Source organism: Chiloscyllium punctatum, chromosome 4, assembly GCF_047496795.1.
Source record: "Chiloscyllium punctatum isolate Juve2018m chromosome 4, sChiPun1.3, whole genome shotgun sequence".
Lineage (NCBI taxonomy): Eukaryota > Metazoa > Chordata > Chondrichthyes > Orectolobiformes > Hemiscylliidae > Chiloscyllium > Chiloscyllium punctatum.
In genome coordinates, this window is record NC_092742.1 from 70,027,604 (window position 1) to 70,231,331 (window position 203,728).

Genomic DNA, 203,728 nt, shown 5'->3' on the forward strand with positions numbered 1-203,728 from the left:
GAAAAGGTCACTGCTGAAATTTTCCTGAGCCTTCTATTTCTAAATACTTTATGTTCTCTGGGTCAATCAGTGATCAGTGTAATTTATGAGGTTGCAACATATGATATACTTTCGTCATATCCACTACTGGGGTGTTTAAAACCAATTCTTGTACAAGTATTGTCACCACTTTAAATTGAATAGAAAAGAATGCATTCATTGTAATAAATATTATCGATAATGTTTTATCTATTATTTGAAACAATACATGGAACTACTCATCATCCATATACTTTTGCTCTAAATTATCACATTCACATAGATTTAACATTCTGTGATGATTTTGCTAGATTATACATGAGATTACTTGGCCAGCTGGTATCATGGATACTTTTAATGAATTTTTTTAGTTTGTCATAGAGTCATAGAGATATACAGCATGGAAAAAGACCCTTCGGTCCAACCCGTCCACATCGACTAGACATCCCAACCCAATCTAGTCCCACCTGCCAGCACCCGGCCCATATCCCTCCAAACCCTTCCTATTCATATACCCATCCAAATGCCTCTTAAACGTTGCAATTGTACCAGTCTCCACCACATCCTCTGGCAGCTCATTCCATACACGTACCACCTTCTGCGTGAAAAGATTGCCCCTTATGTTTCTTTTATATCTTTTCCCTCTCACCCTAAACCTATGCCCTCTAATTCTGGACTCCCTGACCCCAGGGAAAAGGGGGTCTATTTATCCATTCCAAGCCCCTCATAATTCTGTAAACCTCTATAAGGTCACTCCTCAGCCTCCGACGCTCCAGGGAAAACAGCCCCAGCCTGTTCAGCCTCTCCCTGTAGCTCAGATCCTCCAACCCTGGTAACATCCTTGTAAATCTTTTCTGAACCCTTTCAAGTTTCACAACATCTTTCCGATAGGAAGGAGACCAGAATTGCACACAATATTCCAACAATGGCCTAACCAATGTCCTGTACAGCCGCAACATGACCTCCCAACTCCTGTACTCAAGTAACATTAAATAACTATTTCTAAGCCTCTGTTAATATTTTTGTGGCATCAACATCTTAATAATCATCAAATCCAACTTTTAAGGAAAAGACATCTATTTGTTCATGGCATTTGTCCATTTAAGTTGTCGTCAAATGTGGGCACTTGGAAGGCAGGTTTCCAATTGAAACTAAATTAATTTTGTTTGACAAAATAAAAGTCTGTAATTATCTAGTGTCTTGTTCTTGTATTGCTGGGATGCAGCCTCCAAAAAATAATAGTGATGAGTCTCTTGGACTGTTATTAAGAAGTTGGAAAGGTTACAGGGTGAAATGTGGGATGATGAAGAATTTAGTTAATCAGTGAGCTATGAAATATACATTAATTCCAACCCCCTTTAAAAGTTTGAAAGGAGAATTAATGTCCAATATTTTTATTTCACCTCACTGTCTTTCAATTAGGATTGCTACTAAAAAGGCTGTTTTCCAGAATAAATATATATCAGTACAATGTGGCCATGTGCCCAGATGTAACAGTGGTTTGTTTAATACTAAATTCAGGTTCCCATGGAGAAGCCATAGATCTTATAGAAAATTCAAATACAGCAAACCTTTCATTAGCCTTGATATTATACAACAAGCTACTGAATTTTCTTCCATTGCAGACAGGAAATACTTCTTGGTGCCAGATACACATTTGCTATTCTGGTTTATAGTACTAAATAAAAGATTTTCCTAAAGTTGATGCATGGGCATATATTAAGCAGTAAATAACTCTAATAACGTTAAATATCGTTTTGACTTTTAATATGGACATTACCAAACACTTCTTGCAGAATTTCGAACGTGAGAGTTCATTCTCAATTTAAAGGCCCTAACAAGAAAGTGACTCGAACTGGTGTGGGCAACTTACAGAATATCAAAATACCACTGTATATTGGTTAGACAGATTAAGATTAAGATTCATATTCATTAAATTTTCATGCATTACGAGTAGTTAGATTGATAGGAACATATCCTCCACCTTTTCTGTGGAGACAGGAAGAACTATCCAATAGTAGCATAGAATCTTCCAGCACTGTGACTGGGTTGGAAGTGCATGGTAAATCATGCAGTAGGGAAGTACAAAGAAGAGTTGCCACCATTGCCCTTAGTTCATAGGCACCATACTTAAACAACATCTGAACTGATATTCCTTGCCACCATCAGAACCAGTGTTAGCGCTTTGAGTTGGTAGTTATCACACTATGTTTGGGTAGTGTGCTGCCACCAATCTAAGTTGAGTCTGGGGACTGTTTAATTAACAGCAATAAAGGATAAGCACTGGTAATTCTAAACAGAAGTCACATAATAAGTTAGCTTATTAAGTTATACCAATAGGAATAGTTTATATTAGTAGTTAGACAAAATAGGAGCTGTACAGAGTACATCTGCTCCCCTCAGATACTCCTGCAGAATGTAACAACCCCCACTCAAAAAATGAGAAAGATCATTAGATTGGGTACAGCTTAATGCAACATCAACATGAACTCTTTCAGAATCACTTCTTTACACAACAGCAATTTCAAATCTACACCCTCCTTTGACCTATCACCTCCCACTGGATTTGTGGAATTACTGTTGCACTTCTTCCCTGATCATCTGGAATTGCTGAGATCCTATCGTTACTGTGTCCTTTTTATAAGCTCCTGCTATTTCTTCTTTGATAGCCTGACTATATGATTACTCTTTTGGGCCTGTACACAAGTTCCATATCTGACCTGTTGATGCTATTATTCCTTATCACTACCCAGGTTGCTTCTATATCCTGGTTTACATAATCTATGTCATCCCTCTCTATAGTGTTATATCATCTTAATTAACAGAGTCACTCCTTCATCCTTTCCCAGCTTCTTGACCTTCCTAAATGTCACATATCCAAGATTTAGATCCCAATCTAGGTCATCCTGCAGTAGTGTCTCAGTAATAACCACTAGATCATACCTATTTAAGGGTATATACTTTTTTTCTTAGTGTCATGGATTCAGCTTAAATTAACAGCAACATTGCTTGAATGATTATTGGGACCGTACCCACTGTACATTTACAAATACATCCTTGATACAATTTGTTAGAGAAATATTACCTTGTCCTTTGTGCTCTTAGGTGGATGAAAAATGTCAGCATTGTAGCGGTTTTAGTTTTTAATGATTAGTTTTGGTTTTGTGAAGTTTCTGCTCTTTTGTGAATCAGAGGTCTGCAATTTTCACAAACCTTCTGTAATTTTTAAAACTAGTTTAGGTAAAAAAAAGATATTTAGATTTTGTTATGACCTTAACATAGAATCATTTACCGTCAGTAGGAGTAGGGTGGGAGGTGGGTCCGAGTGGGATGCTCTTTGGAGGATTGGTGTAGACTGGATGGGTCAAATGACTTTTTCCATACTGTAGGGATTCTCTGACTTGTGAGATAAGTTGAAGCAGTACCAGATTCCTCCACTAGGAAGAGCTAAATACACAGCTCAGAAAGAACTTTAAAAACCACAAATCCACATGACTGTGTTCTCTATGTTAAATGGGTTCTGGGAAAATGTCTGATGGATAACTTCAAAGCCAAATACTAAAGACAATATATACAACTCTTTCTTAAATAAATGGATTTTGTTCCCTATGCATTACATACTCTTGCACTATTGAGTGGCTGGAAGTATCACATAGAATGGTCCAGACTCTCATAAATCAAGACAGTTGAAAGCTCATTGCTGACCCCTGATGATTAGCTGAGGGTGGACAGCAGGAATACAACAACGTCTGGCTGGCAGCTGCAGGAAGTTGAAATTATCAGTCATGATTGCTGTTAAATGATTTGAATGCATTTTGTAAAAAAAAAGTACACAAAATATTTGTACAAACTGCCACTGAATAATTTTAAACACAATTATTTGTTTTTAGATTTATTTCAACTCTTTGTACAGTTACATGATGTAGAGGTTGATGTTAAAAATGTCAGAAATTATATCCAATCGCAAAGAATTATCAAGTAAATGGAATTATAAGTATTATAATATTTCAAGAAAGAAATATGTAAATAAAGTGTGACACTGGAGTAGCAAAACATGTTGTCTGTATTCTTCCATCTTGAAAATTACTCAAGAGTAACAACTGTGTGTCTTAGCTCTGAGATCCCAGTTGTGACAGCTGGAAGACAGAAAAAGCACTAGTTACATATTTCTATTGAAGGCTTAACCCATCTTAATTTGGAATGAGAAAGTGACCTAATAAAGCTCCACACATGGCTGTTTGATTACTGAACATCAAAAGGGTCAAGTTACAAACAGAGTTAAGTGACTCTGCAACCACGTTTTTGACAAAAATTCTAGAGCCTATCACATCCAGTGGAGAATAGTGATGGACAATTGGGTTACTCATGTGAAGATGTCCATTGACAGTTGCACTTTTCAGCAGAACAGGTTCTAGACAAGTGCAAGAGAGAAGGCTGATGTGTTTGCAACTGTCTTAATTCAAAATTCAAATGAATAGTTTGCCCTCAGCCTAATCCCAGGTACCACCATGTTGCATGCTAGAGTCCAGTCAATTTAGTTCTGTTCATGCAGCATTGAGAACAATACATGGGGTCATGAATAGTGCCATCAGATAACAAACAAGGAGTTGGCCTTGACATCAAGACAGCATTCAACGGAGTACAGCATCAACAAAGCTCAGATCATGTGATTGTAAGAAATAGGAACTGGGGTAGGCCATTTGGCCCCTCAAGTTTGACAGCTTTTAATAAGACCCAATTTTAGCCTCAGTTTCGTTATCCCACCTAGCTCTCATAATCATCTACTTCCCTGTGTATCAAAAGTTGTCCTTATAAAATTTGGTCTTAAAAACAATAAGTCAGCCTCCACTGCTATCCGAGGGAAGAGAATTCCAAAGCTAGTGACTTCAAAGGAGTAGGCCATTTAACCACTCAAGCCAGCTCTCCTTCTCAGTACGATCATGGTTGAGTTGATTATAAACTCAAATCCACATTCCCACCTACCCGAGAATTGATTACTCATTTCTTCCAAAAATAGGAACAACCCATTTTGAAACTGTGACACCTAGTTCCAGATTTCACAGTAAGGGGAACATCCCCTTAGCATCTATCAACTCTCTCAGAATCTTATATCTTTCAATAACCTCATCTCTCATTCTCCTAACTCCGATGAATGTAAGTCCAACCTGCTCAATTACCTATATAAAACAACCACTTCATCCTTCAAATGAACCTAGTGAATCTTCTCTGAAGTACCCCATCATAATTAAGGGATCACGCCTGTACGTAATATTCCAGATACACTCTCACCAATGACCTGTACATTTGTGGCACTTCCCTGCCCAGATTCCTTAGGTCAGTGACCATAACCACCTCTAACGAGCTTAAATGCATCCGAAGATTAAAAGTAGGACAGTAAACTGATGATGCTGCATTAAGTATACCAAGAGCTCCTTTAATAATGGAACAGCCCATGTCAGCCACCACAAATGGAATAAAAAACAAAAAAAAACTTCACTACACTTATATATATATATTTAGTGCCCTTATAAAAAAGCACATTAGACAGCCAAAAGATGGCTGCGGTAATCGATAATAGCATTAGGCAGTAACATTTCAGAAGCTTCTCAGAAGACAAAAATCAGCCAATTAACATCCCTGATGGGAGAATTGAACAATAGAATTGCAAGTTTTTCCTATCCTGTAAAGTATGTTAATGACTTTCCACTTAACCTCAAGACAGTTGTTTATCTGCAACATAAGCCTTTGTCTTGATGGTAACAGCTTCTCCTCTGCACCCTCCTCCTCCCTCTGTCCACTCAAAGAGGTCTGGATACTCCCACATAGAACACAACTGTCCTTTAACCACAGAATTATGAGATAGCCGTTAAAGGGGTTAACAGTATCTGAATGAACATCTTTTGACAATATCAAAGGGAAGAAATGGTCTTTTGCCCCTGAACTAGCAATACAACCACAAAAGCATTTTGGACTTTTGAATTCTATTTTGAAAACAATGATATTGATAAATTGGTCTCCCCTAACTCTTTTATACTTCAGTCATTACTAAATAAATAAGCTCTTTATATTTTTTAATTTGAACTCTCTCATATGTTTGTGAGCATGCCTTTTTTTGCAAAAATATTCCCCAAACTAGTTTCATTTTACACAGTGCTGTTGCAATCCTTACAAGGTCAGAATTAACAAACAGAGGGAATGGGCACGGTTTCAAAGGGGAAAAATTAAATAACAATCTGCTTAGGGACATTTAGTGAGAATAGGGAGAGAGATTTATTTTAGAACACACAATCTGCACTGCACCCATATTTGGCTTTAGGCAACATGCATTGAATGTTCCAAGCAATGACCATCTCCAACATGAGCACTTCACTACTTCCATCTAATTTTAAACAGCATTCTATCTGAACAGAAGCTTCACTGGGCTCATTAATTTAAAAAAAAATATCTGAGTGCATTTTACACACACACACACACACACACACACACAATACTGAGAGCAAAATGCATTGACAGCTTTTGAGGTGGACCTCAATTATGTTGACATAAATCTTGTCATTATATAAGCTACTGACTAATTGTCCACAACTTAATAAATAAAATACAGTACCTGCTTTAGGAATTGGCTAGCATTGAACAGCTCGCTGCAACCATATAACACATGTTTACCAGGTTTATTCTGAATAAAAATAGAAGAAATAAATTTATTCCCACATATAATGGATAGAAATAAACTTGATCGGAGACATACATCCAGTTTTTTCAAAAAGCATCATAGCTAACACCGCTGCTTGTGCACAAGATAAAATTAAAATGTCACTTTGCCTTTTTTTAATAAATCATTTTCAGAAGAGCTTTATATGTGAATGTTTTACACATCATCATTAACGGTTTAAATAACCCCCTGCAAATTAATTCATACTCAGTTACTGATGCTTCATGTACTAAACAACACAGCTTAATATAATGCATTTCACAAAGAGAGTCATACTATCCTGCCGACAGTGTTGCATGTATGGAATCTGGATTGTGGTAATTCTGAATATTAAAGACTGGGCATTAAATATCACGTATATTTTGATATTGGTGAAAAAGGGGCTAGAGGAGAATGACACCAGTTTTCTATCCAGACGGACACCCATGGTCAACTGTGCAATAGACAGATTTCAAGCATCTCTCTACTATGTGCCATCAAAGCCTATGTGTCACTCAACAATGTATGCAGATTCAAGGATCCTCCATTCAGTGTTGCATTGTGACTACACAGAGTACCACCTAACTGCAAAGTTATAATGATGCAGGCCTAAGGCATGTTTCTGCAAAACCAATCAGGCCAAATATATGTGGAATAAAAGTAACATTATTGTCATAGGAATTAAAATCACTCTAATATCAGGTATAATTTTCCCATAGTAATAAAGTAAAAGATCAGAAGAAATAGGAGAAGTGGGTCCTTCTGCATTTCTAGTCTATTCTGCCATTTAACAGAATCAATTTCATCTTCCTGCAATATCTTGATAAATATTATTTACAAAATCAAACCTAAGCTTTAATATACTCAATGATTGAACATCTATGGTTCTCTAAAGTGGAGAATTGCAAAAATAAACAGCTGTGAGAAGAAATCTCTTCTTACCTCAGCTGTAAATCGTTGACTCCTTATTCTGAGAATATGACCCCTAATTCTATCCTTCTCAGTCAAGAGAAACATTCCCCAGCATCGACCCAGTCAAACCCCTTAGTTCAGGTTTTACAATATAATCAATTTATATTCTTCTAAAATCTAGGGAATACAGGCCGAAGTCTACCCAACCTCTTGTCAAAATATTTAGAGACCACTGACTTCTTAAAAAATTGAAGAAAATCAAAATGCCAATTATTTAACAAAAGAATGAATAGACAATAGGTGCAGGAGTAGGCCATTCTGCCCTTCAAGCCTGCACCACCATTCATCATGATCATCCTCAATCAGTATCCTGTTCCTGCCTTATCTCCATAACCCTTGATTCCACTATCCTTGAGAGCTCTATCCAATTCTTTCTTAAACGAATCCAGAGACTGGGCCTCCACTGCCTTCTGGGGCAGAGCAGTCCACACACCCACCACTCTCTGGGTGAAGAAGTTTCTCCTCATCTCTGTCCTAAATGGCCTACCCCTTATTTTTAAGCTGTGTCCTCTGGTTTCATAGTTTAAACTCTTTTTTGTAATAGTCAAATTAAATTTTACCTTAACTAACCACCCATACTCTTAACTAATATTAAAGATGAATCAACAAGAAAATCGTGTTTGATTACAAATTGTAATGTACACATGAAATAACAGATGCAAATAAGAGCGATTTTGCAAATTAGGGAAGCAGTCCACTAGCATATAGGTGATGTCATTCAATATCATCAATCTCAGTCATAAAGTCCTTCTAAACTCTTCCTTCCTCACAAACAGTTTCAGCTCCTCTCCTTCCAAGATGTAGTATAGTCCTAAGCCAACAGCAGTACATAAGAGTAGCCTACATTCCACAGGTAAAATCTTCAACAAAAATAGCAGTCATTAAGACATCCTAAGTTTAGCATGGGTAACATATAGTCACTGGAAAAGCGCAGCAGGTCAGGCAGCATCCAAGGAACAGGAGAATCGATGTTTCGGGCATAAGCCCTTCTTCAGGAATCCAGCAACACATTTTCAGCTCTGATCTCCAGCATCTGCAGTCCTCACTTTCTCCTCTAACATATAGTCACTAATATTATCTTCAAGTAACAGAAAGAGCTGTAGAAACTGTATTTGTTTGTGATCAGCTTCTGGATATAACCTCAGTTTTCTTCACCTTTCTGTACTGCACCATTGGACTCATAATTCTACGACACCACTTGGATAGCTCTGCACCTCTTTGTATAGTCTCAACCAATTTCAGTATGCTAAGGCGTTTTGGCTCAGTTGTGGTTTCCTTAGAGTTCATGAGGATCAGTTTGCTTTGTCTACTTCCTTTTTCTGTTTCCATTTTCAATTTGGGGCTATCTGGAAAAAGGATTGATTATTGTAGTTTGGATATGTGACTGAGATGAGTGTTGCTTGGGAAGGTTCCAAGAAGGGAGTGGGGATTCAGTAGGAGTGACTGTGTCTTTTTCATAGTTAGTCAGGAGCTATAGCACATTTTAATCCCTCTGACATTTTACAGCTAACTATGAATCTAACTGAATTGGAATAGCTCCAATGTCTTGAATTCTAACTTAAAATTAGGGGGATTTTCCAGAGGGTTTCAGATACAAGGCAATTGCCCATTGACATTTTAAACTTCCTGATTACTGCATAGTCACTGCATTGGGATCTCAGAGATGTTTCAAAGTACTTATTTCATGGTACATCTCTGACAAAGTATAGACTAGAAAATCTGGGCCAATGTTCCTGTGTCGTCACAGCAAAGTCCTATAAAATTGCAATATAACTTCTTTATTCTTGAACTACAATCTAACATACATCCTTTGCTTTCCCAATTGTTGTATACTCCATGCTCCATTTCTGTGATTCATGTAAAAGTTTCCTCTGAATTCCAGTATCTCCCAGTCTCCCATCATTTAATTAAAATCTGCCTTTCTTTTCTTCCCAATGAGGTATGCAACTTCATGTTTCTCCACGTTATACCTCAGCTGCCATGTACTTGCCCACTTACTAAATCTGTCCCGATCACTTTGCTGCTTCTTTGCAACATTCTATCAACTTACTTTCCACCTAACTTTGTACCATCAACAAACCTACAAACTTTACATTTGATTCCCCCATCCAAATCATTGACATATGTTTTAAATAGCCAAGGTCCTTGTAGCAATCCTTGACATCATTACCTCCAATCCCAAGAATCCTAATTGTGTGCAATAATCTCATGTGGGGCCATTTATCCAATGTCTTTTGAAAATCCAAAATCTCACTTGCTGTGAACAGCTGAAAGGAAATGCTGTTCTGGCTGTTTATGACAAACAGGATATTGACTATACTGAATCAATACGCCCCCAGTGAAGGAATCATTGTTGTCTGTCACTGCTTATATCTGTACTAGTATTGTCTTAAGTCAGATCCTTAACCAGATATTTAAGTAGTTTGTTTTTAACTGGTAATATTTTAATGCTACATTAACTGATGTATCATGACAAAAGGAAGAAGACTATTAAAATAGTAAACTTGAACCCAGTTAATTTGGTGGTACTTGTGCAAAGGTAATTCAAAATATGATCTCTATGACCTCATGCTTTCTGCTTTGCCCAAGGCTTCATATTTTAAACAGAAGGACTATCTTTCCCCTCTGTCTTTCTTGAAAATTAAATGTAGTTCAATTCACTTCGTAATTTTACTAGCAGGAAATTCAACCTGGACAAACTTCCCAATGGTGACAACTAAATATAAACGATCTAGCCTAATCTCACTTTCCAGCTCCTGGTCCATAGCCTTGCAGGTTTGCATTGCAAAAAGTACATGGTTATGCCAATGAGCAGTTCTGCCTCTGCCACTGTTTCAGGTAAAACTTCAGGCTGTCAATCTCTGAGTCTCAACTCCCCTCAAAGTACACTGCCTGATTACTGGCCACTCTAAAGGCAGCACAGTGGCTCAGTGGTTAGCACCACTGCCTCACAGCACCAGGGACCTGGGTTCAATTTCAGCCTCAGGTGGCTGTGTGGAGTTTGCACATTCTCTCCATGTCTGTGTGGGTTTCCTCCAGGTGCTCCAGTTTCCTCCCACAATCCAAAGACGTGCAGATTGGGTGAATTGCCCATGCTAAATTGCCCACGGTGTTTTGGGATGTGTAGGTTAACTGCATTAATCAGAGGTAAATGTGGAATGGAAGGGGAATGGGTCTGGGTGGGATATTCTTCAGAGGGTCGGTGTGGACTTGTTGGGCCAAATGACCTGTTTCCAGGTAGGAGGGTTTCTATGCAAATACCTGTGTAAATATCCCAAGGTGTCAATGGTAATACTCTCGTCAGTGTGAGAAAAATGAAGAAGGGGCAGCACAGTGGCTCAGTGGTTAGCACTGTTGCCTCACGGTGCCAGGGACCTGGGTTCAATTCCAGCCCTGGGCGACTGTCTGTGTGGAGTTTGCACATTCTCCCTGTGTCTGCGTGGATTTCCTCCGGGTGCTTCGGTTTCCTCCCACAGTCCAATGATGTACAGGTTAGGGTGAATTGGCCATGCTGAATTGCCCAAACATTTCAGGGATGTGTAGGTTAGGCATATTTGTCAGGGGCAAATATAGGGGAGTGGGTCTGGGCGGATTACTCTTTGGAGGATCGGTGTGGACTAGTCGGGCTAAAGGGCCTGTTTCCACATTGTAGGGATTCTAATTCTAATTCCAAATACCAAGGGAAAGAGGTCATTGTTTTCCATTCTATCTTCGCCCCTGGAGATTTTGTAAACCTCAATTAAATCTCCTCCAGCCTCTTCTGTTCCACAGATAACAAGCCAGTCTTGTTATCTTGCAACATAGCAAAACTTTTCCAGTTAATCTCCTCTGATATGTCTTTAATGCAATGATCACATTCTTCCGATCACAAGGTGGCCTGAATACTATGGAGTGCTTTAACTGTGGCCTAACTTGCACTTTACAGTTCTAGAATAAATTCACTGCTCCTATCTTAATTAAGTGAGCAAAGAAATGTTCCCTATGTGCCTTCTCAGCATCTTAACTTTTTGCTCTACTATTTTCAGAAATCTGTGGACATTCATTTTAAGGTCCTTCTGTTCTAGATTTCTGAGATTGCCATCATTTATTCAGAGAATTCCCTTGCCTTTGTCACTCTTCTTAAATGAATTACCTCATACTTTTCCTGAGTTAATTTATTTTGCCACTTTCTTGCTTATCCTTTTCTTAATACTTTCTTTCATTGGATATCAATGTTACCAGTTAGACCAGCATGTGTTGCCTATCCCTAATAGTCCTTAAACCGAAAGGTTTGCTAGGGCTATTTCAGAGGGCGATTCAAAGTCCTCTGTATTGCTGTGGGTCTAGACTGACTGTAGAACAAATCAGGGAGGGATTGCACATTCCCTTCTTTGAAGGGCAGTAGTAAACCAGTTGCTTTCTAATGACAACTAGTAATGTCTTCATAGATGTTTTCAGACGAGCTTTAAATTTCAAGTTTATTCAGTGATTTCCAACAACTGCTGTTGTGAGATTTAAACCAGAGCATTATTTGGGCCGCTGTATTACCAGTCCAGCGACATTATGACCACACCTTCTTAGTTCCCTCAATATTGGATTTATTTTAGCTTGGAAAAATCTAATTGGGGATCGAAGGAAGTGCAAAACTCTAAGTGCCCAATACATTCAATACAAATTACACAGTTCTACAAATGTTTGCATTACGAACATGTTGGGTAGGATGGGGTGGATGAGTACTTTTTTTTTTACTCGACATGCTCCTATTCTGCCGAAAGAGTGGTTCATTTCTGTACTGTAACCCTTAAGCACTGTAACTCCCTGTATCCTATCTGAAAGCATTCACAAAGGAGGATGGTGAGCAACTTCACCCTCAAAAGCCCATATTTTCCAAAGATGTTGGAAAATCCAATTGCAGAGACAACCAGAGAAAAATCACTGTGTATTTGAAATACCCTCACTCAAGAGACAGAACGTGAGATTGGAGAAGTAACAAGATTAATAGAGAAGGAAGCTGGGATGGGTTTGAAGCTGCAAGTGTCTGGCTCAATGGTGGTAGTCAACAAGTGAGTTGGGCAGAGTGTGGAGTTTGGTGAATTAATTGGGGCTGAGGGTGTTGCTCGGTGAGTGAACTGGGGCTGACGATGATGCTCGCTGAGTGAATTGGGACAGAGGGTGATGCTCGGTGAGTTAATTGGGGCTAAGGATGATGCTAAGTGAGTGAATTGGGACAGAGGGTGATGCTCGGTGAGTGAATTGGGGCTGTGTGAGATGCTCGGTGAGTGAAATGGGGCTGAGGGTGACGCTCAGTGAGTGAACTGGGGCTGAAGGTGTTGCTTGGTGAGTGAACTGGGGCTGAAGGTGTTGCTCAGTGAGTGAACTGGGGCTGAGGGTATTGCTTGGTGAGTGACTTGGGGCTGAGGGTGATGCTCGGTGAGTGAACTGGGGCTGAAGGTGATGCTCGGTGAGTGACTTGGGGCTGACGGTGATGCTCGGTGAGTGAATTTGGGCTGTCGGTGATGCTCGGTGAGTGAACTGGGGTTAAGAGTGATGCTTGGTGAGTGAACTGGGGCTGAGGGTATTGCTTGGTGAGTGAACTGGGGCTGAGGACGATGCTCGGTGAGTGAACTGGGGCTGAGGGTGATGCTCGGTGAGTGAACTGGGGCTGAGGGTGATGCTCGGTGAGTGAACTGGGGCTGAGGGTGATGCTCGGTGAGTGAACTGGGGCTGAGGGTGATGCTCGGTGAGTGAACTGGGGCTGAGGGTGATGCTCGGTGAGTGAACTGGGGCTGAGGGTGATGCTCGGTGAGTGAACTGGGGCTGAGGGTGATGCTCGGTGAGTGAACTGGGGCTGAGGGTGATGCTCGGTGAGTGAACTGGGGCTGAGGGTGATGCTCGGTGAGTGAACTGGGGCTGAGGGTGATGCTCGGTGAGTGAACTGGGGCTGAGGGTGATGCTCGGTGAGTGAACGGGAGCTGAGTGTGATGCTCGGTGAGTGAACCGGAGAAGAGTCTGGTGTCACGCTTTTGTCTATTTGCAAATATTGTCAAGTTTCTTCTACAAACTGCTCAAGGCACTGGATATTGCAAAGGCTATGAGCCCTGACAACACTTCAGCAGTAATATTAGTCATGCTTCAGAACTTGCTGCACTCTAGCTAAGTTGTTCCAGTAGTTACAACATTGGCATCTATCTAAATGCAGACATCAGCCCAGATTTGTCCTGTCCACAAACAGGCAGGCCAACTCTAACTCAGCCAATTGCAACCAGTTTATTTTCACTCATCAGGAATGTAAGGGAAGTTGTTAACAGTTTATCAAACAGAAAATACTCACCAATAATCAGCTCACTGAGATTCAGTTTGGGTTCTGCCAGGTCCACCATTGGCTAAAAGAGCTGAGCCAAGTGTTGAAGTGAAGGTGGCTGCCTTTGACACCAGGCATCATTTGACTGAGTTTGGCAGAAGCAACCTGATGAAAATTGGCATTAATGGGAATCGGGGTAAACTCTACATTGGCTCCATTCGCATGAAGGAAGCTGGTTGCGACTGTTTGAGGTCTATTAACTTAGCCAAAGGGCCTCACTAAAGGAGTTCATCAGAGTAGTGTCTTAATCCTAAGCATCTTCAGTTGCTTCAACAATGGCCACCTCTCCATCACCAGGTAAGAGCTGGGAATGTTCAGTACTATTTATTACTCCTCAGATAATGAGGTAAAGTACTTCAAAAGCAGCAAGACCTGGATGACATGCAAGCTTGGGCTGCTAGATCAAAAGTAACTTTCACACTACATAAATGCCAGGCAATGATCATCTCAAACAAGAGAGGATGAAACCATCTTAATTTTACATTCAATGACATTACCATAGTTGAATCCCTCATTATCAACATCTTGAAGTTACTATCAATCAGAAACAGAATCACACCAGCCAGCCAAATATTGTGGTTGCAAGAAAAAAGTTAAGGCTAGGAGTTCTGTGCAGAGAAATTCATTTTTTGTCTCATCACAGTTGGTTCAGCATCTACAAGTAAGGAGCGTGATGGAACATTCTCCATTTGCTTGGATGAGTGCAACTCCAGCAACATTTAGGAAGTTGAATGTTCTCCTACAAGATGCACTCCAATAACTCATCAAGTTTCCTTAGGTATGACCTTCTAAACCCATGACCTCATTATCTAGAAGAACTTGAGCAGCAGATGCATTGGATTATCAGAACCTGCAAGTTCACCTCTGAGATACCAGAACTTATAAGCCCCCGACAGATTTACAATGATTTGTCAAAGGAGCAAATGTGATGAGAGGAAAGTTTTTCATACAATGAGCAGTTAGGGGCTAGAATGCACTGCCTAGAAGTGTAGTGGAGGTAAGTTCAACTGAGGCATTCATGAAGATATTGAATGTTTATTTGGATAGAAATAATGTGCAATGAAAAAGGCAGGAGTTCACTTGCGGATCCGGAGCAGACAAATGGGCTGAATGGCCTTCTGCACCATAACACTGTGATCCTTGAAGTTCCCTTTTGAGGTACCAGCTCCAGCAATTTTCCCTACCAATGACACAACACCCTAACTTGAAACTATATATTGCCATTCCTTCAACGTTGCTCAGTCAATATCATGGAATACCTTCCTAGCAGCTCTGTGGGTGTACCTACATTACATGGTCTGAAGCTGTTCACCATCACCTTCTCAATGCCAATTAGGGATGGGAAATAAATGTCATGCCAACCAGGCAAGTCCACACAACATGAATGAAGGAAAAAAATCATAGCTGCTTTCTTCGACGTCAATGTGTCTTCATTGAGTATCATGTGAAAATCTGCCCACTGTGCTCTAAATTTAGATGAGTTATATAGATCAGGAGCAGAAGGAACAAGTTTTGCTGAATGTGGTGACACCTTTTTCAAAATACTGCCACAACTTGTAGTTCTCCCTAACTCCTACACTGTCATTCATGTCTTTTGAACAATTTCTTCAAAAGTTACAAGGTTTTATGAGGAATTCTAATAATTTGAGCTTGTGTGCAACATTTCTTGGGAGTTTATATACTTTACATAGAATCACATAGAATGTACAGAATGGAAACAGACCACTCGGTTCATGTGCTGCTCATGTCCCATGTGCAGTTAGAGTCACAGAGATGTACAGCATGGAAACAGACCCTTCGGTCCAACCCGTCCATGCCGACCAGATATCCCAACCCAATCTAGACCCACCTGCCAGCACCTGGCCCATATCCCTCCAAACCCTTCCTATTCATATACCCATCCAAATGCCTTTTAAATGTTGCAATTGTACCAGCCTCCACCACATCCTCTGGCAGCTCATTCCATACATGTACCACTCTCTGCATAAAAAAGTTGCCCCTTAGGTCTCTTTTATATCTTTCCTCTCTCACCCTAAACCTATGCCCTCTAGTTCTGGACTCCCCGAACCCAGGGAAAAGACTCTGCTTATTTATCCTATCCATGCCCCTCATAATTTTGTAAACCTCTATAAGGACACCCCTCAGCCTCTGACATTCCAGGGAAAACAGCCCCAGCCTGTTCAACCTCTCCCTATAGCTCAAATCCTCCAACCCTGGCAACATCCTTGTAGATCTTTTCTGAACCCTTTCAAATTTCACAACATCTTTCCGATAGGAAGGAGACCAGAATTGCATGCAATATTCCAACAGTGGCCTAACCAATGTCCTGTACAGCCGCAACATGACCTCCCAACTCCTGTGCTCAAACTCTGACCAATAAAGGAAAGCATACCAAACGCCGCCTTCACTATCCTATCTACCTGTGACTCCACTTTCAAGGAGCTATGAACCTGCACTCCAAGGTCTCTTTGTTCAGCAACACTCCCTAGGACCTTACCATTAAGTGTATAAGTCCTGCTAAGATTTGCTTTCCCAAAATGCAGCACCTTGCTCTGAATTAAACTCCATCTGCCACTTCTCGGCCCATTGGCCCATCTGGTCCAGATCCTGTTGTAATCTGAGGTAACCCTCTTTGCTGTCTACTACACCTCCAATTTTGGTGTCATCTGCAAACTTACTAACTGTACCTCTTATGTTCGCATCCAAATCATTTATGTAAATGACAAAAAGTATAGGGCCCAGCACTGATCCTTATGGCATTCCACTGGTCACAGGCCTCCAGTCTGAAAAACAACCATCCACCACCACCCTCTGTCTGCTACCTTTGAGCCAGTTCTATATCCAAATGGCTAGTTCTCCCTGTATTCTATGAGATCTAACCTTGCTAATCTGCCTACTATGGGGAACCTTGTCAAACGCCTTACTGAAGTCCACATAGATCACATCTACTGCTCTGCCCTCATCAATCTTCTTCAAAATACTCAATTGTTTGCGAGACATGATTTCCCACGCACAAAGCCATGTTGACTATCCCGAATCAGTCCTTGCCTTTCCAAATACATGTACATCCTGTGCCTCAGGATTCCTTCCAACAACTTGTCCACCACCAAGGTCAGGCTCACCGGTCTATAGTTCCCTGACTTATCTTTACCGCCCTTCTTAAACAGTGGCAGCACGTTTGCCAACCTCCAGTCTTCTGGCACCTCACCTGTGACTATCGATGATACAAATATCTTAGCAAGAGGCCCAGGAATCACTTCTCTAGCTTCCCATTGAGCTCTCGGGTACACCTGATCAGGTCCTGGGGATTGATCCACTTTTATGTGTTTCAAGACATCCAGCACTTCCTCCTCTGTAATATGGACATTTTGCAAGATGTCACCAACTATTTCCCGACAATCTATATCTTCCATATCCTTTTCCACAGTAAATACTGATGCAAAATATTCACTTAGTATCTCCCCCATTTTCTGTGACTCCACACAAAGGCCACCTTACTGATCTTTGAGAGGCCCTATTCTCTCCCTAGTTACCCTTTTGTCCTTAATGTATTTGTAAAAACCCTTTGGATTCTCTTTAATTCTATTTGCCAAAGCTATCTTATGTCCCCTTTTTGCCCTCCTGATTTCCCTCTTCACTATACTCCTACTTCCCTTATACTCTTCTAAGGATTCACTCGATCTATCCTGTCTGCACCTGCCATACGCTTCCTTCTTTTTCTTAACCAAACCCTCAATTTGAAAGGCTTTTGCCCGAACAGTCTATTTCGCTGCTCCTTGGATGCTGCCTGAACGGCTGTGTTCTTCCAGCACCACTAATCCAGAACCTCAATTTCTTTAGTCATCCAGTATTCCCTATACATACCAGCCTTCCCTTCCATCCTGACAGGAATATACTTTCTCTGGATTCTTGTTCTCTCATTTCTGAAGGCTTCCAATTTCCAGCCCATCCCTTTATCTGCGAACATCTGCTTCCAATCAGCTTTTGAAAGTTCTTGCTTAATACTGTCAAAATTGGCCTTTCTCCAAATTAGAACTTCAACTTTTAGATCTAGTCTATCCTTTTCCATCACTATTTTAAAACGAATAGAATTATGGTCGCTGGCCCCAAAGTGCTCCCCCACTGACACCTCAGTCACCTACCCTGCCTTATTTCCCAAGAGTAGGTCAAGTTTTGCACCTTCACTAGTAGGTACATCCACACACTGAATCATAAAATTGGATTTTCTAATGGATTCCCAGTTCCCCAAAATAGTCAAGAAGGTTGGTCAGGCAGAATTTACACCTTCTGAAATAACAGGAGCCACCATTGACTCGGCTACTTTAACTTAGATACTCAACTTTGCCTCGAACGATTATTTTGCAGGTGGCCAATGCAAGTCAAAACAATGTAAGCGCTCAGATTTGTTTCATTACCTTTCTTGAAAATACCTGTTTGCTGCTTTCCAGTTTAGTGCAACACGCTATAAAGTGAATCTCTCCTGACGACTTGCCTTATGAATACATTGAACATGTTTCAATATTAAATGTCACCTTACCTTTGTGTAGTCAACAAGGTTCTGATATTCAATATAGTTCCCACCTCCAACAACAAAGACAATAGCCTAGAAAATGAACAAACAAACTTTGTGAACATTCTTTTCTGCTCCAGCACTTCTTTTAAAACTCCAGACTGTTTTGAATTTTCAAACAGGTCGTGTGGACAACAAGGTGAATATAAAAACAGACAAGTTGCTATAATATTAGCCCACACTTGCAAAGTGGCGCCCTCAAGCTACAAATTGTCTTCCATTCTAATAGAGATAGAGAGACAGAGAGATGGGGAGAGAGAGAGAGAGAGAGAGAGATGGACAGAGATGGAAAGAGAGAGAGAGAGAGAGACAGACACAGAGAGAGAGAGAGAGAGAGAGAGAGAGAGAGAGCAGATATCCCAACCCAATCTAATTCCACCTGCCAGCAACCGGCCTATATCCCTTCAAACTTTTCCTATTCATAAACCCATCCAAATGCCTTTTAAATGTTGCAATTGTACCATCCTCCACCACTTCCTCTGGCAGCTCATTGCATACACACACCACCCTCTGTGTGAAAAGGTTGCCCCCTTAGGTCTCTTTCATATCTTTCCCCTCTCACCCTAAACCTATGCCCTCTAGTTCTGGACTCTCCCACCCCAGGGAAAAGACTTTGTCTATTTATCCTTTCCATGCCCCTCATGATTTTATAAACCTCTATAAGGACACCCTTCAACCTCTGACGCTCCAGGGAAAACAACCCCAGCCTGTTCAGCCTCTCCCTATAGCTCAAATCCTCCAACCCTGGCAACATCCTTGTAAATCTTTTCTGAACCCTTTCAAGTTTCACACCATCTTTCCGATAGCAAGGAGACCAGAATGGCACGCAATATTCCAACAGTGGCCTAACCAATGTCTGTACAGCCGCAACATGACCTCCCAACTCCTGTACTCAATACTCTGACCAATAAAAGAAAGCATACCAAACGCCTTCTTCACTATCCTATCTACCTGTGACTCTTTCAAGGAGCTATGAACCTGCACTCCAAGGTCTCTTTATTCAGCAACACTCCCTGGTACCTTACCATTCAGTGTATAAATCCTGCTAAGATTTGTTTTCCCAAAATGCAGCACCTCGCATTTATCTGAATTAAACTCCATCTGCCACTACTCAGCCCATTGGCCCATCTGGCCAAGATCTTGTTGTAATCTGAAGTAAGCTTCTTCGCTGTTCACTACACCGCCAATTTTGGTGTCATCTGTAAACTTACTAACTGTACCTCTAATGCTCACATCCAAATCATTTATGTAAATGACAAAAAGTCATTTGTGGCACTCTACTGGTCACAGGCCTCCAGTCTGTAAAACAACCCTCCACCACCACCCTCTGTCTTCTACCTTTGAGCCGGCCCTGCATCCAAATGGCAAGTTCTCCCTGTATTTCACGAGATCTAACCTTGCTAATCAGTCTCCCATGGGAAACCTTGTTGAAAGCCTTACTGAAGTCCGTATAGATCACATCTACTGCTCTGCCCTCATCAACCGTCTGTGTTACTTCTTCAAAAAACTCAATCAAGTTTGTGAGACATGATTTCCCACTCACAAAGCCATGTTGATTATCCCTAAACAGTTCTTGCCTTTTAAAATACATATATAGCCCGTCCCTCAGAATTCCCTCCAACAACTTACCCACCACTGACGTAAGGCTCAAGATCTATAGTTCCCTGGCTTGTCCTTACCACCCTTCTTAAACAGTGGCACCACGTTTGCCAACCCCCAGTCTTCCAGCACCTCACCTGTGACTATCAATGATACAAATATATCAGCAAGAGGCCCTGCAATCATTTCTCTAGCTTCCCACAGAGTTCTAGGGTACACCTGATCAGGTCCTGGGGATTTATCCACTTTTATGCGTTTCAAGATATCCAATACTTCCTCCTCTGTAATATGGATATTTTGCAAGGTGTTGCCATCTATTTCCCTATAGTCTATATCTTCCATATCCTTTTCCACAGTAAATACTGATGAAAAATACTCACTTATTACCTCCCCCATTTTCTGTGGCCGCCTTGCTAATCTTTGAGAGGTCCTATTCTCTCCCTAGTTACCCTTTTGTCCTTCATTTATTCGTAAAAACTCTTTGGATTCTCCTGAATTCTATTTGCCAAAGCTATCTCATGTCCCCTTTTTGCCCTCCTGATTTCCCTCTTAAGTATACTCCTACTGCCTTTGCACCCTTCTAAGGATTCACTCGATATATCCTGTCTATACCTTACATATGCTTCCTTCTTTTTCTTAACCAAACCCTCAATTTCTTTCGTCATCCAGCATTCCCTTCACCTGCCTTTCTTTTCACCGAACAGGAATATACTCTCTGGATTTTCGTTATCTCATTCCTGAAGGCTTCCCATTTTCCAGCCGTCCCTTTACCTGCGAACATCTGTCCCCAATCAGCTTTTGAAAGTTCTTGTCTAATACCGTCAAAATTAGCCTTTCTCCAATTTAGACATTCAACATTTAGATCTGGTCTATCCTTTTCCATCACTATTTTAAATCTAATGGAAGTATGGTCGCTGGCCCCAAAGTGCTCTCCCACTGACACCTCAGTCACCTGCCCTGCCTTATTTCCAAGAGTAGGTCAAGTTTTGCACCTTCTCTAGTAGATACATCCACATACTAAATCAGAAAATTTTCTTGCACACACTTAACAAATTCCTCTCCATCTAAACCCTTAACACTATGGCAGTCCCAGTCTATGTTTGGAAAGTAAAAATCCCCTCCCATAACCACCCTATTATTCTTACAGATAGCTGAGATCTCCTTACAAGTTTGTTTCTCAATTTTCCTCTGACTATTAGGAGGACTATAATACAATCCCAATAAGGTGATCAGCCTTTTCTTATTTCTCAGTTCCACCCAACAACTTCCCTGCATGTATTTCCAGGAATATCCTCCCTCAGCACAGCTATAATGCTATCCCTTATCAAAAACGCCACCCCTCCTCCTCTCTTGCCTCCCTTTCTATCCTTCCTGTAGGATTCGTATCCTGGAACATTAAGCTGCCAGCCCTGCCCATCCCTGAGCCATGTTTCCGTAATTGCTATGATATCCCAGTCCCATGTTCCTAACCATGCCCTAAGTTCATCTGCCTTCCCTTTTAGGCCCCTTGCATGGAAATAAATGCAGTTTAATTTATTAGTCCTACTTTGTCCCTGCCTGCCCTGACTGTTTGACTCTCTTCTGTTCTCAACTGTACCAGTGTCAGATTGATCTCCTTCCTCTCTATCTCCCTGGGTCCCCCCCAACCCATCCACCCCCTTACTAGTTTAAATCCTCCCAAGCAGCGCTAGCAAATCTCCCTGCCAGTATATTAGTCCCCTTCCAATTTAGATGCAACCCGGCCTTCACTTCTACCCCAAAAGAGATTCCAATGATTCAAAAATGTGAATCCTTCTCCCATACACCAGTTCCTCAGCCATGCATTCATCTGCTCTATCCTCCCACTCCTGCCCTCACTAGCTTGTAGCACCAGGAGTAATCCAGATATTACTACTCTCGAGGACCTCCTTTTAAAATTTCTGCCTAACTCTTTGTAGTCTCCCTTCAGAATCTCAACTTTTTCCCTTCCTATATTGTTGGCTCCAATGTGAACAATGACCTCTTGCTGGCCTCTATCCCCCGTGAGAACATTCTATACCGTCTCTGAGACATCCTTGATCCTGGCACCAGGGAAGCAACACACCATTCTGATTTTTCTCTGCTGGCCACAGAAATGTCTGTCTGTACCTCGGACTAGAGAATCCCCTAACACAATTGATCTCTTGGAACCTGACGTACCCCTTGTTGCATTAGAGCCAGTCTCAATAACAGAAACTTGGTTGTTCTTGCTACATCCATCACTCCTTACATTTTCCAAAACGCATACTTGTTTGAAATGGGGATAGCCACAGAAGACTCCTGCAGTAGGTGCCTACCTCTCTTATCTTTCCTGGAGCTAACCCATCTATGTGATTGTATCTGAGACTTTCCCCCCTTCCTATAACTGCCATCCATCACATACTGCTGCTGTTGCAATTTCCTCATTGCTTCTAACTATCTCTCCAAACAATCCATTCAATCTTATAAGATTTGTAACCAACAGATTTATTGCAGAGAAATCCGCAGTAACCCTTAAACTTTCTTTTAACTCCAGCATCTGACAAGAAGCACATATCACTCTACTAAAAGCCACTTTTGGTCCTTCACAATCTGCAGACTCAGAAAATAACACTGTCTTATTCCTCTACAAAACACTGCCCCAGGTTAGATTAATAGTTACGGGCTTATATTTTAAGTTTAATCAAGAGATAGATCTCACAAAACATATAATCAAGAAAGAACCCACTGTACTCACTACTGCAGACTTTCTGCAGGCCACTTAAAACAATTAACTTATCTGATTCTGTGCTGTCAACTTTGCCCAAACAGTTCCTCCAAGATCAGTTGTGAATTTCACTGTTTGTTAATTTTCCCAGACACACTCCGATGTCCAGCGATACATGAATTCAACAGCAAAGGCAGTACTGTGCAGGTACACTCTGGTCAGTTTCTTTCTCTCTCTCTCCCTCCTGCACTGACCTTACTATGTGCTTCATTTGTCTGGTCTTCTCCCTTTTAAAACAGTTGTTGTTTTGACTTTTTTTCCCCCCAAAGTTCGAAAACAATGCAACAGCATGTAAAACAGTAATTGCTGCTCCTGGAATTCGAAGAAATCACCTCCAGCACCTAAAATACCTCAAAAAAGGAGCAGCTGTTACAGCCAGAAATTTTCCCTGTCCTCCATCTTGGATTACCCAGAATCCTGAGAGAGAGGTTTACCTCTATGTTACATTGCTACAGTGTAAATTTTGAATTTGGATTTGAAAGGATTCACAGATTTGCATTTATATTGCACCTTTTAGGTAACAAAATATTTGAAGCCATTTTAGAAGTTTTATTGAATAAAATTTGATCTCAAACCACATGAGATGAAATTAGTGTGCATGAACAAAAACTTGGTCAAAGAGGCAGGTTTTAAGTTGCATTTTAAAGCAGAAAAGAGAGGTAAAACATTGGAGAGATTTACAAAGGAAATTCCAAAATTTAGGAATGAAGTCACAGTGACCAATTTCAGATAATTAAAATTGGAGATGCTTAAGATGCCAGAATTGGTGAAATGCTGAGATTTTGTGAAACTGTAAGCCTGGTGGAGATCACAGGGATCTTTATGCTTTCCTTGGATGTAGATGTCACTGCTTATTATGTGTTATCCATCCTCAGTGCCCTTGAGTTAAGTGGCAGTAGTTAAGAGTTAAACACATCACTGTGGGTCTGGAGTTACAAGTAGGCCAGACAAGGTAAGGACAGCAGTTTTATTTTCCTCAAGGATAGTAATGAACCAAATGAGTTTTTATACCAATCAACAACAGTTTTAAAGTCACCATCACTTCTCACAGATCTAGCAATTCAAGACTGGGCATCCATGAGGTGTTGTGGGTCTTCAGTAGCAGAAAACTTGTACACCAACATAATCTTCAACGTCATGGCCTGGCATATCCAACACTCTGGCAGACATCAAGCTAGGGGATCAACTCTGGTTTAACGAAGAGTGCAGGTGACACGGAAGTACTGAAGACTTGGGTTCCAGAAATACCACACCCCAAGGCAAACTGTTCCAGCACAGCGATACAATGGCAGCCAAGCATCTAACCAGCAATGTACAAAACTGCCTGGGTATGCACTGTTTACTAAAAGCAGGACAAATCCAACCCAGCCAATTATTGCTCCATTAGTTTACTCTTAATCAGCATTAATGTGATGGAAAATGTCATCAACAGTGCTAACAAGCAGCGCTACCTGGTCACTGACACACAGGGCCACTTAGCTCTGTACCTTACTACAGCTTTAGTTCAAACATGGACAAACCAGTTCACTTCAGAGATTAGGTGGAAGTGACTGCCTTTGACAAGGGTACGCTTGACCAAATGTTGCCTCAAGGAGCCTTAGTAAAACTGGAGTCAATGGGGATCGGGGAAAACCTCTTCTGGATGGAATCTTACCTGGCACAAAGGAAAATGGTTATGACAATTAGAAGTTAGTCATCTCAGCTCCAGATATATCACTGCTGCACTGGGTACTCACAATGTGATCTCCTCTATATTGGGAGACGAAACACAGATTAGATGACTACCTTGCAGAACATCTATGTTCTGTCCATAAAAATGCCCCCAAGCTTCCAAGTGCCTGCCATTTTGACATACCATCATATTCTCACACCAATATTTCTGTCTCAAGCTTGCTACAGTGAGCCTCACTGAAGCTTGATAAATAATATCTCATCTTTTGCTTGGGGACCCTGCAGTCTATAGGACTCAACATTGAGTTCAATAACTTTAAAGCCTGACCATGCTTTTCGTTTTCACCTACGCCTACATCCTGACATGGATTGCTTTCAGAACGACCTACTCATTCTCTCTTACTATTAGCCCTCATTATCACTTATACAGTTTTTTTTTCTGTTCTGGTTTACTATCAATAATCCTCTTGCTTACCTTATGTATATCTCCAGCTATCCACATAACTTTATAATGCTGCCACCCCGCCTACTCCCAAACCCCATGTTCAGCAGAGATACCACTTTTTCCCAGCTGCTATCAATTCTGAAGAAGGGTCAACAGACTTGAAATGTTAATTCTACTTTCCTCCCAATGGGTGCTGCCAGACGTGTTGAGTTTCTCCAGCAATTTTGTTTTTGTTTCAACACTGGAGTTCTGAAGGGAATGTCTTAGACTGAACCACCTTCAGCTGCTTCATCAGTGACCGTCCCTCCATCATAGGGTCAGAAGTGGGGATATTTACTGACTATTGCATAATATTTAGCATCATTCCTGGCTTCTCAGGTACTGAAGTATTCCATGTCCAAATGCAGCAAGATCTGGACAGCATCCAAGCTTGGGCCGACAAGTGGCAAGTCAAATTTGTGTCTTGCAAGTGCCTGGCAAAGACTATCTGCACCAAGTGAGAATCTAACCATTGTTCCTTGACAATCAATAGCATTAGTATCACTGAATTTCCCACTATCAACATCCTGGAGGTTAACTGATCATAAATTTAACTGGACTAGACTTATAAGTAGTGTGGCGATAAAAGCAGATCACAGGTTAGTAATCTGCATTGAGTAGCTCAAATCCTTACTCTCCAAAGCCTATCCACCATCTATAAGGCACAAGTGATAGAATGATTTCAGCTCCAACAACACTCAAGAAGCTGGACACCATCCAGGACAAAGCAGACCACTTGAGTGCACCACATGTGTTGAGGGTTGAAAATCCTGGAATTTCCACCCTATTGGTGTTGTGGGTGCACCAACACTAAATTGACTCAGTGGTTCAAACAGGCAGCTCACTACCAACTTCTTAAAGGTAATTAGGAATGGGCAATAAACTCTTTGGTATTAGAAAACTTGATGATGGTGTTTAACCTTGAGTCTTCAAGCAAGTCAGCAAATCATCGTTATATAGATCCCAGTTCTGATAATGATGCCTCAGAGATCTAATTTTCTCAAATCTTCTCAAGTTTACTCTATTCTATGTGAAATCCTACTCTCCACTGCAGCTCCTGAGATGTAATTCTTGGCAGAGGAGTTGTGTCAACTGAAGAGACTAGGAAGTAGTTGAGCGATAGGACGAAGATGTCTTACCCTAAGGAATAGTAGAAAAATCATCAGAATATTTTCCATTTCCTTTTATGCCAGCCAATTCTGTCAGTAGTTATGATGGGAGCTGACAGTGTTTCATTTTCTTTTCAAAGTACAACTTTAACTTTTCCTCAGACCATAAAGGACAAGAGGAGAACACTCTCAGCTCCCAAGAAGAACTTCACTACTGCCAAGATGTTGAAAGAGCAATTCAACTTACCACTTCCACTTTATGAAATTTTGATGGATTAGATCCTGAAATATTTCTTTTTTGACTCAGATCTCCTTTGATCAGTTTTCACTGCTTTGCTGTTGTCATTATCAATGCCACAGTCCAGACACCAGCTGTTGTGAGAAGCTGGCATCCCAATTTGTCTAAGTCTTTGCCTTGCAAGGAAAAGATAGCTGAGCATTCACTCAGAAGTCTTGCTGAGTTGCACCTCTGTATTTATTGTGACTAGTTAATAGTTCATCAGTTTGTTCTAGTATAATGTTCAGTCTTCATTAATCTAAAGATCCTAGAACTCAGTCATTACATTTACACGGTTAGCAGAAGGAATCAAAGTTTGAGAAAAGGGTGACGTCAGCAGTCTTGAAGCACAGAGAACTGGTTACAAATATGAAATTTGGAAGTATGCAATGCTTTTCTTCCATGGTGAAGGGTGGGGTGAAGGGGGAATCAAGTAATTTGCTCTGCATCAAGCTCTGGTGGCTTGGTTGCAATGCATACATGGGTGTAGAAGTTTGGTTACGTTGAAAATTAAAAAGAAATTTATTTTCTGTAATTTCAAGTCTAAGTTGCACACAAAATAGAATTCAGTCATGCTGTTTTAATTAGTTATTGTAAAAATATTAAAACTTGAATTCTGTGTCACTTCTCTGTTAGTCACTGGAAATTCAAATAGTTTCTTAAAAGTACTTTTTCCTAATGGATAGTGGAGGAATGCAGGTTAATTTCTTTATTTTCCTGCAGCTTGATTAATCACAGTAAGATTTCAAAACAGGTTTTTTTTGCAATTGTAATGAAAAGTTAAGCATTTACTTGCATAACTCCCAGAAATTAATCATAGCATCCACTCCTTAGTCTCATAAGCAAACACACATTAAGACAGGATAATTTCTAAAAACAAAAAGTCACATGAATTTTGATTTCTTTTAGACCAAGGTCAATATTATTTCTTGTTCTTCAACAAGGTTGTTTGGAGTGCGGCAAGCCTGTAAATTTCATTTTTGGCTCAGTGAAGAGTCAAAGAGATGTACAGCTCGGAATCAGACCCTTCGGTCCAACTCGTCCATGCCGACCAGATATCGTAACCTAATCTACTCCCATTTGCCAGCACTTGGCCCATATCCCTCTAAACCATTCCTAATCATATACCCATCCAGATGCTTTTTAAATGCTGTAATTGTATCAGCCTCCACCACTTCCTCGGATAGCTCATTCCATAGACGGACCACATTCGTCGTGAAAAAGTTGCCCCTTAAAGTCTTTTTAGATCTTTCCCCTCTCCCTAAACTGATGCCCTCTAGTTCTGGACTCCCCTAATCCAGGGAAAAGACTTTATCTATTTACCCTATCCATGCCCCTCATGATTTTATAAGTTGTTGAAAAGGACATGGAAGATATAGAATGTAGGGAAATAGATGGTGACATCTTGAAAAATGTCCACATTTCAAGACATCCAGCAGTTCCTCCTCTGTAATGCATAAAAGTGGATAAATCTCCAGGACCTGATCAGATGGACCCTAGAACTCTGTGGGAAGCTTTGGAAATGATTGCTGGACCTCTTGCTGAGATATTTGCATCATTGATAGTCACAGATGAGGTGCTGGAAGACTGGAGATTGGATAACGTGGTGCCACTGTTTAAGAAAGGTGGCAAGGACAAGCCAGGGAACTATAGACCAGTGAGCCTGACGTCCCTGGGGGGCAAATTGTTGCAAGTATTCCTGAGGGACAGGATGTACAGGTATTTGGGAAGGCAAGGACTGATTAGGGATAGTCAACGTGGCTTTGTGCGTGGAAATCGTCTCAGAAACTTGATTGAGTTTTTTGAAGAAGTAAGAAAGTGGATTGAGGAGGGCAGAGCAGTAGATGTGATCTATATGGACTTCAGTAAGGCATTCGACAAGGTTCCCCATGGGAGACTGGCAAGCAAGGTTAGATGTAGTGGAATACAAGGAGAACTAGCCATTTGGATACAGAACTGACTCAAAGGTTGAAGACAGAAGGTGGTGGTGGAGGGTTGTTTTTCAGACTGGAGGTCTGTGATGAGTGCAGTGCCACAAGGATCGGTGCTGGGTCCCCTACTTTTCATCATTTATATAAATAATTTGGATGTGAGCATTAGAGATATAGTTAGTAAGTTTGCTGAAGACACCAAAATTGGAGGTGTAGTGGATAGCAAATAAGGCTACCTCAGTTTACAACAGGATCTTGATCAGATGGGCCAATGGGCTAATTGGTGGATGGAGTTTAATTTAGATAAATGCGAGGTGCTGTATTTTGGCAAAGCAAATCTTAGCAGGACTTATACACTTAATGGTAAGGTCCTCCGGAGTGTCGCTGAACAGAGACCTTGGAGTGCAGGTCCATAGCTCCTTGAAAGTGGAGTCGCAGGTAGATAGGATAGTGAAGGTGGCATTTGGTATGCTTTCCTTTATTGGTCAGAATATTGAGTACAGGCATTGGGAGGTCATTTTGCGGTTGTATAGGACATTGGTTAGGCCACTGTTGGAACACTGCTGCAATTCTGGCCTCCTTCCTAATGGAAAGATGTTGAGCAACTTGAAAGGGTTCAGAAAAGATTTACAAGGATGTTGCCTGGGTTGAAGGATTTGAGCTACAGGGAGCGGCTGAACAGGCTGGAGCTGTTTTCCCCGGAGCATCAGATGCTGAGGGGTGACCTTATAGAGGTTTATAGAATCATGAGGGGCATGGATAAGATAAATAGACAAGGTATTTTCCCTGGGGTGGGGGAATCCAGAACTAGAGACCATAGGTTTAGGGTGAGAAGAGAAAGAAATAAGAGACCTAAGGGGTAACATTTTCCCGCAGAGGGTGGTGCGTGTGTGGTATGAGCTGCCACAGAACATGGTGGAGGCTGGTACAATTGCAACATTTAAAAGGCATCTGGATGGGTATATGAATACGAAGGGTTTGGAGGGATATGGGCCAGGTGCTGGCAGGTGGGACTAGATTATGTTGTGATATCAGGTCGGCATGGACAGGTTGGACCGAAGGGTCTGTTTCCATGCAGTACATCTCCATGACTTTATAACAACAAATATTGGATTTTGCGTGATCAGCAGTTGGTAGTAATAGAGTCAAGAGAACACTGAATTTCTTCAATTAGATGCGTTTAAAGAGGGCATATGGCAAGTTAGGACAGAAACTAGAGGAGGTTTGAATTATGGCAGTGGGCATTCTAAGGAAATATAGCCCACTGGATTAGGGGGGGAAAAAAGGAAGCAATAGGGATAGCTAAATGGTCTGTCTCCATGTATGTAATTAAAGAAAAACTGGATTTGTCATACTTATTGTTGTAGATGAAGGTGGTGAAAAAAATGCAGGTTGGTTAGGAGGATGGTTTATGGTGGAGAAAAAAAAAGATATTACCTTTGCCTTCCTGGATAATCTTAGAATAGTAAGCAGGTTTAATAATAGAACTGGACATGGATGGTCAAATTACACAGCTGCTATAGAATTTCACATCTGCATCTCTTAGGCTTAAGTAGGTGAAGATGCAAGACGATCACCAGCCACATTTTATGTCCAAAGATATTTGGCTAAACATGAAACTCTACAGGATTGATTTAAACATTAAGGTATGAACTTAAAAACAGACTGTGAAATATTAAATTCTATTATTTAGAATGCTTGTATCCTCTCAGTGTATTTCCCTGCCTTAGCTGTTGCTAGTCACCAGACATTTTGGTCAAATAGTTATTCTATGGATAGGATTATGGACAGGAAATGCCAACAAGTTGTTTGTCTAAGCATGCTTTCACTCAACATTTATACATATGCATTTTCCAATGGGATAACTGGACAACAGCAGCAACCAGAAAGATATGCCCCCTCTCTAATCAGAGGTGTTAAGGCCAATGACAAATTTTTAAAAATTTTCCTGGCAGAGATCAATTAATTCATTAGCTAATCAATTGAAAGGCAGTACATATTGAGATGCCACAGTCAGGGGCTAAACAGTGATTTCTGTAATGAGCACTGTGAATACAGTGTGAGGTGTTCCAGATCTGAGGAAGAGTCACTGGACTTGAAATGTTAATTTTGCTTTCTCCCAACAATACTGAGAGACCTAAAAGGTAAAAACAATGACTGCAGATGCTGAAAACCAAATACTGGATTAGTGGTGCTGGAAGAGCACAGCAGTTCAGGCAGCATCCAACGAGCAGCGAAATCGACGTTTCGGGCAAAAGCCCTTCATCAGGAATAAAGGCAGTGAGCCTGAAGCGTGGAGAGATAAGCTAGAGGAGGGTGGGGGTGGGGAGAGAGTAGCATAGAGTACAATGGGTGAGTGGGGGAGGAGATGAAGGTGATAGGTCAAGGAGAAGAGGGTGGAGTGGATAGGTGGAAAAGAAGATAGGCAGGTCGGACAAGTCCGGACAAGTCAAGGAGACAGTTACTGAGCTGGAAGTTTGAAACTAGGATGAGGTGGGGGAAGGGGAAATGAGGAAGCTGTTGAAGTCCACATTGATGCCCTGGGGTTGAAGTGTTCCGAGGCGGAAGATGAGGCGTTCTTCCTCCAGGCGTCTGGTGGTGAGGGAGCGGCGGTGAAGGAGGCCCAGGACCTCCATGTCCTCGGCAGAGTGGGAGGGGGAGTTGAAATGTTGGGCCACGGGGCGGTTTGGTTGATTGGTGCGGGTGTCTCGGAGATGTTCCCTAAAGCGCTCTACTAGGAGGCGCCCAGTCTCCCCAATGTAGAGGAGACCACATCGGGAGCAACGGATACAATAACTGATATTGGTGGATGTGCAGGTGAAACTTTGATGGATGTGGAAGGCTCCTTTAGGGCCTTGGATAGAGGTGAGGGAGGAGGTGTGGGCACAGATTTTACAGTTCCTGCGGTGGCAGGGGAAAGTGCCAGAATGGGAGGGTGGGTCGTAGGGGGGGTGTGGACCTGACCAGGTAGTCACGGAGGGAACAGTAACTGTCTCCTTGACTTGCCCGGACTTGTCCGACCTGCCTATCTTCTTTTCCACCTATCCACTCCACCCTCTCCTCCTTGACCTATCACCTTCATCTCCTCCCCCACTCACCCATTGTACTCTATGCTACTCTCTCCCCACCCCCACCCTCCTCTAGCTTATCTCTCCACGCTTCAGGCTCACTGCCTTTATTCCTGATGAAGGGCTTTTGCCCGAAACGTCGATTTCACTGCTCGTTGGATGCTGCCTGAACTGCTGTGCTCTTCCAACACCACTAATCCAATACTGAGAGACCTGCTGAGTTTTGCCAGCAATTGCTGTTTTTTGTTTCAGATCTCCAGCATCTGGTGGGTTTTTTTGTTTTATGTTATTATGGTGTGTTGCTTCTTTGTGCCAGGATAAAATATGTCATAAAGAAGGTGGAGAATATTTTGCAAGGGGAAGAGAATGAGCCAGAAGGTGTGACTTCACTGAGGTACCAACATAATAGAGAGGCATTGAAGCCCTCATGTGAGATTTCAGGACTAAGTGAAGAAGTGGGAATTTGAAGATCGTAATCTCTGGATTTCCTCAAATGCCACATTCTAGCCATAGTAGAAACGGGAATATAGGGAGAAACAACGTGCAGCTTGAATCACAGTGAAGAAGGAAGGCTTCAGATTTTTGGCCATTGAAACTAGTTCTGAGAAGTTGGCACTTACTCAAATAGGATGTGTTGTATCTCAATAGACAGAGATGAAGGTCCTTGGGAGATGCTCAGTAGTCTAACTGGTAGAGATTAAACTAAATTGGCAGGAGGATGGGTAGAAGTATAAAAAGTGGAAAAGGGGATTAAGGAGTATAAAGTGAGAGTGTTGGACATTATTAGCAAGGAAAGGAGCAGCATACAAAGTAGCAGAAGACTTAAAAGGACTTTGGGGAAAAGACAGGATTACAATGCACCTAAACATGTATGGTGATTAACGATGGTGAGCTACAACTACAAATTGTGGGAATATAATGTGATGGCAAAGACAGAAATGTGGCTTAAAATAAGTAGCAAAAACTGGTCACTTAATATTTAAGGTCACTTAATATTTAATATTAATATTTAACTAGTCCTTAAATATTAATCTGTTTATAAAAGGTAGAGAAGGTGAAAAGGTAGGTGGGGTGGAAGTACAAATTAGGGAAGACACGCTATTGGAAAGAGGGAATGTCCTAAAGGAGGCAAGGACAAAGTCCAACTAGTCAGTCCCCCCCGCCCCGGGAATTCTATAAGATTCCAAATAGTGAGAAGGAGATGGAGGAGTAAATCCATTGAGAAACATAACAGTGAACATACCGGGGGACCCTTAATTATCCAAAATTTGATTGGGATAATGTTAACACAAAGGGTAATAGAAGGAGAGGAATTTCTAAAAGGTGGTCAAGAGATCATTCTTGGTGAATATGTGTTTGGCCTAACTGGAAAGGAGGCATAGCTGGATCGAGGATTGGTAAGCTGAGGTGAGCCAAGTGGACCTAGTGTCTGTTAGGGGACCCTTTGGTAGAAGCGATCACACCATAAAGATCAAATTACTATTGGAAAAAACAAGGAACTATGCAAAGTCTAAATTGGAAAAAGGCTAAGTTTGACATGAAGAGATGGGGTCTATTCAGAGTAAAATGGAACAAAAGATTAATAGAAAGAACTTTAACAGAACAACAGACAATCTTTAAGGAAGAGATGCTTCAAATGTAAACTAATTATCTTTCAAGAAAGTAAGGCAACTAAAAACTGTGCTTCTTGGATGATAACAAATGGGAAGATTATAATGAGACAAAAGAGGGCATATGATGCATATCTGGTGAATTTTTCAATTGAGAACCAAATCAAATACAATAGACTCACAGTGGATAAAAAGAGGAAAACAGGACTCACAAGGACAGAATGTAAGAGTAGAATGACCATTAATATAAAAGGGAGCCCAAAAGCCATCTAGCAATGCATCAAAGGTAAATTAATCGTAAGAGGCAGATTGGATCACATTAAGGATAAAAATGGTGGTGTATGATTAGAGGTGCAGGACAAGGCTCGAATACTTTAAGAGTACTTTGCGAAATTGTTTTCTAAGGAGTAGGTGTCTGAAGAAATATTGGTCAAAGTTGAAATAGTTGAATGAATGGAGAGGCTGAAAATTGAGATCAAGATCAGGCAGTAAAAGGCTGGCTATACTTATGTTAGATACATTTCCTGGTCCTGATGGTTTGCTTCCCAAGTTGCTGGAGGTAGTCAGGGTAAATTAGTGAAAGGGCTCATCATAATCTTCCCCAAATCAAGAAAAGATGAAGCTTTAGAAATAATAATCAGGACACAAAAAAATCACCAGGGAATTGGAGAGGTTTCAGTCAACTAATAAAAGACAATATGGATTTGTAAGAAGCAGACAGTGAAATCAAATTGAATATTTCAATGAAGTAACAGAGAAAATTGATGGAAACACAGTGATTGTTGTCTGTTTATGTTTCAGGATGCTTTGGACACAGTATCATATTAAATGTAAAAGCTAGTTTATAAAACTGAGGCCCAGTTAGGATGGTCAGTGTCCAAGTGAAAGGCGGCAGAAGGCAGAAAACAGAGCATTGTGGCAAAAAGCTGTTTTTCAGGCTGGAGGTTGGCAAACAGTCAAGGGTCAGTGCTTAGACCACCTTTTATTTGATATACATAAATAGTCCCAGGTCACTGGGAAAGTTTTGACATTAACGTGAATTGCTGAAACTTTTCTGGAAAAAGACAAAATGTTTATGTAGAGGGATTATCTTTTATCTTGTTAATCTCAGTATTAGTTTTTATACTTTGACCATGTCTTGTTTCAGTGCTGTACTTTTGTTAAAAATCAGAGAAAAACACTTTCAAACTATTTTGCACTCACATTAAATCAAGTTACCTGCACTGGACATAAACTCAAAACACATTTAATCTCAGTTTAAAACAGTAATCCCAGATCAGGGACAGTGCAAGTTAAAGATTACTTAGTAAGCAACTTTATCTGCCAGACCATATAATACTCCTTAAAGGATTTTTGCTCAAACTCATTACAATTGCTTCTTTTCAGTTCATTTGAAATGAGCTCCAAAGCAGACTTCAAGAAGAAAAAAAGAAATACATCATGAAAATATTATACTTCGTAAGGTCTGCTTAAAGAAAAAATCCAGAACAAAACTTTTCCCGTGCTGATAAGTTGAAGTTGTAGCATTGTATTTTTACAGCGATTATTTGAACTTCCGGATCTCAATTTCATAAATATTAATGTTATATTACAGTTGGAAAACATTAGTTAAGCTTGGGTTACAAGGCATATATATTATATATGAAACATACACATTTTTTAGGAAAGAGATTGAGAAGAATAAGAAATCAATTTCATAAGCTTGTAATCATGTATTCTAAGCTTATCAAATAGACATATATGATCTGAATTTATTTATGTAATTACAAATGATTAGGTTTTCTCTTATTCTACAAGTAGTAAAAGATGACCTTGGATGAAGTGGTCACAGAGCAGATCTGAGGGAAAGTGCAAAAGAGATAGCTGAGGTAAAGCAACAAAAAAAGGAAATTGGGCAATATTCCCTCTAACTTCTTCCATTGTTGTGCGAAATTAATTTTATTATGTGCTCCAATATCAAGGTAACATGTGGATGTGCGACACTAGTAGAAGAATTGCCTATATATTTTAATGAGACACCACAGGTACGTAAAAACAACAATGAACATGACCCCAGCCATTGATACTGGCACATATTGTCCACAGAGGACCAGATTTCATGAATTCAATTTTAAATTTACCATAATGACATTTGAACTCATGATGTCTAGGTTTTAAGTTGAGTGCCATGACCACTACACTACCATAATGTACATGAAAGAGGCATGTATTAGTTTTCATATTATAGCTTGTATTTTAATCTTTTGAAAGAAGTTGAATTGGTAATGATAGGATCTTTGTATCAATTTGATAAGATCAAAACAGAAAGAGCAAAGCCTTGCTTATAAATTAATAAAAATGTGCACCGATGATTATGATTCGGTTCCACTTGAGTCAGAATGGGAACAGTATCCTTGCAGAAGAGATAAATACAGAGGTTGAAAAGGCTTAAAATAGGGAAAGGGGAAGGAATCCAGAATAATGCACTAAGCTTAAATGTAAACAAAACACAGAAGGGTCACTGGACCCAAAACACTAACTTTCTCGTCACAGATGCTGCCAGACATGTTGAGTCTTCCTAGCAATTTGTGTTTTTGTTTATTGTTGATAAGGAATGGCTGATGAAACTATGGCAATAAGTAGAGTTATAGAACAGGAGAGTAAAATTAGCTTACAAAAATGAGAAAAACTGCCATTAAATTTGAGCTGAACTGTCTGCACAGCGATGCATATATTATCCGGAAAAACCAGGAGTAATACGTTAAATGCAAAATATGTTCTGAGAATTCGGACATTGTCAGAATTACTGAACCAAGGTTACAGGAAAATCAAAACTGGAAATTTGCCAGATGGAACATATTTAGACTTCACTAGTTTCCTCCTATCTCGTCGCCACCACCTTACCTCAGTTCCAACCTTTCAGCTCGGGACCGTCCTCATGACCTGTCCCACTTGTCAATCTTCCTTCCCACCTATCTGCTCCACCCGCCTCTCCAACCTATCACCTTTCCCTTCACCTCCATTCACCAGCTGCACTCTCAGCTACCTTCTACCTAGGCCCACTCCCCTCCCACTTATCTCTCCGCCCCCGAGGCTCCCAGCCTCATTCCTCATGAAGAGCTTTTGTCAGAAACATCGATTTTTCCTGCTCCTCAGATGCTGCCTACCTGCTGTGCTTTTCCAGCACCATTCTAATTTTGAGTCTAATCTCCAGCATCTGCAATACCCACTTCTGCCTAGAACTCTGTTCTAACTCAGTATTTGTAAAAGGCCAAACAGTAAAGGATCCAATAAAGGAAAATGAATCAGAGCATTAGAAGTAGTGAACATCTCTGCCATTGTGACCATAATGATATGGCTTGAGGTAGGGATTGAGAAGGGCGCAATCATGGCAAAGGCCAGTGAATACGTTTTGAGAAAACAATTTTTTGAAGTACTGCGAGAGCAGACAACAGTAATGGCAAATAATGATGTAGAACAGCAATGGTAACCTTTTAAAATGATGTTCAACAAAGCCCAAAACATTTTCTCTAAAAAAAATCAAGCATAAACTAAACATTAAAGAGACACCATGGATAAACAGTGAGAGGGTAAAATTTGAGGATAAGGAAAACAATGGACAGTACATGACTGCCAGAGAAAGACAATACGACCAGAAGATACAGGAACAGAATTAGGCCATTTGGCGCATCAAGTTTGCTCTGCTATTTGATCATGGCTGATATGCTTCTCAACCCCATTCTCTTGTCTTTTCCCTGTAACCTTGATCCTCTTACCAATCAAGAACTATCTATCTCTGTCTTAAATATACTCAATGACCTTTCCTCCACAGCCTTTGCGGCAATGAGAAATTCCTCCTTATCTCAGTTCTAAAGGGTGGCACCCTCACTCTGAGGTTGTGCCCTCTGGTCCTAGTCTTTCCTACAAGTGGAAACAGATTTTCCATGCCTCTTAGTATTCTGTATGTTTCAATAAAATTCTCTCCCAAAGCCTCTCCATCCTTCTGAACTCTATATAGTACAGACCCAGTGTACTCAACCTGTCCTCATTTGACAAGGCCTTCATCCTTGGGATAATTTTTGTAAGCTTTCTTTGGACCCCTCCAATACTGGCACATCTTTCCCTAGATATGGGGCCCAAAACTACTCACAATATTCCAAACACTTTCTGACCAGGGCCTTATACAACCTCAGCAGTCCATCCCTGCTCTTGTATTCTAGCCTTCTTGAAGTGAATGCTAACACTGCATTTACCTTCTTAACTGCCAACTGAACCTGCATGTTAATCCTAACAGAATCCTGAACTAGGACTCCAAGTCAGTCTGTGCTTAAAAAGACTGAATCCTTTCCCCATTTAGAAGACAGTCTATGCCTCTATTCTTCCTAACAATGTGCATAACATCTCACTTTCCCACTTTTATTCCACCTGCCACTTCTATGGTCACATTCCTAGCCTGTCCAACTCCTTCTTCAGCCGATCCCTTCCTCAACACTACCTGCTCCTCTTGGTGTCATTTGCAAACCTAGCAATAATGCTCTCAGTTCTTGCATTCAGATTGCTAATGTATAATGCATTAGACCCACCCCTGCAGAACTCCACTGGTCACTAGCTGCCATCCTGAAAAAGATCCCTGTATCCCTACTCCCTGCCTTCTGCCAGTCAGCCAATCCTCTATCTATGGCCCGAGTACTATGAGCTCTTATTTTGCTTTGCAACCTCTGGAAACCCAAATAGATCATGTCCACTGGCTCCCCTTTATCTTACTTGCTCATTACCTCCTCAAAGAATTCTAACAGATTTGTCAGGCATGACTTCCCCTTGAATAAGCCGTGTGGACTCATTTTTTTATCATGCACTTCCAAGTATCCTGCAATCTCATCCTTAATAATGGACTCTAAAGTCTTACCAATGGCAGAGATCAGGCTAACCAACCTATAGTTTCCTGTCTTCTGCCTCCCTCCTTTCTTTAACAGGGGTGTTACATGAGTCATTTTCTTGTCACCTGGCACCCTGCCTGAATCTAGCGATTCCTGAAAGATCACCACTAATGCCTCTACAATCTCTTCAGCTATCTCTTTCAGAATTCTGGCATGTAATCTATTTGATTTGGGTTATCTATCCACCTTCAGATCTTTTAACTTCCTAGGTACCTTCTCCTTAATGATGGCCACTATGCTCATCTCTGCCCCTGACTCTCTTGAAGTTCTGGTGTGCTACGAGTGTCTTCTGCTGTGAAAACTGATGCAAAATACCTACTCAGCTCTTCCACCATTTCCTTGTTCCCCAATACTACTTCTCCAGCTTCATTTTCCAGTGGTCCAATGTCCATTTTTGCCTCTCTTACCTTTCCTATAACTAAAAAAGCTCTTGCAATCCTCTTTTATATTAGTAGTTAGCTAACTCTCATATTTTATCTTGTTCCACCTTATTGCTTTTTTAGTTATCCTCTGCTGGTCTTTAAAGACTTCCCAATCCTTTGGCTTGCCATTAATCTTCACCACATTATATGCTATTTCTTTTGTTTTTATGCTGTTCCTGACTTCCCCTGTCAGTCATGGCTGCCTTGTCCTCCCCTTATTATGTTTCTTTTTCTTTTGGATGAATTGCCACTGTGCCTCTTGAATTAGCTCCAGAAACACCTGCCATTGCTGCTCCACTGTCTTTCCTGCTAGGCTCCCCTTCCAATCAACCCTGGCCAGCTTGTCCCTCATCTATTTTTAGTTCCTTTACTCAATTGTAATACTGTTACATCTGATTCCAGTTTCTCCCTCTCAAACTGAAGGCTGAATTCAATCATATTATGATCACTGTCTCTCAGGGGTTCCTTCACTTTATGCCCCTAATCAAGTCTGCTTCATTACACATCACCAAATTCAGAAGTGCCTGTTCACTCGGGCAGGGGAGGGTGCCTCGCCCACAAATGCTCAAAATAAAAAATCTCACAGATTCCTTTTATTCCTGATGAAGGACTTTTGCCCAAAATGTCGATTTTGCTGCTCTTCGGATGCTGCCTGAACTGCTGTGCTCTTCCAGCACCACTAATCCAAAATCTGGTCTCTAGCATCTGCAGTCATTGTTTTTACCTAGTTGATTTTAACCCTACTGCAAATCCTCTTGCAAGGATGCCTGCCTTGAAGAAGTTTTCTTCCTCTCTCTACAAGAATCTCAGGGAATCCCTCTCTCACTGCAACTCCCAGGTCCATGCTACTTTCTCCCCACCCCCACCCTCCTCTAGCTGATCTCTCCACGCTTCAGGCTCTCTGCCTTTATTCCTGATGAAGGGCTTTTGCCTGAAACGTCGATTTTGCTGCTCCTCGTATGCTGCTTGAACTGCTGTGCTCTTCTAGCACCACTAATCCAAAATCTGGTTTCCAGCATCTGCAGTCATTGTTTTTATCTTCCTTTTCTTGAGGTCAGCCACCAACCTGCTTTTCTCAGTCCACCTACATATTGAACTTCCCTGTGATTATTATAATAGTGCCTTTCTTACATGCCTTTTCTACCTCCTGATCTTTTTTCATGTCAGACATCTTGAGCTAGGAGGCCTTTTCACACCTTCCTTCAGTGTCTATTTTCTTTTCTGGTTCCTCAACTGTACCCACACACAGATTCTACACCTTCCAACTCTATATCACTGCTGGCTATTAATTTAATTTTTTTCTAACAAGACAAATGCTCTCCCCTCTGCCTATCCTTTCAATAGGATGTATAAATATCCTTGAATGTTTAGTTCCAGCTCTCATCTCCTTGAAGCCATATCTCCGTGATACCCACAACCTTGTACCTACCAATTTCAACCTGCGCTGTAAGCTCATTTACCTTGCATCTACCCCTTTAATCTTTAAAAGTATGATGCGGGAACATATGAAGAAATTAGAATAGAAGTAAAAACAAACAATGAGGAATTATGAAATTATAAAGGATAATAAACTAAAATTATAAATTATTTCATAGATGCATAAACATTAAAAGCATGCTATGATAGGGTGAGAGCAATGAAAAGAACGGCCTGTATAAAATCACTGGACGTTCTACTTCAATACACCAAAGGGCCAGGGTCACAAGTATGAACTGGAGCTCTAACCTCCTAGGAACTCCCTAGCTGGAGTAGGCCATTCACATTGAGCCTGCTGCACCACTTAATTAGGTCATGGCTGATCATCTACATCAAAGCTAATTTTCCACACAATTTCCAAATCTCTCAATGTCATTAGTCTCAAGAATCTATTAATTTTGGTCCTGAACCTGCTCAGTGAATGCGCTTTCACAGTCCTCCAGACTGAAAATTACTTGTAAGATTGTATGTTAATTGGTCCCTGTGATTGCCCAAAGGAAATTTAATGTGTTGTGCTATTGATATTGCTCAATGCTTGCTTGATATTGTATAAGATATACATTTTAATGCCATCAAAATTTATTTTAAAAACTTCACTTAGTCAGAGAGGCTAATTCAGCCTGTTTGGTCCACAAAAGGTTCTTATTTTCCTTCAATTTCAAGACATGTTTTAACACTGTTAACCACTCCTGAGGCTCAGTCTCTTCAGCCTTTTTTATCTGGATTGTTTTATCTCTAAGATCTCTAAGCAGTTGACCATGCCATCCTTCTCAATTTTGCCCTCTCCTTTGGACTGTCCAAATAGCCTAAATTAGAGTGGTGCTGGAGAAGCACAGCCGGTCAGGCAGCATCTGAGGAGCAGGAAAATCAACGTTTTGGGCAAAAACCCTTCATCAGGACTGAAGGCAGGGAGGAGCCTATTCAGCCACATGGTTCTGGTATCCTCAGATTGATTCTTAGCCCATTTTTCTTCAAATCCAAAAGAAAATCATTCCTCGTTACATTTATGGAAACCATATACATGGATGCAACCCCTGTGTCAAAGTGCTTTATCACTTGCATGCAATTAGCCTAGCCAGCTGACATTAAACTCAGTTAGGTCAAAACCTCTATTCCTGGTGATCAGTTTAAAAGATATTCTTCTTAACCCCTGTGAGATTCTTTCGTCTTGGAACCCTCCATATTGTTGTAATGACTGAGGATGTGCAGAAACATAGCCCAAAAGAGTGTGGAACCATACAATCTGATTACACTTGATAATGTGGAGTGCAACAGCTTCGGTCTCAATGATCATAAAAATATAGCATGCCTGCAATCAATACTTGCAGGTCTCTCTTGCTGGCCTTCCAACTGCCTTTAACTTAAACTCTGGAAGTTCGCACCCCCCCCGCCACCACACCAACCCGCCAATTCTCTCCATTTTTAGAAGTACCTTTGAAAATTTCTTCATTTATCTGTAATAATTTGGTTTTGGCTGATCCAAATAGAGAAAGAATTTTAAATTTAGTGTTGGATGTTGGAAATTAAGCTCTTAATAGTTCACATGGTTCATGGATTTCCCACCAACCTAATATTATATAGTGCGTGTAAAATCTTGCTAAATGATAAGCTTTCTTGAAAGAAAATCATTAGTTTTGTTGACACATGAAATAAAAGTAACTATCTGTGGCAATAACTATTGTGTAATTACTGTCTTGAAGCTACATCTAAGCTGTGATCTATATTACAAATGATAAAACCTAATTTCCTCTCGCAGGTAATTAACTGAGTGTGTATTAGCAGAGTTGCTAGAATTATTTTCTCTAAGCAGCTTATTAGCATCCTTCTTATAGTGCAATCTGCAAAGAGTTAGAAACTTGCTCCAGACAAATACAGGAAGAAAACTGATTAACATTAGAAAAAGCGAAGAGGATTAATTTAAAATATTCCACTAAATCTCTGTTTGCAGGCTTTTAATTTCTTGGAAATATTGCTCACTTGTGTAGCAATAACTTGTGTTAATTCCCCCACGCAACCTCATTGCTACTTAGGCAATTTATATCTATCTCTACACTTAAACATTGCTGCATTTGAATCACTTGCATCTCTTCACAGTTACACATGCTAAAATTCATTGCTGTTTGTTTTTGCAGAGCTCCAATCAGCATGCACAAGACCAATCATGCTAGTTTTCTGGTTATGCAGAGTATACATATGTAAACTTAAATTTAGTAGATTTTAAAAAATACACTTAACCAAAGTGGTGACAATCTCAGAACATCCAAAACATTTCTGACATTTCTCAACTCTACGCAATCAGAAAGTATCAAAGCCCAACGTGCCCTTCACAATGTGTGTGTCAATGCTAGACATGATAATGGTAGGCTGAATCAGAGGCTGAAGGTAATCACCTCCACAGGAAATTTAGAAATTTTAACATAGATTTTGTTTGTTACAGACTACCAGTACAGAAACTGATATAAATTTCAGTGCATGAATAGCGTCATGATTGGTAAGGGGATCAAGGGTTATGGGGAGAAGGCAGGAGAATAGGTTGAGAAACAGTCATGATTGAATGGTGGAGCAGACTCGATGGACTGAATGACCTAATTCTGATCAACTATGATCCTGGAAATTTGCAGCCACAGACCAATAAGAGGAGATTTTAAAACAGGATTAAGGATAACTGTTTTAAGTTTTCACATTCCTATAATTTTGTATACATCTGTAAATTAAAGGCAGTGTTCGCTGATGCAATTACCATCAACTATAAGTTTGAGAAAAAAGTAATAAACTTTGTAACATAATGAAATATTGACAAATAGTCATAGCAAGAGAAATTGGCATCAAACTCCAACTATATTTCCTTGCAGGAACATTCCTCATTTGAGATCACTTCTTATTTGCAGCTTTGAAATTTAATATTTTCACTGTGCCTGCAGTCACTCATCAATTGCAGTTATCCTGAAAGTTCTCCAAAATTCCCAAAGCCTACGTCAGAACTCATTAAGGTAATTCTTAAAGTTAGTCCAGTGCATTCAAACTACACATGTAGCCTACTTACCTCTTGGAATGGATTCTTGTTTCTTGGAACAGAGCTGCAAAGCAGACAAACATAATTATTGCCAGAATGGTGCAGAGGGGACAAACTCATCATTACGGAATGCTGGGAGTGCAAATAAATTTTACAGGAAAGAAATACTGTTACACTAAAATTTCCTCTTTATGTCCTGTGCAAGCAATACACATGTTGGTCTTCCTCTGAATTTGTATTCTTGCAAACTCTCCTGGTGAATGCAAAACAAAGGACTTTGACAAAATATATCCTTTTCATCAATATTCAGTTTAACATTCATTGTACTTGTAAGTTTAGTTTGATAAATGATGGTAGAATTCAACACTTTCTAAATCAATTCACTTATGTGAACACTGTTGAACAATTGTTTTCATTCTGTTCCAGCCTCGAGTTACAAATGATGGGTAAATATTTTAATTGAAGCTGTTTAGCAATTGCACAATCACTTTAATATGTATTTCTAGAAACATATAAACAGCATATTAACAAGATCATAATGTAACTACCTATCATAAACTGTGACCTTCCATATACATTAAATAATACTGAACAATACAAATTGATTTTGTTTTTTTAAAAACAGTGTCACAAATCCAAGAGACATTGACATAATCAATAGCTCCCCTCACTATTGTTCCATCCAAAATCACCCAGACCAGATTGTAAGCTTGTGAAGTGTCTCAAGTGGTATGGCTGAGTGCACAATCTATGGGAATTAATCCACTGGGAAATCCATTATGGAAGGGGTTTTAATGTTCTCGGAGAAACAAGGTAATTTCCCAATACTTTGACATGCACTGTTAGTGTACTAAACATGACAATTTGCTTCATTAGTTCAGTGACACTGTCAGTGATGAAATGAACAGTGGGTGGCACCAAAATTCTAAAATGTTTACTGGTCAATGTCAGTGTTAGATCAAGGCAATTACTTAAAAAGTGTCTTTAAGAAAAACATAGATCACAGAACATTACAGCGCAGTTACAGGCCCTTCGGCCCTCAATGTTCTGCTGACTTGTGAAACCAAATTGAAGCCCATCTAATCCACACCTTTCCATTGTCATCCATATGTTTATCTAAAGGCCATTTAAGTGCCCTTAAAGTTGGTGAGTCCACTACTGTTGCAGACAGGGCATTCCACATCTTTACTACTCTCTGAGTGAAGAAACTACGTCTGACTTCTGTCCAAGGAAAATATCAAACAATTCTTGGAACAGAATTTTAAAATTAATACTTATGACTGCAGTGTTCTTTGAAAATAAATTCTGGTATGTGGGAAAAGTAAACATTGAAAAGTCACATTTTATTGCAAATTGCGTAGAACAATGTTTTCACAATTAGTTTTACAACTGTTTAAAGAAATCTTCCATTGCACTAATATCATTGATTTATAACATCCAACCCATTGTATATAATTTTGAATATATGTTGTTTAAATCTAGCATGAATTTGCTGATCTTTATGAACTTACCTCTCACTGCCGCGAAGCATTTTTGGATCAAAATATCTGTAGTCATCAGTTTCCTATGAAAATAAATTGAGGGTTTTAGCTCAGAGTTAGAAATAACTTAATAAAAGTAATGCTTGGGAAGGGTGGCGGGGGGCAGAACAGAGGAGAAAACTTTGCAAAATTATTGCATTATATGGGAGTGTAATTAATACACTTTATTAACATTCATCTGACTAGTAAAGCAAGCAAGACATTACACCCCTTCAATATCAGAAAAACAGAGTAATTGTTGAGCAACTGCTGACATGTTTTGATTGGTATTGTTATGAAGTCACGGCAATGCTGGTGCAGTTAACTGTGCAGATTTAAATTTTTGAGCATTGATTTCAGCTTTTCACAAGCTTAAATTTTTCCAATCTTTATAGGTAGGTTTTTTTTTAAAGTTATAAATTGATTCATGACATCCACGACAAAAGAGATTGATCATTTCACTAGCCGTGGAACCACATACTGTGCAGTGTTAATGTTTGGATGTTTAATCCATTCCACAGATGGTAGGATTAGCAAACCATCACTAAAATATTCATTACATCTTAGAAGAAACTTCTTTCTTTCTATTAGATGCCAAGAATGTAAGCATTAATCTAAAGCTTGTTGCAATAGTTGGCTAATCTAAAAGTTCTTCACCCAACTAACTTCTAGAGATGTAGTAATTAAAATGAAAAATACAAAATGACCATCATAATCAGTGATATTATCTGAAACAAAAGTTAAGTTTGCTTCCCATTTGGACTTCCCAGGATAGAGCATGATTACAGGTTGTCCTGAGTTCAGTTACTGCAGGTGCAAAGTACTAGACTTTCCAATTGTTCCCACCCTCTGGTAAGGGATGTACAGCCAAGATTTGCAACTCCACATGTGGCAGACTCCAGAAAGAATGCATTCAAACTTTCTCAGACATTGCATTGACAGACTAGAGTATGACAGCATCTGTTCATAGCAATAAGTTTAACAATCTAAGTAAGCCATAGCACTGGCAGCTTAACGTTCCAGGATACAAATGCTACAGGAAGGATAGAAAGGGAGGCAAGAGAGGAGGGGGAGGGGCATTTTTGATAAGGGATAGTATTACAGCTGTACTGAGTGAGGATATTCCTGCAAACACATCCAGAGAAATAAAAAAAAATCATCTACTGGGATTGTATTATAGACCCCCTAATAGTCACTGGGAAATTGAGAAACAAATTCGTAAGGAGATCATTATCTCTAAGAATAATAGGGTGGTTATGGTAGAGGATTTTAACTTTTCAAACATGGTCTGGGACTTCCATGGTGTTAATGGTTTAGATGGAGAGGAATTTGGTAAGTGTGAACACAAAAATTTTCTGAGTCAGTATGTGGATGTACCTACTAGAGAAGGTGCAAAACTTAACCTTGGGAAATAAGGCAGGGCAGGTGACTGAGGTGTCAGTGGGGGAGCACTTTGGGGCCAGCGACCATAATTCTATTCGTTTTAAAATAATGATGGAAAAGGACAGACCAGATCTAAAAATTGAAGTTCTAAATTGGAGAAAGGCCAGTATTAGGCAAGAACTTTCAAAAGCTGATTGGGGGCAGATGTTTGCAGGTGAAGGGAGGTGGGACTAGATTGGGTTGGGATATCTGGTCAGCTTGCACTAGTTGGACCGAAGGGTCTGTTTCCACGCTGTACATCTCTATGACTCTATGCTGTTATTTATTAGCAACTCTTTTTATTCATGTCTAATTCACACTATTTTCAACATCAGTAGTGAAGAAGTAAAAATCATTATTGCAACTATGAGGATTGTAAGATTATATTTAAAGATTGTTTAAGTTACAATAAAATGCAGGGGCGAGTCGAACTTATGTAACTACTTCTGAATGTTACCCAAGAACAAGATTGGGTGGTTTGCTTGCAAAAGTGGGAATCCAACTTGTCTTACTACAAAGGTAATGCAAGATTTCACACCTGCAAACAGTGACCAGGATAGCTATGTTTAAGTCACAAGGAGGTGTAAAGCATGTCAGATTTTATGAACAGTTATCCTTAGAACTGTCCTTTAGTTGCAAGATAAATCGAATGACAGGTACACAGGATAACTCATTTTCATTTCAAACAGGAATGCAATGCCCAGGCAAGTCACATTGGCATAGAGAAAGGCTTTGACAGGAGAGAAACAAGCCGCTGAAGTGTTGGGCGACAAGTTGCTTTTAAGATCCCCTTGAACTTCACAGGAAAGTGTAATGCATGTAGGGTTTTATGAACGATCATACTTCGACTGGTCTTTTAATTGCAAGATAAAATCAAATTGAGGGTACAGAGGACAGCTAATTTTCATTTCAAACATAAAGGCAACACTCTGGCGATCTGATCTATATAGATCTGAGAGACAGAGTAGAGAAATAATAATCACCAATCTTTAATGTTCAGAATCTAGAATGTGGGTGAGAGTTTGTGCTTGGATTAAGAAGTCATATTTTTGAGCATTTAAAAAAAAGGCTGGAAGATTTGCCTAGCTTTAGTTAGAGAACAGAATCTCCAGGGTAACACTCACTATATGAGTTAGATTGGAGAATTAATAGTTAACTAACTGGAAACAGGAAAAGAAAGCAAGTCATTGGCAGTGGAGAATAGCTTTGGATGTGTTATAGAGAATGAAGTGTTTACTTAAAACACTGAGAAAGTATAACTGTGAAGGGGAAATTTCTGTTGTTGAAAGGTTAAATGGGTGAGGGTGGTCTGGAACAGCATCTTTAAATTTAGGATAAATGAAAAGGGTGATGTGATCTGTCATGAAGTTTCCCTGACAGTAAACTTGAGTGGGTTGATTGTTAGGAATCAAAGGAAGACTTTGAATGTTTTGCCAGGAAGAAGTTACAAACTATTTATACTTGGAGACAATGGCAGCATGGTCTGAGTTCACAATGGGTAGGCTTCAAGTTTATGAAAGTCCCAAAAAGGAGTTTCAGGTATCTTGTTGTAAACTGTTGTACTGTAGGCTGTCCACTTAATTCTAACGTGAAAAGAGAGTTGGAGTCAAAACATCGAGTACCATTGCTACCTGCATATAACTTTAATGAGTTTAACGCTGCCATAGGGAAAAGGGTAAACAAAGCCATTTTGACATCTAGTTACAGAAGTCACGACAAATGAATATCACAGACAGACAGTAGTTCTATCTGGGCAGGGCTGAAGAGACGGTTTTGTTTACTATTAGAGCCAGAGATATGAGAAATAACCTCCAGTCAGAGAGATGCAACCTGCAGGCATCAACTGCTGGATATTCTTCCTGTGTGACCAGGGACAGGAATCATTGAAATTGATAATAGATTTAAGAATCTCTCCTAAAACTGAAGAAAGCAGCTGAAGACAGTCAAAGTAATTGCTAACAGAACTAAGAAGCTAGGAGTAACTGTAGACTTTGCTGGAAGGCCATAATTCTGTAGAGTGTGAGGGGAGTTAAATATAACAATGGAAATGTTCCTCTTTGCAGTTTTAAGTAGAAGCAACCTACAAAAAATAATGTTAAGTCAATAGCTGTTTTATTCATTGAATACAGAAAAAGATTTTAAAACATGAAACCTTGTCATAACATCCATTTATCTATTAACTGAAATTTTGAATTTTTAAAAAACTTCTTAGTTTCTATGGAGATCATAACATATTATTAAATGGCCAACCCAAAGATAGGTTTTTGGTTCAATGTTTTGTGATGTGTCATCCTAAGCCTCTTCTTTGGTCATTTTTGTCACTGGTTATCTGTATTATCTTTGGATCTCAGAAGTGGTGGGAGAAGCCAGGTTCCAACTTTACCCTAGGTAGAATGGGAATTGAACCCATACGGCTGGTGTTACACGTTATCTAGCCAACTGACCAAATTGATTATCACCATCGCCCTGCCATTACTCAATAAACGAATGCAACTAACTGGACACATGATTCCACCCTACTGATCACAAGCTTCCATCTTGTGCATTTATATCAATTATTTTGTTTGGCTTTTTATGACAGCTAGTATTCGCCTTTTTCTTGGCATACATTTCTGTACAAGTTAAAACATAAATTGGACAAAATGGTGTTATTGATATAATGGTGTCAGGCTTGGCTCATTGGTTCCACTCTACGTCTGATTTGATGCTGAAATGGAATGCAGTATTCAGGACAATTATGATAAGAGTTGGTCGCTAACTGGAGTGATGGATGAAAGAAAATAGAAAGCGTTTATGCTGGAGGTAAGAGTGAAGCTAAGAAGAGATAGATAGATTCTTGACTACTACAGAGGTCAAAGGTTACAGGGAGAAAGCAGGAGATCGAGGTGGAGAAACATATCAGCCATGATCAAATGGTGTAGCAGGCTCAATGATGTGAACAGTCCAATTCTGTTCCTATATCTTATGATCTACTGATGTGGACCTGTTGTTGCTAAAGTCTAAATAGTTTCATCTAATGCTCTTCAGACTTCTTGAAACACTTTGGCACCAAGTCATTAATGATTTTGGAATTAAATTTTCTCCTCCGCTAACAGAAACAAAGAGAACCATTGTTCTGTGTTGCAGAACTGGCTGCTGTCCATGAACTAACTTTCTTTAATCCATAAAAGCCACACATGTATGGACAGTTTATAAAGACTGGACAGTACTTCATAGTAAAAACTAAATTTTACAAGTCATAAACACCTTTTCATTCTTTCTCAGTAGAAAACAATGTCTTATTGCAAACTTCCATGCTTATTTGGAAGTAACGATACATTGACACTTTTCGATTAAAGATTCTATATTCTACTATCCTACATTTGTAGGTATGCATTCTGCACATTTGTGTTAGAATTAACCTGATTATTTTTCACCTATTTCCTTTTCAATCTTCATGAACATGCATTCAAATGAAAATGTACATGTAGAACGGAGTCATGCAATCCTCCTAGGCCGTTCCATTATATTTGACATGGTTGTATACAGTATTCTGTTTTCTCACCTTTCTACTACTGTACAACTTCATGGGATTTCCCTTTGCAGTTCCACTCCTATTTTTCTGATCAATGGCCCAACATGTCAGCACCAGCTTTCTGATAAGCATTATGCCTTAGTGTGATTTGCCACTGATTACTCTTCTTTACACAATAAAAAGATATGCATCACCACCGACAGAACTGTCCTTGGTTTCCTTTTTCCTATCTTTTACACCCAAGTGCTACCCTCAATACATTTATCTACAGATACCAGATCAGGTCCTATACCAATGGCATTCAATGCCACTTCTCCATTATTTTTCTCAATTTTACAGTTACCTCTGTGCTGTCAGTCTATCTGCCTCACATAAAATCCTGGATGAAATACAACTTCTTTGAAATGAACGCTGCAAAAGATTAAGCTATTATTCTGGTTTCTTTTCACAGATCTGTTCCTATGGCACTGACTTCATACTTCAGCCACTTTGTCAGGTTGAACCTTATGTAAATAGCAGACATTGCTTCTTGCTGGAATGTCTCAACACAAGGAACATTTGCACAATTAGCCATTACCAATTCTATCTGTATGCCCACACTTCAATGTAAGACAATGGTCTTTCACAAAAAAAGGGTAGTGAAAATTTGCAAACTCTGGCCACAAACAACAGAAATGCTGGGTTAATCAAACTTTCCAAAACTAAGTTCAAGAAGCATTTTTGTTTCATTGAGGATATCAAGGATATGGAGCACAGGTTAGTGAATAAAACTGAAGTATAAATTACAAGTGCTTCTAGTGGAATTGAGAAACAGGCCTGAGCAGATAAATGGCCTACACCTGTTCCTGGATGTCTAAATTCTTGAATGTTGGGGTAACTTTAATTTTCAACATGCCTGTCTGATCTTACAAGTTAAATGCTAGGAAGTTTACTCACAGGATGTGATTTCATCTCTATGAGGTTGTCCAAAATCCGAGTCACTGGTAGATTCTGTAAAGGAGATAATCAGAAATTGATCAGCTATTGGCAATTATGAATATTTCATTACTATCCTTCAAGGTTCTAGTAGCTCAATTAAACTTTGATTACAGGTATCTATTAACACTGGACTGTATATTGTATAACCCATTTTATATGAAAAAGGTTAAATAACAAGGATCACATCATACTATTTGATTCATGTAAAGGTCATCCCCACATCAATGGTACAAAGTGAATAAGGTGCCTTGCTGTCATGTACAAGTCCCACAGCCAACGTCTCTCCCAGGAAAATCAAAATAAAGCAAAATAAAAACTGTTTATCCACAATTTAACTACAGGACATGCACAGCAATGACTTGTAGCTATTCAGCACCATTAATCTTGCAAAATATTGCAAGGGAATTTATAAAGGTAAGTAAAATAAGGCATTGATCACATATTCAGCTAGATCATTAAGGAACACCGAAAAGACGGAAAGAGACGTAATGGGGTGAAGAGGCAATTCCACAGCTTAGGGCATTGGCAGCTGATGTGAAGAAGCTAAAATTGAGGTGCAAGGTAGTTCTGAGATTTATAGCTTTAGTTGAGATTATAAAGGTAAGGAAGACTAAATCCATGAAAGAACTTGAAAATGAGATAAAAAGTTTAAAATTGAGCATTACTTGACCATGAGCCAACAGACATCAATAAAGATGGGGTTAAAGGTTGAACAGTATTTAATGGAAATTAGCATGTAGCAGAGTTCTGGATGACCTTAAGTTTAAGGAGGACAGAATGTTGAGATCAGCCAGGACCATTTTCCCACTATGAACATCCTGGGGCCAACCATTGACCAGAAACGGGTCTGGACCAACCCGCACAGATAATGGTTACAAGAGCAGGTCACTAACTAAGAATGCTGAAGTATATAGCTGACCACCTCACTTCCCAAAATTTGTCCATATTCTACAAGACACAAGCCATGAGTGGGATACTCTTCACTTGCCTGGAGGAGTACTGTTCCAGCAACACTCAAGAAACTCTGCACATTCCTGCACAAAGCAGCCTACTTGATTTTAAATCGAGTCATAGAGATGTACAGCATGGAAACAGACCTTGCGGTCCAAACCATCCATGCCGACCAGATATCCCAACCCAATCTCGTCCCACCTGCCATCACCCGGCCCATATCCCTCCAAACCCTTCCTTTTCCTTTACCCATCCAAATGCCTTTTAAATGCTGCAATTGTACCAGCCTCCACCACTTTCTCTGGCAGCTCATTCCATACACATACCACCCTCTGCGTGAAAAGGTTGCCCCTGGTCTTTTTTATATCTTTCCCCTCTCGCCCTAAACCTATGCCCTCTAGTTCTGGACTCCCCGACCCCAGGGAAAAGACTTTGCCTATTTACACCCTATCCATGCCCCTCATAATTTTGTAAACCTCTATAAGGTCACCCCTCAGCCTCCTACGCTCCAGGGAAAACAGCCCTAGCCTATTTAGCCTCTCCCTGTAGCTCAAATCCTCCAACCCTGGCAACATCCTTGTATATCTTTTCTGAACCCTTTCAAGTTTCACAACACCTTTCCGATAGGAAGGAGACCAGAACTGCACGCAATATTCCAACAGTGGCCTAACCAATGTCCTGTACAGCCGCAATACTCAATACTCTGACCAATAAAGGAAAGCATATCAAACGACTTCTTCACTGTCCTATCTACCTGCATCCCTACTTTCAAAGAGCTATGAACCTGCACTCCAAGATCTCTTTGTTCAGCAACACTCCCTAGGACCTTACCATCAAGTGTATAAGTCCTGCTAAGATTTGCTTTCCCAAAATTCAGCATCTCGCATTTATCTGAATTAAACTCCATCTGCCACTTCTCAGCTCATTGGCCCATCTGGTCAAGATCCTGTTGTAATTTGAGGTAACCATCTTCGTTGTCCACTACACCTCCAATTTTGGTGTCATCTGCAAACATACCAACTGTACCTCTTATGCTCACATCCAAATCATTTATGTAAATGACAAAAAGTAGAGGGGCCAGCACCGATCCTTGTGGCACTCTACTGGTCACAGGCCTCCAGTCTGAAAAACAACCCTCCACCACCACCCTCTGTCTTCTACCTTTGAGCCAGTTCTGTATCCACATGGTTAATTCTCCCTGTATTCCATGAGATCTAACCTTGCTAATCAGTCTCCCATGGGGAACCTTGTCGAATGCCTTACTGAAGTTCATATTGATCACATCTACCACTCTGCCCACATCAATCCGCTTTGTTACTTCCTCAAAAAACTCAATCAAAGCCATGTTGACTATCCCTAATCAGTCCTTGCCTTTCCAAATACATTTACATCCTGTCCCTCAGGATTCCCTCCAACAACTTGCCCACCACCGAGGTCAGGCTCACTGGTCTATAGTTCCCTGGCAGTAAGTTGATGCATTAAAAAAAGTGGTATATACATTACTGATGTGGATTCCCTTATATTCCCTTTATCATGAGGAGATATGCAGAAAATTGCAATAATATCAGAATGCCTCTTTAATTCTATACTAACAGTGGTAATGAGAAAGTAAGGATTGTAGATGCTGGAGATTAGAGTTGAAAAGTGTGGCACTGGAAAAGCACAGTAGGTCGGGCAGCAGGAGAGTCAATGTTTCGGGCATAGGCGCTTCATCAGGAAGGGTGGTAATTTAATTACAGCCTTTTTGCAGACTAAGTAGCTCTGGCAGGAGAGGACGTACATTGAGTATAGTGAGACCATGTCTGTTCTTAAAATGTGAGAAGTTAACAGGGAAGTTACATGATTGCTGAAACAGGTGCTTTTAATTGAACTTGTATGAGTCTATTTTTTGAGTAATTCAGTAAATATCTGAGCCCTCCTACAGTAGTCACCGCTAAAATCACTTTCTATCTCGATCAATGCAATTTCATGTCAAAGTGAAGCATGAAGTTTGCTTTTCCACATTTCCTGCCAAATGAATTTTAGCTTCAAACGAAAACATTTGTTCAACAACCAGAGTTCTTAAATTCACTTAATCATATTATGAAGGACTACAGCAATTTATTCTAATTTCATGTGCAGCATGTATAAGTGGTCAAATAACCACCAATTACACTTTCTGCAAGAGACCATGCTCAGTGTAATAGCAAAGACTCTTTACTATGTTTCCTCATTCTGAATATCACTCTAGTTTAAAGGACCATAAGAAAAACCTCCACAACCAAAGTGAATAGCAATTACCCAAAGTTGTCCTCTCAAATGATGTTTTATTTTGTTACCTTCAAAATATCTGATACAGATGACTATTCAAAATTGTGAATCCATCGTGTCCAAACTATCAAATCATGGATCTGCTCCTATCTGCCTTTCATGAATCCCAATCTTGCTCAGAAGGTACTAGATGTAAATTATTTATGTTCTTTCCAATCTATTAATGGACTAGTCCATTCACTGGATTTATGTAATGTGTGAGTTTAGTTCAGTGTGTGCAATAAACTAAAAATCCAGAAACACTGCTTGGAAACATCTTCCAGAGATGGCATCAATAGGATTTGCACATCTTTAATGGTGTTTGAACTTGAGATAAACTTAAATTATTCACAATCATCACTAATGCAAAGTGTGTAAGCCAAACCATGAAAAGTTGGCAAGTTTAAAGGAAATTTGTATAACTATGACTTCTAACTAGTTTATTCCTTTTCAATAGGACTTGGTTTCCAGCTCCACCACCAAGCCATATCAAACAATAGTAATGAAGGAGCACAAACGAGAGCCAGTACTATAAATATAATGGTAGGGAGTCACTGCAGCTTCAATTTTCAGTATGCAGTTTCATGTCTTCAGTAGGAGTTTTAAATTTAGAGAATATTCATTTATAGGATTTGACTTTCTACCCATCCAATTTAATACGTTTTGGCTTTATTTTACCAAAATGCTTTTCCATGTTAAATTCCAAAACTTTATCAAGTATTTCTTCTGAGAAATACAACCAGTCTACCTTCAACTAGTAAAGATTTGATTTTTTTTCCATTCTAAGTCACTAAGGGCTTTTGCCCGAAACGTCGATTTCGAAGCTACTTGGACACTGCCTGAACTGCTGTGCTCTTCCAGCACCACTAATCCAGAATCTGGTTTCCAGCATCTGCAGTCATTGTTTTTACCTCAGTATTTACATTATAGTCCATCCTAAAAATTTTCTACAAATCACCATTTTCACACAAGATTATGACTTTCCCAGCTTGAAGGGAGGTGGGCGCGGTTTTAGTAATAGTTGGCCCAGTAGACCTGATCGCTTTACAGGGGTAGCTTTCCCTGCTCCCACTGACCCCATAGATCCTCTCAGTTGAAGACTCTGGGTCTATACTGCGGTGTTTAGGATTAGGAAGGGGGTCTGATTGAAACTTACAGAATACAAAAAGGCATGGATAGAGTGATGTGGAGAAGGCATTTTCACTTGCAGGAGAGAGGGCACAACCTCAGGGTGAAGGGACAACTTGTTAGAACTGGGATGAGGATAAATATTTCCAGCCAGAGAATGGGGAATTTGTGGAATTAATTGCCATAGAAGGCTGTGGAGGCCAAAACATTGCATGTATTTAAGCAGAGGTAGATAGTTGTTTGATGATTAAGGAGATGAAAGGTTATGGGAAGAAGGCAAGAAAATGGAGTTGAGAAACAAATCAGCCATGATTGATTGGTGGAGTAGACTTGATGGACTGAATGGTCTAATTCTGCTCCTGTATCTTATGCTTTGTAGACTTAGCACTAAGGATTGCTCCACCTTTATTTTAAAATCAAAATTAATTTGCAAACTAGAACTAAAAAATGTGATTCTGTGTTAGTTTAGCAATTAAAATTGGAAATGCACCTGTGACCAAAATTAGAGCTGCACAGATATCTTAAGAGAGTATAGAGATGGAGATTAGAGATAGGGAGGAGCAAAATTGTGAGGGAATTTGAAAGATAAAAATTTTAAATTTTTTGGTATATAAATAGTGAAAGGAGGAGTAGTGTGAAAAAGGGGATTGGTGAGACCACACAAAGTGTTTTGGTCTCCCTACCCAAGAGAGAATATACTTGTCATAGAGTCAGTGCAGTGAAGGCTCACAAGGCTGATACTAGGAATGACAGGACTGTCCTCTCAGTAGAGACTGGTTCAACTGGGCCTGCATTCACTAGAGTTTAGACGGATGAGGAGGGATGGACAGACTAAATGCAAGGAGGATGTTTTCCCTGGCTGTGGACCCTAGAAGTACAGGTCACAGAGTCATGATATGGGGTAGGTCACTTAAGACTGAAAGGAGGAAACATTTCTTCTCTCAAAGGTTGTGATCCTGTGTAATTCTCTACCAAAGATGGAGGCCAAGTCACTGAAAATATTAAAGGAGATAGATAATTTCATTTAGATTTAAAGGCATCAATAGATTTGTGGAGAAAGTGGGAATAAGGCATTAAGATGGAGTATCAGCCATGATCATACTGAATGGCAAAGGGGAAAAATGGCCTACTCCCACTGCTAGTATCTATGTTTCTATGCTTACATATGTGAATACATCAGTGAAAATGACAGGTCAGACTGACAGCATGTTTAATAAATCGTTCAGAATACTGGACATTAAGATTAAGGACATGGAATTCAAGAGCAAAGGGTTTATGTTAAACTTGCTTCAATTACTGGCTTGGCCTTAGCGACAGTACTGTATCCTGTTCTGGACACAACACTTTATACAACATGTGAAGACATCAGTGGGAGTGCAGAAGAGATTTACAAGAATGATTCCAGGGATGAGGAATTTAGGTAATTTAAACAAATTAATAGAAATTAGTACTGTTCTCTTTATAGAAGGTAAAGTTGAAAGGAGGCTTGGTTGTTGAAAATCATGAGGAGTTTTTTGGGGTAGATAGGGAAACCCTCCCACTGGTACAAGAGTCAAGAGCATGAGGGCATTGATGTAAGGTAATTGGGAAAAGAAACAATGGAGACACAGGGAAAAACGTTTTCAGGCATTGCGTGGATAAGATCTGTCTCAGAGTGCGGTGGAGGTGGGGTCCAAATGAGGCATTCAGAAGGAAATTGAATTATTTCTTGAAAAGGATGAAATTACAGAGTGATGGGGGAAAATGGTGAAGTGGAATAGATGCTTTGCTCATTTGGAAAGCAGGCACAAATATGACAGGCTAATTAACCATTTTCTGTACTGCATACAGATGAAAATAATCAAACTGTTGTACATGTAAATTGTTCAATATGTACTGTAACTAACAAATGCATCTACAAGTAAATGAAAGGCATTTGTCAGGAAATTTAACTGCTAATGTTGTTAAAATGAAATGAGAAAATGATATTCTTGAAAATGACAATGTACTTTGATAATATTCACATGCAATAGAATTTCAGACCTCAAAGCTGGAAAATCAAAATTAATTCTAAGTCTTTAAGTTCAGCCAAGTGAAGACTAAGTATTTTAGTCTTTTTTTAAATGTCTTTCCATGCTTTTTTAAAGGCTATTTATTAACTAAATTTTGATTCCATCATTTCTTTAAGTCTGCTTGGACTTCTGGTTAATTTGACATTGCAAACACTTGAAATTATATTCTGAAAACAATAACATTCGCTTAATATTAATAAGTCTTTACTCTTAAGGTCCTATAGCAAGGTTCTGTCTAACAAGGAACTGGCCAAAGAATTTGCTAACAAAATGTTCCTCTGAGTAATGGCACATGGAATATTTGCATGCATTAGCCACTAAAATCAGAATAAGTCAACCGCCAATCTTGATAAAACAGTAATAGAGCTACTCTGAATGTTCAGCCAACGTTATGGAACTTTTAATGTTAATGTTTATCGAGATACTTTTTAATCCTGATACAGTCCATAATCAGAATTAGCATTTCAAAAACCACAAAACCACTAGATTCCTCCACTAAAATAAAGGAAGCTCTTGTGTAACATCTACTCTATTTCTGTGGACAGTTTTAAAGCTTTCTGCATCCTAATTCTGGCCACGTAGAGCTAGTAGTCTGAACAAGGTTAGTGTTTTCGCATAAGCATTAAATGCCCTGTCATATAATGCAGATATTCAGTAAAAGTTGGCTCAACAAAAGTAAAGTTCCAAAATGTTGGCCATGTTGCAAAGGTTAAGCAAAGATAACAAAATACATAAAATCATAGTTTTTCTGAAACAGAACATACACTTAATTGGCATAATGAACACAAAAACTCTTTAAATTGTGAGATTTCCTTTTAAATCTAATGTTTTATGCCCGTGAAAGTCATTTGCTTTTGTTCTTCAATGCTGCATTACAAAACATCAGAGGAAAGGAAAGACCGTCTACTCCAAATACATCCCAGGCTGGCACTGCTGCCTCACAGCACTCGACACCCGGGTTCAATTCCGGCCTTGGATGATAATCTGTGTGGTGTTTGCATATTCTCTTTGTGTCTGTGTGGGTTTCTGCCGGGTGCTCCGATTTCCTCCCACTGTCACAATGATGTGCAGGTGAAATGGATTAGCATGGTAAATGCAGGGATAGAGCTTGGTTTGATGGAGATGCTCTTCAAAGGCTCAGTGTAAGTGATAGTACAGGTATTACTGGAACAGGTCAGAGGCTGGATACTCTATGGTGAGTGCTTTACCTCCTGATGACTGTACACCCCCAAGATAACTCAGTATTACATCCAGGAGTATCATGGAATTCTCCACACTTGCATCGAAGAGTGTAGCTGCCCCAACATGGGCAAATTAGTTTGATCGCAGCTCATCAACCTCATATCACATTCTACACTACTGGAGCACAATGACAAATGTGTACCATCTCTAGGATGCCCGTCAGCAAAGTGCTAGGTCTCCTTAAGCAGTGTCATCTAAACATTCTATGACTTGGAATGATGTTTGAGTCAAGTGTATGGGTACATCAAACACCCGTAAGTTTCCCTTCATAGCATCTTGACATGACTATATGCTGCTGAGTTGAAATCCTGGCACTCTCTTCTAAAAATCACTGTGGGAACAACTACATCACACTGTAAAGGTGATGTACCACCACTTTCTCAATGGCAACAGATATCACAATATTCAGTAAAAAAAATCACGAAGGTTAAAGTTGATATGTACTTTAATTACGTTTAATAATTATACTCTTGCAATTGGAACTGACTTGTCATACTTAAATTGCTTCTACTTTGAAAGTATCAGCAGTCCACTTTAAACAAACACCAATAGAAAATTAAACAGCTGCAACAATTTCTTACTTATTTTTGCCAAACCCAAACTTGACTCTACTGTTAGTTAGAATGCAAAAGCTACATTTTTAACGTAGAGGGAATCTTTTCTGAAAGTTTCTCCGCTTTGATTTATTTCAAAAAGTGTTTATTTTGGAAATCCAGAAGTTATACTTTCCGACAAATATATCATCAGGGCCTCAGCTTTCAACAACGTATTCCTGAGGGACTAACTCTTTGTAAAATTACATGTCAAAATGGATTAGTAATGGCTGCAACTACCTTTGTTCAAGGAAACAATTTTTCATCAGAAACTAAGGGAGCCATATGCACATTTATAGTGGAATGTTTTTTTTTGAAATACTTAAATTTTCTTCAGTTACACCGAGGTGAACAACAGAAAACTACAGTCCAAGGTTGTTGAAATTGCAGATTCAGTACAACGGTAGAATTTCATGCAAACAAGAATAGAACATAAAATTATTAAATATGCTGAAGCCTACAAATTTCGAAAGAATTTGAAAGAACCTCATCTAATAGTCTTATCTTCACAAATTAATTCCATTCTCTCCTGAACCTATTCATATTCTTCCAATCGCTCACACTGGTAATTTATCCTACAAGTTTGTTTTCTCATTTACAAAAAAAAGGTTTCCACTCTGATTTTTAGTCATAATGTCAAAGTCTCTTTTTCTTTCCAAAAACCAATTACAATTTTCTTATTTCCATCTCATAACTTCATTTTTATTTATATCCAAGAATAACTTCCACTGTCCACTAAGAAATAGCATCATCATCATCGTCGGTTGTCCCTTGCACACGAGGATGACTCTCTTCCACTCTCGGAGTGAACCTGTAGGCTACTGCAGATTCTGTTACACTTGGGGCAGGTAGTGTTCCCGGGAATGGGTGGATGGGGCATTGGTGTGGAGGCACGCTCCTTTCGCCGTTTTCACCTGGCTTCCGTTTTTTCCTGACAGCAAATCTCGAGGTGTTCAACGCCTTCCCGGATGCTCCTCCTTGACTTTGGACAGTCTTGGACCAGACATTCCCAGGTGTCTTGGGAATGTCGCACTTTACTAGTGAGGCCTTGAGGGTATCACAAAAGCGCTTCCTCTGTCCACCTGGGGATTGCCTGCTATTTTGAAGCTGAGAGTACAGCAACTGTTTGTGGAGTGTTATGTTGGTCATGCAGACGATGTGCCCAGACCATCGCAGCTGATCAAGGGTGGTCAGTGCCTCAATGCTGGGATGTTGGCCTGGTCGAGGATGTTGATATTAGTGCGTCTTTCTTTCCAGTGAATTTGCAGCTTCTTGAGCAGGCAGCATTGGTTGCCCTCGAACATCCTTTTCCTCAGGCAGTTGAAGACTGTGCCAGCACACTGGAGGCCACGCTAGATCTTGTCATCAATAACTGCTTTGGCCACAGGACACTTCCGAACTATTGGAATGTTCTCTAAGGCCTCCCTGTGGACCTTGCTGATTGGAGGTTTGTTCCACAATGCCAGGCCAGGTTGATGAGTCACCTCAACCAGTGTCATCGAGCTGCAGTATGGATGCTTGTGTATGCATAATCTCCAAGGATGCTCTCCAGACCACTGTCAGGATCTTTACGGAGGCATATGAGAGCATGGGTCTCACCCTGAACATCTATAAGATGAAGGTCCTTCATCAACCTAAGAAATAGCACCCTTCCAATGACTATGCCATCAGTACTATAACAGCATTTCAGAAGATGTCTGATCATTGTCCCTTACAGTGTCAAACTGGCTAAGATGTGTATTCTTGCCATTCTACTAAATGTGATCTGTTGACATTTCATTACAGAGTTAATATTATGGAAATTAATCAATGTATTGCGAATGCTAGAGATCTGAAATAGTAATCAGAGAGCTAGATAAATACAGCAGGTCTGGCATCGTCTGTGAAGAGAGAAACCGAGTTAACATTTTGGGTCCGACATGACTAATGTTCCAAAGTAGTTCGTTCTGCAGTTTCTCTCACTGCAGGCACTACCAAATCTGCTGAGTTTCTATGTCATTTTTTTGTTATGGTGAGAAAGACCATACTGTTGTTTGTTAACATCAGAAGACTCAGTAAAGAGAAAATTTCAAAATGAAATGTTTATTTAACAAAAAAAAAGTTTGAGAATCCTAAGGGGACTACAACAGTTTCATTCATTTTTAAACTCTTTCTCCAACTTAAATCAAATTGCAGACTGGGCAGGAATAGCTACAAACTACAAAGGATAAGATCAATAGGGCGGCACAGTGGTTAGCACTGCTGCCTCACAGCGCCAGAGACCTGGGTTCAATTCCTGCCTCAGGCGACTGACTGTGTGGAGTTTGCACGTTCTCCCCGTGTCTGCGTGGGTTTCCTCCGGGTGCTCCGGTTTCCTCCCACAGTCCAAAGATGTGCAGGTCAGGTGAATTGGCCATGCTAAATCGCCCATAGTGTTAGGTAAGGGGTAGATGTAGGGGTATGGGTGGGTTGCGCTTCGGCGGGGCGGTGTGGACTTGTTGGGCCGAAGGGCCTGTTTCGACACTGTAATCTAATCTAAATCTAATCTAATCTAAAATCTAAATAAAACAGATATACTTTTCACATAGAGAATGATGACAGTATTGGGCAGGGTGATCAAAGCAAAGCCTTGTGTCATTCAGTTGGCATGTGGATTCTGGAAAGAAGGATTGCAGGTTCTTGTGAAAGGACAAGTTAGGAGGGCTGAATCTCTATTTATCATCAAATATTTTGTTAATCATAGGAAGTAATTAAGCTAAATAAACGAAACTGATGCTGCTCTACAACTTTTGATAATGATTTCAGTAGCTGCTCAGCAAAAGAAATGCATTCGACACAATAACATATGGTAAACAGAGCACAATTTCTAGTAGAAACTGGGAAGAGCAGACAGGAATGTACATTTGTATGCCCCTCTTTTTTTTTTAACTGACTATATAACCCCTACTAAGATGTGAAATAGTAAATCCAGTTATTCAGAGTGGGAGATAATGAGCATAAAATATGCCTCTAAGAAAGTCAACCAAGCTGTGTCTTTGTTCAATGTCTTTCAAAGCATGAAAGAATTTGAACTACTTTAAAACAAAGGGCTAAATGCATGTCTTCATGGACATTTAAGAACCATTCTACATGTCAGGAATTTAAATACTCCTATGCATGCTGCTATGTTTTGGTATTTCTAACAATGCTGTTGTGGATTAGTAGATGTTAAAAATGCAACTTTGAACGTAAAGTCAAGTCATTCAAGTCTGTCAGCTGGGCTGGAAGATGTGGATTTAGATGATATGTCTCGAAGTGTAGTACACTTACGGGCTTCTCCATTTTTACACAATTGCAAGTGGTACTGATTAAAATAGACCAATAGTAACTGTTGTGCTATGAAATAAAGCAGCTTAAAGAATTGGATTGAGAATCATTTCACTAATTGGTTGGTTGGTCCCTTTCAGTCAGCTGGAAAAACGTACCTGGGCACAAATACTTGGTTCAGGTCACAAGGATACTTTTGGTACACTGTTGGGTCTCTCAATCAATAAACTAGACACAGGGTAGTTGAAATCAACTCGCAAACACTAACACAGACAAATTATGTAACAAAATTACTGTACTTGGGAAGGTGCCTATGACAGACCTGAATTCATTATGGTGTGTGGCAGAAAAAGCTATCATGTTCCTTTCTCCCTTAATCAATTTACTCACTGTCCTAACTAGATGAGACAATCTGTCCAAAATATTTTTGTATAGTGCAAGTACAATAGAGGTAAGTCTCTACTCCTGCTTATTTGATTTACTTCAAATCTGTATGTCTAAATACCCGAATGAAAATTCCATGACATGGGCAGTTGCATCTCCAAGTTCCATTGGAAGGCATATAGCATAATGTGCTGTATTCTTAGTAATGATGAAAGTCACAATGTTGTGAGATAGATTATCAAGTTTTGTCACAGAGATGGTGAAGATATATCAGCATATGTTCAAGTTAGAATGATGAACAACACCACTGATTGGTATTGCCAGAATGTTGTTTCTTTTGTCCTTCATGATGGTTTGTTTTTTCGGAGGGGCGCGATGTTGGAATATGCAATGTAAGTTACCATAGTGAGATGCTGCTTTGTAACCTTTGACACAGTGTACTGGAATTGAACAGGATGTCGCAGTGCTAAGCAAGTAAACAGTTTTGCTTTTGATGATGCCAAGCTTCTTGAGGAAATCTGGCCAATGTTCAAATCAATCCTAGAAGTTGCTAAAGAAAATTGGAAACAAACAATCTTCAAAAAAGATTACAAACATGCAGGAATATGGCCTTACAGCATACTTTACATGTATTAAGGCATATTTGTTGTATGCCAATTGTTGATTGGGTTGAAGTGCCCTCAGTTAATGTATATCTACCTCTGGACCTTACTGCAGATGAATCTAAAAAGCTGTGATAAGGTCACTCAAATCAACACCTTTACAGAATTACATTGTTGATCTTACCAACTGTTTGGATCAATTCTTTATTGATCCTCCTACAGGAGTTAATTTGTGACGAATCAGTAGGCAACATGATGCAGTCACATTTGTTTTCTGAAGCTGTGAGTATGGGGACTGAAATAAATTATAAATCTAATCAAGTCTGCATTCACTATTTGTGCTCTAAACTTTTTAAAAATGTATTTGCTCATTGGATGTGGGCATCACGAGCTAGGTCAGCAGTTTTTGGCAATCTTTTATTGCCCAGAGAGCAGTTAAATGTCAACCACATTGCTAGCAGTCTGGATTCACATGTAGGCCAGACCAGTTAAGGATGGCAGATTTAGTACTCTATAGGATATTAGTGAACAATATAGTTTATACCTTAGAGGTAAAAACAATAACTGCAGATGCTGGAAACCAAATACTGGATTAGTGGTGCTGGAAGAGCACAGCAGTTCAGGCAGCATCCAACGAGCAGCAAAATTGACGTTTCGGGCAAAAGCCCTTCATCAGGAATAAAGGCAGTGAGCCTGAAGCATGGAGAGATAAGCTAGAGGAGGGTGGGGGTGGGGAGAGAGTAGCATAGAGTACAATGGGTGAGTGGGGGAGGAGATGAAGGTGATAGGTCAAGGAGGAGAGGGTGGAGTGGATAGGTGGAAAAGGAGATAGGCAGGTCGGACAAGTCCGGACAAGTCAAGGAGACAGTGCTGAGCTGGAAGTTTGAAACTAGGATGAGGTGGGGGAAGGGGAAATGAGGAAGCTGTTAGTTTATACCTTAGTCAACAGTGAATTAATTGTTGTCAGTAAATTACACTAAATTCAAATGTCACCATTTGCCATGGTGGGATTCAAACCCACGAGGTTAGAACATTAGCCTGGGGCTCTGGATTACTAATCCAGTGACAATGCTGCCACCCTCCCATCTATTTACTTTGATTCAAATGTGTAGTTGTTTGTATTCGCAATTAATAACCTAAGATACTTACCTGTTGTTTTAATACTAAATTCTTCACGCCTTCCATCACAAACTGTGATCCAGTATTCATTACACGTGAAAGCAGGCTGAAAAAAAGAAACACTGCTTAATAATGGGATCAATCGAAACTTGGACTATTAATTATATCAGTTATGTGCAGAACAGTAGAGTAATTTGAGATTTTTCACATTTGCAAATGTTATCAATATAATTTTTTGTTAGCTTAGGAATATTCTATAACATCCTTTTTTTTTGCTTCTGGATGATCAACACAAAACCAAAGATCTGTTATGTCCAAGAGCTGCTTTCAATTACACAGACAGAGGTTGCTCTGTAGACCTCTCAGCAGTACAAACATTCTAACCACCCACACCTTAATGACCCAAGCCTTCTGCTGTGCTGCTTTGAAAATAAATACTATATATTTTGCACATAAAAACTACTTAGTATGCACTTTTACAAGGTTGTGAAAAGCATTGTGAAAATGCAATACTTTTTCTAATTTTATGTTTTATCAGTAGACAAAAAAGTAGCTGGAATTTCTTGCTGCTGCAAAATTGTGTGATGCAAAAGATGAAGGAGAAGTAGGCCATTCAGCCCATCAAGTCTGTTCCATTATTCAATGAGATCATGACTAATCTAATCATTCTCAATTTTACTTTCCTGCCTTATCTCCATAACTTGATCCCCTTACAGATAAATCTGTTCATCTCAGCTTTGAATATACTTAACGACTCAGTCTTTACAGCCTTCTTCACCTCTTTATACTCCCTGAATATCTTCTCTGATAGTGATGCAAGTACCTCACGACCTCCAGTGACCAACTTTGTTTGGATTAACATAACCAACATGGTCACCGGCCACCTCATTTGTTTAGCCACTCTCTCAAATGAAATAAAAAAGGCTCTATATCCTTCTTGTCTAATCAAGGCAATGCTTGGATATATTTAAATAGACCCCCACCAGGCCTTTGGTTACAATGGATTTGCTCATCATCACTATCCTCCTGACTAAGCCTACCTTCTGCCTTCACCTTCAACCTTTTAAGTCAACTTTTCTCTCTAATGCCAACTTCTGAAGTTCAAACTCTCTCTCTTTCTGCTTTTCTTCTCTCTCTTTCTCCTGCTAGGGCCTTCCTTCCCTCGTTACCCTCTGTTCTTAATCATAAATCAAACTGTTTCATTTCTTTTTCATGTTCAAGCTACTTCATCTGCAATTGAATTCTAGCCATTTCTAAAGATATGGCATTTCCAGTAGTTTTAAATGTCAAGCTATTGAAGTAATTACCTCTTCTTTTCTCGCAGACCCAGGCAACCCCAACTCCAACTTATCTGCCAATTCCAACATCTTTGCCTTGCTCACTTTTTGGAAAACTCCTGAAGTCACTTCTACCAGCCCCAGAAAACTCTGTAAGACCCATTACTACACAAGGCACACCCTGTTTAAACTAACCAAATTCAACACTTGAAACAAAAGCCACTAACACCTACCACACGCCCAATTTGAGTCCAATATTCCCAAGCCCAACTTGGAATTATGGATTTCAATACTGGAAGAGCCCCTGGACCAGATCAGATCCCTTTAAAATATTTTAAGGTCGCCTGCATTTTAATGTTCTCTTATTTTAAAGGTAGATGTCAAGGGCCATGTTCCAGATGCCTTGGGACTGGTCAAACTACTCGATGTTAAGCAAAACACACTTTATTTAAACATTATAGTTTAAATACAAACAAAAGAAAGGAATTTAGAACAACTTAATTATTTAAAACGTAACTGCATAATAGATACAGTACCTATTATTAATTAACTGTTCCAATATAGTAACATCCCATAAACCTTGGCAAAAAGGCAAATTCAGACACAGATTCTAACATGCAGTTCTCCAATCCAGGATGAAAAACATCAAGAGAGAGTTCAGAGAGAATAGCAGCTGGGAATCATTCAATGAAGTTTCCAAGGTCTCAAGTTTTAAGACCTCAAAAGCATCTGATGCTAAAGCTAAAATAAAACCAGAAAACCTGGTCTGTGAGAGTTGGCCACACCCAGGTTGCTATTATTGATCTAACTTTAAACAGAAAAACACTCCAAAACCTCACAAATTGTTAACTTAAGTTGTCTTCGGTAGCCAGTTTAGTGCCTCTGCCTTATAACCTTTTTCAAAAAAAGCCAGGACAAAATAACCTTTAAAGTGACAGCATCGTCATAATACTGTAAATTGGAGGTGTATGATACCAAAATTGGTGGTATAGTGGACAGCAAAGAGGGTTACCTCAGATTACAATGGGATCTGGACCAGATGGGCCAATGGGGCTGAGAAGTGGCAGATGGAGTTTAATTCAGATAAATACGAGGTACTGCATTTTGGGAAAGCAAATCTTAGCAGGACTTATACACTTAATGGAAAGGTCCGAGGGAGCGTTGCTGAACAAAGAGACCTTGGAGTGCAGATTCATAGCTCCTTGAAAGTGGAGTCGCAGGTAGATAGGATAGTGAAGGAGGTGTTTGGTATGCTTTCCTTTATTGGTCAGAGTATCGAGTACAGGAGTTGGGAGGTCATGTTGCGGCTGTACAGGACATTGGTTAGGCCACTGTTGGAATATTGCGAGCAATTCTGATCTCCTTCCTATCGGAAAGATGGTGTGAAACTTGAAAGGGTTCAGAAAAGATTTACAAGGATGTTGCCAGGGTTGGAGGATTTGAGCTACAGGGAGAGGCTGAACAGGCTGGGGCTGTTTTCCCTGGAGCGTTGGAGACTGAGGGGTGACCTTATAGAGGTTTACAAAATTATGAGGGGCATGGATAGGATAAATAGGAAAAGTCTTTTCCCTGGGGTCGGGGAGTCCAGTACTAGAGGGTATAGGTTTAGGGTGAGAGAGGAAAGATATAAAAGAGACCTAAGGGGCAACTTTTTCATGCAGAGGGTGGTACGTGTATGGAATGAGTTGCCAGAGGATGTGGTGGAGGCTGGTACAATTGCAACATTTAAGAGGCATTTGGATGGATATATGAATAGGAAGGGTTTGGAGGGATATGAGCCAGGTGCTGGCAGGTGGGACTAGATTGGGTTGGGTTATCTGGTTGGCATGGATGGATTTGGACCAAAGGGTCTGTTTCCATGCTGTGCATCTCTATGACTCTAATTGTGTCCTCAGCACTGATACCTGTAGTACTCCACACGAGTTACGGAATACAATCCTGAAAATGCCTCCATTACCCAAACTCTTTGCCTTCTATTGGTTAGCCAATCTTCTATCCATGCTAATATATTACCAACACCATAAGTGTTTGTCTTATCGAGTAGCCGTATTTGCAAAGCCTTATCATATGTCTTTTGGAAATCTAAATATATACTGTCCACCTTTATGTAACCTGCTACTTACCTGCTCAAAAAATTGTAATAAATTGTCAGGCATGATTTCTTTTCATTAGGTCATGTTGACTTTGCTTGATTAAATAATATATTTCGAAGTGCACATCCTTTTATAACAGACGCGAAAATCTTCCTAATGACAGATGTTGCGCTAACTGGTGCACAGGCTATCTCACAATGTTCCATGGCACATACAAATGATAACTAGTTGGAGAATTGTTAATGGTCAACGTCAGAGTTGAGTGTGTTGCTGAAAAAGCACAGCAGGTCAGGCAGCATCCGAGGAGCAGGAAAATGGACTTTTCAGGCTCGAGCCCTTCATCAGGACCAATATCGGCTTCATCATACTTAGGAAATTTTATCTGATCCCGCACTTCGTGACTCTTAAATCACTTGAAATATGCCAGCAACATGTGGATGCCATACAGCTGGCCCTCAAAGACTGGAATAATTTGTTAGTTGTCGGATGAAACAGTTCTTGAAAAAATAACTGTGCAGCTCTGTTTCCATTATCATTGATGCACCTATTTTCTTCTTATTTAGTATGACTACTATTTGTATAACTTGTACTTCCAACTCTGTTTCTTATAATCATTTGCACCCAGCTGCTTTTCCACAAAATTGTCAGAGTGTCAATTCCTTTATGGATTGTAATTTCATTCCTAAATTTTAAGGTAGAAGTCTTGAAGGATCAACAAAACATGAACTGAGCGTCTGTATGCACCCATTATTATCCTACAATCACATTTAGTGGGTCAGAAATGTATATTTTAACACGAGGCAGGAAGCAAGTGGTCGGATTCAGCCAACTATTTATCACTTCTGCAACTTAAATAGACATGAAATTTGGGTGATGGGTAAAATGGTTCGCTGATCTATTACTGTCTGGTGGCAAAAAGAAAAGGTTCTTCCAATAAATGTAAGGCAATATCAAAGCCACACAAATGCTTTTGCTTGAACAGCAGGTCAGAAGCTGCAAATTTTATGGTGAGTAACTCAACTCTGGACTGCCCAATGAATGTGCACTATTTACAAGATACAAGTCAGAGGTGTGAGGGAATATTTTTAACATATCTGGATAAGTGCAACTCCTGTAATACTCAAGGGGCTTGACACAATCCATGACAAAATTGCCCATCTGATTGTACACCATCCACCATGCTCAACATTCATTCCCTCTACCACCAACATAAAATGGCACCCATGAGTACCATCGATATGTTGCCTTACAGTATCTCACTAAGGCTTCTTCAACAACACCTTTCAAACCCTCAACCTCTACCACAAAGGCGGCACGGGCAGCAGATATATTGGGACACCTGCAAGTTCTCTTTCAAGTCACACACCAACCATTCCTTCATAGTTGCTTGGTCAATATCCTGGATATCTCTTCCAAATAGCAGTGTATGCATGTCTGCACCCAAAGACTAAAGTGGTGCAAAAGGTTCATTTGGAATGGGCAATAAATGCTAGCTTGCCCAGCGTTCCTTACATCCCGCTTTGCAGAAGATGGTGGCATAGTGGTAATTTCACTCTGGACTAGGAATCCAGAGGCACAAGCCATGCTCTGGGGACACAGGTTTGAATCCATGTGGAAATCAATCATAACTGGATTTGCAATTGAAAGCCAGCCATCAGCAATGATGATGATCAAACTATAAACCACCATCATTCAGAAAACCACTGGTTCACTTACTTCCTTGAAGGAAGAAAATCTGCCATCTTCACTTGATTTGGCCTTTACACCCACAATAATATAGATGACTCCTAACTGCCGTATTAAAGCAATCAATTAAAGGGAAATTAGGAATAAGTAACCAATCAAGCCTTGTAAGTAATGCCCATATTTCATGAAAGGAAAATAATTCACTCTACTACTATCAAGCCAGGGGATCAACCAGGTTCAATGAACTCTGTAGGGTAGCATGTCAGAAGCAGCACCAGGCATGCGTTAAACTAAGGGTCAATCTGGTAAACAAAGACTACATACATGCCCAATAATAGAAACAGCATGTAATGGACATAGGGAAGTCATCATACAATCAGTGGATTAGATAAAAGCTCTGCACTCTTGTCACATCCAGAATGGTGTTGGACACTTAAATAACCATCCAGAAAGAGAAGCTCCACAAATATCCACATCTCCATGATGGAAGAGCCCAGAACATCAGTACAAAAGATAAGGATGAGGCATTTGCAGCAAACTTGACCAGAAGCAGGGAGCTTGCCAAGCTTCAGCCAATTCAATCACTAAACAATCAAAGATCATGGGCCCTGACAACTTCCTAAAAGGGTACTGAAGACATATGTTCCAGGATTAATCACAATAATGGTAATACTATTCAAACTTCAACACTGGTGCCTACTTGACAAAATGGAAAATTCTCGAGGTATGTTCTGTTCTCAAAAATGAGTATAAATCTAAACTTGTCAATTAACCCCTAAATCCCAAACTATCCATATTCAAGCATCAGCAAGATACAACAAATGTCATTGACCAATGCTATCGTCACTTGCCCAATATTATCCTACTGGCTGATGTTACAGTTTAGACTTTGCCATTTTGATTGGAGTCATACCCTTGTACGTGCAAAGATGAGGTTGAAGTCCATCACCTCAGCCTGACGATATCACTACAGGAGTTCTTCAAGATTGTATCGACTCAAACAAGATGGTGGTGGAGTAGGGCTCCTAAGCCAGAGTTTGTCTGCTCCATCAGTCTTTTTCCTCTTCTTGTGTTTTCTTTTCCTCTCTATTTATCTTCATTCCTTGGATGGACCCAATGGACTCCCAGCCTCATGGAGGCCCAGCGCAGACCCCTGGAAGCCCAGAACGGATTCCCATCCTCCAGGAAAAGTCCACGTGGTCTCCCCGCTTTAGAAAGACTGGCATGCTATTTTTTTTTACCTTTATTTCTTTATTTTTCTAATTTATACCTAAGATTCTGTACCTGGGTATCTTTGTACTTGGTTTTATAAAGGCTGTAATGCTGAGCTTTTAACTTTATTTCTTCATTTTCTAATTTATACGTAAGATTTTGTATCGAGGTATCTTTGTACCTAAGATAGCGCTGGAAATGGTAACTTTGTACACTTTTCATTGTACTCACATGTCCCTGTACTTGAGAACATGTGACAATAAACCTAATTTTAATTCTAAGAACCATTTTCAGATGATTCACTCATGACTAATCCTCCACCCAAGGTCAGAAGTGAGACATTCACTGATCAATGCGATGCTTAGGACTATTTGTAACTTGTCAGATGCTGAAACATATAATACCCATAAGCTGCAAGGACTGGACTACATGTAGTTTTAGGGTGATAAGTTGTAAAGTAATATATGCACCATACAAGTGGCAGTCTATGGTCATTGCCAACAAGACAAAATCACACCATTGCTCCGTGACTTTCAATTGCATCACGATCACTGAAAAATCCTCTATCAACATTCTGGGGATGAAAGAATGGTGACTATTGTATTAGCTATCTCTATTAAAAGTTAAAATATGTGATTTTAGTTTCAAATTAAGGTAATTAAAGGTTGAGTAATTTTACTTTGTTTCATTATGCTTGTGTGCTCACCAACAGTGCGTGAGCTTTTGATCTAGATAAAAGACTTCTAGAAGCAAGAAAGCCCTAAGATTGCTGTGGAGATAATTACTGAGAGTTGAACTATATTCAAACGTTTTAAAAACAAAACATAAGCAAACAGAGAGAGAGACTGAACCTGGAGGCTACCTAAAACAAGGTCTGCTGTATTTAGTCAAAACCTCAGTTCTGCATGTTTTCAGAATGAAAGAGTAAATTCTAGAGAAGTATATGAGGCCAAGTAGATCTTTAAAGACAGAAATCCAACTATATAATGTGTACATGTGTCTGCTGGATTGTGACATGTGATGCATACCTTTGGATACTGTATTGATAGGAACATCTGGCTCGTAAAGCCAGACCCAGAATAAAAAGAAACTGCCTTCTAGGAGTATGATTATATTCAAAACCTTTGGGAGTAGAAGTAGAGAACTTCCCATTTATCAACATTTTACTTCATCTGACACACTTTTGCCCACTTCCTCAACTTGTTTAAATTCCAAGTCAAATTCTAATATCAAGTCAGATGCTAAAAATTATCCAATTTATCTGATATTCCTGTAACCGAGACCATTACATTATTAACCAAATATTTAACTGCAACAGCCATAAGTACTTTGGCTATCAGAGCAGATCAGAGACTAGGAGTCCTACAGTGGATAACTCACTTTCTGGTCCCCCAAATTCTGTTTACCACCTAGAAGATATGCAAAGAGTATGAGGAATACTGTCGACTTGTCTGGATGAATGAACCTTTAACAACACTCAAGGAGCTTGTCATCATTCAGGACCGCTTGCTTTATCATACCCTTATTACCACCTTAAACATTAATTTCCACAACCATCAAGATACACTGACAGAAAAATACATTGCAGCAATTTACCAACACCCCTTCAAAAATACCTTACGACTACCTTTGCCTAGGAGACAAAGGCAGCAGATATACTGGAACACTACCACCTGAAAGCTCCATTTTAATTCATGCAACAATTTGATTTGGAACTATGATCTCAAAGTAATACTGTTTATTATATATTCATTCTAAAATCTTTACAGAACGTGCTTTCAATTAAGAATTCTCTGCCGTGTACTGTTGCCAAACCAGAGACTGTAAATGTGTCTTCAAAAGAGAATTAGAGAGCTTCTTGTAAAGACTTTAAAATGATATGAGAAATGATGAGAAATGTGGGTTTGACTAGGTAGCACATCGACAAAAACACTAACAGAACAATAAATGAGCCAAACTGCCCACTTCTATTCTGAAACTTAGTACAAGCAGAGCATCTGCACACTGAACCTGATATTTATTTCACACCGTCAAATGTCATTAAATCCCAGGTCAGCTTGTTATTTCAAATAGATTTTTGATTTAAAAAAACATAGTTTTCAATCCAGTAATTTTGCATTAGAATTCTTCTGTTGTAAAACTTCATACCTTATTGATTTTGGTCCACTGCCTCCAAAGTTAGTAGGAGCTGACGCCATTTTGGTAAATGCTCTGTCAGTAAACACAAACTAAATTACTGAAGTGAATTTGGGAATTAGAAAACATTCATACCTATAGAATTCTGGAACTGATTAACACTTTTAAAAAGTTTAACAAATGCTGTAATCCTGGGTTAGGGAAGGTGCCCCATGAAATGAAAACGTCAATCCAATTTATTCTCACTTGCCACTTGTACTCCGATATAAGACTGAATAAATAACACATCTTTACAAACTTTTAAAGCAGAAGATCCTTGCTGAGCATTTCCACCCAAAATGAAACTACATCATTGTAGATTATTTGGAGTAGATATGGTATACTTTATTCTGCATCTAATAAATTGTTAGACGATTAATACATAAACTCAGCTAATGTTCTGGGGACCTGGGTTCAAATCCTGCCGCATCACATGTTGGAAGTTGCATTCAATAAAAATCTTGCTTTCATAATCAGATGATTAATTTTTAGGTAGTTCTTTGATAATCTTGTTCTTTGCTCCAGATTTTAACATGAGTTTCTGATTTGAAACTTTTAAACACAAGGGGAATTTAACCAGTAAGGGTGTTTTTCTCTTGGAATTTAAGCTCAAGATTCAGTCACTTGGGCCATTTTCAGACATAGCATTAAAATCTGTCTTAATTCTAGTATCTTCAATTGGCTACTTTCTCAAATTAAAAAAAACTGATCCAGGTATATGTTCAAAACTGTAATACACATAATTTTAGCAGATGGTTCATGTTTGAAGTTTATTTTGTGGGTTTACACAAATGTGTTGCTCGTAATTTGCTGTTCCTTTGGTGCTTAAACTATTCTCAGTGTTCTTACTTACTTCCATCGTTTGATGTAATTCAAAGGAGCCAGATTGCACCCAGTATCAGACAGCGCTTTTTTGTATTGTTCTAGGTCAACCTGGTGGTATAAATAATTTAATTTAGGAGAAAAGAGATATATGATGAATTCTGAAATTCCAAAGGACTTGCTAATTTGCTTTATAAAATAAGCAAAAGATTATAGAATGTTGCAGGAAATAAACACTATTTTTTCACCCATGTTGTAACATTGGCTGACAAAATGTTATTAAATGATATTTTAGAACCAATTTTGCAGTAGAGAATGTGAAGGAGGTAAAACAAAAATTCAGAATAATTTCTCCCAGAATTTAATTGTTTTAGAGTTTCCATTGCTACCAAAGTGCACTTGCTTCCTCACACTAACGCCACCATCAGTCATGTGCATAGTTAGCCAACACTAACTGCCTGGGTTTGTGCATAACAAATATTTATGGGTTGGAGTCCTGGAGGGATTTTAATGTATGCTCAAATATACCTTTCAGTCTCTTCAAAGTCAATTTACAAATGTCGCCAAGCAAGGAGATATGGCTTGATTTACTTTAACTTACTTTGCTTTATGAAATAAGCATCACAGTGCCACACAGTGACATGTCCATCCCTTTTGACCGTTCAGTACTCCCATCCATGACAAAGCTTCACAACTTAATCTCTGAACTAAAACATATTGTAAGCCACAGAGGTTAGCATCCTGAAATTGGGTAGTCTGCAACTGAGCACTGATTAGCCTGTGCATGTAAAATAATGTAAGCCACAGAGGCTGGTAGCCTGTAAGTAATCTCCAAATGACTGAGTGCAAAGAAATGAAGCTATGAGCTGTAGATTCACTGTGTACAGATACACAAGATGTGTATGTGTTCCTGGGCTGGTAAAGCTTGATGCTGGAAAAGGGTCAGCAAGTCAGGCAGTGTCTGAGGAGCAAGAGAGTCATCATTTCAGGCATCCATTCTGTCAAAGCACCTCATTATTGCATACATCTCAATCAACTCTCCCATCAATCTCTCCTGTTCCAAGGAGAACAACTCCATCATATCCAATCTTTCCCCATAGCCATATTATCCCAAGTTCTGACATCCTCCTCATAAATGCGCTCTGTACCCTACTTTAATTACACTCTTTCAATGAGGTGACCAGAACTGCACATAGCACACAGGTTGTGGCCTAAGTAATAATTTCTATTGTTCCAGTACTACTATCTTGTTTTTATATCCTATACCTCAGCCAATAATGGATTCCACATGCCTTCTCAACCACCTTATCAATCTACCCTGATACCTTTGGGGATTTGTGGATATTCAATTTAAGGTGTCTCACTTCCTCCACATCTTTCAGCAGTCTCCCATTAATTGTGTATCCCTTTGCTTTGACTCCAATTGCAATTAAAGATTACATCAACAAAATTATCTTCATTAATCCTCTTTGTTACTCCCTTTAAAAATTCAAACCAATCAAATATGATCTTTCCCTATAAAATCCATCACTGATTAAGCTATTTTTCTAAGTGCCCTGCTATCTGGATAAAAATCATTGGACTAGTGATCTACCCACTTTCAAGGTTGCTTATCTTTTAAGTATTCCTCTCTCCCTATCAAATTCAACACATCACATTCTTCCTTCTTAACCATACTGTATCTGCATTGTCCTTTTTTGTAAAGACAGATCCAAGCATTCATTAGTAACCATCCCAACACCTTCCACCTCCACACAAAGGCTACCTTTTTGAACTTTTATGGACCTTACTCTTTTCTAACATATAACTTTTGTTAATGTATTGCTAAAACATCTTTGGGTTCACCTTCATTTTGCTTGCCAACATTCTTTCATGTCCTTTCTTTGTTTTCCTAACTTCAATACTCATTTTCTATAATCCTCGCAGCTTTATGTAGTATTAAATTTTTTTTTCGGATTCATCTTACACTGTGACAGCAGGCCTCAGATGTGACTGTTGCTCCTAACCCTTTTTGGCCTATGTTAAAAGTACCAAATATGATTATTACCACCAAGATACTCTCCCACTGTTAGACTAAGACCCAAGGTAAATAAATGGGAACTACCCAAAGTCGCTGACTAAATCAGTACTACAACCAGGTTAAGAGTATCCTGGGGAGCAGGGGAATTGTCCATAGGAATCTCAATTTCCTGCATATTTGCCAGGGAGGCCAGTGCACTGGGACTTCTGCAGCCCCCAAAGAGCAAATTGAGTCACACATCTGTGCCTTATGATCTGGAGGCCAGAGATATGGGCCATTGTTATCTCTGGGCAAAGGGAAGAGATCATTGAGAGGTTATGTAATAATTCTCAACATGCAACCATAAAACATGTTCCAAAATATCCCAGCAATTACAATCCAAAAACAGCATTTTGGAGGTGTAGCCCACAATACAAATATTTTTCTTTCCCTCTACAAATTCATGCAATTTTTCACCATCAGCTCATCAAATTTGAACTTCAGCTTTCAATTTACCTTTCAATGTTACTTTTCTAAGCTCTTATTCCTTAGGTAATTAAACATTCGTCTTGTACATTTAGCTTCATTTTGCAAACTTCCTCAAAATTAACCAATTTCATCAACTTTTCAGTTACAGCCTTTTCCTCTGAACCCATTTTGCAACCTCCAACTTAATCTTAAGACTTTATCTTGCATCTTGCTTTCTTTCTGCTCATTCATCAGGAAGGGGTACAACAGCAGAGAGGCTTTAACTTTTTTGGAAACAAATGTAATATGGAGAATGTAATAAGCCATGCTGAATGAGGACAGAAATTTATATACTTTCTTTAGGCAAGCTATCTTAGTGCTCATAAATTTTAATTATGTATTAAAGTAAATGTGAACATATCACTTAATTTAGCTAAAGGGATATATAAAGCAATTATTCAAAATAATTTGGTTCCTCTGCAATGTGATTAATTTTGTTCAGTTTATAGTGATATGCCTTTATTTGGTATTGCTGTATCAGACTCAGAAACTTACATGATGTGACTTCATTCATCCAAAAAATAAAGTATACAATTAGATTAAAACAAACAAGGTTAGTAATGTTAAATATACATCTCACATTTTCTATAGGTGAACATTATTGGTGCTATATAAAACATATGCAATTTGTTTTGAAAATTTTATTGCTGATGGATGGAAAACTGCTACCTTTGCTGATTCTTTAATGAAATACAACTTACTAAAGTCAACTGCAATTACTTATGGGCGCATGGAAGGTTGCTTTATTTTATCGTGGTTGACATAAACTAAGTCATCCAATAATATTATCTCACCAAATTTCTCCATTTCACTTTAAAAGAATACTGCATGCTAAGCAATGATGGTCCACTGGTACTTCCTACAGGCATTGTTCATGCCTAAAAACAAAGACTTATCATGCCTATGAACTAACTAATCTTTGGTGGCATTATAAAGAAGCATGTATTGTCCAATTCCACAGCGCTCTTTAGTAAAAAAAAAGATAGGAAATCAGGGGAGAAATCACTTGTTAAGGATGATGAAAATCCCCAAAGACAGCTATCAGAGTGAAACATGGCTCCTCACAAATGTGCAGAACTATGTTGGTTCTTGGTATGCCAAATATCAAAAGACATTGCATGTCCACAGACAGGTTGAATGTAGGGATTTTATTTAAATCTGGTGAAGCATTTTCTGCCTGCCCTTAATGCAGATAACATTCTCACTTTGGATTCAATAAATTGTGAATTCATGTCCTCCTCCAGTACGTGACCATCTGATATTTCAGCATAGTATTGAGGGGCGTGGCATTTCCTGAGATGCTGTCTTTCTAATGAGAAGTTAAATTAAGTTCTCATCTCCCAGTTTGGATGGATAGGAGTACCTCACAGGAATATGCAAAGAATTACAAGGCCAAAACTTAACCCCCAACCAGCACCATCAAACACAAATTAACTAGTTGCTCAACTAATTTACTGCTTCTGTTAAAAACAGAAAATGTTGGAATTACTTACCAGATTTTGAATTGTTTAGTAGTCCATGTGGAACCCTGCTTGCACAAATTGGCTACCATATAATACCATTTAACAACAATACTGGATTTCAAAAGTCATTTATTGGTTGTGAAGCATGTTAGGAAGACTGATTTGTGAAAATGTACTAATTAAATGCAAGATTTGCCTTCTTCCTTGAAATTGCTATTTACCTCTGAAAAGTAATGCCTTGCAAGTGTTGAAGCTTAAGTCAACCAGTGGGAACCAAATATATTTTGAAAATTTCTTACAAACAATTTCAAGTGAACACAGTAAACATTATAATTTCTTCTAATTTTGAACATTTGGAACTTGTCCCATATGTGGGCAATACTGTTTCACATTTTTAACAGCCTTTGAAAACTATCCAACTGCAATTGGGTAGAAGTTATGGGAAATCTGACAGAGGTATTCAATGAAGGGTTTCTATTGTTTTAACGCACTTTGCCTTCTTATATTGCAATGGGTTGAAACTTTTGCAGTGTCTGAACAATCAAATAGAACTGACCTCTGAAGGTGGCTGTGGTGAACTTATGTAGTAAATGATAAACAACCTCATTTTATCTTCAGGTGTACCTCCTACAAAAATAAGGGCAAAACATTTTTCAGCATAGAAGAATATCCAAAATTATTTCATATTGCACATAAAAGGATTTGACTTTGCATTAGAAATAATTGCTTAAAAAATAACTTTATTCTTCAGCATTTTACATTTAATATGTAATGTTAGCTCCTCCCAGACTAATCAAACTTGAAGGTTACAATAAGTAAACAAAAAAAGGATGCATTTCAGAATTCTTCATTAAACTCCCAGAAATATATTAGCAATCGCTGTATTTAATGGTACAGCTTGAAAGACATGCTGATGTCGGCTGGGCAATACAGTGGTGGTGCGCTCTGTAAAACCAACATTGGCTTTTCTGAATAAACAGTTGGAGTTCTTTTCTCACTTATTGGCTTCCTTATATCAATAATGCTGCTGCAGGGAGACAAAGGTAAAAGCTCTAATGCACTTTATAAAATGCACCCTATAAAAAGTGTCCTTCTCCATCCTCTAACACATGCATATCCAGGAAGGATTGGGAAGACCATTAACTGTAAGGTAATGAATGCTGAGAGCTTACTTACTTACAGTAAAATATAAATTTTCTGAATTCTGTAGTTAAAATATTTTTGAGACATTTACACATAATTAACACATTAATAATTTACACATATTTTAATCCTTTAATTATATAAACTAAAGTGTTGAGAATAATTATTTACAACGGATTTAAAGGTTAATTTTTAATTTTAACAATTACCATCAGGATCAGAGATTATATCCAATAAAGACTTGTCTAGTGTGGACTTGCTCATCAATTTTTCTTCATATTCAAAATAAACATCCAACTTCCGAGCCTATCAGGAAAATTATTAACATTATTATCTTTAGAATTTACAGAAGATGTATTACTTGCAAAATGAACTAACTTTTTACCAAATAAAGTTTACAAAAAATTAACTGCAAAATGGATAATGATAACATTAGGAAAGGAAGCTTTATGATTAAGCAGAATCACATAAATGTTTTATCAAAAAGTACAATATGCGTTGATTAAATGTGTTGAATCCAGGAAAAGGAAATATTAGAAAACAAAATCAGATAAGAATACTGAAAGCTAGAGTAAAATTTTCATTAAGGGTTTCAAAGCATATACAAAGTTAGCACTGATATATGATATGTTTTATTCCTACTCAAAAAACAATTTATAGAAAATTAATTAAATATCTGTCTGTAGTAAAACCTTTCACTTAGAATCTGTCGGCTATAAATCAAGGATATACTATGTAAACTGCAGCTAGAATCCAACCTGTGTAATTCAATCTGAATTCTTCCACCATTACATTTCATTTCCTAGGCCCGCAATGTCTCTGGTCAAATCCATCAGCCTTTGTGCAGTCTTGAACTGTCGAGTCTAGCTCAAATTTAACTTATTGTTGCTATTCAAACTTTTCATGGAAGAGACTTACAGCTATGAAAGAAAGCAAGCTTTGATTCTATCAGACTAATCTAGATTTTAAAAACACTGGCATTAGAAATGAAAGGAAACAGTTTTTCAAATGAATCACACCAGCAAGTTCTGTAATTGAGCATGTAAATATTTCAAGTAGACAGATTACCTAAAACATAAATCTATATACAGGAACTCAACTTCAAGCTGTAAAACTCAAAAATAAAAAAAAGGGACTTCCACTATTCTGAAACAGAGTAGCAGCAGAAAGTGACAGAAAGAATGGAAAATAATTGAGGTTTAGGAATGATAGTGTCTTGCCAAAAGGCCAAGAATAGATCAGCTTACATAAGTAAACATGTAACTCATCAGGGAACCTAAGGAAATCATTGTGTTTAGCCTGGACTGTACACAATACTTTAAACAGTATCAGATGCTGTTGGCTTATGATGTGATAGATTTTCTCACAAACAATATTCTGTTGGATTGACTTGTAACCAAAGTCAGTCCATGATTAAGAAGAGTTGAAGAAACAGTCAAAAGTAATTCCAATAATATGGATGCAGATAATGCACTTTACAAGATAAAATGTCTCAACGCATTTTGCAGGAGCATTAGAAGTCTACCTTTATTGTCAATGCCACTGCTAGGCAGTGTAGTAACCATGCATTCCTGTAAATACAGCTTTGCAGTCAAACTCCAGGGAATCAGTTCAGTCAGATCAACAGATATTACAGAATGACAGAATTGACTGTCAGCGTGTGATTTTATTAAGCTTTCAGCACTGTACTGCTAAAACATCCATTCAAAAGATGCTCCTGAAATAAATTAGACAACTGGCACACTCAAAAAGACCCAAAACGACAAACTGTGCACCAAGGGGTATGGTCAGAAGTGAAGGGGAGTGGGCCACAGCCAAAGGTCAATAAGACTATGCCACGAGAGAGATAGCTTGAAGGCTCTTTTGCAGCAGTGTACCATCCTTGCTGCTGTCTCTGTAGGCACTGGCATTTGGTGGCCATCAGGCATGGGCAACACACACTCTAGCACTGTGAATCAAAATTTGACCCAAAGTTACAAAGGAATATTAGGAAAATTACTAAAGCCTTAATCAAAAGGCCATCTTAAAAGAGAAAAGAGGAGTAGATAAGGAGATGGTTTAGGAAAGGAATTCCACAGCTTTCAGCCTAAGAAATTGAAGGCATAGGCACCAGTCATACAGCACTTAAAATCACAAGGAGCCGGATTTAGAAGAGTACCTCATATCTTATTTTGACCAGACAGGATGTGTGTTATGGGGCTGGATAGGGAGAGAAGTAGTCAAGGAAGGATTTTAAAACAAGGCTACCGCTTTCAAAATTAAGATGTTGCTGAACACAGACAAGCAAGTATGTAAAAGGTAAAGTCACCATAGTCTTACCAGACCATAGAGCTGCTCTCTCGTTAGGGATAAGATTGGTGGTGATTTAACCTGGCGAGAGGAGAGATTGCGAAGGAGAGTCCTTCATGGTAACCTTAGCCATGGGACCCTAGCAAGCACACAGATGATAGGTGAATGAGGCTTTCTGCCAGTTAGGATAGGAGCAGCAGAGTTTTGGATGACCTTAAGTTTAGACAGGATAGAATAGGAAAAAATTGACCAGAAATGTATTGGAAACATATATATCTTTTTATTTTTCTGTACTTCTAATTGTGGACTGAAATTGGAAAGGAACTGTTTTAAAAACCAAGGGTTGTTGAAGGACTGCTGTACTTATTGGAAAGCAAGTAACTTGACACTCACTGTCTACAATATTCTGTTTTATATCACAGTTGAAGTGTACTATGCAAATGAGCTGGACTCAAATTTTGTGTAAAAATTGAGATTCAGCTGGCAATAAGTAGCTGATTGTTCTGTGGAATAGTGACCCTTTATTGATGACAGGCCTTTTCCCTGCCAAGCTTGGGGTTGTGAACAAGATAGCAAGAAGCCATCGGATTGCCACAAGCTCAGGAGTTAGCTTTGTTCTCTGCAGTAAAAAAACACATTAAAGCCAGAAGGAAACCAATTTTATTTATCTTTCAACAGTTTTACATATTTATTAATTTTTATGGGATGTGGGTGTTGCTAGCTTGCCAGCATTTATTGCCTCATTGCCCTTGAGAGAAGGTGGTGGTGAGCGGCTGTCTTCAACCACTGCAACTCACCTCCTGTGGGATGACCCACAATGCCACTAGTGAGGAAATTCCAGAATTTTGACCCAGTGACAGTGAAGGCAGGGCAATATATTTCCAAGTTAGGATGGTGTCTGGCTTGGAGGGAACCTTGAAGATAATGGTGTTCCCATATATTTGCTGTCCTTGTCCTTGTGGGTTTGGAAGGTGCAGTCTTGGTGAATTTCTGCATTGCATCTTGTAGATAGTACATACTGCTGCTACTGAGTGCTGGTGGTAGAGAGAATGGATGCTTGTCGATGTGGTGCCAATAAAGCGGGCTGCTTTGTCCTGGGTGGTGTCAAGCTTCTTGAGTGTTGTTAGGGCTACACTCATCCAGGAAAGTGGGGAGTATTCAATCACACTCCTGACTCGAGCCTTGGAGATGGTGGACAGGCTTTGCGGAGCCAGGAGATGAGTTAGTCACCGCAGTATTCCTAGGCTTTGTGTAGTGTCTGCATTTAGGTGGTGAGTCCAGTTGAGTTTTTGATCAATGATAACTCCCAGGATGTTGTTAGTGGGGGATTCAGTGATGGTAACACCATTGAATGTCAAGGAGCAGAGGTTAGATTATCTCTTATTGGTGATGGTCATAGCTTGGCATTTCTGTGGCATGCATGTTACTTGCCACTTGTCAGCCCAAGCCTGGATATTGTCCAAAGGGACTTGCTGAATTTGGACATGGACTGCTTCTGTGTCTGAGGAGTCACAAATGGTGCTGAACATTCTGCAATCATCAGCGAACATCCCTACTTCTAAGCTTATCATGGAAGGTCAGTGATGAAGCAGCTGAAGATGGTTGGGTCCAGTACACTACCCTGAGAAATTCCGCAGAGATGTTATGGAGCCTGAGATGACTGACTTTCAACAAGCACGACCATTTTTCTATGTGCCAGGTATGACTCTAACCATTGGAAAGCTTGCACCCTGATACGTATTGATTTTTACTAGCGCTCCTTGATGCCACACATGGTCGAATGCAGCTTTGATGTCGTGAGCTGTTACTCTCATCTCATCTCTGGAATTCAGCTCTTTCATCCATGTTTGAACCAAGGCTGTAATGAGGTCACGAACTGAATGGCCCTGGCAGAACCCACTGAGCGATACTGGGCAGGTTATTGCTGAGCAGGTGCTGCTTGATAGCACTTTTGATAATACCTTCCATTACTTTACTGATGATTGATAGTTACACTGATGGAGGCAGTAATTGGCTGGGTTGGATTTGTCCTGCTTTTTGTGTACAGAACATACCTGGGTATTTTCCCACATTGTCAGGTAGACATTAGCTTGGCGAAGGGAGCTGCAAGTTCTGGAGTACAAGTCTTCAGTACTATTGCCAGAATGCGATCAGGGCCCTGAGCCTTTGCAGTATTCAGCGCCTCCAACTGTTTCTTGACATTACGTGCAGTGAATTGAATTTGCTGAAGACTGGTATCTGAAAGGCTGGGGACCACTGGAGGAGGTCGAGACGGATCATCTACTCAGCACTGCTGGCTGAAGATTGCTGCAAAAACTTCAGCCTTATCTTTTGCATTGATGTGCTGGGCTCTTCCATCTTAGAGGATGAGGATATTTGTGGATCCTCTTCCTCAAGTGAGGTGTTTAATAATCCACCACCATTCACAACAGGATGTGGTAGAATGGCTGAGCTTGGATCTGATCTATTGGTTGTGGGATCACTTACTGCTTTGCTGTTTGGCGTGCAGATAGTCCTGTTTGGTGGCTTCACCAGGTTGACATCGCATCTTCAGGTTTGCCTGTTGCTGCCCCTGGCATTCCCTCCTGCATTGTCGATTGAACCAGGGTTAATCTCCTGTCTTGATGGTAATGGTTGAGTGGGGGCTATGTCGGGCCATAAGGTTCCAGATTGTGATGGAGTATTATTCTGCTGAAGCTGATGGCCCACAGCGCCTCATGGATACCCATTCTGGAGTTGCTAGATCCATTCGAAGTCTGTCCCATTTAGCATGGTGATAATATCACACACTTTGGAGGGTATGCTCAATGTAAAGGTGGAACTTCATCTCTACGAGGATTGTGCCTTGGCGACTCTTACTGATACTGTCACAGACGGATGCAGCTGCAGCTGGCAGATGGCTAAGGATGAGGTCAAGTGTGTTTTTCCCTCTTGCTGGTTCCCTCACCACTTGCTGTAGACGCAATCTAACAGCTTTGTCCTTTAGGAACCGACCAGCTCGATCAGTAGTCCTGCTGCTGAGTCACTCTTGGTGGTGGGCATTGAAATCCCCAACCCAGAGTACATTTTGTGCCCTTGCCATCCTCACTGCTTCCTCCAAATATTGTTCAACGTGAAGAAGTCCTGCTCCATCAGCCGAGGGAGAATGGTGTGTGGTAACCAGCAGGAGGTTTCCTTGTTCATGTTTTACCTGAAGCCATGAGACTTCATGGGATCCAGAGTCAATGTTGAGGACTCCCAGGGCAACTCCCTCCCATCTGTATATTACTGTGCTGCCACCTCCGCTGGGCCTGTCCTGCCGGTGAACAGGTCATATCCAGGAATAATGATGGCGGTGTCTGGGATGTTGTCTGTAAGGTATGATTCTATAAGTATGACTATGTTAGGCTATTACTTGACAAGCTTGTTTAACAGCTCTCCCGATGTTGATGCTAGCCCCCCAGATGTTAGTGAGGAGGACTCTGCAGGTTAAACAGGGCTGCTCCTGCTGTTGTCTTTTCTGGTGCCTAGGTTGATGCCAGATGATCTGTTCAATTTCATTTCTTTGACAATTTGTAGCGATTGGTACAATTGAATGGCTTGCTAGGCCATTTCAGAGGACAACTGAGAGTCAATCACATTGCTGTGGGTCTGGAATCACATGTAGGCCAGATCAAGTAAGGAATTCATTTTTTAAAAATGAATTCAATGTCCATCATCTGCCATGGCAGTATTCAAACCTGGGTCTGCAGAATATTATCTGTGTGTCTGGATTAAAAATCTAACAATAATATTACTAGGCCATCGCCGTTCCCAGTTGTTGTAAATTGTGACTGTTAAATTAGTAAATCAGAGACCTATGTAAGTGTGAACCAGTTACCCTGCGCCTCCTGCAAACAACTGAAAGCATCCAGAGAAGCAGTGTTCTGATTAACAGAAAAGTCATGTCAGAAACTCTGAGCAGGGACAACTGATCTGCTTTCCAAGTATTCCCCTCCACATTTTTGGGGGGTTGGGGGTGGTGGGGGAGTGTTGTGTGTGTGTCTGTATAGAGGGGGAGCATATTAAGGGGATAGAGTTTTAACTAGCAGAGTTAAAGGTTCACAATTGTTTACCTGCAACTAAAGTATGTTTATTTCTAGTAGATAATAAGTTCACGTTCAATACAGAGACCTGGGTCATGCTTTCTGTCAACTTGGATCCAAAAGTCAAGTAACTGAGGAATTATGTGATACATTTTTAAAAAATCTATGACTTTTGTGATTACCTCTAGATTTAACTATTTTTGGGATAATGTGGATGAGATTTGCAGCATCAGAGGTTGAGGCAGGGGTAGAGATGGGCAATGATACAAAGGTGGAAAGGGGCATTCTTGGTCATATACAGATATGTGTTTGGCAAGTTTATCTCATTGCCTTGGCTGAGATCAGTTAAACATGCACAAATTAAGGATGCGATTGTGTACTCTAGTCTACATGATTTAATATCACACCAATGAACTATGGGGAAATCACTAGAAAAATTTAGAAGTTTGGTTTTATCCCTAATTTGATTATAGAATTCAGTTATTTGTTGTAATTTTCTCCTCCTGCCTAAAGTTCATTTACCCCAGACAAACAAAATTAGCATCTTTCTTTATCCTTACCTTATTTTTACTCTATTAGGAAGGGACTATTGACTAGCATATATATTAAAAAAAAATCTTGACGTGCCGATTTCTTTCCTTGCATATACAAGGAGAAAACACTTCAACAGAGTAAGAAATCACTCACTGACCAATTTCTATTTCTTTGTACAAATCATTAACAGCTGCAAAACAGGGTCTTCTAAGGAAAAAATAATGGCACCATCATTAAGAATGCCTAGTTTTGTTTCTGTAACATCACCCAACTGCTCCCTGCCTCAGCTCTTCTGCTGAAGTTCTCATTCATGCCATTGTTACCAGTAGACTATTCACTTTTGTCTAGCTCCCATGTTCCATTTTTCATAAATTTGAGGTCATCCACATTTGTACTACCTGTACTTAATTTTCATTTGGCTTTATTTCACCAATCACCCCTAAGCAACTGACATACAATGGCTCCCAATTAAGCAACAAATACAAACTTTTCAGTCTTGATTGCAATCCCCTTCAAGGTGTTGCTTGGTTCCTACCTCTGCAATTTCCTCCAGCCCTACAATAGTCAGAGTTATTGGTATACCTCCAGTTTGGCTTCTTAAACATCTCTGACTTTAAGCACTCCCCCACTGACAGCCATTCCTTTAGCTGACAAAGCAATAAACTCTGGGTTTATTTAAACTTAATCGTTATTAAACTTCCGTCTCCGTACACTTTCTTTCCTTGTTTAAAATATTCTTCAAGCCCTGTTTTTAACCTAACTTTTAGCAATCTGCTTCAATATTGTCTTATTGTGTTCAGAATCAAAATTTGTTTGATAACGCTCCTGGGAAATGCCTTGGAAAACGTTACTGCTTGAGTGGCACTGTATAGGTATTAGTTGTTGTTCTCAATATCTTCAGAAAAATGGGCCAGTTTCATTTGCCATACAACTGGAAGACATTCCCAGATTTCCAAAAATATTTCCAAATCCTTTATGTCAAATTAACTGTCAAGATCCCAAGAACATGATTTATTTCTGGTTTCCTTTTGATACAATGATCAATAAATGATCCAAGACAATGCCTGGGGACTGTCTGCACTCCAAAGACTACAGTTGCATTAATCACTTCACAGGAATTATTCTCTATTTTCATCTGAAAATGACAGTGCTTGGTCATATCAGTTGGTGAGATTTGTTGATGTTAGGCATAGCTTTTAGAATGACATATGGATTGACAAATCTCATTAAATCAGAGGACAGGGAAGAAAATGTAGATTACAGATAATCATGACAGCAGCAACAAAAACTTCACTGGCTTAGATTGAAGACTGTCTCGGTTGCTCAGGAGACAAGGGAGGATAATAAGGAAACGGCACACAGTATTATGTTATATTAATCATTCAAGAATTCTATATCGCCATGAAGTAAAAACAAAACTGTCATCTATTAAAGTAAGCTTTAGTAGATTGAACTTTAATGGATGAAGATTCCCATTTTAAAAATCTGAACTGCTGACAAAACCAGGACATTGGTAATATGACAGTGTTTTAATTCATTCTGGTTCATTCTCCTGAAAAATGTACACACAGTTCTCTTTAACATGGAACATAGTCTACGTCTTTGAGATTCAGAATTTCATACACTACAGATCACTGCATATCTATTAAAAGGATTTAAATATTCAATCAAGTTTTATAGCAAAACAGTTACAGGAAATTTCCTGTTCACCTCAGTGGGAGGTCCCGAGATGGTGACCATTCTGATTTTACAAACTGTTGACTGACCTAACATCTCAAGCAGGGGCAGAAAAAAAATGCAGTTACTTCATACAAATAGATTAGATGTCAAAATTAGCAGAAAATGTAAATGCAATAAATATTTTACCTTAATGTGCTCCAAAACAGCTGTTGCCACATTTGTATGAAGATCAATGAGTCTTTTCTTCTGTAGCAGTTCAGGGAGAGAGCTTCAAGAGAGACAGATATTACAATGACAGAGCATATTGCACTTTCTGAATAAAAGCAAATCTTCTAAAAAAGATTAAACAAGCTCCACAGAAATTCATATATACAGAGGAACTTTGATTATCTGAAGGACACGGGCGGGAAGTATTTCGTTTGGTTAATCGAAATTAAAATAGTTAATTAAAATAGTACAAACAAAACAACAAGAGACTGGATTGCTGTACACAGCCTATTTGGTTATGTAGAAATAATGGTTATCATGCCTCTATCAGTTGTCCATCAGAATATTTATTTATTTTACAAAAGCATGTAAGGTGTTGACATAGGATGTTGAAGAAAATAGAGTGAGACAGAGAGAAAAAGAAATGAATTTTCAAAAGCCTTTTAGTCATATAATGCCTTTTCTTGTCTCAGAACTGTCTCCAAGTCCAGCGATTTAGCTTCTGCAGTGCAGTGACTTATAAATTCTAGTAAAAGTTTGACAAAGGTAATGGGACTGAGGAATGCAGAACAAATCTCTTATGGTAATAACAATAATGTATATAATGTTTTGTGACTGGCAAGAGGACAACAAATAAATGTTGAAAAAATATATAACTATCATTATAATTAATGAAGATGAAATATTTACAACATAAATAGTAGCTATTAAAAAATCTCATTTTCAAGGAGTGGAGGTATTTATCCATCAAATTTTATGCTTGAATAGATGAATCCAAGGAACCAACTAAAGTTCTCCAATCAACTGAGGTAATTCAGAGATACCAACCTAAGTAATTCTTCCACTGTTTTGTGTCTTCTAAGTAATATTAATAATGAAAAAATCACCTCTGTAACAGGTAGATATATAGCAACTAACATGATACAACATCTATGGTGCTTCACAGGAGAGTTATAAATCAAAATGCCACACCAAACCCATGGAGTTCAGGTAAAATATTAGCACAACTACAGCACTGGTCAAGAAAAGGAAGCAAAGAGTAAAATGGGTATTGTTAAGATGACAGGTAGTGACTAGTGTAGTACTACAAAAATCATTTATAGGACCAACTAGCCACAAACTTATCTATGATTTTGAGAAAGACACAGCATCAAATCTAAGTTGCCTGACAATATAAAGTTAGGTATGAATGCACACTGTGAAGACAACGTTACTTGAATAAATCTCTTTATAGCCAGTTTAAGTGACTGGATAACAGGTTTTAGATGGAGTACAATGTGGGGATGTGTGAAGTAATCCACTTTGGTTGTAAAGACACAATAACAAAAAGGGTGAAACTGGTGAAATTTGATGTCAATGATTTGGATGCTTGCAGACAAGAAAAAAGTTAGCATGCTGGTACAGGAAACAATTAGGAAACAAGATGCCATGTTAGCCTTTATTGTAAGATATTTTGAGCACAGAATAAGGAAGCCTTGCTATAATTGTATAAAGCAGAGAGGCATCACACCTGGAATACAATGCAGGTTTGATCTCCATATTTAAGGAAGAAGAACAGTTCAGTAAAGTTTCATTAAACTGGTATGTGGGATAAAAGGACTGTCCTAAAACAAGAGGCTGATTCAAATAGGAAAATATTGCCTGGTATTTAGAAGAATGAAAAGTGATCTGGTTGAATTATGGAAGTTTACAGCCAGTTCCATGTGTGGCTCAGTGGGTTCCACCACGAGCTGCTGTTTAGATTCAAGTCCTTCCCAAGAAACATGAGATTTATATTATGGAGTGCTGACAATTAAAGTTCCTATTGACCTTGATAGAGAGATAACTAGACCTGTGGCACTAATTTGCAAGAAAAACAATCAAATTTTTCCCACTGCCTAATTTTTAGGTTGATACTTGCCTAATATTTAGGGCCTTCATTTGTGCCTTAATAGTGAAGGTATAGAAATCCATTGTGCAGCCCCAGTGAAGGGTTGATTCCTACTGATCTTGCTCATTCTCATTGCTGATTTAGCACAGACTTGATGGGCCTGGAGGTCGCCTCCTGTGCTATAGCAATCAGTGATTATGGAGTACTTTGATAAAGCAGACTCTGCAATGTTGTTTCGCCTAATTGTCTAGCCTTAGAACAAAGAGTTGATCATTTAAGTTAAAAATCACAACACTAGGTTATAGTCCAACAGGTTTAATTGGAAGCACACTAGCTTTCGGAGCATCGCTCCTTCATCAGGTGATAGTGACGCTATCACCTGATGAAGGAGCAATGCTCCAAAATCTAGCGTGTTTACAATTAAACCTGTTGGACTATAACCTGGTGTTGTGTGATTTTAACTTTGTACACCCCAGTCCAACACCGGTATCTCCAAATCTTGATCATTTAAAACTCCTTCATTCAAAGAACTGAATATTTGGAATTTTCTACATAGAATATTATGCATAATGCACCATCTAAGGCACAAACAGATCTTTGTTTTGTCTCTGAGGGGATCAAAGGATGTGGTGAGCAGCTAGGAAAATAGAATTAAAGCCAATTATCAGCCATGATCGTACTGAAAGACAGAAAATACCTGAGGTGCTGTATGGTCTACCCTTGCCCTTATTAATGCTTCAACGAGAGAATTTTGTTTTTGTTTATGGTATTTGGCGTCACTAGTTGGGTCAGCATGATTGCCCATTCCTAATTGCCCTGGAGAAGCAGGTAGTGAGCTGCCTCTGGAACAGTGGCACTCTTGATGTGTAGTGAAATCCCAAATACTGTAAGGAAGGAAGTTCCAGGATGTTGACTCAGCGATCGTGCAGCAATGGTAACACAGTTCCAAATCAGGATGATGTGTGGCCTACAGTGGTGCTATCACCTTTGTCTGTGCAGTTGGTAGAGGCCACAAGTTTTGAAGATGCTTTCAAAGGAACCTTGATAAGCTACTGTAGTCAGGTGAAGCATTAATGAGGTTCGTGTGATTCTTCAATATTTGGACTTCTGCCACTCTATTGAAATGTTGCATTCTTTTCAGCCTTTAATTCTCTGTCAAAATTCTTTTGCATCTATCACTGTGAATCAGCTATGAAAGGAGTCAAAGTTGAAGGTTGTGAACATGTTGCCAATCAAGCAGACTGCTTTGCCTGCGGTAGTGTCAAGCATTTTGAGTGCTGTTGGAGCTGCACCCATCTAGACAAGTGGAGAGTACTGCATTGCACTCCTCACCTAGAGAGACAGGAGGGAATTCTCTACAGAATTCCCAGCCTCAGATCTGCTCTCATTGTCATAATGATTAAACAGCTGGTCCGGTTCAGTGTCTGGTCAACAAGCACCACCCCCCTCCCCTCCCCTCCCCCTGACCCCCATATTGTTGGTGGAGGATTCAGGAAGGGTAACAATGTTATTTAATGTTAATGGGCAATGTTTATATTTTCGCTCTTCAAAGGTAGTCATTGCCTAGCATGGCATTATCAGCACAAACCGTGTGCCTTTATCAAGGTCTTGCTGAAACTGGAAACAGTCTGAAGAGCTGTGAATGTTGACGAACATTCCCATTTCTGACCTTATGACGGAACGAAGATCATTGACGAAGCAGCCAAAGACAGTTATGCTTAGGGCTCAACCCAGAGGAACTCAGACAATGATGCCCTATGATCCCAAGAGCACAATCACCTTCCTTTCCGCTGGGTATGACTCCAACCAGCTGAGAGTCGTGTGTGGTCAAAATCACCTTAATGTCAAGGTTAATCATACTCATCGCATAACAGTTTAGCTCTTATGTTCACATTTGGATTGTAATGATGTCAGGAGCTAAGTGGCCCAGATGGAACCCAACTTAGCATCAGTGAGCAGGTCATTGTTTTTCAAAGTTAAAAATTACACAATACTAGGTTACAGTCCAACAGGTTTAATTGGAAGCACTAGCTTCCGGAGCGCTGCTCCTTCATCAGGTGGTTGTGGAGTACACAAGTGTAAGACACAGAATTTATAGCAAAAGTTTACAGTGTGATGTAACTGAAATTATACATTGAAAATAACTTGATTGTTTGTTAAGTCTCTCATCTGTTAAAATGACTATGTTAGTTTCACTTCTTTCATATGTAAATCATAAAACTCTTTTTAAATTTTTGTGATTTACATATGAAAGAAGTGAAACTAACACGGTCATTCTAACAGATGAGAGACTTAACAAGCAATCAAGGTATTTTTCAATGTATAATTTCAGATACATCACACTGTAAACTTTTGCTATAAATTCTGTGTCTTACAATCGTGTACTCCACAACCACCTGATGAAGGAGCAGTGCTCCAAAAGCTAGTGCTTCCAATTAAACCTATTGGACTATAACCTGGTGTTGGGTGATTTTTAATTTTGTACACCCCAGTCCAACACCGGCATCTCCAAATCATCGTTTTTCAATTGCTACTTTACAGCACTAAACTCCAGTCTATTCATTTATGTCAGAAATAGAATTAATTTCTCAACTTCAGAACTTTACCACTAAAAAGGTGCAATGTTAAAGAGAAAAATAAGAGTGTGGCAGGAGGTGTCAGAAGAACATTATGTTTAGAGGTGCTTTACTGTTTAATGGAAAAGTAACAATAATTTCTTATTACTTGTGAAGAAGGTGCATTTTATTAAGCAAGATTTGTGACTTGGGTGTCATCCTAACATGTCTGAGGGAGTGAGTCTAAGTATTATGATTCATTCGTTAGAATTCAGAATAAGATTATGCTTTGCAATTTTTTCTGCAAACTTAAGGTAACTGAAGGAATTCATATGGCCTATTTTAAAGGAGTCTTTTGACAGTAAATGTGGGTGGGTTGATTGTTACAAATCAAACAAAGGTTTATTTACTAGGAAGAGGTTACAAAATATTATTACATGATGACCAGGGCAGCAGTCCTGAGCTTACAGTAGGTAGACTGAGTTTTGCAAAGCCCTAGAGAAGTGTTGAAGGTACTGGGTTATAAACAGCTATGCTATAAACTACCAATTTACTTACAAGATGAAAGGGAGTTAGGATCAAGGATGGCTAATTAGCATTTCTACCTAGATACATCAAAATGTGTTTCACATTGCTTTGGGCAAGAAGACAGAAGCAGCCATTTTTGAGATCAGGTTGCAGAGTTCGTGCCAAATAAATGAATAACAAAGACATTGCTGTGGCCATGGACACAAAGAAACTGCTCGGCATGGTCACATGTGAGAGGAAGACCAATCACCAGTCAGAGATATATCCTGAGGATTCTGGAAAATTCATCCTGATGTGTCCAGAGAAGGAACAGCCATCAAACGGTTACACTGCTGGTGGCAGATTTAAGAAACCTTTCAAAAATTGCTTAAGTTATCTAGAGACAGTCATTAAAGTTACCACTTGGTGAAACAAAAAGAATAGAATACTCAACAAAAGCTGGGGGCATGTGTGGAATGTATATGTAAAGATGGCAATTTGTTACTAGCATCAAAGCAAAATGTTCCTCTCTGCAGTTTAGAAGTTGCCTAAAATAATTAGTTAAGAGTATTATATTTGTCACAGGAAACATCTCCAAAATGTGAAATGTCATTCTTTCAGCTTGCAACTAGAAGTTTGAATATCATTTTAAGGGGGATCAGTTGGTACAGAGATTGTAATACATGGCAAACAATAAGGCTGAACTTCAGCTAGTCATGCAATAAATCTAAAGCATCAGGTCAATGTGCCACAATCTGGTTCAAAGTCATGACTCCCTGTTGAACTTTAATGCAACAACACTGAGACCAAAAAATATTTCCCTGCCAATCCACACTTCTGGCAAATATTTATCCTTCTTACTCTTTGAATACTTTTCATCTATCTGGGCACTAAACCTACAATAGCATGTTTAATTAAAAAAACATGCTTCAAAAGGCAAAGTATGTATGCACACTTACATTTCACATTGATGCTTACCTGACTGCTGATGTAAGTTTGGCAGTATTATCAGAAAGCATGCTAATAGCACCATCATCCTCTCCCTCCAGCCCCTGTGAACCAAGACACACAGACACAGTCAGAATCAGGATTTTGGTAGCAATTTCAATCCGCTAAAGTAGACTGAAGGTCAGGAAATTTCTTAAACAGTCATCAACGATGAACCTTTTGTTAAGTTGTGCGGTTAAATGTTGTTGGGCCGAAGGGCCTGTTTCACACTGTAAGTAATCTAAGTAAATTGATAATTGCTTTATTGAACTTGTTGCCATGTGTTGAGTTGTGATGATAGGTCAAAGAAAACAAGCAATCCTACTTCATATCTGATATAAACAATCATTAAAATAAAAATAAGGTATAAAATATAAAAAGATTGGACATTTGTGGACACTTCAGTATAAAATAATTTAAACACATTGCCAAATAGATGTTTCCTTTATTTACAGAATAAAAAAGTTTTCTCTCATTCAGACTGCATTCTATATTTAAGTTCATAAGTCATATTATAGCTGGTCCAGTATCTTAAATTCTTAGATTTAGATAGAATTTTATAAAGTTAGGGATTGGGCTTTCTCAGTTTCTTCATTCTAGCTTTTGGTGGAATTGTGTAATTTTTCTTTGATTCAATTACGTTTTTACTTTTTGCATGGCTGTGGCAAAAGTTAGAAGTAATGAGGGAGGCCCAGGAAAAGCCTTTTCCACCTTTCAGTACCGGAGCACATGCTCAATTTCATAAGGTTACTACATTTTGGTTCTGTAAAATTTAGAATAATTGAAGGGGATCACATGGACTTTTCTCAAGTCAGCCTTACAGTAACTCCGGATGAGGTGATTATTGAAGTTCAAAGGAAAGCTTCGGATTTTGTTTTAAATTGGGAAGGAAGAACAAGGTATTTACACTTGAAGACAATGCAGTTTTCTCTGGGTTTGCAATGAAAAGACTCCCAAAGTGCCAGAAAGGTGTTAAATATTGGGTTGTATTTATGCTATAATCTGTCCAATTATTTCTAAGCTAAAAAGAAATGGGATCGAGCAGAGCTAATGAGCATTTCTACACAGAAATTGAGGCTACTGAGTTTTCACAATGATAAGGGGACTAGGGGCCTCTCTCAGTGCAATAGTAGTGTCCTTACCCCTGGATCAGGAGGCCTGGGCTAAAGTCCTACCTGTTCCAGAGATGTGTAATAATATCTCTGAACGGGTTGATTAGGAAAATAGGTTAAATTTTTAAAAAAGCAATGGTATGGGGAAGATATTTTTGGGATCTGGTTACATATTTCACTACCAAATAATAAAGGTTGCAAGTTAACAGCAGTTCAACTAAGTCATGAGAAAAATAGGGCTGTTTAACTCAAGGTTACCACAGTCAATTGCTGGAGGCAGACAGTCTCTAGATGAAGGGACAATTCTGCAATTTTCAAAGTATGTATGTCATAGTATGGCTGGAGGAAGAAGAATCATTGGAACAGGTTTTCCTGCTGATACTGGATTTCAGAAACCACTAGCAAAGTGACTGAAGTACCTGGAGATGGTTGCTTGAAGTTACCACTCAACAAATAAGTTAATGGTAATCCATTGGATGCTGGGAATAATTGTGGTCTAATTGTTAAAATGACAGCAATTCTTGTAGAATGTCATGTGAGATAGGTATATAATGGGAATCTAGATTAGAGTGGTGCTAGAAAAACACAGCAGGTCAAGCAGCATCCGAGGTGCAAGAAAACAGATGGTTCGGGCAAAAGCCCGTCATCAGGAATGGAATATAAAGGGAATGTCAGTTTTCATAGTTTAAAGTAAGTCACCAAATCAAGAAAATAGTGTTTGGTCAATGGTGGTTTTTAATTCATTTGTTACAGAAAAATGTCTTTAAATGTGAAACCTTTTGCTATTCTTTCAGCCATCACTTTTTGAGTTTTCAGCATCAATTTTTAAAAAAAAGTTATAAGTTTTAGTTATAGACATTTTTGATCATATTTTAAGAAAAAGGTAATACAAGGGACACTATGGCATATTTATGAATTAGGCACTTAATGCTTAAATACAATTTTTAGAAGCAAAGTAAAATTCAAATTTGCTTTTCCCCAACTTTATCTTGGACGGATAAAGTACAAAAGCCCTTCTACATAGTTCTTGAAGCAGCATAAATCTTGCTGTCATTAACTTTGTGCTTACTAAATGGAAATGTCAGTCAAAGTTTGATGAACAAATACTTTGTGTCTACCTTCATAGCAGAAGATTAATTTTTTGTGTCAGAAATACAGGATAACCAAAAGCCAAATAAAAATGAAGAAACTGAAGTAATTAATATCAACAAAGAATATATATTGGAGAAATTCCTCAAAGATGATTCCCCCCATCGTATGGGATATTCATTGTGAACCTAGTTTGCACTGCTGAGGGTTACAGCAGTGATTGCTGATGAACTGGAGCTGTAGGATTGTGTAAAAATGGAGCTTTGACAGGCAACAAGTAGCAGATTGTTGCTACTTGCTGCGTGTCAATGCTCCATTTGTGGTCGAGTGATCTAGTGATAAAGGTCTTCTACATGCCAACATTAATATTATTGGTTCCTAGGAAACCAAACAACCCGAGGTCAAGATCAAGATACAGAGAAAAAAAAGAGCAAGCAGGAGTGTATAAGGGCATTATAGATTAATTAGACTTATATGCATGCAGTTCATAATTGATTACCAGTATCTAGAGTCAAACTATTTATAATAAATAGTAATTTTCATTAAGTACAGAAACCTGGTCTGTGCCTTCTTCAACCTGGGTCCAAAAGATTCGAAAGTGGGGCATTTTATGTATTTTTAAAATCTTTAACTTTTGCAAGTACTCTGGGAATAGCAGGCTTGATTTCCAGTGTGCTAGACCAGTGAGTCGTGACACTTGACTCAAAGAACACTACCAACAACAGTTAATGAAGTACACCAATTTACACAGGATTTTAGTTGTCTGATATCCTGCAGTCCATTCTGGAACGTACTCAATTACAGCTGATGATAGATCCAACTCTCAATGACTTTCCCACTGGTGGGCTGTAACTAGGATCAACCACAACCACAACCACAAAGGCAGAACCCCAACCTCACTATCAAACTGGCAGACAAGGGAGGCGCGGTAGTAGTTTGGCGCACCGACCTTTACACCGCTGAGGCTAAACGCCAGCTTGCGGACACCTCCTCCTACTGCCCCCTCGACCATGACCCCACCTCCCACCAACAAACCATCATCTCCCAGACCATCCATAACCTCATCACCTCAGGGGATCTCTCATCCACCGCCTCCAACCTCATAGTCCCACAATCCCGCACCACCCGTTTCTACCTCCTGCCCAAAATCCACAAACCTGACTGCCTCGGCCGACCCATTGTCTCAGCCTGCTCCTGCCCCACCGAACTCATATCTGCATACCTTGACACAGTCCTGCTCCCCTTAGTCCAAGAACTCCCCACCTACGTTCGGGATACCACCCACGCCCTCCACCTCCTCCATGATTTTCGCTTCCCCGGTCCCCAACGCCTTATCTTCACCATGGACATCCAGTCTCTGTACTCCTCCATCGCCCATCACGAAGGACTCAAAGCCCTCCGCTTCTTCCTTTCCTGCCATACCAACCAGTACCCTTCCACTGACACCCTCCTTCGACTGACTGAACTTGTCCTCACCCTGAACAACTTCTCTTTCCAATCCTCCCACTTCCTCCAAACCAAAGGAGTAGCCATGGGCACCTGCCTGGGCCCCAGCTATGCCTGCCTCTTCGTAGGATGTGTGGAACAGTTCATCTTTCGTTGCTACACTGGCACCACCACCTTTTCCTCCTCTTCATCGATGACTGTATCGGCGCTGCCATGTGCTCCAATGAGGATGTTGAATAGTTCATCCACTTTACCAACACCTTCCACCCCGACCTCAAATTCACCTGGACCGTCTCAGATTCCTTCCTCCCCTTCCTAGCCCTTTCCGTTTCTATCTCAAGCGATCGAATCAACACGGACATTTACTATAAACTGACCGACTCCCACAGCTACCTAGACTACACCTCCTCCCACCCTGCCCCCTGTAAAAATGCCATCTCATATTCCCAATTCCTTTGTCTCCGCCGCATCTGCTCCCAGGAGGACCAGTTCCAATACCGTACAACCCAGATGGCCTCCTTCTTCAAAGACCACAATTTCCCCCCAGACGTGATCGACGATGCCCTCCACCACATCTCCTCCACTTCCTGCTCCTCCACCCTTGAGCCCTGATCCTCCAATCGCCACCAGGACAGAACCCCACTGGTCCTCACCTACCACTCCAACAACCTCCATATACATCGTATCATCTGTCGTCATTTCCGCCACCTCCAAACGGACCCCACCACCAGGGATATATTTCCCTCCCCTCCCCTATCAGCGTTCCGAAAAGACCACTCCCTCCGTGACTCCCTTGTCAGGTCCACACCCCCCACCAACCCAACCTCCACTCCCAGCACCTTCCCCTGCAACCGCAAGAAATGCAAAACTTGCGCCCACACCTCCCCGCTTACTTCCCTCCAAGGCCCCAAGGGATCCTTCCATATCCGCCACAAATTCACCTGCACCTCCACACACATCATTTATTGCATCCGTTGCACCCGACGTGGCCTCCTCTATATTGGGGAGACAGGCCGCCTACTTGCGGAACATTTCAGAGAACACCTCTGGGACACCCGGACCAACCAACCCAACCACCCCATGGCTCAACACTTCGATTCCCCCTCCCACTCCACCAAGGACATGCAGGTCCTTGGACTCCTCCATCGCCAGACCATAGCAACACGACGGTTGGAGGAAGAGTGCCTCATCTTCCGCCTAGGAACCCTCCAACCACAAGGGATGAACTCAGATTTCTCCAGTTTCCTCATTTCCCCTCCCCCCACCTTGTCTCAGTCAAATTCCTCGAACTCAGCACCACCTTCCTAACCTGCAACCTTCTGCCTGACCTCTCCGCCCCCACCCTCACTCCGGCCTATCACCCTCACCATTACCTCCTTCCACCTATCACATTTCCAACGCCCCTCCCCCAAGTCCCTCCTCCCTACCTTTTATCGTAGCCTGCTGGACACACTTTCCTTATTCCTGAAGAAGGGCTCATGCCCGAAACGTCAATTCTCCTGCTCCTTGGATGCTGCCTGACCTGCTGCGCTTTTTCAGCAACACATTTTCAGCTCAACCACAATCTAGCATAGTATTTAGCTCTGTTACCTCACAGTGCCAAGGAGCTGGGTTCGATTCCAGCCTTGGGTGACTGTCTAGGTGGAACTTCCACACTCTGTGTCTGCATGGGATTCATCCGGGGATCCAGTTTCCTCTCACAATTCAAAGAAGTGTAGGTTAGGTTTTTTAGTCATGTTACAAATTGCCCTGTAATGTCCAGGGATAAGCACGTTAGGTGGGTTCCATAGTAAAAATCCCGCAGGGAGTTACGGGGTTAGGGTGAGTGTGGGTGAGCTTCTCTTTGGAGGTTCAGTGCAAACTGAATGGGACGAACGGCCTCTTTCTGCACTGTAGGGACTCTATGATTCTAATGATCAAAGCAGTGAAATCCCAAGTTTCAACTATCCATGGAAAATGTGGGGCAACACGTGGAGCACAAGGGATAGCTCAAAATGTGACTGCAGCTACCTAAGCCAGATCACCATTCATATATTGAACTTCTGCTCCAAGAGACCCATTCCTGGTGCCATCACAATGAAACTAATATTAGAGGGCTCTTCTTCAGATTTTTCTAATGGATTCTTTTTTGTTGTTTGGGGGTTACTTTTTATTTTACAGGGGCACCCTCGTCCTACAAGCCCAAAAATTATTTGATCATTTATTAACTGATCGAGGAAAGACCACTATTAAATTATCCAGTTAGCACAGTGTTTCTCAATACAGTTGCTTCAGAATTAAGCAGACAGGAAAGTTGATTTGAGGATTGTTAGAGCAGCCATGATCTCATTGAATGGTGGAGCAGACTCGATGGGCTGAACAGCTTACTTCTGCTTCCATGATCTTCTAGTGTGTTCTCTCATTATCACAGCCTTTCTCACCAACTCTCTTTAGCAGCATCTCCCTCCACCTCTCTCTGTAGACTCCCTTTCTTCTGTACCCTGGTAGCCTATCTTCCCATGGCTGCTCCACGCTGAGGCTGATGCACCACCTCTCACCTATTTATTGCTCAGTTGCTCCTCCAATCACTGACTATTTAGCTTTCATGTTTAGGGCAAGATAAATAGTCTTTGACTGGAGAGAAGCTCCTGAGAGGTTCTGTCGTGTTCAAGTACAGGGTGATTTTAATTTCATTAGTTACTTGTGACTGAATTGTCCCGGTTTCTCTGTGGGTCTTTGAAGTAGAATTAAACTACTGCCCCAGAGTATTTTGAATTATAAACAGAACCTTTAACACTGCAGTAATTGAAGCTATTGAATGGATTATTAAAAACCGGACATCAAACTATAACCCCAGCAGATTTAAAGGAAAATCTTGGATTTCCAAAAACCATTCAATAAAGTGCCACATGAAAGGTCCATGTGTAAGATAAGGACTCAGAACATGGAAGTGCAGATGTAAGACTGGTAATGCACAGAAGCAAACAGCGGAAGTAACCTGGGCATTTTCAAGCTGGAAGGCTATAACTAGTGACTTGCTGAAAGGATCAGTGTTAGGACTACTGCACTTTAAATCCACAGCTGCACTGGATCCAGCACATCAAAGATTCAATTAGATTGATTCCTAAGAGGAGAAGACTGCCTTCTGGGAGGTTGAGAAGACGCTTTGAAGGAAAATAAGATAGAGTCAAAGAAACATCCAAGATTACGAAGGGGTTCACAACAGGGCAGGCACTGAAAATTGCTTCTTAATGAATAAGATTAGTATCCTTCAGATTATTTATTCAAGAATATAATGGGTAGCCCATATTGAGCATATTTAAGGCGCAGATTCTGGTCTTTTGAAGAATATGGGAAGGATGTGTAGAATGAAACTGGACATGAGGGAGAACAACCATGATCATACGAATGGAGGAGCAAATTTAAGGAAGTAGTCTAATTCCATTTCTATTGTGTAGTTCCTATTGTTGTTCTATCCCAGTGCATATCTTTCTCCTGGCTTTCCCTCATTTTATTCTTAATCTTTGCACCTGTTTATTTACAGGTATTGTTGAAATCTCTCACGATGATAAGAATTTTACATCATTACATATGGCACAGTGGCTCAGTGTGGTTAGTACTGCTGCCTCACAGAGCCAGGGACCCGGGTTCGCTTCCTGCCTCGGGCAATTGTCTGTGTGGAGCTTGCACATGCTCCCTGTGTCTGCGTGGGTTTCCTCCCACAATCCAAAGATGTGCAGGCCAGGTGAAGTGGCAATAGTGCTAGGTGTATTAGTCAAGGGTAAAGAAAGGGTAGGGATCTGGGTGGGTTACTCTTTGGAGGGTCAATGTGGACTTGTTGGGCCAAAGGGCCTGTTTCCATACTGTAGGGAATCTAATCTTACTCATTTTATATATTTGCTTTCATAATTTGACCTCCACTTCTCTTGAATTATTCACTGGCTTTTAGAATACTCCTAGTAATATAATCGGTGTGTTTTATCCTTTGCCTCCATCACCATCAGATGGATTGTTCCTTCTCAATGTTTATTTCTCCTTAATCTGTAAGGCCCTGATTTACACATATCCTTTTTCTACTTAATTATGCTATAATCTACAATATTTAACTGTCAGTCTTGTTCTATATGTAGCCGTGTTTGTTAGCCCTATTACATCTGGTTCCTCACTATGAATTATGGCTTCCAGTTCTCTTCATTTAGTTTGGATGCTGTTCACATTGATATACAGTGTAAATTGTTTTTATTTATTGTCCTTTTCACTTTTTTTAAAATACAAAGACCTAAGGGGCAACTTTTTCATGCAGAGGGTGGTACATGAATGGAATGAGCTACCAGAGGAAGTGGTGGAGGCTGGTACAATTGCAACATTTAAGAGGCATTTGCATGTGTATATGAATAGGAAGGGTTTGGAGGGATATGGGCTGGGTGCTGGCAGGTGGGACTAGATTGGGTTGGGATATCTGGTCGGCATGGACAGGTTAGACCGAACGGTCTGTTTCCATGCTGTACATCTCTATGACTTGCAGTCATTAGCCAACTGTTTGTATTATCCTTCTTCCTTATTTGGGGCAAAAAGGCATGTTCTATTTGGGAAAACATCTAGATTAGATAGGATTGGCAGTGAAGTTGGAGATTAAAAAAGTATAGGAGATAAACTACTTAGGATGATGACTTGCTTGGTTCACAGTTTGTGGAAGAAAGAAAGGAGGGTTTCTTTGGAAGAAACTCAGAGTGTGGCTTGGGAGGTTGGTGGATTTGATTTTAAAAGAGGGATATAATGGGTGACACAGGATGAAACACTCAAAGCAGAAGCTGCCAGACAAGTAACGGTCTTGTTGATAAGGGGCACATCACTCTTTCATGTGAAGTAGATGGCTATTGATTTTAATCCCCGATTACCATTTAAATTGGGACAACAACTGAAATGAATTTCAGTTTCTTCTTCTGGTGATAATACAGATTTTCCGTACATGAGAAATTTTCATGCTTGACTGCTTCATATCAGGGAGGTTGTGGTTGTGTGTCTGCATCCAAGTCTACATTTTCACTTATACACACACACATTTGCTTTCTGGTTGTATGAAAGGACTTCCTGCTTACCATGATGCTCTTCAAATGTTTGACTTCATCTTCTTGCGTCCTGTAGGAATCCAGTTCTTGTTGCACAGATTCAGCTACTTCTGGGAAAGGACTACACAACAAGAGGTCAGGGATTCATAACATAATCATAACATTAGCTCTTAATTTCAGGCTTGCCATTAAACTGTCAAAATGTGTCTTCACAGTAAGGACAAGCCCCACGAACATCCTCAATACTACAAATTCCCAGGACAATTCCCAATGAGAAAGCACAGGATTTCACCCAAATACTACTGGATACTATTCCTCTGGCCACTACTACAAATACCAGATAATAGAACTTGGATATTGTATCATTGCATCCTGTTAGTTTTAAAAATGGCAACAGATGAAAACTAAATACTAATATCGAAGCCACTTTCAGAATAATGATCAGAGGTTTGACAATCAATCCCCAAAGTAAATGGTTAAGTCACCATAGTTCCAGAGGACCATCGGGGTTCTCTCGCATTAGAGAGACAAACTGGTGACGGCTTAACCTGAGGGTCACCATGCCTCAAGCAAGAAGAAGAAGAATCCCTCAGTGTAACCTCAGCTGGTGTGGGAATTGAATTGACACACAATAGACAATAGGTGCAGGAGTAGGCCATTCTGCCCTTCGAGCCAGCACGACCATTCATTATGATCATGGTTGATCATCCTCAATCAGTATCTTGTTCCTGCCTTATCCCCATAATCGTTGATTCCACATCCTTCAGAGCTCTATCCAACTCTTTCTTGAAAGTAAAGTTAGGTTTACTTAGCATCACAAGCCAGCCATTCAACCAAGTAAGCATTAAAGCAATGAAATCCCAAAGTGCATTACCTGCCTTTGTGCCTTTGCCAAAAATTGTCAGCAGCTGTCAAATCATAGGTTTTTTTATTTCTTTTCTTTGGTCTAGCCCCGGCAGGGGAATTTTCTTGTCCAGGGGTTTCTTCCAGGTTTACTCTATTCAAATGGAAATCCTGCAGAAAAATATACTCATTAGACAAGTGTGTGATTGATACCTATCAATCATTCTCAGTATAACGACCTGGAAAGCTGCTGACTGGATGACTTAACATGGTAGTAATAAAGTGTAATGGCATAGATTCAATTCTCATATTAGCTGACAAACTAACCTTTAGAAAAGATCTTGTGGTGCAATAGTAGTGTTCTTAGATCTGTGTTTAAGTTCCATCTGCCCTGAATGTGTGTCTGAGCATGTCCATAAAAATATCTCCACAGAACTAGTAACAATTACATTCCATCTAAACAAGCATCAGTCAAAATTAACTAATAACCCTATTTATTCAGCAATCAGGATGGTGCAGTAAACTTCAGCTGCAAGTACGTTTAAGCAATGAAGTATTTTGTTGATATGTAGCTCATTAATAGAACAGGATGCTCCATTAACAGTTTAGTAAGTAAATACATTGTTTTCTATAGAGCCATATACATCAAATCTGATTGTATTGTTAGCTTATCGTGGCCAAATTACTGTATGGAGAACTTGTTTTCTCTGTCTCAAGTCAAGGAGAGGTCATTGATGATTTTTATTCTCCTGTTCAATATTCAGCAATTCTACTTCTAAAATGTAGATTTACTGAAGGCTTATTCATAGTATAACTATGAAATGCCCCAAGTCAATTAATTCACTGACACCATCTTAAATCCACAAGTATATATCAGCATACATAGAACTACACACCAACACTTGCCTTTTTCTTCAGGGAAGAAGGGAAGCTAAAGAAAATCGGCAGTTCAAGAAATGGTGCAGAATAGGAAAACCATTGCTTTTAAAACAGTAAAGGAAAGGAGTGATTGTATTGCAAGTACTGCTTCATTAGTGTTACCATCAAGAAAACATCAAATTTTGTGCTCCATGGAATCCACCATTTTGGGTTGTTTCTCTCTTAATTGCACTGGTGAAGTTTGTTACAGGAATGCAGCTCTCAAGTCCCGGAGTAATTCTGCTCATCAGAGATGGGCACCAGCACTTTTTAAATCAGCCTGGAAAGAGCTAGTTGGTGCTGTCAAACCTGAAAAAAAACACTCTTGACTGAGTGTTGCCCATACCTATGTGTGACAAACCAACAAAGTGCCAGTGATATGCCAAGGGTTCTTGTAGAATATAGTTTGTAACTCAATACTGAGTAAAACTCTCTATCGTTTGAATATCTCAGACCAATGGCATTGCCACAAATGCATACTTACACTATATATTTTAAAAATAGGTAATCTGACCTTTTAAAACAACACAACATTTGATAGGACAGATCTCAGAAGTCACACAACTGTTCTTGTACATTCACTTCAGCCACAAAGACAGGATGATGCATTAACTCAGCATCAATCCCAAAAAGAGACATTTGAGTTTATTTAACCTTTAGACAACAGGTCCTTTTAAATGTGTGAAAATTCAAAACTTCCGAGACGATAAACAGGAAACTGAAAGAATCTCTTTGAGGAATTCTAGAATAACTGATTTTCTGAACGATGATTATCAAAAGTTACCACAGCAGTCTGTATAAGACAAACCAAGACACCATATTACACAGAACACCAAGGGAAACTCAGAGACAGAATCAGAGAGAAATCGCTCATCATAGATACGGAAAAAAGGCAAAACAGCCTAGGACTCTAATATGGAATAAAGTTATCAAGGACCACAACCTAAAGTGCTATAAAAGCAAAACAAAGGAACTTTCAGTCCCTCACAGAACCTTTCTTGCTCAATCCACCTGTGGGGAACCTCCAATTACTCAAATTACAGAAGTGATTCCAGCTGTTCAATTCTGACTTCCAGTTTTCAATTTTTCACATTAGATAGCGAATCTTTGAGCTGGCAACTGGCTTGCAACAATAATATACTAACTTTATTTGCATCCTTATAAATATCTGCTATACATATCTAGTTTTAGCTTTTGTATCTGTATTTTAATCAATAACTGTTTAACATTTTCACTGAGTAATTTTCAGCAATAATTTTGCAATAAACTGCTGTTTGATACTATTTAGGACTAAAGATTTGTTGCCTATAATTTCTGAATTGGAATACTTGATAAAGTAAAACGGGAGCTAAATGAACTATGTAAATTCACAGTTCATTCTTCAGACATCTTCAGTGTGGTTGCTGTATGCATCTGGAGTGATTTAGTAGAATAAAGATTCTCATGTGAAAACAGCTTAGACAAGCTTAATAACATTTCCATTAATAAAGAATCATTGCTTGAATTGGTGAAATATGATTTTATATTTCATGCTACCAAAACAATCAGTTAAATTTTCTATATCATGTAACAGCTGTCTCAAAACCAGGAAACAAATCATCCTATTTCCTTTGAACAACAATCACCTAATATTCCAAGGATAAATGAATTGTAACAAAAAAAATTACAGAATAGTTGCAGGATAATACCAAGTTAAATGTGTGCATTAGCCACACATTCAGGATAGTATTCTGTGCAGCACCAATGCAAATCTGATATTGCCCAGGCCATTTTTCATTGGTTCTTCGTGAGGTTGTTAGCTGGGTTCGCTGTGGGAAGCTTTTGTGTTGTGCTTTCACAACCAGAACTAATAAAGTTAAGATTTTCCCATTCATTTACTCAAAAGAAGCAAGTTCCATCCCATTAACCTGAATGCATTTGAACTTCAGCTACAGAGCTACTTTTCTATGTGCACAGATTTTGTGCTGTCAATGATGGCGAGACTGTCGCTGCAATTACTCCACTGAAACTGAAAACAACTTCAGGAGTCTGCAATTGAATACGTTAACATAGAAGTCCATAAGTTGTTGTAAGTGACACTATTATTTTCCAGAAGATACACTGGCAAGTTTTCCTCCAGCAGTGAGAAGAGACTCTAAGGTAATGAAAACATTGCAATAGCCCTTGAAATATTACATTTTCTTGAATGAGATGGAACTAGGTTTTAAAAGTATACTCATTTTATAATTTCTGCTAGTCACCTTCACTGTCTCTGATACATTTTTATAATTGTGGAACCAAACAGCTACATAAGTAATGTTTTTTAAAACGTTTACGGTACTTTAGCTTTTATCTCAATCCAAAGTGGTGACCATTGACACTTTCTATTTAGAACCACACTCTCAAAATCCTAACTGTTAAGTCTTTTGCCCCTCAATCATCTCCCCCCAGATGGTCTCTCGCTCTGATTAGGTTCAATCATTCAGTGCCAGTTCTGGCTAGACCACATAAAACAATCATAGAATCATACAATCTCTACAATGCAGAAAGAGGCCATTCGGCCCACCGAGTCTGCATCGACCCTCGAAACAGCATCCCACCCAGCCCCAGTCCTCCACCCTATCACCGTAACCCCTGCATTTAGCATGGCTAATCCATCTAGCCTGTACATCGCTGGATACTATGTGCAATTTATCATGGCCAGTCTGCACATCTTTGGTCTGTGGGAAGAAACCAGAGCACTCATCTGACAAAAGGAGAAAATGCAAACTTCACACAGAGCTTGGGCTAATGCTGGAATCAAACCCTGGTCCCTGGCGCTGTGAGGCAGCAATGCTAACCACTGTGCCACAACATTGAGTCCTATTCTCATCTATGAAAATGATCATGATTCCACAGTTGTCCTGAAGTGCAAAGGTAACCCTTCAGCTTTGTTTCTCTACTGCAATACATATTTTAAACCACTTTCCCAGTCTTTAACACCTTCACCTTGAACAAAGGCAAAGAGCTTATGGATATCTTTGTCATTGAGATGGGAACAACTGAGCAGGTGCCTCTGCTGCTTTTTTGCCCTTTCACTGAAATTGCTTTTCAGGCTCCCTCGCCCCTCAGCTTCCACCTCATCAGCCCTGACCTTGTATTTTTCTCGATTAACGCCTCTCAAGCGCTCTCATAATTCATGTTACCCACGACATCCCCAACCTGCATTCTAAGTCCTATTCCCAACATTCCTTTTTGGCTCCAAAGTTAGCTGACTTGTTAACAGATTGCTCTGTTGGACTGATTGCTTATGACACTGGCTGGCTGGCAACACTCAGAGTGATGAGACAGTGTCTTTTCCTTTACACTGCCTGCAAAGGAGGCGTATTCAATGGCTGATCTCAAACTGTGACCTTCAGAGCACACAAGGATATTAGGACTAATTCACATAGACCAGGCTTGAAACTGGTATATCCCTGAAAGGGTAAAACGTATAAACATCTCAGGAGATGGTGTTCTACTAAGGGGGATTGGGTAGTCAGCCTCTCATTATCTTTCCTTTTTGGTCTTTCTGTTTGAAGTTCCCCTGATTTTGTACAGGTATGATTTCCAGAATTCCTCTTCAAAAGCTACCAAATTTACATCCTCAGTTACCTTGGCTATATCAGACTTCTTTTTATAAAAAGCGGGTCCTTCAAGTTTGATATGCCCATAGAATGCAGGGATATGATTCATAGTCATGATGATTGAAAATTTAGAGGGGCTATGTGTGAGTTCTTCTAGGAGAAAGTGAGGATTGCAGATACTGGAGATCAGAGTCAAAAGTCTGTTGCTGGGAAAGCACAGCAGGCTGGGCAGCATCTGAGGAGCAGGAGAATCTTCGTTTTGGGCATAAGCCCTTCATCAGGAAAGCTGATTCATGATGAAGGGCTTATGCCCAAAACATCGATTCTCCTGCTCCTCGGATGCTGCCCAACCTGCTGTGCTTTCCCAGCAACACACTCTCGGCTATGTGTGAATTCATACAAAGTCTTAGCTCATGGAACTCTCTGAAAAAATGCTAGCATATAGTTGTGGCACACTTATATTTTTCCTTTCATAATTGCAGCAAGATTTCTTTACATTCTCACCCTTTTGAAATAAAGGGTGACACATTATTTGCCTTTCTAATTGCTTGCTGGCCATCAGTTTAACTTTTTGATTCACATGCAAGGATAACCAAATCCTTCTGAATACCAACATTTAGTAAAGTCTCACTTTTTAAACAGGCTGTTTGCTGACATCCTAATGGATGTGCATTTGCGTTGTGTTTCCAAACTTGCACATGTACTAACAGTGAAGCGTCTCATCAGTGAATAAAAAAGGTGTAGCTGAAGTAAAATATTCAGTGTCACCTCTAAACGTAAATTATGCAAAACCTCCAGCCAACACTGAAACACAACCAAATGAAATTTCTGTAAACAATTTCCATAAGCAAGCATACAGAAGGATAAGGGACTAAATGTTGCACTCTTAAAACAAACAAAATAGATACCATAACTATTGTTGAAATATAATGATGACATAACAACCTGGAATTAATTACAGAAACCTGCATCAGAATGGTAATTCGAGTACAGATTTTATTTGAAGACCCCAACCTCAATTTACACTAATAACACAGATTAGCAATGCACTTGAATAAGACTTTCTTGGAATATTTGAATATTGATTTGCTTTCAAACAGTCACAAAGTTGGAACACTAGCATGCAAAGTCAACTCATTTTGATTCTTTTGGCCTACAGAAGAGCAATATAGTGGTTCTGTCATACAGGTCACGCTGTATTTTGGAGGCAGAGTCTCTATCTGGAAAAAGTGATTCTGTTTTGAAGTTCTGTTTGGTCTGAGACAAATCAAGATGACATTTTGAAGATGAAAAATTCCACTTGGTACTTTGAATCATAATAGTCTTATTTAATTACTGTCAAACAGTTACATAAGAGTGGGAAGTTCCAGAATTTATAGAAACACAGCATGGTTGTAGCACAGGAGGTGGCCATTTGAACTCTTGTGTTTAAACCAGCTTTAAAAAGTAGCAAATCATCCAGCATTAACGCCCTACCCTACCGTTGACCTAATCATACTTTCTTTTCAGAAAACAATCTAAAACTTCTCTTGGATAATTCAATTGAATGGCAGGCAGTGCATTCCAGATACTAACTATTTGTTACCCAAAAAGTCTTCCTTATGTTGCCACTACTTCCTTGCCAAGAACTTAAATCTATGCCTTTAATCTTACATCAATGTGAAGTCTGTTACTATCTTTTCTGCACAGACGCCTCATGATGTTGAATACCTCTATCAAATCTCCTCTCAATTCTTCCTTCTCTAAAGGCAGCAGTTCCAACTTCTTCAAACCATCTTAGACTGAAATTCCTCATCCCTGGAACCATTCTCACGAATCATTTTTACACACATTTTGCTCTCTCAGCCCCCCTAAAGTGCATGGTCCAGAACCTAATGCAATAATCCAATTGAGACCAAGCCATTTTGTATAGTGTAACATAGCCTTGTTGCTTTTGTACTCTATTTCCTTATTTATAAAGTCTAGGATATTGTATAGTAATTTAGTAATCATTCTTTCAAACTGTGCAGGTACCTACATTGACTTATGCACATATATACCTCAGTCTCTTTGTTACTGCACCTTTTAGTTTATAATGTCCCTCTGCATTCTTCCTACTGAAATGAATCACTTCACATTTCTCTGCTTTAAATTCCACCATTTGTTCACCTGCTCCACCAACCAATGTCCTATAGAACTTCTAAACTATACTCATAGTTCACAAGAATTCCAAGTTTTGTACTGTCCACAAGTCCTGAAATTGTAAAACTTTTATCAGTATAATGTCTATGTTTAAACATTTTTGGTTAACTATCCAACATACAAGCTGTTTTTACAAAATGGAATGGGAAGCATTCCAAATTTGTGTGGACACTGGCTAGGAAACAGGAAACAGGCCAACATAACAGTGGCTGTGGGCAATAGCCCATAGAAATATTTGCTTTATAACTTGTTGTTATGGAAACACATGACTTATTAAAACCCAAGAGTAAAATTACCAATTGTGACCTACTGCAATATGAAATTTGTCCTACTATATTAATTTACTGAGCATCAGATTTAACAAGATTTACTTTCATGTCAACTTTGGACATTTCTGATCACTCAACTTAAAAACACCATCAATTCGGTTTTGATGTTTTCTGCTCCATTTTATCCTCCCAAAAAATCATATCCAATTTCTCATCCAAATGTGAGGAAAAGTAAACAGTTTGATTTTTGACCAGTCAGAAGGTTCTAAGAATAGTTTGAGGTTTCACTTGTGATGACTAATTAACTTCTTTTAAAATAAATTAATAGTCTATGCACTTTGAGACTGGGTATTTCCAACATGCAAAACTTCAAAATATTATTGGGCTTAAAAGCTGCCATTCAAAACAATTATTACTCGTCAAATCTTTTAATGTAACAGATTAACATTATTTTCGAATAGATTTATTGTTTTTTTCCTAACACTTCTGTCAATTTGACTGATTTTTAAAAAAGTGAATCTAATAAGTTATTCACTGGGGGAGAAAGGGTATAATATATTGATACATGTCTTGGCTAGATTAAAGTCCTTTTACTTGCTGGAATAATAGAAAATCTACAATTTAAAATTCAGCTCAAAACATGTTCTCTATTTTCAATTAGGTGCATTGGCACAAATTATATTTTTACAATAAAGGTATAAAGGTGTCCATAATTTATCAGTGAACTGTCATATTATAATGAAATCTACAGTATAATTGCTTCTAGTAAACTTACCACCTAGCATTTAAACACTGATGAGCTGTGGTTTCTACTTTTTTTAAGATGTAACGTGCAGTCTAATATCAAATTTGCTAGATTCAATCACATTGGAATCCTATCCATACACCAAAGCAGTATAGTTAAAAGCGCACTTCTTCTTATTAATCTTTTTATTTGGTAGCCTCTCAGAGTTAAGGAGGACCTGTCATTCTGGCTGAATAGTCTGCAAACTCTGCCTCGGTGGTAGATGGTGTGGGGAGGGAGGGAGTGGATGGTGGGGGAGTGGGGCAGGGGGTATTTGATGAACTTGGTGGATAGGATGCTCTAGGTTCTGCACACGCTTTCCACTGATTGTGCTTGGCCTCCATGTGCTCCACTCAGTGATACTTGAAGTAGTTGGCACCTTTACAGAAGCTTCATCTCCAGTCTGTGCATTCTAGGGCAAGTGATTCCTGCCACGGAAGCATTGCGTTTGTTTAGGAAGGCTTTCAGACTGGATTCATAACACCTTGAAATTAAAATATTTGATGATTCTAAAAATTGCTCAATTTTTCTTAATCAGACTTTACAAATAACCAACCTTGGACACAAGTTTATAACTTAAACAAAAAATAATAATTCATTATTAATAATGTAACTTTAGCTGAATACAGATTAACTCCAAGCAATCTAATTAATATCTACAATCTAAACCTGATTTTCTTTGATCACCAAGCACACTCTCACATCAAGAGACACAGTTGAGGGATAAATTAAAATTAAAGAAGTGTAGGTTAACAAACTGGCAACTGTTCTAATGATGAATAACAAGCCTTCATGAAATCTGATGGGTTGCATCCTGTTTGAATTCCAAAGTGACCTGCCAATGCAAACAGCTTCAGCAGACCTCTGCAGACTTTTCATTATTTCTTATAAACTGGGATTCTTTTCTCAGGACTTTCAACAAGTTGTCAACTGGAGAGTAACTAGAGAGGGCAAACCCAAAAACTAAGCCTGCAGCTTTGTACCAACACTACCTCCTGCCCAAGAACTCCAGTCAAAACCAGTTCACCCTTTGCTTTCTCTTTGTTTCATTTTCCGATTGTCTGGCCAGCATTGACCATGGCCTTGATAAACCAATTCAACATGCAACCAGCTGCCAGTCCCTGAGCATAACAGCATCTTGGTGCCGGTTCACTTATAGTGTTCTTGGAGCATTCATTAAATTGGTTTGTCTTTCTAGGCTAGTTCCTAACAACAAACATCATTCTTTTGTTTTTTTTTTAAAACAAGCTGCTGTTCAAAGTTCAGTCTCAACTGTAACTCACAGTTCCAAACCAAAAATGAAAAAAAAACAGAAAAATTATGATAGCCTCAACAACTATGACAAAACTCAGGATATCTAAATGGCACCACATCAACTTGCACCATCAGATCTGTCCTCTATGGCGGCATGGTAGCACAATGGTTAGCACTGCTGACTCACAGCGCCTGAGACCCGGGTTCAATTCCCGCCTCAGGCGACTGACTGTGTGGAGTTTGCATGTTCTCCCCGTGTCTGCGTGGGTTTCCTCCGGGTGCTCCAGTTTCCTCCCACAGTCCAAAGATGTGCAGGTCAGGTGAATTGGCCATGCTAAATTGCCCGTAGTGTTAGGTAAGGGGTAAATGTAGGGTTATGGGTGGGTTGCGCTTTGGCGGGTTGGTGTTGACTGTTGGGCCGAAGGGCCTGTTTCCACACTGTAATGTAATCTAATCTCTATGTCAGATCACTAATTTTCTGCACAAATAAGTATGGGGGTCTTCATTCTAAATTGCCAACAAATTAATATCCAAATTCAATAATGTGCTGCCATTTAAAATGAATGGAGGAAACTAGGAAAAAACAACTAAGCCGAAACAGCATTACTGCTAGCGTTTCAGTACTATAAGGTGCAAGTTCAAAATTGCAAGTGTATCCTTAAGTCTGGTTTTTTAATTGGATCACATAGAAAAACAAAAATACTCTCAAAAGTGTACAATTCCATAGCAAAAATGTTAATAAGAAATGTCTCAAACTATTTATTTTCTTTCCCTTTTTTAAAAAAAGTTTATTCCAATGCCACATTCAATTTTCTTATCTGTGCTGATCCAATGCAAAGATACAGTTAGTTATAAAACATAAGAATTGTAAAGTTCCAAATATTTTAATAGAAATGGTTTTCTCAACCTGACCAGAAGACCATAAGATGTAGGAGCAAAATTAGGCCATTCAGCCAAAGTGTGTGTCCTGCCATTTGATCATGGCTGACATGTTTCTCAACCACATTCTCCTGCCTTCTCCCTGTAACTCATGATCCCCTTTCAAGTTAAGAATGTATCTATCGCTGTCTTAAATATACTCAATAACTTGGTTTCCACAGCTTTCTATGGCAATTAGTTCCATAGATTAACCACTTTCTGGGTGAAGACCTTCCTCCTCATCCCAGTTCTAAAGGATCATCCCTTCACTCTGAGGCTATGCCCTCAGGTCCTAGTCTCTCCTGCTAGTGGAAAAAACCTTCACCACATTCACTCTATCCAGGCCTCTCATTATTCTCTAAGTTTCAATGAGATCTTCCCTTATCCTTCTAAACTCCATTCAGTATAGACTCGGAGTCCTCGATCACTCCTTCAACGATAAGCCCTTCATCCCTGGGATCATTCTTGTAAACCTCATCTAGACCCCCACCAACACTGACACATCATTCCTTAGGAAGTGCTCATAATATTCTAAATATGGTCTGACCAGAGCATTATATTTATATAGCCTCGGCAGCACATCACTGCTCTTCTATTCTAGCCATCTTGAAATGAATACAAACATTACATTTGCCTTCCTAATTGCCAACTGAACCCCCATGTTAACCTGAAGAGAATCGATAACTAGGATTACCAAGTCCCTTTGAGCTTCATATTTCCAAAGCCTTTCCCTGTTTCGAAAATGGACTACGCATCTATTCCTCTTACCAAGTGCATAACCTCACACTTTCCCAAGTTGTATTCCATCTGTTATTTCTTTGCCCACTTTTCTAATCTATCGAAGTCCTTCTGCAGCTACCCCAACTTCTTCAATACTAACTGCCTCTCTACCTATCTATGTGTCATCTGCGAACTTAGCAACAATGCACTCGGTTCCTTTGTCCAAATCATTCCCGTATAACGGGAATAAATGTAATCCTAATATGAACCCCTGTAGAACTCCATTAGTTACCAGCTGCCACTCTGAAAAAGTACACTTTGTCTCCATTCTCTGCCTTCTGCCAGTCAGCCAACCTCTATCTAAGCCAGTAACTTGCCCAAAACAACCACGGATTCTTAGGTTATTTAGCAGCCTCCTGTGTGGCAACTTGTAAAAGGCTTTCTGAAAATCTAAAAAGAGATCACGTCCACTGGCTCTCCTTAGCCTAACTTACTCATTACCTCCTCAATGAATTCTTACAGATTTGAGAGACATGACCTCTCCTTGATATAGCTGTGTTGGCTCACCCCTATTTTACCATGCACTTTCAAGTACTCTGCAATTTCTTCCTTTATAATGGACTAACGACAGCATCAGGCTAACCAGCCTATAGTTTCCTGTCTTCTGTCTCCCTCCCTTCTTAAACAGGGGCATTACATTAGCCATTTTCCATTCCCTTGGCACTATCCCTGACTCCAGTGATTCCTTAAAGATCACCAGCAATGCCTCTGCAATCTCATTTATCTCTTACATTATCCTCATTTATCTATTACCTTCCTGATAATTCTGGGATGGTCCATCTGATCCAAATAATTTATCCACCTTTAGGCCTTTCAACCTCCCTGGCACCTTCTCCTTAGTAAAGGCCACTACACTCACCCCAGCCCTTTGACTCTCGAAGTTTTGACACTCCGTAAAAACTGCTGGAAAATGGAATATTCATGTAATTTCTTATTATATTATTGCAGATAGTAATAAAGCTCTATTGATCTACATCTTATTACTCCAACAAAAACAAATTTGGCTCAGTAAGCGGTTTCTTTTAAATTTATGTTCTGCTACTTTTTGCTCACCCATCTTCAATGCAAAAATATACTTTGAAGGTAAGCTATGCAAAATCAGTACATAATTACCCAAATATGGTAGTCAAAGGAATTATTCAGAACTGACCTCGAAAAAGACTGCCTACAAAGATTTGATAATGTCCGGAGCACTGGTTTCTCTTTTTGATATTACACTGACACCTGCCTAGTTCAGTAGTAGTGAAGCAATCAGCCAAGCTCATTAGCCATTAGATTATAGAATTTGCAAACAGCAAATCAGGAATAAAAAACACTGATTATATTTCACATCTTAATCAATTACAGGGAGCAAAAGGAAACTGAAATTTTATAAGCAAACTTAAAAAGTATGATTGTTGAAAATGTGCAATATTTAAATATTTGAGACAATAAGAGTCATACTTCCCAACTTCGCTTATCAGGACCTGCAAGTTGTTCACAGTAACTGTAAACACAGAAAACCTCACTGAACAAAGTTTAACCTTTTCAATGGCTTTAACAGCATGAACAGCGCATGAATGGTTTTGGTTTACATCAATTCACTAGTACTATGTTGGTTGCAACCGTGAAGAATGCAGCAGGATACTTTGTGAAGCAGGAAACAATCACTACTATCAGCATCTGGATTTAGTCCACAAGAAATAGAAGCAGAAGTAGGTTTTTCTGCCCATTAAACCCACTCTGCTATTCAATGAGATCACGAGAGATCTGATCATCCTCAATTCCACCTGCATTTACCTTAAGTAACTCTTAATTTCCTAACTGATTAAAAATCTGTCTCAAACTTGAATATGCTTAACAACCCAACACCAACGGCCATCAGCGGTAAAGAATTTCATAGATTCACTACCCTTGGAGGAATAAAGTTCTTCCTCATCGGTCTTAAATGGGTGACTCCTTACTTTGAGATTATGCCTTCTGCTCCTAAGCATTCCCACCAGAATAAACAATCTTTCTGTATCTACCATATCAAGCTCTCGAGGTTCTTGCTACGACACTGAGCTGAACCCCTGTTACTTTAACCCAAAAAACCAAGAAAAATGAGTAACAGACAACTCACAAATTCTACTATTTAGAGAAAATACCATCAATTTATTTTTTAACTACAAAAAGTTAACATTAAACAACTACTCACAATTCTAAGTCCCCATTTGTCTTAACTGTTTATTATCTGCCTATAACTTGATAATAAGATGCTGTTCCAAAAAGACATATATTTAAAATTACATCAACTTAATTTCAAAACCACACAGCCACTGTCGTCTTTTGTGTCTGTCTTCTTCTGGCTGAGGTTGTCCCTGGGTCATCTTCTTTCCTTGTACTGCGAGTATGTTTCATCTGAAAAGGTACAGTCTAGATGCAGTTGCTCTCTCTCCAATTTTCAAAATGCATGCATTTTTATACTCCCAACATCAGATCGTCGCATTGGTTCGGGTTTGGCAAAACAATAAATTCAAACACTATTGGGTTTGAGTATCCTAGGGCATAATTTAAACTGATTGTTTAAATTTGAATTGTTGTCAAAACAGCAACCAAAACGTAGGTATCCCTTTCACAGTCAAATGTTACATATTTTCAATTGCCCAAGTACACTCTGGGACTGCCATCTCGTCATATACACAGGTTCTGTAAGCTCTCAGTTCTGAACAGCATTCACCTCTCTTAAAGGGACAATTCACGCCTTTAACTTCATAACAAATCATATATGTCCTCTTTCATTCATCTAAACTCCAATGAATATAAGCCCTATGTACTCAACTTGCCCTCATAAGACAATCCAGCCATACCCAGGATCAACCTAGTGAACTTTCTCTGGACTGCCTCCAATGACATTATGCTTTTCTTCTGGCAAGGGGACAAAAATTGCGCACAATACTCCAAGTGTAGTTTGACTAATGCCTGGTATAGTATAAGACTGCTCTATTTTTATACTCCACTCTCTTCGAAATAAAGAATAACAGTCCATTTGCCTTTCCTATTACCTACTGAATTTGAATTTTAACTTTTTGTGATTCAAACTAGAGGGTTCCCAAATCTCTTTGTGGTGCAGCTTTATGCAGTCTTTCCCCACTTAAATAGTAGCCAGCTTCTTTTATCTTCCTGTCAAAATACATGAACACAATTTTTCCACATTATATTCCATCTTCTATGTGTGTGCCTACTTACTTAACATGTCTACGCCCCTCTTGAAGGCTTCTTGCTTCATCATATAACTTGCCTTTCCACATGAGGGTGGGACAGAAGCACTGCTGCTTCTCAGCACCAAGGGCCTGGGTTCGATTCCTGCCTCAGGCAACTTTCTCACTGTGTCTGCGTGGGTTTCCTCTGGGTGCTCCAGTTTCCTCCCACAGTCTAAAGATGTGCAGGTCAGGTGAATTGGCCTTGCTAAATTGCCCACAGTGTTAGGCGCATTAGTCAGAGGTATGTATAGGGCAGGGGAATGGGTCTGGGTGGGTTACACTTCGGAGGGTCGGTGTGGACTTGTTGGGCCGAAAAGCCTGTTTCCACACTGTAGGGAATCTAATCTGATCATATTTTGGTGTCATCTACAATTTTGCCACATTGAGTTGCATCATCAAAGTCATTAATACATATCATAAATAATTGTGGCTCTGGCACTCCACTCACTAACTGCAGGTTTCCATCCTGAAAATGCTTACTTTAAACATCATAGTCTCTTATCTTATTAAGTAGCCTTATGTGCCTTGTCGAATGCCTTTTGGAACTATACTACAGAATAACTTTACAACAACTTGAACAACTGGTAGGATGCCATTATGCAAAAGATAGAGGTTTTTACATTATTGTAAATCGAAATTGGCAATGCGAGTTAGGCATAAGTAGTGGTACATATACAAGATACGATTCTTTCCTATGCAACACAAGCATGATGCTTCAACAATTCAGAACTGAAATTTCATTGAAAATTCACTACAAGTCAAATCTTTCTTCTCCTTCATTGCCCAACTCCCTGGGTTGGAAGTCAGTGATGTAATTTTAAAAAGGGCAGTTAAAAGATACAATTGAAAAACTTAGTGCTAATGTGGAGGGAGATAAAGAAGAGAAAGAGTAATACATCAATATTTCCAATGTAAACAAATGTACACCAGCAAAGCATTTCAGATGTTGGAAACCTGAAATAAAAGCTGAACATGCTGGAAAACACTTAGTAGGTTTGGCAGCATCCATGGAAAGAGAAACAGAATTAATCTTGAAACATTAACTGTTTCTCTCTCCATAGGTGCTGACACTTCTGTTGGGCATTTCCAGAATTATCTGTTTTTATTGCAAAATACTCATTTTTCTTTGGGGAAGTTTCATCGTCATTGATTAGCAGCCAAGGGCAGAAATGTTTCAGAGGAGGCAAATTCTTAAACATTTTGAAAGTGCTATGCGAAAAAAGCATGCATATTGTAGTTACATAATTCATTGCCAGAAGAAAAGTAACCTAGAGCTACTTGGTTCCCAATCTTCATTCCAGTATGTGGAAATTACATGTATACTTCCAGAGAAAAGTATATCTATGAGACTCATATTAATTACGGTTGCAGAAAAACAGACATGTTTTGAATGACTGTAAGTACCAAGTTCTAGCAATGACATGTGCATGGTAAGTTGGGTAATATAAATCAGTCCTTTCCAAAAGGAAATGAGTAGAAAGAAAATCACTTATTAAATCCCATAAGCTATCAAACTTGAAGTGACATCTTAGTGCACAGATGCAATGTTCAAAGATTGTAGTTTCTAAGAGCCTTATTTTTAAAAGCATTCCTGCATGTCTTAAGGATTATAAAAATGATAAGAATCTGCCTCTGTACAAAGCACCCATTGAAGTATCAGTTTTTAAAAATATGCGCATGATTCAAAGAACAGGAATTTTAAAACAAGAGATCATTGAAAATTTCTTAGTTACCAAAGCAACAAAACGCTTAAAGGATGTCCAGATGTTTTCCCCCAGATCTAGTGTTTGATTGAAGGAAGCTAATTATTCTTTTTTTTTAAACCCTTTATCCAATGGACTCTTTTATGGGCAGTTTACACAGACACTTACTGACCACTGGATTTTGTCAAGCTCCCAATCTACAAGTGCCAGCATGAACACTTTTTTGCAGATAGTAGGGGGTGGGATCTGGCACCAGGGAGAAGAAACAGCCCACCAGCTGAGGCCAATATTCACTGCATATTGAGAAAATGCAGAAAGATAATCTAATTTCTATTTGCTAAGCTCAATAGTGTAGAAATCAAATGCAGTACTCCACTGCAGTTAATGATTGATGTCAGCGAACATGATAAGTACTGAACAGTAATACAATCTTGGACATCCTGGTCAGAATGGCTCAGATCAACATTGTAATTACCAACTCAATTGTGAGAAGTTACAGTTCAATCTGATGAACAATTATTGAGACTATATCTATGTGATTTCTGTGGACGTTCAAGATTAGTTTTCTATCAAGTTTTGTCAATATAATTTGATGAAGTCTCCCTCATCTGTCCTTAGATTAGAAATAGCAGAATTTATAATATCTACAAAAATACATTGTTTTAGTGGAATGCATGACTGTTTGCTAACAGGGTTACCTTCCAAGACTACTTGATTATATTATCAGTTGATCAGGCCTAGAGTTCAATTTTATGGGTTAAGGGAATGGTGGAGATGAAAATCTCCATGTCTTTCGCGATTATCTTTTCACTGATCATATATTAAACAATTTGTCAGAGGTCCAATCATTTGATTTCTACAACTGGAAGTAGCTTCATTAGGTAATTTTAGAAAATGTGGAGTTTGTTTCTGTTAAATTAAAACTAACCGAGTTAGCCAGAATGTAAATTATTTGAGCTGAATTCACAGCCCCAAGGTGCCATCTCAAGATAATGTTTTCACACCTGCTACTTAGAATTGCCAGGGGACCTGTGACATGTCTTTCACTTGCATGGAAAGAGATTTAAACAATTAATTATAGCATGTCTTTATTGTTCAACTCCTTTTTGCGGTATTTGGACATTTCAAACAGCTCCTTGTCACAAGGTAATGTATCTGCAAACATTTACACCCTCCTAGATACTTGTTGGGTTTAAACCTCTTGCTGTATCCTGAAGACATTCTCATTCCTCATAAGAGTTCCTCAATGCCATTACGCTCCATAAAATGCACAAATCCCTTTCATTTCCCCGGCTCCTAAATACCTCCTCGCAGCTGCAAATATTCATTTATAATGTATGGCATAACTGACAAGCTCAGCATTTACTGTTATTCTTAATTGCCCTTGAAGATGAGCTGTTTTCTTGAAAGACCGCAGGACATTTGGAGTAGGTACAGCATTAATGTCAAGAGCAGTCAGTCTCACTTCACGTCCAAAATTCAGTTTTTCTTTCAATGTTTCAACCAAGGCTGTGATATTGTTTGGAATCAAGCAGTTTGGAGGAACAAGAACTAAGCCCCAATAAGGAGAGTACTGTTGAGTCAGTGCCACTTTATATAATCTTGTTGATGACTGAGAGTTGACTGATGAGAGTGAAAATTGGCTGGATTGTTTCTGCCTTGCTTTTTAGAGAGAAGATATACCTGGCTAATTTTTCACACTGACAGGAGGGTGGCAATGCTGTTGGTGTATTGGACTGGTTTGGTTTAGAGGAATGGTCAGTCCTGGAACACAAGAGTTGAGCACTATTATCAGTGACCACAGCCTTTTCTATAACCAGTCTACTCAGCTATTTCTCGATATCATACAAATGGACAGCCTAGTATACAATGTGGATCCGGTAAAATGATCAAAAGATCACAAATGTGAAAGGAGTCTATGCAGAGGCGATAATGTAAGTGATGTTTTGAGTTAAGACCACCAGTGAGGAACCATCAACAAGCTGTGAACCATTGCAAGAAACTAGCAGAGAATCAGAATAAGAATTGGTTCAGGCTGCTAAAGAGCTAGAAACTAGAACAGGATGAGCCAGTGAATATCCCTCAAATGTTCATCATGTTCAAAGGTTATGGCCAACATCTCAAAACTCTTAAAATCAGTTGTGCATGCCCAGCATTCAGGTTGCAAGTTAAATTTTGTAAAATTCATGATTAAAAACATGCTTTCAAGTAGCCCCCAATTAAAGAAAGTTCATAAACAGAAACTTTTGATCTGCTGAATGAAATGTGTAATCCCTTCAGAAATTGATACCATGATGGATGCTTGAAAGAACAGTAATACTGGGAACAGTGGGTGTACGTCAGGAGAGAGTATTGATCAAAGTTCTTACTCGTAATTTTCAGCATGTTGTGAAATACCCATCTGTAGGGACATGGAGGGGGAGGACAAGATAACGTGGAACGGTCATCTTCCTCCTCTAGCTATAAAGTTCAACAATACCAATGAGGACAGATAGACTGTGGGTGCCAAATATTGTAACACATATAAAGGCTTCAACCTGCTGCATGGCTCTTATTAATCATTGAAACATACCTGGTTGTAGAGGAGAAATAATTTGTTGATTTAACTTAATCAAGTGTGACAATACAGAACTTTATAAACCCATTACCACACAAATTTCAGAGACAGTTCACCCATCAATTAAATATAAGGTAGTTTTCCTACCAAACAAGAAAGCAATTAAGTGTTCTACTATGCAACTTATCCCCCTGCTGAGTGTTGCTATGAAAAAGTATACTTTCAAAACTATATGGCTTCTGTTAACAGGGCTGGGAAAAGAACATTTAATGATAGGAGAAAAGCGCATCTTGTTAGTGTTGGCCATAATTATGGCATAGCCCGAACATGAACATATGATTTAGGAGTGGAAGTCACCCAACTTAGCTCCTTGAGTCTACTCACCCCTACAGTTCAATCATACTGATCTTATTACTCACCTTTCCTGCCTACTCCAATATCCTTTCACCCACTTATCTTAAAAATGTTCAAAAAATCTGCTTTTTGAATACTGGAGTTGGGATGTTATGTTGCAGTTGCACAAGACATGGTTGTAGGTTTGCTCGCTGAACTGGGAGGTTTGCTTCCAGACATTTCGTCACCCTACAAGGTAACATCTTCAGTGGGCCTCCGGGCAAAGCACTGCTGATAATTCCTGCTTTCTATTTATATATTTGGGTTCGTTATGTCATTTCCTGTGCTTTTCTTTTCAGGGGGTGGTAATGAAGCTGCATCAGAACATTATTTCGATAAGCCAACACATACTGCAGCACAGAGGAACCAAGCAAAGCAGAGAAAAATCACCTATACTGTGTAGGGTGTAGGTTTGCTCGCTGAGCTGTAGGTCTGATATCCAGACGTTTCATACCTGCTGAGTATTTACAGTCATTTCTACTTCCATCTCAATTGGAGACGTTATCTTGTTCAAGTTGCTGCTGAAATCAAGTGAAACCTCAAATACACTGGATTCCTAACTTGGGACATCACAAGCAGAATGCACAAAATGTAGGAAAAGACAAGAATGGCAATCAAAATTTGTGTCATTTCTGAAGTCTAAAGTAACAAAATATGAATTGGTTCATGAGCTTATTTTTCTTGTGCTTGCAGTCATGTTTACAGTTAGCCATACTTCACATTTTCGAGGCATCTGCAGATGGCGATAATATGTGCCTACAATTTAAGCCCAGATCTGACAGATATCAGTTTTAAACCTGATGCTAATCACACCACCTATCCACTTTAAAGACAATGTTTATGAAAGCATTTCTCAAGTAGAGATCAAGATAATTATTATCATTCAAAAATGTACTGTATACAACAGTAAGTGGCACTGCTACCAAGAGGCACCATACAGCCAAATAAAGTTGCCACACTTATGCAGAAAAAAATAACATCTTTGTAGCATTGTTGCTCCATCTGCTGGTAAGTACAGTTTATACTGAATATGCACACATTTGAGAAAGTAAAGGCCCAGGTAATCCAGTTAGTTAGGCTGTTTATAGGAATAACATTTTTAAAAACTTATTAATGCAAATTGTTTAGCAAAGTCAACAGGACATATGGGACTGTGGCGAACAACGGGATTTTTTTTTAAATAGTTAGAAGATTAAAAATCTACAAGGATTATAGGTAAACATTAGTGCATTTAATATCGAAATCAGGAACAGAAGGAGAGAAAAAGAAAGTTTGCATCAAAAGAAAGATGAAAAGGAACAGAAAGGAAAAGAAACGTCAATGATCTTGGAAATTTAAATCTGTTTCTCTCTCCCCAGATGCTACAGGGTCTCCACCTTCACAACTGCATACTTTCTGATGAAGAGAAAGTGACTGTCAGGCACTAATAGTTATACAATTGTTAAAATGGTACACTTATAGTTGCTAGACACCTTTCTAATTATTTTTAATCAACCTCTGTGGTAGATGGGTTTTGGAACAGAGCTTCTGGGCAAGAGGTTGGGTAACTATCTCAGCACCCAAAGCTTTTTATAAGTTTGATGGGCAACTCATTGACAACTCATCAGTCTCATGAAAATCAGCAGGAGGTTAAGAGCAAGATCCTGTTTCTATGAAGCTAATGACAGCATTACAAAGTAGTCAGTAACTTGCAGTCATTCTCAAAGGGATGTTGGTGAACTTAGTTGACTGGATGGCTGGTTTGCAATGCAGAGTGGCTAACTGTGGGTTCAATTCCAGGAGTGGCGGAGGTTACCATGATGATCCCACCTTAAGCTCACCCCTCGTCTGGGTATGGTGACCCTCAAGTTCAACAACAACCAACTATTTCTCTCTAATGAGAGCGCAGCCCTATAGCAGCTTTACTTTTATTCTCAATTCATGGGTTATCTTTTCCTCATTAGAAGCTACTGTTCAATAATAACAGCATGGAGTAATCAGAACCTGCATTGTTATATTTATAATTTCAGATAATACCTTGCACTTAGTAGAACAGTTATTTTCTTACCAGAACATCATGAACCAAAGCTTGGTATGTCCACGTATGATGTAATGGAGTTGCCAAATCTATATTTCTGTCTACAAGTATTAATAAAGGTCTTTGGAAACTGTCAAAAAAAAACAGACCAATGAATATGAAACTGTGAACATGCAGATTATATTTAGATATCCTGCACGAAAATAAAATGCTATTCATTTGCCAACATGCTTGAACAAAACGTTCAAGTATATTATTGCATTTCTTTGGGAATAAACATTTCCTCTACAATGCTTTTCCAAAAATAAAACTTAAATCGTAAGAGTTTTAAGATCACATATTACAAAAAGTTAGTGAAACTTTTTGCAAATATAGTATTTGTTCTTTCATTGTACAGGTGGAATCATCATTCACATTGTCAAATCGCTCAACATTCTAACTTTCAGAATAAAATCAGATTAGTTTTCTGAAGAGCCAGCTAACAAACTTTACAATATTGAGTTAAAATTTACAAAACAGACTTAACTAGAATCTCATAAGGAATCACACAAATTAATGAACCAGTGAGTTTTTGTTCTTTATTTCAAGAATATCTAACTATGACAGCATTTTCAGTCTTATTTATGCTAACCTTTAAAAACAGCAGTTATATTTATGAATGAGTCCTACAATTTCATGGAGAGGGCAGGAGGAATATGTTTGCTCCTCCTAGCTGACCAGAAGTGCCAAAATAGTCACTCATGTTGAAGAACAGTTGTTCCAACTTGCATTTCACTATTGAGTTTCCTAACCCAAGAAAATCAGAATAGCAGCATTTAAGTTCAAATTAGGCACAAAGTAACTATGATTATAAGCATCCTGCCTCTCAATTGGGTAAACTCAGATTCCACATCCTTCGAAGGCGGGTGTGAGAGATGTGAGGGATGTCACATACTAATACACACACTGTTTAGTTTCATCCATGTTAAAACATAGAGAGAAATAAAAACAAAGAACTGTGGATGCTGGAGATGTGAAATTAAAACAGGAATTGCTAGAGAAACTCAGCAGGTCTGGCAGTATCTATGGAGAGAAAGCAAAGTCAACGATATGGATCTTGCTTTCTCTTCACAGATACTGCCAGACCTGAATTTCTCGCAGTAATTTCTGTTTTTGTTTTAGAACACAGATGTGAGTTAGCTCTTCATAAGGTTTGTATTCAAAGGGTAACCAAATCATATAAGTAAGCCCTTCAAAAAAACTCTTGAAATAAAGACCTTCCAGTTTGTGTTAGAATACAAATAACTTGCAGAAATTATAACAGAATTATTCTGTAGACTAATTCTTGCAAAAGATTCTTCCTTCATTCAGTGATATAACTACATATGCAGGAAATCATACCAAAAGTAAACACATGCCTATAGGTAGCTTGCTTAAATTTGCTCAACTGTAAAGAAGCATCTTCTTCGAGCCAAGACTGATTTCTGAACATAGAGTATGGTACCTGAATTGGCCTCCACCAAGGCCATCTCCTGTGAAGAGACTATTTCTGGCATCTCGCAGATTTTCTCGTAGCTTCTTGTCCAGTTTCTAAAACAAAATAAATTGTTGTATTTTCAAATGTAAAAAAAAGTCTATATCTCACACACACACACACACATATAGCAGAAAATAAGGAAACCATAACAAAAATATTACACTTAAATATGAAACCTCCCATATACAGCAGTGACTCATTTGAAGTATTGCATATAGAAATAAAGACATAAACTTCACATTATAGAATAGATTATGCAAAGTACATGGGAATGAAGAAGTCTGAAGAGCCCTGGATATTGGGCTTGAGACTAACATTACAATGAGAATGATGCTCTGGTATCGTCAAGCTCAGTAGCACATCGGTGAATGACTTGATTCAAGCTCAGTGATCAGGTGAATGATCAATTTAGACAGTGGTCCAGTGGAGTGACTCGTTGGAACTCAGACCAAGGACTGAGGCAGAATGGGAATTTCAGTAGAATAATTGTGGCTTCACAGCAATGTTTGAAGCAGCAGTTTCAAAGTACTTATTGTAATAACTTACTATTTTACAAGAGGCTGACCATTTCAAAAGATATTTTATTGTCTGTAAAGTATTTTCAGATGTCTTGAAATCAGGAGAGGCAGAATATAAATGAAAGACAGTCACTGTTCTCAGGATGTACCTTTATGGAGTGTAGAAAAGTGATTTTTCCTTTCCTCGCCTTTTATACTGATATGATTATCAAGGTTTGTTAATCCTGAAAGGGTCAAACCAATGCCACAGATGGGACCTGAAGCAGGTGTGAGACCATTTATTTGAATATGCAAAATGGCAACACCTGCTTCAGTAATGAGGAAAGTACTGTTGTTTGCTCATACCTAATGTTGTGGATGGAACACTACTTGTTGAAAATATGTGCAATGTCCCTGTTCACATTTTAAGGCCTTACTACGAAGTGTGGCAACTGAGAATATGTGCATTGTGAATGCAATTCCATACAGGAGTGTAATTTTAAAGACCTGATAATATGAACATTTCCTATATTTAAGAGTAGCTGCTGTCCACTGTCCTGAGGTGGGTTCTGACTTGCATATAAAATGACTTGTAAACATACTCAAGAATGGAACCTAATCACATTTTGGGGGCTACCCGTACTACCTTGCTTAAAATTTTTAAAAATAAGTTTTTACAATGCTTTGTTCCTTTAATTTTTTAATGCATTCTTTTATGGGATGTGTACATTGTTGGCAAGGTTTGAAGTTTTGCTCATTCCTAACTGGCCCTTGAACTAAGTGACCACTAGACCACATCAGAAGGCACCTAGAAGTCAACGCATTACTGGAAGTTTGGACTGAAACAGGTATGGAAGATGGATTTCCTTCCCTAAAAAGCATTACTGAACCAGATGGATTTTTACAACATCAATGGCGGATTGATGGTTATCAATATCGATGTTAGTTTTAAATATAAAATTGTCAATTGAATTTATTTTCCACCAACTGGTGTAGTGGTATCTGAACCAGTGTCCCCAGTACATTATCCTGGGCCTCTGAATTATTAATTTAGTGACATTATCACAAGATCACTGCTACAAAGTACTACAAATGAATTGTTGGATCAGTGTACTATTTCAAAACTGTGTACTTTTTAAAGCAAGCTTAAGCTTTGACTGAAAAATTATGCCAGGTATAATGAATTACAGAAGCCCAATACTCTGAAATATCCATCTTTAACACCTCTTCCTCTCTATCACTCCGCTCCTTCAAAAGTGCTCCTTAAAATTTACCTCCATAACCAAAGCTTTAATTTTCACCAATATGTATTTCTGGGTGCCAGTATCAATGTTTGTCAGATTCCATGCTGTGCCTTTGGACAATTTACTCTGTTAAAGTTGCTGGGTAAATAGAGTCATAGAGTCGTACAGCGTGGAAACAGACCCTTCAGTCCAACCCGTCCATGCCGACCAGATATTCCAAACCAATCTAATCCCACCTGCCAGCACCCAGCCCATATCCCTCCAAACCCTTCCTATACATATACCCATTCAAATACCTCTTAAATGTTGCAATTCCACCACTTTCTCTGGCAGCTCCTTCCATACCCGTACCACCCTCTGTGTGAAAAAGTTGCCCCTTAGGTCTCTTTTATATCTTTTCCCTCTCACCCTAAACCTATGCCCTTTAGTTCTGCACTCCCTGACCCCAGAGAAAAGACTTTGCCTATTTACCCTATCCATGCCTCTCATAATTTTGTAAACCTCTATAAGGTCACCCCTCAGCCTCCGATGCTCCAGGGAAAACAGCCCAGCCTGTTCAGCCTCTCCCTATAGCTCACATCCTCCAACCCTGGTAACATCCTTGTAAATCTTTTCTGAACCCTTTCAAGTTTCACAATATCTTTCCGATAGAAGGGGACCAGAAATGCACACAATATTCCAACAGTGGCCTAACCAATGTCCTGTACAGCTGCAACATAACCTCCCAAACTCCTGTACTCAATACTCTGACCAATAAAGGAAAGCATAACAAAAGCCTTCTTTCACTATCTACCTGCGACTCCAATTTCTAGGAGCTATGAACCTGCATTCCAAAGTCTCTTTGTTCAGCAACATTCCCTAGGACCTTACCATTAGGTGTATAAGTCCTGCTAAGATTTGCTTTCCCAAAATGCAGCACCCCGCATTTATCTGAATTAAACTCCATCTGACACTTCTCAGCCCATTGGCCCATCTGGTCAAGATCCTGTTGTAATCTGAAGTAACCCTCTTCACTGTCCACTACACCTCCAATTTTGGTGTCATCTGCAAACTTACTAACTGTACCTCTTATGCTCACATCCAAATCATTTATACAAGCATTGTTACTGAAAACTTGTCCAGCATGCTTACCTTCAAAATGGAATAAGCTTGTAATCAGAGGCAACTCCATATGTGCTTGTTAATGCAATATTCACAAAAATGGGGCATTTTTCCTTTAAATTTGCATTTGTCAGGTTGAGAGATTTTAGTGGTGGACTTAAATATACATATAAGCATCATCTTTGGACACTCCCAAATCACAAAACACCTTGCTTTTCCTTAACTATCACTTCTAAGAAATGTCATATCTATATGAACAGGCAAATAGCATCTCAGTTTAATAGCTGCAACACTCTAAAACTCTTCAAAGCACAGGTGAGATTACTAACAACTGAAAAAAGGCAACACTAAATGACTTGGATATAAGTTTGCTCACTGAGCTGGAAGGTTCATTTTCAGATGTTTTATCACCATAATAGGTAACATCATCAGTGAGCCCCTAGTGAAGCACTGGTGTTACGGCCCAAACTCACTGACTTGCTTTACTGACCATTTGGAAACAAACCTTCTAATACTAGATAATGTAAATTTTGAATATCAAATAGCTACATATATACAAGCTTTTCAATGGTTCATTATGTATAGCGTTTTAAAAGAGCTATGAATTGTCTAACACGTATACTGAAGGAAATTAAAACATATATTCTTACCACTGCTACCATATCAGCTGCATTCCCACGAGGACATCGTATAATTGGAACAGCACCTATGAAAAGAAGAAAATAAGCCTACAAGATTTAAATGTTGCAAAATTGATTTACATTGGAACAAGAGGCTGACATTTCTTCTAGTTATTTTTCTTTCTGTTCCTCACACATTTCTTACTCTATACAGTATAACAAAGGTACAGTCTGGCAATTTCCTTTTGATAAGCAGCTCACATCTGCTTGACTCTCCCTAATGTAACTTCCACGAGAACTGAAACTCAACGAATGGGAATGGCAGAAGTGTAATCATATATCACATTCAATTGCTGTATGAAAGCTTAAGTCATAACTGTGCAATCCAAATTAGTCTCATTGTTTCTTTATTGTAGCATTTACTTCATTTTGTTAAAACCTGACACTTTCACCTCAACTAACCCAATGTAAGATTTATTGCTCTTTTAGCTTTCAAATACTAGATTCCTGCATATAATGTCCAATAATATTGATTGCAGAATTATTGGTAGTTTTCTTACTTTCTTCTAAAACATGCATTTTCTTTACACTATTTAACATCTTACTCTAGTTTAAAGGAGCTCACAGTGACATAAGCAGGAATTTATTGCACTGTACATACCTATTGTAACAAAGAAGCAGAAGAGGCTATCCACCAGGGTGTCCATAATGTTTTCCATTTCATTATCAGTGATATCAGGTCTATTGATTGCTGAAAACAGATGTGCGATTAAAATTCTTTAAAAGTCAAAGTATGTGTGCAAATCAAGGCAGTAAGTTGAGAGGGCTGGGGAAAAGGGAAGATGAAAGCTGATTAGGGCATGTGTTAGATTAGTTATAGAAGTTAAAGGGAGGAAGGAACTGAGAAAAATCACTATCACTATAGAAAAAGACTAGGAAAACTAAGGGAATTGAGGCTGACAGGTTCCCTGGATTCGATGGCCTGCAATTTAGGGTCTTAAGAGAAGCTACAGCAGAGAAAATGGATGCATTGGCTATAATCTTCCAAAATGCCTAACATTTTGTTAAGGTCCCGATAAATTTGAAAAAGCAACTACAGCATCTCAATTCAAGACTTATTTTCTCTTTCTCACAGGTGCTGTTCCAAAAATGATATCCTCGTGGGAATGTGGCTGACATGGTACACAGAATACAGGAAATTATAGCCTACATCTGTCATTGGGAAAATACTAAAATCCACTCTAATGAAGTAGTAGCAGGATTTTTAGAAAATCAAAGTACAACCATGATTTGGAGATGCCGGTGTTGGACTGGGGTGTACAAAGTTAAAAATCACACAACACCAGGTTATAATCCAACAGGTTTAATTGGAAGCACACTAGCTTTTGGAGCGACGCTCCTTCACTATCACCTGATGAAGAAGCGTCGCTCCGAAAGCTAGTGTGCTTCCAATTAAACCTGTTGGACTATAATCTGGTATTGTGTGATTCTTAACAAAGTACAACCAGATAGTCAGCTTGGATTTGTGCGATGGAAATTGTGCTTTTAGAGTTCTTTTAGGATGTAACAAGCAGTGTGGATAAAGGGAAATCAGCAGATACTTGAATTTCCAAAAGCATTTCAGTTATTGCCACAGCAAAGAGCTTATGGTGTTTAGAGGCAATATATTCAAACAAGGATAGAAGCTTGACTAATTAACAACAAACAGAAAATCTGAATAAATTCATCTCCAGTTGACAAGTAGTAAAGTGCCTCAGGGATCAGCACCAGGGCCTCAACTATTCACAATCAATATTAATTACTTAGATATACGGAGGGATCTAGTCTACTGCTACCAAATTTGAATATAGGCTGGAAAGCAAGTTGTGAACAGGATACACAAAACCTTTGAGGAGATAGGGTGGAGTGGTCAAGAATGTGGGTTATGGACTGTAATGTGAAAAAAATAAATATTCAATTACATTAAACTATAATCAAAGTGCCTGCTTTCAAGGAAGAATAGAAAATTATTTAAGTGGAGATAGACTACAGAATGCTGTTGTACAGAGAGATGTGGATGCCCTTGTACAAAAGGTTTGCATTGCAGGTATTTAGAAGCGCAAACAGAATGCTGCCTTTGTTTCAAAGGGGTAAGACCATTGTACCTAGACTGCTGGCAACAAGTCTTTTAAGCTGCTTGGCTGTGTGCTCCGACGTTCTACACATGACAATCAGCAGCAGCATATTAATTGCGGCACTTACATAGTTCTGGAAAATGCTATTGTGCATGTGCCTCAGAAGCTTGTGCAGCTGGTAAAAAAAGTAGAGGGAATGCTGGCGCTTGGCACAGTTCTGGTGTCCTTTTGCAAGCTAGGATAACCTTTCATCGGAAGCAGTTCAGAGAAGATTAATTAGGCTGCTTCCTGGTATGAAAGGGTTATCTCATGAGGAAAGGTTGAACTTATACTCACCAGAATTTAGAAGAATGAGAGGATCTTATTGAAACATGGAAGTTTCTAAGGCAGGGTTAACAGGGCAGAGGTATGAGAACAATTCCTCTCAGGGAATGTAGGACTAGGAGGCACAGTTTTCAATAAGGGGTGTTTTATTTCAGAGCAAGGTGAAGAAGAGGGCTATTAATCTTTGGAATCCTCTTTCCCAGAGAATAGTACAGGCTGGATTACTAACTACAATGAAGGCTGAATACCTGAAGCAGGTTATGAAGTTAATGCTGCATCACAGATCATCTAATATTGTAAAGGTAATATTGCAGGGAAACATTAGTACTTTCAGCAAGAATATTTATCTTGAACATTAGAATATTTTCAATGCAGTTGCACTGGAATGTTTAGACTATTTGTTGTAAACAAGAACAATGTGCAATCTTAAAACAAAAATATGTCCTGTTTTAGAGTAGATCATTTATTTGACTTCCCAGTGGAGTATTTTACAATGAAAACTATTTCAAAGATAGATATATTTTAAAGGTGCTGACAACCTTAGTGTGCTGCTGGCTACCCTGCAGACAAGTTCAAATCTAGATTAACCCACACACAATTGAAGGAAACACACAATTCCTTTACAACCATGTCTTACTCTCAAGAATAATTTATGTACACTGTGCATTTGTCATTTTGAACTAGTTATCAAAAACTGGCTTGAACACAGTTGAGCCATTTTTCATGCATATATTGGTTATAGAACTGAGCAAGAGTGTACAGCCATTACCATGATATGAGATAAGCTCCTTGTTCTGGTTGCACAACACAAACATGTCATCCTCCAAAGTGATAAAGTTTAGATACTGATCAAATACCTGGAGAAATAAATAGGAGAAAATTGGAAGCAATGTGAAAATATTGTTCCAAAGCTGCACATTGACATAAATTTGTTAATGATTAACTGACACAGATGATTCACCATGCTGGATCAAACTTTAGGTTGCTACTTTCACTTCCGATATGAATGTTTTTGTCATATGCTAATTATAGTAATGAATTCATATCCTGGGTTTTGCTTTCAAACTACTTGAGTTGTAAAGCAAAACTGCCTTTTCAGTGTAAAACAGCAAGTTGTAAAACTGTACATCTGCATTTTTAAACATCATACAACATGTGACAATGACTTAAATTCACACAAATTATACATTTTTATTACAAAGCCATCACTTACTTTATTTATTTTTAACTTGAAAACATTTGAGCTCTCAAGCATAGTTGTTCTTAACATACATTAAATTACAGAATCTTCATTAATGTTATCATGATTTTCAAATGCATTGGAACTAAGCCCAAAGAAACACAATACAATAGTATCTATTTGTTTAGTCATCTTTACAGTTAACATCTAATTCATTGAGATCATACAGTTGATATAAAATATATTATAAGAATTTGAGATGTACCTTATTCCACAATAGTAGCTATATTTCACTGCTAGATTTATTATTTATGTTAATTGTCACCCCCATATAAATGATATCCTATTGGGTTTTAGTGGTGAAATGCTGTTCAGTCTTGGTTCCCGAAGCTGCACCAAGTCTTCATCTGAGAGTTGCTTTATACTGATGATCTTGCATTAACATTCCCTACTGAAGAATATCTGAAGAGGTATGGTGGCTCAGTGGTTAGCACTACTGCCTCACAGCTCCAGGGACCTGGGTTTAATTCCAGCCTTGGGCGACTGTGGAGTTTGCATGTTCTCTGCGTCAGGTGCTGCAGTTTTCTCCCACAGTCCAACAATGTGCAGGTTAAGTGGACTTACTATGCTAAATTGCCCCAAAATTTTCAGCAATGTGCAGGTTAGGTGGGTTAACTGTGGTAAATATGGGGTTACAGGGAGAGGATGCAATGCTCTTCAGAAGGTTGGTGCAGACTTGATGGTCTGGATGGCCTCTATCTGCACTGCAGCGATTCTATGAGGCAGCAGAAAAACAGATTCTCACACACCTGCAGACCTCGGGAAGACAAACATCACAGTCCAGGATCTTCCCATTCTGCCATCCTTCAAACTGACAATGTGACAATTGAGACTGTCAATAACCTCCCATGTCTAGGATAGCAATCACTAACAACTTTGTTATTTGATGCTGAAGTCAACACATGCATCGCTAAAACTGCAGCTGTTCTCTCCTAGCTGAGCAAGAGCATGTGGAACAACAGCAGAATACCTGAGAAAAACAAACTGCAAATTCACCAAGCCTCCATAGTCAGAGCTCCCCTCTGCAGTTACACAACCAGCACAATACATACCAAGCTGAAGAAAACGTAGAACAGTTTCTAGCTTTAATGTCTCAGATGTATCCTTGGTATCTCTTGGCAAGATAAGCTCATCAGTTTAGAGGGTCCAGAGTGCGCTCTTTCCATCCTCATACACTCAACACCAAATCAACAACAACAGCAACATTCATCTGATAGCTGTGTACCAAAAATCCTTCTGTATAATGAATAGGCCATGAATGCCTCTTTCATAAGGGCTCCTGTAAGTGAGCTATGAAGATAGGAAGACTCACTGATGGCAATAACGTTTGGAAGGGCACTGGAATAGCTGCGCAGAAGCAAATGCCACAGCTGGTTGAGAAAATGGTCCAAATGAGAAAAGTACCAGTGAAATGTGCATCTTGTCAGCCCACTTTGCAGCAAATGCAGCAGTCTCTGCCATGGCAGACTGGGCCTGCTGAGTCACTCCTGGAGATGCATAACAGAGTTGACTATAAGGCCATAAGATATAGAGCACAATTAGGCCATTTGACCCACTGAGCTTGCTTCGCCATTCAATCATAGCTTAACTATTTCTCAAAACCATACTACTGTCTTCTCCCCAAAACCTTTGATCACCTTACCAATCAAGAACCTATATATCTCAGGCTTAAACACACTGAATGACTTGCCTCCACAGCCTTCAGTGGCAATCAGGTCCACAGATTAACCACCCTCTAGTGTAAGAAATTCCTCATCAACTCAGAAGGGTTGTCCCTTCACTCTGAGACTGTCACCTCGTGTCCTAGTCTCTCCTGCTAGTGGGAGCATCTTCTCCACTCTATCCAGACCTCTCAATATCCTGTAAGTTTCAATCAGATCCCTCTCATCCTTCTAAACTCTACTGAATAAAGACTCAAGAGTTCTCAACCTCTCCTTATATGACAAGCCCTTCTGTCATCCCTAGGATCATTCTTGCAAATCTCCTCTGGACCCACTCCAATGTTAGCACATCTTTCCTTAGATATGGGGCCCCAAGTTGCTCACAATATTTCAAAGTAGACAAGCAGGAGGCTGGAAAAACACAGCAAGCCAGGCAGCATCAGGAGGTGCATAGTCGATGTTTCAAGTGTAACCCTTCTTCAGGACTGGGGTGTGTGTGGGGGAAGCTGCAGATAAAGGGGTAAAAATCCAGAGATAATAATTCTGTTTGTTCTAGCTCTACGCTTCTACCCCAGCTCCCAGAATTTCTGCCTTTCATCCTCATCCCTTTTCTTGCCTGTGTCATTGGTGCCTATGTGGACCACAACTAGGTGCTGCTCCCCCTCCCCCTGAAAGATCATGAAATATCTCAGACCCTGGCACCTGGGAGGCAACACACCGACCGTGAGTCTCTCTCGTTCCCACAGAATCTCCTACCAGTCCCCCCAATGACTACTGATTTACTCCTCTTCTCCCCCTCACCCCCTTTCTGAGCAACAGGGACAGACTCTGTGGCAGAGACCTACACTCCATGGCTTACCCCTTGTCAGTCTCCTCACCAACAGGATCCAAGCCGGTATACATGTTATTGAGGGGAACGACCACAGGTGGATGAGGGTAAAGCAGTTGATGTGGTGTATGTGGAGTTCCGTAAGATGTTTAATAAGGTTCCCCACAGTAGGCTATTACAGAAAATACGGAGGCATGGGATTGAGGGTGATCTAGCGGTTTGGATCAGAAGTTGGCTAGCTATAAGAAGACAGAGGGTGGTGGTTGTTGGGAAATATTCATTCTGGAGTTCAGTTACTAGTGGATCAGTTTTGGGGCCTCTGCTGTTTGTCATTTTTATAAATGACCTGGATGAGGGTGTAGAAGGATGGGTTAGTAAATTTGAGGATGACACTGAAATCGGTGCAGTTGTGTTCATTGTGGAAGGATGTTGCAGATTACAGAAGGATATCGATAAGCTGCAGAGCTGGGCTGAGAGGTGGCAAATGGAGTTTAATGCAGAAAAGTGTGAGGCGATTCACTTTGGAAGGAGTAACAGGAACACAGAGTACTGGGCTAATGGTAAGATTCTTGGTAGTGAGGATGAGCACAGAAATCTTGGTGTCCAGGTGCATAGATCCCTGAAAGTTGTCATCCAGGTTGATAGGGTTGTTAAGAAGGCATATGGTGTGTTAGCTTTTATTGGTAGAGGAATTGAGTTTCAGAGCCATGAGGTCATGTTGCAGCTGTACAAAACTCTGGCATGGCCACACTTGAAGTATTGCCTACAGTTCTGGTTGCCACATTATAGGAAGGATGTGGAAGCATTGAAAAGAGTGCAGAGGAGATTGATCGGATGTTGCCTGGTATGGGGGAAAGATCTTATGAGGACAAGCTGAGGGACTTGAGGCTGTTTTCATTAGAGAGAAGGAGGTTAAGAGGTGACTTAATAGAAGCATACAAGATGATCAGAAAGTTAGATAGGGTGGACAGTGAAAGCCTTTTTCCACTGATAGTGATGGCTAGCACGAGGGGACACAGCTTTAAATTGAGGGGTGTTCAATATAGAACAGATGTTTGACATAGGTTCTTTACTCAGACAGTAGTAAGGAATGCTCTGCCTGCAACAGTAGTGGACTCGCCAATGTTCAGGACATTTAAATGGTCATTTGATAAACATATGGATGAAAATGGAATAGTGTAGATTAGATGGGCTTTACATTGGTCTCACAGGTAGGCGCAACATCGAGGGCCGAAGGGTCTGTATTGCACTGCAATGTTCTATGTTCTAAATTAATAAAAACAAAATTTAAAATATCAACCTGCACTGATTGAGATTCTGCATCATTTATTTTTCTCTGTCCCCAATATTATTCAAGTATCTACCCTCCTCAGCTTTCAGGGTTTTAAATAAAGGGATTTAGTTATTCATGTATTCACTCCAAAAGTTTAAGGCTACACTACAGACTCAGCACTCACAGTCACTTGAGGAAAAGAAAAGGTAAAGAGAATAATGCGCTTTTTGCAAGTCACCATCAAAAGATTGGTTCATAATTCAAGCTTTTAGCATATTCTGGATGAAAAGCACACATTCCATGCCTGATGAAAAGGTGTTTGCACCCTTGAAGGGTAGTCTTGCAGAATTCAACTATCAGAGTTACATATTAGGACGACTGTAGAATATCCCTGAAGAAATGGGATTTTCAACAGATTAAAATTCTAGTTAATTATTGTTTCATTATTAGAGCATTTGTTTTCTGTACTGGTGGGCTTGAACTGGAATAGGCTAGAAACAGAGATATTATAGCTCTTCAAAGACATATATGTCACTACCCTGTCTGCTGCTGTACACAGATTGACTTGGTTTCTTCCTGATTCTTGGAATAAAAGAAACCTCAGAGTCCTAGAGATGTACAACATGGAAACAAACCCTTCGGTCCAACCTGTCCACGCTGACCAGATATCCCAACCCAATCTGTCATATGAAGACATTTTTTAAACAGGTGCCTGCCAGCTCCAACACCTGATCAATACTTGTGGGAAAAAAGCAGAAAGTAAACTTATATTCTGACGAAGAGTCACTAGACTCAAAACATTAACCCTGCTTTCTTCCCACAGATGCTGACAGACCTGCTGAGTTTCACCAGCAATTTCTGTTTCTGTTTCAGATCTCCAACATCCACAGTTCATTGTTTTATTTATCTAATCAATACTTCTATTGTTAATCTGGAATGGCTTGGAAGTCCAATTTTATTGCCAAACAATGGAGAACAGGGTGGCTTATTCATACCTACTTATGATGAATCATTCCTACTCTTTATTCATTTTCAAACTTTGAAATACAAAGTCTGCACATGAGTTTTGGCTAAGTCTACAGATGTCGCAGATATGAATTCCGCAAATAGCTTCTGTCTTGGTAGGCATATTCAAGGGAAGTAATTTGACTATAATCACTCGATGAAGAGGCTGAGATATCTTTGAGTCTATGCAGACATTCTGAGTCAACTACCTCCAACAGCATCTTAACAATGTCTATTTTTTTTTTAAATTACTTGCAGAAGAAGCAAATATAGATCATATTTTAAGTTAAAGACAGGACACTGGGTTAACATATTAATGACAATTTGTCAAGCTGAAAGTGACCCATTTGTCCTGACTGTGTCCTAACAGTCAACCCATTCTCCATCTATACTAATATACACGGTGACCTTTAACTCTGTGTACCTGTCTTTTGTACTACCTCATCGATCAAGTGTCTTTGGAAATGCAAATACATTCCATAATTTGTTCCTCTTTATCTACCGTACTTGTTACATCACCAAGAACACTAATGAATTGATGAAGCATAATTTCCTCACATAAAACCATGTTGACTCTATTTATTATAGATTTTCTAAATGTCTTGCTATATCTTCCTAAATAACATATTCCAGTATTGTCCCAATGAAAGATGTTTTGTTAACTGGCCCATAGTTCATGGCTATTTTCCCCTCTTTTTCTGAACACAGTTGTTATCTCTGCAGTTTTCCAGAATCTCTGGATGACAATACCTAAGATAGGAAATCAAGAGTGGAAAATGTTCTATGCATCAGAAATTTGCATTCTGATATATAAATCAATTTGCAACTATTATATTTCAGCCCAAATTAATAATTTGATAACTTCCATAATTAAGTCATATAGTAGATACAGCTGTATGTGATTTTATCAATGTGATTAAGTTGCACAAATGTTATAACAAAACTAAAATATTAACCTTGCTGTATAGTGAACATTACTCAACCGTAGCCAGCACATCATTTGATTCAATTACATACTCTAATTTTAGTCACACAGCCTTAAAAAGTGTAAACGGCAATTGTGTGGAGCTAGGTGATCAGAAACTGATTGCACCAATCAAATTGCCATGGAGACACAGCTACATATGTCATTTAACAGCATAAAAGAAACTGTCTTATTATTTTGATTAGCAACTCATACTTGACCCATTGAAACAAATGTTAACAGATTTGGCCCACAAAAGATGAACAACACTGCAAGCAATACACTCAAGACTTAGGATTCACAGCGGAACAGCTTCCAAATGGAAATTTTACAAGGCAAATACCAACATACATGAAAAGAGGTATCTTGGATTTAAACCATTATGTCTCCATACTACTTTAAGTCCAGGAAATAAACAAGTGAGAAGGTCACAACAAAGCATCAAGTTTTGAGCTGATAAAACAAACTTACCTTGGCAATTTGAGATACTGCATTAGTACTCAAAGCTGCACTAGCAATGTCTTCAAGTTTACTCCTTGAAATTGCTGAGATGAAGTTTAAGTAATAAGACTCATAAAGCTGGTTCCGAAGATCCTACAAAAATAAATTAGATTCTATAGAAATTGTTACCGGAACCAAACTGAAATAGACATAAATTTAATAGCAAGGTAAAAGTTTCAACATCAGTTAAAGTTTTACATCACAGAAACCATAAAAGCCACATTAATCATCTGTCAATTACCTGGCAAACTCGGTCAACGTTTTCTTCTGTTGGCATAACAAAATATATTGCTGGAACATCTGGAATAGGATCTCGATCAGAGTGTAACAGCCTGAAAAATTTATCTGCAATTTAAGATCAAACTACGTACTGTACTAAACATACTAAATATATCAAGAGAAAAGCATAGTTTTTTAAAAAAATACAAATACTGAAAAATCAACATTTGCTTTTGTACAAAATATGTTTTATAAATATGCTCTCAAATCAAAATTCATGACTTGCTTTCAATAATATACATGTGTTAATGCATTAAACATAATAAAATGTCAAGAGTGACATCAATAAAAACATTTTTGACATCAAACCAAAGGAGGACAAATGCTTATAGATTGATCAAAAACATAGGCTTTAGGGAGCATTTTAAGAGAGAGAGTTGGAGAAGGTTAGTGAGGGAATTTCAGAGCTTCTAACCAGGGCAAGTGAAAGCACAGCTACCAGTAGTGCAGTGTTTAAAATGAAAGATGCGCAAAATGCAAAAGTTGGAGGAGTTCAGATATTTCAAAAGATCATAAGCCTGGAAGGGTCTGTACAGGCTTGCATAGATTTAAAAAAAAGACTTAAACAATTTTAACATTGAGGTATTGTCAGATAACAAGCCACTGGATGTCAACAAACAGAGGAGTGATGGATGAATGAGATCTGCACTGATTTAAGACAAAGCCAGCAGAGGTTTGGATGGCAAAAAGTATAGAAGTAGGGTAGAAGTTGGGAATCCTCTCAGGGCATCAATAAGACAATCAAGAAATAACAATGGAATGGATGAGAATTTTAACAGAACAGCTAAGGCAAGTCTAGAGTCAAACAATGTCATGAAGGCAGACAAAGACAGTCCTGGGATAGCAAAGTATGATCAGATATTTTGCTCATATGATCAAATACAATATGGGTCAAACAAAATATAGAGCTGGTCATTCTACAGTAGTTGCCAGGGATGGAAATGTTGGACAGGGAACAGGATTGTGGTGGGAAACAAAGGCGTCATTTGTATTGCAGCTAGTCAACAAAATTCAAAACAACTTTCTGATTGATGTGCATCAATTTCAAATTAGAACCAGTTCCAGAACCAATAATGTAGAATTCTATAAATATATTTAGAAGTTTATTTCTAAATTGCTATTAATTCTGCTAGCTAAAAAAAAAATACCAAGGTCATTTGTTCCAATGGAGGTCAACTTAAAGCATTACCAAACAGGAAGGAATTTATTCTACATTTTACATTATTATTATCCATCATGATCTAGTTACATTTTAGAAGTTCAAGATTAAATTCATCTTACAAGTGCAAAGTGATGCCCATGTCTCTCAATTCTTTCACAGACAACAACGGTGAAATGATGTCCTGACCAAATCGGTCATAAATCAGAATCTGCACAAGGAACAGCTATATTAGAAAAAGTAGATTTGCTGCTTTTATATAAATTATAGAATTCTCACAAAGAACTTCATTAATGTTAACAACTATCTTCTGGAAATGCATATGCTTGAAAGACAGGCAACTGAGAGTTCTTGGTTCAAAGGTCAATAAATCAACTTAAAATACAGCAAAGAGAAACAAACCTTTTAGAAACAAACAAAAAGTGCTGGACAGACCCATCAGATCTGACACCATCAGTGGAGAGAGAAAAAATAGAGTTAATGTTTCGAGTCCTTTGTTACATCTTAAGAACAATTCTAAAGAAGTCTTATCAGATGAAGTGTTTTCAAAGTTTGGGAGAAGATTTGTAGCTCGGGTGCTTGTTGTGGTTCTGCTCGCCGAGCTGGGAATTTGTGTTGCAGATGTTTCGTCCCCTGTCTAGGTGACATCCTCAGTGCTTGGGAGCCGCCTGTGAAGCGCTTCTATGATGTTTCCTCCGGCATTTATAGTGATTTTTATCTGCTGCTTCTGGTTGTCAGTTCTAGCTGTCCGTTGCAGTGGCTGGTATATTGGGTCCAGATTGATGTTCTTATTGATTGAATCTGTGGATGAGTGCCATGCCTCTAGGAATTCCCTGGCTGTTCTCTGTTTGGCTTGTCCTATAATAGTACTAGCCGGGAATTCTTAGAGGCATGGCACTCATCCACAGATTCAATCAATAAGCACATCAACCTGGACCCAATATACCGGCCACTGCAGCGGACAGCTGGAACTGACAACCGGAATCGGCAGAGACAAACCACTATAAATGCCGGAGGAAACATCACAGAAGCGCTTCACAGGAGGCTCCCAAGCACTAAGGATGTCACCCAGACAGGGGACGAAACGTCTGCAACACAAATTCCCAGCGAACCGACCCACAACAGATGAACTGTTTCTCTCTCCAGATGCCAGACTTGTAGTTTCTCCAGCATTTTCTGTTTTTATTTTAGATTTCCAGCAATTGCTGTATTTTGCTTTGATTTGACTCAACCTTTGTACTGGTAAAGTAAGAATACTGTTTTTCCAACTCAAACGGAGTGTAACATTAATATTAATCTGTACTTTTGCACCATTTATTGTTTGCAACCATTTTGAGGCTTTGCATAACGAAAACTTTGTGTACATGTGTCAGATCTACAGTGATTCATTAATATTAGATTGGATTATCAGGGAGCAAATTTAAAAAGCTTAGTTTGGAGCATTAGCAGGAAAAGTTATTTTTGATTACAACACATTTGCTAGAAAGCTAGCTATTTCCTCACCTTCCATACAGGCTCTGTGGTGCTGTTTTTCACTGGAATGACATTGAAATTTAACATTCGCTTTAAAGCAGCTGTAAAATAAAACAAAATTCCAATCAATGGCCTCCACCTATGTATATTTAAAACTTAACAGTAACAATTGCCATTAAATTAAAGAAGGGAACCTGTTAACAGTTAACATACACAAATGATACCCAAAACCAAATTTAAAAATGATTTTCTACAAACAGTACAAAACATTACAAGAGGCTCTGCTTCCACTATCACCAATAACTTCTTAATACAAGCAATTATTTTTGTGAAAGTTAGATAATTGAAGGATTGCATCCACTCATTTGATCTTGGAGATTTCCTTTCCTTACAATGTTTGTTTCAAGCTATTAAGGAAAAGTCTTATTCTTCCCCATCCACACATTTTGTAAAGAACATAGTGTCACAAATAAAAGTTATGCACCATTCAACAGGCAAACTACAGAACAATCCTTATAAAGTATTTCCACTTAGTCAGTTTCCAAGACTGTTGGTGTTTCCTCAGTTAAAGTAATACTGACATTTTAAAATAAAAACTTTAGTACTTTAGAGTAAAGGACTTTTTCCAATTTCAACGACTAACCATTTTATGAAGCCAGCTGCACACAAATACCTATCAGAAAGCTTTACAGATGCAGCATCACTAAAAATGACTAATTTCTTGTTTATCGAATCACCCAGTAACGAAAACTAATGTATGCATTACTGCATATTCAACTTATTTTAATGTAGGCTTTGATTTTACATTGCTTCATCACAATACATAATTTCAATACAACAAAACTAGTGTTGAAGTCATAAAATGGAAATGGCAAAGGTTGATCATTCAACTTGTCACATCCATGCTAGCCTTTTGCCACTCTCTTGCCTTTTCTCCATAGTCCTGCTGTAAAGTCAACACAGTTCAAGAGATCACATTGCTGCTCTCTCATAAGAGAGAGATTACTGGTAGTGGTTTAAACTGGTGCAAGAAGTTGAGAAGGAGAGACCTTCATGGTAACCTCAGCCAGAGTGAGAATTGACCAACATTGTTAACATCACTCTGCATCACAAACCAGCCATCAAGCCCCTGAGTTATCCAACCTTCCTCATCTGCTATACGACAGCAGGATTTATTGTGTTTGTATTAATAGCGAAGCAGAATGTTAGTGACAGTTTGGTTAATATTAAAAAAAAAGGAACAGAACTATAGCTCTTGAAGATTTAAGGAAAATCAAAAAGCTACACCTTGCTGCTGGTAACTGTATCAGGAAAAAGGCTGAATGGAATGATTATTGAAGAAAACGGAGTTTCATTTCCTTGCCTTTATAGGGAAAAGTGAGTTTTCATTTGCACAAAAATGTTTTGTAAGATTTATTTTCTTTAATTTGGTGTTTAGTTGCCTGTTAAGTACTGATTTATGTTGATTTTAAGTTTTTTTTGTTACAGTTAAAATCTTAAAAGGTGAAATTCTGTTCTTTATTTCTGGTCATTTGAGAAATTCATGTTTTAAAAGTTATTGGTCTTTATGGGGATCATAACAACTTGGCAATGTTTGTATGATTGAACCCAAAGGAATGGAATTTTCAAGAGTTTATACAAACTAGATTTCACATTTACTTTTTCTGTTTTCAATGAAAAATCTATATGGCTATTTCTGTTGCTCATGTATATTTGTTTTTGAAAAATAAGACCTGTCTGATAGCACCTTGGAACGGTTTGCAAAGATTGATATGAAGGCTGTGGCCGAGAGAAAATATCTATTGCTTGGAAGTAGACCTTAAAAGGGCAAAGATTGTTGAAATATTGCTCAACACTTGAATCTTGAGGAGAAAATGTCATCCCGATAGTTAACAGTTAATCCAGATTTCAACTGCAAATGATGCAACTTGAACTGGAAAGAGAAAGAGAAACTTGAATTAAAATTCCGAAGAAGACAAAAGGGTATTTCAGAGAGAAAAGGAAATAAGCAATTTTTAATCTGCAAAGGAAACATTTCGATTATGTGAATGGGGTTGCTGGTAAAACTTCAGGAGATTCAGATTTAATTCCCTGTTTTAATTTGGCAATGAACATTTGCTTTGTGCTTAAATTCAGTGAGAAGGAAATTGAAATGTACTTCCTGTCATTTCAGAAAATTGCCACAAAACTGCAGTGCCGTACAGAAATTGGACAATTTTATTAGTGTTTGAGGTAAAGCTTTGGACGTTCACTGATCTCTTTCAGATGGACAGTCTGACAACCATGATACCCTTAAAACTGCTGCTCTCAATGCATTAGTGTCAGAGGCTTAAAGACAGAAATGTAACTAAGAAAGAGAGCTTCTTAGAGAAAAGGAAATTGGGTTTTGTAGATGGTATAGGTTAATGAAGGTTGCCCCAAATTTTGAGAATCTTAAGGAAAATAATTCTGAAGGAAGAATTCAAATACAAATTAATCATAAATTGACAGTGAGGTCTACCTGGAAGGCTATAATGTTTTGAAAATAAGAGAGGCTGCAGTAATGGCAGGTGACAAGTTATTTCACAAATATGTTAGTAACAGACTTTTGTTTGCAAACCCACAGCGGCACGGTGGCACAGTGGTTAGCACTGCTGCCTCACAGCGCCAGAGACCCGGGTTCAATTCCCGCCTCAGGCGACTGACTGTGTGGAGTTTGCACGTTCTCCCCGTGTCTGCGTGGGTTTCCTCCGGGTGCTCCGGTTTCCTCCCACAGTCCAAAGATGTGCAGGTCAGGTGAATTGGCCATGCTAAATTGCCCGTAGTGTTAGGTAAGGGGTAGATGTAGATGTAGGGGTATGGGTGGGTTACGCTGCGGCGGGGCGGTGTGGACTTGTTGGGCCAAAGGGCCTGTTTCCACACTGTAAGTAATCAATCTTAAAAAAAACTGAAGGTATAAAAAGCCTGATTATAATGAGGAAAATGGTGGATGTGGTTGGAGGAATGTCAGACCCATAAAAAAGACAGTTTAACAGATAAGTTTAATTCAGAAGTGTAATCATGTTGTTATTTCATAAAAAGAGGCATGTGAATGCTGAATGTTGGAAATTATAAAGCAAGATTATAGAAGTTGTAAGGTTATACAGTTCGTCTTGAGAAGGTACCGACCAGGTGAGTAAAGCCTATCCACTAAAGTGGATTAGGATACTAGAAATCATGGAAGTTTTCTATTTAAAGATGAAGTGTCTCCATTCTTGACTGTTGAGACAGAGAAGCCAATTGTTATTTTTAGAGATACAGGATCAGCACTGCCCTGACGTTAACAGGAATTGGTGTCCAGAATAAAAACATATGGGCTATTAATATAAATTATTTACCTTTTATTTTGTGTAAAATGAATTTCAAATGTGACGTCATTGCCAGTCCTGTAATTGCAGGTGTTATTCTTAATTTACCAATGATGATGTGGATTTTCATTAGCAAATAACTTAGGGGGAAGGCACTGTTGTCGCCAATAATCTTGGGAAAGTCCATTTGAACCTCTGAAACTGAAGTCATCCAGGAAAAAAATGCAGTCAACCACATTCTACAACCTGATTTCAAGAAATAAAATTTACAAAGGATGTGTTAAGACACATTTCAATATGCTAATTTTTAAAAATGTGATTATCGCACCTAAAAGAAAAGATTAATGGTAGTTACAGAAGAGTTAAAATTGTCCAAATTAAAAATGTAGTAAAGACCTACATGTGATAAAGCAGTTAGCAACATTACTCAAAGCTAATGATGAAACAGAACAAAATAAATCCTTTGAAAGAGAGTAGAAAACCTGGAAACAATGACGCTGAATGCTACTTACGTCGCCTTTTCCTCTGTTCCCATTTATTTTGCTAATAATCCTTTCCCCAACCTACAGACCATTTCACCTGTCTCCAACACTCTCCCTCCATCTGGACTCCTCCTTCTGGCCTTTTACCTGCACTTGTCACGTTGACAGTTCTTAATGAACAAGTCATCAGTTACCTTAATTTCTCTGGCCCCTCACCCAATCCATCTCCCTCTGAACTGACTGTACCCTGGGCTCTCAGATCCAACCCTAACTTGGTAATCACTTCCGCTGATCTTCCACTGGACCACGATGCCACCGTTGAACATTAGGCTATAGTGTCCACAACAGTCAATAATCTCATTTTATGATTTGATTAGATTAGATTAGATTACTGACAGTGTGGAAACAGGCCCTTCAGCCCAACAAGTCCACACCGACCCGCTGAAGCGCAACCCACCCATTCCCCTACATTTACCCCTTCACCTAACACTACGGGCAATTGAGCATGGCCAACTCACCTAACCTGCACATTTTTGGATTGTGAGAGGAAACCGGAGCACCCGAAGGAAACCCATGCAGACACGGGGAGAATGTGCAAACTCCACACATCTGGGATCTCTTTCCAACAGCCTCCAAGCTCACACTTGCCCAACCCAATGTAGTCCACATTCTATCTTCTCCCTGAAATCCACAAATAGGACTGCCTAGACAGACTCATTGTTTCTGCTTGGTCCCATTCCATGGATCTTATTCCTTCTTACCTCAGCTCCATTTTTTTCTCCTCTTGTCCAGTCCCTTCCCATTCACATCCACGATCCTTCTGACACTTTACAATAGATTCAGAGTTTCCTCCTCTTCACTGGATGTGCAATCCCTTTACACATCCATCTTCTATCAGGATGGACTCTACACTTCTTCCTGGAAAAATGGCCTGAACTGCCTCCATCTACTACCATCCTCCACCACCTGGCCAAGCTTGTCCTCACTTTGAATAACTTCTTCTTTAATGCCTCTTATTCTCTTCACGTAAAGGTGTGGCTATGGCTACCCACATAGCCCCCAGATATGCCTGTCTCCATATGGGGTACATGGAACATACACTATTCTAATCCTACTCGGCTCCCTCCCCAGTTCTTTCTCCAGTACATTGAAGACATCATCAGTGATGCTTCACTCTCTTGTCTGGAATTGGAAAATTTTTTCAGTTTCGCTTCCAATTTCCATCTTGCCCTCACCGTCACCTGGTCCATTTCTGATTCCTCCATTCCCATTGTTGACATTTCTGTTTCCATTTTTATTACAGGCTGGCCAGCAATATCCATTACAAAGCCACCAACTCCCAGTTACTTGGACTATACATCATCACATTGCTTCTTGTCAAGATTCCAATCCATTCTCCCAGTTTCTCTATCTGCATCACATCTGTTCTGATGATGCCAACTTCGATAGCGCGGCCTCAGAGATGTCAACTTTATTTCCACAACTAAGGATTCCTCATCCATTTCCTGTATTTCTGCCCTTGCTCCCTCTTTTCACTCATTCTTCCCAGATCGGGTAGCCCAAGTCCTCACTTTCTATCCCATCAGCATCCACAACCAAAGGATTATTAGCTGCCATGACCATCACCTCCAGCAAGATACCACCACCAGACACACATTCCCCTCCCCTCCCTTGTCAGCCTTCTGCAGGGACTGTTCCCATTGGGAAACTCTGGTCCATTCCTCTTCCATTCCCAACATCTCCCACACACTCCATGACATCTTCCCCGGCAACCGCAGATTACAACACTTGTCCGCTTAGTTCCTTCCCTTCTCACTTTCGAAGACAGCTTTCAGTGAAGCAGCGCACTTCACTTAGTCTGGTTTATTGTACTTGCTGCTCGCAATGTGGTGTCCTCTACAATGTGAGACGAAATGCAGAGTGGGTGACTGCTTTTTGGAACGCATACATTCTGTCTGCAAAATTGACCACAAACTTCTGGCTGCTTGCCAGTTCAACACACCACCATATTCCCTGGACAACAACTGTATCAAGAGCTTCTGCAGTGCTCCAGCAAGGCTTAGCGCAAGATGGAAGAACCACATCTCATTTTCTGTTTGGAAACCATTTAGCCTTCAAGACTCGACATCCAGTTCGATAGTTTTAGAGCCTGAGTACCTTTTTCCATGTTCTTTACTTACCCCACACCCCAGGTTGTAGCATCACATGGGGTGCTTTCATCACAAACAACCCATTTCCACCCACTAATGGTCTCCTTCCGTAGTTTCTCTTTCTTTCTTCCCTTTATATGGCCAACTGCTGTTCTCTCTCTGGGCTCCATCTCCACTTATCATTTACTCATTCCCTTCCTTTCCAGCCCTCACCCATCCTCAACCTTTTCCTAGCTACAATCAGTTCTGAAAAAGGGTCACTGAAAACATTGACTCTGCTTTCCCACCACATATGATGCCAGACCTGCTGAGTTTCTTAATAACATTCCGGTTTGGATATGAAAAAGCCGCTTAGACAATACTAAAATAAAAATATTTCTTGTGGAAACTGGCTAAGAGTGAATTAGGCAGAAAATTGTTTTCCAGAAAGTTATGATTGTAATAACTTATGCAGGCCTTGACTTTAAATACTAACAAAGATCCCAACAATCCCAACATAGAAATACTACAGGTCACCTGGCATTGACTTAGGCACTGGAAGAGACAACGGCAAAAACAACCCTGTCAACCCGGCAAAGTCCTCTTTACCGAGATCTGGGGGCTGGTACCAAAACTGGGAGAGCTGTCTCACAGACTAGCCCAGCAATGGCCTGATACAGTCATATCAATTGGTTCATAATTTACAGACAATACCTCAGACACCATCATCACCATCCCTGGATATGTCCTGTCCCAACAGAACCAGCAGAGGTGGTGGCACAGTGGTATACAGTTGGGAGGGAGTTGCCTTTGGAGTTCTCAACATTGACTCCAAGTTAAACATGGGCAATGAAAACTGATGCTGATTACTACATTTCATCCTCTCTCAGCTGATGAATGAGTACGCCATGTTGAAAAAAAACACTTGGAGGAATGAGTGAGGGTGTTAAGGCCACAAAATGTACTCTGGGTGGGGGAATTTCAATGTCCACCGTTAAGAATGGCTCTGCAGCAGCACTATTTTGAATTGATCTGTAAGCTCATGGTTCTGCATATCCCCCACTCAAGCCAAAGGGCATACCAGGGCTAGCGTCAAAAAGTGTGGTGCTTGAAAAGCACAGCCAGTCAGGCAGCATTCAAGGAGCAGACAAGTCAATGTTTCTGATTGAAGAGCTTATGCTTGAAACATTGACTCTCCTGTTCCTTGGATGCTGCCTGACTGGCTGTGCTTTTCCAGCACCACACTTTTGTCCTCTGATCTCCAGCATCTGCAGTCCTCACTTTCTCCATACCAGGAGCAACACCAGACATACTTAAAAGTGAGGTGTCAGTGATATTGAAGAGTTAACTTGCTTTGCTGACCTACAGGAAATTGGATTTCCCGAGGCTAGGGTGGGAAGCCTCTGACTTACAGATAAATTTTAAGAAATTACCTTATCATGTCCTATTATCCGGAGCCATTCACATGGCCATTTCCTTGCCATTCAGAGCTATTTACATTTTCATCCCCTATTCAGAAATCAATAAGAATATTATAGTTGGAATTCTGACTACTCCCTGTAGTTATAAAAATACAACGCTCACTAGATCTGGCCATTCAGGGATGATTTGCATTACATTGCTTCTGGAGGTGAGGTGGTCACTGCATTGTGTCTTGAGTGGCATGTGACTGTGAGGGGGATGGCTAGGGGTTGACTTGTGGGCATTACTAACGGGTGATATACAGATTTTGTATAAAGGAAGGATTGTTTCCTTTGTCAAGGGAGAGATTTTGCCATGACCCCGTAAACCTGTGAGGTGTGTGGTAAAGGTTCCTCCAGAAGGTTTGTACTGTACGTACTTAATAAAATTTGGTTGTTGTTCACAGAAGTTGGTGTGTTGCAATTGCATCAAGTGTGTAAGAAGGTCAGGAAAAAGAACTTAACAGTCAACCTGGTGAAGGTATCGAACAAGATTACTTGCATGTCAAACATCAAAAGCAGCAAGTGATAGACAAAGCTATGCGATCACACAACCAACAAATCAGATCTATGCTTTCAACCTGACAAATCCAGTTATAAATGGACAATTAAACAACTCACAGGAAGAAGAGACTCTGCAAATATCCCCATCCTCCAAGATGGAAGAGCCCAATACATTGTGCAAAAGGTAAGGCTGAAACTGTTGCAGCAATCTTCGGCTGAAGTGCGCATGGTGGGGGTGGGATGATCCATTTCGGCCTCCTCCAGTGGTTCCCAGCATTAGATACCAATCTTCAGCCAACTCAATTGACCCCACGTGATGTTAAAGGCTTAAGGCACTGATAACTCTGGCAATAGTACTGAAGAACTTACTGCTTTCCTAGCCAATCTCTTCCTTTACAGTTATAGCACTGGCATCTACCCAACAATGCAGAAAATTGCCCAAGTATGTCCTATACATTAAAAAGCACAAGGTGAACCCAACCAATTACCACTTCAGCAGTCTAGTTCCAATCATCAAGATGTCATCAACAGTGCTATCAAGCAGCATCTGCTCAATATATTTGCTCAGTAATAACTTGCTCAGTGATGCCCAGTTTGGATTCTGCCAGGGTCACTTATTACAGCCTTGGTCCAAACATGGACAAAAGAGCTGAATTCCAGAGGTGAAGCGAGTGTGACAGCCTTTGTCTTTAAGGCTGCATTTGATCAAATGCAGTATCGTGGAGCCAAGCAAAACTGAAATCAATGGGTATTGGGGGCAAAATCTCCACTGGTTGGAGTCATATCTGGCATATAGGACAATGGTTGTGGTTTTTGAAAGTCAGCTATTTCAGCTCCAGAAATCTCTGCAGGAGTTCCTAGGACCAACTCTCTTCAGCTACTTCATCAATAACATTTCCACTACCTTAAGGTCAGAAGTGGGGATGTTCGCTGATGATCACACAACATTCAGCACCATTTGTGACTCCTCAGATATTGAAGCAGTCTAAGCACAACTGCAACAAGATCTCGACAACATCCAGGTTTTTGGTGAGAAGTGGCAAGAAACATTTGCACCACAGAAATGCCTGGCTCTGACAATCTCCAATAAAAGACAATCTAACCACCAACCCATGATAATTAATTGTGTTACCATCATTGAATCCCCCACCATCAACATCCAGGGGAGTTATGATTGATGAGAAACTCAACTGCACTCACCACATAAACTTGATAATGTCATTAATATTGAACAGAGTAACAGACTTCAAAAATGACTGAGAATGTTGAATTAAGCAAGGGACAATTTAGTGTAGTCAAATGCACAACTGTCTTCATACTGATAACCGCTTTGGCAAGGAAGGATTGAGATAGGAAATGCAAAGATACTTTCAGCAGCTAACATCGTCTCTAGAGTTTCTCCATTCATGGGTAAAGCATCCCTTTGGACCACCGCTCACCCCTCCAAAACCAGATCCAACGGATTCAGTCAGCTCCCCAGTCACGAGCATGAAAAGTGAAGAAGCTAACAATGGAGGTCGGTACACTTTTTGTCAGTGGCCTTCCTACGGACATTAAATCACGGGAGCTTCGCCTTCTCTTTTGATCATTTAAGGGATATGAAGGTACACTGATCAAGCTAACATCACAAAAGCCAGTTGGCTTTGTTACATTTAACAGCAGAGCAGGAGCAGAAGCAGCAAAGAATGCTCCATTCACCTGGCCTGCTGCTGCAGTTGCAGCTGCTGAACTGCACTGCATGCTCAGATGCGCTGGTATCCTCCATCTGAAGCATCTCTGGAAGGTTGGAAGTGTCGTCAGCTTTAAGTATTTTACTGCTATTATCCAAGAAATCAGATTTCTCTGAGGAGTGATGCAAGGACAGACTGAATTTTGTTTCCGGTTGGACTTTATTAAAGAAAATTTTGGAGAACTGGCTCGTTTCCACTCGACTTGGACAGGATGGAGTGGTCACTAAGGACTGGGGATTTAAGATCTTTACTGGTGAATTTTTTTTCCACATGGGAGGATTATTCAAACTCTAATTACTGTAACAGACTAGTAATTTTTGTTGTTATAATCAGTGTATGCTGTGTGTCAATAACTTGCTTAAATACTGGCTGTCACTGTCTTATGAAAGCTGGTAATGCCATAGGTTATCATGAAATGATAAAAGGAGGGAATGAGAATGTGCATAGGGTATAAGCAGGCAGGGAAAAGTTAAGTTCTGAGTTTTGTGAAACAAGAGGAGGTCCAGCTGAACATGACTCAGATTAGATAAGAACTTACAGTTAACAGTGGGGTGCTGGAGCCAAGAATAATGGGTTAACAAGGTAGAAAAGCATTCATTATGTAGAGCCATTTAACAAGATAAGGTAGCATTTAGTACGTAACATCAGTTAACAAGGGGAAAAGTATTCATTATGTGAAGCCAGTTAACAAGGTTGAGAACATTCATTGTGTAACAGTAGATGGCTTAATCTTTACTATTGACACTTGCTGATTGTAACAGTCACCCAATTAATATGTATGTTGCCTTATCTGGAAGCTCCTCCCTGTAAAATGACTATATAATTCATTAAGAAACTGCTATTCCAGAGAACACAGTGAACTCAAGTCCCTGTGCACATGGGCGATTGTTCTCTACCCCTCCAGAGCCCAGAATAAAGATGGAGGAAAAACTACATTGTGTCTTTGTGCATTTTGCTTTGACTGAGGAAGGGAAACGGGACGACAATAATATCAGACTCTCAAGGTTAACTCGGTTTCTCCACATTTGTTGCTAGACCTACTGAGTTTTTCCAGGACTTGTTTTTTTTTCAGAAGTGAGCCCTTGTTTGGGAGATGGAAGTAACTGTAGGACTGCTCTTTTAATTTTACAAATTGACCAGAAGTATGACATTCCATAAAAGTGTTTCAGACATATTTCAGTTGTGTTAGTTAATCAATGGTCTATCAACTTCTTAAGTCATTGGTTTCTAAGGGAATTCTGACAATTTTAAATTTATTTTGAAGTCATTTAAACAAAAAAAACTAAAAGGTATCTTAAAAAAAGTAATACAAGCATTTCATAACAAATATTAAACTCAATTTAATCTTGAACTGGAAATAGAAAATGAATTAGTATAATGAAGTGGATACCTTTTGGCTGTAGACAGAACACTGATTTTCTAAATAGCTTTAACAGAATTGTTTCCCACAAATCATAAACCACATGAGAAAAATTCTGCATGGAAGATGTATCTTAACAAAGTTAGCCAGTACCTACCAGGAGCCTCAAATATTCACAGCAAGTTTCAATTTCAAAAATGATTTTTCAACTTTTTTATTCAATGTACACCAATTAACTTATTTTTTATCCAGCTTTTAGCACAGAACAATAAATAACTCTCATTAGCACTTTTCATATGGAACAAGCTTTTGCTCAGACATATTGAATTGCAAACAACAAGTGTGTCCCCATCCATGATAACTTATTATGACATGCTTTGCTCAGACCACAGAACATACTCAAATACAGAAACAGGAAAATCTAATCCATGATACCACTAACTAGTTGTCAGAGTCTAAGGGTTCAGGTTAAATCAGTCAGGACTGAGATGAGGAGAAATTTCTTCAGCCAGGAGTTGCGAGCTTGTGGAATTCACTAACTCAGAAAGCAGTCAAATCCAAAAGTTTTGTATGATTTCAATAAGTAGTTGGAGAGCACTTGGATTTAAAGGGATCAGAGGCTTTGGGGAAAAGCAGGAACATGCTTCTGACTTGGATGATCATATGAATGACACAGCAGGTTCAAAGGGAAGAATGGCCTACTTTTAACCCTATTTCTTAGGTTTTAATATTTAATTTTGATCGCCAACTGAATCCCATGAACTGTTGTCCATAAATCAAAAGCACTGCGTTCTGCATCAGGTTATCTCCTATAAGCAATTGCCCGCCCCTTCATGTAGATGGTTTAATACAGTGAGAATAGAGTGAAATCTGCCTTTTAAGACCCCTTTAATGAAAGGTTATTTGGAGTACATGACTGAAATACTCAGGTGCAGGTTTTCTGATTCATGCATGCCATTACAATGAGAAACTACTTGTTCTTAGATAATCCTTTGATATAACAAATGGTCTCAACTGTGTGGTGTGTGTGCATGCATATGTAAATACTGTTATGAAGACTTCAGTAATTTTTCTGACTTGAGTTAAAGGATTGTGGAGATAACTGGATTGTTTTCTAAAAGGTGAATGAAATTCTTTTAAAATAAGGCATTTTTGGAAACTGCAGTTACTGGTGATTACTAATCTTGTTACTTGAAAACACTTTGGGGGAAAAAGAAACACCTGACTCTTTATACAACTGGGAGGTTGATAGTTCTTCTTGGAGATTGTTTCTTTTGATTTTCAGTTGGGGGAGAAAAGCTGAAGAAAAATAGCCTTCCAATTCAGCTGTCCTGTTTCTGGAAAAGGGCCCTTCTTGTCAGTCCAGTATGGTACCATGGGAACAAGATTAGGCCACTCAGCAAGTTCAGCCTCCTCTATCATTCATTGTGATCAAGGATGATCATTTAGAGTCATTGAGATGTACAGCATGGAAACAGACCCTCCGGTCCAACCTGTCCATGCTGACCAGATATCCCTACCCAAACTCGTCCCACCTGCCAGCACCCGGCCCATATCCCTCCAAACCCTTCCTATTCATATACCCATCCAAATGCCTCTTAAATGTTCAATTGTACCAGCCTCCACCATTTCCTCTGGCAGCTCATTCCATATCCATACCACCCTCGCAAAGTCTCTTTTATATCTTTCCCCTCTCACCCTAAAACTATGCCCTCTAGTTCTGTACTTCCTGACCCCAGGGAAAAGACTTTGTCGATTTACCCTATCCATGCCCCTCATGATTTTGTCAACCTCTATAACGTCACCCCTGCAAGGTCAGTTGCACACAAACAAGTTTGTGGGGTGAATTTGTACTTGCACAGTTACATTGTACTTTGCTCAAAAATTGTATGAATCCGTGTAAGATTCTGTTAATTCATTTTTTAAGATTAGAATCTGTCTAATCATTATGACACAGAGAGGTGCTAATATCCAATACATTGTCTGGGCTGACACCAATTGTTAAAGTTCACTTGAGAATGTAACTTTTTTTTAAAAAGTTTTGCGATTTACATATGAAAGAAGTGAAACTAACATGGTCATTCTAACAGATGAGAGACTTAACAAACAATCAAGGTATTTTTCAATGTATAATTTCAGTTACATCACACTGTAAACTTCTGCTATAAATTCTGTCTTACAATTGTGACCTCCACAACCACCTGGTGAAGGAGCAGCGCTCCGAAAGCTGGTGCTTCCAATTAAACCTGTTGGCCTATAACCTGGCGTTGTGTGATTTTTAACTTTATACACCCCAGTCCAAAACCAGTATCTCCATATCAGCACTTCGTGAAATAAGTCCCCCCCCCACCATCAGAAATCAATTTTAAAATATATCTTATTAAAATATTTAGTTAACAGTATGGGCAGCACAGTGGCTAGCACTGCTGCCTCACAGCGCCAGAGACCCGGGTTCAATTCCCACCTCAGGCAACTCTGTGTGGAGTTTGCACATTCTCCTGTGTCTGTGTGGGTTTCCTCTGGGTGCTCCGCTTTCCTCCCACAGTCCAAAAATGTGCAGGTCAGGTGAATTGGCCGAGCTAAATTACCCATAGTGTTAGGTGAAGGGGTAAATGTAGGGGAATGGGACTGGGTGGGTTGTGCTTCAGCGGGTCGGTGTGGACTTGCTGGGTCGAAGGGCCTGTTTCCACACTGTAAGTAATCTAAATTCAGTAAGTAATCTAAATTCAGTAGTTCTTTTGTATTCGAAGTCTGATTTAGAGAAAGCATACGATTGGTCATAATGGGAACCGTGAAACAAGAGAGACGTTGCCCCCATCAAGATCATAACAATATGGGTATGAAAAAGAAAAGTGGCCCAATTTTAGTCAGAAAAGTATGATGTTATCAAACATATTTAATATTTGTGAATAAAATAACTAATCATTACCGGGTACCGCTGAGACACACTGCACTGAATTTTTAAAAAATACTCAAATTGTGTGGGCCAGAACAATTTTGGTTTTGCTGCTGACACACAGATGGCATCGTTTCGGGGCAAGGCCATGTCTCTACATAAATAATCAACGTCTTTAGAAGAGACCGTAAAGAGTAAGAAACGTCTGATGCTAATAACATCGGAAGATCCCCATCTCCGACTGGCTTCACATCCCCGGATCAGCAATCCCAATTTGTTACAACCGCAGTTTCTTGGGCCTTTTCCTTTCCCACACAGATCAGTGACCCCAGAGGACAGGCCGGAGTTTCCAATGTGCACCCGCAGTGTGACAGCTGTTGCCAAGCGGCTACTCACCGATCTGCTTCTCGCGCACGGACGCCGCCATCTTGGGGTTTCGTCTGACGTTGCTCCGGATGACGTGGCAGGTCGGACACGGAGTCTGCGCTCTACCGTAATGTCCCGCATTGCCGGGCCCCTGCCTGTGCGCGCGGAGTCTGCACTGTACCGTAATAGAGTTAAATAAAATCACACCCCGCCCGGTTATTGTCCGACAGGTTTATTTCGGAAGCGACAGCTTTCGGAGCGCCGCTCCCTCACCAGGTGGCTGTGTACCGTAATCATACCAGTCGCTGGGTATGGGCGAAGCGTTGCTGTTGCGGTGGTTAAGGCAGACTTTTCCCATGTGTCTGTGTGACCCAGCTTTGAACTCAGTAAGAACAGGATGACACCAGGGTCGATAAAAAGTGGAGCTCGGAGAGGCACAGCGGGTCAGGCAGCACAGGAGGAGCAGGAATGTCGATCTGTCAGGGAGTCCTGGTTGTGGGATATAGGTAAATTAATATTACTTCTGCAATTCTGCAATTCCATTTTACAAAGTAAAATGAACTCACACCAGTGTGTAATTGTTTTAGCCACAAGCTGAGTCAACAAGAATGGAAACAATGTGGAGGAAATATATAATTGTTTTTGTATTAGCTAAAACTGCATGTCAGAAGGTAGACATTATGGGCAAATAGATAAGATGTTGTGAGGGGATGAAGTTAAGCTAGATATGCCTGTACAAACAGTAGGTATAAACATCTGCTTCCCGCTTTTACAAAAACACAGGAACAAATCCCAATTAAAAGGGTCATTGGGATCAGAACGGCCTCGGGAAAGGCACAGATGAAGGGGGTAGATAATGATGAAGAAAGAATATGCCTAACAATGACCTACAGCAGGATGAGGTCAAACAGCCTTGTGAGGCCAGAAATAAGCATTTTGTCACAGACAAGGCCGGATAAGGCAAGAGATAAACGGGGTAATGGGGGCCGGTCTTAGGGAAGTGGAGGATGTAAACAGGGGAGGGAGCAGTGTAAAACAATAGAAATCAAATCATATAAATGTTGTGTATGAATTGAATTTGGTGTGTATGTCCTCTGCCTTATAGACACTGGACATCTCACCCACTTGCAAGTGTAAAATAAAGGACACTGCTGATTCAGATTTTGTCTCGGACTGCAATTATTGAGGTGTGTGAGCTTTGTTTCTCACATGGTGAAGGGTCAATTTCCCGAAATGTCCATTTTTTCCTGCTCCCCTGGTGCTGCCTGACCTGCTGCACCTCTCCAGCTCCACTTTTTTAAAAAAAACTCAACTCTGACTTCCAGCATCCGCAGCAACCAGTGATCGTGGAAGATAACTTCATTATTTTGTAAACCGTGGACAGTCCAGAGTTTCAGTCCACATCACCTGGTGAGGTCTTGCTCTCTCAAAAGAACATTCAGTGACCTTTTTTCACTTACAAAAAAAAATTGCTCAAGATTGTTGAAAATGGTATTTGGACAGCAATGGTCATTTAAATTATCCACAACAATAACAGAGCTGGGAGTGTACATTACTGAAGGTGGACCATTCGGATATTGCCAGCTAAATACAGTTACACCAAGGCCAGCTGTGATATTATGTTGTGGAAGATGACTTAACTATTCGTCCTGAAGAAGAGTTCTGCCCAAAATGTCGATTCTCTTGCTCCTCGGATGCTGCTGACCTTCTGTGCTTTTTCCAGCGCCACGTTTTATGACTTCAGCATCTGCCGTCCTTACTATCCCCAACACCAGACGAGATGTTATGCATCTTGGATGTTTGCCAGAAATATCAGGAAAACACTATTCATAATCTGTTTTCTCAGCAAGGTATTTCAGGAATCACTGAAGTCATGGAGAATCCCAGGGGAGTGACAAATGGCTCATGTAATAACTGTTTAAGATGAGAGATTACAGGTTGATTAACCTGACCTCAGTCGTTGGTAAGATTTTAGAGTCCATTATTAAGGATGATATTGCAGAGTACTTGGAAATGCACGGCAAGGTAAGGTCATGCCTGACAATTCTGTTCGAATTCTCTGAGGAGGTTGCAAGTCAGACAAAGGAGAGCCAGTGCTTGTAATCTATTTGGATTTCCAGTAAGCATTTGACAATGTGCCGCTTAAGAGAGTGCTGAATAAGATAGGAGCCCATAGTACGAGCAGCAAGGTGCTGGCAATGGATGGAGGATTGGCTGACTGACAGAAAGCAGACAGTGGCTAAAAGGGGGTCTTTTTCAATATTAAAAGTGATAACCAGTGGTAGGGGTCATGTACCACAACTATTCATGATGTAGGAAGAAGCGATGTTTAGACTATTTTATAACTAGGGAAAGACTTTGAAAATCTGAAGCACAAGGTACTTAGGAGTCCTAGTTTAGAATTGCCTTAAGCTAAACGTGCAGGTTCAGTTGGCAGTTAGGAAGGCAAATTCAATATTCACATTCATTTTGACAGGGCAAGAGTACAAAAGCAGGAATGTACTGCTGAGCCTGTCTAAGGTTCTGGTAGACTATATTTGAAAAGGCTGCCTACATCATCAGAGACCCTTCCCACCCCAGTAATACGCTTTTCAATATTCGTCCATCAGGCAGATGATACAGAAGCTTGAATCTGTACAAACAGGTTCAAGAACAGCTTCTTCCCTGCTGATATTGGACTGCTGAATGGACCACTCTAATTTCAAATCCATTGTTGATCTTGCTTTTGTGCACTTCCTGTGCAGCTGTAACCTCTATGCCTTACTCTATCTAAACACCCAAAGATTTGTATGTTTTGATGTGCCTGCAGTGCTCGCAAAATAAACATTTTCACTGTACTTAGGTACATGTGACAATAACAAATCAAATCAAATAAAGTTTTGGGCCCTGATTCTAAGGAAGGCTGTCATTGGAGGAGGTCTAGAGGAAATTCACAAAACTGACCCTGGCTGTAATAATTCAGAAAGCCCAACTGAAAAGGAATTTCATTTAATGTTGGACACAAAATAAAGCCAGTATTTGTGGCATACAAACGCTAGTCCCAACCCTGGACAGACAATTCTGCAGACGCATCTATGGGTCTGCTTTTTTATTTGTTACATATCTATCTATTTTCTAAACAACCTGCTCAGCAATGTTATGACAAACCTTTTGAGCAGTTAGAACTTGAACCCAGGTCTCCTAGTTCAGAGGGTGGGACATTACCACCGTGCCACAAGAATCCACTTTTTTTCCCGGGTCTTCTTTTTCCATGGAGCAGTGCCCTTACACACAACTGAAAGGCTTCTGGATCTGCATTTTGTTTATATCCAGAAGTGATATCACACACAACCGAATGGTTTCTTCCCCACTACCAAATAACCCTTACTTTTTATTTTAGCTATTAACTGCCATGAGTAAATCACCTGTGCAGCCAATTGGATATTTATATGCAAAGCCTGTTACAGGCAAGGCAAACCGTCAAAAGTGAGGGACATGTAGAGAGAACGGGAAGGGGCTAAATCAAAATGGAGTTGAATGGGGAGATAAAACACTATCTTTCATGGTGCCCATCTCTCTCTATAGGCATAATGAGCATTGGTGGCTATTATGTGCTCCCTCTCCAATGATAACCAGCTCCAAACATAACCACAGAGGGGAGATTGTTGGTATAGATGGCATCCCTCCATTGCCCACTGCCTGGAACTGTTTATACCCAGTCTGGCCAGACCCAGGAGTAGACCCACAGGAGGTCCTCCAACCTACCCACACCCTTCTGCACTGAAATCCCAAAGATCAAGAGCGGAGGGCTGAAGTGCAACCAAAAACACAATAAAACATTTTTCAAGTAACTAAAAAGGATGTGCACAACCAATATATACATGGTCCACAGCGCCACAGAATAAACAGATGGTCTGGGAGTCTGTGAATTGCCGCAATCTGGAGTTCTAAGGGACTGCTGCATAGAACATCCTCAACTCCAGTCCCTGATGGAACATGGGAGGACTCCTGCTCAGACAGGCCTCTGCGAGGAATCCACACTGCCCAGCTGCAAAAACAGCGTACCAAGGCATGTCCAAGTGACAAACAAAGGAGTCCAAGTGAATGGTGTTCAGCAGCATTCTGTACAAAAATGTCTCTTTGCAAGGTGAAAAGTCACACACATACTTAAGAGGTGACTCAGGTTGTGGGACACAGGCTCCTGAGAGAGGTTCAGAACATTAGGGGCCAGTGTGAAATTCCATCCAAGCTGGGGTACATGCAGATAGTGGGTCTATTTATTTAAAAAAATCTTTTTTACATGTTCTAATTTTATTGAACCAAACAATTTGAAACTAGTACATAAAAACTTTTACATGATCATTATATACCACTCGCATGTGTGTTGCTTTCCTGCTAAAAATTGCATTCAGATGCTATGTATGTCAAAGTACATTCTGTCCCAAACTGTACAGATTGGTTAATGTTGCAAATCAAAGGAGGGAAACAGTTATCTACTGAAATTAGAGTGTTACCATAGTGTAACTTTAAACATACAAATTTTTCAAGAATATTTTTTGAGACCTCATACATACAGATGATTTTTTTTCTCTTTTAGAGCAGTCAATGTTATTGTTATCTTTCTAGAAAAACATCAGACTTTGAAAAGCAAACATATACCCAGAAAATGTCTGGAAGGTTCAAGTTGTTTTATGTTGATAGCTGATTTTCAACCTTTGACAGGTAACCTTTCCAAAGTCAGATTTTGCCAAAGTACTGAGCTAGCCAGTGAAATCCTTCTCTATAACCTTGTCTCTGTAGGACATTGCACATAAAGACTTTCAGTGGTCATGCATTAAACTCCTTCATGAAAGTATTCAGCTTCTATGTTTTACTACATAACCTAAACAGCTCTTGAAACATCTCTTCACTGATTGCCTCAGGTCAGACAATTTTGTTACCAAGAATAAGAATAGGCACATTTCCAATGGTTTGGTCCCTCATTAGTGCATCAAGTTGTGCCAGATGCTCACAGTGTGCACAGTCAACCAGGAAGATAATATCATTGATAAGGTCTTTTTTTTAACCCATAAGTGCTATCATGCACAACTGTGTGTCTTTCCTTCTAGTCACTTAGTTATATCAATTGGTACAAAGTCTCAACAAAGAAAGGAAACTGGATGAACCACTTGACATCGACTAGGTACCAGAAAAGAATGGTAGAAACAGACTTGTCAACACTGCAAAGTCCTGGGGTACAGTGCTAAAATCTGGTGAGCTGTCTCACAGATTAGTCAAGCAACAGCATGAGATAGTCATAATCATGTAATGATACCTTGCAGACAATGTCTCAGACAAGACCATTACCATTCCTGGATATGTTCCATCCCGCTGACAGGTCAGACCAAGCACAGGTAATGATACAGTGGCATATAGTAGGGAGAGAGTTGTCCTGGGAGTATTTGACATTGACTTTGGACCCCATGAAGTCTCACTGCTTCAGCTTAAACACAGGCAAGGAAACCACCTGCTGATTACCATGTACTGTCCTCCTTCAGCTAATAAATCAATACTCCAAATGAAGAGCTTATACTCGATTCTCCTGCTCCTTGGATGCTGCCTGACCTGCTATGCTTTTCCAGCACTACACTTTTCAACTCTCATCTCCAGCATCTGCAGTCCTCACTTCTCCCAGTACTCCTCTATGTTGAGCAACATTTGGAGGAAGCACTGAAGTTTGCAAGGGTGCAAAATGCACTCTGGTGGGGAATTTTAATGACCACCACCAAGAGTGGCTTGGCGGCAGAACTACTGTTTGAGCTGGTCCAGTTGTAAAGGACATTGCTGCTGAATTGGATCTGTGGCATGTGGCGAGGGAAACAACAAGAGGGAGGTCTTGACCTCATCCTTACCCAAGGATGCATCTGTCAGTGACTATTGGTAACTGTGACCACTGCACAGTCCTTGAGGAGACAAAGTTCTGCCTTCACATTGAGAATACCCTCCATTGTGTTGTGTGGGACTATTGCAGTGCTAAATGAGACAGACTTTGAACAGATCTAGCAATTGAAGTCTGGGCATCCATGAGGTTCTGTGGGCCATCCGTGGTAGCAGAATGTACTTCAGCACAACCTACAACCTCATGGCGTAATATAATCACCCACTCAACCATTACCATCAAACCAGGGGATCAATTGTAGTTCAATAGAGAGTGCAGGAAAGCATGCCAGGAGCAGCAGAAGGCATACCTAAAAAGGAGGTGCAGCTACCAAACAGAACTACTTGCATGCCAAATACAGAAACAGTAAATAATATAGAGCTAAGCAATCCCACAGGGAGAAAGTGAGCACTATAGATGTTGGAGATTAGAGTTGAAGAGTGTGGTGCTGGAAAAGCACAACCGGTCAGGCAGCATCCAAGGAGCAGGAGAATCGACATTTTGGGCTTATGCCCTTCCAACAGATCAGAGCTAGCCTCTGTAGTCCTACCACAAACAGATTTACAGCATAGTTAGAACACTGGCACCTATTTGACAATATGGAAAATTGCCCAGGTAGATCCTGTACATAAAAGCTGGGCAAATCCAATCCAGCCAATTAATGCTCCATCAATCTACACTCAATCGTCAGTAAAATGATGGAAGGTATCATCAACAATGCTATAAAGCAGCACCTGCTCAGCAATGCCCAGTTTGGATTCTGCCAAGGTCACTCAGCTCCAAACTGGGGTTCAAACACAGATAAACAAGCTTAATTCCAGAGGTGAGACGAGAGTGAAAGCCCTTGACATCAACGCTGCATTCGACCAATGTGGCATCAGGCTTGGAATCAGTGGATATCAGGGGACACATTGTCTGCTGGTTGGAGTTGTACCTGGCATAGAGGAAGATCGTTGTGGTTGTTGCAGGTCAGTCATCTCAGCTCCACAACATCTCTGCAGGTGTTCCTCAGGATAGTGTCTTAGGCCCAACTTTATTCAGCTGCTTCAATGATCTATACTCCATCATAAGGTAAGAAGTGGGGATGTTCATCGATGAATCTGCAATGTTCAGCATCATTCACTCCTCAGTTACTGAAGCAGTCCGTGTTTAAATGTAACAAGATTTGGACAATATCCAGGTTTGGGATCACAAGTGGCAAGTAATATTCACGCCACACAAATGCCAGGCAATGACCATTTCCAATAAGAGATGATCTAATCACTGCACCCTGACATTCGATGGTGTTTTCATCACTGAATCCCCCACTATTGACATTCTGGGGGTTATCATTGACCAGAAACTCAACTGGACTCACCACATAAACACAGTGGCTATCACAGCAGTTCAGACACTAGGAATACTGCGTGAGTAACTCATCTCCTGTCTGCCCAAAGTTTGTCCACCATCTACAAGACACAAGACAGCACTATGATGGAATACTCCCCACTTGCCTGGATGAGTGCAGCTTCTACAACACTCAAAAAGCTTGACACCATCCAGGACAAAGCAGCACGCCTGATTGGCACCACATCCACAAGCATCCACTCCTTCCCTCGCTGCCGCTCAATAACAGAGGAATGTACTATCTACAAGATGTACTATAGAAATTCACCAAAGATTATTGGACAGCAGCTTCTACTATGAGCAGTGCAAATGAATGTTTAAGTGGATCCAGTACAGAAAGAAAGATTCCATGACCTGATGCATTCTGGCAAGGTGAGTTGTTTGGCACAAGCACACAGAGGGTGAACTAATGGTACACATCTGAATGCTGCAGCATATGAGGTAGACTTCTAGTGGAGCATGGAGATATGTATGACTACTGTAGGTGCATACATGACAGATGGCTGCTTATAAGGTCAACATTACTTCATGTTTGCAGTTTAAGAGAGGCCAGAATACCAGACAGATGACCCACATCGGTGCAGGAGCTCTGAGAGTACAAGCAATTAGGAATGTTTAGTAAATAGTCATCAAAAATAAAGAAAAATTGAGAAAGATGGCGGTAAAGGCACTTTGTTGTGATGCTAATAGTGGAGGTGATGCTACTAAAATATAAGGCTAATGGTTATGACATTGATGGTTTCAGCCCTAGTAATATTAGTAACTTATATTCTTTGACATTGTTTTTCCTCCCATATTGAGGAGAGCCATTCTACAGTTTATTCTCCAGAATAACTACAGAATTTTATTCTACAGAATAAAATATTTATTCTCCTGCAAAGAAATAGCTATGGCTTGTCCTACATATGCTTTGTCTCCTTCCTCCTCCTCTTTTATCAGATCCCTGTGCGAGAGAAAAGCTTCCTCCTCTTCAGATGTTGCAGCTCTCAAGCCTAGCATCTTTCCTTTTTAGGTGTAGGCCCTCAGTGCACAATATTATATAGCATAAAGCAAGGCACGAGAATTCACTGCTGAGGCCACCCTTGCTTGTAGGGCTCTGCCTGAGCGGTCACATACCTGATCTATTGCACTCCAGCTTAGCACAGGGCTAATGTTAAAGTTCCATTTGGAAGACTGCCTTAAGAAGATCAATAACCACCTTCTTCAGGGCTACCCCTCATTCCCAGAAAACAAGCCATTTGTGTTTGATAAATCTGAGGCAGTTGTGAACTCAAGATAAATGAGTTAGGGTGGCTACCAGTGAATATATGCACATGAAGAAAGTTTGCTGCAGTCTCGCGCTTTATGTAATTCAGAGAGTTGGACGACTTTCAAGTTCACGTTGAAGAATTGAGATTTTCAGAGGATGTGGCTGTAGTCAACAACCCCCTCTGCTGGCATGAAGCGTGCTAATTCTCCAGACATCAAACCCTGTGGAAAGTTAAAGAGGCTATTGGTGACAGTCTAGGTGCGGTTGCGAGGTGCTGCATTTTGGGAAAGCAAATTTTAGCAGGACTTATACACTTAATGGTAAGGTCCTAGGGAGTGTTGCTGAACAAAGAGACCTTGGAGTGTAGATTCATAGCTCTTTGAAAGTGGAGTTGCAGGTAGATAGGATAGTGAAGAAGGCGTTTGGTATGCTTTCCTTTATTGGTCAGAGTATTGAGTACAGGAGTTGGGAGGTCATGTTGCGGCTGTACAGGACATTGGTTAGGCCGCTATTGGAATATTGCGTGCAATTCTGGTCTCCTTCCTATCGGAAAGATGTTGTGAAACTTGAAAGGGTTCAGAAAAGATTTACAAGGATGTTACCAGGGTTGGAGGATCTGAGCTACAGGGAGAGGCTGAACAGGCTGGGGCTGTTTTCCCTGGGGCATCGGAGGCTGAGGGGGTGACCTTATAGAGGTTTACAAAATTATAAGGGGCATGGATAGGATAAATAGACAAAGTCTTTTCCCTGGGGTCGGGGAGTCCAGAACTAGAGGGCATAGGTTTAGCGTGAGAGGGGAAAGATATAAAAGAGACCTAAGGGGCAACATTTTCACGCAGAGGGTGGTACGTGTATGGAATAAGCTACCAGAGCATGTGGTGGAGGCTGGTACAATTGCAACATTTAAGAGGCATTTGGATGGGTATATGAATAGGAAGGGTTTGGAGGGATACGGGCCGGGTGCTGGCAGGTGGGACTAGATTGGGTTGGGATATCTGGTCGGCATGGACGGGTTGGACCGAAGGGTCTGTTTCCATGCTGCACGACTCTATGACTCTATTCTGCAGAGGTATTCTGCTGAGTCTTTGAATTCAGTCAGTTTAACCTTGAAAGCTACTGGCTGAATACAGGGATTGGCAAATTATGGTTCAAGGCACGGGTACGCCATGTAATTTCAATGGCCATTTCTTGACCTAGCCTGATACACTTTCTGTATTTGCTTTGAGATATGACCTCTGCAGTCAGTAGACAGTTACCTATCAGTAAAATCTGTCTGTCTTCTTCTTCCTCCCTGGTGTGCTCTGCAATACTATCTGTTGGCCTGGCACTCTAGCTTTATGTTGGTCAGTGTTCACCTTTCTCTGTGGCATGAATATAAAAATATATTAGATTCCATTTTCATTCTGATAATGTGCTCTGCTCCCTTCTCTGGCATATATTTGCCACTTGCCCAAGGTCACCTTGGGTTATAGCAGTGCACTTGAGATAGAGATTTTTATCAAAAGAATCTAATACTTCAACTATCTAGTAGTATTCAAAAGAAATCCTTGGACCTATTAAAAAGGTACCTACTTCTCCAAAGAACTCCAAAAACATTTGGACCACATATCCAAAATGCAATTCCTGCCCTTCCCACAAAAATGATGGGTGTTGAGTTTAGGAACAGAATGTCTGAAGTCAAGTCCCCTGTGCCATTTTGACCAAACCAGAGAGAGTCTTCAATATTATGATAATTCAGACTTCCATCTTTAATCCCTTCTCATTTTTTGAACATTTACACAAACTTAATTTAACATGCTAGCACAAACAACATACTATCAGCCACTTACAATCCCCATTAGCAGCTATTCATTCACCCAGGCTGACCTTTACCCATTCCTTTGACTGGTCAACTGTTTCTCTCTGGGCTTCATCTCCATCTATCATTTACTCCTTTGCCCTTCCCTTCCCATTTTCAACATGTATACCAACGCTTTCTGAAGGGATACTGAACCCAAAGCATTAATTCTGCTTTTTTCTCCACAGATGCTGCCAGACTTGTTGAGTTTTTCAAGCAATTACTGATTTTGTTTGCAAACCATCACCTAGACTACCTCCTTTTCGATATAAAAACATTATCTATTTCTCCAACACTCTGAGTATCATTGATATCACAACTGTCTCACCACAGGTACAGCAAGTACAACCCAAAGGTACAGCTTACCACAGTTTATTGCTAGCACTCCCCAAACTACTGAGGGCAAACATAGCTGGAACATGGTAACATCAACACCTCAAAAGGTCCCATTCAAGTCATACATCATTCAAATGTGGACATGAAAAGCTCATCTCAATCTTGTGGGGTGGACAATAAATGAGAGATTCCCAGGGATTTCAATATCATGAGAATGTTTTTCAAAACTGCATCTTTTACAAAGCAAAGTATCTCAAGTTGTTTTGTCCAAAAATCTGGCTAGATCAAAAGACAGGTCTTTTATTGCTTCTGGTTATTTGCATCTCAGGTGGAGTTAATTTTTATTTACACCACAAAAGATGTCAATTGACTCAGCAAGTCCCTGAAGAACAACCAGTCAGTTACTCTTCCCCATTTAGTTACCACTGCCATGCATATTTAGTTCCTTCAAGCATTCAAGCAACTTCTTCTCAAAATCATTACTTCCACTTCCAGCCCCCTCAAATTTCTTTCTCTCATTCTCCTGCACTTCTTACTTCAGATAATTAAATTCTGTTTTAAAAAGAAATTAACAAGTCTGAAGTTTGACTTTGATAGTTGTTAACTCACTGTAATCATTAGATGGTGAAGGGAACGGTCTACTAATATTTAGACTTACGTGTGGTTTGTCAACTTTATACCTATCACTTAGTTAAGCTATCACAGTTTAACGAATAGTAATAAAAATTGGAGAGGTGAACACAATCCAGGAGCTTTAAATATGCACATTGGGCTGTGATAAAATGGGGGAGGAGGGTAGCTCCATTGGCAAAATAGGTAGCCTATCATTCGGAATAATGGAGATAGCATGACTTTAATTCTCATTCCAGCTGAAGTAGATTGGGGACCTGCCTTCTTGCCTTGATTAAGGGATTGGAAATCAATGGCACAAAAGTGGACAAAAACAGTCATGAGAAACAGCTCTGCATGAAACATCAGCAGACAATGAATCAAGGATCTGCTTTCAGGAAGAGCACTCATTAAATGGAATTTTATTATTAGATGGCCAGCAACTGTAACTTTACTTTAATATGTTAGCACACGATTGGTCAGTAAACTTATTGTCTTTATTCCTTCACGCACTTGACTAACGATCTCAAAAATTTAAATGATCTGGCATACACAAACAATTTGGGGGGGGATCTTCAGATAATTGTGAAAATATTTCTACTTGCTTTGCAATCAAAAAATAACATGTTTGAGCTGTACTTTTTAATACCAGACTATAATTTACATTCTTGCTAGTATGGGTAAAGTAAACCAAAATTTTGACATCAGTTATATTTATAGAGTCATAGTCAGAAATGTACAGCATGGAAACAGACCATGGTCCATGCTGACCAGATATCCTAACCTAACCTAATTCCATTTCCCAGCACTTGGTCGATTGCCCTCTAAACCCTTCCTATTCTTGTACCCATACAGATGGCTTTTAAATTTAGAATTGTACCAGCCTCCACCATTGCCTCTGGCAGCTCATTCCAAAAAAAGCACCACCCTCTGCGTGAAAAAGTTGCCCCTCTCACTATAAACGTATGTTCTCTAGTTCTGGACACTCCCACCTCAGGGAAAAGACCTGGTCTATTTACCCTATCCATGTCCTTCATGATTTTATAAGCCTTTATAAGGTCACCCCTCCGATGCTTCAAGGAAAACAGCCCCAGCCTATTCAGCCTCTCCCTACACCTCAAATCCTCCAAACCTGGCAATATCTTTGTAAATCTTCTCAGAACCCTCTCAAGTTTCACAACATTCTTTCGATAGAAGGGAGACCAGAATTGCATACAATATTCCAAAAGTGGCCTAACCAATGTCCTGTATAGCTGCAACATGACCTCCCAACTTCTATACTCAATGCTCTGACCAATAAAGGAAAACATACTAAATGCCTGATCAGATGCTGGGGATTTATCCACTTTTATGCATTTCAAGACACCCAGCACCTCCTGTTCTGCAATATGGACATTTTTCAAGTTTTCACCATCTAGTTCCCCACATTCTGTATCATCTACATCCTTTTTCACAATAAACACTGATGCAAAATACTCATTTAGTATCTCCGCCATCTCCTGCGGTTCCACACATAGGCTACCTTGCTGATCTTTGAAGGGCCCTATTGTTTCTCTAGTTACCCTTTTGTCCTTAATGTATTTATAGAATCCCTTTGGATTCTCCTTAATCCTAATTACCAAAGCTATCTCATGTCCCCTTTTTGCCCTCCTGATTTCCCTCTTAAGTATACTCCTACTGCCTTTATACTCAAAGGATTCATTCAATCTCTGCTGTCTATACCTTACATATGCTTCCTTCTTTTTCTGAACCAAAACCTAAATTCCTCTAGTCATCCAGCATTCCCGACACATACCAGCCTTTCCTTTCACCCTAACAGGAATATACTGTCTTTGGACTCCCGTTATCTCATCTTTGAAGGCTTCCCATTTTCCAGCCATCTCTTTACCTGCAAACATCTGCCCCAATCAGCTTTTGAAAGTTCTTGCCTAATACCGTCAAAATTGGTCTTCATACAGGTTAGAACTTCAACTTTTAGATCTGGTCTATCCTTTACCTTCACTATTTTAAAACTAATAGAAATATGGTTGCTGGCCCCAAAGTACTCCCCGACTGACACCTCAGTCACATGCCCTGCCTTATTTCCCAAGAGTAGCTCATGTTTTGCACCTTCTCTAGTAGGTACATCTGCAAACTGAATCAGAAAATGTTCTTGTAGACACTTAACAAATATTTTCCATCTAAACCCATAACACTATGGCAGTCCCCCCAGTCTATGTTTTGGAAATTTAAAATCCTCTACTATAACCATCCTATTACTCTTACAGAAAACTGAGATATCCTTACAAATTTGTTTCTCAATTTCCCGCTTACTATTGGGGTGTCTAAAATACAATCCCAATAAGGTGATCATCCCTTTTTTATTTCTCAGTTCCACCCAAGTAACTTCCCTATATGCACTCCGAGGAATTTCTCCTACATACAGCCATTATGCTGACCCTTATCAAAAATGCCACTCGTTCTCCTCTCTTGCCCTCCTTTCTATCCTTCCTATAGCATTTGTATTCTGGTACATTAAGCTGGCAGATCTGTCCACCCTGAGCCATGTCTCTGTAATTATTGATATCCCAGTCCCATGTTCCTAACCGTGCCCATCTGTCTTCCCTGTTAGCCCACTTGCATTGAAATAAATGCAGTTTAATTTATCAGTCCTGCCTTGACCTCTGTTTTGTTCCTGCCTGATTTGACTGTTTGACTTGCTCCCTTTCCCAACTGTACCAGTCTCAGACTGATCTCTTTCCTAATTCTCTGGGATCCCCGCTCCACCTTACAGTTTAAATTCTCCCCAGCAGCTCTAGCAAATCTCCCTGCCAGTATATTATTCCCTTCCAGTTCAGGTGCAATCCATCCTTCTTGTACAAATCACTCCTACTCCAGAAGAGATCACAATGATCCAAAAATGTGAACCCTTCTCCCCTGCCCCAGCTCCTCAGCCATGCATTCATTTGCTCTATCCTCCTATTCCTACCCTCACTAGTTCATAGCATCAGGAGTAATCCAGATATTACTACCCTCAAGGACCTCTTTTATAAATGAATGTTTGCTCGCGGAGCTGGAAGGCTCGTTTTCAGACATTTCGCCACCATACAAGGTAACATCATCAATGAACCTCCGGTGAAGCTCTGGTGTTACGGCTCATTTTCTATTTATGTGTTTCGTCACCTAGACTGAAAATGAATGCTCTAGCTCAGCGAGCAAACTTACATCCAGAACTTCAACCTGAGCCACAAATCTTCTCCAAACTCACTCCTTAATAAATTTCTGCTGAACTTTCTATCTTCTCCTTTCAGAATATCATCCTTTTCCCTACCTATGTCATTAATTCCAATGTGTACAACAACCTCCTGCTGGTCCCTCTCTTCTTTGAGCTCATAGATAATACACAAAATGTAAAAGTTCGATCACAGGATTCAGATTAGCGCCTCCTAGGAACAATTCTTGACATTTCATTCGTGCAATATTCCTTTGCGAAACCAATCACTTTTTTCAGGTTCGGTCATAGATAGAAAAGCTGTCTGAGCTGTTTTGGAACTACTAATATACTGCTGAATTGATCCTAACAAGAGTTGACCACAAACCCCTGCGGCAAATTTGCAGTATTATAAACCCACCTTTCAAAATTATGGCTCTCGTTGGGTGCATAAAACAAAGAGCTGAAAGAAATCTGAAGTTTGAGGAAAGAAATCTGAAGTTTGAGGAAAAAAATTTTAAAACATTTATTTACATAAACAAGTGAAAACATGATCATATTAACAGACACCATCCAGCTACATTTTTAAAAGACAAATTACAGAAAAATTCAGAATATGAATGTTAAAAAGGGAAATTATCAAGTTAAAGTATCAGCTACGAATACTTTGAACATCGAAAATTTTAAAATGAGGTTTGAAAATTCAATGTTAGACAATATATTTTATTTTGAAGTTCACATTTTACTGCAAGATATTTTAGCAATTGGTTCATGTTCTGTTTAATTGTCACAACTAACAAGTGATGTTAGTGATATGAGCAATTAAATTCAATATTTCTGCATGATTCAAATATGTTATGCATTAATAATAGCTCTGCAGTAAAAGCAAACTAAGAAGATAATTATTTATGATAAGTAGCTAGTGCAAATGCAAAAGTTTATTTTATTCACAAACAGCATTTGTTTATACAATACTTAATTTGTACATGGTTTTTATATTCTCCTCAATATGAATTACTTCATGAGCATTAGTCTTCTTTGTACTGAAAGGCATGCTTTTCTAACAAAATGTTTCCTTTCCTTTGGAGTCTGCTATATTTTTCTGATATGTTATTTAAACATTGTCTGTTTGTTACATTTTATTGCCTGGAAATCTTGCTCAAACACATAATTATATTTGTTGTATATAAATTTAGTTACAAAATATTTTTCCATTGTAAAATGTTATGGGATGCAAACAAAATTAGCAGAAATGCAAATATTGATTTGACTAATGTCATTCTATATGAATTTTATTCCAAATCTAAACAGATTTATAAAACAATAATTGAATCACTGCTTTCATTAAAGTCAGAAATCAGAGTTCAAAGCACAACTAGTAATAAATTGGATAGGATACAACAGGCCAATGCAGTGCAAGGAAGAATGTGCAACACATGAAGCAGTGAGTTTCACAGAAATGACAAGAAAAAAAACAAACATTTTTACAATATTGGCTCCTAATGAACCCTTACATTGCCAACACCAAGCTATTTTTATTCTCTTAATACTGTTAAAGCATTTATTCATTTTTGTTCAACTGAATAATTTTATTTATGTTTGTAGTAATTTCTAAACAACTATTAGAACAGTCTTTTTTTTGGGAAGACAAATTAAATGCATTATCAATACAAAGTAATTTTAAGTATTTAAGTATAATCTATCATGACAGTTATAAGGTTAGGAATATTAAAATATAGAATACATACTTTTCCAGGCAACAAGTAGGAAAAACTAATGGATACAATTAAAAAAAAATTGTACAAGCAAGATTGAAACAAAAAGATTCTAATTTAGAAAGTAAACTCGAGACAAACCTGAAGTGCTTCAAGCAATTCAAACTATTACTTTGGCAATTTCTATTCTAAAGTTCAAAAAATTCAGAAATTATTCAATTGAATGTATCCAAAATTTGTGTATTCTTGAGCCATGTGCTGACAATACATATTGTTATCATGACAAATTTACAAATTTATTGCTTGTACATGTAGAATTCTTACGCAAACAGACTGTTAAAAAACATTTAATCATCAAATCCAGCAATTTCATAACCTCATTAACATTAACTAATGAAAACAAAATGCAAAATCCCTTTTTATGGATAAGACCACCTGGGGAAACAAAGAAAATTTTAAAAAATATTATATTCCTCTTATTGCTATACCACATTTACAAAGAAAAAACAACAGGGACTGCTACTAGGCCTCAACACTTTGTAACAAGCCAGGCAAAGAGGTCTCCAAGCTGAGATAGAGCTTCCTTTCCAAACAGTCCTGTTGAAACGAAGATGAAAAAATAATGGAACATGCCAAAGCATATCTGTGTCTCTCCTAACACAATGAATTGCATCAATGTGCCAGGAGAGAAGCATATTTACATGGCAGTTCTCATTTGTTCCTGCTTTCCTCACACATATGGTGCAGTAACATCATGAATCTCCAGCCATGAAGAACTTTCTGTAAAGCAGTCATTATCTCTTCCCACTTTATAAGATGCGGTTGCAGCAACGTTTTGCTAAATAAATGTACATTAAGAACCAAGACATAAAGAAAATTGTTACATACTAACATTCAAGACTGCAAAATCTTCACTGCGTTAAATTCATTTTAAGCTGGGTGTATTGCAGATAGCAAAATCCATACATCCTTTAAATTCTTCATATGTTTTTGACATGGGTAGTTTTAAACAATTTAGACATGTTTGTGCTGTTGGAAAGCGGTACTGTATTATTCCATCACTATGCAAGAATTTAATCGAGGGGTCAGGAAGAAAACAGATTGCTGGAATGATGTTTGTGCCAGTTACAAATGTCAAGATGTCTTCAAAAGCAGCTTCAGTTGTTCCATCTGAAAAAAAGAAAGTAAGTTAATTTGCAGAACTTGGAGGGCAGTAGAACCACTTATATGATTGATTTGGCCAGTCACCCAGACAATTATCAAAACCAGCTGAATACTGTTGATTCGTTTGCACATCACTAAAGAGTCAGTAGGTCACAGCAGAACAGAATCTCTTCAACTTAAAAATGCAAAATTGTCTTGGGATAATTGTCTTGAACAAGTATGTTTTCAGCCTAGATTTCCCATCCTATATGTAACTAATCAATGAAAAGTTAATTCAGAAATCTATTCTGAAATATTACTTTTGAAATCAAAGTAATAGGTTGCCCTCCAAGCAAAATGGTCAGTCACTATATACATTGCTTAAATGCAATAATACAGAATGGTGTGTATATTTATAACCCCTTCATGATGTCCCCTTCTGAGTTGTAACAAGCAGGACAGATAAAGGGAAGCAATAGATGTAATGCTTTTGGATTTTGGAGGATTGGCTAACTAATTCTGTCTTGGGCATTAGTGAATCTGTGGAATTCTTTACCACAGAGGGCTGTTGAGGCTGGGTTATTAAGTATATTCAAGTATAGACAGATTTGCAATCAATAAGAAAATCAAGAGTAATGGGGAAAAGGCAAGAAATTGGAGTTGACAATTATCAGATCAACCATGATTTCACTGAATTGCAGAGCAGATTTGGTGGGCTGAATGGTCGACTTCTCCTACATCTTATGATCTAACCAAATTGTTTAATATATAAAGTTATGTGGAAAAATATAGTCCCTGAACTTTCAGAAGAACCTACCTTAACAAGTGTTTGGATAAGATTCCCTACAATGTGAAAACAGGCCATTTGGCCCAACATGACCACACCAACCCTGTGAAGAGTAACCCACACACATGCATTTCCCTCTGACTAATGCACTTAACACAATGGGCAATTTAGCATAGCCAACTCACCTGACCTGCAAATCTTTAGATTGTGAGAGGAAACCAGAGTACCTGGAGGAAACCCACGCTGACACAGGAAAAATGTGCAAACTTCACACAGACAGTCACCTGAGGTGGGAATTGAACCTAGGTGCCCAGTGCTGTGATGCAGCAGTGCTAACCAAAGAGTCACCATGCTGCCCTTTCTTTTTCAAAACCAAGTCTTGATGTCGCTAATTCCAAGTAAATAGCTACAAGGTTAACATTTATTCCTTCAAGTAGGTTAGGTACAGTAGCCTGAAAGTGCCTTTGGGCCTACACTGAAAGCATGGCAAGTACATTTGCAGCTCACCCTCTGCAAGTACTGTTTAGTAGTATTGTATGAAATTCAATGGAATAAGTTCAATTCTTTGTCAGTTAAAGTGATTTTGTGTTGTTTCAGATGTGGACTGAAATCTTACTAGTAGTGCAAGAAAAATTATGCAACATATTATTTCTTCCAGGATCAGTCAAAAAACTTCAAACTATAAAGTTCATGTATTTTTGATCTATTTAAGCACATTTACAAATGGTCAGAGATGCTTTCCCAATGAAAAGCAAAAGGATGATATTTAGAATATATCTAGTGCAAAACATTTTAACATAATAATTGGATTATTTATACATTTTTGTTGCAATGCATCACAGAATGGTTTCAGAGTAGGAGGCAGCCATTTTGCCCATCTTTTAGATTTTAGATTACTTACTGTGTGGAAACAGGCCCTTCGGCCCAACAGATCCACACCGGCCCTCCGAAGAGCAAACCACCCAGACCCATTCCCCTACATTTACCCCTTCACCTAACACTATGGGCAATTTAGCATGACCAATTCACCTAACCTGCACATCTTTGGACTGTGGGAGGAAACCAGAGCACCCGGAGGAAACCCACGCAGACACGGAGAGAATGTGCAAACTCCACACAGACAGTTGCCAGAGGCGGAAATTGAACCTGGGTCTCTGGCGCTGTGAGGCAACAGTGCTAACCACTGTGCCACCCAAATTTCTCAGCTGGCTCTCCAAAAAAGCAATTCACGTAATCCCATTTACTGCCTTTTTGCACACCCTTAATTTTTTTTCCCCAAAAAATTATTAAATTCCCCTTGAGAGGCTCTGATCAAATCTATCTTCACCATAATCCTAGGCAGTGCATTCCATGATGTTTACAGGTGGTCTTCCATATGTCACTGTTACATCTTTCACCAATCACTTCAAAGATCGGTGTCTTTTGATCCTTAGTCCCTGTCAATGGGAACAGCTCTATTCCTCATCTACTCTCTTCTTTCTCCTCAAATTTGGACATCTCAAACTAATCTCTTAATCCTCTGTCCTTTGAAATGACTATCCTCTCATAACAATAACCCAAAACTGAAAGTAAATCACTCACTTCAAATACCTTTCATTCCTTGGTTCCTTTTACGAGGAAGATGTTAGAAGAGTGGTATAGGATAAATATTGGTTAATGGACAGAGGGCAGTGTGAATTAAATTTATTTTGTAAAATCTTAATCATACCTTCCACGTCTGCCAAATAATCTCTCCAGAAATCAAACACTCTAGATTCTGCAATCCGTCTATTACTTCCATTTGGTGAAAAGTTGATGGAGAAAAGTTTTTCAAATGTCTCTGCTGTTAACTTGACCGGTTTGTAACACAACAGCTCAACAAACACTTCTGGATATTTTTGAATGTTTTCCAACACACCAAGAACCTTTAATCCTTCACGGAATCTGAGATAAAGAATCAAAATATTAAGAAGTGGCTCTTATGGTATCATATCTGTTGAAATTTAGACTCTGAAGCTTCATTAGCCAATTTTAAATATTAATACTAGAGGAGGGAGAGAAAAGATGTCAGAATTAAATTAGATCAGCAACATAAGGTTGACAATATTTGGGTGAAAGGTTCTTCCATACACTTTGGAGATAGTTCAAGTTGCTCACAATGAAAATATGATATTGAATATATGCTGCATAGTTTAGTGACAAATATTTTTGTGAAATTGTGATTCAGATAGTTTAAAAACATTAGAGCAAATGAATTTACAACTTAATTAAAAAAACACACAACTTGCTAATTTCACCCAATTTGAAATTCCTCACCCAATCTGAAGTAGATTAAATATAGTATAGAAGGCAACCCCTCCTAGCACTGAACCTGACTGTTCTCTTCCTTAAAGGTAGTCAATTAGTTTTTCCAGCCAATCTTATGTTCCAAATTATCTGGGCAGATCAATTTTTGCTCCACTGAAATTTGCATTTCATCAATTAATCAAGTTTTGATCCATAGGTCATCAAGTTTCAAATGTTCAACTTATGAATGGATTTCCATACAGGGGTACAATTTTAAATATCTGACATAAGAACATTACCTGTACTTACAAATAGATGTTTTATATAGCACGTTCTGTTACAGACTTGTGTGCAAATTGACTTGTGAATAGACTCAGGAATGGAACCAGTTCACAGCTCAGAGACTCTAAGCTGAATTGCTAATTGTCCTTTATCATATCGAACAGAAGCCTTATGATACAATCACTGTCTTCTAAAATTTCCTTCAAGGATTCATTTAATTTCCAAAAACTAGGTCCAGAATGCCTTTTTTCTTGTTCAACAGAAAACACATTAAAGTAGAATATTCTCCTGAACACTCGAAGAATCTGTGCCTCTCTCTGCTGTTCACACCTCAATTACCCTAATTGGAACTGGATTGGAATAACATGTAATTTCCTTGTAAATTTGTTCCTCTGCATCTTTCCCGCTACTTAGTAATGTGTAGAATACTTTGAGCAATGTAAGGGCAACTGTAATTTTCCTTAGCTGTAGTCATTGGGCATCTAGGACATTCTCTCTATTGCAATGTTCTCCTTAATCCAGTTTGCTAACTATCTTCCTTTCATTCCTTCCCTACTTTTCCTGAACTTCTTGATTCCAGGCATTTTAAGTATCCAGTCCAGTCTTTGAGTTTAGATGTCCATTATCTCCACTGTCAGAAGAAAATATGCTGTCTACAGCTCAGCAACATAACTAACCTTACACTTCAGAACAGCAAGATAAAATATTGACGCTGACAAGGAGCAGGAAATGCAGTGAATGGATTAAACATTAAGCCCAAGAGGGAGTAGGGATTTTTGGTGAGAGGGACCAGAAAGGGGATTAAATAGCGAACCTGAGGAATCAGGGAGAGAAGGTCAATATTTTCAACAAAAACAAAACATGACAGCAGAGGTAAGAAGGCAAGTGATTGCTCGATTGCTCAATATGTATTTTTATCATTTCTCACTAAATTAGCATTGATTCAAATTAACATTTGTAAAATCACTTAATATAAAAGAGTAATTGCATTAATTAATAGCAGGTGGTGAGGCATCCATTAATGGTTAAACAGTGTACTAATTTGGAACTAAGTTTCTTTAACAGTATGGATGGGCATCTTATGGGAATTCAACATACTTCATATGCTTTTCTGCAGGACAATTAGTGATGTGTAATAAATGCTGGTCTAGCCAGCAATTCCCACAAATGTAAAAATGTGAGCAAAAAAAAAGGATTTTGTTCTCATAAAACTGTGTTAACTTGTTCTAATCATATTATTATTTTTGAAGTGCATTATGACTTTTTCCAATCATAAATACCACCACGCTCCCAATGATTGATATCAGGGTGTTTGGGTTGTAACTCCTCATTTTTGTTTTCTGTTCTTTCTTAAACATCGATATTACTTTACTTCCAATCTGATGTGACCATTCCAGAGTCTAAGGAAATTTTAAAATTATAGCCAGAGCATCTACTGTATCTGCATTATGGTTTAGAATCCTAGGATGTAGTTCTTCCAGTTCTGGAAATTTAATCCCAAACCAATTCTAAAGATAAGAGAGGTGAGCTGGCTAAGGTTAATAGAGTAAATAGATTCAAAGGTTCAAAATGTCTTTCACTAAAAAAAATCCAAAAAATAAGTTAGGAATACTATTCTCTTTAAAGCATCTTATAAGGCTGTAAATTGAAGGAACCCTGAAGGCTGCAATGTTTTAGGATCCAGATAGGGCCATGAAGTTGATAAGGGGAAAAACAGTAACAGAGTAAGCTAGCCAGGAATACAAAACAGACAAGAGCATTTACAGAGATGAAAAAAGAAATTGTGAAGTACATCCTTGATCACAAGCACTTTGTTGAGGCTGGCTAGAGGATAGTTGATAAAGAAAACCATGTACAAAAGAAAACTATGATAAAGAGACTCGTATTTAGTTTCCATAGAATAAAAAGTTACAGGAAATAATACTATTGCTTCCCATTGTCAATTCAAAAATAACAATGTATTCTAAAATCTACCCTCTAGGAACCATTTACTGTTGGGAAATGAATATCTTTTGCTTTGCTATCCATAAGAATATGTTAAAGAAAGATTTGTGATTTAGAAAGTAATTCGCCATTACAAATTTTAAAACCTAAAATGGAGATGACAACCTCCACTTTCTAAGGCTTCTTCTACAGTATCTGTGACCTCTACCATCTAAGACTAGACCTGCTTGGTACAGGTTTACATACCCCCACAAAATTACACTCTATCCTAAATTGGAATTGTATTGTCAAACCTTAATTGTCACTCAAAATCCTGGAAATTTCCACTCACTTGCACTGTGGACATTTCTTCAGTATGGACTGCAGTGATTCAAAAAAAGGGACTCACCACTACCTCCTAAAAACTGATTAGGAATGGGCAAGAACTGCTGGTTTTGTTGGTGATATTCACATCCCAAGAAGGAATAAAAAATGTTCAGATTTTCGGCAATTTCCAAGAACCTAATCACATAATCTAAAGGTACAACATTTGTACAGGCTGTTGCAGTGATTAAAGCTCTTTATGCAAATACAGTACATAAAGGCAAACCTTTCAAAAGGTGAGCGAACTCGACTGATCACATGGAAGGTCAACATATCCTTCAGCAACATTTCTTTATCATCCAATGACCATACTGATCTCAAACATCCAGCTACTGAAAGGTAGTCAGTATTTTCCTTGACAGCTAATTTCAATTCTTCCAAGGTTGAAGATTCTTGTATCTGGAAAAGACAAATTGTAATATTTAATTATGTATTTTAATTAAAATAGATAGCATCACCACCTCCCCCCCCCAACCAACCACCACTCCGAAACAGAGTCAGACATTCTTTCCTAAACTTTGAACTTTGCTATTTCCCACATTTCTTAATTATTTCAATGTATCAATCTTTGTCATGAATATAGTCAACCAGTAATTGCTCATAACTATCCACAGTAAAGAATTTCTGAGATTCACAAACTTCAGAATAAGAAGTTTTCCTGCATCTCAGTTCTAAATGACCATAACCTTATAAAGCGAATATGACTTGAGTTCTATACTTTAGCCTGGAGAAAACAGCCTCCTCTCAAGTATTTAACGTGTCATGTCATACAGCACAGGAGAAGCCTTTTGGCCCATCAAATAATTCAACTTGGTTCGTAGCACAGAATATGACATTTAAATTGTTCCTCCTCATACTTTTTAAAAAGCGTGAGGTTTCCCACTTCTGCTACCCTCTGAGGTAGTGCATTCCAGATTCCCATGACACTCAGTGAACTTTTTCTTCTTAAATCCCCTCTAAACCTCTTCCTTTTCATCTTAAAGTTATATCTCCTTAGTATTGAGCCCTCATTTAAGGGGAACAGCTGTTTTCCATCATGTGTTGTCCATACCCCTCAACCTTATACATCTCAATCAGATTCTACACCCTTCTCTACTTAAAAAAACTCCTGAGCTATCCAGCCTCTCTTCATAGCTCAAGTGCTCCAACTAAGGCAACACCCTGGTGAACCTGCTCTGTATCCCCTCCAATGCAGCCTCATCCTTCCCATAATGTGGGAACTATAACTGCACAATACTCCAGTTGTGACCTAAACAAAGTTTTCTACAGTATCAGCATTACCTACCTGGTCTTATAATCTCAGCTACAACTGAAAAAAGCAAGCATCCCATATGTCTTCCTTACCACTGTACAAACCCTGTCCTGCCATCTTCAGGTATCTGTGGATAAGCACCCCAAGATCCTTCTGTTCTTAAGAGTTTCCTAGTGTCCTGCAATTCATTGAATACTCCCTTGTCTGGTTACATCTTGGTTAAATTCCATCTACCACTGATCTGCACTTCTTAACAATTCATATATATCTTCCTGTTACCCAAGACCTTCTTCGTCAATATAAACCACTCGGTCAATCTTCTTGTTATTCTCAAACCTACATATCATCTCTTCTCCTCACCCACATTCTCATCGACATTATTCACACATATCATGAATTATAAAGGACCCAAGCATTGATCTTGTGTTTCTACAACCATACTCTGTCTCCTTCCACTAAGGCAAGTAAATCTTTTAAGAGTCAGAGAGATGTACAGTACGGAAACAGACCCTTTGATCCAACTTGTCCATGCTGACCAGATATCCCAAGCCAATCTATTTCCACCTGCCAGCACCCAGCCCATATCCCTCCAAACCCTTCCTATTCATATACCCATCCAGATGCCTTTTAAATGTTGCAATTGTACTAGCCTCTACCATTTCCTCTGGTAGCTCATTCCATACACGTACCACTCTCTGTGCGAAAACATTGCCCCTTAGGTCTCTTTTATATCTTTCCCCTCTCACCCTAAACCTATGCCCTCTAGTTCTGACTCCTCCACCCCAGGGAAAAGACTTTGTCTATTTATCCTATCCATGCCCCTCATGATTTTATAAACCTCTATAAGGTCACCCCTCAGCCCCTGACATTCCAGGGAAAACAGCACTAACCTATTCAACCTCTCCCTACAGCTCAAATCCTCCAACCCTGGCAACATCCTTGAAAATCTTTTCTGAGCCCTTTCAAGTTTTACAACATCTTTCCAAAAGGAAGGAAATATGTTGTGGGACTTGTCCTGTTAGAATTCTGTGTGTTTTAATTACATCCTCTTTCATTATTCTAAACTCTAATGAGTATAGATACTTGCAAGTGATTGAGTTTCCATGTATTTGCTACTCTTGATTTTCTAAGTGATAGCGGCTGTGGCTTGGAAGACACCTGCTGAAGGAGGCTTCGTGAATTGTTGCAGTTCATTGCACAGGTGGTATGCACTGCTACCACGATGTGTCAGTGCTGAAGGGAGTAAATGTTGAAGGCGGTACACAGGCTGCTTCATCCTGGATGGTGGTGAGCTTCCAGTGCTATTGGAGCTGCACTCATCTCACCAAGTGGAGAGTATTCCATCACATTCCTGACTTGAGCCTTGTCGATGATGGACAGGCCTTGAGGAGTCAGGGCAAAAGTAACTTGCAGCAAGATTCCCTGGCCACCACCTTGTCATGAAGCCATTATAGATTTGTCACTTGTAAATTATTAAGGCGTGTGCTGCATAGATATCATTATTATCCCAAAAAGATTTGGCCCTTTATGAGTTATATCCAGGAAGTCACATAATATTGGATTGCCAATCTCTTATACAAAATGTAAGCACTCACATAAAATGTTAAAACTTGGAGGAGAAAACACCTCCCTTTTTCAATCTTCTTCCTCCTCCACTCCCAATGTCCACACAATAATAATCTAACTGATGTCTCTATCTGAGCATATCTTTTGAGCACTGGTGTTTGTTTGGTTCAATTTCATAGATTTAATTCATTAATTAATTTTATAACAACACTCATTTTATGCAATCAGATTAGCTTCACTGTATTCATTGAATATTTTCAATTCACTTCCAAATATAAACTTTTAAATATATATATTTATATACAATTTAATTGTAGGTTAACATTTTCTTACTTCTGTCCAAGCAAGAATGCACCTCAGGCAAAAAAATGTGACAGCAGCTCTCAGGAACAGCTACTTCTTGGTCCATGAAGTGGTTGAGGCAGATAGGACACCAGTCAACTTGATCAGTTATTGTTGCAGTCAAAACGCCACAGCACATTCTTGTTCACCTTCTCCACCACCAAAGTCTTGATCCTTTTCTGGAGCTGCTGCAGTTTCAGGTAATTTCCCCTGTCCCATCTACATTTCAATTTGTTCATCTTTCATTCTCTGGAACCCATATGCCCACACTACTAGACTTCTCCATTTATTCAAGTAACCATTTTTGTGAACCTGTGTTGTAGTCTTTCAAAGGCAAGTGCATCATTAGGTAATGAGACCAAAATCACACAGTACTCTAGGTGAGGTGTGAACAAAGTCCCACATAATTTATTAGAAACCAACCCACGTGCAATAAGTATGAACAAAAATTCGCTTTCCTGATTGTTAATAATGCCTAGGAGAAAGTGAGGACTGCAAATGCTGGGGATCAGAACTTAAAAATGTGTTGCTGGAAAAACGCAGCAGGTCAGGCAGCATCAAAGGAGCAGGAGAATCAACGTTTCGGGCATAAGCCCTTCTTCAGGAAATGCCTGCATGTTACCTTTGAGATTTGTGGTTGATTCAATTACAAATCAATATTTACCAGTCTCTCATGCTTTTAAAACAAAAACTGATTTTATTCTTCTAAGAAAGTGGATAACTTAACAAGTTCCCCACTTTATAATCTGTCACTTTTTTAACCAGTCATTTACCTTTCCCATGTCCATTTGCAGCCTCTTGGTATCCTTCTCACAACTTACTTCCCCATTCAGCGTTGCTTTTTAGAAGTTTGAACATATCACACTCTGTCCCTTTATGTTAGCCATTGATCTAAATCACAAATAGCCAAGCAACTGAAGCAATTAATTCTTCTTAAAAACCAATAACCTGATAATGTCTCATTTACTTCTCAAATCTGTTTCTCTTATTGACCAATTCCAAATCACCTTCACCCCCATTAGTCCTAAACTTCTTTGACAACATTCTACGTTTTTCACTTCCTTTAAAAATCCTTTGAAAATCCAGGTGCACTACATCCATTGAAGGATTCTTGTGGCAGTGGTAGTGCCCAGATTCTTGGCCAGAAGGTGTGGTTTCAAGTCCCATCTGTATAGGAGATGCGTCACAACATGTCAGTTAAAATACGACATCCACTTGTTCTCTTTTGTCTAAACTACATTACTTCCTTTCACAAACCCATGGGACCTCATCCCATTTTGATTTTCTTATTTAACATTCCTTAGCTGCTGATGCATAGGAACACCAAGTCACAAATATGGAACGATATCACTGTTTCAAAATGCTAGAATTCCTACACTTAAAGCAATGAGAGTTTATAAGTTGTCCATAGACTATAATGGTTTGAAACAGTGGCTCACCACCACTTTGACAATGGCAATTACTTATGAGTAATAAATACTGGCCTTTCCAGTGACACAAATTCCATAAAATCAAAAACAAAAGGTTTGAACACTTCCATACCACTGATGTCAGGTAACCTGACTAGAACATAAAATGTTACAGTGCATTACAGGCCCTTCGGCCCTCGATGTTGCGCCGACTTGTGAAAATAATCAGTAAGATAATGAGGCACGACTTACCCTTCACAAAACTGTGTTAACTATCCCTCATCGAATTATTTCTTTCCAGATGATTATAAATCCTATCTCTTATAACTTTTTCCAACACCTTACCCACAACCGAAATAAGGTTCACTGGCCTATAATTACCAGGGTCATCCCAACTCCCCTTCTTAAATAAGGGAACAACATTTGCTATCCTCTAGACTTCTGGCACTACTCATGTCGACAATGATGACATAAAGATTGAAGCCAAAGGCTCTGCAATCTCCTCCCTGGCTTCCCAGAGAATCCTAGAATGAAACCCATCTCGCCCTTTGATCTTATCTATTTTCAAATCTTCAAAAATTGCTAAAATCTACTCTTTGTCCAGCTCAATCCCATCTAATCTGGTAGCCTGTATCTCCGTACTCTCACTAACATTGCCCTTTGCCAATATGAATACTGATGAAAAGTATTCATTAAGTGCTTCCCCATGTCCTCAGATTCCACACACAACTTTCCACAACTATCGTTGATCGGCCCTAATCTTACTCTAGTCATTCTTTTATTCCCAATATACCTATAGAAGGCCTTAGGGTTTTCCTTGATCCTATCCACCAACAACTTCACATATCCCCTCCTGGATCTTCTTAGCCCTCTCTTTAGATCTTTTCTGGATAACTTACAACTCTCAAGCCCCCTAACTGAGCTTCCACACGTCATCTTCATATAAGCCTTCTTCCTCTTGACAAGAGCTTCAAATTCTTTAGTAAACCATGTTTCCCTCTCTCAACAACTACCTCTCTGCCTGAGAGGTATATACTTATCATCGACCCGCAGTAGCTGTTCCTTGAAATAAGCTCCACATTTCAAGTATGCCCATCGCCTGCAATTTCTTTCTCCATCCTATGCATCTTAAATCTTGCCAAATCGCATCATAATTGCCTTTCTCTCCAGTTGTATCTCTTTCCCTGCCCATTGCTATTGCAAACATAACTGAATTATGGTCACTATCACCAAAGTGCTCCCCTACCTCCATTCCCCAGTATCAAATCCAATATGGCATCTCCCCTTGTTGGCCTGTCTACATACTGTCTCAGAAAACCCGCCTGCACACATTGAACAAAAACTGACCCATCTAAACTACTTGAACTATAGTATTCCCAGTCAATATTGGGGAAGTTAAAGACCCAATAACCACGACCCTGCTCCTCTCGTTCCTATCGAGAATCATCTTTGCTATCCTTTCCTCTACTTCCCTGCAACAATTCAGAGGCTTATAGAAAACTCCCATTAGGGTGAACTTCTCCTTTCCTGTTTCTAACCTCAGTCCAAATTACCTCAGTGAATGAGTCCTCAAACGTTCTCTCAGCTGCTGTAATACACACCTTGATTAAAAATGCACCCTCCCCCCCCCAACCCTTTACCATCATCTCTGTTCCTACTGAAACATCTAAATCCCAGAATCTGCAACAACCATTCCTGTCCCTCCTTCTAGCCAAGTCTCTGGAATGGCCACAACATCGAAATCCCAGATTCTGACCCATGTTGCAAGTTCACCCACCTTATTCCGAATTCTCCTGGCATTGAAATACAGACATTTCAAACCAACATCCTGATTGACGGTGTCCTTTTGCAACCTTGTAAAGCTATCCCTGACCTCACCACCCTCAGCCTCCTGTTTACTGGAACTACAATTCAGGTTCCTATCCCGCTGCTGCATTAGTTTAAATACCCATGAACAGCATTAGTCAATGCCCCTCCCAGGAAATTGGTACCCTCTGGTTCAGACAAAGACCATCCTGTCTGTAGAGGTACCACATTCCCCAGAAAGCTTTCCCTCTCTCAACTGTCTTGAACAGTGGGGTTACATTTATAACCTCCCAATCAACAGATGAATTTTAAGATCTAGGGAATTCTGTAAAATCAAAACAGACTATGTTAAGTCCAAATTTACCAAGCATCCCATCTGCATTTTCAGCTTTGTTGGTTTGTCTTCAACTTTAAAAAAAAGTGTTTTATATGTGTTGTTTTATATATGCACCATTTGTTTCTCAATTCTTTTAAAGGTTTACTGTTTAATGTACTTCTCACTCATTTTTAAGATAGTATCAATTTACCAAAATTGAACTGACATTAATCTGCTCCATTTCCTCTTTATAACAAGCTATCTGCTCCATATTTAGTGTTGTTTGCAATTAATTCCAGTTTTTTAAAAGAAATTATTTCAACACAAGTAGAGTTGACACAGATAATACCACATTAAAAAAAATCCATTAAACATTATTTTGCTTTCTATTAATTTGATTTCCAACTACATGCCTGGTTCCCATTGTAAAGCCTTATCTTTACCAATGAATCAATACTTATACTCTGTCTTGCCAAATAAATACTAAAAATTCACAGAACATGCACTGTTTCTTTTATCAAAATATGCTCTCAAAGGAGTCTTCTATTTCTTTTCTCCCCATGCATTTTTTTAAATAAGAAATTCATGCTGTCTGTCTTTAATTAATATAATCTTTCCAATTAGGTATTAATTTCAACCCCAAGAAGGTCTCCACAAGATTTCATACTAGTCATAAAGTTGGCTACTTGACAGTTCAATAATTTAATAAATACTTCAATTTTTGAACAGAGATTCAGAAATTTCCAGTCCATAGACAAACATGTCATATCAAAGGATATTTAAAGATTGTACTTTTAATTTCATGATTGTCCTCAATGTTCTAGGTGTATGATATATCTTGTCCAAATTACTTAATCGCTTGATCTTTTATTCTCACTTACACTTAGTTCTCTGAAATGTAAGGTAAATAAACATTTTGAATTATTTCACTAGCAGCAAGATCTTTTGCTGCATCTCCAGATTTAGCTGATCTTTCCTTTACACTGTCTTGAATCTGTTGTTAATATTAGTAAAAAGTTCATATTTATTTGTTTCTTTAAAGAGGATGATTCTATTAGTTTGAAGGAAAATTCAAGCTAAAGTTGTGCAGTTTAGTCAGGAAGTTCTGGAAAGAAATTCATAACAAAACATAAGTAATTTTGATTAAAGCCCAACTTCCTTGTCCACGCCAAGTAGAATAATACATACATTCAGTCTTGTCATATTTCTATCTTTAAGATTAAACAGCTGCTCTTTATCTAGAACACTGAACATGTTTAATGGCGGGCTCCCTACATACTCACTGACGATGCATTTTAGAAATACGTATTTTGAGTCAGCCATTCAAGTGCAAACCTAATATATGCCTGATTGATCAACTGCAATGTTCAAATGATGAACAGAATTGCTCATGTGGCATTTTGACTCTTTACTCCACTATTTGTCTCCACACATGTCCATACTATGCTTTCAAATGGTTGATGGGAATATTGTTACTTAGCTTACTAAGTACATAAGTGTTCTGTGCATTCTCATTTTATTTCCACATTTGACTTTAGGAACCAAATAAAATTAGAAACTGAACTAGGTCTGGTTAGTGGCCATTAACATTGAGAGATTTTTTTTCCCGTTCTGATCAAGATAAAGGACATCAGTTGTGTGACTAGTATGCTTTCTACATTTGGGACTACATCTTGCATCATGTAGACTCAGGTAAGCAAAATCTCAAGCAACCCATCTTCTTAACACAGTAAAGCTTCCAACCTCAGACATCTCTGCCTCTCAATACACAGAAATTCTTGATTCAATTTCCCACAGAATGTATCCTTATAGCTTCTCTGTTATGAACTACCAGTTTAGGTCAAATAATTCAAAATTGTAGTTCACTCCTCATCCTAAAGCCTTTGGATTTGACCCCATCACCTCCTGGCAAAATAAAAGGTGCATTCGACTAGTACTACTGAAAATAACAATTAACAATAGTACAAATGTCTTTAAGAATTTACCTTTTTAATCTTTCGTGTCACATCAACGTGTGAGACATCTTCCATATTTGGTTCAGTTACCTCTGGACCATAGGCCAGACAACTGAACAGAGTTCTGGAGAAGAAGTTTGGTGATGGACCACCATGAACTAATGAGATTGCAATCATCCGTCCTGCTTCATAATACCAATCACACCTAAGAGCTACGGAGGGAATAAATATAAATAAATGTTTACATATTTTGAGTTGCGATGTCAGGGCAAGATGGGAAATGTGAATTCTATATCACATTAAAATAATGACTGCACCAAACAGATATATAATTGATTGAGAAATACTTTTGAACATCTTATTTTAATGGCAGGGGAGGAGATCTGATGCCCCTTGGGACTGTTAAAAGTCAGCATAAATGTGTAAACAGTATAAAAATTATATAACAGCATATAAATTAGTTGGAGCTGCCTAAGACTTATCAAAAATCAAACACAGAAACAGCTGTCAAAACGAGCCAAGGCATTTAAAAGTGTTATCCTATCTTTGAAAAAAATATTCTTCAATGTTAAAAACATGATGCTTACTATTTCACTCTGTTGGTATCTAGCCATCTATCATTACAATGGCGCTTTCCCAAAAGTTTGATTTATAGCTACAAGTGGTTTTGAACATTAATGTGGGATTATAAATTCCAATGAACTTAAATAGAATATTTCCATTAAATACTGTTGCACTTAAATAAAATATTTCTTGTTAGGAGGCTGAGGCTTCTTGTTTTATCTAATGAATTAAGATCATTTTTTTCAAAATAATGAAAACCATGACATACTGGTTCTGTTCATGTCACCTGGAACTTTATATTATCTCTGCACGGCTCCAGAGATTTGCGAACAGTGGATACTAGGTGACTGCCACAGTAGATGAAAGTACAGAATGTGGTGGGCCAGGGAATGGGTTGGGAAAAGCCATAAAGATAACGGGGATGGGTACAGGGACATAGCTTGGTATGGGGGCAATAATACCATTCCTCTTAGCCTGAATGGCACATATTAGCAAGGGGATCAAGGACAAGGGAGTGGATATAAGGCATGAGGTGACATGATGGGTGTGGGGTAGCAGAAAAGAGGGTATTTGGCAAGGAGGGCATGAGAGTTGGTGGAATAATTCACCTTTTATTCTTTACTTTACAATGTTGGACAGTACCAGTGTGTCATGGCAGGCCTTCTAACCTTCATACCTGATTCTTTTGGGATGACTCATCCCTATCTTGTGTGCATCCCTCTTTTCTTGGGGTTCGATTCTATTCCCTTCCCTAGGAATTCTAAAGCCATTACGTAAGTTCTAAATAGCATTCCTAATACCATCTGTTTACGAACAAATCTCCCACATATTATATACACAAGATACAAAAAAATGCATTGGTGTAACTCAAGAAAATTATCCATTTAACATTGTATTATTTAGCAATGCATCAATATTTACATATACATCAATATTAAATGCAATTACAAACTGAAAATAGCTATAATTCTGAACTTTTAATATATAATAAAAATATCTAACCTCGAGAATTTAGAGTCATGTTCTTTGAGGTAGCAGAACCTTCAAACAGAAGTGAATTTGCAAGATGATGCATCAGCAAACAAAAAAATTCATAACAGGGATTTCCAAGATCAATAGCAACTTGAGATTTTCTAGCATCATTTGAAAATTGAATGCAAATTGTGCTGGAGGGGCTGAATGTTTTGCGCCTCATCTCTCTCAGAGCTCCTTCCCAGACATTTGTTCTGTCAACAGAAATTCTTGAGATGACATTCAATTTGATTTGTGACCTTAAGTCTTTCAAAATGTCTGTATGGGATTTTGACGTGAATATTTGGCTGTGGAAGAAATAGTTAAAAAAAAAACAATATTTTCTAAATGAGGTTAATGACTGAATAAAATTGAGCAACTTCAATGTTTTGTTAAAAAAACATACAACTTTCTAATAATTGTTGTGAACTGCTTTATATTTTTAACAGTAGAATCACTTTCACTTTTCTAACAGTCATTAGGACGTTGTAGGATCTTTGACAACCAGCAATGAGAGCAAAAGGAAAAGGGATAGACCATAGGAGATGAGAGGTCAAAACAAGAAAGAACACGGAGAAGAAAAAGAGATTGGGGGATGAGTTTTTGCTCCTCCTGAGCTAAAGGACATTTCCAAAGATTTATTGATTTCATGGAGCTCTTAACTGCCAGCTTCTTCACTTTTACTGCCAGATTACTAAGTTCTGAGAAACCTGAAAGGTATCTCTTCAATTTAAATCAGGCTGTGGGAGCCCAATTTAAAGATGTTAGTGAAGAGTATAATTGGACAAAACTGCTGCAGGTATGAATGTGGCAGGTTGGATGCACATTCTCATTTAATTTTTAAAGTTCCCCTCATCACAGGGCATAATTAGTAGAGGATATGACCTGACAAGTCAGAGCAATAAGGAAGGTGGCTAAAAATGAACAACTTACAACATTTAAAATGCTGTGCAAATGCATTCATGGATAGATTTTTCATGTCAGGAAATGGAGCGATAAGGGAACTGGCAGGAAAGCAGAGTTGAGCAAGGTGATTGACATGAACATCGTGAATGGTGGATCAGGCTTGAAGGGTCACAGTATATATTCCTCCTATTTCTTCTGTTATGTCCTAAAGCAACTCAAAGGAGCATTATCAAATAAAATCTGCCATCAAGCCACATAAGGAGATATCAGGACTAAATCTGAGTGGTGTTATGCACAGACCAAAACTTTAGATCAATGCACATAATATGCAGCCAAAGCAAACAAAATATTGGGTTTTAATTCAAGTCACATCAAAGAACACCATTTGGTCGTTTGCATGTCTTTATTTAGAATGAATCGTCGTGGTGCCCGGTTCAAGGCCATACTCAAATTGGGTGATAGAGCAACCTTGGAAGATGCTCAGAGGAGAACTCGAGCTTAAAGTTATTTACGTAGACTTCAATAAGTTTGGTCTGTTTTCTTTGAAATGCCGTGGATTTGAAGGTCATCCAATAGATGTACTTAGAATAAAAGGGCTCAATCTGTGGGACAGATTGAACCATACCCGCTTTCATGCCTTTAAGTTATTTAAGAGCAGTACAAGTCTAGACGTTATGTAGGTTTTCCTTTTCCAGAATAGAGTGTTTCCGGAATATATCGTCAGCTTGTTGGCTATATCTGGATTCTCTGCATTGCGATATAAGGAAGATAAACCAGCACGTTGCTAAAACAGAGAAAAAACAAATTCCAGACAAAATATAGAATTAGTTAGTTAGGATTCAGTTCCAAATGAAGCTAATTGAACTTGAAAAAAAGAAGAAATTGAAGAAGCTTGAACTAGAAAGTGGGAAATGTGAAAACTCGATTTGAAGTCTAAAGAAACCTTTAATGAGTAAAGGTAAGGGAACACCCTGAAGTACAAAAAAAAGAGGGAAGGACAGAAAATTTGAATAGTACATAAAAAGACATTAATATGTGAACAGGGCATAGCAGTCAGATTTGATGAGTCAAAATTTAATTGCTGGTTCGGATTTGGCAAGGAAAATTCATACAGCTCCTAAACATTGTAAGATGTTCTTTACAGAGAGAGTTGTGAGAGCATGGAATGCGTTGCCAGCAGCAGTTGTGGAGGCAGGGTCATTGGGGACATTTAAGAGAATGCTGGACATGCATATGGTCACAGAAATTTGAGGGTGCATCCATGAGGATCAGTGGTCGGCACAACATCGTGGGCTGAAGGGCCTGTTCTGTGCTGTACTGTTCTATGTTCTATGGAACTGAAACATATCTTATTTGAGAAAATTGCTATGAGGTTACAGAGCATGTGAACTCAGATTAATGGAAATCAAATTCTAAACTGACATTGTTGGTAAGAATGTCCAGTCTGTTTCCAGAAAACATTGTAGTAGTAAATAGAGTTGGTGGCAAGGCAATAGCATTGGTACAGTTGCACAATGCTTCTTCAAAATTACCAGCTTAACATGTGTAGCTCAGAAAACGCAGGTGATTTTGCCCCAGTTCTGATAAAATTCCCATAATTCTGTGATTCACTATGTATATGGGAGAGCTGTTCCCCTGTTCACTCAGTAAAGTAGGCAAAAAGTTAATATTCTTAGAGACACAAGAGAAATAATCATTGATGGTGGCTGATGCTATGTCTTATTCGCTGAACAATGATCTGTGTGGGATGTTAATGGAAGTTATTTATATGTCCCCCTGATAAAGTTAATTTACAAAGTCACTTAGTAAATGCACTCATACCATTTTGCCTATTAGAATGGGTCTGTATTTCATTAGGAAATTAACTAGCAAAGATTAGATATTAGTACCATCAAACATTTTCAGGGAAGTTCGTGGAGGTGATGCAACTCAAGGTCCTCCAGAAGCAACATCCTGGACATTTCCCAGATTGTGTTGCAACGAGGTCCCAGGCCCTTGGCCTATACAATGTAAAGAACTCAGTTTAGGGGAACTCAGACCAAGTGTTGGGTTAACACAGATTTTTGTGTTGGAATAGGTGTGCAGACCCTAAAGAAATGTATGACTAAATTGTACAGCCAATCATATTTGATTTGAGGCCCGGGGCAGATTCTGGCTTGCTGTCCTCTCTTCTACACTGACATGGCGTCTGTGAATATCTCAGTATAATTATCTTTTGATTAGGAAGTGCATAGCTTCTCAAAGACCAAATGAGGAGTGAACAGTAAAACACTACGGAGTACTTCCAGAAAACTGTATGGATTGCCCATGAAATTCTGATGATCATTTGGACATTCACATGGCTCACGCTAATGTTATGATGTGCTTTTATTCACTAGAGTTATATGGAGAGGTGGTTAAAATTTTATAGAGCGTGCCATACATGGTTGGAAGACACAAAAGTGATCAGGCCAGGTTTATTGACAGCAGCTCCAACTTTTGATAAACCATTGAGGTTCCAGAGCCGGATCCAGGTCAAAGTCAAATCAAGGCATGAAACCTGCATCCCCATTCTAAGTGATTAAAGACTTAACAGCCATCTAGGTTTGTCTAATACATCGCATCAGTTATATGACACTTGCAATTTTTTACTTATAAATTCTGTGTCTTTTGTATCCTGCCCAATTAGCTACTTGATGAAGGAGCGGTGCTCCATAAGCTTGCACTTTCAAATAAACCAGTTGGAATATAACTTGGTGTCATGTCATTTTTAATTTTGTCCACCTCCACACCATGGATTTGACTAATTAGGCGTTCAGAAGCAATATTGTTAAGAAAGCTTTTACCAAGTGTTGAAATTACAATCCATTTTTAAAAGCCTAGTATGAGTTGCCAAGAGAAGTTCAGTCCAACCAGGTGTCAAATTTCATGTCACATCTTAAAAATTATTTACTTTCGATTGAGCATTTTGATCACTGACCAGCATTTCTTGTCTATGCAAAGAGGGAAGGTGGTATTATCGTTGACTGGAATTCAGAGACTCAGGTAATGCTCTGGGGATCTGTGTTTGAATCCTACTATGGCAATTAGTGGGATTTAAATTTAATGACAATTTGGAATTAAGAGCCTGATGATGACCACGAGTCAATTGTTGGAAAAAACCATTTGATTCTTTAATGTTCTTTAGGGAAGGAAACGGACATCTTTATTTGGTCTGACCTACGTGACTCCAGACCCACAGCAATGTGGTTTACTCTTAGCTGTCCTCTGGGCAATTCAGGGATTGGCAATAAATGCTGGCCTAGCAAGCAACACCTTCATCCCAGGAATTAAAAGATAAAGAGATAATATATAACCGCTGAGGCTAATAGCATCACTAATAGCGGGATACTCTGAAAAGTTATCACCAACATTACAAGCATAATAGCCTGCTGTTTTGAGTATCACCAGTATGGAGATAAAATATATAATTGTTGTTTATTGGAAGAGATGTGCCAAATGGTTCAACTAGCTTCAGACCTTTTGAATCAGTCCATGGACATGAAGTGAGAGGACTCCTTAAATTTACTAAGGATAGAGCTCGGGCATGGAGAAGAAATTAATCCCTCAGATGCTGTGTGCAAATTCAAAGACAGACTTTCAAAAAAAAACTTGAACAGCAGCTCAGGAACACCTTAAAAATTTCCAGCAAAAGAAGAATAAAAAGCTGAGAACTGAGAAATCTGAGGATAAGACTAGTCTAAGTATATCAGTTCTGGTGGCTTTGCCTAGCTAGCCACTGAAGGCTAGGTGTTATGGATATTATGATAGTAAAAAGAAACTAGAGATAAATTATGTAATCAGTACAACAGAAAGAAGAAAAATAAATCAACAGTTGTGTATTTTGAAGAAAAACTATAATTAGAAAGATAATCAGCTGGTGATTCCTTTTCAAGTGATAAATGAGGCAGATTCTAATAGGAACACACAAATGATCAGTTGAAGATGCGGCTCTCAAATAGAAACGCCTGTAATAAAATTAGCAAAGCGGGTGTTGAAACGATTAATGAAGATGTAACACCAATTTCCTGCGAAAGGGACATACCTGAACAGTTAAGAGAGACAATGAGTCTACATGTGGATAAGCCAAGTCAGACTTTTCTGGCTATTTATAAAATTTAATGTAAACATGCCATACCCAGTGAACAGAACTCTCAAACTCAATCCTAGTAATTGTCCCTGGTCAGGTAAGAAGTTCAATTTGCATTGGATAATGATATCATTAAACAGAGCTGGAGTCTTCACTTGAACTGTAGCAAAATCCCATGAGTCAGAGATTGTGTGTTGATTATTGCAAAATTAATGCAGTAACAATGATTTGCTGTCCAATTCCTTGACTTGAGAATTGTATTGATACAGTTGGGAATTCAGTCTATGTTAGCAAGATTAATTTGCTTAAAAAATTATTGGCAATTTCCTCAGACAGATCATGTCCATGAGATCAGCACTTTTTATGACCCCAATGTAGAACCTGTTTAGGTATAACGTCTCACCATTTAATTTGAAGAAATGCCTACAGGTTATTCATCCATGTGATTACTAGATTGTGTCTTGTATTACTAACCTATAGGAACAATCATAGCTGGGAAAATCATTCTAAGCATTTAGAATTCCAACAGAGCATTAAAACAGGTGGATTAGTAATATACAGAGGAAGCTCCATTATCCGAATGACACGGGTGGGGAGTATTTCGTTCGGCGAATCGAATGTCAGGTAATAGAGGTTCCTCTGTACTTGGTAAAAAGTGAGTTTGCTAAGGCCAACGTCAGTTATTTAAGGCTATTATAGGACAGAGTCAAGCAGTGCCTCCAGAAGTTAAAGTTCAGGCAATAACAGCCTAGCCTGTATCCAAGATGAAAATAGAATACTGTATATAAGTCGTGTAAAAGTTGATTTCATGTAAATGTCGACCCCTTATTTTTGGCCAAAAGCTCTTGTATTTTCCATATAATTTCACGTAGAAGTCGACCCTACTATATCACATTATAAACGTCTTACACAGGAAACTGTTCCCATTAACCCACTTAAACGAAAGCGCATTCATTCACTCATACCAGTAACTTTACTCATCATTCTTAGTTTACTATATTGCATCTTCATTCATAACTCTACTTAGCCCACTTGGTTTACTACAGCACGTTTTGATTCATTCATTCATACCTGTACTAAGTCTATTGGTACTTAATTCACTACACATCCAAAAGTTACTATTGTTAAAAAGTTAATCATGTTAATTCTACCATTATATCTGAATAAAAGTGAGTTATATTAGTTACATATATGACAAATGAGGTTCATTACATATATGAGAGTAAAGGAGGGAAACTGTAGAGTTTGGCGGGAAAGTTCAAGACGCTTACACATTCAGACTTTAATAAACGTTGCATTTGTTTTTAATATATTTTATTGAAAAATATATTTAATATTACAAATCAATACAATTCAAAACAATACAAAAAAACACCAAAAGTAAAAAGTCCAAATCGCCCACGTACAAATGTTTAAACATGTACAGAAAACAATTACATAAAAACTCCAACTACTTAACTACATAAATAATAACCAACAATAAACTAATAAATAATAATAATTCAGCTCAGCCAAACAAAACACTCGCTCTCAAATATAGAGAGCATTAGTTTTCACACATTCATACGTTTGCAGTTCCCCCTCTCTGGATATTGGACTCGTAAAGCACAATCGTAACAGCTACATAAAAGCCTTTATTAGTGTGGCAGACAAAACTGTGTCCAGGTATTCCAAAAAGTGCCACCATGTCTTACAGAAATTTTCAGTCTTGTGGTGAACCATACATGTGAGAAAATCTAAGGGAATATGCTCCATAATAATCTGCTGCCAACCCGACAGGCCTAGGGGATTTTCGGACACCCAACCTAACAAGATATTCTTTGTGCAGAAAGTGAGGATGTTGAAAAGTTTTTTCTTATGTGCATCTACAGGGAACACACTGGCCAAGAAGAGGAGAGATCAGGTTCTTCTCCACCCTTACAACCAAAATCCCCTCTATTGCACCCCCACAGCGCTCCAGTATGTTTGAAGCCTACCATAGGACCACACACAAATGGCCTGTATCAATACTGCACTTGGGACAAGAAGATATCCCTGGTTTAAATTTTGACAAATGATCTGGAGCCAAGTGGACCCCGTGGAGAATCTTCAGCTGTAAAGCATGGGTCCTGTTGTAAACTGATATCTTTCTTGTGTTTTCCCAAATATCTTCCCATGACTCTGAGGAGACCTCAACACCTAGCTCTCTTCCACACCCTGCAATCGATCAAACTCATCTGAGGGGTTGCCCGCCCAATTGATGATATTGAGTGCTGACAGAGAGTGTACTCTTGACTCTGGCCACTCTCCTCTCTATGTCAGATTTGTAGGGATCTGTCAAAAGTGCAGCTGTTTTAAAATAAAATCCCTAAACTCTAAGAAGAAACAAAAAAAAAGCGGTCCCAGTTAGATCACTCATATTTCCATGCTAACTGATCAAAGAACTTCACTGTATCTTCCTCAAATAAATCGCCCATGCAAGACACATTCCTAGCTGCCCAATGTTTGAATCCTGAATCTATCATCCCCAGTTGAAAACACTGCATAGCAACTATAGGTGTGAGAAGATGTTTTGCCAATATTGCCTTCCATCTGCTCAATTGTCCTCCATGCTTTAACAGTATTGATAACTACTGGGTTATGGCAATATTCCCTAACTGTCCTCATTTTGTCCAAAAACAGCAAGCTAGTAAAGGGGCACCCTGCCCGAGAGGTTTCGATATCTAACCATATTGAAAAAGGCTCCCCACAAGCAAAATCACTCATTTAAGATAAAAGCAAGCTTAGTTGGTAGTTTTTAAATGTCTGGGAGATCCACTCCCCCTCCAATCTGTGAGGCAATTGATGTTTAGCTAATTTAATTTGGGGCCGCTTACGATGCCAAATAAAAGAGCTGAACCAGTCGTCTAGTCTCCTGGGTGTTTGCTTATCGAAAATCAAGGGGAGCATCCATATAGGATACAACAATATGGGGAGAATATTCATCTTAATAAGTGCTGTACAATTTAACCATGAGACCGGAAGCACCTCCCATCTTTAAAGGTCTGGTTTGATTTTGTCAAACAATTGAACAAAATTAGCTTTAAACAACTGATCAAGAACTGGAGTGATGAATGTAGCCAAACACAAAACCCTCCTGTGACCACTTAAATGGGAAATTGATATTCGCCCTCAAGACGCTAGCACCTTTGTAAGGCCACCCATAGGCATAGCCTCTGATTTTGCAAAATTAATCTTGTACCCCGCAAAGGTGCCAAACGTGCTGATGCATTGTAGCAGGTGAGGCCCTAAAACTGCTGGATTGACAAAAAAAAAGACATTGTCTCCTCACAACAAGACGTAATTTTGACCCCACTTCTGGAGCCAATATATTAAGGATCCCTAGGAATGGCCTCTGCCAATGGTTCAATCACCAACGTAAAAAGCAATAGTGAAAGGGGACAGCTCTGCCAGCTGCCCCATAATCTTAAAATTGCTTGATCGCACCCCATTGGTGATGACCGCCGTGAGAGGGCCACTGTAGGAGAACCTTTACTATCTTATAAAGGCTTCGCCCAAGCCAAACTGCTCCAGAGTATAAAAAAGATACAGCCACTCAACTCGGTCAAATGCCTTCTCTGCAAGTAGAGAAATCACCAATCCCTGTATTGACTGTTGTCGACACACCTAAATTACATTAAGCAGCCTCCTAACATTGTTGGAGGATCTGTGGCCCTTTGAGAAGCCTGTTTAGTCCTCTTTAACAATAGAAGGAAACAGTCTCCACCTTAACACAAGAGTCTTAGAGAGGATTTTGAAGTCCATATTTAAGAGTAAAATGAGCCTGTACGAAGTACAGTCCTCCGGTACCTTTCCTTTCTTAAGGATAAATGAAATATTGGCCTCTCCTAGAGATGGCGAGAGACGATCATGATTATATGAGTCAATGAACATGTTAAGTATCGGGCCTGACAATATGTTTAAAAATTCCTTATAGAATTCACTGGGAAGTCCATCAGGACCGGGTTTCTTTCCACTTTGATGCTTATTCACAGCCTCATGCACCTCTTGCTCTGATAAAGGGCATTGAGAAAGGTCTCTTATTTGGGAGGGGGGAGGGTCACACCCAGGAGCTCCAGATCCTTGAAAAAGGGCTGTCTTGGCCCACCACTCCTCACAACCCTCAGATTGGTATGACTTTTGAGTAAAATCTTTAGAATGCCACATTAACCTTTTTGAAATCATACGTTAGGTTCCCTGACCCTTCCCTAATCAGCGTAATGGCTCAAGGGGTGCTCCTGTTCCCGCGAGATATACTAGGTACTTGCCTGGCTTGTCAACATGCTCATATAACCTTTGTTTTATGAAAGTAAGCTCCTTCTTTGTTGTCTGCACGAGCACGGAATTCAATGCAGACCACAGCGGCGTAATCCTCTGTAGCTTGACCTTCTCAGCTGCCTTCAACCGTCCTTTGAGGAGACGTTGCTGTTTGCCATTCTGCTGCTTCCTATTGGCAGAGTAGGAAATAACTAACCCCCTGTTTCCTAAAGGACAGACGGGCTATTAACCGAGCCTCAGTCAATGTCTCAAAATGCCCGAAATTCCCTAGAGAAGTACTCCTCAAACATATTATGCTTAAGGATTAAGTAATCCATTTGCCAGTGCCTCGGGCCCACTGTAACAGCCTTAATATTAACCAACAGGTACATTGGAGCATGATGGGAGATGGTAAAATTACCAATCGTGCAAGATGCCACGCAGCCCAGGGTTGCCATGGGGGTCAGGAAAAAAAGTCAATCCTGGTGTGACATCCACATGGATTGGAAAAAAATGTAAAATCCCTGCCAGTAGGGTGGAGACACTTCCAGACATTCATCAACCCTAACTCCACATGCAGATCCACTAACTGTTTCATTTGTACAGAGGACATCAGGGTGCCTTTGGGCAATCTGTCTATAGTGGGATTGAGACAATTAAAATCTCCCTCTATAAATGATATGCCGGGACTCAAGACTGATCAACTTAGAGAATGCATCGACCAGAAATTTGAGGGGATAGGCTGCAAGGCAATAAACATTTAAAACACCATCTTCTTCCCTGTTTATCAGGGCTTTGAGAATTATAACCCTCCCATGTGTGTCTTTACCACACTCTAGTAACTTAAATGGGAGATTCCTCTGAACCAATATAGCCACTCCCCTACTTCTGTTATTAAAAGATGAAAAGTAAACCCGATCAAAGCCATTCTGCTCTAATTTCAAATGCTCCCTATCATCCAAATGTGTCTCCTGTAACAAAGCAATATCCACATTTTCCTTTCTAAGACTCAAAAGTACCTTCTTCCTCTTAGGTGGTAAGTGACTCCCCTGGATATTCCAGGTACACCATTTAATCAAGTCCTTAGCTATAATATTCTGCAGTAACATTTAGATTCCAGAGAGGAGGAACCCAAACCACAAATTGTTGAGCCTTAGGTGTCGCAAGATCCATCGAACATAAAAACTGCATCAACTAAAACCACTACATTTAACAAACCTACAAAGCTATCAAAAATTATATACAACAAAAACTAAAAAACAAACCAACATATAAAAGCACCAGCAGCGCTGAAAAGGGGAACTCACTCCCTGCCCAAAGGGGGCACCTACACATCCTAAAACTCAACTTCCCATCCCGCTGTCAAAACTGAAAAAAACAAAGACTACCCAAACAACACTACTATTTGTACATACTAAATTGTTCAGATTAAGTTAATTTATCCACAACATCTCTTGCCTTCTCCCAGGTGTTAAAAGATATGTACAGATCAATCTAAGGTAATCTACAGCACCGTTGGATACCTCAGATTACTGGATCCCAAGCTCCCTCAGTCTTCTCTTGATGCCGTCATAGGATTTTCTTTTCTGGATCACCACCGCTCAAACGTCCTGGAAGAACATGATCTCAGAGCCCTAGTTAACTAGGGCCTGCAGATTCTTCTCCTGGATTCTGGAAGCTTCCATGATTCTGTCCTTATCTCCATAATGATGAAACCGCACCAAGATAGGATGAGGATATTGATCCAGACCTGACCACCATGCCATGACCCAGGGAGCCTTCTCTATCTTCAAGCCACTCATCCAGCCTCCAAGTTAAGGAATTTCGGCAACCAGTCCTCAATAAATTCTGTCGGCCGTTCACCTTCCTTACCCTGTTGCAGACCGACGATTCGAATATTTTTTCTCCTGTCCCTGTTCTCGAGGTCATCAACTTGGTCAAGCAAATTACGGACCTGCATGTCCAGGGCTTGGATTCTGTATCAGCTTCCACTACTGTGACTCTGTGTTCTACCTGATCCGTCCTTTTCTCCAGGACTTCCAGCTGCTGTTCATGCTTCTGCAACAGGAGAGAGATCAGGGCCAACTTCTCGTCTATCTGCTTACCCAACATCTCGTGAGATTTCACGAGCGTACTTCACCAAGGCCTGGAAAGAAATTGAGTCAGAGGATCCTGCAGGCTGGGCCGTGGGCCAGGCCTCAGACGTTCCTCCTCCCTTTGTCAGCATCCCTGAACAGCAAAACCCAAGTTGATTTTTAACTGTTTCCTGGGATTCCATGAGCTTTCCATAGTCTTGGAATATCACGGTGGCCAATGTAGGGCGGGTTAAAAGTTTGTCCCGCTTTCGCTGCAGTACGGAGCTCTGCAATGCGATCTTCCTAGATCGCCATCTTGGATCCCCCCAAATGTTTCATTTAAGTGTGCCATTATACCAGACCATGACGATGTTGAACAGTGTGATATTGCAGAATTTCAATGAATCTTTGACATGGTAAATTTTTGTACCAGTATGTATAAATAAACTTTATTACCAGTAATTCATTCTGGTTTCTCTTGCTTTTATCCGTAATTACCTTTACTGTAATTCATTGTGTTTTTCTTCTTTACCTGGGATTAGTTGAGCAATCAAATAGACTTCTGCTAATAATAGGATATTTCGAACTGCAGCATGAATTTCAGCCCCTCAAATAATGCCTGTGTAATAGTCGACCCTATAAATTGAAACTTTAAAAAAAAGGATAGAAAATTCGACTTTTACACGAGTATATACCATACTACTGTTTCTACCAGGAGTTTGTCTCTAACTTTAGTTCAGTGATCACACCATTAATGAATCTATTGAGGAAAATATGAAAATCAAATCAGACAGAATCTTGTCAGACTGTCTTTGAGAAGGCAAAGAATATATTAGTAACTGACGACACTGACTATCTCAAACTGTAATAGGCCATTCTACGCAGCTATTGCTTTTAGTGACATGAGATGATAAACAGTATGGCTTCAAGATGATGCTGGTATGGAATGATAGATTTGTTATTTTGCCAATCTGAACCAGTTTCAAACTAAGTTCTCAGCAGTTAAAAAAGCAGCTTTGTGTCTTGTTTTGCTCTGTGACAATCTGAAGTATTCATAACTAATAACCAAGGTGAAATATCAATGGCTTCTGACCATGCCCACTCATGTTTTTGAGAAATTTGGGATTAAGGATTCAGGATTGGAAGTTTAATGCTATAATAATTTATGCTAAAAATTATACATGTTACAGGCAATTAACAGCCTTGACAAAATGTCCTAGATTGAATATATTGGAAGAAAGAAGCCACAATCAAAACAGCAAATTACAACATATGAGACTGTAAGAATACTAAAAATGAAAAAGAACCTGGAACTGTATCACCAAAATACTTGTAACAGTTAAAATTTCAAGTTAAAATATTGCAATTCTGTCAAGAAAAAAGTTTATTGGACAACATGATAACAATGAAAGAGAATGTTACAAGTAAAGTAAATTAGGCGTTAAATATGTAGAATGTTATAAATTGTTAAATTTGGATAGCATTTATGACAACACCACAATGGTGCAGAGTTTTCATTTTCTTTGGAGGTGGTGTTAGAATTGTGGTTCAAAAGATTTTTGTTTCTTGGAACTGTATTTTTAGCTCACAGTAAACGATGGGATTTTTTGCAACAAGGTCTGTAGTTCTGTGGAGAGTGTGGTGTGTGCCAAGTATAAAAAGGGAATGTACTTTTTTGTAGCTTAAAGTATGATACCTACTAAATAAAATAATTTTTAGTCAAGGGCTGTTCTAGAGATCTGTTGTACTATGTTATAAAATGTGAAATCATTTGTATCATTTTGTCACCTATTAATTGGAAGTAAACATTTTTCTTTAACAGTTTCCACAAAGAACATGACACAAGTGATTTAATATGATTCAAAGAACTGCAATAGCATGTTGTTTCCAGTGAGGTTTCTTTCTTGGTGACATTTCTTCGCTATGTTACTCACTCAAGAATAATTTGGCAATATATGTTTCTTTCTTTTAATGATGCTCTCCCACAAAACAAGGTAACTGACTGCTTATATAAGCAAACATTTTGTTTGTGTTTCTTGTCAGCCTGATTGGATCAATTTGTTCCCAGAGACAAATAACAAATTTGAGAGAGAGAGAGAGAGAAAACGGATGCTAAAATGTCAGGACAGCATACACAATTGGAGTTGAAGGAATTATCCTAATCTTTAACAAGTTCAACAACCTATGCTCACAGAATAGTTACAAACCAAGATTGAAATAAAAATAATTGGCTGTTCAAGCCAAGAAGCAGTGTGGGTATATATTTGACAAACTTACAATGTGATACAAAGTAACTTGCCTTAAGGCTGAGCCACTCTCTCAAATGAAATGAAGCAAAAACATGAAGCAATAAAACTTTCTGATTAATCATTAGATTGTCACCAAAAAAATGCATGTTTAAAGTTGGAAAAACAGAGAACCTTTAATGAATTAATACATTTTTGTTAACCAGGGTTATGAATGAGTACAAGTCAAGATATATGAAGCTGCATGGACAATCAGCCATGACGCCATTGAATGGCAGAATATTTCCGCATTCTTTTAAGTCCATTATAGCTTTATTTTGTAGATGAGGGTGAAAAGGAGACAGAAAGGGTTAAGGAGAAAGCTCATTTCAGGGAAGGAAAAAGGAAGACATCAGCATCGTTCTTCAATATGGTGTGAGATCAGCAAGTGGCTTTGTCTGAAGAAAGGCACCTAAAGTTTTAGATGCTATCCAGATCTGGTAATGGGTGGATAAGCCAGATTTGTGGCAAATACGATTAAGGTTTTGACATAAGTGATTGAACATAAGGCTGTAAGAAAGTAATGGGGATGGCCAAGATTAAAGACACTGAGGTTTTGCTGAAAACCTGGGCATCCATGACAGAGATAAACAGAGTTGCAAGTGCAAAGAGAGAGATAGAGACAGACAGAGAGCAAATGGAGTTAGAAGGGATAGATAGTCATAGAATTGATCATAAATATTTGAGTTTTAGAATTTAGAAACTGGCAGCAGTGACAATGTTTTTAAACCAAAATGCTAATTACTGGGGTCTTATTCCCATAACTTGTCAATCAATACATTTTTGCCACACTAACCAGTTTTTGCACTCTTTCCTAGCTTCACTCGATAATTTACGGCATTTAGAAGGAGAATGCCGTGACCCTTGATTATCTGCAAGTTTCCTTTTCGGTGATTTTCTCTTTTTGTTAAGCCTTTTTCTTAACTTATCTATGAGAAAAATGAAAACAATTTCATAAAGTGAAATCTGGAAAATTTAATAGAACACATCATTAATGAATAAATATCTACAATTTGAGCATTTTTCTTTGCTTTAAACCCACGCTTCAGGCAGTGATCATGATTGCATCAGTATAGACAGGAGGCATTTTGTTCATGTATTTCAAGTCACTCAGTTGGCAATGAGTTTTGGATTGAAAATAAAATCAAAACACTTTCAATTCAGTTACCATGCAAAGTGACTGTCATCTCAGATTTAAGCATTTATGTAGCATTTCACTTTGTCAGCTCTAGTTTTGCACATAGCCTTTACCTGACAGACCTTCATTCCTTTACATTCTAAGGCTCTTAGTCTTAATCCAGTATGCATGCCTTAACCACTGAAATAATCTCACTAGTGCTTAGTAACTGCAGAAGTCACTGAGAATCAGTACTGCAAATGAATATGCTGTTTATTTGAGACCTAAAGTCCTCTGTTGAGTGCATTTGACACATATGCTATAAATAAAATGTCAAGAGTGTAGTGGAATGCAGCTTACTTATTGGAAGGATAGAGCAGATGAAAGGAATGAATCTTAATATCATTCACCAAAAAAGGCAACTGCTCAATTGTCTTATTTGCTGCATGACTGTTTATGCTTTGGGTAG

General features: G+C 39.2%; 2 protein-coding genes across 3 annotated transcripts in view; both read right to left on the minus strand.

The window, feature by feature from the left end:
* Nucleotides 1-3,879: 3,879 nt before the first annotated feature.
* scfd1 (sec1 family domain containing 1) lies at nt 3,880-155,405 on the minus strand. Of its 2 annotated transcripts, none has more exons than XM_072569003.1 (25): nt 155,301-155,405; nt 141,048-141,118; nt 139,667-139,755; nt 138,348-138,438; nt 138,077-138,199; nt 131,403-131,490; nt 128,857-128,946; nt 128,226-128,281; nt 124,701-124,786; nt 123,248-123,347; nt 102,670-102,809; nt 101,826-101,916; nt 93,092-93,165; nt 87,161-87,242; nt 78,617-78,713; nt 77,821-77,891; nt 73,306-73,385; nt 72,426-72,488; nt 64,040-64,115; nt 50,324-50,377; nt 44,443-44,495; nt 42,962-42,995; nt 18,559-18,624; nt 6,626-6,694; nt 3,880-4,154 (listed from the first exon to the last, which is right to left on the minus strand). In XM_072569003.1, the coding sequence occupies exons 1-25, from the start codon at nt 155,329-155,331 to the stop codon at nt 4,128-4,130; spliced, it is 1,902 nt and encodes a 633-aa protein (XP_072425104.1). In that variant the 5' UTR covers nt 155,332-155,405; the 3' UTR covers nt 3,880-4,127. The 2 variants fall into 2 exon arrangements, with proteins under 2 accessions (XP_072425104.1, XP_072425103.1); XM_072569002.1 differs by lacking the exon at nt 155,301-155,405 and adding an exon at nt 144,374-144,392.
* Nucleotides 155,406-170,346: 14,941 nt separating this feature from the next.
* The window catches only part of g2e3 (G2/M-phase specific E3 ubiquitin protein ligase), an 87,571-nt gene continuing 54,189 nt past the window's right edge, over nt 170,347-203,728 (minus strand). Inside the window, exons 10-15 of the mRNA XM_072569004.1 lie at nt 202,939-203,071; nt 188,485-188,801; nt 186,949-187,130; nt 178,499-178,671; nt 175,127-175,341; nt 170,347-172,658 (exon numbers count right to left, since the gene is read on the minus strand). Coding sequence (XP_072425105.1) covers nt 172,414-172,658; nt 175,127-175,341; nt 178,499-178,671; nt 186,949-187,130; nt 188,485-188,801; nt 202,939-203,071 — 1,265 coding nt within the window. The 3' untranslated portion in view covers nt 170,347-172,413. The remainder of the gene's footprint in view (nt 172,659-175,126; nt 175,342-178,498; nt 178,672-186,948; nt 187,131-188,484; nt 188,802-202,938; nt 203,072-203,728) is intronic.

Bases quoted from the DNA above. Each gene is read 5' to 3' on its own strand.
- scfd1 (XM_072569003.1), bottom strand. From the start codon at position 155,331: ATGGCGGCGTCCGTGCGCGAGAAGCAGATCG. The intron at 78,714-87,160 runs GTAAAATATTTA...TTTTCCTGATAG, and splicing joins CTGTTTTGGAGCACATTAAG to GCTCGGAAGTTGGATGTTTA. The intron at 64,116-72,425 runs GTATGAAGTTTT...TCTTTTTTTCAG, and splicing joins AGTGGACCAAAATCAATAAG to CCTGCTTTCACGTGTAATGA.